This window comes from Prionailurus viverrinus, chromosome F2 (genome assembly GCF_022837055.1).
Source record: "Prionailurus viverrinus isolate Anna chromosome F2, UM_Priviv_1.0, whole genome shotgun sequence".
In the NCBI taxonomy this organism is placed as follows: Eukaryota; Metazoa; Chordata; class Mammalia; order Carnivora; family Felidae; genus Prionailurus; species Prionailurus viverrinus.
Genome location: NC_062578.1, coordinates 67,322,904 through 67,611,261, shown reverse-complemented (window position 1 = coordinate 67,611,261; position 288,358 = coordinate 67,322,904). Strand labels below are relative to the sequence as shown.

The 288,358-nt window shown below is 44.9% G+C and overlaps 1 protein-coding gene and 1 pseudogene across 1 annotated transcript; one reads left to right on the top strand and one right to left on the bottom strand.

The window, feature by feature from the left end:
- The first annotated feature begins 14,110 nt into the window (after window positions 1-14,110).
- LOC125156212 (40S ribosomal protein SA-like) lies at window positions 14,111-18,197 on the top strand (annotated as a pseudogene).
- Window positions 18,198-83,947: 65,750 nt separating this feature from the next.
- Window positions 83,948-206,365, bottom strand: FER1L6 (fer-1 like family member 6). Its single transcript, XM_047841657.1, has 40 exons — window positions 206,290-206,365; window positions 202,145-202,265; window positions 199,385-199,439; window positions 199,172-199,303; window positions 195,344-195,406; window positions 191,771-191,849; window positions 190,134-190,290; window positions 189,355-189,541; window positions 187,497-187,689; window positions 185,633-185,985; window positions 180,247-180,355; window positions 179,303-179,486; window positions 173,691-173,811; window positions 171,041-171,141; window positions 166,974-167,064; window positions 164,141-164,260; window positions 162,302-162,454; window positions 155,019-155,196; window positions 151,305-151,429; window positions 146,217-146,351; window positions 142,753-142,902; window positions 133,199-133,309; window positions 132,775-132,936; window positions 131,427-131,607; window positions 128,634-128,860; window positions 126,837-126,959; window positions 125,581-125,620; window positions 124,304-124,416; window positions 122,909-123,040; window positions 121,881-122,006; window positions 117,622-117,749; window positions 113,380-113,550; window positions 110,790-110,950; window positions 108,851-108,993; window positions 106,447-106,535; window positions 105,862-105,960; window positions 102,976-103,217; window positions 101,376-101,539; window positions 88,219-88,319; window positions 83,948-85,824 (listed from the first exon to the last, which is right to left on the bottom strand). Exons 1-40 carry the CDS (start codon window positions 206,363-206,365, stop codon window positions 85,641-85,643), a joined length of 5,580 nt encoding a protein of 1,859 aa, XP_047697613.1. The 3' UTR covers window positions 83,948-85,640.
- Window positions 206,366-288,358: the final 81,993 nt, after the last annotated feature.

Here is a 288,358-nt window from a genome sequence, read left to right as displayed (position 1 = left end):
ATTGTAAACCTGTTGCCCACCCTCAAAATCTTACCGTTTGATAACTATAAACAATCGGTAAATACTGCACCCATGACCTTCTGCTCCTTATCAAGGACAACATTCTTATTTTAGACTTCTTTCCATGGCTGGGTTTTTTTTTTTTTTTGGTTTTTTTTTTTTTTTTTTCTTTTTGATAACGCCGACTCTGTAGCACTTTTGTCTTACCGCGTCGGTAAGATTGTATACTCTGGCTTTCCTCTTCTCTCTCATTTCCTTCTGTCTGACACTCCCTTTCTGGATCCCCAAAATAGGCTTCCAAGGGCCAACCCTTATTTAACTTTTTATTTTCTTAATAAAGAAAATAGTTTTGTGGAGTCACGTGTTATGTTAACAGGCTCCCTAAAACGGGCAACCTGGGCAAAATATTTAAAATACATTTGAAAGCTTTGAGGGCAGCCCAGGGAGTGGAGGTGCTAGGATCCTGGAGAGAAGGCAGCCAATGAGCTGAGCTCCCCATTCCCCTCAGATTATTGCCTGAGGCTACTTGTCATTCTCAGCGTGGAGGATGGAGCCCGAGAAGAGAGTATCACTTCATTGTGTGGAGTGGACACAGCATTCGGGGCTGCCGGAGGGAGAGGAGGGAGCCTCAGGTAAGGGAGCCCCCAAATATGCAAACAAATTCCCTGAAGTCATCGGATGACTCCTGAGTTGCACCAGTGAGGAGTGCGATTCCAGAATACCCAAAAGAACAGCAGCAGGGAGGCTCAAGTGCTGGGCAGAGATTTTAGCAACAGAACAGTGCTGGGGAGATAGACGATGGAGTTCAAGTGTTGCCAAAGCCAAGGGCCTTGGTAAACCAGCCTAGGATCTCAGTTAACACCTCAGGAGACCGGAATCATAGGAATAAGGGCTACACCCTAAAGCATTTCCCTTAGAGTCATGGAGTGAGGGAAAGATCACAACAGCTCAGAAGAAACAAAGCCTAAAACCAAACCTGGATGGGCTCCAGGTGACGTGCTTGAAGAAGAGAAAACCTTAACCCTGCTTGGAGAAAGTCAATGTTAACCAATTCAACTGAACTCAAGGAATTCATAGATTGACAAGGATTGGAGCCCACCAATTTAGAGAAGACTCAGAATATTGGAGGTATCAAAACTCTGATGAGTCTTTTTTCTTTTCTTAAATCTTGACGAACGTCATCCGATCTTGTCTTTAACCGTGGCATTATGTGGTTCCCACGTCCTCATCATTCCCAGAAATCCAGCCCCGATTTCCTGGCTTCCCGATACACGCGGACGTCTGTGAGTCCCGCCCGCTGAACTCCCAAATTCAATACACTCTACGCTGAGTTGGTTATGGTGCCTCCCAGACTTGCTTGCCCTTCGTTTTATTAAAGGCACCACCATCCTCCCTCATTTTCAGTCCTAAAATTGTAATCACATTCGGCTTCTTCCTTTTCCTCAAATTCTCCTACAGTGAATTTGTCTTCTCCATGACACCACAGCCGCAGTCTCAGGTAGGTCTTTGTGCCTCTTACTAGGGCTAGCAATTGCATTAAAAAAACATTGAGCTATAAGCCACACACCATATTTAAAGATTAAAATTCAGTGGTTTTCAGTAGCTGTACAAAGTTTCTGCCCCCACTAGCTAATCCTAGATCTGGGCTCTGACAGGAGGGCCAGAGCTTGGAAATGGGGTAGGATGGAAATAAGGTGGGGTGGGGTGGGGGTAGTTAGGGCCCTTCCACGATCAGCTCTCCTAGCAGCATGCTGGGGGGTGGGCGGGACGCAAGGACATGGGAGCCCTGGCACCCTTTGTAATATTGAGCTTCTATGTACGGGACACTTTTCTTCTCTTTTTCTATTACAGCCTCATGGCACACTGTAAGGCAGACCAGTCAGGTGTTATTCCGTGCACTTGAAAGAAGTAGAAACGGAGGCCAGCAGAGAGATGCCAGGACCTGTCCAAGGTTACATAACTGGTTCCTGTAGCTCCGGTCTGGACTCCAGCCCAATCCCTTTTTACTGGGCCGCACTTCTTTTTCCAGAGCAAAGAGATTATGTCGGACCCTATCTTAGGAGATACAGATACATAAATTAGAAAAGGATCTAGGTAGCAGTAATAGCCTTTCTTTTAAAGTGTTCCTCAAGCACAGAATAAACCCTGAAGTTGAATGTGGCCATCTGAGGGCCAGTCCTGCTACGTATCAGTTGTATGATCTTGAGGATACCACTGGATGCTTATGAGGTTCCGTTTTCTCACCTGTAAAACTGAAACGAAAATAGTTATCTCGCAGAGTTGCTGTGAGGGTCAGGTCAGGGAATGCATCCTTAGAGCTCTGAAAACTAGAAAGTTTAAAGTTAAGGTAAGGTTAAGGAAAGGGTAAAGTTAAGGTTTTTCTCTGACTAGTAATGGATTCCGGATGGGGTTCCGGGGCTATTCCCATGCACAGCCTGGCCCAAGCTGATGAAATTTATTCACTCACTCAGAAATAAATGTCCATTCTTCCTAAGCCACCCAGCCTGTGATGTTTTGTTATCACAGCCGGAATGGATTTAGACACAGGCTGATGTAACAGTGTGAGTTACAGTGAGTGCAGGGGTGGGGCACTCCTGTCAACAGAGGGGTCAGGGCACTGAAACTCACTAAGATCTGATTTTTTTCTGCGTCTTCCTGCAGTTTCTCACCTGGACTGCATCCTGCAGCATTCTGCAGAAGGGACTCCTCACCACGCCGGTGTCTCACGGGGAAGAGTTGGAATGGTCATAAAGATTACATGATACTTTGTTTGGATGCCTCTAGCCTGTGGGAGCGTGGGGGAGTGGAGGTCAGGCAGAGCGAGGGGGCTCAGTCCGTGGGAGATTGATCTCTCTCTCACTATGCACTCATATCACCCCCTTTTGTATCCCACTGCACACCAGATCTCGCAAGCTGGGCCTGGCCCCTGAATCATCACTTTTTACCTTTTTAAATTCTGTGAGCCTCTCTTTACCAGGCTTCCGGACTGAAATCCAGGGCAGGCCTTCCGAGGCTGGCAAACCGGGAAGGTGGCGGATGGGCCTTCAGAAGGCTCTTTTAATTCTGAGGTCACTTTGATACGCTAAAAGTCCGTGACATAATGGAAGTACAGGGACATTTCCATTCTCACTGCTTTACCCAGCACGCAGGTTTCTTTCTTGCAGCTCTCAGCTCTGGCCAAGGAGCCCTCGGGCTCGCACTCAGTGCTGGCAGGATTGCCCTTGAACTCTCCATGAGAAAACTACAGCTGGGTCAGCACCGTCCCGAGCATGCCTGATAAGGGCAGGTCGCAGGGCCTCACTTAATATGTCTGTCCTCTGTGGTGCAGTGAGACGTGGCACTTGGCTGGAGCTCAGATCCAAAGGACCCATTAGTTTTTTGTTTTATTTCAATGCAATCAGTTTTTGGGTTTTTTTTTTAAATCACATACCCACCAGCTGGTAGTCCTAAGCACCAGGGAGGGAAATGGAATTTAAAGGTATTTCTGTGCTTCTCACCTGGGTAAAGGCATCACCATCTCTCTCTCCTGTGGTATCACAACAGCCTCCTAGATGTGAATTATATGGCTCCCGAATTATCCCAGAACAAACTCATGCTCTCTCATGGCCCCTTATTAGCCCTCAGTCCTCCTCCTCTCCGGCTCTCCCATGCTCACTTGGCTCCAGCCACCCTGGCTTCCGCAGGGGCCCAGGTACGCACTCACCTCAGGGCCTTTGCACTGAATTGTTCCTCCAAGCACGTGCTATGAGCTGCATTCATCTACACAGTTGTTTCCTTACCTCTGTCCTGCCCGTGTGAAAATATCCCCCCACTGATGGATTTTTGTCTGTCTTGTTCATTCAAGTGTCTTAATCACCTGGAATAGTGTCCTTGGTACGTATTTGTTTCAACAAACAAGTGAATGAATGAAGAACTCTGCCACGTAGTGTGGGAAGATAGGAGGCACGATAAGTGTGAAATCTCGTCTTTCGCCAGGGCCCTGTTCCCTGTATGTGGGTCTCTCTCAGCGCCGGCTCAAACCTACCTTGTGTTGAGGGGATATGTCCGCCTGGGTCTCCTGGCACCTTGTATACTGTGAAAGTTCTACCTCCAGCACTTAGCACCGGGTTCTGTATGCAACAAGAGCTTAATACATTATGGTCTGATTGAAGAAGGAGCTGAGTCCTGCACACACACGTCGTAACCGTTTGTGGAGCGGGTGGTGGTGACGGCCATGGGCTGTAATATGCAGGGAAACAGAACCAAACTCCGGAGCGGGGCACTGAATCCGGCAGTGGTGAACGAGATGGGGACTCGGGGCCGGGACTGGTCAGCAGAGGAATGGAGGCTGGAACGCATTTGGTGCCTTGGGACTGAGGTTGCCTCCTGGGCAGAGCACGAGTGGTGGTGCCTTTGTTACCCCTCCTCTCCCAGAGCCTGTGGCATGGCTGTTGCCCATCTTGAGTGTCTGGACCCCTCTTCCTTCAGCTCACACCCCTGCCCTGGGGCTTGCCCGTGGACCTTGTGTTACGAGCCAGGCAGGTGTTACGTTCACCGTTCACCGATGCAGCACGCTGCCAAACCGAAAGCTCATTGGATGCCTAGAGCCCCCCTCCCCAGGTAGCCAGACTTTCCCTGACCCTGTGTTCCATTTCTTCTCTGGGGAGGATCTGTGGGCCACCCCATCACGTGCTCTGCGGTGGACCCGTGTTACCCCCTCTAGCACTGGGCTCCCTGCTTGTGCGTTTGTAGGTATTCACTTCCTCTTTTAGTCCCTAAGTCCCTGGAGAGCAGGGTTAGGATTCTACTTGTATCTTTTATCATAACCGTACCTTTAACGTGCCTCATAAATAAATTCACTTAATAAAGGTGTGTTGATCTGAGGGAATTAACTCCTGAATGGAGGCTGCTCTGGGAGGCAGAGATGGCCCAGAAGAGCGCCCCGTCTGACTACGCAGAAGCCCTGCTCCTCCAAAGTGACGCACTTACCGGGGGACAGCAAGGGTGCTCAGCACTGACTGTGTACCAGGCCCTGTGCCAGGTGTTTCTCACACCTCATTATATTTATTCCTCAGAACAATCCTGGGAGGTAGCGCCGTGAGGATCTCTGTGGTTATGCTCCTGCCAGGTGCCCCACTAGAATGACTTGATTTGAGCCCTGTGAGCAGAACCTTCGCAGCCCTTCCGTCTCAGCTCACCTGACGCCTCCTTGGAGAAGCCTTCCTTGATTTCCTCCCTCTAAGCATCCCCTTCCTGCCATTGTCCTTGATCACAGTACACGGCCTGTCTTTCCTTCAAGCCCTTAAATACGAGCTGTAATTATCTTATTGGGGTTTTTTTTTCCCTAAAATTTCCACTTCCCCTCCCCACGATGGTAACTCCGCGAAGACGGCGGGCCTGGTTGTGTTGTCCACTGTCGTATCTAGAGTGCTTAGCAAAGTGCCGGGCACACAGTCAGCATGCGACACGTGTTTCCTGACTGGATGACTCAGATGTCATCATTTTGTTTCTTATCTAGTGCCTGTGAGATTGTAAGGGCTCAATGCATTGCGATGCTTCAGGGAGATGTTTTCGCATTTCGCTCCCTTTGTCTGAGTCTCCTGAATTAAAAAAGATATTTTCACAGCTGTTCTTTCCATAAAAGTCCCACAAAGATGACTATTTTTTATTTAAAAAAGAAAACATATGTAGCACCTATGTATGCCAGTATGTATTCTAAGCACTTTACAAATATTAACTATCTTAACCTTCATAACAACCCTAAGAGGTAGGTACTATTACTGTCTTCATCGTGCAGAAGAGCAAACGGAGGCACAGAGAGGTTAAGTAATTTTCCCAAGGTCACACAGCCAATAGATGGCAGGGCTCGAATTTAAACCCAGGTGGGCTGGCTCCATAGCCCATGCTCTTAACTATTGTGCTATGCTTTTCTTTACTCCACTGCGGAGGAAGTGTGTAGAGAAGGGAGAATAGGGGATTATCACTGATTGAACCTCGGCTAGATTCTAGCCACTTTGCTAGGTTATCTCACTTACGCCTCAAGACTGGATATTATCTCAATTTTGTAGATTGAAAAATTGTCACTCAAGGAGATTAAGTAACTTGCCTGCAGTTCTACAGACAGTGGCAGAGCTGGGACTCAAACTCTGATCTATTTGACTGTGAGGTCCAAGTACCTCCCCTTCTCCATGCCAAATGGCGGCTAGTAAAAGCAGGCCTAGAACTGGAGCTGTGGATCCCCTGCAGAAGTGTCACCTTCATTACGCAAGACCAAGGTACATTCTCCATGATTTTGCGGTAAAGGAAAAGCAGCTTTTCTCATGGCAGTTGTGGTTCTGCTTTGCATCTCTGCTCAGTGACATTGGTCCAGCCATGGCTCGTGATGGAACCAGCCCTTGGTTAGATATCAGAACAGGCAGCTCAAGCCTCTCTAAAACTTCTTTTGTTGATGGTAAGATGGAGACACTAATTTTCATGTTTCCTGCCTTAGTGGGCTATTGCAAAGATCTAATGACATTACGGTCATAAAAGGGACTTAAGGGCTGTAAGAGTCTGTGAGAGAAACCCAGAACAGCATGGTGCTGGAAGAACAGACCCTGGGGAAGCAAGGACAAAACCTGGCAGAGCCTGATGCTGTGGCAATCTTGAGTGATTTGTCTTGTAGGCATGTCCTTGACTTAACATCTGTTTCAAAGTCATGATGTTCAGGTCCATTTCTTTCCCAGTGGCCCTTCTATTCTGGAGATCCTTAGCAAAGCAAACATCACTGTCCATTCATCAATCCATCCATCTATCCATCCATCCATCCATCCATCCACTTATTTGTTATAGACAAGCATCCCAGTTACTGGAGATAAGGCACAATGACCAAAATAATGGAGCCCTTTGATCCTGATAGTGAGTTTGTGTGTGTGTGTGTGTGGGCGGGGGGCACCCACATGCATGCACACATGTGCACACATACACTTATTTGGTATACTACAAAGCACTTAAAAACACTATAGCAAGCATTTTATACACATGTTTTTATTTTATCGTCACAGAAAACTGATAAGGAAGGGGTTATCCTCCTATTTTACAGATGAGGAAACTGAGGCTCGGTAAAGTTAAGCAACTTGGCTAAAGCCCAGTGATTAGAAAGTGTGGAGCCAGAATGCATTCTCACTTCTCCACTCCAAAGCCCAGATATCATCCTGATGATTGTATTAAACTCTATGAATGTAAGACTCTAAAGCTCTAAAAACTCTAAGCTTTTAACATTATTCTGTTCCATGCTCTTAGCAGTGACGGTTCTACTAGGCCAGCAGAGCCACCATGGGTCATATGGAATCAGGGATGCTCCCAAGACATTAGACATTGGGCAGTTGTGGGAGGTGATGAAGAAAACTATGTAAGACTTGCTTCTACTCCTGGTGCTGGGCTTGGAGTTTCTGTAGGTCAGCAAGGCCAGCAGTTAGGGAGAAAAGATGAATGTGAAGTGGAGAAGAGTGAGGACCATCTGGGGCACCCAGTGACAGACCAGAACCCATAAAGGCAAATTGGAACCCACAAGGAGGGGTTGAAACCCCCATCTTTCTCTTGCTGCCTCTAATTTGGATGATGAGGACAACCCCTCCAGAAGCTGGTGCTCTTTGTTACAGAGTCACACATGCTCCTGTTCCGGACTCAGGGATGCCAGAGGAGGCCATCCGGCGGGGCCTGAAGAGCTGTGGGCCGGCTGCCTCCCCCACCAACAACGAGAGCCCACAGACCAGCCACATTCATTAGAGGCACCAGCATGCAGTGCTGGTCCACTAGGACCTTCAGAGAATAATGACTGCTTTCAAATATTGCAGATTCTTTCTGTGACCAATGCTAACTCAGAACCATGCAGGGAAGGGAATTCTGGAAAACACAGTTCCAGTGTAGCCAACTTGGTATAATACAAGACCTCCACACATCCCGACCTCTCGTGGAATGTATATGGCGAATCCACACAACTTAGCATTGAACGGGTTCTGATTACATGATACTGGTTTGTCTTCCGACTTGATCTTGGCTCCTTCAGTAAAGAATAATACCTTATAGTTTGTGTTTCCCAGCAATGCCCGGTTCAGTGCTGGCCACACAGAGACCTTCAATGAGCTTCAGTTGCAGCTGACCACTCCCCGTTTGCCTCCTCTATTTAGGAAGCTTAGATTTTGTCCCTTAGAAATGATGCCATCTATAATATCCTTGACAACTGATTATCTTGTTTCTTTTCTAGCCCTCAGTGACAGGTGTTACAATTCCTGGAGTCCATCCTTCAATAGGTATGGCCTCGTAGCATTGACAGAAATGAAGCTTGAGGAATTTAGATTTTATTTTATTTTATTTTAAGTTTATTTATTTTGACAGAGAGACAGAGTGCAAGCAGGGGGAGGCAGAGAGAGAGAGAGAGAGAGAGAGAGAGAGAGAATCCCAAGCAGACTCTGAGCTGTCAGCACAGAGCTTGATGTGGAATTTTAAAATCACAAACTGTGAGATCTTGACCTGAGCTGAAATCAAGAGTCGTACGCTCAATCGGTTGAGCCACCCAGGTGCCCCGAATTTAGATTTTATTTTCTCTTACTGTCCACCAGGATGTTGGACTCACACACGATCCATTCCAAGCATGACTCAGAACAAGAAATTCACAAATATTTTATGTTACATTATTGTTATCATGTCTTTAGTCTCCTCCAAATTTTCGTATATTCTCCTTCTTTGAAAACCCTTTTCACTGTGATAAAATATGACGAACATAAAATTTACCATTTAAACTATGTTGAAAGTGCACAGTTCAGTGGCACTGAAACTAGTTAACCCGAAACTAGCTCGGGAATGTATCTTAGGGGTTGGTACGTTCACAACTGTCTATTCCCATAACTCTTTTTACCCTGCACAACTGAAAGTGTGTACCTATTAAACACTAACTTCCCTTGTTCTCCCCCTGCCCGTGGCACTCACCACTCTATTGTCTGTCTCTGTAAGTTTGACAACTCTAAGTACCTCATTAAGGGGAATCATACAACATTTGTCCTTTAGTGACTGGTTTATTTCACTTAGCATAGCGTCCATAATATCTTCAAGGTTCATCCATGTTGTAACACGTGCCAGAATTTCCTTCCTTTTTAAGATTGAATAATGTTCTATTGTGTATACACCCACATTTTACTTATCCATTCATCCATTGATGTCTTTGTATCTCTTTGATAACCTATATTACACAATGAGCCCAGAGAGATTGATTTATAAACTTATCCAGGAGACTTGTTTCGCTTTGATATTCTTACGTTTACACAGCAAATACAATATATATTATACTTTGAAGATCCTTAGTTACCTAAATGTAACATAATGGAATGAGATTCATCACAGCGGAAGTCTCAATGAACTGGGACTACAAAAACGGGGAGGGGGGTGGGAACCTAAGAAAGACGTTCAGCAAACATCTGGTCATCCCTGGCTATGCTGTCTCAAGAGGATCATGGCAAGTGAGGAAGATCTAATTGAGTTCATATTAGTTCTGTTGAACTTATGTTATTTACATTTATTAATATTTCACAAAAATAATTTTCACAACCACGAACAATATTTCTTTGGAGAGAATGCAACTTTGGAGTCAGACATTCTCACTGTGTGGTTTGGGTCAAGTAACTTAACGATGACTGGTCATATTCATTAAGGGCTTACATTGCCAAATGTCATACTTTCACTCTCTCATTTATTGAAAGTACCATTATTATCCCCATCTTATAAAAGGGATGACCGAGGCACAGAGAAGATTTGCCCACAGTCACAGAGTGTGTAAGTCACAGACCTGGGAATCAAACCCAAGTAGTCTGACGGCAGAGCCTATGATGTAACCACTACTCTGTACTTGACCTTGGCTTTCCCATGTGCAAAAGGGGACAGTAATATCTAACTTTTAGTTTTGCATGAATTGGAGATAAATAATATAAAAAAGATTCCAAGTTCCTGGTGTGTAGTAGATCCTTTATAGCTGATATCTCTTCTTGGAGTGGCTTGTCGACCTTTGGAGTTGAGTTAACCTAGTTGCCTTGTAACTTTAGCTCTTTGACATGCTCCAGAAAACTTATGATTGTTCGGATCATCTAGTTATTTCTTATTGTTAGGTTGAGGGAAAGATTCCCTGCATCTTTCCACATACTAGGTGAAATGTCCCCTGCCCCACCCCCGTTGGCTGGGCAGTTCTCACTTGGATTTCTCAAAGGCAGTTGTAGTCAAATATCATCTGGGTTGTAGTCTTCTTAAGGCTTGACTTTGGATAGAGTTCAGAGTGGTGCATTCACAAGACTATCAGCTGGTGTGGGTTGTGGGCTGTAAGTTTGGCTGGGGCAGCAGCTTGGGCTTAGGCACCTGGCAACATGGAGGCTGAGCTCCAAAATGGAGCATCTACAGAGCAAGCAAACATCCCAAAGGAGCCAAGTGGAAGCTACTGGGCTCCTTTAACCCACCTCTGACGTCATGTAACATCCCTTATGCCACATTTATTGTGGAACAGGAACCATTCACTGAGTGAGGGGCCTCTACAAGGACACAAATACAATGGTTCCCTAGGGGGCCATTTTGGAGAACAGCTACCACAACTATCAATGACCCATATCTTTTCAATGTCTGTCCCTTCGACTCTTTTGAAATAATTCTCATCTGAAGGGTATCATGGTATAATGAGTTATTTTATTTTCTTGAGCTTTAGGTTCCATAATTTGTAAAGGGAATAAGGCTCCCCGGTTATTGTTCGGAGGGAAAGTCACTCCAAAATGATAGTTCTTATAACTGACTCAAATATTTGTAATGCTAAGTATGGGCTCTGTACAGGGCTGTTTACACATGTCGTTTCATTTAATGTCCAAAACAGCCCCGTGCAGGATGTGCTGGGATCATCTCCACATTACAGACTAGAAAACTGAAGTTCAGAAAGCTTATCTAATGTCACACATTTAGGAAGTGGAAGAGCCACGCTTTTCATTACTTCACGTATTGTTTTTATCATTTTTTTTTGTGCATAATTCTTATTTCCTTCAAAAAATTAGAAACCTTGAAGTAAAAGGTTTCGTGTTAATAATTTTCATATTCTCCCCAGTGCCTGCTCAGAGTTAGGCAGAGGGTAGATGTGAAAACCATGATATTTGTTAACTAGAGAAGAGACTGACAGGGAGAATGGGGACGTAGAAATTCTCAGCCAGCACAGTGACTTGTTACATAGTTTTCTTTGAGAGACCTTTTTACCTCTTTTGCAGCGATTTGACAAAATCCTCAAGGTCACAGAGAATGCCCCCTGACGGCTCCAGAGGAGGAGGGCTGAGATCAATTGTATTTACTATGCTGAAATCTCGTCAATTTCACCCTGCTACCAAACCCCAAACAGTCTCTACACTGACATTTATTTCAGAGATTCTTTGCAGACTTCTAAATATCCCCCTGTGTTCCGCAGCCACATTGCCTGTCCTCATAGGACACATTTAGATTTATTAATACCCTGAAAACCTTGTGCCTTGATGCAAATCTCATTGCTGTCCTGCTTCCCCAATTCTCTGAATCCCAGCTAATTCCTAAAAGCCACTCATCAGGAAGACAGTGATAAAGGCTTCCGTGCGGTTAGAGAGCTAGGGACAAGAGAAAATAATTATTTACCAGGTCACTCTGTCCCCAAACCACCCTTTGAAATTCTGTTTCCATGACCTGCCATAATTTTTTTTTCAATCATTCATCTTGAAATGCAAAGAGTAATGATTTCCTGCAGGATTATAAATAGTTGTAGAGTGGCTGACCTAGACCAGAAATCACTGTTTAATGTCTAATGTTAGATGTCAGGAGGAATTAATTGGGGAAAGAGATAAACAGCTTTGCAGAAGAGAAAGCTGAACACTGTGCCCAGGAAGGACTTAAAGGGTCTCAGACACTCTATGGGAACCCTGAAATACGCCACTTTCTTCATATTCTATCACCCAGGGGGGACACAGGACGCTGTCCAGTGGACTCAACTGGATGCTCGCATGTGAATTATACCCTCCTGCCCACCTCCAACCATACCTCACATCCCTTGATTCAGAATCTAAGTGGAATGAAGGGTAACAGGAATGTGGGGGCTACTCTTCTCTCTTGTGGCATCAACTGTGATGACAGGTTTAGATAAAGTCGTCTAAGAAATTTGGTGTGGGGTAAGGGTCATGGATTCCCAGAACTAGAAGGTGTCTTAGAAGGGAGCTTCTGAAAGTGTGGTGCATGGATCCATGGGGAATCTGAAACCCTTTCAGGGAATACATGATGTCAAACCTGCTTGCACAAAAACACTAAGATGTTATTTGCCTTTCCGCCAGTTTTATTTATTTTTATGGTGTTGACATTTGCCCTGGTGAGGTAAAAGCAATGTGGGTGAAAATGTGGCACCTTGGTGCAAACCAAGGTCTTGGGTACAAACTGCTCTGGGGGTCGGTGCCATTGTCCTTTACCTCATGTACTAGCTGCAAAAAATCGTCTGTTTCACTTAAGAATGGCCGTGATGAGGCAGTAAAAAAGTATTAATTGTATTAAACCTTGACTTTGAGTACATCTCTTTGGAATATTCCATGCAGTGAAATGGAAAGTATAGAGCACCTAAAATGCTTCTCCTGCACACCAAAGTGCCTGGTTATCCAGGGGGAAAGCAATCAGGCTGTTGTTTGAGATAGGACCTGAACTTCGCCACCGTTTTCAAGGAACGCCATTTTTGCTTTAAAAAAAAAAATAGTAATAACTGACTGACAAACTACGGTTATTCAGCCTTGGGTATTTAACAAATTGTTTCTCAAAAATGAATGAAACAAATCTGGCACTTCAAAAAAACCTTACTGGCAGAATTTGTGGCAATGGCAAAATTCACATTTTTAAGTGAAAATCAGAATTTTGAAACTCTTTTCTCTGGCACCGTGAGCCAGATTAACATCGAGAACACTTGCCCAGCTCAGTGAACCAACATTTTCCAAAAGATCAATGCACGATGGCACAAAATCCATACATGGGTAAAACACTCATTTAAAGTGTGAGATAGCTTAACGGCCGTTAGCAGAACCGAGTTCAAAAAGCCCATTGACATCTCAGGTTCCAAATTGTCATTCATCTTGAAGAATTTATCACTAGCCAAGTTGGGTGAGGTATCAGAGAAGAATACCCACCCATAGTTACCTGGAAAGGCTATTAAATTCTGCCTCCCCCCTGCTCCCCCTTTTCAAACTGTGTATCCCAGTGAGGCAGAATTTTCTTCCCAGACTCCAGTGAAACCAGTATATCACACAGGACTGAATGCAGAGGCGCAGATGAGAATCCAGAGGTACTCTCTAACCCAGACACTAAAGAAATTTACAAAAATACCAAACAGTCCCACCCTTCTCACTAAGTTATTTGGTTTGGGGGAACATATATTTTTTACATAAAAATATGACTTGCATTAATATGTCATGGCTTGTTTAAATGAATTAATAAACATTTTTAATGTTTTAATTTTTAATCTCTGAGATGATAAATATCAGTAAGTATCACCCATGTAGTAAAAAGTTTTCAAATGACCCCAGGCTTGGCCCATCTACAGCAACCCCACTGTTAAGTATAATGTGAGCCAAAATTTGATGTTCTTTCCCTCTTAAGAGTTCCTTTGTTCCAGTTACATATTTCTAGTCACTATAGCCTATTCTGTCTTATTCCACCATCCTATAAACTCACCACCAGGCAGTGTATATATCATAGTTCCAGGGACCTAGTGGCTGTGTTAGGATCTGGTATGGTCATGAATGGGTTCCCAGAAAGACAGCAAAGAGAGTTTTGCAGATGATAACTAAATGCCGTGAGGATTTGAGACTCTTGAGCATGAAACAAGTAGAAACCTTCCTTCCCAAGCCCATTTCCCTAGGGAATGTCTTCTGTAGTGGGTTTAATGGTGGTCGTCAATAAGGTATAGGACCTCCAATAAGGTCCCAATCCCCAGAACCTGTGAATATTACCTGTATGGCAAAAGAGTGCATATTACCTTATATGGTAACAGATAAGATGGAATTATCTGGGTGGGTTCTAAGTGCCTTCACAAGTGTCCTCAGAAGAAAGTGGCAAAGGAAAATAAGACAGAGAAAAGAAGATGGAGATTGGAGATTGGAATGATGTGGCCAGAAGCCGGGGAACACCAAGGAATGCCAACAGCCATGAGAAGCCAGAAGAGGCAAGGAAGAGATTCTTCCCTGGAGCCTTCAGAGGGAGCAGGGCCCTGCTGACACCTTGATTTCAGAGTTCTGGTCTCTAGAATACATTTTTATAGTACTAAGGCATCCAGTTTATGGTACTAAGCCATCCAGTTTATGGTGGTTTGTTCTAGCAGCCCTGGGAAACTAATATACCTTTGATGGTCTGGGAACAGGCATGCCAACTGCTTGTTAGTAATAACAATAACAACAACAATAATAAGAGTATCTACTGAATATCCACTCTGTGCCAAGCACGGCGCTAAGCGCTCAATTGCACAACTTCATGAGACAGGCATCATTGTCACAGGCATCATTTGTAAGTGAGGAAGATGAGACTTGGGGTTACAGGGCTAGTAAGAGGAGGAGCTGAGATTAGACCCAGGATGTGTTGGACTCTTTCTTGTTGGCTTTCATCAGTACCTTGGGAAGTACTGCAAAGACGGCCCATTTCATCGTGAGGGGGAGTCAGGGAAAAGAGAACAGAGCAGGCGGGGACCAGCATGGAGCAGAGAGAAGCCGAACAATCCCAGGGGGCCCTTTAGCAGCTTCCAGGGCCCCCCTCAAACCTGCCAGGGCAGGGCTTGGCAGGGTATGGAGAAGGGGAGGAGGGCTGGGGTTCAGGATGCTCTTGGTCGCTGTTCAGAGCCAAAGACTGTTTTCATGGTGGTTCCATAATTCCCATACCTTCCGCCTAGACTGGTAAGGCAGCCAGGAAGCACATATTTCATGCAGGGTGGATGTTGTCAGCCAGTGTTGGTCTGGCAAGCCCTCTGTCCTCTCGGGCAATCCGAAGAGAGTCTGCCCAGTTGCTGCCAAAGCCCCCGTGAGGCCCTGCTTGTCAAGACATTGCCATTCATGTCGCCTGAAGGCATTTGGGGCAATTTCCATTTCCTTCCCTGAGGCCCAGTTTCCCTTTGATCTTACACATCTGGCTCTGGTCTATAAACTCAACTCAAGGAGTAATTAATGCAAGCTCAAAGGAAGGGAAAAAGCCGAAGGGAGCTCTCTTCTACAGCCAGCTCAGTTCAAAGTGCTCGAGGACAACCTGAGCAGGATAGCGTTATGAGGTTCCAGAGCTATCATCACCCCAACTGCATTGGGAGCAGACAGGGTTGGCTCTGCTGCAAACAGCGTTTGCTTGTAATTGCTTAGGATGAAGGATTTGTTGCGGTGGGTGTAGCACAAACAGTCTGAGGACAGACTCCAACAATTCTTACAACTAAAGGCTATCGGATGAGACAGCACCACTCTTTTCCTCCAGCCCACGGCTAAAGGTACGACAAGGAATGAAATGAATCAGGTAAAGGGCCCAACATTTACTGAGCACCTACTATGTGCCCGGTGCTTCGCATACGTTAGTTAATCTGCGAAACAACTCTGAAATGAAAGTGTTATTTCTCACATTTTTTTTCCAGAGGACGATACTGAAGCTCATAGAATTTCTGTCTAGTAAAATCTGATCTAGTAAGACCTGAATTATCACAGCCTGGGCCACTTTCACCATCCCGTGCAAAATAAACACTAAGATTGAATAACGTGACCCTTGTATGTACAACGAAGATCGATCGGGGGCACTGGAACATGAACATGTCTGAATGAAACACAAACATTCATAAAATTGGATCTATAAATTCAAGACATTCTTTTTGTTATTTTTGGTGGGTCAGAGGGTGTGTGCTGAATTCTAAGCCAAAATGTGCCCAACGTGACATTCCTCAATCTATGGAATGTGGCCCATGGATCAGAGCTGGCTCACCATGTGCTTCTGACCAGGCTAGGAGGAAATACAGAAACTGAGCAGAAGCGTTCAGGAACATTCACTGCAATTTGACATTCACGCCATTTTTGCTGTATTTTACATAAGTATTGAGTACGATAGATTAGAAATTTAAACATCTGATCCTTCACTGCAGAGAAGCCTGTGAGAGCATGCACATCTGGTCATGCATGAAGCCATTCGAACAAACGAATGTTATAATAACAATATGTTTTGGACGTGCATATATAATCATTTGAATGTGTGCTTAAATCAGATCTATTCAAGCCTTCCTAACTCATCCTTGTGGTTCTTGCCAGAGTCCCGTTGCTTATTGTTCAGCGATAGTGTTTATTTGTTTAACTTTCCACGGGTTGGTGAAAACAGCATTCTATTTTCTATAGTCTCGGGGAAAAATCCCGATTCCTTAGCAGGCAAGGCACCTTCTCACCATTCTCTTCCATACTCTGCCTGGTCCAGGACGCTTACGCTGCCCGAAATGCCTCTTCCTTGTCTTTGTCTGTGAGCTCTATCTACAGTCTTCGAGGCTCAACTCAAGCAACATCTCCTTGGAGCCTCCCTCCAACCCTCTGCCCAGCTTGGGTCATTTCATCTTGGATGCTCCCAGCGCACACTGCACAGGCCTGGCTCACGGTGCCCCCTGGCATGGATTACATATCTCTTCCCTGTTCCACATCTTCTGCCGCCCTGTGCACCTGGCCTGAGACCCCTTCCTGCTTCGCGAATCAGACCAAAGGTCATCTCCTCCAGGAAACCTTTCCACACCGCAAATTAACAGCTTCTTTCATTCATTCATTCAACACGAATGTGTTGAGCACCTGGTATGCGCAAGATCTTGTGTTAGATTCTGGAGAAAGGTCCGTCACCCGACAGGACAAGGACCCCACATTCTAGAGGGAAGAGATATTAGAAAATGAAGCAAACAATACATACAATCATCGCAGGTAGTGGGACGTTCTGTGAAGGGAGAAAACCAGGGTGCCATGATGGAGCATTGATGGGGGTGAGGAGGACTGCTCAGGGAGAAGTCACAGGGAGTTGGACGCGTGGGCCTGAAGGGTGAGAAGAAGCCAGCTATTGTAAGGACAGGGACAAGTGTGTTGCAGACAGAGGGAAGAGCAAGGGCGAAGGCTGTTGGTGGGGAACACATTCGCTGTGTTGCAGGGACAGCCAGAGGCTGTGAGTCTGGGACAGAGAGCAAGGAGGAGAGTAGGAGGAGGTGAAGTCAGAGAGGGAGGCAGGGGCCGGACCTCTAGGGCTCTCTCGGCCACGGCAAGATTAGAGTTTAGTTTAAATGCGGTGGGAATCCCTTTCCACGCTACCCAGGGAGGAGTCCATTCAGCGTTGTTCTGCATTCAGGTTGTAACTTCCGGGAAACTTTCACCATCTCCGGAGCTCTTGATGTCCTGAAAATAAAGGAGGATGCTCTCAAATCTCTTGCAGCAGGAACCCACTTGGGTGGCACGGGCCTTGGCTTTCAGATGGAACGGTACATCTACAGAAGGAAAAGTGAAGCTTGGGAGAAGCTGCTGCTCGCAGCTCCTGCCACTGTTGCCATTGAAAACCCAGCTGATGTCAGTATCGGGTCATCTGGGAATACTGGCCAGCGAGCTGGGCTAAAGTCTCCTGCTGCTGCTGGAGCCACTCCTATTCCCGGCCGCTTTGCTCCTGGAAACTTCACTAACCAGACCCGGGCAGCCTCCTGGGAGCCGAGACTTCTGTGTGGTCGTTCAGCCCAGGGCTGACCACCAGCCTCTCACAGAGGTGTCTTATATTCACCTACCTACACACTGCTCTGTGTGACACAGACTCTCCTCTGTGCTACGTGGGCATCGCCATCCCTTGCAACCAGGGAGCTCACTCGGTGGGTCTGGTGGGGTGGGTGCTGTCCTGGGGAGCTCCGCGCATGCGTAGCACCATTTCTGGTGAACCCGTAAGGAAGGTCGTGCCCCCTCTCTGAAGAGATCCTGAAGGGGTTGAAAAGGAAGAGCAGGCCACTGCCAAAAAGGCTGTGATCATGGAGGGATTTCAGGGTGAATGGACTGCTTCCGCTGCTGAGTTCACTGCTACTCAACCTGAAGTCAGGCTGGTCTGAAGGCGTGCAGGTGCCCTTTGTGCCCACCCAGCAGTTCCCTCCTAAAGACTGGTCCACAGCTTCCACTGTTCAGGCCACCGAATGGGTAGGAACAACCACCGAGTGGTCCTAAGCTGCTCTTTCACAAGGGCAAACAAAATGGAAATTAGGTTGATGGAAAATGAAGGTCTCTAAAAAAATTAAAACATAAAAGAAATTAAATGCGGTGGGAATCCACTAGAAGGTTTAAACAAAGGAGAGATGCAATCGGGTTTATCTCTTTCAAAGAACATCCTGGCTGGTGTGTCAGGGGGCAATGCTGAAGCACCACTTAGGAGGCAGCGACCGTGGTCCGGGTGAGAGATGATGGTGGCCTGGGCTGGGATAGCAGTGCTGGCAATGAGGACAGGAGGGAGGATTCAGGTTATGTTCTGGAAGCTGGGCTGACTGCTGGAATGAGTGATGTTTTGGGAGTTCTACTGGATGTAATACTATAAAGCTTGGGACACCTGGATGGCTCAGTGGGTTGAGCGTCCGACTCTTGATTTCAGCTCAGGTCATGGTTCATGAGTTGGAGCTCCACATTGGGCTCTGCACTGACAGCATGGAGCCTGCTAGGGACTCTCTCCCTCTCTCTCTGTCTGCCCCTCTCCTGAGTGCTCTCTCTCTCTCAAAAATAAGTAAATAAACTTAAAAAAAATACTACAAAATGTAATTGTAGGAATATTGGAGTTCTCTTCAGCTCTGAGTCTGGGCTTTACTAAAAGCCTTAAACAGAAAACATCCTAATTACAAAAATGTCCACTGGGAAAACAATGCAAATGTGATTATGTGCTAGCTGGAACGTAGGTGTTGGCATGTGAGTCTACAGGCATTTTCTGATCCAACATTGCCGTTATATCAGAGAAACAAAACAAAACATTAGCAGATAAGTGTCCAAGTTTTAAGTCCAAGAAGCAGCCCTGAACCTCACCCCAGAGACTGTTCTCTTGGCTGACAATGAATCAATCAGATGCTTTGTTTGAGCCCCATAATTCTATCCTAATATTAACCAAGGAAACGTGTCCAGAAGACAGAGTGACAGGTCTTTGGGCAAGGAAGTGTGTGACAGCCAAGGATTCGCTTTGCTGTTCAGTCCTTTGTTTTTCTCAGTATTCCAGAGCTCCCTAGGAATCTGGGGGAATCAAGATTTGAGTCAGCAGGACTCCAGAGTCTATGCAATAAACCTCAGGGACCAAATCAGTCGTGATTGTGCTCATTAACATGATGGATCCAGACACTGATAAGCAGGTGGGTGGCAGGCGAATGTGGGTACTAATCACATTTCACTCTCCTGTGCTTGAGTATATGCCCAGGGAGTAATCTGATCACAGCAATAGTAATCGCTTCAAAATGTATGGGCCATCCCAACGGATCAAACTTAACTTTTAAAACTGGGGCAGAAAGAAAAAAAAAAGAGGCTTAGCTGATGATGTCTATAATGGACAGTATGACAAATGCCCATTTTTCTATCTTAAAATGATGTTTAAAAAAGACTTCTTTCATCAAAATTCATCAGCGTGGTATTCACTGCAGAGGACGTTTTTGGAATACTGATGCATGCCGGCGAGCATATATTTTATACCTGCTGGGAACTAGGTCTGGGGGTGGGGTAGGGAATGGAGAGATAAGTAGGATTCGGGAAGTGCCTGGAAAAGGTCAGTTGTTGGACTGGTGGACCACTGGGTGAGGTCAATCTGGAGAAAATGGTAGGTGTGGTCAAACCTTGGATAATTGTTGTAAACAAAGGAAATGGAGAAGGAAGCCAACACTATGTCTGATCTACGTCCGTAAACAACACTCACTTTGGGGCCAAATAGACTATGTTAGGAATCCCACCTATCCCGCCTACCAATGTTTGCACCTTGGGCAAGTCAGCCTAAAGTCTCCAAGCCTCAGTTTGCCCATCCTTGAAACGGGGGAAACCATTATCTCCACAGTCTAGTGAGAAATAAATGAGATGAAGTATACTCAGTGTCTACAGACCTAGCACATAGTTGGTGCTCAGCACATGGCAGAAAATGATAATATAGTATCTCCCCTTATCCACAGGGGATGTGTTTCAAGACCCCCAGTGGATGCCTGAAACCATGGATAGTGTTGAACCCTCTATATACCCTGTTTTTTCCTATACATAGATATATACCTATGATGCAGTTTAATTTATAAATTAGACACAGTAAGAGATTAACATCAATACTAAAATAGAACAATGATAACAATACACAGATAAAGGAGACGAGGGCATAGATTCTTAGTGATTATTTTGCTCTACTAGAATTTCTTTTCTCTTTCTGATGAAAAGTCACTATGTTTTGGGGTATCTCTGACTCTTCAGGCAAAAACAAGGCTTGGATGTATCTGTAAATATACTAGACAACTACTCATATACCCATGCAATGTGATGGGTGGTAGCTAATTAGCTGAGCTACTGGGCCTGGGAGTAAATCACTATATTCTAAATAAATGGGACCAAATCAGATTAGGTATCAGGGCATGGTACCCTGGAGAATTAGGGTAGGTCTGCCTTGTAGGGGACCTTAGAAACCATCGAATTCAGCCTAATAGTAAAGTAGAGGAGACTGAAACCAAAGAGGTTGAGTAACTGTTCTGAGACTCTTAAGAGGCAGAGCTGAGGGGGCAACCCACCGGTCCATGGATTCCATTGTTCCATCCTTTCCTGTTCCTTGTTTCCCGGAGGTTGTGAAGGCAGATGGCAGTGAATGATTCTGAAACACTGAGCTTACAAAGTCGGAGAAGAACTGAGTTTCTGAGCTCAACTCCTCTGCTTAACTGTGGGAAACCATCACTCATATTCCACTTGAAAACGATTCTGTAGGTCCCACTTTGGGACCTGAGGGGGAACGAAGGAAGCATGGTCATCAATCAACGTGCGAGCTTCAATGATGGATTCTATTTGGCTGGTTAGTTGGTTGACGGAACTCTCTCTCAAAGGTGGCTCTTATGAAATGAGGTTCAGATGCCAGAAATCTCTTGGTATAATTTGGAGAAAGAAATTAGAATCACAGACATAGAAAAATGTTGGAGTACAATTATTACATAAAAATTATTCCCTAAACGTATTTCCCGAGAGAATCAAAAAGAAATTCCTCTCGCCAAAGCTCGTGTAGTGCAGAAAGAATCAGTATCGCTGAAAAGTGGTCCAGTTGGGATTTGTGAAGACCGGGGATGATGCAGAAGGCACTGTAGCTGGTGGCCCTGTGTGCGTTGAGGATTTGGGAGGAGTGGTCACATAGCTGCCTTCAGCCCCCACAGGCAGTGGCTGGGCCATCAGCAGCTTGGCAAGGTGCTGCCCTAGTGGTCTGACCTTTGATGCACAGGGTGTCTAACCTGGCTGTGCCTCAGTTTCTTCTTTTGTAAAACAAAGCCACATCTCTCAAATTTTGCTGGGAGATGATATATGTAAAGTCCTCACCATGGTGCTTGGCTCATAACAACTTCTAGATGAATGGTAGCTATTATTAGCTGTCATTACGGGATTCTAGGGGTTCTCTCTCCTAACAGTAAGTTAGGAGATAAGGGGAGGCTTATTTTTGCTTCCCCTTCAGTCCCTCCCATCCCCTCTCTCCTCCTCTCCTCCTCTGCCTCCCTTTCCACTTTTAAGGATCCTTGTGAGTACATTGGGCCCACCCAGATTACTTGGATAATCTCCTGCTTTTAAAGCCATGCAATTTTACGTTCACCCCACCAGCAGCAATCTGAATTCCCTTTTTCCGGGGAACCTAACATTGTCATAGATCCTGGGGGTCGGGGGGGTGGTGGATGTGGTGAGGGGGCATTTCGTTTGCCATGCGCACCGATGAGGGGCACTGCTTTAGGCAAATCTCTTAACTCTTTAATTCTCAGTTCTCCCACCCGTCCTGCTGCAAGGATTAAATGAGACAAACGCGCCTCAGGCCCTTAGCACAGCGTCTAGCACATATAAGTGCTCAGCCTGTAGTGTTCTCTTTCCTTTGTCAAAAATAAACACATACACCCTGAAGTTCTGTAGAACTCCGGAGCCTGTATCGTATCCTGAACAACAGTGCCCTAAAATGCTTCTTATGGCTACGTTCTGGCCTGCTTTTTATTTTTTTTTAAGTGGGCTCTACCCCCAGTGTGGGGCTTGAACTCACAACCCCTAGATCAAGAGTTGCGTGTTCTACCGACTGAGCCAGCCAGGCACCCCCGACCCGGCATTCACAATGGAGGGGCAGCAAAGGCCGAGAGCCTGCCTGGTGCCTGGTCACATGCTCCTTCCCTGCTCTCTGGGCACCCCAGGCACACCGCCCTCGAGGTTTTTGGCGCTTGGCAGTGATTGACCAGGGAAGGAAGTACTCTCTCGGTGTCCCCAGGGGGACAGATGAATCATTGAGTGTGGGCCTGGCAAACAGTTCATTCTTCTATGAATGGTGACAGATATTCAAAAGGAAATGGCGTTCAGTGCCCAGCGACTTGCCTTGGACACAAAGAAAACTACCAGAGAGAGATATTCATTGTTCCGGGTGCCCTCACGTTCCTGATGTCCCTTGAGCTGGGACATGGGGAGGGAGGACACTCTCAGTAGGCAGCTGGGGAAATTGAGGACTGAGGGTAGGTGACTTGACCACGGTGCCACAGCTTACCCGGGTCTGGCATTCTGACTTCCACCCCTGGGGCCTCTCCCCCTGTGCCCAGCCTTGCCATATGTAGCCTTCCCCCAGCCACTGAACAGCTAAGGATGTCACTTACATGACACCCCTTCTCCACTTTGCCTCCTCCTCTGTCCTGACCTCCAAGCAGAGGAGGTCGTTGCCACAGAGCGGCCCTGACCGTGAACCTGGGTAGCATCCCTTCCTCCCTAGCCTGGCGCTTGCCCACACTCCATTTGGTACTTAGTACTTACTCTCCTACCGGTGGCTGTCCCCGGTTCGATTCTGCTCTCTCCTAATTCCTTGGAGAACTGAATTCTTGCAAAGAGGAGAGAGAAGTAGGCAACCCTCCATTTCATTGGTTCTCACCTGGGGCAGGATCCTCCCCTGTTCCCAGAAACCCTGTGAAAGTCGTGGGGGGTGGGTTTGGGGTATTACATTGGCTTGAGGGGGTCTCTGGCATTCTGTGTGTGTGTGGGGGGGGTGCTGATTGTCCTGCAAGGCGCCTGCAGTTCGATCACCACATGACAGCAAAGAACCATCTCAAACAATGCCAATAGTGTCCTCCTGAGCCACTCAGCTCTAATTGGACACTCAGCTCTTATTTGGACTGTTAGACTCCCTTATTTGATGATGATGTGATTTAGAACTCTTCCTCGGGTGACCAAAGCTGTTAAAGTTAAGAAGAGCCTCTTTTCCCATGAAAATGAAATGACCGATTCCACAGCTCGTTACTGGGTAGCATGGGGGGGACAGAGAAATGGGGTGACAATGGCCGTCAGGAGCGCTGGTTCTGAAGCTGCCTGGTCTATACTGTGGCTTTGCCGCTTACTAGCTTTATGATCTTGGCAGCTCAGTCTCTCTGTGCCTCAGCCCTTACCTTTTGTTACATGAGGGACAAGTGTAGCTACCCCGTTTTGCTATGCCTGGCCCAAAGTAAGAGTTATTAAATCACTGCCATGTGTGACCTGGGGCAGGATATTTCTCAGCTCTGTGTCTGTCTCTTCTCATGTGAATAGGGATAATAATGCCTACTTCAAAGTGTTTTTGTAAGATCCAAGGAGAAAACACACGAAGAGGGCCAACTATAACACAGATCATGCTCATAACAACCTCGTGAAGGTGTTACCCCATTTTACAGGTAAGGAAACCGAGGCTTCAATAGAGGTTGAGTAACTCAGCCACAGGTACACTGCTATCTGGGATTTGAGCCAAGGCCGCCCGGTTCTAGATTCACTGTGTCCAACCACCATAACCATTAGCTGCTTTTCTCTAGGCAGCAGCCAGAGCGATGCATAGTAGCTTGCGAGCATCCCTGGCTGGCAAAGAGACAATTCTGACCTTTAGCTGTGCCCCCCAGGCAGCCAGACGCAGGATTCCCAGCTCTCTTCCCAGAGCAACAATGCCGTGCGAGAGAATGGCTGGGAATTCAGAAACCTGGAGTCTGGTTCTCTCTCTGTTGTTTCCCTGGCCTCCGTGGGCAGGTCGGGCAACCACCCAGGGCCTTAGTTTCCTTCAGGAGAAGGAGGCAAGGGTGCAGAGATGTTCCTGTGATAATGGGAAGCTGGAGAAGGGGTGTGCCTCGGGGTCCGACTGTCTCTGTTAGCAGGAACATCCCCCTGGGATGTCGTCATAATGTGACTTGCAACAGAGCCAGTTTGGGGCTAAACCCTGGTTTCTCCTTGGACTGTGCACAGATAGGAGTAGGCTCCTGAAACCACAAAGGGAATCAGTGTGATACAGGGGTGCCCTCGCGAGGACCGGGCCTCAGAGGATGAGTATTTAAAAAGGCTAGTGGAAAGCATTACCGTGGAAGTGCAAGGAAGCTCACACTCCTGGTCTTCCTCTGGCCCCACATCAACCGTGATGAAGAGTGTTGTGGGGCTGGTGGTGGTAAGCGACACTGGCAATCGGATTAAGGCAGCGTGGCCAAGACTTAGAGTCAGACAGATGTGGGGCTAGGTCCCAACTCTGACACTTAGGAAGGGCTGAATGCCCTCCAATGAGATGTCTAACTCACTGTGCCTCAGTTTCTTCTTTTGTAAAATAAAGCCATATCCCTCAAAATTTGCTGAAAGATGATACGTGTAAAGTGCTCCCCACAGTGCATGGCTCGTGACCACATCCAGGTAAATGGTAGCTGTTATTGGCTTATTGGTGGTAATTATAGGATTATAGTGGCTGAACATTAAGGAGATTAAGGGGAGGCTTATTCTTCCTTTCACCTCAGTCTCTCCCAAGTACCGGATTTATGTTATCATTTTAAGCCCACAAGTACGCCCCGGGCCACAGTGACCTATCTTCCAGTATCAGGGATGGCCCAGTCCTGAGGCCAGACCGTTTCACACCTGCCTCAGGGGCCCAGGACCAGAGGGGAGGTTTCCCCCTTCAAGTGGAGTTGGGTGGAGGGAGGGAAGGGGGAATTCCCCGTGCTCTGGAAGGTCAGCTTGTTCAGCGGGGGAAGTGATTCTCAAACTTCAGCAGGCATCAGAGCCACCTGGAAGGCTGGGTCAAACACAGCCCACTGGGCCCTACTCCGGCATCGCTGATTCAGGAGGTCTGGGGTGGAGGCAGAGAATGCATTTCTACCAAGCTCCTGGGCTGGGGCTTCTCTCTATGCGATGTGGACCCTTGTAAGAATGGAAGCATATTAAATTAACACTATCGATGTGGTGGGATGGCAAAAAATGTCCATGCTACTGATTGGAGGGTTACACTTGGAGAATTGCTGAGTTAGAGCAGTTGAGGTGGGGGCAGATCTGGATTTCTCTTTCTTGGAGACAGCGGTTTGTTTTCTCTGAGTCACCTAAAGAGCCTCTGTGGGTTCTTCTAGTAACTACCACCGTCGAGTAGCCAAGATTGGGAATGGGGTCTGACACTGCGCTCAAATACACACTTTGAAGAATGGACCACTTCTGTTTTCATGGTGGCTGTTGGCAGGTTGGGATGACCTGAATGCTGAGGTCTGGACAACCTGGTGACTTGGCCAGGTGCACTGCTCCCTCAGATCTGCACACTGCCTGTTGTCCCCAGCACATGGCATGCGATGTCACTTGTCAGCTTAGCGTCAGATGTCAGTGTTGTTCTGATGTTCCATTCCTGTCACCTCCTGTCCCAGGCTCAACCACCTGACATAGCTGGGCACTTCTGGATATCTTCAGTAGAGATAACTCTGACTGTCCCGCATCACCTCCCCACCCCATCCCTCTGGCTGGTGTGCCAGTCCGCGTGAGAGGACGGCGGTGTTTTTCCATGTACCTCTCCGGCTGCCTTATTGTAGGTACTAAGCCATTTCAGCAATAGAGATTCATTTCATGAGAGCGCGATGTGACATCCAAGTAAACGTCAGGCACAAGGGAAGATTTCCATCATGTGGAGCAGAATTGTAACCCTTCACACTTATAGCAGACCCTCGGCTCTGGAGCTCTGCACTCAGCTCTGCCATCAGCCAGCACAGTAGGGCTCTGCCTCTGGCGGTTTCTGCAGAATCGCAGATAAGCTGTTCCCATTTTTCTTCCGGCCCTGCGGAGAAATGACAAAAATCCAGGGCCAGAGTGCACAGACTAAATAGAACTGGCAAAAAGATCTGAGAGCTCATAGAGCCAGAGGGTGGCAAATAAGTTTTATTTTGTATAAATTGCTACTGATTGCGTGACTCAATTCGAGCTCTGGGAGAAATGGAGCCTTGATCATATAGTCGTATCTGCCTTGGGCAGAGGATGGGAGGGTGGCCACTGGTGGCTCATATATTGCCATCGCTGACCCCGCTCAATTCTGTTTATGGAACAGGAAACTCAGTCCCAATAAAATGAAAGGAACTTTCCCAGTTCACATAACTTGTTAGTGCTAGATTCAAAAAGAGGAGCCAGGTTTTTTTTTTTTTCAACATTTATTTATTTTTGGGACAGAGAGAGACAGAGCATGAACGGGGGAGGGGCAGAGAGAGAGGGAGACACAGAATTGGAAACAGGCTCCAGGCTCTGAGCCATCAGCCCAGGGCCCGACGCGGGGCTCGAACCCACGGACCGCGAGATCGTGACCTGGCTGAAGTCGGACGCCTAACCGACTGCGCCACCCAGGCGCCCCTATTCAGAGAGAGAGAATAGGTTTTTTGACAGTAGTTCAAATACATGTCCATTCTCATAGGAAGAGAGACTTTGGAGCCCGAGTTCAAATCCCCAACCCGTCATTTATCAGCTGTGTGACCCTGGGCTGTCACTTAATGTCTCTGTGCTTCAGTTTCCTCCTTTGGAAATGGAATAAAAACACCCACGTCCTTGTTGGGAGAGTTAAATGTGACAACAGTACGCATTTACAACGGTAACTTGAATGTGTAGTTCAAGGCCTTATGCATAAATGTTTAATTTCTTTCCTTTTTCCAACAGAAACTGATATGCATTATTAGGATGACATCTTTGGGGGCAGTTTGCACACCACAGCAGTTATTTAATTGTGTAATTATAGGTCTGGCTTGTTCCCTTGTGAACTCAGGGTTTGGGATCAGATTATCTTCAAGATTCCTCCAGCTTAAAAATTGCTGTGACTATAAATAATAACTTTAAAGGATTTTCTTTCGTTATTTCTATGAGTGGGTACTCGGTAAATGAGCCCTGGAGGATTTTCTGGAGTCAAACCAAGGTCTTTGCAGGTGCAGAGCATTCTAATCTCTTCTATGTTGTGCAGCTCGTGGCCTGAAACCTGGGTACGTCACACTCCATCGTACTAATGATTTTCCTTCCCAGCTGCCTGCCAGGGACATGAGCCTTGCAAGGACAGGAACTGGTCTGATCACTGCAGTGTCCCAGCACCCCACATAGCCTGGGTGGTCAGCCTAAGGTGGCTGACTTTATCGCTAGCGTTTTTTTTTTTCTTTTCAATTTTTTACTTAAATTCTAGTTAGTTAACATCCAGTGCGATAATGGTTTCAGGAGTAGAATGTTGTGATTCATCACTTACATACAACACACGGTGCTTATCACAATAAATGCCCTCCTGAATCCCCATCACCCATCTAGCCCACCCCCCCCCCCACCTCCCTCCATCAATCCTCAGTTTGTTCTCTATTTTTAAGAGTCTCATATAGTTTATTTCCTAGGGGTTGAGGAGAGGTGTCCAAGGCTTAGCCATGCCTAGGGACTGGAACTTGCAAAGCCCGGAACTGAGTTAGTCTGGACCTCTGGGACTCTAGCCCCATTACTTGCTCCCGCAGCCTCTTGACTTTTCCATACATGAAACAGGGAAGCTGCTAAGTGACCCTCTGTCCTTGAGGCAGGAGCCAAACAGGCAATCTGGAAAGGCTGCTGCCTCTTTGGCAGGGAACTGGATGGAGCCACAAGACATTGGTATGAACAGCTGTACCTCCTCTGAGAACCATTCCAGGTTAACCAAAGCATTCTGCCCGTAGGAGGAAGGCAGGGAGTGAGGAGAGAATGAGACCCAGAGAGCTGGGCTCAAGTGAGATTTATAAATAGGAACATGGAAACTCACGGAAGAAGCCAAGCGAGGCAGAGGAGACTGGGCAAGCCTCAGGGAGACCACTCTAAGACGTAAATAACTAACGAGAGAGAAGCCAGAGTTCTTGGAGACTTTTTGAAGGCCATTATGCAACTGTTTGCCCAGACTAGGATCACAAGCACCAAGAGGGATGGAAGAAAGCTATGGTGCTTACGCTGTTCCTTCCTTTATTTAGGCAACACTTACTCCTTGCCCGTGTACATGTGACAGTACTAGACAGGGGAAAGAATCATTATTAAGGCATTGTCTCTGTTTCTAGATAGCAGAGACAAAGACACATAAATCGCTTAGAGAGGCAGTTGTAATTATCCCCATGCCACGCATGCCCCACTGTGTATTATATTGTGTTTCTCATGGTGAACATCATTGTTTTTTCTGCCCAGAACCCCTCTGCTCCTCCTTGGAAATGCATCCCCTTCTTTTGGGAGTACTGTCCCCAGCCCATCCTAATCTGAATGAGAGCTGTATGTCTCGACCTCCCCGACCCTAGTAGTCAGGGGAATGTCACCGGTTCAAGTCAGGGAAGTCAGAGCTCTTCCCTGGGATGGCTCTAACTGGAGCTAGGAGAACAGAAGCGTCCTTTCTCTCCGGAAGGAAGTTACAATGGGAGCCACAGCTGCAGAGACAAGTTTCCCACCCAGGAAAGGTAGGCAGTTGAGAGAGTAAAAGTGACACAGGGAGAAGCAGAGATAGGACACGTGCACACACATATACACACACATGCACACACGCATACACATATAGGCACACACTTGTACACGCACATATACACACACAGAACGAGGTTGAGAAGGAGGAGAGGTGGGCAGCCGAGGGCATTTGAGTCCCTGGTTTTACCTTCTGCCCTACTTCTCCAGTGGTTTAGAAATACCAGCAAAGAGCCTCCCTTTTTTTGTTGCAACCAGCTCCAATGCAGTGTCTGTCACTTAAAATAGGGGCACCGGACTAACATATGGGCTCTCTCGGGAGGAAAGGGAAGGCAATGACAGTAAATATGAGAGTTGGGCAAATGATCTCGCCTAATTCCCACAATGACCTATGAGGTAAACCCATTTTTATGGTTAAAAAGAGGCAGAGGTTAAATAAGTTGCTGAGGGTCACAGAGCTAATAAGTGACCTCTACGCAGCAGGGGGTATGAACACTGGGGTGTGGAGGCAATCAAGGTGAATGCTTTCCTTGCGTTCAAGTGGTTCACAGGATTAAGCAGCAAACACATATGTTTGTACCTTATGGTAGGATTTTGAAAAATGAAGGAAAAATGGTAGAGAAAATTATTGACTTACACCGAAGCCTAACAGATGGGAAGGAGCTGACCACAGGAGGGAGGGGAGGGACTTGGCTCTCTCTCTCTCTCTCTCTCTCTCTCTCTCTCTTTTTCCCTGCACGAGCTGTGCACAGGTGCGCACACACACAATTTCATTTTTAAGTTGTTCGAGAGTAAGCTGAAGGCACGATGCCCCCTTGCTCCTACATATTTCAGCATGTATTTCCTAAAAATAAGACTTATTCTCTTGCAGAATCACAGTAAAAATAATCACTATCTGAAAATTAAAATTGATACAATATTATTATCCAGTGGATAGTTCTTATTCATTTAGCTAGCTAGCTAACTAGCTTATTTTCACCAGCTGTCCCAATCATAAAGTACATCGTGGGTCATGGGTCGCATTCAGTGGTCATGTCTCCTTAGCCTCCTGTAATCTCAAACATTTAGTTTTTTCTTATGTCATTCGTGACATTGACATTTTTGAATAGTATGGGTCATTTAGTCTAAACCCCTCATTGTTGGGTGGGTTTATCCGATGTTTTCTGGAGCTTAGATTCAGGTTCTAGACTTTTGGCGGGAATATACAGAAGTACATTGTGTTCTGTTTAGTGAATGGTCTCAGGAGGCCCATGATGTCTATTTCTCCCACTACTGGTGACATTAATTTGGTGAAGGTGGTGTCGTTTTGCTACCATAGAGTTACTCTTTTTTGCCTTTGTGATGAATAATTATCTTTGGGGGAGGTTCTTCTTAAAGCCTCCCCCCACCAGTTTCAACGTCCATGTCAATAGCTGCCCAAATCCATTATGACGATAGTTGCCCAATGGTGGGTTCCTATTTCCAGCATTCCTTCCACACTCACTAGCTGGCTTTCTAATTTAAGAAGGATATTCCCAGGGCGCCTGGGTGACTCAGTTGGTTAAACGTCCGACTTCGGCTCAGGTCACGATCTCACTGTCTGTGGGTTCGAGCCCCGCGTCGGGCTCTGTGCTGACTGCTCAGAGCCTGGAGCCTGTTTCAGATTCTGTGTCTCCCTCTCTCTCTGACCCTCCCCCGTTCATGCTCTGTCTCTCTCTGTCTCAAAAATAAGTAAATGTTAAAAAAAAAAATTAAAAAAAAAAGAAGGGTATTCCCCTTCTTTCCCAATTTTTTAAATTTATATCGGGATGGACCTATGGATTCTTATTTTATTCTACGGCTTAATAATACATTACTACCACTATTTATGGTAATATTCCAACTCTCCCAGGTTTGGCCAGAAGTGGCCCCTTCAAGCTGCCTTCTGTGTCATTTTGATAGATTCCCATTGTTCCTCAAAAACTTGTTTCCTCTCTGGCCCATCGAGATGTTGTAGGTTGACAACAGCCACAGCACAATAGGAGCATCAGGACAGTGGTAGCTTTCCCCAAACTTCTTGTTCCTGAGTCTCTCCCTGTCCCCTCCCTCCCCGCCCCACAGGGGGATGTTCTGGGAAACTGAACAAAGTTCGTAAAATGGGGCTCAGGGTTTCTGACTCTTTGGCCAGAGATCTATCAACCAGCCCTCTGTGTCAGCCAAGGTCCCCTCAATCCAGGATGAGGTCACTGTTGGGACATTATGACGTGCCACACACGCCCATCCTGCCCCTGCTGCCTGGATTTTCAAAGGCTTTGAGACAAAGTCTCTGCCACTCTCTTCTCTCTCTCTCTCTCTCTCTCTCTCTCCTCTTTCTCTCTCTCTCAAAAAAAAAATATGTTTTAGGGGCACCTGGGTGGCTCTGCGGGTTAAGCATCCGACTTTGGCTCAGGTCACGATCTCACGGTCCGTGAGTTTGAGCCCTGCGTCGGGCTCTGTGCTGACAGCTCGGAGCCTGGAGCCTGTTTCTGATTCTGTGTCTCCCTCTCTCTCTGCCCCTCCCCCACCCATGCTCTGTCTTCCAAAAATAAATAAAAACATTTTTTAAAAATATGTTTTAAATAATATGCATGTATTAGTTTGACTGAAAAATAACATGCCAGTGATACGGTCACAACTGCAATTTTTAAAAATGAAAGGTTAATAGTGATTATCATTAGCCCTATGGATAATCTTTCTTCTTTCTGCTTTTCTGTTTTCACTTATTTCTACTGTGAGGATGTATCACATTTTAATGCAAAGATATCCATGTCCTAATTCCTGGAACCCATGTATGTTACCTTATATGGCAGAAAAGGGCTTTGCAGATGTGATGAAGGATCTTGAGCTGGGGAGATGACCCTGAATACCTGGATGGGCCCTAACTGCAATGACATGGGTGCCTATCACCGGGAGGCAGAGAGAGATTGGACTACAGAAGAGGAGAAGGCAATGTGACGGAGGCAGAGATCCGGAAGGTGCCACCACAAGCCACAGGATGCAGGCAGCTGCCAGGAGCTAAAATTAGAGAAGAGCAGGTTCTCGCCTGGAACCTCAAGAAAGAACCAACCCTACCAACATCTTCATTTTACCCTCAGAAGACTCCCTTTGGAATTCTGGTCTTCCGAACTTTAAGAGGATAAATTTCTGTTGTCTTAGACCATCGAGTTTGTGGTAATTTGTTACAGTGGCAACAGGAAACTAGTAGAATGTTCTAGCTGAACTGGGCAGCTTAGGCTTGGAAACGTCCCACAGGAAACTAGCAGCCTGTGGGAAGGCAGGAAGGGAATTAAGAACTGATGGGAGAACATGAAGCCCTAACAATAATAAGATTGGAAAACAATTATGGTAGCCACCTGGGTTGGAGTTTGATCCAAAAGAGTTTGGCTTTTGTCTGTTTATTTTGTAAATGAGGACATTGAGGCTCAAAATGGGACAGTGACTTGCCTGAGGTCACAGAGTAAGTGACAAAGTAGAGGGTAGAGCTTGGGCCCATTGGGCTCTGCCTTGTGTGATGGAGTAAAGAAGATGCTCTTTTGCTTTGGTTGCCAAGGCAACCCTAGCAAGGGTAGGGAGTCTGCCTTCCCTCCTTTCTTGTTGTTTAGGTCCTTTCTTATTTCAGAGACCATTCCCCACTGCTATCCAGGGTTTCTCTGGTGGCCTCTGTGTAAAACTCAGTGTTGTAGAGGTTAGAAACCCTAGTTCAAGCAAAGGGAGAATTAATTGGCTCATAATTAGATAGTCCAAGGGATTCTGTGGCTTCAGGTATGGCTGGATCCAGGTGTCCCACAATTCCATCTCTCTCTTTCCATCATCACTCCTTTTCTGATCCCAGCTTTGTTTCATTCTCAAACTCTCCCCTCATGGTGAAAACAGACTCCAGCAAGTCAGGGTTTAATTGGTTATTACCACTCTGAGTGATCTTAGAGAAACAGGTCCTCTCTCTCCCAGTACCCCTTTATCAAATCTTATGAGAGGATACTGTTTGGTCTTGCATGAGACACAGCCCTCCCTGAACCAATCCCAGTGGTCTGGAGAGTTCTGTGTTCTGATTAGATGAGCCCAGGTCACTTGTCCATCCCTTTGGGATGGCATGGGGGTGGGGTACAGGGTACACAGAATTTATTCAAACAGCAAAGGAAGATATAGCCAGAAGAAGGAAGAGGGATGAATGGTGGATAAACAACAGATATTCATGCACCTATTGCTTTTTTGTTTTACTTTGTTTTGGTTTTTTATTTTGATGATATTCTGTCCCTGACTTATTCCTGCCCTGGTTTTCCACCAGCAAAGCTTCCAAGTCCAGGGTTTCATTCCAAGGGATCTGATCTCTGACATGCTGTGGGGTCAATGCTTGGTAGCCGATATTCACTACATATGCATTGACTGAAATATAAGTGAAGGTTTTCTTTCTTATTCGAACTGAGGAAATTTTTATTTTATGCGAGACATTCTGTTACTTCTACAGTCAGTCCTTGCAGACAGGGACCAGGCCTTGCTTATTTATGGGTTCACCCAGCAGGTAGCATTGTGCTTCTCACAAAGTAGGTGCCCAGTAAGTACCTTGTTGAGAACCTTCTTTGCCTCTTCTGCTGCTATTCTCATCCCCACACCCTGCGCTCTGTCCACACTGAAGGTCCTACCATTCTCAAAACCCCCGAGACCCTTACTCTGTGCTAAGATGCATTTTCCCTACCCAAAATATCCCCCACCTTCTTCAACATACCTAAGCTCCCTGAAAGCAGGGACCAAGTCTTTCTTGTTTATCCTGTGTATTTGTCAGTGTTCTGGCAGGAACAGATGCCACACTCAAATCAAATAGCTTGAGGTGAGTTTAATGAAAGGACTATTTACGAGGCATGGGCAGGATCTACCCCATTGGGTCTGAAAGGACAGGTGAAGGCATCTGGAACTCAAAGAGAGAGCCATGTGGAGGGGGCCACCTGGCAGGAACCATGGCCTTGGTGGAGGGATCCAACCAATCATAGGCAACCCCTTAGGGACATTGTATGGGCTGATGTTTGTGTCCCACCCCCCCCCCCAAATTCATATATTGAAGTCCTGACCCCTAAGGTGTCAGGAGGTGGGCCTTTGGGAGGCGATTAGGGTTAGATGGGGTCATGAAGGTGGGGCCTCACAATGGGGTTAGTGCCCTTGTAAGAGTCAGGAGAGAACTTGCTTCCATTCTGTCATTCTGCCATGTGAGGACAATGAGAAGGTGGCAACTTGCGACCTAGAAGGGGGACTTCACCAGAAGTCCCCCATGCTGGCACCCTGATCCCAGACTTCCAGCCTCCAGAGCTGTGAGAAATAAATATAGTACATAAGCCACCCAGTGTACAGTATTTTGTTATAGAAGCCAGAACTGACTGAAACAGCCGCGCTCTAGGAAATACATGCCTGGCCTCATTCTTCTTCCACCTGCTAATCTCCTGTTGGTACTTCTTACTTGCTAAACCCAACCAGAGGCCAAAGGGCAAAGCAGCCTGTTGATGCAGTCCCTGGGTCAACCTTCTGGGGCACAGAGCAGGCAGGAGAAGTGGCCAGGAAATCTGCGGGAGGAAACGTAAATTACCCACTACACCCTCACATCTTCAGTACTAAGCACAGCGTTGCCAGTGAATCCATTAATTCATTCATTTGCCCGATTCATTTCTGAGCTGAAATGCGGCCTCCTCTTAGAAGCCTTCCCTGATGTCCCCAGACAGAGCTTTCCTTTTTGCTTATTCCGCTCTTTTGAGCACTTCCTGTGAGTTATCACAAATCAACTCTCACAAGTCTGCCCCCTCCGTGAGGCCCCACATGAGCTCTCTTAGAGCAGGGATGGCTTATTGATCTGGACATCCCCAGAGCTTAACACAGGAGGCCGACTCAGAGCTCAGAAGGTGCTCCAGAAGTGAAGGACTACGTGCGTGATTTGTTGAATTGATCAATGCGAAGGGCTTGCATGCAGTATTCCAGTCGCTGGACTCAAGGTCGATAAGGAGGCGCACGGTTTTGGCCCGGCTGTGCACAGGCATCAGGGCGCCTATAGCATGGGAGGCTGCAGAGGGATTGTGGGACCGAGAGCTTGCGGCTGGCTGCAGCAAACATCGGCGGCATGGCCCTACCTGAGAGCCATGACTGGGGTCAACAGACCTCCGTCCTCTGTCAGAGTTCTAGCACATGCAGGCAAGAGGTAGTGCACTGTGGTGGTTGAGAGAATGGCCATTGGATCCAGCCTACCTGGGCTCTCATCCTGCCCCTGACACTAACTTCTGGCTGTGTGACCTCACACCAGGTACTCAGCCCATCCACAGAGTGGGATGACACAACGGTCTGGTCCAATTGTAGGGACTAAAGGTAAATTTATATAAGGTTCCAACGACAGGATTAAGCCTTTATTTATACAGATTTTAATTTAGGTAGGACAATTCCCAACTTACAGGTGGGAGAACTGAGGCACAGAGTAGCTAAACAAATTGTCCAAGGTCACACAGCCACTAGGAGGTGGGACCAGAATATAAACCCAGGCCTGTCGGTCCTAAGTGAACAGCTGGGCCATTTGCCTCGCTCCGAGGTGCATGCTCTTAAAGGATATTGTTACAGCTGGGAGGTGGAGGGAAAGAGGAACCATGTGAGCCTGTTTAAAACTGGAAGTTTCATGGCAGGAAGAATGAAGATGACCATATTGCATTGGCCAGAAAGACCTGACTGCAAGAACGTTTTAAATTCCCATTTTTCTAAGTATCTTCTCCTTAAACAAGGTAATGTAGGTGAATCAATAATAATTAGTTCCCTTTCCTCAGACCAGCTTCCAGAAGTAAAGACACTAACTGGAAGAAAGCCTGCATTTCTGATGTTACGTCCTTGAGGAAAATAGACCAATGAGAATCAGGCACTGATTTTGATGGGCAGGAGGGATGGGAGGAGGAACATCCTAAAGCTGTGCTACCCAAATTCTGGTCCTTAGACCAGAAGTGTGGGCAGGATCTGGAAGTGTGTTAGCAATGCAGAATCTCAGCTTCACCCTAGACCTAGTGAATCCAAATTTGCATCTTAACAAGTTTCCCTGGTAATTCAGATGCACTTTAAAGTTTGAGAGGCATTGTCCTAATACTGGTGCCCGGGTCCTACTCCTGAAGGTTTAAAGCAATTGGTCTGGCATGTAGCCTAACATTAGGATTTTTCAAAGCTCCCCAGGCGATTCTAAGGAGACAAACCCAGGAGAAGAGGCACAGCATACTGTTGGCATAGCGACTGTTATCATCAGCATACTGTTACTCTCTTGGGAACTTCAGACATCCAAGGTGCTCTGGTTTTCATTGGAGATGCTCACACAGTCTTGCACTAGTCCAGCAGGAGCACCAAAGTGCCTGTGCCGCTAGCTGCCGCCATTTTGCAGAATGCAATGGACCAGAGCCACCTCGCCATGAAGCACAGGCAGAGATTTGGAGAGAAGGAGTGTTGGGACCTCCTACTTCTGCCGTTGTCCCCTACACCCAGGCAGTAGGTCCAGTTTCTAATGTTTAAAGGCTTCTTACTGAGGTGTTGATTTGGTTGACCGATGGGGGTATGTCAGGCAGGATTTAGGTAAGTTTTAGGCTCAGGGTTTATGAAACTATAAATCCTTCTGGAAGAGGTCAGAGAAAAAACTGCTTTGTGTCAACCAGACAAGGGATACATTTTCTCTTCTCTTTGTGCAATAGGTTTATTTATAAATTGAATAAGGAAACAGGAGACAGAGACAGACCTCACGGAGTGGAGTTAGAAGGAGTTAAGACTAAACAGCAGAGGATCAACTGCCAGCCAGATATCTGCTGCTGGAAACATCTAAGAACAGCCCACCCAAATGTTTATTCAGGGCAGATCATTGTTCTAAGGGATTTGCAGGAATTACTTAATCCTCATAATAGCCCTCTGATGTGGGAACTACTATTATACCTTCCTTACAGAGACCACCACTGAGGTTCTGAGGAGTTCAGGTTGCTCAGCTGGTAAGGGCTGGAGCTGGCCTTCCCACCCAGGCCTCCCACTGCCTCCCAAGACCACTGCCACTGAGAAATAGCATGCAGGATTCTAAGAAGGGATCATTTTAATTCTGGGAAAATGGAGTGATGGTTTTTCAAAGGGGCCAAATGGGAAGAAGAGTATTGACCGAGAAATAACGTGGAAGTTACTCTTCAGTCCAGGGCACATTTGGAAGAGAACAACCTGTTCCTTGACTTAGACGAGTCTTCCTACAGGGACAAGGGAATGTCCTTGTGGTCACTGATTTAGCACAGTTTCACTTCAACAGGGCCAGTGGGGTCCTAAGTTCCTGAGAACAAACACTCCATTGCTTTTCGCCATTAGTATGTAACTGCTGTTAAGGTCAAAGGGGCCGGTCAGTGATGACAAAAAGAAGAATTCTGAGGTGTTTGCATGTCCCGTGCATGTTTTGCAAGTTTTTTTTCAACCAGTGTTCACGGAGTGGGTACCTTTGTCACACCCTATATTTTGTGTGTTATAGACATTATCCTTCTCATCCCTGAGGAGTGAGCAGAGTATCCATTGCAGAGATAGAAACACTGAGTTTCAATGAAGACCTGAATCAGGTTTCTGACTTCTGATTCCAGAGATTGTCCTCTTGACTAGATCTCATCCTAACTTTACAGTCCAAGGGTTTATTTATTTTTGCTTGCTTTTGTTTTTGTTTTTGTTTTGAGAGAGAGAGAGTGGGTGCGTGTGTGCAAGCCCGGGAGAGGGGCAGAAAGAGAGAGAGAATCCCAGGCAGGGTCCATGCTCAGCACAGAGCCCAATGCATGACTCCATCCCATGACCTGAGGATCATGACCTGAGCTGAAAACAAGAGTCAGATTGAACCTACTGAGCCACCCAGGCACCAGTCCAGTCCAAGGGTTCTTAAACTTCAGTAGACGTCGGATGCATTTGAGGAGTTGGTTAAAAAGCAGATTCCTGGGCCCTTCCTCCAAGAGATTCTGATTCTGGACGCCTGGAGTTGGGCCCCAGAATTTGCACATTCAATGGTAAGTCCCAAGTGACTCTAACTCCAATGGTCTAAAGACCGGGGCTAGTGATTCCTGCCCCGCCCTCAACTTCCCCCAGGCCCAGTCCCTGCCTCAAGAGCCCCACATCCCAATCGGAGGAAACAGATACACAACCAATTATTAGCACAGACCATTGTAACTGCTAGAAAGGGGGATATGTCATAGGAAATTCAGACATCAGTGGTCCAGGGAGAAAGAAACAGCAGAGGGGGTGGTTACAAGGCACAGGTGGGGGTGCAGCACGAAAACCAGCAGAAGAAAAGGCCTTCCCAGCACTACGTTGACCCCACGTACTCCCTTTCTGAACACAGGCTTCCTGCCCTTTCCCCTAGCACTGCCCCACCCAACTCCCACCACCCACCCACATCCCACTCAATGATTAACTCCTGTTGGCTGGATCTTGCACAGGCCTCTGAAATCCATTCATTCTTCACCCCATGCTGTTCTGCGCTTACCTGAATGCCTTCCACCCTGTTCCCTGCTGTGCATGTACAAAGCCCTCTAAAGTACGCACACCCCACCCCCTTGCTCCCCTCTGATTCATTGTCTCCACAGTATCCAGAGTGATCTTTTGAACATGCAAATCAAATCACATCACCCCGCTCCCATTTTAAGTAGGGCTTCTCTACAAACTGGGCCCCCAACCTTTAAATATCCTGGTCTGCAGGGCCCTTCACAATCTGGCCCCGATTATTTGGAAGCTGTGTTGCTTACACCCTTCCCGCCAGCAAAGCCCCATGCAATTCCTGACACCTGTTCCTTCTCCCTGGCCTTTTGCATATACTGTTCCCTCTGCCGGGAACATCATTTCCTCTTTCCATCTTGGTAATTCATGGAGCTTCCTTCAGGGCTCTGCCTGGATGCCACTTCCTCCAGAAGCCTTATGATCCGCCAGTGAGGTGGGCACCCATCCTCTGTCTCCCACAGTCCCTGCGTGTTTCTTCTTGCACTGATCACTCAGCACCCTGCATTTTACCCGCTCACTGCTGTCCATTCCCCACAGCACTATAAACCCCATGAGGACAAGGGCCCCACGGATCATGACCTTCCTGTGTGCCGAGCCTTGAATGGCTCTGCTCAGTCTGTGCTTGTTTTATGCTGAATGGTCAGTGTGGGATAAGAAGTGGCAATACCAGAGCTACCCTCACTGCTTCAGAACAGTGTGACCACCACTTACATCCCGTGAGCCTCACTTTCCACAGGTGTAAAAGTGGAGCTAATGTTTCCTACCCCAACGGCTGGTGTGGGAATTGAAGACAAAAATATGCCTAAGGGGTCCAGTACAGCATCTGGTGGGGGAAAAATACAAAACGAATAGTACTGAAGACACGAGGGTTGGGTCCAACCTGGGAGAAGAGGAAGTTGGATAGTCGTGCAGCTCATCCAATCATGTCTTCATTCATTCAACATTTAGTGCCGGCTATGTGCCAAGCACTACTCTAGGCACTGGGGATACAAATAGGAGTAAGTCCTCCAGTGGTTCATGGTCAAATGGAGGAGAAAATGAGGCAGGTTTTGGAGACACCAACAATGCAGGCTGAATCAGGAACATCTCATGGTTTGGCCCACGGGTACGAGGAAGGGTCTCTGAATCCCCAGGCTGCAGCAGGTGGGTAAATTCCAGCCGCCACCGTGTGGTTTCATTCCTCCTGGCCTCATCTCTTGTCATTAGTTTGGCTCAAAAAAAAAATGGTGGACGTGAGCCCATAGCTGCCATCTTGAAGAACCTTGTCAATTAACAAGAAGAAGGAGGAGGAAGAAGGTAGGAGGGTGAGGGAGAAGAAGAGGAAGGAGAAGGAGGAGAAGGAGAAGAAGGTTGCTTTCATGGAATGAAATCTTAACTATTTACCAGATGTTACATCAAACACAATGCATGGATCATCTTATTCAATTTTTTTTTTTTAAGATTTATTCCCTTTTGGGTGTAGGCACTGTGGGGTGGTGCTGAGTACAGAGATTTGGAATGAGGGTGGTTTTTTGTTTGTTTGTTTGTTTTTCAACATTTATTTATTTTTGGGACAGAGAGAGACAGAGCATGAACGGGGGAGGGGCAGAGAGAGAAGGAGACACAGAATCGGAAACAGGCTCCAGGCTCTGAGCCATCAGCCCAGAGCTTGACGCGGGGCTCGAACTCACGGACCGCGAGATCGTGACCTGGCTGAAGTCGGACGCTTAACCGACTGCGCCACCCAGGCGCCCCTGTTTTTTTTTTTTAAAGTAAACTCTATTCCCAACCTGGGGCTCAAACTCATGACCCCAAGATCAAGAGTCGCATGCTCTCTTGACTGAGCCAGCCAGGTGCCCTTGGATCATCTCATTCAAATTTGAAGTAAACTTTTGGGGGATATACTAAGCCCTGACATCAGCACACCTAGATCGAATTTCAGGGTGACTTGGAGAAGTTACCTAACCTCTCTGAGCCTGAGTTTCTTCCTCATTTTTTAAGGAGGATAATAATGGTACAACAGGGCATGGCACATGTCAACAACAGTGTTTTCTTGAACTGAACTGAATGTTGTGAGTGTTTGTGTCAGGGAGACTCCCAACCACCTTTCTCTTTGAGAGACCCTTGGTGTTACTTCAGCTTCGAGAGAGGCTGTTAGTTCTCAGATGTCGGCTGGCTGTGCAGCGGCCTTGCATGCTTTAGTGTGGGCCTTAGTGGACTGCAGGAAAAAAGAAGGGATCAGGCTTTTTATTCTGGAGCAATGAGCTAATTGACATTTCTCAGAATTATTTCTAAGCCTTTATGAAGAATTCAATGCCCTGTGCTAACAAAGAGAAATGAACATCACACAGGAATGACTTTGGGCACAGGTTTCGAGCTCATCCTGAATCTGGGCTCTGGGAGCAATCTACTTGCCTGACACGTTTTGTTTCCTTTTCTTCCTGTCTTCCCCCTGCCTTCCAGTGCAGGGACTAAGAAAATCTCCAAGGAGAGGAAGGAGGTTTAAGCTGAGATGCAATTAGAAGACCAGTTTTCATCACTGAATGTCTCACCTTCTTTTTATATATTTTTAAAGTTTATTTATTTATTTTGAGAGAGAAAGAGAGAGTGCAAGTGGTGGGAGAGCAGAGAGAGAGGGAAAGAAAGAATCACAAGCCTCAGAGCCCCACAGCGGGCTTGATCTCACGAACCACGACATCATGACCTGAGCCGAAATCAAGTCAGTTGCTCAACCGACTGAGCCTCCCAGGCGCCCCATGGAATGTCTCACTTTCTGATAATTACAGTTTATTTTCTATTTTTCCCTCACATTATTATCTAGGCCCCATGAGAGTAACGACTTTGGTTCACGGCTGTCCCCCAGGGCACCAAGCATAGCGTCTGGCAATAAAAGCATATGGTCCATAAATATGTGTTGAATGAATGAACGAATGACATACTAGAGTAGTTGTTTTAAACACTGACCATAACTCAACAACACTGTGGACTTTAAAAAGAAAAATCTGGGGTGCCTGGGTGGCTCAGTCACTTGGGCGTCCGATTTTGGCTCAGGTCATGATCTCATGGGTCATGGGTTTGAGCCCTACGTCAGGCTCTGTGCTAACAGCTGGGAGCCTGGAGCCTGCTTCAGATTCTGTGTCTCCCCCTCTCTCTGCCCCTCCCCTGCTCATGCTCTGTCTCTGTCTCTCAAAAATAAATAAACATTTAAAAAGGTTTTTAAAAAATTAAAAAGAAAAATTTAAGTTTTCAGATTCTCCATCCGGAAATGCTGATACAGGGTCTGGCATGGGATTCCAGAAGGGGTGTTTCTTTAAATCTACTCATACCTCTGGAAGGATCCACAAGAAATTTGTGACAGCCGTTGCTTCTGGGGGAGATAACTGAGTGGTTCCGGGCCACGGAGGGAGATTTTTAAACTGAATACTCGTTTGAATTTGTTGTTGTTGTTGTTGTGAGTCGTATATTGCCTACTCAGAAAGGACAATACAAATTATATTAAAGAAAAAAACCTGCCTAGATAATTCTGATGCGCAGCCAGGGTTGAAACTAGCCGACTGAGGACATGTTGCTGCCTTTAAAAAGAGGCGGGGGTGGGGCAGCCCCGGGGGCTGTGTGTGCTGCGTGAGTAATGGGCTGTCACCAGTCCAGCTAGGAGAATTCACTCCGCCAGACGCAGTCCTGTAAGCAACTGGGGAGACTGAGCAAGGGCTGCTGGCCCTGCCAGGTGCTCAGCAGCCTCGCAAGCCTGTGTTTGAGTAAAATAGGAAAGAAATTTCCTGTGCTCTGAGATAGCCAAGCATTCTACAGGAAGCCAAAATGTCCAGCCTTATTTGGTAACCAAAAGCTTGCAAAAAATTCAGATAAATTTCTTTTTTTGGTCTATCAGATTGGCAATGCTTAAAAGAATAGTATCTAGGGGCACCTGGGTGGCTCAGTCTGTTGAGTGTCCGACTTCAGCTCAGGTCATGATCTCACAGCTCGTGGGTTCGAGCCCTGCGTCAGGCTCTGTGCTGACAGCTCAGAGCCTGGAGCCTGCTTCGAATTCTGTGTCTCCCTCTCTCTCTCTCCCCCTCCCCGGCTCATGTTCTGTCTCTCTCCGTCTCTCAAAAGGAAATAAACATTAAAAAAAAATTTTTTTTAAAAGAATAATATCCTGCATTGGGGGCAGGAACGGAGAAACAGGGTGTCTTATACACTGCTTGTGGGAGAATAGAGTGCCACGGCCTTCCTGGGGAGCAGTTTTGCAATTCAGACCCAATCCTTAAAGGCATTATCTGGTATCTTTTGACTCAGGTACCTTTTGCTGAATTTATCCTATGGAAGTATTCAGTCAAATGAGCAAATTTCTATATACAAGATGCTTATCATAATATTTATAATAGCAGTTATATTGGTTAAAAACTATAAATGCCATCAATATATGATCATTTAAATTTTGGAATATATACACACTGGAATGCTTCCACTAACAAAATTGTGAAAAGAACATCACGATATAACATTAGGCACAGACACAAAACCAATTATAAAACTAGGGGCAGAGTATGATGCCATTGTTGAAAAATAAATACATGTATATATGCCTGGAAAAAAGGTACAAACGAAGACATAACTGGATTATTAAAAATCATTATATGGAGTACACTTTTAAGATTGATTTCTATATACATTTTTATCCTTGCTTGTGGTTTTTATAACAAACATGCAACATATGCTAATTTTCAAACAATTGTAACACTTTAAGCATAAAGCCTAGAGCCCTTTTCCTAATATCAGGTAGGAGGGTTTTACTTAAAAGTAATGGAAACCCTACTAAAAGACGCTCAACAACTAGGATGTTCATTGCTTCACTTGGTAAGTCTGGAGGTGGGTGGTTCCAGAGTTGGTTCACAGGTGAGGGGTCCAGGTCACTCTTGAGGACACTTTTTCTCCCTGAGGTCACAGATGGCATCATCTGTATCTACAGACAACCATGCCCCAGGCAGGAGGCATGGGGTTTCTATTGAATACTCTATCTTAACCAGAGGAAGATTCTTTTCCAGAAGCCAGCTAACAGCTTTCCCCTTGGATCCTCTTGACCGAAGTGGAGCCACATGCTCATGTCCCAGCTGCTCAAGAGGTCTCCTGCCTTTGTAGTTCCGGTAACCTCCGTCAGGAAGGAAGAGTAGGAACGTCATTAGGGCACAAAAATAACATTGTCTGCCCTGCAGGCTAATCCAAATTGCATCTGACTCGCCCCCATCCACACCTTCTAGTAGCAAAAGTTGGTTTCACTGCTCTGTTGTACCCAGTTGGGGATGGGGGAGGGCTGGATGATGGTGGCGGTGGCCAAAAAAGCATCTCTTCCCAGCAGCCTCTGGAACTCGCACTAGTGGGCCAAAGCACAGTCTCAGATGCAGTTCCAAACCAGTGGCAAAGAGGGAATTAACCAGGTCTCACAAGGTCTCTTGTACCTGGCTCACACCTGTGTCTCATGGTGTGCCTTTGTTTTGCTTCTAAAGACCCTCTGAAAAGGTTTCGCAATTTCCCTCCGTGACCACCTTCTGTACCTAGGAAGGCGTCGTGGGCTGAGTTGTGTCCCCACCCCCCTTTCCAAATTTGTATACCGAAGTCCTAATTCCTGATACCTCAGAAGGTGACTGAGATGGAGACTGGGACTTTAAAGAAGTCATGAAGTTAAAAAGAGGCCTTTGGGCTGGGGCCCTAATCCAATCGGTCTGGTATCCTCATAACAAGAGGAAATTTGGACACACGGAGGGACACCAGCGAAGCGTGTGCACAGAGAAAAGGCCACGGTGAGGACAGGGTGAGAAGGCTGCCATCTGCAAGCCAAGGAGAGAGGCCTCAGAAGAAACCAACCACGCCAACACCTTGATCTTGGACTTGCAGCCTCCAAATCTGTGAGGAAATAAACCTCTGCCGTTCGGGCCAACCAGTCTGTGATATCTTGTCGTGGAGGCCCTCGCAAACTAAAGCGTGAGGTAACAGGAGAGCGTCTCACAAAACATGGCCCTCCAGCCGTCAGCAACACCGTCACCCGGGAGGTCTTTGTCAAAACGGACTTCTGGGCCCAATCCAGACTCACTGAATAAGGGCCTCTACGGTCAGGCCCTGCTTCATGACAATGTACCCTGTGCAGACCTGTAGACCCCGGTGACCACAAGCTATCAACTCAGTCTGACCTGCATTCACCTCAGTGTTGTCACTGATGACAAATTTTCATCTAAAAGGAGAAAATAATGTGAACAAAGGGGGGCTCTTTAATTACCCTGAGATAGGGGTGCCTGCGTGGCTCAGTCAGTTGAGTGTCCGACTCCAGCTCAGGTCATGATGTCACAGTTCGTGGGTTCGAGGCCCACGTTGAGCTCTGTGCGGACAGCTCAGAGCCTGGAGCCTTCTTCGGATTCTGTGTCTCCCTCTCTCTCTGCCCCTCCCCAACTAGCGCTCAGTCTCTGTCTCTCAAAAAATAAAAAAATTTAAAACGTTAAAAAATCAATACAATTTTAAAAAATAATTAAAAAAGAGGACTCTAATTACCCTGAGATAACAGGTATGAACCCGGGACCGTCTTTATGCCAGACCCTATGGTGTCCTCATTAAAACCAGAAGCCGAGTGACTGAGCAGATCACTTAAGCTTTTGCAGCCCCGGTGAATCATTTATAAGCTGTGAACTAATGGTATTAACCTCTTAGGGGTGTGGCGGGGATAAAAGACAACCTCTGTGATGCGATTACATAGTACAGAGTGATTGTTTCTTCCAGGCCTGGTACTAGCACCTTAGACTAAGATTATGGCACAAAGGTGACTTTCCTCCTGGGTCATCACTCTCTGGTCTGTATGGATATAAACAACCGTGAGGTCATTGGATTTACCCTTTTAAAAAGTGCATATTAGCTTAATTGCTTTGAGAAATGAGTTGTGTTACCAGCAGACCAAGGGGATATTACACCCCTATTTTATCCTTGTAGTCTAATTAATTTTTATTTTCTGAATAACTTAACCCAGCTTAACTCTTGATTATAGCTTTGGAGGTTCTGTCCTTCGGCTGTGGGAATAGTTGGTGGGACTTCAGAGGTTTTTGTGGGTTTTTTTTTTCTTTTCGTTTCGTTTCTTTTTTTTAAAGTTATGGATCTAAGTAATTGGCAAATTCCTACATCAGCTCAGGAATTCCCGGATCCATGTGACCAGCCCGGGGAAGCAAATGGGCAGACGGTGATGTGAAGGAGGTCAACACATGTCACCTCCACTTTCTTCTATGCCAGGCGGTTGGAATCTCTTCTGTCTGGGCACAAATCCCAGTCTCACCACTTAGACAGCTGTGTGACTTTGGGTAAGCCATAAAACCTCTCTGATCCTCGGGTGCTTAAGCTGAGAAATGAAATCATAATAGTGCTCATCTCACAAGCTTATAATAAGCGTCAAAGGAGGTAATGCATTTGTTCCTTCTTCAGATTGGTCCCGGGATGGTGATACTTTCAAAAGAATAACAAATGCACGTTAAACTCTCGAAGAGGAATGTGAGCCTTTATGAAGGCTCTTGAAAGAGGAGACAAGGAAAAGGGTATTACGCCAGGCAATGCCAGCAAATCTTCCTCACCCTCCCAAACATTGCCTTCCCCAGTCTCCCTCATGGTGGTACCTGTCCCTTTAATTTCTTATTTCTGTCACCCTCCCTCTTACTGCCAGCCTGTCATCCCCTCCTCCCCCTTTCTCTATCTCTTCTTTCTTCTGTGCATAATTCCGAGGCATTTCTTGTGCTGGTTCATTAGACCTGTGGGAACAGCAAGTCCCACAAAAAGAACTTAGGAGCTGAAGAACTTTAGCAAAGAACGCTCTTTTGAAAGCGGAAGACAAGAAGTGCTGTGAATGCCTGTCTTAGACACTTAGGTTTGGTTTTGCTGTGGTTTATACTGTGTCCTGGCACAAAGTCGTTGCTCAGTAAATGTGTTTTCTTGTCTGATTGCGTCATCTTGTCTGCATTGCCCCCCCCCTCCCCCAGACTCTGTTTTGCTTTCCACCTCTCCTGCTTCCCTCTCAATTTTCCTGTCACCCACCCACAGCTGTTCCTTCTGACAATCCCAGGGTCCAAGCTGCTCTTTCCAGGTGCCCTCAGTCCTTTCTTTTCTGTTGTTTATCTGGAGAAAGGGAGAGGGTTGATAAGATGTGAGTTTAAACCTAAGACCTGACGGTGGACCGAGAAAAAAAAGCTCTGACTTTGGGAATCAGAGATTTTGGGTTTCGGTCCGTGTTGGTCAGGTTTTTTGTTGCAAACAACAAAATAAGCTCTTGCTATTTTAAGCAAGGAAAGGATTTACTTAAAGGTCTTAAGTGGGTCCCAGGATCTGGGAAGACTCCAAAAGCTTTGAAGCTACACGGCCAGGATCAGCGCCACGGGAGCTCTCTCGGTGACAGCACCACCAGCCCGGCCACCCTCGCTCGGGACGAGACCCCACAATGCCCACCATTCCAGTGCTCTTGAGAGTGCACATCTCTGCCCACGCGCTGGCTTCCCAGCATGAGGACTTCTTAGGGCATGTACTGCTGAAGCCAGGCTTACGCCTCCAGCTGGTGGGGCCTGAGTCCCACGCGTGCAACAAGTTACAAAGCAAGTTGGAATGTGAGAAGTTTGGGAATGGCAGGGCTCATACAGTGAAAAATGACCAAAGGGCAGACAAAGGAGTTGGGGATTCACAGTGACCAACGCCTATTCGTAGTCCCCTCCCCGTACGTTCACCGGCCACGCCACTGTGAGACAGGCCCCGCTGCGCTATGTGTCCACATCCGTAGGACGATCAACACCTGGTGAGGACAGAGGACATAGGACAAAGAACCCGTTTCCCTCCCTCTGGGTTCTAACCATTGAAATGCAGTCCAAGGAGCCAGATTAGGGCTCCAGGGCCAGCTTTGGAAATGGCAGCCGAGCAGTGATCAATATTCCCAAGGGCGAAGCTCTCCCTGGTAACTTCTAGAATGAAGAACGCTGTGGGGCTGCATACGGAGTACGCATACCTCAGTGTACCGCACACCTCGCTTGCAGAACGGATGTGCTGGGTCCCGGGGCTCGGCAGCCTCAGGATGCACCAGTCACAGTTGGAACAGCCAGACCACGGCTGACCTTGTTGGGGCAGGAATCAGGAAACGTGAGCTCCCCTTGCACCTAGGGTGCCAGCTTTGAACAGCAGGGCATCATGCCTTCAGGAATCCTTGAGCCGGCCACAGTCCCAGCTCAGCTGCAATGACACGGAGAGGCAGCGTTAAGAGTTTGTATCATTAGAGGAACATGCCTTTCTGTGCTCGGCACTGGTGATGTGTGAGCGATAAAGGAGTGGCAAAGTTTGAAACAGAGCCAGAAGCCACCAGAAGCTACTCTGTATACAATTATTCCAGCCATCAAAGGTGTAATTGTACCTGGCATACTCTGTTTTCATGAATGCGCAGCCAAAAGGCACATACACTTATTTATACACTTATAAATGCACCGTTTTTCCCCTTTTATTGATAGGAATTGAACAAAAAGGAATTTATGAAAATTTCTGTGTTGGTGGGATCCAATTCTGTAACAGTAATTTGAGGCGCTAAGTGTATCTTTATGTGACGTCTCATGCATTCCAAAGTATCAGATTGCCCTTGAGCACATCTGACATACCCCGTTCTGATGAAATCTAATGGCTCCAGATGAAACAGCCTGAAGAGGCAAGTGTACTTTTAAGGCATTGGGTACCAGTTATCCTGGGATGCCCACCATCACCAGTATCGGGGCAGGGGCATCCCCTTCATGCCAGAGTCTAGACACGTCAACTTAATGAAATACGATTCACTGTGTTCCGATTCAGCCAACCTATATGAGGTGGCCATTAGTTCAGATTTGGGGGGTTGAGGGGGTGCGCCTGGGGAGTTCCTGCCTTTAAGGACTTGCCGTTAAAAAAAAGTCCCTTGCAAACAAATGCGAATCACTATTGTTCGTGTTCCCTTAATGAGCAGCAGGATGGTCAGCGGTGAAATCTAAGCGGTTGCTGAGGACTGCTAAGAGGAAAGCTCTCTCTCTTTCCATCAGGCTCAACCCCTATCATCTTGCACTCGTCCTACGTGACTATCATGACAGCCGGACAGTAACACACGCTAATTATAGTCTGATAGTGACTAAGTGTGGCATGGATCAGAAGACCAGGATTAAAACAGGCCAGGGCTTTGTGTGTGTGCGTGTGTGTGTGTGCGTGTTTGTATTCATTTATACATAGCCAGTAGTTATAGAACAATTAAATCGGGCTTTCAATCCACTCTCTGCGATGACAACTACCCATTTCTGATGGCTGACAGATTCTTCCTTAGAAACAGACCCAAGAATTCCAGAGAAATTAAATGACCTCTTGAATGACGAGGAAATCTGTTGTCCCATCAGATGAGAGCTGCCTTCCTAATTAATTCCCTATCCTTTGCCTGTCTCAGTCCAGCCTGGTGACCAAGTTCTGCCCACTGGCTGCTACACTACACAGTGTAACACAAGCTGCCAGGACTCTAATCTTCCTGGCAGACCCTCTCAAGTTTCAAACTCAGTTTTTCTCATCTCTCCTCCTATCGCCTGGAGATGTGATACTAACAGGCACCTGTATTGCTCTCGAGTCTCACGAGTAACTAAATAAAGATAATTTTAGAAATGTGACCTACCATTTTTAACTTACTGGATTGCCAATTAAAAAACAAATACGCAGTGATATTGGAGGTACAGAGGGCTGCATATACCAATAGGGTAGAAGCAGTTGCCTAATTTGCTACAATCCTCTGGAGAGCAACCAGCCACACTTTTTAGAAGTGGTAGCATGTACATACCCTTTAGGTTAACAGTGCCAGTACTCAGAAATTTAGCCTAAGGGAATAATCAAGAATATGACAAATGTTCAGCTACTTGGATATTCACTTCAGTGTTATTCATAATAGAAGAAACGTGTTGGAGGAGAAGAACCCGGGCACGTCCAGCCACAGATAATTGACTTAATTGGAGCAATGTATACAAGTGTAGTGGAATAATACACAGCCATTAGAATGATAATATGAAATAGATTTATTTGCACGAAAGGTGTTGCTCTGAAAGTAGATCATAAAACAGAGAGGGCGGAGTTCTGCTTCTGGGAGGATGGAATAGATACACTTTTCTTATTCCTCCCACTATATGCAGTTAAAAGCCTTGGCTATGATATATGAGACAAGCCTAGGAAGACTCTGAAAGGGGAGAGAAGACGGCAGACTGGCTAGGGACCTCAGGACCCAAGGAATGACCTGGTGGTGAGTCCCTTGGCGTTTTGCTTTGTTTGCCTCGTGTATCTCAGACTTGAGCTGATGAAATCAGCAACCTGGAAACGTCACTGGGCATAGACATCAAAAGCCCCAAGAAGACTTGTATTCTCTAGTCACCAGAACATGGAAGCTTAGCAATTCAGAAAGCTTTCAGATGGTAACTTTTCTACTCTGGCTAAACACCACAGAGAAGACTGCAGACCCATCTCCATTAGCAAGGTCAAGTGAGATGCCTACACTTCCTCACTTACCCAGTTGTATTGAGGCACCCAGTACCCCCACCAGGATGCCCATACCCAGAAGCATCAAGGAGTTTCCCAAGTGACATATATATGTATATAAGTGTGTGTGTGTGTGTGTGTATCTTTATATATCTCTCTATATATCTATATGGCAGTTTTATACTCCTGTGCTGCTCTGTGACCCATCTCAGCATGCTATAGTAAAGCCTGTACTATTTTGCTGGCCTTGGCCAGGTTTAGCCAGGGAGAATGAGGAGTGAAATCCGCAGAGCTAGCAGCAGGGTGCAGGTGAGGGAAGGCCCTGCAACTTTCTCCCTCTCCCCTCCCCTATGTGAATGTATCACCTTTCTTTATGGCCCTGCACGCTCACAGAGCTCTTCTTCTGCCTTGGAAGAGACTGCTTTTAGGAAGATGTCACTATCAATCAAATACACATCGGTGCAGACTCATCACTGAGTTCTTTCTTCCATGGGTCTCTGGAAATGAAACCATAGCTATCCTTCTACAAAGAAAGATCATGTCCCCCATTGCAGGCATTGGGATTTATTGGGAGAAGGGGAGATTGAATTTCTAGAATTTCTAGAATCTCTTGCACTTATGTTGTCCTGGGTCCAGAAAACGAGCTGCCAGCTAGGTACAGGAAGCTGTTGTCTAAGGCAAGATATGGCTGCTTCAGGGCTCAGCAAGGAGGATAATCATTACTCCTTATGGGAGACAATGATTCTGTTGGTAATTTCTATTAGGATGAAAAAGTTTGCAGGTGTAACTCCTTGCTAAAGTAAGAAGAGAATTACTCTATGGACAGCAAAAGGCCAAAGATAGACCCCTATAAAGGATGTCTTATTCTTCAAAAGTTTTTCTTTAATTAAAACAGTGAAACTCATTGTTAAAAATTATAGATTTCCAGTTTCAGCTCCAACATGTAAAGAAATCCCATCCCTATAATAAGATAAAAGCTGAACAACCTGAAAATCAGTGACTTTTCTTGGACCCACCAGAAAACTGAGGTCACAAGGCAAACGGCCACTCTGAAATGCAGAGAGACAGGTGAATTCAGAGTCAGAGCCAAGGTCTGCTTACCTGAAACAGAAACACCCTGGAGCTAAAAACTAATGAGAACACTTAAATAGTGATTTTGATGAATTTCTGAAGACCGAGTGTAGAATAATTTGAGAGTGAGAAACTCCTGGTGGCTACAGTTCTGGTGGAGTGTCACATTTTCAGGGGTTTCACCTCTAGTAACCCCACCAGCTTCTTGCAGTGAAAATCCAAGAATTATCCCCTTGTGGTTGTGGCAGAGGGAGGAGAAAAGGAACCATTTGGAAATATTCCAAGGCACTCTGCATTAGAAAGGTCTACCCAGTAAAGGAAAAGACTATATCAGACCCTTATTCCACTTGGGGCCTTTATTGGACTTCACCTTGCTGCAGCCTTCCTATGTCACTCAAGGTGGGGAGGGGGAATGGGAGGAGATGAAGAAGCCCTGGTGAAGGTCACAGTCCAGGGACACAGGCTCACTAAGTGGCTGCAATTTAATAATAAGATTAGAATGCTTTCCCTCCTTACTACTACATCTTACCACATCTTGCTGCCTTATCAACGGAACACCAGAATAATGACGGTGATAGAGAGCTGAACGAGCTGCCAGGTGCAGACTCTATTGAAGGAAGAGTTCTTAGGGAAACCTAAAGACAGAGACCCTAGAGGAGTTTGAAGTTCTGACATCTACTGCGACCACAAATATTAAACTGAAGACCTCGTTCCTGTATTACTCAATACCTCATGTCCAGCCTTTGAGAAAAAAAATTACAAGGTATGACAAAAGTCAAGACGCAAACACAGTCTGAAGAGACAAAGCAAGCATCAGAAGCAGGCTCAAATATGTTACGGATGTTGGAATTATCAGCGCAGCAATTTAAAATAACTGTGATTTAAAATAATGATGATTCGTATGTTAAAGGCTGTAGTGGAAAAGGTAGATAACATAAAAGAACAGACGGGTAATGTAAAGAGAGAGGTGGAAATCCTAAGAAATAGTCAAATAAAATAGAAGGAAAGAAACGCCAACTGTGTAATGGTAAAATGAAGAATGCCTCTGGTGACTTCATTAGCTAACTAGACATAGCTGAGAGAAGAATCTGTGAACTCAAAAATAGGTCAACGAAACCTCTCAAACTGAAATGCAAAGAGAAAAATAATGGAGGAAAAAAACCAGAACAGAGCACCAAAAAACTGTGGGATATCAAAAGATATAATCTAGTTGCATATGCCAGATAACACATCATCGGAATACCAGGAGAAGAAATAAATAATATAGCAGAAGAAATAATTGAACAATGGCCAAGAACTTCCCAAAATTAATAACACCGCCCAAACACAGATCCAGGAACCTGAGAGAACACCAGGCAGAATAATACCAAAAAAAATCTACATTATTTATGTTACCATAGTCAAACTTCAAAAAACCGAAGACAAAGAGAAATTCTTGAAACAAGCCAGGAGAGGGGCTTACCTATAAAGGGACAAGGATGAAAATTACAGCAGACTTCTCATCAGAAACCATGCAAGCAAAAAAGAGAATGGACTGAAATATCGAAAGTCTTGAAAGAAAAACTCCGCCAACCTAGACTTCTACGCTCAGCAAGATTATCCTTCAAAAGTGAAAGAAAAACAAAGACTTTCTCAGACAAACAAAAAGCTGGGGGAATTAATCACTAACAGAATGGCCCTGTAAGGAATGTTGAAAGAAATCCTTCAGGGAGAAGGCAAATCACGGAGGTCAGAAATTTGGATCTACGTAAGAAAGGAAGAGTATCAGAGAAGGAATAAATGAAGATTAAAATAAAATATTTTATTATCCTTCTTTTTAACTGAGCTAGAGATAACTGCTTGTTTAATGTAATGATAGCAATGATATATTGGATGATTATAGCATATGGATAAGTGAAATGAATGACCTCAATATTATGAGGGATCGGTGGAAGGTATTGGCAATACTTTGTAATAGAGTATCGATAGCAGTATTGTGTTATTGGAAGATGGACTTAGATTAGTTTTAAATGTATATTGCAGGGGCGCCTGGTTGGTCGAAGTCGGTTGAGCGTCCGACTTCGGCTCAGGTCATGATCTCGCGGTTTGTGAGTTCGGGCCCCGCCTCGGGTTCTGTGCTGACAGCTGGGAGCCTGCAGCCTGCTTCAAATTCTGTGTCTCCCTCTCTCTCTGCCCCTCCCCTGCTCATACTCTGCCTCTCTCTGTCTCTCAAAAATAAATACATGTTTAAAAAAATTATAAATGTATATTGCAATTCTAGGGTAACCCCTAAATTTAAAAAAATTAATGGAACTGCACAAAGTAAGAGTTAAACTCCCTTCTCTACATTTCATAGCACTACTCCTGAAGAGTAATAGTAACGATCCAGTGTGCCTTCTCTGGGATGCACTGGAGTAGGATAACTCCACACGTATTTTTCTGTACCCTCCTTATATTATTTCACCCAACATTACTAAATATCCTTCCATGCAGGTCTACTTCGGAGTGGTTCAGATGGAAGGATTTGGGGGCACCCCAAACCTAGACCGTCTAGTCTAGAAGGTCACCTTGAGATCGGTAGTGATGGATGCATGTGGCCAGAGAAAAACTGCTTGAGGGAGAAACAACCAGTGTGAAGGCGACTCTCCTGACTCCCAGATTTGGTGAGGCACAGACCGAAGAGCATTGTGCCCAAGGCAGGAAAGCTGGGTCTGAGGGCTTTGTCCTGGCAATGCGTGTGGGGGCAAATTAATTCACCTCTCCGAGTCTCACGGAGCAGGCATTCATCACCCAAGGCACAGATTCTCCGTGATGCTTTAGGTAACATCCTGTCTGGGTGACATTCCCTTTAAGTGGTTGGTTACCCAGTCTCTACTCGAATGCTGCAGTGATGGGCAGTTGGTGGGGGTGGGGAATGGGGGCTTCAGTAATTTAGTAAAGAGGGGTATAGGTGGCGCAGTGGGACAGTGCCAGAGAGAGCACTGAGGACAGGCAGAGGCCAAGAAGGCTGCCAACCGTCAGACAAGAAGCAGTGAGCACCACTGGAGGTGGGGGCATAGGAGGGGGCACGGGAGATTGAAGTTGGACTGACAAAGGAAGGTGGGTTTCAGAGCCAAATAACTGAAGGGCATTACCCAAGTCCTCGGTGACTGTACAAGAGGGTCCTGCTCAGATGAGAAGAAGGCCTTTGCATCTCAGTTCCCTCTGGCTACCATAGGCGCCTCCGGCTTTGGAAGAGGTGCTGGTTTTCCATGGGAGTCAGCCAGATTACAGTGGGTTCTGAGCAGTTGTGATTCCATGACGTTGCCAGGAGAAAAACAAAACACTCCGCTTTCTCAGCAGGGGAACCTCAGTGCCCACAGCTCACAGAGGGCAGGACACAGACCACATGCACGTGGTATATGCACAAACACGGGGTCTGTGTAATGAGAAGTCTCAGGTTTCCTGGAAGGTTCACACTTTTTGATTGATTTGCTTGCCTGGAAAACAGTCCAGCTCATTCTCTGCCAAGCTCAGAGGTGATAGAACCAGAATTAAAACTGTATTTTCCAAAGAGCTGATGAAGGCAGATTTTCAGTGAGATTTCTGAACCATTATTTAAATTTGTATTTTAGACATTCATCAGGATCTGCAGAATAGTTTTCATGCTTGAGAAAGCGACACTTTTTTTAAAAGGAACCTCAAACCCACAGTGCAATCTTTTGTTTTAATCCTGATTCTGGAAGATCACCAACAACCATTGGATATGCCAACCCCAGGATGTTTTTGAACAGAGTTTTTAATTCTAAAGCATGTGGTTTTTCTTGTGGCATATATTAAAATGTTGAATAATTAACAAGAATTGGCTTTGGGAAATCTAAATTGGTTGACTACAGAACATTTTTAGAAAAGCATTCTGGTGTATTCAAACAGGCACCTGTTGGGATTTTCCCATAAAGTCCCCTCTCATCGGCCAGATGGAAGAAACAATTAATTAGTAAGAATTATAACTTGTCAATAATTCATTGAGCACCTACTATATGCGAGATATATTATTTCTTGTATTTACATGACAGGACGTTAAAAGGAGACTCTCTTGATCCAGTTTTCAAAGGTATCAATATGTTGGTTATGAGCGAGTGTGACAGAGACCTCCCCACATGCAGGATTTACCATGGGAATGAAGGAGAACTTGTTCTATGTCTACACTTATCTGATTTGAAATTATGAAAGATTGAGAGGAGATTCATGAAGGGAGCGGAGGGTCACCTTCTAGCCTCAGGCCTAGTGAAGACCTTGGAAAGACTCTCAGACCTTCAGAACGTTTTCCCTGGTGTCTTCCCCACCTCCAGGGCCAGAGTGCAAAGTCACTTGCTAAGTGAGAAACGGCCCTCTACTTTTTCCCTCAGTCTTACCTCCCCTTCTCTAAACCTGGCAAGCAGATCCAAAAGAGCAGCTCCCGAGCGGAAGGTGAACTGGGAGAGAACAAAGAGCAGAAAGATAGCCTCTGTCTCCCCACTGTTCACAGAAGCAGACCTGAGCTTGGAAAGGGAAGATAAGAAGCTAAGTCCCACTGAGAGTTCTGGATCATTAAAAAGAACTGGACGGTGTCGTTGCTGGATTGCAGCTCTATTTGTAGCCTGTAGACTGTCAGCTAAGTGTGAATTGAGTAGGCCTGGGCCTGTGGGATTCGTCACTCACAGGCAAGGGAAGCCACCCCCTCCCCCCTCTTCCCACCCTTGCCTTTGGGAATCACGTTCAAAGGGCGTAAGAGTAACCAGGTGCGTCTTGATCAGAGTGCACCATCTCGCTTGCTAGGAACACCAGTTACACCAACAGCACCACCAACTATGTGGGATTAAGTCCCCCTGATAGGAGTCTATAATAGATAGGAAAATATCCAGAGGTTAAGTAGTGGATCTGAAAATCAGATTCCAATTTCCCCATCTTTTAGTCTGCATTAGACCATACTTTTGGTTATTATACCCAGAGAGGAAAAATAAGGAAGAAATAGACTTTTAAGAAGGAAAGTTTCCCCTAATAACTGATTTTTGATATTGTCTATACTTTTCAGTTACTTTGATCAAGTTTACTATTAAAAAGGCAGAAGTGATTTTTTAGAAAGCGGAGGATATTTATCTGTTTCATTTCAATCCGCATGAAACCGCATCACGGGTATATGTTTTCCTCTGCAGCCACAGCCTCCCAGTGGAACATAGAGCCCTGGGTCCCTTTCCATCTCGAGGGTCTATTATTCTATGTGAAAACCTACGTATAAATCAGAGACGTGAAGAACCCAGTCTTTGCTTTACGGTTTTCTTTATGTCTTTACTTACAAATGGCAGGAGTACGTGGTGCATTTTGGATTTTGTTTGATTTACACAACTTGGCAGTAAAAAAGACTCAGGAACCCATCAACTTCCAGAACTTCAGGGTGTCCCTGTAATCTGTTTCACACAATTTCCCATTGATGGCATCTCTGGATGGATGGATGGATGGATGGATAGATGGATAACAGGGATGATGGTTGGGGCTCAGCTAATTAATAACTACCTATGTAGGGAAACCCTACAGTTGTTTCCTCCTGTGAGTTTTTCTTCACTCACACCGAACACTTAATGTCTGATACTATTGGTCACCAACTGTGTGGGTCTTTTCTCCCCCACCAAGCAATACTCCATGAGGCTAACTTGGTGTCCTACAATTTAACACACTTCAGATACTATTTACCTGGAAATAGCATCGAATCCAACAGGTTAAGGGCTCAGTCCCACAAGACTGCTCCCACCTCACTTCAGATGCCAATAGCAAGTAGTAGGTCCCCAGGTTTCCTACAACTTCTGTATGAACAGCCAGATAAGAGGATACACAGGGCAAGACCTGGGAGGGTCCTGAACCCAGGCGCTTTTGTCTCTGTGCAGTTGGGGTGCATCACCTCCCAGTACGTGGATGTTTTCACCAACCTGGAAGCTCTCTGAACCCCCATGCTTTCAAGATTTTTATGGAGGTTTCATCACATTGGCGTGATAGATCATTAATTCCATTTTCAGCCCCTCTCCCTTCTCAAGAGAATGGGGGGCAGGGCTGAAAATTCCAAGCTTCTTATCATGGCTTTGTCTTCCTCCTCCCATGGGGGAGCCCACCTAGAGTTACCCCATAGAATAAAAGACACTCCTATTACCCAACAAATGGCAAGGGTTTCAGGAGCCCTGTGTCAGCAAGCCGAGTCAAAGATCAAATACCAGAACAATAGATTTTCCCAGTGCTCCTAACACTTAGGAAATGACAAGGGTTTCAGGAGCTCTGTGAAACGGGGGGCAGAGATCAATACGTATTTTCTATGATCTCATACTACCCTTCTTGTGCCAGGTGCTTTACATACATGATTACCTGGAATCCTCGTGGGAACCACAAATAGTTCCCATTTCACAGATAAGAACAGGAAGCAAAGAGGCTATGTGACTTGCCCAAGGAATCCACCCTCCCTCTGTCCACTGAATCATGCTGCCCCCGGGAGTCTACACAGCATTCGGGTGGAAGGTTGGCGGGCTCCAGAGTTGAGGGGTGAAGAGGAGGGAGGAATGTCACTTGCCTACAAGCTGTGTGAGCAAAGCATACCTGTCTGGCCCGAGTAAGCATTTGCCGGCATCGCTCTGTCTCTGTCCTGCCCCCTCTTAAGACGCGTAATTGGGTCAGCCTCTCTCCTCCCCTCCACACTCCAGATTGAAGTTGTTAATGTACTAGAAATGCAAATTGAGCTAAAATTAGTTTAGCTTCATCCTCCAAAGGCCATCTTTCCCCCTCCTTGCAGAGAATGATTTTACATAATTTTATTCTGAGAGGAAATAATCACTCAGCTTTTTAAAAAGTGAGCCTCTTTAAATACGTATTTGCCCTTTTCTGTCACCTTCGGCAAACCAAATGGCAGTTCTAGTTTACGATCTCTGTTCTCGTTTCCACCTTAGTAGACACAACAAATCTCAACAAAATGGGGAGGTGGGCAAAGCAGGAAGGTGTGAGGGATCTGGAAATGCAAGGGCACAGAAGAAAAGCAGGAACCCTTCCTGTCACTGGCTGCACCCCCACTGCTTCCTCATCCAGGTGGTACCCAGGTTAGACCAACAGAAATCAAAGAGGGCCCAAAATTCTCTTTTAAGAAGTAAAACTATGGAGGCAGGAATCATAAAGACATGAGGATCCTAGAGTGAGATGAGTCAGGCTCCTTTGCCCCTTTCTAACAGTGACCTTTCCCATCTGGAAAATGGGGATTATAATACAGAACCTGCTGCAGTGATCTCAAAGGATCATTGCATGTGTGTGTGTGTGTGTGTGTGTGTGTGTGGTTTTTGTTTTTGTTTTTGGTGGGGTGGGAGTGGGGAGGGGGGAGCGTTTGCGTCCTTTAGGGTCCTGTAAGCTTGGGGACTGGTTAAGAAAACCTGATGGGTTCTCTTATGGGTTGTACTCCATGGGCTTGTTGGTTGGTTGATCTTCTCATGTGTTACTAGATCAACTCTGTCTTTTTCACTGTGCCTGAAACCTCATGGTGCCTGGGACCAATTTTCAGATGACAAGACTGCACCCATGTATACAGTTTGGATGCTAGTTGTTCTCTCCGAGGTCAGATGCAGGCAGTGTTTCTCAGGCTAGGCTCCAGTAGATGCAGTGTGTAGGTGTTCTGGGGTGATTGCCTGGGGTGACCCCCTCTTCTCCAGGAGCATGTCAGATCGTAGAGTTGGTCCCAGTGCCCCAGTCAGTACTGTGTAAGTGCCCATGCTCCCCACCCTAATGGCCATGGATGATTCGAGCTTTCTAGACGTGTCTACCTGACCCACGCCGAGGTGATTAAATTTCTTCCCCGGAATCTGGAATTTGGAAGAAGGGGACGGAGACTGGGATTCACGCGCGTGGTAGCACCAGCGAGGAAGACCAGCGATCTACTACTGAGACTCTTAAACCGTTGACACACTCTGCTGCTGTGTCTTACGTAAGTGTCTGATGGAATTTACCAGTGGCTCCATCTGGCTCTGTGGAGACAATGTTTATTATGAATTCAATTTTTTAAATAGATGTAGCAGTATTTGAGTCCTTCATTTCTTCTTGTTAGTTTCCATCAGCTGTGTTGCCCAAAGAATTTGTCCAGTTGCCAAAGTTATTGGCAAAGTTGTTTATGATATTTCCTTATAATCCTCCTAATATCTGTAGGATATATAGTTATATCTCCTCCTTTATTCCTAATATTAACAATTTTGTTCTCCCTGTTTTTTCTTTATTATTTTTGGCTTTGTGAACTTTTCGATTTGTTTTCCTTGTTAACTATTTCATTGACTTTGGGTCTTTATTTTTTTTTCTTGTACATTGGGTTTAACTGCTTTTTTTTTTTTCTTTTACTTTTTGAGGTGGAAATGGGATGCCTTATTTTAAACTCTTCTTTTTAAAATTGAGATATAATGGATACATAACATGTTGTAAGTTTAAGGTATACAACATTTTGATTTGATACATGTATGTATTGCAATATAATTACCACCACAGCATTAGCTAACACTTCAATCACAGTACATAATTGTTATTTTTATGTGAATGATTAAGTTCTAGCCTCTCAGAAACTTTGAAGTTATTATAATACAGTTATTGTGAATAAGATCTCTAAGACTTATTTACCCACTAGTTACAAGTTCGTACTCTTAAACAATATCTCTCCAATTCTTTCATTGCTCCAGCCCCTGGCAATCACCATTGTGGTTGTTTTCACAACTTTGGATTTTTTACATTCCACCTATAAGTGATACCATACAGTATTTGTCGTTGTCTGGCTTAGTTCACTCAGAATAAAGCCCTCAACGGCCATCCATGTTGTCACAAACTGCAGGATTTCCTTTTTCTTTTTTTTTTTTTTTCATGGTTAAATAATATCCTGTGGCATGCCTCTATCTCTATCTCATTCTATCTCTCTATCTCTATCTCTATCTCTGTCTCTCTATCGCCTCCACCTATCTTTCTGTTGATGGACACTTAGGTAGTGCTGATATCTCGGCTATTGCTAATAATGCTGCAGTAAACACAAGAATGCAGATATCTTCCATACGGTTTCCCATAGTGGCAGAACCAAGGTACATTTCCACCATCAATGCACCGGGGTCCCTCTTTTCCACATCCTTACCAACCCTTGTCTCTTGTCTACTTAACGATAGCCATTCTAACAGGTGCAAGGTGATACCTCTTTGCAGTTTTGGTTTGCATTTCCCTGATGCTGTGTGATGTTGAGCATCTTTTCACATACCTGTTGGCTATTTGAATGTCGTTTTTGGAAAAGTGTCTATTTGTTCCTCTGCCCATTTTTTAATCAGATTTTTTTATTTTTTAAATTAAAATTTATTTTGGGGTGCCTGGGTGGCTCAGTAGGTTAAGCGGCCGACATCAGCTCAGGTTATGATCTCACGGTGTGTGGGTTCGAGCTCCGCATCAGGCTCTGTGCTGGCAGCTCGGAGCCTGGAGCCTGCTTCAGATTCTGTGTCCCCCTCTCTCTCTCTGCGCCTTCTCTCTCTCTCTCTCTCTCTCTCTCTCTCAAAAATACATAAACATTAAAAAAATCTTAAATTTATTTTGAGATGCTTGTAGATTTACTTACAGTTGTGTGTGTTTGTTGTTCTTGTTACGGAGTTGCATGAGGTCCTTATATGTTTAGATATTAGCCCTTTACCCATTTTATGTTTTCAAATATTTTCTTCCATTTCGTAGATTGCTTTTTCATTTTGTGCATCTTTTCTTTTGTTGTGCAGAAGGTTTTTAGATTGATGTAGTCCCCCTTGTTGATTTTTGCTTCTATTATTTGTGTTTTTGGTGTCACATCCCAAAAAATCATTGCCAAGACTGATGTCAAGGAGCTTCTTCCCTGTGTTTTTCTAGGATTTTTATGTATCAGGTCTTAGGCTTACATCTGTAATCCATTTTGAGTTAATTTCCTTCTTTTCCCTATTATAAGTGTTTAAATCTGTACATTTCCTCCTAGATACCGTTTTAGCTGCATTTCACACATTTTGATATGTTGTATTTTTTATCATTTATAAGCGTGTTCTTATACTGAATAATGTATAGAATTGTTGAATCCTTATAATATACACCTGAAACCAATATAACACTGTATGTTAATTACACCTGAATTAAAAAATAAAATAAAATAGAAAAAATTGCATGTCAAAGTTGAAATTTTATACATACATATACATGTATAATGTATATATATATATATAAATATGGTTTTTTAAATTTTTTTTAACATTTATTTATTTTTGAGACAGAGCATGAATGGAGGAGGGTCAGAGAGAGAGAGAGACACAGAATCGGAAACAGGCTCCAGGCTCTGAGCTGTCAGCACAGAGCCCGACGCGGGGCTTGAACTCACGAACCGCGAGATCATGACCTGAGCCGAAGTCGGACGCTTAACCGACTGCGCCACCCAGGCGCCCCAAAACTATTTTTTAATTAAAAAGTGTGTTCTTGTTGTGAAGTACTTGGGTGATTTTCTAAAAGATTTCTAGATTTTCTAGAAGACATTGTTATCAATTTCAATTTTGATTTCAATTTGGCCAAAAATATACTATATAAGATCTTAATCCTTTAATATGTATTAAGACATTATAGAAAAGAATATGGACAATCTTGGTGTAACTCTGGATTAGTTTTTTTTTTTCTTTTAGTTTTGATCAATTTTTGCTTCAGGAATCTTAAACGTTTATGATTAGTTACATACTCATTTAGGATTGTTATGTCTTAATGAATTAATACTTTCATTATTTAGAAGTGTCTTCTTTTATGTCTGGCAAGCTTCCTTATCTTGACATCTACTTTGATGTTAGTATAACCATACCAGCCCTCTTAGTTTTATCATGATGTATTTTTTCTATTGTTTTGCTTTAACTTGTCCGTGCCTTTGTATTTAAGATACATCTCTTATAGACAGCATAAGTTGGAGCTTGCTTTTTAATCCAATTTGACTATATCTGCCTTTTAATTGCAGAGTTCACTCCATTTTTATTGAATATAATTATTTATATGGCTGGGTTTAAGTCGGACATTTTGCTCTTTGTTTTCTTCTTGTCACATTTGTGTTTTGTTCCTCAGAACTTTCCTAAACTGAGCTAAACTAAGGGCAGCTCACCTCATCAAATCAGGGATTGAGATTATGAGAAGCCTCAGTCCTTGGGATATTCTAATTCCCATTTACCATTACTCCTAGGACACAGCCCTTCCTATTGTCCAATGAAAAACCTTGCATGTTTTTCAACGCCCCACCTTTTTGAAGCACTGTGAACGCCATTTTATTTCCCTCTAGTCCTATGAAAATCCCAAAAATTCTATTCAGGCTCTTAGGCTCAGCACTTTTTTTTTTTTTTGAATCAACAGTTGAATTGAGTAGTGAAGGAGCTCTATTTCCTGACCTCACTCCCTTTGGTTTGGCCAGACCTTGGCCCTAAATTCTCTGTGCCTTGGTGGTTTCCTGATGCCTTTGAACAGGTGTTCTTTATATTTTGTCTGGCTTCTCTTATGGCTCTCAGCAGGATGGTTGGTCCAACACAACCCAGTCCGTCATTGCTGAAAACAAAACTCGCCAATAATATTTACAGAAAAGCCAAAACAGAGACCTGGTACCTTATCTGGAAATCTAGCCTGTGTAACTTAGTGGTGTATAATTTGATTAGTTATTGCCCTGCCCTGAGATCAGGGTTCTGCCACTGGCCCAACTCTCAAAAATACCTGTATATATATATATATATATATGGGGGGGCAGGGAGCTTTGCGGGGTTAACCACAAGAGTTTTTGTTGTCATTTGTCTGATTTTTTTCTGATTCTGTGAGATGAATCTGTTTCATCAGTCATTATGTAATTAAATTTCTGAAGCAGTTAACAATTTTTATTATCTGAAAGGGTCAATTCATTTTTTTTTTTTTTAATTTATTTTTGGGACAGAGAGAGACAGAGCATGAACGGGGGAGGGGCAGAGAGAGAGGGAGACACAGAATCGGAAACAGGCTCCAGGCTCCGAGCCATCAGCCCAGAGCCTGATGCGGGGCTCGAACTCCCGGACCGCGAGATCGTGACCTGGCTGAAGTCGGACGCTCAACCGACTGCGCCACCCAGGCGCCCCTAATTCATTTGGTTTAATCACAGTGTGGTAACAGTAGAATTCAATTCTGCTCAGTGCCCATCTCTTTCCACAGATACGTTATTTTTTTTTTCATTTATTTTTATTTTTATTTATTTTACCATAACAAAGATTTACTCAAACCTCTCATGACATTTCAGGGCACGATTTTAAATGTCACCTTTTATCTTGTCCCATTAGCTCGTTATATTTACGTTGTTATTTTTCCCAGTGTTGGAAGGAATGACGGTCATGACTGATTGATTAGTTAATTGAGTTTTAAAGAGTTTGGTTGGGGAGACTCACACTGGACATAGGCAAGTAATTTTTGGTTTCAATCACCCTAATCTAACTATCTATCACTTTTATAGGCTGAAATTGTGATTCCTTTTTAATTAAAAAAAAAAAAAGAATGTAATATGAGAAAGCAGTCCATGAAAATAGGCCCAGAGGGAAGGATGAGAGAACTGGCCGGGAGGGTGGAGGGGGGAGGTTTGAAGGGACTTTGCTGTTGCTAAGATAATACTTCATAAAGGTTCTCATCTGACGTATGGTGACAAATGTTAGCTAGATTTCATGGTGATCACTCCGCAGTATGTACAAATACTGAATCATTCTATTACGCCCCTGAAACTAATATAATGTTGTCAATTATACCTCAATTAAAAGAAAAAGAAGAGGAAAAAACAAGAGACTCTGTGGGACCACATTGGTCATGGAAAGGGCAATGGGCTGGAAATTCTGCTCCGAGGGCTTCTCCTAAGGAGCTATGAAGCTGGGCTCACTTCTGCCTCCAGGTGGCGTCTCTTTCCCCAGCTGACTCCCAGGGTGGAGGGGGGGTGGGGGACGTCCACAAAGCAGACACCCCATGCCTTCTTTGAGGGCACTCTAAAGTCAATCTACTGGTAGCTCCCCATCTCTAGTCTTCAGTTCTGTATTTGAGAAGTGAGGACATTGAAATCAATCATTGGTGAGGCTCCTTCTAAGCCCTAATATTTCATGACTTTGAAAGGGATTTTTAAGGCTTAACTCAGCTTTAGGAGCTCTGGGAACCTTTTGAAATTGATGCAAAATTTCATGTGTTTGTGTGCATGTATACAGATGCGTATTTTTCCAGGGAGAGGGTTCTTCCCACTATTATTCAATTCTAGGATGTTCCATGAGTGCAAAAATATTAAGGAACAAATGAATAGTTTATTTAAACTTTCATTTCACCGTAATAATCAACAAACATCTTATTGAGTATCTTTTATGTGTTCATATGAGCACACAGATGAATAAGACACATTTTGGAGAAATGTTTAGCCAGTAAATCATCAGCATAGTTGTGTTGTTTCTTCTGGGGTGTTTTGAATTGGGCTCATGCCAGAAATTCAGGGTTCTAGTCCTAACTCTGGTGACTGGATGTGACTTTGGCCCCTGGTTTCCTCAAGTGAGATGTAGCTTTAGTCAAATACATCCTACTTACTCTTTACAGTTATTCATTCAGTTAATAAACAGATCGTACATAGCCCTACATATTAGGCACTGTGCTAGGTACAAGGGTTATGGTTGTGAATGACCCTGACACCCTGCTCCCATGGAGCAACAGACTAGTTGGTAAGCTATGGATTTGATTTTCCTGGGATAAATATGCCACAGTAACGTTGAGAAGTAGGAAATATATGCTATTATTCACCTCAGATCAGAGCCTGAACACATGGCTTTGTTTCCCCTTCTTTTCTTCTTTAAATATTAAATTGAATTAAGGGAATAAAGAAGCATCTAGACAAGCCATATATACACGATGCTTCCTGAATACAGAGACATAACAGAAATGGTAACTGTGGGATTTCTCTGAAAATTAACAATGTGAGTTTTATAAATTGATCTCTGGGCTTTTGGAGACGTCCTGAGGCTGGTTTCCTGGAATTGAAAACCATTGAGAGTGTGTGCTCAGACTTCTCACTCAAGATAATAGATTGAGCATGGGGGAAAAAAAATGCCCTCATTTCAAGACATAGAAATAATAAAAAATACTTTAAAAATAGTCACAGTCACATAGAATTAATAAAAATAAAAAAGTTAAGTTATGTAACAGCATACTACAATAAGATGGAGAAATCTTAGCCACATCAGATGCCAGCAGACAAGAGAGGGTCAGCTTCAAAGTGTTAGGGATATGTGACTTTGAACTTGGAATTCTTTATCTAGCCAAGGATACATAGGGGTGGGGGGGGGGTTATTCTGTTTTAACAGTCTTTCCAGGTGGTTCTGAGGCACACTGAAGTTTGAGAAGCCCCAGGCTTGAGCATTTTCCTAATAGACATCCTGGAGAAAGCTTGTCCACTGCTAACCTCCTTACTTCCTGCAAATACATGGAACTTGATTTGCCCGATTTTGCCCACTCTTACCAACACCTGGTGTGGTTTATGTAACAGGGATACTATCTTAACCTAAAAGAATGCAATTACAGTGGGGTTGAGTTTCAGACACCCATAAGGCAGGTTGGAGTGGGACGTGGTATTTAGGGAGCTGGGTGGCTTCCAGCAGCCAGCATATTACATGGAGTGTTGCCTACCTCTGCAGAAGATCTGGTCCTGGGGAAAGCAAGCCATCTCTGTCTTCCCTTTGCCTCCGTCCTCTGGGAGTGGGTGTTCCTCTGTCTGAGCATGTCTGCCTTTGTGTGTTTAATTACTTCTTTGCTCCAAGATAGAGCTTGAAATAGAGTTTGCAATAAACTGTTATGAAGGGGCTGAGACCCACCTGTTCTGTTTTTCGAAAGGTTTATTTTCAGCCTCTCCACTGGATGCCCCACGGAAGCTCTTTAGAGAAGATCTTTTCTCTCTACTATTTCAAGTGTTTACGGTCTGGTTTTTCTAGGTCTGAGTCCAGTTTCCTGACTGAAGGGCTTTCATCATTTTTACAGTGCTTATTTTTCTCTGTGGATAAAAGGAAAGAAAATGCGAATTTCTATCAGTCACCAGGGGAAAAGTGTTTGGAAGCTTTGCTTTTCAATAAGATTTGTCTCCTTATGGTCCCAGATCCCAGAACTAAGAGGAGTGGGTGGAAAGCGGTCTGGGAGCTGGCAATACCACTGAAAACTATACCTCACAGATTCGGTCCCGGGTTAGAGATGACCTTATTCATCTTCGGGTCTCCAGCTCTAAGCACAGAGGTGATTAGGAAAGGTTTTTGGATAAATAAATGGATGAATGAATGAATGAATGAATGGCTTTATTTTCCATTTGAATTTGTTTCTGTGTTTCCTGGCCCCTAAGGAAAAAAGGCCAGTCCCTTGATATGGAGTTGTGAATCTTTGGACAAAATTCTGCAGTGTGTAGAGAGTTCCATGCTCACTGATTCTGATGGAGTCCCCCAGGGCCACTCAAGCTTGGGAGAAAAGTGCCTCCCAGCTCCACTCTTTGGATGAAGAGCCTGAGTCTGGGTTACCTGGAAGGCCATACATTTAGAAAGTAGCTGAATTGAGACCAAAAATCCATCTCTTCAGATTTTCCTCTCAGTTAAGCAGGTAATAGAACAAATTTGTATCTTTGGCCATCCTTGCTCAAAAGATGGGAAATGCTACTTAAATGGAGGGCATACCATTAAATTACGTCAATTCAGAAGAATAGGATAATATAGTTTGTGTTTTGGGAGAATCCAGATAAGTACTTAGAGTAGATTATGATTGGGAAGGGAAGAGTAGGGGAACAGATACTTCTTAAAAATTGCAGTATGACCACTGGATAATCTAAGGTCATCCAGGGAAAATTTGGAGCACATTTCTCATTTTCCTTACTCATTGTTCTGGACCATTTGATCAATGTAACTTTGCCTCTCAGAACACACCCCATCTGGGTACAGGAGAAAATGACCAAAAGATCACATTTTAAAAATGGGTTTATTTTTTAAATTACTGGTTTTCTCTTTTTACTCCTATTGCTTAATTATAATTGAGTTCTTTTTTCTGATAACCATGCTACCCATGTTTATTGCAGAAAGTTTGGGGGAAAAAATAGAAAAGTATAAAGAACATGAAAATCACACGTCGTCTCACCACACAGAGAGCAACGCTGGATGTAATTGGTATCACATCCCAAATATTATCCCCACACCCATGCCAATCCCCTAATTACCCCAGTTCTCTTCAGCCTTGGGGTGCTGCTGGAATCACTGTAGGGAGAAACCCTTCTCTTCCTCTCTCCACGTTGCTGTCCCTCATTAGAAAGAACACATGTGCTAAGGCTCGAGGAGGATGTAAGGTGACCCACTTGTCCCGATTTGCCAGAGACTTCCTGGTTTTAGCATTAAAAATCCCATATCACAGCAACACTTCAGTGCCAGGCAAACAGGGATGGTAGGTTTCTCTCTCCCACCCCAGTAGCAAAAAGTAAGAGCACCGACTCATCCACTGGAGAGCCAGCGAGAGACTGACTCTCAGCAGCGCATCACTCTGTTGGGCAAGGTGAGTGTGTTCCAGTCACTGCTCATTCATGGCAGCGCTCTTGCTTCTTGTGGGATCTGTGCCCAGGCACAGCGAGCCTCGTGATCTCATCATTCTCCATCTTCCTTAGCAGAACCTAAAGCAAAAAAACCAAAGTGGTAGATTGTAAATTCGTCCTGCTCTGCTGGCCCATCACCTTCCATGCAGGGCACGGGCAGGGGATTGTGCGGTCGAAAGCCATGACTTAACGCAAGGGGACATTGCTGCTATTGATAAAACTGAGTCTCTGGTCCCTGTTTGGCTCCTTGTGTCTACTGTCAACTGGTTATAGTCCGGAAGGAAGACAAACGAGTAATTTATAGTTCCAGTCTCCAACACACCAGTGCCTTGGCAGGAGGACCCCTTTAAAGTACTGAAAAGTCCAGGGGCCAGTTGGATCATTAGTGAGTTGGATTAATGACTCGTGATTCTTACAACGAGTTGGTGATTCCTAAGGGCAAGTGTGACTCGAGCTGGCAGCTCTGGCTCAGCGAAGGCTGAATGAAGGTCAAGCAAAGATGAGGTCTCTAGCCCTGGCCTTGGCGGTCGTGAAGGAGGTGGGTCAGTCTTCACCATTTTTGCCTTCTACTTGCCCTTCGTCTGCATCTCTGCTCCCACCATCGTGGTACCCTACTCTTTATCTAGACACCGTCTTTTGAGGAGCTCTCCCGTGTCTGAACAACCCTTACCATCAAAATTGACTCATTTCTGGCCGTTTTCTTTTTGAGCCAAACTAAACATACCCTTACCATGTGATTCAGCGGTCGCGTTACTTGGTATTTCCTACTGTCCACACAAAAACCTACACACAGATGTTTATAGCAGCTCTATTTGTAATGGCCAAAGCTTGGAAGCAACCAAGATGTCCTTCGGTAGGTGAATAGATAAGTTATGATACATCCAGATAATGGAATATTATTCGGTGCTAAAGAGAAGCAAACCATTAAGCCATGAAGAGACGTGGAGGAACCTTAAAAACATGTTACTAAGTGAGGGGAAAGGCTGAAAAGGCTACATGCTATATAATTCCAGCCCCATGATACCCAAGCGAAGGCAAAACCATGGGGACAGTAAAAAGAGCTGCGGTTCTATGGGATGACCAAGTGGGGACACAGAGCGTTTTCAGGAGAGTGAAATTATTCCATCTGATACTGTAATGATGGGTGGAGGCATATATTTGACATTTATGACATATATGTCACTATATATTTGTCCAAATGCATAGAGTGTGCAACACCAAGAATGAACCCTAATGTTAACTATGGACTCTGAGCGATAACGATGTGTCAGCAAAGGTTCATTGGTTGTAATAATTGTGGTGGGGGATGTTGATAGTAGGGGGAGGCTGTACATGTGTGGAGTCAGAGGTACATGGGAATCCTGTATTTCCCACTTGACTGTGCCATGAAATAAAACTGCCATAAAAAAATAAAGTCTATAAAGAACAAAACTGACCCATCCTGAAGTTCCTTCCCCCAGGGCTGTGAGACAAAAGGCAAGGGTGGATTGAACCTGCTCATTTGGGTAGGTTCAGCATCTTGGCCGCAGCTCCTGGCTGTAGCCAGGGTTCCCACCCTCCTCGAAGAGGCTTGGCCCTGACATTTTCTGAGTAGTGGGAGTTTCTCTGGATTCTACCCCACACTTTGGCCCGTCTTCTTTCTGTATTCCATCCTCTTCTTTTCTGTCTGGGACCCTTCAGATTCAGGGTTCGGTTGGATGGTCTTCCTGACTTCAGTTTTGGTCTCTACTCAGATTTCTGTGAGTTCTTCCTTCCACCCCATACCTCCTGGTTTCTTCCCAAGCAGCAGGTGTCTTAGACCACCAAAGCCAACGGCCTGGGCACCAGATAATCCACCAGGAGCCCGTCTCTGGCAGCTTTCCCAGTGTGCCTGTCTTCAGGGCAGCCGGCAAGAAAATCACTCGGTTCCCAAGGCAACCATCCCCAGGTCCAGAGGAGGAGGTTGTTGAGGGACAGAGCTGTAAGTTGGCTGACACTTTCCTCCCCCCCGGAGATGTTGTGGGTTGAGAGACAGGTCCCAAAGGGAGGACAGATGTGGAGCCAGCATGTGAGATCAAATAACAACTGACATTTTCTTTGCCTTTCTACAATGCAGAAAGCAGTTTCGCCTCCCCTGTCTCTGTGTTCACACCAAGCCGTGTGGGAGGGAGAGTATGGTCATCCTCATGGGGAAGGGGGGGGCAGGTGAAAGAGCATCAGTTTTAAATATTTCTTTTTTTTATTTTGAGAGAGAGAGAGAGAGAGAATGCACGCACACATATGCTCACAAAAGTGGGGAAGGGGCAGAGAGGGAGGAAGAGAGAGAGACTCCCAGGCAGGCTCCCCACTGTCAGCACAGGGCTCGAACTCACAAATCGTGAGATCATGACCTAAGCCAAAGTCAGATGTTTAACCAACCAGGCACCCCAAAAAAGCATTAGTTTTAAAGCCTAGAAGTTCAGGATTCAAATCCTGACTGAGCTCTGCACTAGCTGAGTAACCTTGACCAGTTACTAAGCCTCTCATGTCTAAATTAGGGAAAATGCCTTCCTCACTGGGTTAAGATTAAATTACATAATGTATTAACACCCTCTAGCAGAGTGTGTGGCCCATTAAATAATAGCCGTTACTATTATTTTTCAGAAAAAAGAAATTGCCTCTTTAAGTGGTGAAGTCAATTGTCCAAGGTCACACAGCCGACTGGCAGCTAAGCTGGAATTCAAACCCTTGTCTATGAGTGTCTTACATTCTTAAAAAAGAAAGAAGGGAAGGAAGGAAGGAAGAAGTAGTGAAGACACGGGTGTTAAACTCCTGAAAATAACTTCAATATCCAGAAGATCACTATGCAAGACCCAAGCCACAAGTCTGGGTTCTAAGGTTCTTTTATGTTTATTTTTTATTTTTTTCTTGAGGTCGGGGGAGAGGGAGAGAGAAAGAAAGAGAGAGAGAGAGAGAAAGAGAGAGAGAGAATCCCAAGCAGGCTGGACGCCCAGTGAGAAGCCCAATGCGGGGCTCGATCTCATGACCCTAGGATCATGACCCAAGCCAAAATCAAGAGTTAGACACTCAACCAACCGAGCCAGCCAGGCACCCCAAGGTTCTAATATTCTTTGTCGAGACTCGCACTGTGCTAAGAATTTGACTTTCTCATCACATTTTTCTTCATAGCCGAACAACACGATTGGGACTATTATCCCCATTGACATCTCACAAGGAAGGTGAAGTGTTTGAACCTGGATTGAGATCAGATTTCTGTTAGTCAACGCCCACGTTTGTTCTTAATCACCAGGCTGCGTGGCGTCTTCTCACGGGCTCGGGCTCTAGACCTGGCGGGGCTTATGATACAAAAAGAAACCTAGTCCAGCGGTGGCGCCGGAGGCCAGGGTGAACGGGAAGCGCCGCTTTGGAAGGAGTTGACCCTGGGGAGGACGCACTCCTGACGTTTACGCGTTCTTTATTCAGTCTTTTCTGGAATCCTGGTTGACAAGATCCAGGCCCGGGGAAAGTGCCAAAATGCGGCTGCCAAGGCTCGGGTCCTGCGGCTCAGGCTCCAGATGTGAGGAGGGGGCGTCTGAGTTGAAGCCTCACCAGATGCTTCCATCTGCTCCTTGCTTCTGTCAGGCTGCTCAGGTTTCACTGTTGCCATCCTCGCGTTTTTTCAAAGCAGCGTTTCCCCGTTGAGGAATGACATCAGTGCCCCCGGGGAATTGGCGGGGGTGGGGGTGGGGGGTCATTTGCCCCTTGTTTTTCCATATCCATCTGCAGAAGCAAGAACTGTAGGACACTGACAACGCAGGGGTTTTGCTGCCAGAGAAAACCAGATGTGAATTCTGATTCTCCCATCATTTACTGGCTGGGTGACTTTGTGCAATCGGCCTAACCTCTCTGATCAGCTGTAAAATAGGAATAATCAGGAGAGGGGGTGCTGAAGCCAGGGAAGACCACACCAGTGGTACCCGCCCCCCGCCCCCACCCACCCTCATCTACTGCATCCCAGGACCTGACCGTCGCTTTTGAAGGTTGGGGCTGGAGCAGTCTGTGCAGGGGTAAGAAGGCCTCAGAAACCGTCCATGCTGATTAGAGAGCACCGCAGATGGTGACAAACAGCAGAATTCTGCCGTATTCGTTTACAACGAAAAGTACGTGTGTCACGTCTAGCACTAGCCGGATCGACTAGTCACCCAGGAGGCCAGATCTCCAACAGGAGGTTACCGGGGCCGGTGCAGGGCGGAGAAGGCAAACCTTGGCTAATGTGGGGAGAAGATCGCTGCGCTAATTTCACGAATGCGTTTGAGGGCCTACTTTATGCCTGTTATGGGCTGAATTGTTTTCCCCCCAAATTCCTATGTTGAAGTCCTAACCCCCAGGACCCAAGAGTGGGACTGTATTTGGAGGCGGACCCCTTACAGAGGTAATTAAGTTCATATGGGGCCATTAGGGTGGGCCTCATCCAACGTGGCTTGTGTCCCCATGAGGAGATTTGGACACAGATGGACGTGGACGGAAGGCCGTGTGAGGACACAGGGAAAAGACGGCCATCTGCAAGCCAAGGAGAGAGGCTCAGAAGAAGCCAGCCCTGCCAGCCTGCTGACATCTCGCTCTCAGACATCCAGCCTCTAGAACTGTGAGAAATTAATTCCCGGTGTTTAGCCCCCCAATCTGCACGATCTGTCCTGGAGCTGAAGTTGACTAATAACAATGCTGGACGCTGGTCTCACAGTCTCTACTGTGGGGGTGGGGTAACATTTACCTCCCCGAGTTGCCGTCCCCACCAGGGAGACGCGAGCCTAAAGCAAATAAGCCAGAGAGTCTCTCTCCGAGGAGAGACATGACTCATGAGGTGAGACCAGAGAAATAAGGATGAACCATGCATGGGGAGCCCTGGAGACAAATGCTCCAGGAGGACAGAGTCGCAAGGGGCTGTAAGGCCCCGGGCAAGGCCAGGGAACAGGAAGGACGCAGGCAAGCTGGGGCAAATGAGCAGGGGGGCAAGGGGCCTGGGAAAGTCACCGAGGCTGCAGGGCCAGAGTGCACAGAGCTCACGGGCCAGTGGACAGACTTAACCTTCTTCCTCGGAGCAATGAATTGTTGGAAGCCGGGCAGCAACCAGACCTGATCTACACGTTTGGAGATCACCTTGGCTGCCCCAGGGATACCTGTTGAGAGGTCTTTGCAACCGTCAGGCCAGCCATGACGGTGGCAGAAGAACCGAGGAACCGCGGAAGGATATGGATATGTTTGGCGTCTGCCCCCTATTGACAGGCTCTGATAAACGGAAGTTGGAGGGTATGGGTAAGAGTAAAACCAATGACACCTCTCGGGATTTCGGCAGATATGTACATGGAAGTGTCATTTATCTAGCTGAGGATCCTAGGAGATGGATAGATCTGGGGTGGAGAACGAGAAAACTGGAGGTGCTATATGATGTCCATTAAGCGCAGAGATGACTTTGCCAGCGGGACCAGAGTATGTGAAAGCATGAGCAAGTCTTCCCCCTGAAGAGCTCTCGGGGTACTCAGACCAGGTTTTAGACCCACCCAACTCAAACTAGCTTAACACAAAATATCTTGGCTGAAGTAGCTGGGAAGCTCAGGGGTAGGTATGTGCTTCAGGCATGGCTGGATCCAGTTTGGTTTTTTTCTCTCCCTCTTGCTCTCTCTCCTGTGAGATGCTTTCCTCTGGGCTGATTTTATCCTCCGGTAAGCACTTAGCATAAATTTCCCTCCCCACTCTCCACACAAAAGTGAGGGTCAGTGATAGTCCCAGGAATGACTCTAAATCACTTGCTTTTGGGTCACATGGACAACCCTGAATGACTCACTGAATCACTGCGTTCTTGGGCTTTAACACTCACAGGGTAAGTCCAGGATACATGTCCAAGGTCTGAGGGTAGGGAGGTAAAGTTACTTTCACCTAAAACCAGATGGACTGAAGGTGGGAAAGAGATGCTTCCCCAAAAGCAAGCAATTCGGAAACATGAAACACTACCAGGCGATTGTGACCGTGTTACCCCATGCTTTGGATAAAGAGTGGCTTTATTTTGTTTCAGCCCAGAGATCCTACCTATTTTTAAGTTTTAGCTGAGGCTGACCTGCCTCTTAGGCGGGCCAGTTTCCTCCAGTGGATGGTCTCCCAGTTCTGGAAGATCAATTTTATTTCCCTCGTTCCTCTTTATTCTAGAAGAGGGGCTCACGGTAGCCTCAGGGAACTGAGGTATATGAAAATGAAGAATCTGGCTCAGCGCAAGACACACAGTAGGCCCTCCACAGAGGACAGTGATTATTATAATCAGTTATTGAACAAGTGTCTACTGACCTCCTGTCATATGCCAGACCAGCCCTGGGAACTTGGGATGTGCATTCTCAGCTCGAGCCTCAGCTGGGGGTCAGCCATACAAGGCCTGTCTGGAAAATTGTGGTTCACACACCTGCCCAGGGTTCTTCCTACGAGAACTTAGGAGCCTCCTGAAAGAGATTAAAGCCTGGACGGGGAGGGGCAAGCACCGAAGAGCTCGGCCAACATCAAAACCCCAGCCCCCTGAGGGGAGGCCTGTGTGCGGGAATCCCCAGGCCTCCCCATGGGTTTGCCTCTGTGCCCCACTCCGGGGCTGATGCCTGAATGCTCCAGAGAGAGTGGGGAGGTAAAGGAGCCACTGGGCTGAGATCCCCGGAGGGCTCTGGGATAGCGCAGCCCCTCGCCAGGCCCTTCCCGAGCATACAGTGAGCCGGGGAGGGTTCATCCCTCTCAGCCTGGGGCCGCAGCCCCCCTCTGGCTAGTGTGGGAGGTGGGGCAGTTCTGGGAATGGGAGTAGTTCCAACCCAAAACACAGGCTTTAAGTCACTTTGCTGACAGTCAAATCTCTGAAAGCGAATTTACTAAAAGCCAATTCACCAAATGACCAAGTCACTGAATTCCTGAGTTTTTATGGTTTTAGCTTCTCCCTTGCTCCTGCCCCTGCCCTGGCCTCTGTTTATACGTGAGTGGTGCCAGTGGCGGGGATGGGGAGATTCAAGAACATGGGCCACCGCGGTCTATATTTTTGTGCTGACTCTGCTCCCGAATCTGGCCAGTCCCTGCCTCTTGCCCTGCCCCTTCCTCCCCCATCTTCACTCAAAGGGGTGTGTTTTCCCTTAAAAGCAATTAAAAAAAATTTTTTAATGTTTATTTATTTTTAAGAGAGAGAGAGACAGTGTGAGCAGGGGAGGGCCAGAGAGAGAGGGGGACACAGAATCTGAAGCAGGCTCCAGGCTCTGAGCTGTCAGCCCAGAGCCCGATGCGGGGCTCGAACACACGGACTGCGAGATCATGACCTGAGCCGAAGTCGGACGCTTAACTGACTGAGCCACCCAGGCGCCCCTCTCTTAAAGGCAATTTAATGTCATCCGTAGTTTTGGAGACACGTGCCTTGCCACTCTGTACCAGTTAGGATTGCTGTCGACTGCAAGTTACAGAAAACCTAACAGATCCGGGGTTTGTTTTCTCCCATGTGGCAAGAATCCTGAAGGGGAGCAGAGCAGAGTGAGGGCTTCTTGCGGCCGTCATCGGATTGGCCTTGGCTTCTGTCCTCATGTGGAGAGAAGGCTGCTGTAGCTCCAGTGATCACATTTACATTCCAAGAAGGAATCAGGGGATAGGATAAAGGAAAAAAGCTGTGCCACTCTTTCTGGCCGGTAAACCAGAGCATTTCAAAGTGCCAGCCAGTAGACTTCTTACTATCTGTCATTGGCCAACATTTGTCACGTGGTCACCCGTTTCTGTCTCTGCCTTCTTATCTGTTCCTACCCCTGTAGCTAGAAATGATGGTGGGTGACCTGTCCCAGGCCTTGTTTAAGGTTTTTTTTTTTTAAAGTTTCTGGGGCTGAGTGAGGGAATAAGACTTTTGAGGAGGCCGAGTTTCTATAGATCAAGTGGATCAGGAGAGTCGTGACTTCGGCCTTATTACGGTTACTGGAATCCATTTCTGCCCATCCGGTCGATAGGACCTGAGGAAATTCAGTATTCAGGGATAAATAAGGCATGGTGACAAGTACATATTGATTCTAGAGCCAGAGAAAATGCATCTGAGTCATGGGAGAGGTGTGAACAAAGCACATGTACCTCTTGTTTTTGTTTTTGTTTTTGTTCTTGTAAGTGTAGTTGACACACAACATATATGAGTTTCGGATGTACAGCATAGTGATCTGACAATTCTACACATTTCTCAGTGCTCACGACAATGAGTATAGTCACTGTCACCATACTTTATTACAATATTAACTCCAGGGGGGCCTGGGTGGCTCAGTTGGTTAAGCGTCCGATTTCAGCCAGGTCACGATCTCGCAGTCCGTGAGTTTGAGCCCCGCGTCGGGCTCTGGGCTGATGGCTCGGAGCCTGGAGCCTGTTTCCGATTCTGTGTCTCCCTCTCTCTCTGCCCCTCCCCCGTTCATGCTCTGTTTCTCTCTGTCCCAAAAATAAATAAACGTTGAAAAAAAATTTTTTAAAAAAACAATATTAACTCCGTTCTCTATGCTTTCCTTTTCACTTCTGTGACTTATTTATTTTATAACTGGAGATCTGTACCTCTTAATCCCCTTCACCTATTTCATGACAATATGGATGGGCCTAGAGGGTATTATACTAAGGGAAATCAGTTCAGACAAATACCATTTGAGTTCACATATTTGTGGAATCTGAAAACCAGAACAAAAGAAAAAAGAACAAAGACCGAAACAACCTCGTAAATACAGAGAGCAACCTCGTGATTGCAGGAGGGGAGGGGAGGGTGGAGGGGCTGAGGGTCGCGTACTCCTGATGCGTATTTTTAAAACTGACATCAGTGCATATTGAACTTTGGCATCAATGCAAATATACTTCCATTTAGTGGCCACCACTGTGCCTATATGTGCCCGAATCCTAAACTGATCCAGCTGAACTTCCAGAATATGCCAGAGGGAGAAAAGGGCCCTTGGCTATCTCCTAAGAGCCGTGGGTGGACTCTTAGGAGTTGTAAATGGTTCTGGTGAAGGAGATCAGGAAAACCACAGAAATGACTCACCACTATCTGAATTTTGTTGTTGTTGTTGTTGTTGTTTTAATTTTTTTTTCAATATTTATTTATTTTTGAGACAGAGAGAGACAGAGCATGAATGGGGGAGGGTCAGAGACAGAGGGAAACACAGAATCTGAAACAGGCTCCAGGCTCTGGGCTGTCAGCACAGAGCCCGACGCGGAGCTCGAACTCACAGACCGCGAGATCATGACCTGAGCCGAGGTCGGACGCTTAACCGACTGAGCCACCCAGGCGCCCCTGAATTTTGTTGTTTTATTGAAAACATGTTGCATACAGTTAGCAAGCAGCTTCATTAAATCATCATAGACATCACAAAGGCTGGTGCAGGTGGAAAATTCATCATTCTCTAGGGAGAAAATCTATAATCCAGTATATTCTAATGTAATAGCTATTGTGTTGGGAACAGGAAGAGAGAATATGGTTTTAAAACCAAACAGAACTGCCTCGTAATTAGCTATGACTCCCTAATTTCTGATCGGTGAATTGGGAATAGTCATACCTGCATGTAGAAAGCGTTACTATTATTCCCGAATATCTGGTTCTCTACTTCTGAACATGGGAGGGGGCTGTAGTTCTCTGCTCTCTTGAAGTCGGGTTTGCCCACGTGACTTGTTTTGGTCAATGAGCCCTGGGTGAAAGTATCCTGTGTTATTTCCGAGTGGAAGCATTGACTAGTCAATGTTGGGGTCTCATCACACTGTTTTCCATGACCCAGACATCGTGGAATCAATGTTGACATGGAGGGTCCCTATGGAATCCTGGGCCAGCGTGTGGGTTGTTGCTCAGACCCAAAGCCACATCTGTGAGTGACAACAACTATTCAGGTAAAACTCTGAGATTTGAGAGTGTGTGTTACCACAATACATTCCAGCCTATCCTGACCATAGACTCTTCACGGAGTCATCACCAGGATTCAAGAAGATTAGGAAAATATCTAGTGCACTTGCTGCAATAAAGATCAGCTACCAGGGGTGCTACATATGAACGAAGCACAGAAAATACTCCGTAGGTGAGGTTCCCAACACATGGTGCTGGGAAAACTGGATATCCACGTGCAAAAGAATGACGTTGGATGCTTACTTAACACCGCATACAAAAATTAACACCGCATGTATCACAGCCCTAAATATAAGAGCTGTAACTCTAGACCTCTTAGAAGAAAACACAGAGGGAGAGCTGCAGAACACTGGATTTGATCGTGATTTCTTGGATAGGACACCAAAGGCATAGGCAACAAAAGAAAAACAAGGCAACTTGGGCTCCATCAGAATTTTTAAAAATGTATGTCAAAGGACACCATGGACAGAGTGACAAGGCAAGTCATGGAACGAGAGAAAATATTTGCAAATCACACATCTGATAAAGGATTAATACCCGGAATGTAGAAAGAACCTCTTTTTTCTTTTAGTTTTTTAAAGGTTCATTTACTTATTTATTTTGAGACACCGAGAGAGAGAGAGCGAGCAGGAGTGGGGGAGGGGCAAAGAGAGCGAGAGCGAGAATCCCAAGCAGGCTCCACACTGTCCGCGCTGTCCTTGCTGTCCTCGCGGTCAGCGTAGAGCCCGACACGGGACTCAAACTCATGAACTGTGAGATCATGACCTGAGCTGAAGCCAAGAGTTGGCAGTTTAACTGATTCAGCCACCCAGGTGTCCCAGAATGTAGAGAGAGCTTCTAAAACTCAACAACAGAAATCAACCCAGCTTAAAAATGAGCACAGGATGTGGACAGACATTTCTCCGAAGGCGATACACAAACGACCAATAACCGCATGAAAACAAGGTAGGGAAGCTGGAGGGATTCCATTTTAGAAAGGCTCTGTCTCTGCTGTTTTTCCGCTAGGTTCCATGTACCCATGTCCTATATTTTTCATCCAGCTAAAAGCCAAAGAATCTACGTTCCCGCTCCAAGGGGGAAGGAAGAGCGTTCGTCATTCTCTGAGTTTCTCCTAGGCCCCCAAACACCCAATAACATCTAAGAAGAGCCAGATCCCAAACATGTTCTAGGACATCAGCTTCAAACAAACCTCAGCCAAGATTCCTGGAGGAACACGTTCCCTGGACCCTCTTCCAAATAAACCCCCAGTCCCAAGTGACGACAGGACTCATTCTCCTTTCCTTTCCGAGTCTCCCATTCTGTCTGGTATTTTCCATCACACTTTTCGATAAACTCTGTTTTCACTTTCTCTGGCTCGTGTTTGGTTTCTATCCTGCGTGCAACCGAGGACCCTCTTGGCTGGTCCTGCAGGATCCCACTCTGGGTCCTTGGACCTGGCCTGCCAGCATCAAAAAGATACTGAATATCACCACTCATCGAGGAATTGCAAATCAAAACTGTGAGATATCACTTTGCACCTGCTAGGATGGCTATTATGAAAAAAAAAAGAAACTCAGAAAAATAACAAGTATTGTTGGGGATGTAAAGAAATTAGAGCTTTTGTACATAGCTGGTGGGAATATAAAAGGGGGCCGTCCTTATGGAAAACAGAGATGTAATTCCTCAAAAAATTAAACAGAGTATTATTATATGATCCAGCAATTCCACTACTGGGCATATCCTGCTCCCCTTCCAAAAAAAAAAAAAAAATGAAAGTAGGGTCTCAAAGAGATATTTGTATACTCGTTTTATAGTAGCAATTGTTCATAATGGCCAAAAGGCGAACACAAGCTGAGTGTCCGTGAATGGATAAACAAAAGGTGGTCTCCACATACAGTGGAATATTATTCAGCCTTACAGAGAAAGGGAATCCTGACACATAGTACAACATGGATGGACCTCGTAGGCTTTATATTAAGTGAAATACACCCGTCACAAAAGGCCAATTCTGTATGATTTCACTTACATGAGGTACTTAGACTCCTCAAACTCATAGAGACAGAAAGTAGAATGGTGATTGCCAGGGGATGGGGGTGGGGGGGGGGGGAGCACGGGAAGTCACTGTGTAATGGGAACAGTTTTAATTTTGCAAGATGAAGAATGTTCTGAAGGTAGGTGATGGTGATGGCTGTAGTACAATGTGAATGTATTCAATGCCACAGAACTGTATACTTAAAAATGGTTACAGGGCACCTGGGTGGCTCAGTGGGTTAAGCATCCGACTTCGGCTCAGGTCATGATCTTACAGTTCGTGAGTTCGAGCCCTGCCTCGGGCTCTGTGCTGACAGCTCAGAGCCTGGAGCCTGCTTCGGATTCTGTGTCTCCCTCGCTCTCTGCCCCTGCCCTGCACGCACTCTATCTCTCTCTGTCCCTCTCAAAAATAAATGTAAAAAAAAATTTTTTTTAATGGTTAAAATGCAGGGCGCCTGGGTGGCTCAGTTGGTTAAGCATCCAACTCTTGATTTCAGTTCAGGTCATGATCTCGTGGTTGGTGAGACTCAGCCCCTCCTGGGACTCTGCACTGAGAGCACAGAGCCTGCTTGGGATTCTCTGTCTCCTTCTTTCTCTCTGCCCCTTCCCTGCTCATGCACGTGCATGTGCTCTCTCTCTCAAAATAAACAAATATATAAAAAAAATTAATGGTTAATATGGTAAATTTTATGTTACATATATTTTACTAAAATGAAAAATAAGTAAATTTTTTTTAAAGGTGAGATTTAAGAGAAGCTCAGGAAGGAAAGGAAGGAACTTTCACTTGGAGATTCTAACTGCTCAATTTGGTTCTAAAATGCAGAGTTTCATGGCATGAAACTCTCCCTGGGTCTCAGCTCCAACTTGGAAGGAAGATAATATGTCTTCACAAGGGACAGTGGGTGCCTGGTCCTTCACTGCTCAGTGGTGAAGTGATTCAGACAAGGTCCTGGAATAAACTGTAAGGTCAAGAAAAGCTTCTCTGTATCAGTTAGGATTTGGTTCAGCTGCATGTAACAATAAAAACAACTACTACCCCCAAATAACTGTGGCTTTAGGAAGATAGAGGCTTGTTTTTGCTTTCACGTATAAAAGTCCGGACATAGTCCATATAGGAGTGGTTCGGTGAGCCCACAATCAGCAGGGATTTGCACCTTTTCTATCTTTCTGCCCCACTATTCATGGTAGCTTCCATAGTCAAGGTTGCCTCGTGATCCAAGATACCTGATAGAGCCCCAGCCATCACGCCCACAGTGCAGGTGCAATGAAGGAGGAAGAAGAGGCACAAAGGGTCTGCCAGCTGAGTCAACCCCCTTTAGTGAGGTTTCCTGTGACCCCACCCACTGAGCTATGCTCACGCAGCCTTAGCTACCCCCAACAGCAAGACACAGACAGACAGACGTCCTGCTTGAGCTTAGCACATTGCCCTAGTACAGCTGGCCTTCTGTTACCAAGAAAGAAGGAGAAAATGGATATTTGGTACGCAGCTAGCAGTTTCTGGTATAAGTTCCTTCTACCACGTCTGTTTCTTCACATCCTTACCTTCCAAATCTAAGTTCTATGCCTGTAAAGAGCTCAGTTAAGTGTCTGCATTGTTTTCTGCATTGGGGTTTCTCACTACCAGAAGTGGCAAAACGAGAAAAGAATGTGGAAAAGATCTGCGGTAGCATGAATGAAAGATGCGTTTACCCTCCCTTACCATCAAACGCAGCGGTTCAAGTAAAAAAACGACACTCCAACATGCATCCGTGATGCTGCATTGAACACACTTGAAATATTTCAGGGATTGTGGCTGAACCCCCCCCCCCCCCCCCCCAGGCATGGACGAACCGTAAAAAGTCATTGAGGAGTGTTCTGACTGGAGGCAGCCTCACCCACTTACACCAATCATCACGCAGCCTCTTGGAGAGCACAGAGCAGGGGGGCAGGAGAGAGAGGTATGGACTTGGAGTTTAGATCTGCTACACATGAGCTTGGTAATCTTGGAAACCCCGGGAGCTGTCTCCCTGTCTATGCAATGGGACCTTTGGGAGAATGAGTGAGAAAATATATGCATCACTTTGTAAACTGTAATAGCACTCAGCAAACAGTTGTCTGTTACTTAAATAGCGATCATTCGATCATTCGTTTGGATACTATGATATGGAAGACAACAGGTAAAAAGTGTTTCTCCACTTGCATCCACAGTAGAGAACCACCCCACCCCCCACCCCACGTGCCCAAACTCCCACAATCCTACAAGATAGACATTGTCTGCATTTTATGTATCAGATTCGGAGTGTTGAGTAACTTGCCCAAGGTCACACAGCCTGTGCTCTGGTTTCCACACAATTATCTCAGCCTCCAAAGCCCATTTTCTTTCTCCCAGTAAGACTCAGAAGAAACGAGAGTGCTCTTTTCTCAAATGGCCCTTCGTAAATGAGGGAGAGTAGAGACACGTGTTAGCTCTTGACACGTGAGGAGCTGCTGCTGCATTAAAGAAAAGCTGAACTTTCCAGGCTGGTCTGGAAACTCCTGGGGCAGGGGTGGGGGCAGAAATTCGAGTCCTTCCCCTCCCAGCTCCGAAGGTGCCTCATCCACTGTGCTTGAGAGGATTTTAATGAGCCGGGAAGGAGTTCTTCCTTTTTCCTGAGACAATTGTCACTTGAGAGGCTGGACAACAAATGGAAACATCTTATTAAGAGAGAAAAGTGTCTCCGGAGCCTCCTTCTTTCATGCACCATAATCACTCTGACTCTCCAGGCTCTGCTGAAATAACTTCCAAATTCGAATGCATCACAATGCCTGTGTGATGCTCCATGTGGTAAACAAAATAAGAACTCCTCCCAAAACACAGTCCAAGACCTCATCCCCAGAATCTGTGAATATGTTACTTTACAAGGTGAAAGGGTCTTTGCAGATGTGACTAAGGACCTTAAGCCTTGAGATGGGGAGATTTTCCTGATTACTTGGGTGAGTCAAATGTAATCGCATGCATCCTTAAAAGCAAGAACTTGTCCAGCTATAGTCAGAGGGGGACGTGAGTACGGAAGAAAGGCACAGAGAGGTGTTACATCACTGATTTGAAGGTGCAGGAAGCAGCCACGAGCCAAGGAATGCAGGCAGCTTCTAGAAGCTGGAAAAGGCAAGGAGACAGATGGTCCCCTAGAGCCTCCAGGACGGAAGGTAGGTCTGCCGTCACCTGGATTTTAGTTCAGTGAGATCTGCGTCTTTCCCAATATTTTGCCCCGGTCAGTCCTTCAGTCTGTGATTATCCATGCGTGCGACTATTTGATTAATGTCTTCTCTCCATCAAATTCTGTGGTCCTCAAGAGCAGAGACTTACTTTATATGATTGTGTACTTTTGCATGCCCAGTTTTGATCACAGCATCAGGAGCGAGGACGGAGCTCAATAGTTGTCTTTTGCATGAATAAACACCAACCGGCCCCAGCTGTGAAGTCAGTCCTGCCTGTAATTTCCCACTTCCGTGTGTTTTAAGGGAAAGAGCAGGGAAAGTACCACACGTTTCAACTACTGGGGACACAGAATTGGAGATGTTATCCTGTGCGTTGTTTGGTGGTGGTGTTGCTGGTATCGATCTCGTTTTGCTTGGTTGGGGGAAAGGATTCACATGTTGTAAAAAAGAAAAAACAAACACATAAACAAAACTGCTCTGAAATGGACTTAAGCTGAAAAACTCTAATCTGTCAAATGAATACATTTCATCTGAGAACGTAAATAGGGACTCAGGGCAACTTCTTGGGAAATGGGTTTTTTTCCTTGTTAATTTTTATTTTTAAACGGTAGTATCTTTAGGTCCAGGGCCGCAAAATTAGGCCTAGAACATTATATTTTATTTGTTTTTTTACACACAGGACAGGACGGGCTATAAGTGATAACCTATGTATAGAGCACCAGACACAGCCGACTCCAAAATTATCCTTGCCTGCCACTTCTCACGCATTTCTTATGATGCCATCTGATCTGCAAGTGTTTCAAATACTTCTGCTAAAGGCTTTTCAGCATTCAGACATCCTTGGGCATCAAAGCAAAGTTGATGAACTCCATTTAACTTGGAAGGATTTTCAATTTTTAGTTTGTGTGTGTGTGTGTGTGTGTGTGTGTGTGTGTTTGAACGATGTGCATTACTTTGTCAAAAGCTGACTTATCATTTTACTGCCCAGAATCCAGCAGAAAGTATAATACGTTATTTCTAGTTCTGTCCTAAAATAATGGTGTTCTTTTCCTTTCAAACAACACCGCAGCTGTATGTTGTCCTTCTTCTTGAACCTCACCCGTGAAGCACATTCCTTACTCAGTGTTCTTATTGGATGCCCCATAATTTGAAGATAAAACCGTATCTTGAGGAGCTATTGGAATGTAAGATCCACGGAGAAGGGGCTAGGTCTGTCTTATTTCTACCACATCCCCACTGCCCAGCACACAAAAGACACTCAACAACTATTTTTAAATCACCACATTTAAATCTACATTTATTAAAATTTTTATATTAAAAATAATGCATACTTATTTTAGAAGTTTTAGGAAGATACCGCTGCCTAATCACTGTTAACATTTTGGCATATTCCCCCAGGCTTTATCTATGCCTGTTTTCATATTTTCTTTTTATATCATGCTGTACGTGGGTTTGTAACTTATATATTTTTTTACTTACAATGTACTCAGTGTATACATTCCATGCCATCAAGTATTTTTGACTACACTGTCGCTGGTGCCTGTGTTATTCCATAGTAAGAATAAGCATGTTCTAGGAAATGCTGCCAGTGCCATAAATGCTCTATTTTTCATCCCTTCAGGAAAATTGGGCATTTTAGTTATTAGGCAGTGAACACCTAGAGCCAGAATTTAATGAACGACACCAAGTCTAAAATCATGCAGAATATGCTTCAATCTTATTTTGACCAACCAGGAACATTCTAGAACGACTTTCCAAGTGGCAGTTAATATCTTACATTTTATAAGAGTGATACAGGTGCAAGACTATCTAAAGAAAACAGTAGCCCTGGCGCTTCTGGTGTGGAGCAGGAACCCCAATCCAGCCTCCTCAATACTGCCAAATGGCCCCTCGGGTTCACAAGAAGAAATGGCTGCCATATTTATTTGTGTATGAGGCCAAACACTCCCATCCCTTTGTTTCCTTATTTTAACTGAGAACACCAGCCCCTCACTTCCACTGCTTTACAGGGGGTAGCAGATCTACACGGTGTACTTCGAAAATCAGAGGTTTCCTTTCAAAAAACTTGGCTCCATCTGACGAGTGTGTAGGATATTAATTTCTGGGACTGCTTTTTGAAATTAATTTGTGCTTGAGTGTCATAATGGTACCTACTACATATGGTGGTTAGACTAAGTGCTAAATTGTGCCCAGGATGGTCATTCATATCATGGTCTTTGGGAATATCATATTTGGTGGCACTTAGATATCTGACTAAAGAGAATTTCTACTGGTATCATGGAGGGCCACTCCCCTCCCCCAATGCATACGCACACAAAATTATATTTCATATTCATAAAATTCCCACTTGGAAATCGCCATAGAGCATAAATCCAAATGGGTTTCTCGAGAACGCATTACTATGGAAAATATTCTTTTCAGTGTTGACTTTGATGGGAAACCAGCAACACCTCATCTCTAGATGGGAACTTCAGTAACAAAGTATTTTAGGCGATACAAAGTTTTCTCCAAGCCAGTTTCATGGCCTGAGTAAGTGAATGTGTTCTATAAACTATAAGGATTAAACGAGGTTAAGATATATGGGACAGGTTAAATGTCTAGTAATTTGCTAAAATGTTTTCAGTTTATTTGCTGTAAAAATTTTATTTTAAAAAAAAAAAAAAGTACTTTCAATAAATCTCAGACCCAGAATCAGATCTCTCAGAATAAAACCAATTGCATAAAGAAAACATTCACCTAAGTCAATTTGAGGTCACCATTGATTACTCTGAGGCAAAGGAGTCATAATTTCATGCTGCCCATGGGTGGAAACATGGCTTAAGGCTCGTGAGTTTAAAAGGTGGTGGCAGGGGTTGAGGCAGGGAGGAGGGGCTCCTTTCCCATGTTCTCCAAGAAGGGCTGATCTGTGCTTAGAGGGACTGGTTCTTGGGCCTTTGGGTTCATTCCTTTAGCACCCAGCATGGGTGCCTGCACAAAGCACATGCTCTCACACATTTAGAAATGAGGAAGAAGAGAGAGTAAGTAGAATGGGAGGGTCTGGGTCCTCCAAGATTCTCTAGGAGCCCACGACGATCCTTCGGCTGATGGCTCCGGGCAAGGTATAGATGAAGAGGACCAGGAAGATGATGAGGACAATCAGAATGAAACCGATGATGATGTACTTTTTGTAATTCTTCCAGATGAGGTGGTACAGGCACTTGAAAGGGCTCACAAACCAGGAGAAGGAGGTGTTTGGGCGGCTGCAAGGGAAGCAAGAGAAAATCAGGAAAGAGGCCATGATGTCAACACAGAGGATTCTCCAGACCTCGGGAAGTATTTCTGACTCTCACTTTCTAGAGGCCCACAAGGAGATGCTGGGAATGGGAGAAGTCCATGTTGCCTCGAAGCAGGAGCAATCCAACATTCTGGGTGATCATGATTCCTGCATCATTTCAAAGCTTGGTCTGGAGGAGGGAAGAGTCTGACTACCCTCTGCCTGTCCAACCCTGACCAGCTCGAGCCCCACCTCTCCCAAGAGGCCCTCCTTGACCACTTTGGTCCCTAAAGATCCCCCTCCTTCCAAATTCCTGTCTCATCTATCACTTGACGTAGCTCCTTTTTTTTTTTTATTTATTTAAAAAAAAAATTTTTTTTTCAACGTTTTTATTTATTTTTTGGGACAGAGAGAGACAGAGCATGAACGGGAGAGGGGCAGAGAGAGAGAGAGTCACAGAATCGGAAACAGGCTCCAGGCTCTGAGCCATCAGCCCAGAGCCCGACGCGGGGCTCGAACTCACGGACCGCGAGATCGTGACCTGGCTGAAGTCGGACGCCTAACCGACTGCGCCACCCAGGCGCCCCGTCGTAGCTCCTTTTTGAACCTAGCATACCGGTCTTCTGTTCTATACTCTGTTAGTTATGAGTCTATGTGTTCTCCCTAAACAGATTGGAAGCTCTTAGAAGACAGAGCTTAGGTCTTACATTTCTTCAGTATTCTTCAAAGTGTTTTTTTAGTAGGTATACATTGTAGGAGCTCAACAAATAATTTTGAATTAATGAATAAGTACTCATTATGTTTCTAACACTATGATAGATCAAAAGTAGGTACAGAGAAGGGACCACTTGTCTTCAGATGCTTGGGGTCTCAGGAAGGGTAGGGAAAATACAATTTGAGAGAGTATTTTGTATACATATTTCATATCTACATATGTTTACTTTTTAAAGTGGGCTCCACACCCGACGTGGGGCTTGAACTCATGACCCTGAGATCAAGGGTCAGATGCTGTACTGATTGAGCCAGCCAGGTGCCCCAACATGTATTCAGTGTTTTTAAAAATTTTTTAGACAGAGAGAGAGAGAGCATGTGTGAGTGGGGGAGAAGAGTGGGGGGGGGGGGGGGAGAGAGAGAGAGAGGGAGAGAGAATCTTAAGGAGGCTCCACACTTAGCATGGAACCCAATACGGAGCTCCATCCCACAATCCTGGGATCATGACCTGAGCCAAAATCAAGAGTTGGATGTTTAACTGACTGAGTCACCCAGGCACCCCATATATTTACTTTAAAAAAAAATTTTAGGGGCACCTGGGTGACTCAGTTGGTTAAGAGACCGACTTCGGCTCAGGTCATGATCTCACAGTTTGTGAGTTCAAGCCCCGCGTCAGGCTCTGTGCTGACAGCTGGAGCCTACTTCAGATTCTATGTCTCCCCCTGTCTCTACCCCTCCCCTGCTCATGCTCTGTGTCTCTCTGTCTCTCAACAGTAAACGTTAAAAAAAATTTTTTTAAATACAAAAATTTTTTAATGTTTTTTTGTTTAATTTTATTTTTGAGAGAGAGCACTTGAGCAGGGGAGGGGCAGTGAGAAAGGGGGACAGAGGATGCGAAGCAGGCTCTGTGCTGACAACAATGAGCCCAATGCAGGGCTTGAACTCACAAACCATGAGATAATAACCTGAGCTGAAGCTGGATGCTCAACCGACTGAGCTACCCAGCTGCCCCTATATTTACTGTGTGTGTGTGTGTGTGTGTGTGTTTACTTTTTAATTGATATGTAACCACGGATTAAACTGAATAGGGTAACCCTTTCTTCTAGTAATTCTACTTTTGGGAATTCATTTTAAAGTAGTAACTTATAAAAGGGAAATATTTTCATCATATTACAATAATGGAAAAAGAAAGAAGTAAATTTATCCAATTATGGGGTGGTAACCACGTCAGTTATGGGCATCAACTCTATAGAGTATTCCCCAGGTATTAAAAAATCCTAATCATGACCACTATGGCAACAAAGCAAAACTTTGCAGCAAGGATAAATGAAACATTAGGACAATTGTGTGTGTGTAACTTGAGAACAAGTAGAAAAAAACACATGTAGGATTCATATTCACATAAAAAAGAGTAGAAAAAATATACGAAATTATTCTAGAAACGCTTATGTGCCATTATTACAGAAAGGCACCCTCTCCACTTTCCGAACAGCCTGTATTGTTGTTAGAGTATTTCTCAATTATCGCAACAAAAAGCTACCTGGATTAGCTGCCTTCTTGCGGCTCAGTCCTGCCAGAGGGACCCTCTAGAGAAATGCCCCACCCTCGGCTCTGGGGACTGCAAAGGGCCTTTCCCATTTCTGATGCTCTTACACACGACCCCACTCACTTGGGCTTGGCCAGGGGCTCTGGCTCCTTCCGGGCTTTTCCGACAGGATTTTTCTCAGCTTCTTCTGCCGTAACTAGGTGGAACTCGGCTTCAACCTTGCCCTGCACAAAGACAAAAGTTTCAGTTTCTAGTCACAAAGAGCTGCCGGGAGCAATGCCAACCTTCTAGAAGTGTACAGTGTGGGAGAATGCCAGGGAGTATTTTGACTATCCTGCTGCCTTAGTTTGAGAAAAATCGTTACCTTTCTGGTTCTGGGAGAAGCTATTTTTACGATGAACAGTGAAAGCTCTGAAATGATGATGCTGTTGAGTTTTGTGAAGGGAGAGGTCCCACCTGTACACATAAGACACATATATACTTGGTCGAATGTGCTATTTCATTTGTAATCGTTCAATCAATATCCGATTATAGAAACCCAGTAGCAATTAGGGATGCCTGGGTGGCTCCACTGGTTAAGCATCTGACTCTTGGTTTCAGCTCAGGTCATGATCTCAGTTTCGTGAGTTCAAGCCCCGTGTCGGGCTCAGCGCTGACAGCATGGAGCTTGCTTGAGATTCTCTCTCTCTCTCTCTCCCTCTCTCTCTGCCCCTCACCCACTCACGCTGTTTCTGTCTCTCTCAAAAAATAAACTTAGGAAAAACCCAGTAGCAATTAGAAAGGGGACTAATTACTTAAGTGACAGAACCCTTTTGAATCTGCTACAATCTTTCTTCTCTGTCAGCTCTCCAGAGGAAATTGGTGGGTGTGGCCCTACATTTGCCAAATGGCTTTTCTGTCATCCTTCATTGTTTCTGTTGTCTCCACAAATTGTTCCAGAATTATCCTTCTGTTCTTGCACTTCCTCTTTCCTTCTCCTTCAGTAAGAATCAGCCCTTCTGGTTTGAAAATTGTCACGTGCTGCTTCAGAGTGCTGTGCCAGTTACTGGCACTGATCTAAGTCTTGGGTTATCAAAGGGTGAGACAGGACCACTGCAAAAGGGAAGGGTCATTCTTTCTTGTTCATTCAGTCATTCACTACTTTTGGGAACCCCCTGAATGTCAGGCACTGTTCTAGACAATGGGAACTTAATGATTAAGAAAAACAGGATCCTTGGGGCCCCTGGGTGGCTCAGTCAGCTAAGCATCCGACTCTTGATTTTGGCTTAGGTCATGATCTCATGATTCGTGAGTTTGAGCCCTGTGTTGGGCTCTGTGCTGACAGTGCAGAACCTGCTTGAAATTCTCTCTCTCCCTCTCTCTCTACCCTCCCTTGCTCTCTCTCTCTCTCTGTCAAAAAATAAATAAGCTAAAAAAATTTTTTTAAAGAAAAATAGGATCCTTGATCTCCTGGAGCTCCTGTTCTTGGTGAAGGAGAACTTATCTCTTTTCCTTCGGTTTTGTGGATTGAAATACAAGGTAATAGGAGGGACACAGAATTGGTAGGGGACTGGAACATCATGGAAGTATTTTAGACCCACGCTTGTCATTAAAGTTTGTCTTTTGGAATTACATATGGATGGGGCATAACCTGATTTCCTATCCCAGTAAAAATATTTAAGGTTCTGATGAACCAACGGGCCTGTGTTAACTTACCTATTCACCCCGAAAATATCAGGACTCCTTAAGCAGGATGGTTGCTGGCAACCACAAAAATGTAATCATGGGAGAAATTAGAGAGGAGTACTGTATCTGGGGTGGGGTTGAAGCCAGAGAAGATAACCCAGAGAAGAGGCAGTGGCATGGATGTCTGAATTAGTCAAGAAATGCAATGGGCTTATTACAAGTGAAGTCATGAGTTCAAATCTAGGTGGCCTCATCCATTCTTTAGACTACAACCCTGGCCCAACTCAGACCACATTACATGTCCTATGATCCGGAAATTTTCCTTAAAAGTATGTGTATATGTAGTTTCTCATTTCTGTTGACATACCTTGACCCCCATAGGTAATGACTTGCACACATAGCTACTCAGGAAACATTTGAAAACCAAGGAAGAAGGAATATAAAGCTTCTGTCCATTCTAGTCACCCCACACCACTCTGCCTGTATCAACAGTAGAGTGATAATACTATAACTCGAACTGTGATTGCAATGCTTTATTGGATGCCCACTTTGCCTACGTCCTTTCAGTTGATCCATCAACCCATCTCAGCAACAAGCAAAGTAGGTCTCCTTTTTATCGATGGAGAAATGAAGCAATGGAGATCAAATGGCTTTCCCAAAGTCACACAGGCAATAAGCCAACCAACTGGAACTTGAACCGAGGTCTGTATGATGCCAAACTTCATGCTCTTTCCATGAGAGCAGGCTGCCTCCCAATTTCTTCATGGATTTGCCCAATAATTGGACTCAAAGTTTTACAAGGACTTTCCTAACTCTAACATAAGATGACTGGTTCATGGCTTCATAATTGTCACTTAAAGGCATTTGTCTTCTTGGGCCTCAGATTCCATACCTGTCAAATGGCCAGATGTGCTTTAATGCAAATTCTAGTTTTCATGAAAGACAGGAGCCCCTGCAAGGCTTGATGGCTGGAAGAAACCCAAGAGGTCAGCCTACCACTCATGGCAGAGAGGTTTCCAATATGCAGAAAGGGCTTATTTCCAGAGGTCTTTCAGAGGTGACCTAATAAGCTCTACTGAGCAGTATATTTATATGCTAGGAACCTCATCCAAATCCTCTGTATTTGAGAGTCAGCTTAAGAGTTTCTAGCCAATTGCTGGGCTCCAGAATTTTGGTAGAGAGGACAAAAGTCAACCGTGGGTAAGTTAGGACCAGAGTAAGAGGGTAAGAGGGTCACAGCTGCCTCTTCGTTGTGCACTGTTTAATAATCAGGCCAGCCACTGTGCTGTATAACTTGCATGGTGCTTCACAAGTACATTATTCCATTTAAACCTTCTGACAACTGGCAAAGTAGACAACATTTTTATTCCCATTCTATACCTGAGGAAACCAAGATGATGTTTGCTAACTTGTGTTACAAAGCCAGGATGTGCACCAAGGTGCTATGACACCAAATCGTATCCTCTGCTATTTAATGTGTCCAAGAGTCCCTTTTTTGTGGAAGAAAAGAAACAAGCTATTTATATCACTGAATAAATGTGTCTTTTTTTGAAACGTTCAAGAGAAGCTCCATCGTCACTGCCGCGGCCCAGGCATTATAACATGTTTTTGGCTTCCATCTAAGGGATGACCTTGGGTAGCATAAGGATTATTACAGTGTAGCATAGCATAGCATAGTGTAAAAGCTGAGTGAAATAGGATTTGGGACAGACAGATCGGCATTTGACACTCGGCTCTGTCATTTGCTAGCTGTGCTCCCTTGGGTGAGTTACGGGCTTCCAACTCACTGTCCTGAGATGTTACCCACAGACTTGCTTTGAAAAATGAATGAAATAACACATATAGAGTGTTCAACCTAGTGTCTGGTAAATAGTAAACTCTTAAAAAATTATGGTTGCTACCTTCAACACTATTTCATGGATGGAAACACATAATTTGACAAGAAACATCTTCTTCCCCATAGAAAACACCCAGAGAAACTCCAGATTCCCACAGAGGGAAAGATGCAAAGAAAACTGAAGCAGAGAATATGAAATTAATTCTGCCCTAGGCACAGAAGTCATTGGTTATTATCACGAAGAGCCTTGCCCCCACATACCCACCCTGCTCGAGTGGTCACAGAGCATTTTTTCTGATATCACACAGGCAGCAGGAAGAAAGTGTTTACTGACATATTCTGATAAATGCCACTCCTCATTCCATATCTCTCCACACACAGGGTTCCCAGTTTTATTTTAATTATTGACATTCAACCAAGCACCAAGGAGAGGTCTTAAGCTAATAATAGCCTCCAAATGTAATTTTCAATCAGAGCTAGAAAAAAAATGGACAGCTTGAGAACTATCTGTTAACCTAATGACATCTATGGATGGAAGAAAATGATAAGGAAAGGTCCTGAAAAGACTGGATTGGTTGTACTAAGCGTGCTATTTATGGACTTCAAACTTCACCGAGCTCAGAGAGTAGATGCCCTGGGAGGAGGTGGGGGGGGGGGGGTCCTTTAGGTCAGACATGCCTTCTTCACCAATAATGATTGCTTATTAAAGCACAGCTCTTGGGGCACCTGGGTGGCTCAGTGGGTTAATGGTCAGACTCTTGATTTCAGTTCAGGTCATGATCTCATGGTCGTGAGATGGAGCCCCACGTCAGGCTCTGTGCCGAGCCTGGAGCTTGTTTGGGATTCCCTCCCTCCCTCTTTCTCTGTCCCTCCCCCACCCCACTTGCACTCTTTTTCTCAAAATAAATAAACATTTTTTTTAAACCATGACTTTCAATGGTATGAGATAAAGCATTTTCATACTTTAATGGTGGGGATGTGTGTGGCAAAGTCCTTTAGGGAGAGGAACACACACATGTATACATACATGTATATGCACACATATATGCATGCATACATGTAATGTCCATGTAAGTGTGTGTATATTACCTTAAATAATCATACTCTAGAAATGCCATTTGTGGGCAGATAAATTAAGAAAATAATTCAAAACTCAGAAAAAGCTTAACATGCAAAGCACAGTCATTATTCTGTTGGATGTTCAAACTGTCCTATTTGTCACAAGGATACGTCCCAGGCTCATCTTGTGTTCTATCTGTCCTAGACCTGGAGTCAGCCAAAGATACCTGGTTCTGTCAGTAGAGACGGGTATTTAGAAACCAGGATCCAATTGCTAGAAGTCTTCTTACTACTCGGTGATTTCATTTCTAGGTCCTTTGCAGAACTAGAAAAAATATTTTTAAATACGTAAGTCCATAGTGATACCAGGGGAAAAAGATGCAAGGGGGAAAAAAATCTCATTTTTTGGTTTCTCTTGAACCGATCCTTGACTCTAAAATGTGGTAACTGATGAAGAGAATTAAACATTTATCCTGTCTTTTTTTTTCTCGAAGAGGTGGTGACTATACTTTATCTCCATTTGTTGAGAGAAAGCTCTTCTTAACAGATGAATTCTTTTTTTATGAATATAATTTATTGTCAAATTGGCTTACATACAATGCCCAGCGCTCATCCCAACAAGTGCTCTCCTCAGAATTCTTACTAATAAATGGAAAAAGAATGATAGAATTAGACACATAGAAAGATGATAGGGATATATTGATAGATGGCTGGCTGGGTGGGTGGATACCTAGATAGCTATATGACAGACAGACAGGTAGATAGAGATGGCTGGCTGGATGGATGGATGAAAGGAAGGAAGGAAAGAAAGAAGGAATGGGTAAAGAAGGAAGAAAGGATAGAAAAATCATTTTGCAACACTAATGAAATAATCAAGATCACCATTGGGTGAAAGGTGGTGGCAGGACAGTAATTTCCCACAGTACTAAAGTGTCACCCATTGGTTACTTGCTAATTGCAAAGAGGAAAATGTACCTTTACAATGAAGAGATCTCATGGTTACCAACGTGACCAAGTGAGCAAGCGCAGCATCACCACTAGTGAGGCCATCTGAGGGCATGTGCCTCCTGGCATGATTCAATATGAAATAAACAGTATCAGGTCTTAAGTATTACCAAAAATGTTTAACCTGAACCTGATAATGCCATTATACCTAACTTCTAGTTCATAAGAAATGTAGGGTCAGAGAATAAGACAAGCTTCATCATGAGAAAACAATGGGGCAAGTCAGGCCTATTTTCATCAAATAGGTAATGTCACGGGGACAAAAATGGTGGGAGACTGTTCTAAGACAAAATAGACCAAAGCAACACATGAATTATGACTGAATCTGTTTTGAAAAAGAAAGAGCTATAAAATACATTTTGAGGGTAATAGGGTATCCTCCTTATAGCTGGAAAAATGAATATGGTATAGATTTCAGATTAAGTAATCATTATTAATTTCTTATATGTGATGATGGCACTGTGGTTATGGACAAGAATGGCCATATCCTTAGGCGATGCATGCTGAAGTATTCAGGAATTGTTAAAAAGAAAACCACAGGCCCATAGGTTAAGACCCATGTCAACAAATCAAGACTTAATATGTCCCTCACTATAGTCCCCTCCCCAACCCAGGAATTTAACCTTCAATCAGCTAATATGGAATTTCAATCTGGAAATTTATTGATAGACCCCCTTTGGTTCCTCTTAGGAGGGCACCTTGCCCAAATAATGCATTTCCTGCTAATAAATTCCTTTCTTTATGCCCTCTCTTTGCCTTTAAAAACCTTCCTTTTGGGGCGCCTGGGTGGTGCAGTCGGTTAAGCGTCCGACTTCAGCCAGGTCACGATCTCGCGGTCCGGGAGTTCGAGCCCCGCGTCGGGCTCTGGGCTGATGGCTCAGAGCCTGGAGCCTGTTTCCGATTCTGTGTCTCCCTCTCTCTCTGCCCCTCCCCCGTTCATGCTCTGTCTCTCTCTGTCCCAAAAATAATTAAACGTTGAAAAAAAAAAATTAAAAAAAAAAAAAAACCTTCCTTTTGTTTAAGTTGGGGGAGTTCCCCTACTTGCTAGATGGACGCGATCCTATTCATGAATTGTTTAATAAAGCCAATTAGATCATTATATGTATCTGTTTGAATATCTTTTTTAACAAGGGATAGTGTTGGAATGTCTACAATTTACTCTCAAATGGTTCAGCCAATAAGTACATGCGTGTGTGGAGAGGAGAGAAGGCGAGACTACATACTCACATATATAGACAAAATCGGTACAGCAAAGTATTAACAAGTGTTGCGTCTAGGTGGTGGATATGTGGTCGATCACTGTCCTATTCTTTCAACGATTCCACATGCTTCACTTTTTTAAATGAATAAATGTTGAAGAAAAACACAAAGATTAAACTATTTTGAGCACTTCTCTTTGGAGAATACAGAGTTGATAATAACACTGATAATACAACGTAGGGGAATGCTCAATAGGACATCAAGCCCCCCCACAAAGACACTATTTTTCATATGGAATGATCACTACTATGTAAAATTGACCAAAATCCGCACAAATTGGGAATAACCAAGACATTGGCAATAGCTTCCTTTGGGTTGTGTGCATGTGGGTACTATTTCTACATTCTTGTGTCTTTTAAATTTCCTATAAATGCATATTACCTACTCTGTCTTAAAATAATCTTCACATGAAAATACCCACTCTGCTCCTAGAGACTCTGAATTGGTTACATACTATTTAGATGATCTGTGTGTCTACCACCTCCTCAGCTAAGCTGTGAACTTCTGGATGCCAGGAATTTGTCTTATTCATTGTTGAACCTTTACCGTCTAGTGAATGAGCGTGTGGCTATCGTAGCTACTGACAATTGTTTTCACGCTAAACTAGAAACACAGAAACCTCCCTTTTAATTTTTTTTAAATATGAAATCTATTGTCAAATTGGTTTCCGTACAACACCCAGTGCTCATCCCAACAGGTGCCCTCCTCAACGCCCATCACCCACCCTCCCCTGCCTCCCACCCCCCATCAACCCTCAGTTTGTTCTCAGTTTTTAAGAGTCTCTTATGTTTTGGCTCCCTCCCTCTCTAACCTCTTTTTTTTTTTTTCTTCCCCTCCCCCATGGTCTTCTGTTAAGTTTCTCAGGATCCACATAAGAGTGAAAACATATGGTATCTGTCTTTATGTGGATCCTTTTAGTTTTAGTTGTTGGTGTTCTTGAGACTTAGCTGGGCTATTTAGCAGTCAATTTACAGGATTAACCTGTAAAAGAAACTTCTTGATCTTCATCTTCTAAAGAAGTGATTTCTTCAAAGGTTGCTTTTAGTAGGATAACACATACAATGCAACAGTACAATGTGTCTCATGAAGCACCTGTTCAATACACATTCCCCTCGTCCCAAGGGCACCCATTCTTTGGAAATCCCACCTGGAGATGTGCTTCTTACTATAAGGACAGCCAAATTCCACACGAGGAGCTTTGTGATCCAAATGTCTAAATTACACTGCCTGAGTGTACAGATAAGCAGCTTTAAAAATAAGCCTGGCAGGTGGCAGGGGCTGTAAGCAAATCCCTGCTGGGCAGCTGGTGACTGGAATGGAACGGTGACCTCCTGACTGCTGCCTTCAGGAAGGAGGGCGGGGTGGGGAAGTTCAGAAGCAGAGGGTGTCCATGCTAGAAAGGCACCTTGCAGGCACCCAGTTCAACCCACTCCTTTTACAGACGTGGGAACTGAGACTCGGAGACGGAAGGACCTCAGGACGTGGTGGACCTCAACAGAGGTTTTCCATTTCGCCACTTTACTCCCAGCTGGTCCAGCTCCCTGCCACACAGGGAGGGGGCTACTGGTTTAGCTTCCTCGGTGTGGTTACTGGTTCCTTTAGGAAGTTACTGGTTCCTTTAGGGAGAGAGAGGATGAGGGGCAGCTGGGTTATGCCCGGGATTGTGGGCTTCCGGGTGGGTGGGGATGAAGTCGATTCTCATTTTCCTTTTAGGATGTGTAAGGACAAAACCAAATTAAAAATTAAAAATAAAAGGCTTACCATTCCCTGTGGAAAGTAAAGGAAGAGATTTCCCTCTCCTTTTTCTATGAGCATCACTGTAGAAACTGTAATTGTAAGCCCTTCCACCTCTCTTTGAAGTGGGTATAAATCCTCTTAAATACTAGATAGGCTCTTTGTCTTTAACACCCAGGAACTGCCTTTCCCGAAGACCTGGGAGCCGTCTCTTTGAAAATTACACATCAAGGGGGACAGCACCCCTCCCACTCAGTTTCTGTGGGTGCCCGTCTCCAAGTTGCCTGTTTGAGGCTGATTCCCTAGTTTTGGGCCCCCCTCAATATTCTCCCTTATCCGGTCACACAGGATGCCCCGCTTCTAGCTACTCCAAACAGAGCAAACCTGAACCCTTCTCTTTTTTCCATCAGAAAGCTTCCCTACTCCCCTGTCTCAGAATCTCCATCAAACCTGGATGATGGTAGCTGACTCTTGTCATAGCAAAGCTCTAAATAAAGAGCCTGTTCTCATTCAGTAGGTCTTCGTTTCTTTTCACGGTTCTAAACACTTAATGTATATGGACTCATTTATCTGCTAAAACCCCATGAGATACGCATATATTATGAATCCCCACTTTAGAGATATGGAAGCTGAGGCACAGAGAGATTAAGTAAGCTGCCTCATGTCACACAGCTAGTTAGGAGAGGACAGGATTCAAACCTAAGCTGTCTGTTTTTACAATCTTTGGTCTTAACCACTGCATAATACTTAATGCAGTCTAGAAAAACAGACTCTCACAACCTAAACACCCCTTCATCCATTCTCCAGATGTCCTCAAACAACCTATCTGTATCCTCTGAACCTCCCACCATTAAAGCCTTCCTCTCTTTTCTCTTATTTCTTTGGCACATTATCCTCTGGTTTCTACAGTGACACTTAGCCTTACAAGTAATGTGTGCTGATGTATTGATTCTCAAAGAGGATTTGTTGAACACTTTCTATGTGCTCAGTACGCTGAATAAAAAGAGAAGGAAATCATATAATCTCTTTGATTGTTGGGTCAGTGTTGTAATTGTTTCTGAATTGATTGATTCGTTCAGCAAAAATTTACTGAGCATGTACTCTGCGCCAGAAACCACGTTAGACCCTAAAACTTCTGAAAAGGAACAAAAAGAGAAAGCACAGTCTCTGGGCTCAGGTTGCTCCCAGCAGAGGAACCGTGACACATACAGACAATTGCAAATCTGTGTGACCGGAGCTCTGGAAGCATGAAGGCGGGCAAGCCTGTTCCCAGCCAGGGTACCGGGGAGGCTTCCCAGAGGGGGGTGACTGCTCAAAGGAGTCTCAAAACACTTGAGGAGGAGTTTTCTCCGAGAAGAAGGGAGCCAAGGCATTCCAGGCAGAAGCACCAGCTGACACAAGAGCAAGGGTATGGGACCGAACAGGGAGCAGCTGGGGAACGAGAGTCGCTGAGGGTGGCTGGCGCAGTTTGAGGGTAGGAGTGAAGGTGGAATTATGAAGGCTTCCAGAGTCTACACATGCTGTCTCCACTAGCTTATCCCCACTCGTTCCACAGTGCGTGCTAACCTGTGTCAGTCCTCACCATTCTGCCAATACCACCTTTTGTTTATTTATTTGAGAGAGAGAGAGAGCAAGCAGGGGAAAGGTGTGTGTGTGTGTGGGGGGTGACAGAGGATCTGAAGCAGGCTCTGCAATGACAGCAGCAAGCCCGATGCGGGGCTCAAACTCATGAACCCTGAGATCATGACCTGAGCCAAAGTCAGACACTCAACCAACTAAGCCACCCAGGCGACCCGGGTCTTGCTTTTTAAATATTGAGATATGATTCCCATGCCATACAGTTCACCCTTTTGCAGTGCACAATAAAGTAGATCTTAGTATAATCACAAAGCTGTACAGCCATCAGCACTAATTCCAGAACATTTTTATCACCCCCCAAAAGAAATCTGTGCCGGTTAGCAGCCACTCTGCATTCCCCTTCCCTTCAGCCCCTGGCAACCACCAATCTACTTTCTATGGGTTACCTATTCTGGACATTTCCCATAAATAGAATCATGTTGTATGTGTTTTTTCGGGACTGCCTTCTTTCACTGAGCATGTTTTCCAGGTCCATCCATGTTGGAGGCTGTATCAGCACTTTGTTCCTTTTTATGGCTGAATTATGTTCCATTGTATGGCTGTATCACCTTTTGTTTATCCATTTATGAGTTGAGGGACCTTTGGACATTTCCACTCTTGGGTTATTGTGAATAGTGCTGCTATGAGCCTTTACAACACTCCCTTTCAAAAGGTCACCATGACCTCCAGGTTGCTAAATCCAATGGACAACTCTCTGCTTTTTATATGACCACTCAAGGGCATCTGACACAGTAGCCCACCTGTCCTTCTCCAAAGGGTCTCTTCTCCGGGTTTATGTTTCAGGTACATTTTTATCATTGTCTTCCTACATTTCTGCCTACTTCTTCTCCTTCTCCAATTGTGACCCTCTCCCACTCACTGTCCATATAAATAGCGAAGACTTGTGTTTCCTGTGCCATTCAGATCCTCTCACCTCCCTGACCATTCAGTGGCTTCCCATTGCTCTGAGAATAAAACCCAAACTTTTCAATATGGCATCATGGTCTGCATGATCCGGCTCTGGTCTCCCCTCTGCTGCACCCTCACTCCTCCCCATGCTCTGGTCATGGCGGGGTCAGGGGAGGGAGGAGGGCTGGTTTGTTTTATTTTAGTTTCTCCCTCTCACCAAACTTATTCTCACCTCAGGGCCTCTGCCTGTGGTGTCTACTCGGTAACACATTTCCTTCTGTGTTTTTCTGACGGAAAACTACTACTTTTCCTTCTTCAGACCTCAACCTAAAAGTTTCACAGTCACAGAAAGGCCTCTAACCACCATACGGAGTGCAAATACCTGCAGTGGATATGCTTTAATTCAGCATGTTGTTTCCTCCCCGGTCCTTGTTAAGTATCTGCTTTCTTGGTGTGCCTGTGAGTGACTGCATTTGTGTGTGTCAGTCTTTGATGCTGGACTGTAAGCTCCATGCTGGCAGAGACTATGTCTGTTATTACTCATATTTTATTCCCAGGGCCTATCACTTAATAGATGCTCAATAAATATGTGTTGCATGAAATGAAAGAAGTAAGTGACACAGAAACTAAAAGAGAGTCAACTAGGGTCAAATGAAATATCAGAAGGGATCTGAACGTACTTGGCAAACTCTAAAGGGCTATAAAAATGGAATAAATGACTGCCATTATGTAATCATGCAAACATAATTACTGTCAATTATTTTATAGAAGCAGCAATTATGTCAAAACACACGAATTTGGATTTGGGGACTTGGCAATCCCATTTCCCAAACTCATACCGCACTCTGGCAACTCTGACTGGTGGGCAGGTAGCCTTCCATGTGGGGAGACTTGGTGCCTCCATGTTGTACCCCTCATGGTTCCTCTACTTGAAGTAGTTATCTACCCTCTTCTTCATCAAGAAAGTACCTTGTCGTCATCCTTTGTTCTTGAAAAACTGATGCTCTGCTTGACCCTCGACATCCTCAAAGAGAATCAGGTTCCCTTCCTCCTCTCTTTTCCTTCCCTGGGTCATACACGCTTTGACTACTTCATGCACGATGGGGTTGTTAACGCATCCGTCCCTCTCGCTAGACTCTGAGCTGGTTGAACATAGAGGCCATGCTTCCTCTATTTCTGAATTCACCCTTCATCAATCAATTCATTGACTGAACATCTGTAATGTGCTAAGCCATGAGGCCTGGAACAGAGTACAGAAGCGGCCATGCAATAAACCCTCAACGTGTACTTGGCCAGAGGGGGAAGAATGAGCCTGCCTACAGCCTCATTCTCTTGACCCAACCTCACCAATCAGAGGCGGTTCAACTGAGAATGGCAGGAAGAGAAAACCTCCTCCAAAACACAGTAAGACTAGATGCCACAGAGTAAGGCCAGCACCAGCCATTTACTGAGTCAGGTGCAAAGGGAATCCTTGCCTCATCCTCACTGGGCCCCTAGAGCAGCGAGAGAAAAACAAGTGTGGCCACAAGGGATACAACCCAGGTGTGCTTTTGCCACTAGGTACAGGAGAGGAGGGGAGAACGTGTTCTCTCCAGGAGGAGAAGGCAGCACAGAAAGGGGCCACCAGTGCAGTCCCTTTTCTCAAGTGGGTCATCCACTCTCCCTTTCGGAAGACCAAGAAGGCTGCAAGAACTTCCTTCACAATATTTGTGAATGAGCTGAGTCCCTGCACCATGTACAGTCCAGACTGGGCTGGCAACGCAGGGAAAGGGGAAATGGCTCTCCCTGCTGCTACCCTCTCAAGGTAATTTTAAAAGTCTGGATCACTCTTAAAATGGAGTCTCTGCATTTAAGGGTGAAGGGATGAGGTCATTCCATTAAAATTGTACATTAGTCAAGACTTCATGCATAATTTCAAGAAACGTTGGGGAAAAAAAATAATGCCAGGGGCATACATTCAAGCCAAGAAGTTAGAAAACCACCCTGACATGGCTATTAAATCAAGTATGCTGAAATACAGAAGCTTAATGCATTTATAAAATTTTCAAAATTCTTGCTTCTCAGCGGAACCTTTGCCCTAAAGCACTCTGTGCCACTTCAAGGCACTCCAATTGAAGTTTACAAAATGACTCACTTAAAGAGCATGGTGTCCCCTGTCTGCCTCCCAACCCCCTCTCCTATAGCTGCCACTTACTGTGAGTTCTTTGCTTTTAGCAAAAGGCCACCAGCCCCGCACACGCTTTTGCTGGAATATGGAGATCTTGCTCTCCTCGCTTGCATTTTCAAACTTGGCGAGATCGCAGGCTTTGGCAGTCTTGGCGGCTCGGGGGAAGCTATTGAGGTTCATTTCCAGGGAGCCTGTGAAGAGATGCCCTTAACAGTTACAGAAGGGCTTTAGAATCCATCACCACCAATTATTTACCCACCTGTTCATTCATTCATTCATTCATCCATCCATCCATCCATTCACTCACTGGTCATTCAACCAGTACACATGGGGTCACTAGCATGTGCTAGGTTTTGGGGATACAACTATGACCAAGACATGTACCAAATGTAGCAGGTAGTAGACGGGGGCAGAGCTACAATATATAACTTTCAAGCCTCAGTGTCAGGTGTCATTGCTGCTGGGCATCTTATCTACTCCCTGAGTATGTGGGGATTACGTGCCTATCCTCTGAGCTCTCCTCTGCCTTAATGTGGATCCACCTATAAGAACCTCCTCCCCCAGCTCACTTTCCTCTGAGTCCCACTAACCCCCTCCAGGTGGGGGACCAAGTCTTATCATCTTTGTAGCTACTCTCCAAGACTTAGTGGGCTCCCCCAAAGTATTTGCGATGAGTGAATATTACAGAGGGGAAGATAAGGACATGAGAGTATTTTCTCTCTCTTAAATAACCTTTCCCTAGTACAGAAATAATATTTGATAATTATAAGCATTTAGAGCATACACATAAGCAAAAAATTAATCGAAAAATGTTCCATAAAATGCCATCCCCCCAAAGTTGACCACTGCTCTCGTTAGTTCTTATCCTATGACAGTCATTGTTTCTTTGCCTGTCCCTGATTACCTCTGTCTCTGATACATATAAACATATATTTTACAGAAAGGGAATTTTTTTCTACACTCTTTGTTCACTTAGTGCATCCTGTATAACTTCCAACTCACTAAATGAATATTTTTAATGGCTGCGGGATCATCACTTTTTGGGTGCTTATTATGTATGAGTTTTTAAATTATATTATCACAGGTACAGCTCCAAACACACTCTGAGGTATGTAATATTACTATCTCCACTTTACAACTGGAGAAAACTGAGGTACAGAGGGGACTAGTAACTAGCTCAAAATTTAACAGGCTTCTTAGTGGTAGCGCAAAGATGATTTTAAGTCTGATTGAAATGTATCTTCTGGGACACCTGGGTGGCTCAGGCAGTTAAACGTCCGACTTCGGCTCAGGTCATGATCTCACGGTTTGTGAGTTCAAGCCCCACATCGGGCTCTGTGCTGACAGCTCAGAGCCTGGAACCTGCCTCAGATGCTGTGTCTCCCTCTCTCGCTCCCCCTCCTCCACTTGCGCTAAATAGATAAATAAATAAATAATCTTCCACCATAAGGATGTCCTGTAACTTATTCAGCCAATCCCCTACGAATGGCTATTTGGAGTGTTTCTAAATTTTTTGCTATCATAAATTGCACCGAAATTATCCTTGTAGCTAAATCAGACCGAACTCTCCCCAAACTGGGACAAAACCCTTAACATTAATACACGCTTTACGAAGTCACCGGCTTACCCAGAAAGTCATCTGAGGACAGTGTTTCAAAATCCCAAACCTGAAGCACCAACACAGCTGGTGTCTTACACTCCATCTTCTCTAAGGAAAAGATGTTCTCCCTCTTCGTAATGACCATTTGCTTCTCAGCTGGGAGGTACTGAAAGGGAAACAGGAAGCGCCAGTTGAAGTTCCCCTCGCCAGTCAAGGAGTTGTAATGCACGTCTGTCTCCTGCTTGTCATCTTCCAAACCCTTTATCCACCTGAGCGAACACAGAAAAAGAATTACACACTCTGAGTCCATTATTCAGGCATCAGTATAATCAAGAGTGATTTAGCTAGTTTAATGTGGCCACAGCTCATAGTTTTCAAATTATGATATAGTTAGATTCAGATGGAAGTTTCCATCGAATCTGAAAGAGACAAATAGGAGTCAAAGGGTCTGAAACAGAAACAAGATTCTCATTCTAAGCTAGATTTGGGAAATGTCTTCAATTGCTCTGGGATAGCCCTGAAGCCCCATGCAATAAAGAAGGAAAACTCAGGGGCACCTGGGTGGCTCAGCCAGTTAAGCGGACTCTTGGTTTCAGCTCAGGTCATGATCTCATGGTTCATGAGTTCAAGCCCCACATTGGGCTCTGTGCTGACAGGGTGCAGTCTGCTTGAGATTCTCTCTCTCTCTCTCTCTCTCTCTGCCCCTCCCTCTCTCTCTCTCTCTCAAAACAAATAAATAAACATTAAAGAAAAAAGAGGGAAGGGGCGCCTGGGTGGCTCAGTCGGTTAAGCGTCCAACTTCGGCTCAGGTCATGATCTCGCGGTTGGTGAGTTCGAGCCCCGCGTCGGGCTCTGTGCTGACAGCTCAGAGCCTGGAGCCTGTTTCAGATTCTGTGTCTCCCTCTCTCTCAGACCCTCCCCCGTTCATGCTCTGTCTCTCTGTCTCAAAAATAAATAAACGTTAAAAAAATTTTTTTTAAAAAAAGAGGGAAAACTCAGGAGATGTGAAGGGAAAGTGTAATCTGAGTTTCCTCTCCGTCTGGGCACTCTTAGTGAGGGTACCACCTCTGCACCCATTGCCCTGGGGCCTCTCTAATTGGTATGGTTTAGACCCCTGGTATCAGGCCTATGATTGGCCCCCTCCTCTCTGGTTCTGGGCCTCCAAAACCCAGAGGTCTGGATCAATGTGGCACAGAGGGTAGAAGCCTGTCTGCACCCACCTGAATTCTAATCCTGGCTCTGCCATTACTACCCGGAAAGCCATGGGTAAGTTATCTAACCCTTCTGTGCCTCTATGTCATTTGGAAAGTGGAAGCAATGACAGCACCTAGTTCATAGGGTTGCTCTGAAGAATTACATGAGGTAATAGCTGTAAAGTGCTTTGTGTCCTCCAAATTATATATAATGTTATTTCCTCTTAGTGTCATCTGCTCTCCCTCCTCAGTTTAGAGTAAGCTGCGATTAATACATTTTCCCCTAGTGCTTTATCCATGGTGAATTACTGGGCAAATAGGTGCTTTTAATTCAAACTAATTGATAATTCTAAACCATTTGCTTTCTGAAAGCAGACATCCCTTCCCCACAAGTCAGGGAAAGATAAAGAACTTCCACATCCCAGAGGAGTGGTACCACTCAGAGTATGGATGCAATTATTTAGGTAAAGATTGTTCTCCGTCAGCCAATCTACATGTGGTATCCATTATGAGCCAAGGAGTGTGCTGTTAGAGGAGTGATGGGAGCACACAGAGATGGCCTTTGCCTTCATAGAGCTGTAGCCAGAGAGGGAAGGGGATGGAGGGATGGAGGGGGTGGCAGAAGTCACCACTGAGAGATGTGCATATAACAAGGGAAAGGAGCTCAGCATCACTAAAGAGCAGAAAACAAGATGGGGCTGTAGAGATAGGAGGGGCTAGTCGTACAGGATACTTTAGGACATATTAGGGATCTAAATCTTTATCCAGAGAAAATAGAACGTCATTAAAGAGCCTAAAGTACAGGGTTGACTTGATCAGATTATGCTTTGAAAAGATAACCCATGGTTCAACATAGAGAACACATTATCAGAGTCAAGAGTGAATACGGAGAGACCAAGCCACATGGTATTGGTACTTCGGTGGCCCCAGCAAGAAACGATGGAGGGAAATGGTTGTGGTGTGGTGAAGACAGGGAGAATGGACAGTGCTGGTGACTATTTGGAATGCAAAATGGACAAGATTCAATGGCATACTAGAAATGGAGTCAACAAAGAAAAACGTTTCTTGTTTGGAGAAGGCAAAGAGATACCAAAACGAGGTGAGATGAGTTCACTACTTCTGAGATGGGTTTTATCTAAGGGGACATGTCTGAATCACTTTACCATCTCATTTCCCTCCATGATTAAGGGCTCACAGGAAGCCTACCAAGGTGTTTGTGTCATAGCCAATATGAGAGAGAGTGAGAGAGAGAGAGGGAGGGAGGGAGGGAGAGGGGGAAAATGTGGTTTCCTGAGTTCTAGGTTGGCATCTTTCCTTTTGGTAGAACTAGCGAAGAGTAAGGTGTGACTTTTAGCTTCTGTATTAGTCTTACAATGTCCTTAACACTGAATCTCTCATCATTTGTGCCACATCTCTCTACTTGTTTCAGGTGTAAAGGTATTTTGAATGTCACTCAAAAGGCTTAGGTATCCAACATTTCACTGAAAAGAGATGTTTATATAATATTTCCTCACAAAAATATTTTTATAAGATAATAATTCTTAGCAAAGTGACCAAAGAATATTTGACAAAGGAAGTGACCTTATCTAAGAAGGTGAGTAAGATGAACTCCTTCTATGGGAGGTGGGAGGAGTATCTTCCAGGAGGCACAGGTTCAGTTAGGGGTTAAAGGAGGAAGGAGGGGAAGAAAAGGGGGCATGGAGTTTGTTGATGACCTTACCCTTTAACATAAATATCACTTGACTTTTGTCCTGTGAAGATATTCTCATCCTCTAAAATGACATCTTCAGTGTTCCAGATGATTACCCTCAATTCATACCTGGGGTAAGGGAAGGCAGCATTAGGCTGAAGACCTTGAAAGCTGAACCAGCTGGTGTCTATGGGATTCTGGAATTCCTGTGAGTCTATAGGCTTCCTCAACATGACCAAGTTCAAAAATATCAACACTTAAGGTCTTGGTTCCATCAAAACCAAGTGTCCCAGCTTGAATCACCAAGGACATGAAGTTCTCTGAGCAGAAATTCCTTCCATTAGCTGATGTTTTTCAGAATGTTGCAGAATATTGAAGCACTGCAGCCCCTACATAAAACAGGGGCCACCATTTCAATCATCACCACTGTTACCATTACTATCACTTGCCCCTGCTGTAAATGGCCAGATGGGAATGAGATGTGATCATCAGGTGCCAACTGATCAATGTAACCGATGTTACAATGCAAGAATCAATGTAATTGATCAAATGTCATGGTCTTTTGGTCTGCTACCATGGTCTCTTCCCCTGAATGTAGGGCTGCAGATGACTTACCCTTTCGGTTGCCTTGGCGAAATGTCAACTGGAGGTCCAGGTTGAGGCATATCTTTGGGAAACATGTCCACCCACATCTGCAGGCGGCCCTTTTTAAGAAAAGATCTCCTTTAACTCTGGTGGGGGTATTGCATGGGCAACTGACTTCATGGTTTTAACATATCCCTTTACTAGAAATGGATATTAGCTATGTATCATATCATATCTTATCATGTCATATGGATATTATTCATATTATACATGTTTAGAATATTTGTTGACAAAGACAGAACTTACATTTCTGTTAAGAATTAGAGCCTATGTTAAGAAGAAGGTAAAGGATAAGCTAACCCTTATTGAGCACCTACAATGTGGTAGACACAGTGCTGTGTATTTGATAAACATTACATCAATTCTCCCAATATCCTCAGTGGGTAGATGTTATTATTCCTACTTGACAGATGAGAAAACATCTTGCCCACACTTACACAGACAATATGAAGCAGAGTCTGGATTCAACCTTTGTCTGTTGACTCCAGAGACTCTGCTTTTTCTATAAACTCCTAAGGACTAAAAAGATAATACTATCTGTCAGAAGGATCATGCTTCATTGTTTCCAATGTGCCTTAACATCATTATCTCCATTACCGCTTACCCTGCCACCTGCCCGTGTTACACATTAAAACAAAACAACTAAGACTCAGGGAAGTCAAATGATATGAATCCTGTGGCTAACTAGTGGCAGAATAAGGCCTCCTATCCCTTGCTTTGGACTCCATGCATCAGAATTTACCCTGTTGCAAGGGATCCGAGAGCCCACGTGGGGAGAAGGTGCAGTGGATTCAATGCTCAGCTCTGTTGTATACATTCTAAGTACTCCATCAGCTCAGGCAAGAAGGTGAGTGACCAATAAGGACTGGGATGGTCAGGGGAGATTTTATAAGAAAAAAGGAAGGGAAAGAAGGGAAGGAAGGAAGGGAAGTTAGGAAGGAAGGAAGGAAGGAAGGAAGGAAGGAAGGAAGGAAGGAAAGGAAAGAAGAAGGAAGGAAGGAAGGAAGGAAGGAAGGCAGGCTTCCAACAGAGCAGGGAGGATTTGTAGGATTTAGGTGAAGGAGAGGCTTTGGCTAGAAAAGACAAGAGCTTTCCTGGGGAAGGGACAATGTCAGCAAAGAGCATTTGGGAAGAGAAGGACCAATTAACGAAGGATTACAATCCTAAAGAGATACCAACATTCACTTGTAACCAAACAGCCACATAGTAAAATGAAAGATACCAGTAACCAAAAGATTTTAAATATCTGGTAGTAAATTTCAGGAAACAATCATAGGCTTCTACATGTGATAAGAGCTTATCTTTTCAAGGCACTCTCCCACACGTGCTGTCACTAGTGCTACACCCCAACACCACTGAAATAGCAGTGTGGGTGTTCCTGCTCCATTAGAGTCAAGCTTGTATGTTTTGACCAAGTGACACAGTGAGTGAGTCCGGGGCTGGGACAGGACTATAACTCAAACTGCCTGGGTAAAACCCCAGTTCTACTACTTAGCTGCCGATTAACTTTGAGCAAGTTACTTAAACTCTCTGAACCTCAATGTCTTCATCTTAAAAGTAAGTATCATAATAAGTACATCATGAGGCTGCATTAAGGAGTAAGAGTAAGGTGGTCCACATGCCCCTACTTGTCCAGGAAAATCCTGGTGGTGTCCCTGGTGGCCTCTTTCACTCTGAAAATGGTCATCATTTGGATAAACAATTCTATGGTCATCCTAATTAGGTGAGATTTTATGTAAAGGGCTTAGTACATAAGTACATATTAATTATGTACCTATGATTAATAAGTACATATTAAGAAGGCTCTTAATAAAGTTGATCTTCTCTTCCCTTCTCACTCATAACCCAGATCTCTGGTTATTTTTTCCACACGCTTCCTCTTGCCAGTTCTTCAAAATAAGCCACCAGCTATTGCTTCTCTGGGAAAACTAGTGAACTGTGAAGTTACTGATAGATTCTGGACAAGGTCTTTTGGCTTCTCAAATATCAGCATTCTTTCCAGAGTTTGATAACTCAAATCCATTAAAAAAGCAAAAAGCACTAAATCCAACTCTGGCTTTAGGGCAGAACTTCTCACCCTCAACATTATTGACATTTTGGGCTGAATAATTCTTTGTTGCAGAAGGCCGTCCGTGCACCATGGGATGTCTAGTTGCATCTCTGACCTCTACCCACTAGATGCCAATAGTACCCCCACCCACATGAGACAACCAACAATATTTCCAGACATTGCTAAATGTTTAGGGCAGGGAGGCAACATTGTCCCTGGTTGAGAACCATTATGATAGGGCACATAAGATTAACTTTTAGGGATGAAGCCCTATTCCTTGGGGGTGAACACTCCAGTTGGGGCCAGAACTGCCTTGGCCACTACCTGCTCCATTCCTGGCTTATCCTTGTGGTACAGCGGCCGAGTTTCTATGTGCTCAGGAACCAGCCTACACCCAACCTCTGGTATATCCTCCCAAGAATGTAAAACCCTGAGGGCCAGGTGCTCGTAAGACTCCACCGTCTCATCTGCATGGAAGAAAAAGAAATAAAGACAGTTGTCAGCTATAAGTGCTTGTAATGGAACAGTGATGGGCTGTCGGGTGCACTTTTAAACTCTTCCTTAAAGGTTAAATAAATATATTGAGGCACAGGGAGAGAGCAAAAGAGCAAAAGAGAACAAGGACAAAAAGAGAATGGAAAGAGGTAGGGGTGGAGTGAAGGGAAGGGAAGGGAAAGAGACAGGAGGTTTAGAGAATGGGAAGTGAGATGGGTTGAGAAGAAGACCAGAGAGCAGTCAAGGTCTCAGAGTCCGGGGCTCCATTTGCCCCTTGAATCAGATTTCTCTAGAGTCTATGAACTACAAGCTTGGCTTCAAGACACTGGAAAGGGTATATTTCCTGGAGATTTAAGACTGTTTGCTAATGCCGTAGTGTGAGAGGGCCTGGTGAATCAGGGTGACCCTGAACAAGGTGGTGAAATCACACAATATGTGTTCATGGAGGTCTTGTCTTTCCTCATTGTTGCTCCTTTCTAGCAACACACCTGCTCATAGGAAAGGTTCTCTGCTCTGTCATCTTATCAAAGAAGGCAATACGTAATTAAAAGTACTGGTAGAAAAAGTACTTGCAAAAATAACACAAAAATTGTTGGAAAAAAATCAAATTGTTTTGATAAAGTTCAGAATGGCCTAACTTGACATCTGGAAGTTGAGCTTGGTTTTAGAAAAAGGCCACACACACAGGCAGATCTCATAACAGCAATAATTACAATCAGTAAAAGTTGATGGGAATGAACACATAATCAATGAACTAAATCTTTTGTCATAAAGTTTAATCAGCCGAGTACAGATTTGATGAACATCCTTTCAGATTTCTGGCGGGCAAAAAACATGGTTTCATCGTGAAATGTAGAATATGGACCAAGGAACGAAATTGGCTTTAATAGAGTATATTGTGAAAAAATATTTTTCTCAACAAAAATTCATTAATCTGTTATTAACACACTACTCAAATGTCAAGTACTCTGCCTGCAAAAACCTTCAAGAGGTTTCTGAAGTCAAAATAACAAGGTGAAAAGAAATGTTGGCATCAAAGTGGTGGGGATCAACATAACAGTGTGAAAAGATCCGGAAATACGTCCTTAATTGGGTTCTCTGCATCGGACGCTCTGAACCTAGGTTTTGCAGGTATGAAGCCTGGCACCTGCGGATTTGCATCAAATGGACTGGAACAGCATTACAAGAATTGTTCTGCGTCGTTAAAGTAAACGTGGCTTTTCTTTTCTCGTCCAGAGTTTAAGAAAGCCTCCCTGGGATCTTCCTGGTATGTCCCACTATGTTATACGGAAAATCTGCTTCTTGGTAGCGAAATAAGAGAGTTGCTGGTATAATATGTGTGAGGGTAATTTGGATCGTGTCCAATGACTTACCTTATATAATATTTATTTTGAGGTTACTGCCTAACCTTCCAACGCAACACTCCTATTTAGGTGATACGTGCTATAAAAATATCAGCAGTGTGCAAAAATATGTATGAGGAAGTTCATGGTAGCATTGTCCAAAAAAAAAAAAAAATGGACACAATGTAAATAAAGCACACAGCCTTAAAAGGGAATATTATAAATAACAGTTCGAGGAACAAAGGAGAATTGTCATAACACCAGCATGCAGCATGCTTATTTCTGAATTTGAGGGTTAGGAGTGATTTTCTACCACCGGCATGAATTACTTTACAATAGATGACTGCAGTCCCCAGCCAGAAATACCACCGGAGCAGGCTTTTTAAAAGAAAAGCAACATCAGCAGGCTACACTGTGGGAGTTACCAGTGTCCTCCTCCGTGAAGACTGTTTTTCCAGAAAAGACCTGGTTTCCTATCTGTATTTTCCCAGGGCGAAAGTAGGGTCCATCCAGTTTATTGTCTTTGCAGAGCTTCGTGAGGATCTCGGTGGGTTTGGAGGTGTCTCTCCAGGCATTGTATCCTTCTCTGAAAAGAGGAGGAAGGATGGATAGGGTGAGGCCTGCCTTCCCCTGGGAGGATACCCTCAAGGTATCCAATAAAAGGACCACCGAAGTGGGATCCATGGTTTCTTCCGATTTCTTGCCGCTCCATACACTTGGGGCTAATGTGTTTTGTTTTGTTTTCTCTCTTTGGTGGTCAGTACCTCAGCATCTGCATGCTCGTATGAAAGGCAGGACTTCTGAGTAGCTTGACATAAAAGTCCACTAAGGTAGTTTTTGTTTTTGTTTTTGTTTTTGTTTTTGTTTTAGCAATGTACCTTAAAAAAATTGAGGGGAAATTCACATAACATAAAATTGAGCAACTCAGTGGCATCAGTACATTAGTAATGTTGTGCAACCACTGTCCAGTTTCAAAAACTTTTCATCACCCCAAAAGAACACCTGTACCCACTAAGTGGTTGTTCCTTAATCCCTGCCTCTCCTCAGCCATTGGCAGCCAGCCATCTGCTCTCTGTCCCTATGGGTTTCTTGGCATGCAGTTCTGCTTTTGTCCTGTCCCTTGCAGAAGTGCCATTTGACTACTTCTTCTAAGAGGAAAGCCTAGCTCATCCCTTCAATTTCTTTGCTCCTTTCTCCCCCTCTTCCCCCACCAAAATCCTAGTGGAGGCTCATGTCACAGGTATAGCGAGTCTAGATGTGCTGTTTCTCTAATCAGGGATTTTCCTGGTGGTCAGTTTCTCAATCTTCCCAACCCCTTCTTCCCTTAAACACCAGCTGTTTGGTTAAAAAATATTAACTCGCAATGAAATGCTCCTTATGAGCCACGACCAAGACGAGCTTGACTTCTCTGCTCATTGGGACACAGGATCCATCAGAATGAAACTTAAGTATTTAAATCAATCAAAACATAACTATAAAGCGGTTTTCCTACATTGTGCTAGAGGCATGAGGATCCTGAAAACTTCATCCAAGCCATGCCCAGAGCCATACATACACAGGCCTCCCCAGAAACAGGTGCTCTTGTTTGGTTTTGTTTGGGGGTGCTCTTGGTGGGGGGGCTCTCATCTATTTGTGTTAAGTTTATTTCTTCTGAGAAAGAGAGCACAGGCATGAGTGGGGAAGGGGCAGAGAGAGGGAGAGAAAGAATCCTAAGCAGGCTCCATGCTGCCAGCACGGAGCCCCATGTGGAGCTCCAACCCACAAATCGTGAGCTCATGACCTGAGCCGAAATCAAGAGTCAGATGCTCAACTGACTGAGCCACCCAGGCGCCCCTATTTTTAAAAATGTACCGAACGAAGGTTGTAACTCCCTTGACTAAACTACCCTGCTCTCTGTTAGTTCTGCCATCAGGAAATTCTTCTGAACAGAAGAGACACCACACTGGCCTGTGGCTTCCTCCCCTGACTTCAGAGCGAGAAGAGCCAACCATTCTCTGAACGGCACCTTCTCAGGTACTTTGGATGTGTAAACACCCCGGGGCGGGGGCGGGGGCGGAGGGGGGTGTTATACATTCACCAGAGTCCCCAAAACTGACCTGGATTTCTAGGCTATCGAAATAATGATTTCAAAAAATACTTAATGACACTAAATTAGTGTCACTAACGCTCACAAGAGTAGGTGACAAGAAGCAGCTTACAAAATGACATGGATAGATGGTATGAGGCCAACTTTGGGGGAAAATGGCATAGGAAAAATCCTGAAAGGAAATATTGCAGCCTTTTTTTTATATAAGTTATGTCTGGGTGGAATAGTCTGAGCATAACTTTGTACTTTTCTGTATTTCCTCGATTTTCTGCGAGTACATGTTATTTTACATTCAAGAAGACTATTTCTAAAATTACACCACGGACATCTAATGAATGTTTTTATATTTTCGGCTGACATTCGTAAGATTTTTATTTTTTCTGGAGATATCAGATAAAACACACTTAAGGAAATATAGAGCTGATAGTCTATACTTTGAAATGAAGCAGAATTCAAAATCATTGTAAAGAGTGAGAGCTGGGTCCACTCCTCCCTCTTTGTAAGGCAGGGATAGCACCTCACGGGCTTGAGAGAACTGAATGAGGTGTAGTGTCTGCCATGTCCCAAGCACTCAGGAGAGTTCATTATAATTAACTGGGATTTGGGTATTTGTATTCTGCTAATAATTCTCCTAATGTCAGTCTTCGCCAGGAAAGTCTGCCCACTGGGCCCGGCCAGTTGAGTGAACGTGTATAATTCAGCTCTTGACTCTTGAAGACCCTGCCCTGGGTTCTGAATCAGCACTGCCTCCCCAGCCCCAACCCTGGAGTTCAGTGAACGATTTCCCCAACCAGCCCTGCTGACATGGAACCCCTCTGGCACATTCCAGCTGGCCTTCCCAGAGCAGGCCGGTGTGAGGCACGGCTGCTGAACACCAGCAGTGCCCCCCCCACGCCCCCACCTCCCAACTCCCCGAAGGAAGAACCTACATCTCGTACTGGCTCTGCAAGCCACAGATAGCTCGGTGTCTGCTGTAGAAGCGGTTCTCCAGGTCGATCCGGGTCTCGCCAATGAGGTCATCTGTCCCGATCATGTCATGGTCGTAGATAAGGATGGAGAGCAGGGACTCCTTCGGGAACGTGGCCTGGATCTCAAATGACCTGTGGTCCAAGTAAAGGCATTAGGAGTCAACAGCATCTGGCAACACAGGGAGCGTCTGCCAGCCCTGCTTTTAGCTAGCCTGTGGTTCTCACGAACTCGCTCAACACTCAGCAACTCAACGAATACTTAGCAGGTATTTATTTGGTTTAGCGTTTCATTGAGATTCGATCAATTTCCAATTCTGTGGTCAGTTTCCAGTAGCCCATAGTCTCCCCTTCCATGGGCTGCACCCTGCAATCATCCAGGGTGACGGCAAGATGGGTGTGAGAAATCTGGAGGGTTTGCTCTTGAACAGAACTGGCTTCCAATGTTTTTTTTTTCTTTTTTTTTTTTCTAAAGTAGGCTCCATGCCCAGCGGGGAGCCCACTGTGGGGCTTGAACTCACAAACCTCAGATCAAGACCCGAATGGAGATCAAGAGTTAGAAGTTCAAACGACTGAGCCACCCAGGTGTCCCCTAACTTCTAATTCTGGATTTGAATCTGCAACTTGTCAGGTTTAAAACTTTGGGAAAGTTATTTCATCCCTCTCAGCCTCCTTATGTGTAAGCGGGGATCAATATGTCTTCTTTGCAATATAGCATGGTCGTTACATGTGATATTGTTCACACAAACCACACATTTAGCGTCCAGGTATTCAACTGGTCCCCAATCATTGCCATTCCTTTTCCCCTTCATTGTTCCTTTGTCAGGGAACGTCAGCTGAGTTTGTTTTAAATGAAAACCCCTCGGAAGATGGAAAATCCCAAAAACAGAATTGCAGGACTACAAAGCCATCTCTGGAAAATTCTGAGCCCCTCGACAACAGAGACCTGCCTCCTTCAGCTGCACTGCTGAAGCCCTTGCTTTTCCTGCAGAGAGCACACAATTGAATGTTCCTCTGAACTGGAAGGGATCTCAGGGATCAGCATATCCAACCTCTTCACTTTACAGATAAGGAAATTGAAACCCAGAGAACATAAGTGACTTGCCTGCCCCTGACCATTAATCAGGTCAAACTAGGATCAGTGCCAGCTCCCTGACCCCCTAGCTCTAAGCTCATTCCCTGATGCCACACCAATGCAAGGTGCTGAAAGGAAAAACAGTGCTGTGGGGTTTCCTGGGACAATGTGTTATCCATGCTGCTGAGCATTAGAGGAGATAATTAAGAAATACGTTTTGAGTGGATTTAGCGAAGTGTCTTCTCGAAAGCACAGTCAAGGGCGCACCAGTGTTCTCCAGCTGTTTCTAACTCTGGCTGCCCTGGGACAGGTGGGGTGGGCTGGTCTGTGAGCGAGGGGCCAAGAGGAGAAGGGGAGGAAGGGAGAACGGAAGGCCCCGTTACTTCCTTCCACGTCCGCAGGCCTGTCTGGGCTGCTGCCTTGCGGTCAGACCCACTTAGCCCTGGCTCTCACCCTCCACTGTGGCAGCCACTCCAATCCCAGCACAGCCCTGAGCCAATTAACCCTCTCCCGAGAGAAAGAAGCAAAAACACCACAGCTCCACTGACTGTAACAGACTCGGCAGGTCTAGAGATAGGGCTGTGCGGGGAAGAAACCCACGTGTCTTCCACTGGAATGCACAGCATTGCCTGGGGCTCCAAGATGCCGATTCCCAACTATACTTGATATTCTGGACGTGTCTCACAAGGAAGTCTCCAGCCACTATCTCTGGGGCTGGCTGTCACACAGCTGCTACCAGCAAGGAAGACTTGTTAAGTGCTTAACTACCCTGGCAACCATGACAGAAGACTCAGTTGCTTTGGTCCGTCTTCCCAAGTAGAGTGTTCATAGATTAACCTCTCCTGACTTTCACTGGAGTGTCATTAAAAGAGCTACCCAAAATAGCTCACCATGGTTGGACTTCCAGTCACCGGGGGAAAAGCTAGGCTTATATCAACTTGTGTGCCAATGAGATACTACCTCTAAATATAACGGCGGTTGAGAAATGAGGAGGCCTTGGGACACCTGGCTGGCTCAGTCAGAGGAGCATGCGACTCTTGATCTCAGGGTTGTGAGTTTGAGACCCACGTTGGGTATAGAAATGACTTAAAAAAAAAGAAAGAGAGAGGGAAAGCATCATGAAATGGGTAAAAATGGGGCCTTATTGAAACACTTCAGTACCTCTAAGCTTCAGAGGAAAGATGTCCCATTCATCCATTCTTTTATGTATTCATTTGTTCATTTGACGTTTATTATGCACTCACTGTGTGCCAGGCACTGTGAGTTAAGAAAATGAGGAAATGCCAAAGTCTGTGGACATGCACCACCTCAGGATGATGCAGAGTGGCAGGGCCCATTAAATCTGACTGGAAACTGAAGGTTCGTCCATCCATCTGTTCATCCATTCATGCATTCTTTCTACAAATACTTGCTGAGCATTTATCTGCTCTGTTGTAGGTCTTAGGGATGCAGCATTGAACAGACTAGACCAAGTCCCTGCTCACATGGAGCTTACCCTCCTGTGGGGAGATGAGCGACAGCCAAAAAACACAGAAGCATATCAAGGTATGTCAGAGACTGTGAAGGAAAGGAAAGCAGGCAAGGTGCCGGGGGCATCACGGGGTGGAGCCTGTGACATCCTCATTCAGTGAGGTCGCAAAGAGGGATTCCCCAGACCCCAGGTCAGGCACAGGGGCCCTCTACTTTGCCTGCTGGAACACGCAGGACTGAGCCAGCAAATTCTGTCCCTGAGTAACAATGAGAAACGCGTCCAAAAAAACATCTATGCATGGAGGGCTTCCAGAAGAGGTACCACCGTGCCAGAGGCTGGAGGGAATATTCCATCATCCTCTTCTTTTGTTTACCACAGCCATAAACGGGGGTCATGAAACCAGTCTAATTCATGGCACTGAGGTAGCTAATAAAAAGTGACTACAAAGGACCTGGGAAAGGAAGTGCTAGTTACAGAAAAGGAAGACAATAATAAAGGTCATCTCTGCATCAGGGAAGCAAGGGCAAGTTTCCCTGGCACCACTGTTTTACTCATTCTCATTAATGGGAACAGGCAAGATCATTTATTGCTTTATTTCCTCCAGAGCAATAAAGTGTTAAGAGGTTGGTTCTGATCAAATGTCAGAGGGCCCACTGTGATCACCAAAGTGTAAATGAACCTAAATGAGGCTGATGGAGAGTTCATCTCACGCTCCTTGTTATTTATGCAAGAAAAAGAGAAACTGAATAAAGTTAGGACGAATCCATTGCTAAAATGATTAGCACGGGGGAGAGGAAGGAAGCAAATGTGTTCTGAGTATCAACTATGTGCTAGTGGGGACAACGTGCTGTATGTTTAATCATTTGAAGGTCACTGGGAGTCAAGTGTCATTATTAGTGTTTGATCGAAAAACTGGGATCAGAGAGGTTAAGTCTCCTGCATAAAGTTACACAGCCTATACGTGGCAGAACGTAACCCACATCTACCTGACTCCATAGGTAGCAGGTCCACAAACCCAAGGAGAGAACACAAACATGTGCCGCCTCCTGTTAGAAGACAAACAGGGGCAGTAGGGTTGCTGTGAACTGGAGAACACCTCATCCACCTGAACGTGCACAAATGCAACGCCTGTTGTAACACTTCGCAGGAAAGCAAAACACAAGCAGAGGACACAGTTCAATTGGTTTACTTCAGGGGTCACCTCAAACGAGCTGCAAAATTATAGGATGGAAAATCCCTTTGATAGGAGACAAAAGACCAAAGGTGTGGCCCCTTCTCCCCTACTCATGAGCTGTGTGAACTTGAATAAGTTTCTAAACCTTTCTGGGCTGCACTTGCCTTTTGTAAAAAGGAAATCTCTCTGTCCAAAGGAACGAGGCTGAATCTGATGACCATTCAAGGTGCCTCTTAAATTTGAGATCGAGGAAAACCATTCTTGGAAAACTATGGGCATAACCAAATTCCTAAAGGGACCAAGGAAAGAATCTGGCCCTTCTCCACTAAGGTTAGGTTTGATTGGCTGTTACCAAAGGCAGAGGTCAGCTCTTAACCTCTTGCCACATTCACTCAGACACACAACATACACACCAGTCCCCCCACAGAAACACAGCAGGAGCAAATGCACACAGGACGGCACATCACAACCCAGATAGCCACTGACCTTCCAAATACTGGGTTCAGTTGTTTGGGGATGTATTTGTCCCGGTCTTTGATTTCTGTTTGGCCAAGCTTGATCACAATGTAAGGATCTGCTTTGCCGTCCGGATCAGCTGGGCTGAGATTAAATGCCTGGAGAGGAGAAAGAGAACCCCTGTGGCCCAGTGGTTCTCAACATTGCCTGCACACTCAGATCACCTGGGAGTTTTAAAAAATACAGATGCCCGCGTTCCATCCGCAGATTCTAATTTAATCAGCCTTGAGCTTTGGGACTTTTAGAAGCTCTCTAGATGATTCTAGTGTGCAGCCAAGGTTAAGAACCACCGCTTTAGCCTCTCCATTCTGCCGCTGAAAGAAAACTTATCAGCTTTTCTCAAGTCGAACTTTGCCTAGAGTCATCTCCCCAGTGGAAAGTAGCACTTGACAGAGTAACGAGCACCATGTTGGACAGGAGCCAGGAGGCATGACTTTGAGTTCTGATCCCATGTCTTATGTGATCTTGGGCATCTATCCATAAAATCATGGGGAAGGGGGCACCTAAAGGCTCACCCCACAACTGATGGGCTCTGAATCCATGACTCCATCAGGCCTGCATTTAGCCCTGGCCAGGTGAGTAATGGTCTGTTTCTCAGAGTGAGGTCTGCTTCCAGACAAGCTGGGCCTAAATTCACCACAGGGAAATGCTTTGTAAGGGAAGACCCGGCGAGGGGGCTGGAGAGGAGTGATAACATGGAGAAATTCTGCAGAGATGAGAGCTGAGTGAGAAACGATCCTATTTTTAGGACTCTGGCCTACAGATGGAATGTATAAGCACACAAAGCTCTATTTTCCAGGATGTTCATTTGGGCACTGTTTAAGAGCCACATTTGTAAACAACCTGTGTGTCAATTACTTAGGGAGAAACTCAATCTAAAACACCCCTTTCCTCATTTGCTCTCGTCACATCACCGAATTTTAATTCTTTACGTGGCAGTTATCTCCGACATTCATCTCATTTATCCGTTCCTCTGTTGATTTTTTATGCTGTCTTCATCCCCACACCACCCCTGGCTGGTATGTAATCTCCATCAGAGCAAGAGCACGGTCTATCGCATTCATTATATTATCTCCAGGACCTAGAACAGGGTCTTAGGATTTGTTGAAAGGATGAATAAATGGATACTACATTAATTCAAGAAAACACTAGGTGGCTACTACAAAAAAGAGGAACACCTGTATGTACTGATCTGGAAAATATCCAGGTGATACTTAAAAAAAGAAGAGAGAGATTAGTATGTAATGCATGAAGCAAGACTCTGTTAAGTAAATACTTGGATGTAGCTATAGACTAGTATAATTACAGTTGATTCTTAAAAACATGGGTTTAAACTGTGCAGGTCCACTTACACATAGGTTTTTTTTTTTCAATAAATACAGCATAATACTGTAAATGTATTTTCTATTCCTTATGATTTTTTTAAATGTTTATTTGTTTATTTTGAGAGAGAGACAGCACGAGTGGGGTAGGGCAGAGAGAGAGGGAGTGAGAGAATCCCAAGCAGGCTCCACACTGTCAGCACAGAGCCCGACGCGGGGCTCGAACTCACGAACTGTGAGACCACGACCTGAGCTGAAATCAAGAGTGAGACACTTAACCTACTTTTACTGTAAAAATACAGTATATAATACAAATGATATACACAATACATGTTAATTGACTGTCTATGTAATCAGGAAGGCTTCCGGTCAACAGTGGGCTATTAGGAGGTAAGTTTGGGGGGGGTCAAAAGTTATACATAGATTTTCCACTAAGAGGGGTTGACACCCCTCACCACTATGTTGTTCAAAGGTCAACTATGGATCTGGATGTGTTTACATATTCATAAGAAAAGTAAGTTATTTCTGGGCATAGAATTGCAGAGGTGAGGAGATTTGATTTCTTTTTCGATGTAACTTTTAAGTCGTATTATTTTTTACATTTTTGGATGTTTTATTAAACGAAATTAACTTATTATTTAGTTCGTTGATTAAATCTTAGCGTGAGAGAGCAAATCACACAATCACTGTTACTAGCACTGCCAGTGAAACTCACTGACTGTCCCTAATTGCAGGGAATCTATCTTTTCTGCAACCAGGGCCACCACCGACTTACTCTCCATTTGTCCAAGCCCCGCCCATCCTCCAGTTCCAGCCCACACCCTCCCACCCCCAAGCTGCTTCCTAAGCAGGAGCCTCATCCGTACTCCTGGCCTTTGTCTATAGGATACCAGACACATGAAATGCGTGCTGTGGATATTTGCCGAATGAGCAAATAAATAATAATCCTCTCCAATCTCTGTGGTCCAAGATATTTCTCCCTCTCCTTCCTACTGTTCCTACCCTCTATTTCTGGATTCCCCAAAATACGCTCCAAAGAACCATAGTTCTGTGGGATTTTCTGCAGAGGGGGGAATAAAGGTGTGGGGCAAGAAGTTTAGGAAATGCTGCTAAATATTCCATAAATAGGCTTCTTTCCTTCTGGAATTCTCTCATACCTTGAATGTGCTAATGGGCTTTGTGCATCTCAGGGGTTGGGAAAGGGAAAAATTATTATGTGCACTATTTCTCAAAGTTATTTGAACACAGGGTCTGTTTCCTGAGGAATGCATATTAATGATCTCTCCCATGCCATGAGTGACCTCCTGAACAAAATGTTGAAAAGGCAGTCTAAACTATCCTATGGGTGGGTGTTTAATATAGATGACCCAGAACTGCCAATGATTCTTTATAAGTACTTCTAATATTTCCAACTAGATTGTCACTTCCTTGAGGGCAGAGACCCTGTTGTTTTGTTTTGTTTTGTTTTGTTTTGTTTTGATCACCACATCCTTGATGATTAGAACATGCCAGACACATGGTGCTGCAGAGGACACATGGAGACCGAATCATGGAAAGGCAACATTTTCATTTTCCCTGAGTATTAGCAAATAATTTATCTTTGTTTTATGCTTCATTTATGTTTCTAAAAAATGGTGTAGGCAATTTAAGCAAGGACTTGGTATAAAATAAGACTACTGCAATCAAATAAGATTATGAAAATCAACTCCAAGGGCAGGAGATGAAAACAAATACATGAGCCACAAAGGCTCAGCAGAGATTTGCTTTGATTGAACATTAGATCTGGCCCCAAGCTTCCAGGCAATCAGGTCAAAAAGTTTCATAATCAAAGTGTAGTGTTCTCCACCAAGAAACAGACTCTTAACTGCAGAGACGAAACTGCTGGTTGCCAGAGGGGAGGCGGGTGGGGGGACGGGGGAAACAGGGGATGGGGATTAAGGAGGGCACTTGTCCTGATGAGCACCGCGTGATGTATGGAAGTGTTGAATCACCAAATTGTACACCTGAAACAGTATTACACTGTATGTTAACTAACTGGAATTTAAACAAAAACTTACAAAAAGAAAAAAAAGTGTAGTGCTCTCATTATCAGAAAGCAAGAAGCCTAGAGCAGAAGCAATATTTTTCTTGGAAGTACACTTGAAATGAAATTTCTCACTGCAACAGTGGAGAGGCATCGCCACGGGGGAGGACTTCGCAGTGACGGCTGCCCTGGTCAGCCCTGGTTCTGCTCTCTTGCCTGTGAGCTTCCTGTTCCAGCCTTAATTTGGTTTTCTCTCCAGCTATCAGGCAACCACAGAGAGCAAATGAAGCCACCCAGAGCTGTCTTACCTGCCCAGGAAGTATCTTCCCTAAGTGAAAAGCCAGCAAATGTGCATGTTACCAACCAAACTTCATACCCCTGTTATGGTTTGCAGTGTGTGTTCTCAAAATGCTGTGTTGAAGCCCTAACCCTTAATGTGACTGTATTTGGAGATAGGGCCTTTAGGGAGCTAATTAAGGATCTATGAGGTCATAAGGGTGGTGCCCAAATCCAACAGGACGAGTGCCCTTATAAGAAGAGGAAGAGATACCAGGTCTCCCCTTCCCTGTCTGTCTGTCTCTCTCTCTCTCACTCTCTTGCTCACTCACTCACCCTTGCTGTGTGTGCATGTGTGTGTGTGTGTGTGTGTACATGTGCACAGAAGAAAAGCCATGTGAGGACACAGTAAGGAGGTGGCCATTTACGAGCCAGGAAGGGACACCTTATCAGAAACCAACTCTTATGGCACCTTGATCATGGACTTCCAGCCTCCAGATCCATGAGGAAATAAATGTCTGTTGTTTAAGTTACCCAGTCTGTGCTATTTTGTTACGGCAGCTGGAGCAGATTAAGACAGTCCCTCAGAGTAAACAAGGGTGGCTTACCGCGACAATGTACACCCTGATCAGGACTTTGACCGGGTGGTTGGGAGGAACCCCTTGCTGGATTCTCAGCTGCCCACAGTCCTCGATGCTGGAATCCGTGGGGCTCTTGTAGATGCAGAAGGAGCCCTGGAACCACAAAGCATGACTCAGTGAAACAAGACGGTCATGTGGCCATCAAAAGCCATCGAGGGCATAGTGCTGGGAAAATGAGCATCGCCTGGGACCCAGCATGACCTGGGCTGGCATTACCCTTGCCTCTGGGTGTCCTCAGGCAACTCACGTAACCTGCTTGTATCTGAGCTTCTTCACGGGACATCAGGGAATCGGTATTGGTGCAGTGACACCCCCCTCACATTGTCAGGTGAGGAACATAAACAGGAGCATCAGATAGGATGCCGAGTACCTTATACAAAGGGGCGCTGAGCTGGTACTTTCTCCCACCACCTCCTTCAAGCCTGACTGCAGTATTTCCTATTTTCAGATGCCGCCACTGAGGCTCAGGGAGGTCAAGTACAAGATCATGAAGCTAGCTAGGATTATGAGATTGAGAAGTGGTGAAGTGCGGTACCTACACTATTTCCAACGTGCTGCCCTGTGTCACATGGCCCAGCACACCGCAGTTCAGAGTAAGTGCCGACCCCTGCTTTGTGGTACTGCCACTAGGAGTCGGCTAGAATGAAGGGCTAGTGTTGTTTGATGGTTTAATTATCCAATTGGTAGATCTGTATAGATCATATATTGGGTAGGTCAGGGGTGGAAGAAGCAAAATAAAATTCAGTGATCCTTTTAGGTAACAGCTCTATCTCCTTATATCCCATCAGATTGAGTTCCAACTCACTTCCCTGGCCACAAACCAAATATCTCAAAAGACAGGGCTAAGCCTTATTGAGTTCTAGAAAGGGTCTTGTGTACAGACTAAGGGATCTTCTTACACACTTCCCACACCGCAGTCTCATTAACAGAACTGAGTCGTATCTGACATTTTACAGACAGGAGACCCAAATAAAAGAGTTAACTTTGGAACTTGCCTTAAACTTCCCTATGACCCGGTCCCCATCGAGGCCATGGTCATCCTCTGTAGATTTGCCTCTGAACAGTTCAAAGGTTTTCACCCAGTCTTCAAAATGGTTGAATTCACTCTCAAGGTCACTATCATATATCTTTAGGGAGAAGGGAGAAGAGTGAGATCAGAGGAAGGAAGGCCCAGGACTGATTAAATGAGAAGTGCCAAGATTCTCCAAAACCAGCCTTGATATACACCCACTGGAAAAATCTAAGAAGCCCACTGTTAATTTATTGTTAGCAAGATAAGGAATATGATTGAGTCAGCACTCCTAGAACTAGCTACCACTCTGAAATTTATAAAACCTTTTGGATAAACTTTGAAGTTCCAACAAGTGTGGCTACACCAAAATTAAAAAAAATGTATATGGCTATAAATATGAGAAACGTTTTTATAGTGAATTGATGTCATTTGGTTGTTGGACATAGACTAATATTCTGAAGACATTCAAATCAGTAAATGTTCATTAAGCACCTAATTCTTTACACATAAGGTGACGGAATATTTGTTTTTGTTACCATACATACAGTCATGGATTTTTCAAGTGTGAAGTTATGTACATACACTTTAGAAATGCAAAATCAAGTTGAGTTTTAGGTTTGGTAATATAACTGAATCACATAGTCAAATTTCCTATCAAAATTACTTATCCAAATTTGTTATATGTAATTTTCATACTCCCAATTTTTTTTCTTTTTTTTTTAAAGTTTACTTATGTATTTCGAGATAAAGAGGGAGAGAGTGTACATGCACATGAGCAGGGGGAAAGCAGAGAAAGAGGGAGAGAGAGAGAATCCCAAGCAGGCTCTATGCTGTCAGTGAAGAGTCCAATTCAGGGCTCGACCCCAAGAACCATGAGATCATGACCTGAGCCAAAATCAAGAGCTGGATGCTTAACTGACTGAGCCAACCAGGAGCCTCAATACTCCCAATTGTCATATCCATAAATATGCCTCTAGCTAATAGCCTCTGACTAATGTTAAGATTGGTCTGACAGAGCTGACTGTAGGGAGAGTTAAAAGTCCTGCTATTTTGATCATATTTTGAGCATGATAATGTCCATCTCTGAGAGCTGAGCCGAGGGGAACTCATCCACTGCAAATTATCTTGCTGGATCCAAGTTAACCAATATAAGTTATGCCCCTTCTTAATATGAGGACATAGAAAACAGAAAATCAGCAAGCTCCATTGTTTGGGCTTGCATGCTTGTTAAGGTTCATTTCTCTGCATCCGTGATTGTAATGAAGACAAAGGAAGTTAGTTCAGACAAAGGCATTACTAGGGTTGACTGACGCAATAACAGAACCCGCCTCCAGAGCCTCCCACCCCATCCATGGCCAAGAGGGCTGTGTCCACACACTTGCAAGACCGCCAGGTTGGGGATTTCTTCTTTGAGTTTCTTCTTGAGCATTTTGTCTTTCTTCTTCTTTGGCCCATCTTCTATATTTACCACCACCTCGTCTGGTTTCACCCCTGTGGGTATTTAATGGAAATTGTTAGGCTTCTCAGGGCTGTCGAGAAGGAACAAAGTCAAACTCCCTCTTTCCCTTTGTTCTGGCATGTATGTCATGACTTTTGTTTCCAAAAAGAAATAGCAACATTTCGCTGCAGGATTGGGAGGAGATGTCACTCACATAGCAATGCAATGACATCAGATCCCCCCCGGGGCCAGGCAATGTGCTGGCCTGTCCTGGTATATGTAGGAATTCATTAAACTAGGCACAGAGAGGGAAGTAAGTAAGCTGCCCAGTCATCCAACTAGCTAAGAACAGACCCAAGTTGGACAGACTCCAAAGCTTTTAGTTGTATTTGCTCTTAGATCTGCTTAGGGACTTGAGATTCAACTAGTTCAGCAACCTGAGGCTCGATATGCTAAGGGTCTTGGAGCAAGTCACAAATGTAGTTAGAGAGATTACTCAGGAATCTTCCAGGAGCAGTCTCTAAGGAAAAGACCGCCTGAAGCAGACCCCTGGCTCTGCTATTTTCCAGCCATGTAAACTTGAGCGGGCTCCTCAACCTCTTTGAACCTCTGGTTCATCATCTGCAAAGTGAAGATACTATTGCTAATGTCATGAGGCTGGTCTTGGGATTAAATCTGCCAATTAGGAGTGGCCCAAGGAACTGAGTGAGCCTGGTTCTGGTTTTCCAATTTCTCTCAAGCTCACCTGAAACAGCACCAGCCACTTGTCACTATTGATTTTAGGCCAAGGCCTACCCTTGTAGGTCATTTCAAATCCCGGCCTCTTTCATCCGAATTTCTACCAAGCCAGATCTACCCGATCCGTAAACTGGGTTGGGAACCTAAAATCCAGGTCGCCTCTATGAAAGCTGACCACACCGGTGCTGGCCCGTCACGCCAGCTTCCTCCTGCTTTTGCCCTGCTGTTTCTACATCGAGACGGGAGCCAGAGGGGCGGTTCCAGCACTGAACTGAGTTCAGGAGCCCTGGGACCTGGTCCCAGTCCAGCTCAAATTAGCTACGTGACCTTTATACAGTATTGTTCTTTATACAGAGATCGTTACTCACTGGGGAAACGAGGGAGCAGAGACCTACCATGCTTCTCACTGCTTCCTTTTAGAAATTTTCTCTCCCCAGTGGGAGATTCCACACTCACATACCTGCAGGACAGCACCTTACCTGCATTGCCTCTTTTCTCCGTGGGATTGCTCTCCTTCTCCTTCGAGAGAAGAAGGAGATAAGATTATGACACTGCCATGCCTCATGTGTGGATCCTGACTGCAAACAGCCCCTCTGCCTTCTCAGAGACGCCATCCTAAAAGACTATGCAAACTGTCCCCAAGTGAAGTCTCGCTGACAGACCTGGAACCTGACTGCAGCGAGATGGCCGGCCCTACGGAAGAGGTGCCCCCGTGTCCAAGAAAAGAGCCAGCAGGCTGCACACTTCCTTGTCTTCTGTGCCCAGCCCCTTCCCAGCTACTACCTCTCTCCCTCTATTTTTCTACCTCTCTGGAATATCACCCAGTCTGCACCATGGATCTTACCTGCTGTCATGCCAGGCCGTGGGGTTGTCCCAGGGGTCGGGGAGGTTAGCAGAGCAAGGGGAGAGGGCTGAGCCCTCCCTAGAGGTGGTCGCGTGCCCTGCAGCAGCAGGAGGGAGTTGGGAGGCAGGGACCACCATTTGGTTTGTTTATTTAACTATACATCAGTATTCATGGGAGGTCCTAGTTGAAGGCACTACGGGCTTTCCAAATGCAAGAATCAGAAGAGTTTCTATTCAATCGAATGTGATGATACATATGACTAATTTTCCTTTCCTTGTTGACTCGAGGATGAGAAGTTTTACCAAATTCAGCCACTGGGCTTTCCCTTGAATCTCTTGACCCACTTTCCAGTGGTTCTCCTGCTTTATAACTCAATCCCTTTCTTGTTCCATGTGCACGAGGCCCTGCTTTGGCAACCTGCTGATTATTCCCATTCACTAAGGCCAGGTCCTCTGCCTCTTCTTGATAGCTTCCCATATGACGTTAGAATCCTGCTGGAGACTGGGGGGCCCTCTGATCTGGGTATCTCCAGATGCACCTGAAGCCCCCATCGCTATGCCCATCTATCTAGAGACCCCCTTGCTTGTGGCTGGATCTTTATGAGTCTGACATCGGGGAAGATCTCCAGATGCTATGCCAGACTGAACATCCTTCCAGCATTGACAACAGAGCCTGCATCCGAAGGTCAGCCCCGACCAGAGGGTGAAGACTTTGCAATTCGGGATCCCTGGTCCTTCCAGGCTTTGAAGCTTTCCTCAATGAACAGAATCACACCTGAGAAGCCCCTACCTATAGCGGAATCTAAAAGGGGATAATGTGGAATTGAGGGGGGTGGAGGGTGCTGTGTTTCTTATCAAATCCCTTGACTGTCACAGCCAGGGGAGACCCTACCTTCTGTGCTTTCTTCAGGGAGGCATAATATTTGGACCACCAGTCAATGACGTTTTCAGCAGATTCATCCGCTATGGTCCTCCTTCTCCTTTTGGTTGACCTTCGGGTAGGTTTCCTGACATTCTGGCAAGGAATGAGGGATGGATTATTAGTTAGGCCTGGTGGCTGGCTGGCTGGTTTCCTGAAGAACAGAACAGATGGAGGCATGGGCGGATTTTGTGGCTGAAGCTCTCTGTACCACTTCGGTAAATGACCCTTTCATCACCCACCCATCCATTCACTCATTTATTCGGCAAACATTTATTATTACTTAAACACAGACATGTGAGATATTGTGCTTGGCTCTGGGGACCCAAGGGGAGTGAGAAACCATCCCCACATTTGGGGATCTTAATAGTGTGCTATGGCAGAAAAGGCGTTAGCTGCCGAGCAGTTAATATAAATTTTCAGATTCTCAGTGTCCTCAACTAGGGGACATTCATACCTGCTTCCTTCACTGTTGTGAGGATTAAGTGACATCATGTAGACAATTTCCCTGTAGCATGATTTCTAATTCGAATGGGTGCAAATCAGCGATACCAACAACATAAGTAAGGCAGTGTAGGAGAGACAACGATACGTAAACAGCAGAAAGGAGGCATTTGGGGAGAAGACAGTGGTCCTACGACAGACTCATCACATACTCATTATCTGTTTGCTCTCAGACATCTCTTGAGTACCTTCAATGTGCCAGGCACTTTATCGAGCACAGGAGGCACAAGGATTTTTTTAAAAATTATCTGTGACCTGGCAGGGCCCACACGTTTATGGTGGCAACACACACTTAAACTGGGGATTCCAACATAAAGTGGCAGGTGCAATGCTGGTGGGGTACAGAGAACCCCTTGAGGTGCCCTGGAGGGTCACAATGAACATAGGTAAGATAGGAACAGCCTGAGCAACTATCCATGAATCTGTCTTACTCTGCTTTTCATTTCAGCCTTTACCATTTGCTGGGCAGGCAATCCCTCAGCTTTCTTAAAGCTGCCTCCTTCTTGGGGATCCTGGGTGACTTAGTTAAGTGTCTGCCGTTAGCTCAGGTCATGATCTCAAGGTTCATGGGTTTGAGCCCCGCATCAGGCTCTGTGCTGACAGCTCAGAGCCTGGAGCCTGCTTTGGATTCTGTATCTCCCTCTCTCTCTGAGTCCCTCCCCTACTCACACTCTGTCTGTCTGTCTCTCTCTCTCAAAAATTAAATAAATGTTAAAAACTTAAAAAAAAAAAACCATTGCCTTCTTCATTTGGTTGATGCACCCGGATTTTGCACTCAAACTTAGGACTTAGAAAGATTCATCACATTCTTGTTTTATGGCTCTTTGTGTATTTCTTAATCTTGCTTTCCAGAAACTCAGCTGAGGATGAGGAGTCTCATTTCTCTTTAGATTCCAGAGACTTTAGCTTTTTTTTTTTTCTGGTCTTACTTGTCCTTGTACAAAGTAGGTTCTAAATATTTGCGGAATAGGCCTAGATAAGGAAGGAAACTATTGTCTTTCCATGCTAATGAATTGAGAGCAGTTTCTGTTCAACTAAATGCGACTGCCACAGTTGACTAGCACTTGAATTTCATATACACTGACTTCTCTGACTCTACAGCAATGCTGTGAAGTAGGTATCAGTATACTCATTTTGCGGATGAGGAAACTGAGGCTCAGAAACACGAAGTTACTTGCTCCTGGTCACACAGCTGGCAGGTGGGAGGATTCGTATCAAGCCTCTGGTGCAAAGCCTTGTAAATATGAGGAGGGGTTATATTCTGACCTTAGCTTTGCCATCTTTTGGTGGCTCCTCGTCTGCAGGTTTGGGTTCAGGCTCAAGCATAGGAGATGAGTCAGGGATGTCAACCATGCTGGTTGGTTGAATCTGGGCAGAGTCAGGTACCACGGTGGGAGGAGGCTCAACATCCACATAGATCTGATCTGTTGGCGGCTCCTGGGAGGAGCTGAGGGATCCAGAGGGCTCAGCGGCTACTAGCGAATCTGAAGCAGCTGAAATGGAAATACATCAGGTCAGGAAACTGGGCTGCTAAACAGGGTGGCCATTTCTGGGAGACCCATTCCTGGGAATCAAACAGATCTAGATTCAAATATGGCAAGTTCGTAACATCTCTGAATCTCATTTTCCTTATTTATAAGATGACAGTAAAACAAAAAACAAAAAACAAACAAACAAAAAAAAAACCTGGGGCACCTAGGTGGCTCAGTCAGTTAAGCATCTGACTTCGGCTCAGGTCATGATCTCACGGGTTTGTGAGTTCAAGTCCCACATCAGGCTCTGTGCTAACAACGCAGAGCCTGGAGCCTGCTTCCGATTCTGTGCCTCCCTCTCTCTCTGCCCCTCCCCTACTCTCACTCTGTCTCTCTCTCTCTCTCTCTCTCTCTCTCTCTCTCTCAAAAATTTAAATAAAAATGAAAAAGAAAAGATGAAAAAACCCAACCCATCTCACTGGGGGATAAGTGAGATCATGATGTAAGGCATCAGGAATCAATTATGGCTGTACTTACTATTGATCCTTCAGACTAATTTTAAATAACTGTGGTCGTAAGGAAAATACATATCAAGGTTTAGGACACAGACGCTCTGTACGGATTGTTTTTTCCCAGTGCCAGTTAACTCTAAGAAACTTTGGAGGCTCCAGAGGTCTGTGAACTCCTAACTGCAAGCTTGACTCTGGGCACATGAGAACATGTGCTTGTCAAGACATAGGGGTAGGTTTCTGGACTTTGTGAGATTTTTAACTGGACTGTCAATCCAATACAAAGGTCATAACACTGTCCTTTCTTGCCAAGGGTCCTCTTGTCTCCATTTTGTGCCGTAGAATCCAGTACTTAGAAATATTTCCCAGCTGGGATCCTCCATGGCTGCGTGGCCTTCAGAGTTTCTCTTCCCCAGTTGCTAACTTTTCAATGCAGATGCAATTCCACAAACACTTAATGGGCATCTACTCTGTGCTGGGCACAGAGTTGGAAATATCAGTGGACCAGAATAGAAAGCTCAAAAATAGACTAGGGATGTATGGCTACTTGATTCATGAAAAAGCTGACAGCACAAAACAATGGGGAAAGTCAGGATACTCTTGGGGGTGGGGGGGTGGGGGGATGATGTTCCTATGGAGGGAAATGTAGCAGGATCCCTATCTTAAACCATATACAAACACAAATAACTGAAGATCTAATGTGAAAGTTAAAAACATAACACTAATAGAAAAAAATACAAAACAACTTTTTGTAACCAAGAATTAAGAAAGCACTTTCTAACAAAATTCTGAAAGAGCAAGACATAAAGTTAAAAATTCAGATGGATAGGATTACATTAAAATTAAGAATTTCTGTTCAAAGATGGAGACCACAGGCAGGTTAGCAGTTACCAGACTAGGAGAAGATATAATCGACAGGATATTAACATCTAGAATATACAAAAAAATCAAATGTTTTTTAAAACACATAAAACATGAGCCAGGGATGTGAGCACGCAAGTCACAGGAGGGAGATCAAGACGGCAAAAGTATGTGAAGAGATGAGTAAAATTCAGTAGTAATCAGAGGCAATCAGGCTAAAATCAAAATGAGATACTACTTTATACCCAGCAGAGGGGCAAAAACCAAACCAAACCAAAACAAAAACTCAGAAATTTGGATAACGGCAGGTGGTACTGGGGAAGAAGAAAATGGTACTCCAGATGCAGAATGGTAGCAATGTAGACTGGTGTAGACCAGCACAGCTCTCTAGAGCGCCCTCTAGCAGTACTTGGTGGAATTACATCTGCACACTCCCTGTGAGTCTGTAATCTCCCTCCTGGATGTATATTCCAAAGAAAATCCCCCGCAGGATCCTCCCTTGGGCAGCACTCGCTATTCACAACAGCATCATTTGTGGAAGTTGGGAGGTGGAGGTAGCCTAGGGGTCCAATCTCAGGGGAATGGAAAAGCAGTGTGGGGTAGATCAGCAGGTGGGGGAAACAAGCTAATGTACACGCAGCAACATGAATAGGATTTAAAGCATAGCTTTGAGCAACAAGAGTACGAAACCAAATGAAGATTATAGCATCATATTATATACGTCGATTAAATGGACTGGAATTTTACAAAGAGGGGCAGGGTGGGGCCTGTGGTGGGCAGGGGGTTGGGAGAAGGGATGTGGAATAAAGCACAGGGGGGGCAGTGGTATGAAACAGAGAAACAGAAGCTTGGACCAGACCAATGATGACTGCACAGCATGAACAGAGAAGTGCAGTTAACTCAACTCTGCCCCTGAGATCCAAAATGGAACAAATCAAAGTAACAGCAAGCAAAGAAAAATGTCAGGGAGCAGAGGCGGGAGGGAGCTGGAGTAATATTCGTGGAAGCCCTCTTAGAGGAGCTGACCCTGGTGTCATTCTTTGAGTCGGAATCTGGCAGCTAAAGGAGCTGAGGGCACTGTGGGAGCAAAGTCTTCAGAAAGCTCCGCTTGACTTGACCGTGGGGCATCCTCTTCGTGCGGGGTCCCATAGCAGAACCCTGCAGGCACTACGGCTTTGGAGTGTGAAGCTCCAGAAAATCTAGAAGGCACTTCCTACCTTGCTCAGCTTGGGTTCCGTCCACCTGTGAGGTGAGGGCCAGGGGCTCCTTGGATTTACACAAAAACTGCTTCAAGCAGTTGATGGTGTAGGTGCCCACCAGGGTGCTCCTCCCGAAAGCCCTCCAGTCCACCACGCAGATGCTGAGGGGCGGGTGCAGAAGTTCATTCTCAGGCAGCTCCTGGGAGGAGAGGCCAGGGTGAAGTGGGAACACTGGGCTAAGCCCAGCGGCTGGTACCCTGCTGACCTGTTTAGGGACCGAACCAAAGCAAGCCAGGCACCCATCTTCCCTCTGTCCCTGCCTTGTCATTCTGTCCCCCTAGGTCACCCCTGCAGCTAGTCAGAAGTCTAGAGCATTGCCTTCCAAGCCAGGGAATCATTACCCATAATAAGAGGGATGTGGCACTAACAAGTCATTCCAGGTGTAAATTACAAAATTCACAGGCTGCCAAACTCTTTACGGCAATAGTTTTCAAGCCTGTTTGGTCATTATTTACCAGCAGAACTCTCAACTCAAATGAACACTGACCCAGGCCCAAGAAAACAGACAGAAGTGGATGCATGACAAATGGAGCTGAGGGTGACGGGCCAGCACCCTCCCTCTTGTGTCCCCCCCAGGGGTCCCAGAGGCCTGACAGTGAAAGGTTTGTGAACACCGTGCACATTCCCCAAATCCAGTCTCCACTAATTTAGAAGACGCATCCGTTGGAGCTGACTGGGTCGCACAAAGCAAACCTTCACAGTTAGTTCCAGATCAGAGCCCAAAAATGTGTGTTGAAATATTGACATAAACAGAAGCGCAGGGGTCAGAAAACGTCACTTTAGAAACAGAAGTTTGCATGTAAGCCACTGATACGCTACGTACAAATGATTTTTTAAAAATCCAACCGCTAAAATAAGTCTCATTAAGGAAGCTTCTAGGCCAGTGGTTCGCCAACTTTAGCACGCATCAGAATCACCCAGAGAACTCGTTAAGCCAGGGGGCTCTGGGCCGCAGCCCCCCGCAGTTTTGATTCAGCAGTATTGGGGTGGGGCCTGGGAATCTGCATTTCTAAAAAGGTCCCAGGGGATGCTGATGCTGAGGAATCGGGGGCCACACTCTGGGAACCACTGTCACCTGCCTTGATCTACCGAACCTTTAAAAACAAAACAACACAGCAGCAGTAATAAAAGTCTGTCTCATCCCATCCTGAGAGTCCCGCTTTTCACTAAATTAGACCATTGTGCCTCGTAGGTAGTGGACACCCCAAAACTGCAAAGCATCTCCCCAAGCCAAGCAAGTGAAGGAGCGGGGGTTCCCTCTGTGGAAATGAAGGAAACGAGCGGGCAGGAGAAGGGGAGGCTGTACCACTTCGAAAGCGTCTGCCTGGATGCTGAAGTTCGGGTTGTTCTTGTAGCTCTGGATCACACAGGACTTGACTCCCCGGCCCCCACATTCGATGAGGACCTGAGGGCGATCCACCGAGAGCAGCTGCACCTTCTTCATTTCTCGGACTCCCCAGAAGAGAACCTGGCGGGAGGACCCACAGAGCTGTCACTCGGGGACCCAGGGAGGAGCCAGCTCGCGGCACCGGCCTGTGGGAAGTCAGACCCGCTGCCCCGGGAACTACTGTATGTTCTGGGACGGGCTGGGCAGCTCCCTGAAGGCCCTGTCCCATCACCCACGCCTCATTTCTACCCCGCACTCCCCTCAGACAATGCAGGTGTGTAGACCAACGCACCACTGCCCTCCTTAGCCCCAAAGAACGAGTCAGTCTCCCCCTGCACCATACCTCCACTCGGTATTTACTCAGCACTGGCCGAATGCTGGCAGGAACTGGGTAGATGTGGGTGACATCTGGCGGGTCCACGGGAGGAAGTCCTTGCAGCCCGGATGACGGGACCTATCACACAGAGCAAAGGGCTGGTCAGAAGGTCGGGGAGAGGCAAGGAAGACCAGCCGCTACGCCACCGCCTCACCCACACGACACTCACTCGGCAAAAGTAGTGATTCCAGGGTCAAGTAGAGACAAGACAGGGCATTTTACCACACTTGATTATTTATTCATTAACCAATGTGTATTCATCGATACCTTCACCAGGGTGACCAACATTTAGTGAGCACTTACGACGTGCCACAAAGTTAACAGGCTTAGCATTCGATAAGCCCACAATATAGAGGAGGTCCTCACAAGAGGATGGCATGTCACCGAATGACAGGGGTTGGGGGCGGAAAAGGGCTCTGATCCGGTTCTGAGCTCTGAGACTTAAGCACACCCCCACAACGCACTACTACAAAAGAGATTCACAGTTAGTCAAGGAGAGACTACGTCTTCATCAGTGAAACAGAAACAAAGTCTTCTGAAGACAGACCTCCAGGAGGGAAAGGTGCCATTTGGTGTGCACTTGGCCATACAGAAACCACAGGAGGGGGGCCCCTGACTGGCTGAGTTGACTGAGTGTCCAACTCTTGGTTTCCGCTCAGGTCACGATCTCACAGTTCGTGAGTTCAAACCCCGCGTCAGGCTCTGCGCTGATAGTGTGGAGCCTACTTGGGATTCTCTGACTCCCTCTCTCTCTCTGCTCCTTCCCACGCACTCTGTGTCTCCCTCAAAATAAATACATAAACTTTAAAAAAAGGAAACGACAAGAAGGATCATTGCTGTGTCTCACTGAAATCTCACACAAAGGGCTTGGAAAGTCTCCTGTGAGCATGCCACACTGCCCTTAAGACCTGGCCTAACGTCTACATCTTCCCCAAATCCGTCCCTGATTTGACCCCGGTCTCTCCTACCTACCCTTCAGTCCTTGGAATACAGTGTGTCTTCGGTGGAAGCTTAGTGCCGAAAGCAGTGGACTGAGCCTGGACACCGGGCCCTGCTGTGTGACCCTGTGTGAGTCCCTTCCCTTCTCTGGGCCTCAGATATCAGGCCAGATGACCCTTCAAGCCCCCTGAGGGTCAGACGCATGGGGCATGCTTATCTGACCTGGTCAAGAGGAAGCCTCTGTTTACTTCATTTCATCTCTAAGCCCCTGGAGCAGAACTCCACATCCAGTAGGTTCCTGATAAATGTTTATTGGCTCCATATGCTTGGAAAAGCTTAACTGCTCATCAAAACCTGCAAAGCACAAACGTATCACCATTTCTTCACAGACATAGTCTAGTTGGCAACGGCAGATGTGGTTGAGGTAATTACAAGAAAGCTCTGACAAAGATGACAAGACACCGTGGAAGCCAAACAGGCTGAGGACAATGAAGCTGCGGAAGCAGACGACATATAGGTGCTGGAAGCCACAAGGACGCGCGCCCAGTACTGCCCGGCCGTGAGCGACTCAGCCTGCAAAACCTGGCCTCCCCGAGAGAGCTAACTGCTCCTCTAGCTGTGGGGGGAAAGCCCCAAAACAGCTGTGGTGGTAGCATCGATGGGGCCCCTGGCTGGGCTTTTGTCAAAGTACCACATGTTTCCTCATCCGGGGCCCCTGGAAAATGTCCTGAAGAAAGTCTGTCCCACGGTGCCTGACAGATGCCCTTGAGCTCAACACGGACCTTGAAGGGCTCCACACTGTGGTGTAGACTGAATGACTCTGCTCCCAGCCAAGATTAGACATTTTCACAGGGAAATGGGTCAGCTGCTGGCTTATAATTGGGCCCAGAGGAAGAGAAAGAATCGTTACGGGGTACTTGGGTGGCTCAGTAGGTCAAGCATCTGACTCTCGGTTTCAGCTGAGGTCGTGAGCTAGCAGTTTGTGAGTTCGAGCCCTGCACTGGGATTGGGATTGGGATTCTCTCTCTGCTCGTCCCCTGTTCACACACACACACTCTCTCTCTCAAAATGAATAAATAAACTTAAAAAAAGGAAAAGAATCCTTACGAAGGCAAGATGTGAGCATCAGAGGTGGGTTGAATAGGCTGCTCCAAAAGCTGATATCCCAGCTCTAATTTCCCAGTGGTGACAAAATCTCAGGACCTCAATGGAGGTCCAGATGCAGGGCCAGGACAAAGACCTAGGGTAGCAAAATTTAGGGAGGTGTCACTCTCAGGGCCCTAGTCCCAGCCCTGCTCATCAGTGACTAAAAAGTCACTGCTGCTCAGAAGCCCTTCTGCATCCTCCGGGTCCCTCAGCCCATCATTTATACTTGCATTAGCCCTCTCCTTTGGTGCCGTGGGCAGTACAGTCTAGACCTCCATTGCTTGCTATCTGTGTGAACTTGGCAAAGTTGCTCAGTGTCTCTGAGTTCCGTCACCTTTGTGAAGCGAAGATCATGATATCTAATTCGCGGGTTGCTGTGAAGAACGTCGGGGATAGCACGCAGGGCACTTAGCACACTCAGGCACATGCAAGTTCCCTAGAAGCAAGCATCAACCGGAAACGGCAAAGGCGGAAGCTCAAATGCACACCATCTTACTCTTCCGCTGGATTCAGGTGATCTAGGATTCCTAGTGCCCCAAACGACCTCAAAAGCGAATTTCAATCCTTGCGCAAGGAAAACAACATTGTCCTAGGCTCCAATTTTCTCTACATATTTTTGTGAGCAAGTGAAACATGTTTGAAAATACTGTATCGAGAGTCTCCTATGAGAGAAACATTAGTGTTGGCTTCCATGTGTGATGTGGAGATGACTCTCATCCATTCTACTGCCAATTCATCAGTCAATCCTGTGGACTGCACAGAATCCTCTTTTTTCATGGCTACACTTTTTAAAAACTATTTTTAATTTTTTTTTAATGTTTATTCATTTCTTGAGAGAGAGAAAGAGACAGAGCATGAGTGGGGGAGAGGTAGAGAGAGGGAGACACAGAACGTGAAGCAGGCTCCAGGCTCTGAGCTGTCAGCACAGAGCCTGACAGGGGGCTTGAACCCACGAACACAAAATCATGACCTGGGCCGAAGCTGGACGCTAACCGACTGAGCCACCCAGGTGCCCCTCGTGGCTACACTCTCGATCCAAGTTCTTCAGTCCTCCAGTATGGATTACTGGATTATGGATTACTGAAGAGCCTCCCGGTCGCCCCTTCAACACATACTCAATCCAGCATCCATAGTTTTCAACCTAAGTCAGATGCTCAAAATCCTCTCTTGGCTCCCCACCTTTTATGGAATAAAAGCCAAACTCCTTACAGCACTCCATGTGATCTTCCTCCTCTGACTTCGTCTACACTCCACTGCAGCCACACTGATGTCCTTGCTGGGCCTTGGAGATGCCAGGCGTACTCAGGCTTCAGGGGCTGGCATTTGCTGTTCCCTCTGCATCTAACGCTCTTTGCCCATACACCTGCATGGCCTACTCACCAGGACCTTCCAGGTCTTGACTTAAATACCACTTTCTCAGTGAGGCTTCCCTGGATGCCTAAAATGTTGACCCTGCCCTCTCCCCCAACACACATTCCCTTCCACATCTCACAGTGCATTACCTTTGCTTCTTAGCATTTATCACACTGTTGTTACCTTACAATTTACATAGTATCCTCTATTATCTTCCCCTCACTAGAATATATGTCCCATGAGGGCGGGAGTTTTCTGTTTTATTCACTGATGCATTTTTTTTAATGTTTATTTATTTTTGAGAGAGAGAGAGGGCGTGCGTGAGCATGAGTGGGGGGGCGGGCAGAGAGTGAGGGAGAGAGGGAATCCCAAGCAGGCTTCACGCTGTCCGCACAGAGCCCAATACAGGCTCCACCTCACGAACTGTGAGATCATGACCTGAGCCGAAAAAAAGAGCCGGACACTAAACTGACTGAGCCACTCAGGTACCCCTATTCTTAAGAACATGCCTGACACATAACGAACACTCAATAACATGTGTTTGCATGAATGAATGATTGAAATAGTCCTGCCCTCAAAACACTTACAGATTAGTGGACATAAGCCTGTAAACAATTGGCCTTACCATGGCCTGAATTTTAAAAAGAGGCAATGTGCTGTAGGATGGTAAAAAACATTTGATTTGACTGAGGTGAGGATGGGGAGAGTTTCCCGGAGGAGGCGTCTCTTGTTCTGAACTTTGGTGATGACCATTACCTTAAATGGAAGAGCGCAGTGCAGAAGCCGGTGTGGGCGAAGGGAAGACCTTTCTGGATGGGCTAACAGCAGGGCCACAAACAGAGGAACGCACCTGTGAGGTGAGGCCAGGGAACTCGGAGTGGCCTGGTGTCAAGAGGCCATAGATATGCAGAGTAATATGAGGAAGTGTGAGGCTGAAGACAAGTTTTGGGAGAGCTTGAATGCCAAGCTACAGAGATCTGACATTCTCCTATTCTCCTTCCTTTCCATGAGATATGAAGACTTATCACATACACACACACACACACACACAGAGAGAGAGAGAGAGAGTTTCATAGTCACAACATTTAGAAACGTTTGGATCTTCTGAGTGTTCACCATGGTGATAGGTATTCCAAATATTCCAAATCCCCAAGAGGGATATAATATGAAGCATTTCCCTAAGTGTGTCCTCACTGTGTGTAGAGGACTGTATTTGGTATTCCACAAAATAGACTTTAAGAAATGTTTCTGGAGGTAAGAAGCAGGGAGCCACTGACGATTTCTGAAGACAACAGTGAAATGGGTTAACTTGTCTTCTGGAAGGAATGTGGAGGATGAAATGAACAAGAAAGGGGTAAGAAGCTAGAAGACCAGGAAAGAGGCCAATGCAATGTTCCTGATGAGGAATATGGCAGCAGGGAAGATGGAAACCATTCGAGGACGGGCTTGGCCTGGCTAAGGGTGAACACACAAAGGGAAGAATGAAAGTGGAGTCTGAGTTTTCCAGGCAGAGAACAGTGGCGAACAGTGGGGTCAATGAGCCAGCACTGGACGGACGGACAGGGGGCTGCGGGCTTGGGTAGGGGAAGGAAATGGAAACACTTAATTCAGTCTGGACATGGAAGAGCCAGGTTACCAAATCCTTCTGAGACGGGAAGTGTTTCGGTAATGGAGGTGGAGAGGCTGAAGCAAACCACCCACAGATGAAAACTGAGAGCAGCTGGTGACAAATGAAGGCATTTTCCAGCTCTTCCTTCTCAGCACGTACCGGATCCACGTACTAAGACAGTCGTGCTGATCAAATTACTTTTTGAACAAGCAATGAAATGAGAAGTCCTAATGAAACCTTAATGAATTGTATCTCCCAGGCTGCTCACCTCTGACAATTAATGCAGCTGTCAGGAAGCAGCAGGATCTTCCCTGGCACCCTCAGCAGTGGAGGGAGGGAAGGGGAAGGGGGTAGACCCTCATCTTTGAGTGGGGACCCTCAACATGAAGAGAGGGAGGGAGAGAGGGGAAGGGGGCCCTCCTCTTTGAGGAGGGACCGCAAGCATGAAGGGAGGGAGGAAGGAAGGGGGAGGGGGGAGACCCCCATCTTTGAATGGGGACCCTCAGCATGAAGGGCGGTAGGAAGGGATGAAGGGAGAGGGGGGTCCTCATCTTTGAGGGGGGACCTTCATCATGAAGGGAAGGGGGGAGGAAGGTGGGGAGTGGGCCCTCAGTATAAAGGGAGGGAGGGGGGAATGGGGGTCCTCAGCACGGAGGAAGGGAGGGAGGAAGGGGGAAGGGGGGCCCTCAGCATGAAGGGAAGGGGGGAGGAAGGTGGGAAGTTGGGCCCTCAGCATGAAGGGAGGGAAGGAAGGAGGGGGAAGGGGGGCCCTCCTCTTTGAGGGGGGACCTTCAGCATGAAGGGAAGGGGGGAGGAAGGTGGGGAGTGGGCCCTCAGCATGAAGGGAGGGAGGGAGGAAGGGCGAGGGGGGCCCTCAGCATGGAGGGAGGGAGGGAGGGAGGACCATGAAGCCCAGGGTGCCAAGCCCTCAGGGGGCCTGTAGGGATCAGTCACCCAGCCCTTCACTGAGGGACTAGGGGACTCAGTCTCAGAGCTCGTCAGGCAGCTTCCTGTCGTGAAAAGAGCAGCTGACTGAATCCCAGTCCATTGACCCTGAGCCTCAGCCTCCTGACGTATAAAATGGGAGTCTTGCGCTAGACCTGGTTTTCCCAAGCCGGCCATTCCTCTACCGCTTTGATCGCCTGTACTTTTCATCCAGTGAACATTTTTGTTAGGCATATTTTGTTTTTAAAAAGGGAACTTTCTGATGCTAAGTAAAAAAGTACCACTTGCTGTAAGTGAAAAGCAACTTTAAAGATAAAACCAATGAGGGGCGCCTGGGTGGCGCAGTCGGTTAAGCGTCCGACTTCAGCCAGGTCACGATCTCGCGGTCCGGGAGTTCGAGCCCCGCATCGGGCTCTGGGCTGATGGCTCAGAGCCTGGAGCCTGTTTCCGATTCTGTGTCTCCCTCTCACTCTGCCCCTCCCCCGTTCATGCTCTGTCTCTCTCTGTCCCAAAAATAAATAATAAAACGTTGAAAAAAAAAAATAAATTAAAAAAAAAAAAAGATAAAAAACCAATGAAAACAAAACAGGTTATTGGACTATGTCCCGTGAAACATCTCTTACACTTTCCCTTCTCTATATTTGGACTGGTGTCCCAAGAAGCAGACTTTGGGAAATGTTCCTATTGGTAACGTCGATCTTTTTTAAAGGCTCTGAGCCTGAAGCCTGTGCTCTTTCTTAAAAAGGAAGGTTGCAAGTGAAGAGAGATCTTCTAGATGGACAGGCATCAAACTGGAATTTCTGCTGGAAGTAGATACAAGGATCAAAACTCCATTTGCCACGATATGGATGGACCTTGAGGGCATCAGGCTAAGTGAGATAAGTCAACAGAGAAAGACAAATGCCGTATGATTTCACTTTCATGTGGAATCTAACAAAGCTGAACTCCCAGAAACAGCATGTAGGCTGGTGGTTGTCACGGACAGGGGGTGGGAGACGGGGTGGGGGAAATTGGGAGCTGCTGGTTGGAGGGTACAGACTTCCAATTATAAGATGAATAAGTTCTGGGCATCCAGTGCACAGCATGGTGATTACAGTTAACTTGGATACTTGAAAGTTGCTAAGACACAGACGAAAAGGTAATTATGTGAGGTTCGATAGCTATGTGAGATGGATTTGGTAACTAACTTCCATCGTGGTCATCATTTCATAATATGTGCTATATGAAATAATCATGTTGTACACCTTACACGTATACAACGTTACATGTCAACTATATCTCAGTAAACCTGGGGGTGAGGGGGAGGGCAAAACTCCCTCCATACTGATTTGACAGTATTATCATGCTCTACCTGCTTTCAACCTAAAATCAGTCGTTGAAAGCCGACAATTGCCAGGACTTTCACTTGAGGAAAGATGGGACCAGCTGGTTTCGAAGGTCATTTTCAGTTCTAACAGCAAATGTTTCTGTGTAACATGCATCCATCTGGTGGGAGCTGGTTTTATTAGAATCTCTCTTGGTTTGTCATCCTGGAATCCTAGAACCTACGACTTGTAAGACAAACATGTTTCTAGTCCTCACTCCTACCTTCCGAGGCTGCAGCCATTGTAGGGCTGGAGCCAATGCCTGAATTCCTACTATTCTGTCCTCCTAGGGTTCACTTAGCTTCAGTTCCCCCGACAGAGAGCTCACTCTTTCTCTAAGGCAACCATTCTATCCTTAAAAAGTGCTTCTCTGGGGTACGTGAGGGGCTCAGTTGGTTGAGCATCTGACTCTTGATTTCTGCTCAGGTCAGGATCCCAGGGTCATGGGATTGAGCCCCACATTGGGCTCAGTGCTGAGCATGGAGCCTGCTTAGGATTCTCTCTCCTTCTCTCTCTCCCTCTCTCCCCCTCTCTTTCTCTCTCCCTAAAAAAAATGGAAAAAAAATAAAAAATTCTGCCTTGACTGAAGCAAAAACCAGATCACAAAGTGGGGTGATTCTTTGAGCTCACCCCTGTAGCCATACTCAAGCCCCAGCTGCAGGTGCGGGCACTTTGGATTTGAATGCAAGGGTGCCTAGCCTCTTGGCTGTCCCTGCTCCATCATGCTTTCCAGGCTCCCCAGCAATCAGGGGGATCAATCAGTATACCTAGATTCTAGGCCCTGACCTGCCGTGTTGAGCAAGTTGTTACCTCTCTACCCAGCTCAATTTCTTCCCCTGAAATAAGCAGGTGGGACTAGACATTTTGCTTTAATATTACATGACATATTACTACTACTAATAAAATACGTGGTTTTAGTTGAGTGTTTATTCCATGCCAGGCACTTTCAGGACACTGATCATCATCCTCATTTTGCAAGTGAAACAGAGAGATTCAGTAGCTTACCCAAGGTCACATACTACCTAAGTGGTGGAAATGAGATCCACACCCATGGGATCCGACTCTCTTACCCTTCCTTCTCCCTTATCTTTCTGTGTTAGGAGTGCTGGCCTTCCAGGTTCTCTACCAAGTGAACTTTTTAAAATGGGATTTCTGAAAAATAGGCTTACCTATAGAGGAACTGGTCTGACCCAAAGGCATAGTGCCACCTGCCTCGGTGAATGCAATGGTCTCTAAAACAGCCCCCCGGGCCCCATCACTTCTTCTCCAGGTCTTCTCCATGTCCCATTTGGTTTTCCACTGGACAGTCAGACCTGAGAGTCTCAGCTTCCCGCCCCAGTATCCTGCCTCTACTTTCTGGAAAAGGCTTCTGAGGCACATATTCATAAATTCCCCTATGCCTTAGTGGGACTGATTAAGAGCTCCCTGTCTTCAGGAAACTGTGATGCAGTGTAAGGAGCAAAAGGCTTGAAAGGTCTCAGTTCAGGCGCTGCTGGGTGGCTCAGTCAGTGAAGCATCTGACTCTTGATTTCAGCTCAGGTCATGATCTCAGGGTTGTGAGATTGAGCCCCATGTCAGACTCTGCACTGAGCGTGGAGCCTGCTTGGGATTCTCTCTCCCTCTCTCTCTGCCTGCCTCTCTCTCTCTCTCTCTCTCTCTCTCTCTCTCTCTCTTAAAAAAAAAAGGTCTCATTTCAGGTCTTAGCTCAATGATGAAGTAGGGCAAACAATTGCACTAATTCTCGGTTTACAATGTGGAAAATGGGAATCCTAACACCTATCTCAAAAGGCTTGAGGGAGGTCTATGTGATGAACGTTACATGAGGCACTGAACATCCCACGTGGTAAGTGTCCACGAGTTTGCTCCCTTCCTCCCTCATATCCTTCCTCGGTCTGTATGAACTCCAGGATTTGCATATAGGGCTGCTCAAGCATTTCTGGCCAGACCCAGAAGGAGTTTTCATCCTGGGACTCTGACCTGTACAGCACAAGGGCTCTAGAAATAGCCCGTGTCACCTGAATTCTTGAGTGGCGGCTCCCAGATCCTGAGAAGGAGACCCCTCTAGACACAGGACAGCAGAGAGTGGCCAAGCACAGCTTCATGGAAATGCTCTGGCCGGGAAGACGAGGTAGATGTCTGGGGCCAATGACCTCTGGCTCACTTACCTGCAGCAGTTCAAATACAGCAAGGAGGTCCCCTCCAGAGAGGCTCCCACAAAAGATAGGGTGATAGCACAGCCTGGGTGGCTCATAGTCCTCGTCAGCTAGCTTCACAACAGGAGCAGCCACTGTGGCCCCCAAATATTCTGGCTTCCCCTAAGGCAGAAAGAAAAGAAAGGAATTTGTCCCCGATGGTTAGCTACCTGGTTCTGACCTGCATCAGTGCACTTTAAAAAATAATCTTGACAAAGCCGTCAGCCTCAGTGTCTCCCTCTTGCTACTATCTCACTCTCTTCTTCTGCCAAATGCCTCTTACCCCTTACCAAGGCTTGGGGGTCAGGAAATTCCATGTGGGCTCCCAGGGAAAACTTCTGGGCCCAAGGCTGTTACGGATTCTCTCTTCTCAGCACATAGAGCTCAGTGGAAGAAAGTTAAAATGATCATCTAGGGTAGACTTGAAAGGGAAAAGAAGAAATAAGGTGGCAGCAAGCATTCCCAAAGCTCTCCAGGGCAGGACACCATCGTGGTCAGGAACGTGAGCTTTGAAGTCCAGGCACACCTGAGTCTGTGTTCCCAAATCTGCTACTTTCCAGCTCTATGACCTTGGGCCATTTAGTCAACTTTTTTGAGCCTCGTGCCTTAAAAGGAATTAAAAATACTACTTGTTAATGGGGCCATGAGGTTTGACTTAATGATGTAGGTGCTTTGCACAGTGACTGGTATACATCGAGCGCTCAATACATGGTAATATGATGACTATGGCCATGATGATGATGATGATGATAATGATGAAGGTCAGTATATTCAGGTGATAGAGCAGTTCTGCTCTATTTTTCTTGGTAATAAAAGAGGCCACTAAGATAGTTTTGTATGTATGTATATATACGGACCGCAAGTTTCTTTAAGAACTACGAGCACCAGGGGCGCCTGGGTGGCGCAGTCGGTTAAGCGTCCGACTTCAGCCAGGTCACGATCTCGCGGTCCGTGAGTTCGAGCCCCGTGTCAGGCTCTGGGCTGATGGCTCGGAGCCTGGAGCCTGTTTCCGATTCTGTATCTCCCTCTCTCTCTGCCCCTACCCCGTTCATGCTCTGTCTCTCTCTGTCCCAAAAATAAATAAACGTTGAAAAAAAAAATTAAAAAAAAAAAACACCTACGAGCACCAAAAAACCCACAAAAAACAAAACAAAACAAAAAAACACTATGAGATAGCACCATCTCCTGTCTCTTCCCATACCTGCTCCCAAGAACCTGGGGCTGGCTTCCCCCAGGAGCAGCATGGGGCTGGAGGTTGGGGCTGCTTCCCCATTTATCTCAGGAATGGCTGGAATGTAAACTCCCTGTGGCGGCATCGCCCCCGTTTTACATACTGCTGTGACCCCCAGCACAGGGCAGGCACTCGTTACCTATTTATTGAGTGAAAGCTGTCGGATTAATGACTTCCATAGTACAAGGCCAGCGCCCACATTCTCTTCTGGCTGAGGCTGGGTTTAGCAGCTGCCCTGCTCCACTGCCTTTGGACTCATAAACCAGCACCTGCATTCCCGGCTGTAGAGAGAGCCTTGGCTGAGGCGGAAGTGGTGTTTAGTTTAAACTAATGATTATTTGATGATTTTGTGATTATTTTTGACTTTAAAACAAACAAAGCTGCCTGCTGGTATCTACAGGTGGGGTCAGAACTGTCCCTCGTGGACAGTTCGTGGTGGAGGTATGGCATGACACAGGTCAAGACACAAGCGGTCTGCTGTCGAACTGTTTTGTCATGATCCTAGCTGGGAATAATTAAGTACAACTGCCCTGGAAACAAAGGAGCAAAGCTAAACCCAAGTAACTAATTTGCCAAATCTAAACGCATTGCTTAGAGAGGCAGCAGGCCCTAATGAGGGCACAAGCCACTGGAGAGTGAGAGAAAGCTCTAGATTGGAGCCACATTCTGGCAGGGTCAGAATGTAATCATCTGATCATCACCATAGGGCTGGGGGCTCGGCGTAGCTGCAGGTGTAAGCAGAACCTTCTGGGCACCTACATGTATCTCTCCAGGAAGAAGAGGCAAAGTTTTCATATATTTTTTCTCTCCTACTTTTCCTTTTCATTTCAATGTGAGAATGTAGGCTTGTGTTTCTACGAAGGGACTGGCTTGGGTGGGGCTCAGGAAGGTAATTGTAGAACGGGGCTCTGGAAGAGGTCTGAAAAGCAAAGGGAAATCCATGTAGCCACACGGGTTGGTTTAAGAGTTTGCAAAGATGCTTGATTATTGTTCCTGGTTTTCAAATAAAAAGTAGTTAGGAATGGAACCATGTCGTTAGCAACAAAATTTAAAAGGTATTTATCTTGTGACTATCTCCACAGAAAATTTATACTATATGCACAACAGTGGAACTCATACTCCCTAAATATATACAATTGACAGCTCCAATTTATAGCTGGAGGAACAGGGTACAGAGAGAGTGATTCTGGAAAAGCAGAATATGTGTGTCTGAAGGGATACAGCTACAGATACTCCCACATATGCAAGAAAGTTTGGACACAGGAGGCTAGGTTCAAGTTCTGACTCTACCTCCAGCTACCTGTGACCTTGAACAAGGCTTTTGACCTTCCTGGGTCTCTGTTTCCTTCTCCAGGAAGCAAGAGGGGGTTCGTGCTCTCCGAAGTCCCCGCTCACCTTCTATAATTCTCCCATCCTAATCTCTTCTGACCTTGAATCAAGGTCAGAGCTGCCAGCATGCTTGAGGACGTGAGGGGGCTTTAGGAAGGCTTCTTGGAACGACTGTTGTACTTAATATATTGTGCTTCTGCAACTTCCCAAGGAGGTAAAGACATCGAAGAAAATAAATAAGCCTTTGCCTTTAGACTTTTTAATTTAAAAAAGAAGAAAAAATGATAAAATAAAGAAGTTTTGTCATAGTAATTAAAAAAAAATCCTCCAGTAAGCTTTTGAATCTACTCAGTGGGGAACACAGACATCTTTGGAGAGGAAGAAGTCTGGTTAACATCGTAATGGAAATGGGATAGGGATGAATGTGTTGTTGCAGGGCTTGGAAGCAAAACCAAGAGAAAGATGACCCAGCTACAAAAGCTGACCTGGTGACAATACCCACCCAGGTCCCCCCAGCCAAGCAAGGTCAGTAAGCACCTCTGGTTTTCAAGATGCCTGGACGTTTTTACTCAGCGTTTCTATTGAGTAGCAATCGGACACCTGGGGGCTGGGTACACGTGCAGGTGACTCTATACGAGTATCTTATTCCTGAAGAAGCGTGTGTCCACTGAAGTTTTGTGACCCGGATCCTATTCTACTTGCAAACTAATGGGAAACCTGAGTGAAAAGCCCTTTAGCACAGCAAATGATCATCACCAACATTCCTGGTTCTATAAATCATCATTTTCCCAGAATGGCCTCCGGGCACCTCTAGAGTCCTGAGCAGTCGCAGGCTGGTTAGATAAAGTGCCCAGTCAGCACTGCCCGGGACACTCACCACCGCGTCGCTGTCATACAGCTCCACCACCACCAAAGGCGGGGACTCCGCCAGCTCCTTCTGGTCTCCGTGCAGCACCAAGTCATTGAACAGCAGCATCTGGTTCCAGGTTGGGGAGAGGGTTTGGGAAATGACCTGGAAGGTGGGGCCAAAAGAAAAGCAAAAGCTCATTCGATAGGGTTGTAGGGGGCGAGGTGCATCCCTTCAACAGTAACTTGTGGAGGGCAAAGAGAACCTCGTCATCCTCGCTCAGTCCTTTAGCATCCAAGTGATAACACAAACCAATGTACTACCACTGGGTACTAGATGCTAGGGGATGCAGATTCCCTGCCCCAGAGAGCTTACAGAAGTTCAGGAGTACAGCCCCTGCAATGATTAACACCTTATTTGCATACATAACTTCAACTCAATCCTCCCAGTAGCGCTGTGCTGGTGACACCAGCTCCCCTGTGTTGAGTACTGGGTACCAACTGTTGCACTTCACATGCACAGCCTCGTTCAAACTTCACAACTGTCCTGGGAGGTGGATACAGTTACCTACTCACATTTTACAGATCAGGAAACCAAGGCTCACTTGTCTGGAGCCAGGAAGTGGCACAACTGGGATTCGACCCGACTCATCTGGTACCAAAGCCCAGGCTGCTAGCCTCATCCACCCTCACCAAGTAGATGCTAATATTATCTCTGTTTTATGGGAGGGCAAATTGAGGATGAAGGAGATCTAGTGATGCTTCACTTACGAGCAAATAAAATTTTGTCCTCAAATACTCAAAGTGGGGGTTAACTCTAATATTCCTTGCCTGGAATTGTACTGTTTTGTGGACATTTGCATTGAACGAACCAGCGTCTTCAAAATAACCTTCACCATTTTGCATGACATCTTTTTTTCTAAGATGGCAAACTGTGACATTGGTAATTGGCTGTGTCCATCATACAGATGGAGATACCAAAGGACAGAGGACAACAGTCTGCATTATTGGTTGGGAACTGTGAGTGCCTCACCCAAAGGTGGTTCACAGCCCCCCATGCCAGGCCATTCAACTGCTACCCTCAGAGGGGTGTCATTGGTCTTGTATCCTCTACTCCAGTTACGTGGATACTTGTACACCTGCCAGTATCACAGAGCCGAAGACCAGGGCTGTCTGCAGTATGGGTGGATTCTGCATCTGGGCAGAAACTAGGCTGTTAGTGTGTGAGGCTAGTCTTGGAACATTTCCCCCTTTCCCAGGCTGTGCAGACAAACGGGTCATTTCACAGGTGAACACAGCACAATGGCTGCTGGGTCCTGGGGAATTTCCACACTCCCTCTGAACTACACCCTTACTTCTCACTGCGCATGCCAGGCGGGCCAGAGAGAGAGAGATCTAGCCCCAGCTAACTTCCTGGACTCCAAAGAATAAATCTGTCATCTCAGACTTTTACATCAGGAGTCATCTCTAGCCAAGACATTAAACCATTGGCACTGTGGTCAGGAGAGAATTGTTTATATGTCTTCTTTATGTGAGTCATAAAAATATGCATTCCACAATTTCCTTCCTCACTCGCTTTTTGCGTCTATGCCTCAGACACAGTGATGTTTTTGACATAACATCTCAGAGAAAACCTTAACTTTTTGGACAGGAGAAAAATGGCTTAGTCTAACCTATGAACAGGAGTTACATAGTTGCGATGCAAGGTTATCCTGTATGGCTCTCTGACATCACAAAGAAACCTGGGTTTTTATGTTGCTTTTAAAAATAGAAATGCAAACTTTTTCGCAGTACGCATACAACAATTGTAATACCAACACAATTTATGATCCTCACAGCATCTTTCCTGTAGAAATATTTTGACGGCTTCCTTGGCACTTGAGGCTATAAATACCACCTGATAAGATTACAGAGGCCAGAATTCATTCATTCAACATGTATCTATTAATACATTCAACATACAATGTGCTAGGCACAGTACTGGGCACCAATATGGCATCCTGCATATAACAGGTGCTCAAGAGATCTTCGCATGAATAAATGCATGGATATTGCCCTATCCTCAGAGTTGTTCCCATGAGTACAAGGACAATGTGGCCACCTTCCAAAGGTCCCCCAAAAGCTCACCCAAACAAAAGTACATTGTCCCACTTCTCTGCCAAGGTGCCCGTGACTAAGCTCCACCTCTTCAGATCTTCCTTAAGGAGCTCTGCATTGTGGCCGTATTTGATGACGTTTGGGAGACTTTGGTAGCAATTAGCTAACACTCTGAAGAAGGAGTGAGAAACTACAGATGTAGCATGGCTCTAGAATCAGATACCTTTGGAATGGAACCCTAGTTTCATCACCTGCCTCTGTCCAACTGGGCAGGCGATTTCACCCCCGTGAACCATAGTTTCCCTCATGTAAATGGTTAGCGCCTACCTTGTAGAGTTGTTATGACCACTGTCTGAGGTAAAGTGTATTAAATGCCTGGCACACAGTAGGTGCTCACTAAGTGCTTGTTCCCCACCCGACTTGACCCCACCACAGTATTTATGAATGAGTAAGCAGTTACTGTACACCTGCCACATGCCGGTCTTGGTGCACTGGGTACTCATGTCTAACAAGAGACTGTCTGTGTCCTCAGGACTCTGATCACTTGAAATCTCAGGCTCCACACTCCCCACCCTCTGTCATGTCCTCTCCTGTCCTCTGAGGCTCCTCTCAAGCCACTTAGTCCCTCTCCCCTTCTGGCTCCAAAGCCTTTCTCTTTGGGGAGCTGTCTCCCTTTCCCTTTATACTTCGGTCACCATGAGATTTCTAAATCCCACATCCTCAGTGACCTCTGGAATAACTGGGTGTCCCTTCTGAAATATTTCGGATCGTTACGTCATTTTAGAGAGGACTGGTTGTGGGACCAGTCCTGCCGAGACTGCTCCCCCTGAGCTCTGTGTGGTCAGTTCAGGCACGGGCTACCGGGTGAACGGTGGAGCTCAGCTAGGACCACAGGGTCAGCTTTCTCCATCATGAAGGGTGCGAGAGCGGGGCATGTCACACACAGGCTCCGAGGCAGCATGGCACTGAAACAGCAGAGGGAATCCAGAGCCCTTACTTACCCAAATGGAAAGCAAAGTGGCTTTGGAACTGGACCAACGTGGGTTTCTATCTTGGCTTTACCACCTTCCACCTATATAGTCCCTAAGCCTTCCCTTCTCACCTGCAGAATGGGGACACTAATAACACCCACCTTTAGGCTGCCATGAGATGTAGCAAACTATGCATATAAGATGCTTGGCATTATGCCTGGCATGTAGGGAGCTCTTGATAAATGGCAGCTATTATTACTGACAAAAATTAGGTACTTGGTTCAAAAGTATAGAGGCAAAGTCCAGGCCTCAACAGAAGCTGTTTTCCCTTTCACACGATCATTTGATAAATGCCATTTGTTCCTTTGAGATATAAGTCTGAATCAAATAAAGCTACTGTATAGAGAGGCAAAATAGGAAATTAATCACATAGCAGCCCAGTGAGCTCACTCAAACCCCCTCCCCGTCCAGGGCCCCGAGATCACCAGGGCCTGGAACCCCACAGTTTTGTGGCAGATGGAGGAAGGCCCCAGGGGTCCACCCTTTGAGAATCCTCCTTGCTTCTGGTGGGAAGCCTCAGTGACAATAACAAGGAGTCACATAAAGATTACAAGCAAGGCATTGTCCTAGGTGGTTTACTCTCTGGGAAATAGATACAATGTCATCATCGTGAGAGCTTTGCTTAAGGTCACACAACAAGCAAATGAAAGAGCTTAGACCTGAACCCAAACAATGTGGCTCGAGAGTCTATACTGTCATCACTGAGCTATGCACTACCCCTCAAAACACAGAGAAGAAAAAGCAGTCTGGAGCCCTCATGCTTCATGTGTTCTCATGCCCCTTCACTAAGTGAGGATGGGGTCACCTTCCTTCTGGGGTCTCTCTCGATTCCCACCCCCACAGAACTAATCGCTCTCCCGTGGCTCTTGGAAGTCTTTCTATAGCCCCACGTTATGGCATATTTCATGGTGCAGCCCCCGAGCCCAGCAAGGACCTGTCACAGAGCAAAAAATCCACAGCTGATGGAGAAATGGACAAGATGCTCTCAGTCTGCAGGTCACAAATCAAATGCAATCTCCCAGGTTACAGGCCTCACTTTGGAGAGAAATGTCAGCCCGTGTAACATTAGCCAATATAACGGCCTCCATTCATCAATCACTTTATACACTTAACTTTGGGCTTCTTGACAACAGTCATATTTTAAGACGACAGATGGAGGTTTAGTGAGTAAATGTGGCCAGAGAGTAGATGACCTAGAACATAACCTCAGGTCTCTTTGGGCCCTTGGTGTTTGTCTTAACTCCCAGAGATGAGCAAATCCTTTGTGAACTCTCCTCTCTCAGAACACGGAATCCTCAAAGAACAGAGTCAGTCCTTGGAGAATACGATCTAATGGGAAAAGCGTCCAATTGGATGTCCACTGATTAGGAACACTTTCACTTTTCAGCACTCAGTGAATAGGAAAGGGAGGGAGCCCAGAGCAAAGCAGTGTAGACCCACTTCCTTTAATTCTCACACCATCCATTAGGAAGGAGTGTTTTCCAGAGGGAGACACCACATTGCACAATTTGAAAGTGTCCCAAATCCCCCAGCTGGTGAGTAGAAAGAAAACAGTGCAAAGTCTAGGGATTCCTGACTACAAAACTGGAAAACGCTCCTCCCCGCCAAGAACCCTCAATAAACGTTGGTTCATAAGCCTCATGCAGCCATGTCTGTGTGCTGTTTTCTCACGTGTTTGTTCCCCCACTGAACTTGGCCTTGTGCCCAGCACTTGGGCAGGTGGGCTAGATGTGCCCTTCTCCTCCTCATCCCTCTTCCCCAGCCCCCTTCCTTCACTACGGGTGCATGCTATCTCGGCTGCAGGACAATGGGTCACACTGGAACAAGAGACCTTCTGCACGGCAATCCTTCCTTGCACGTGTGCTTTGGCGTCTGAAATCAACATACCCAGAGACACAGGTATTTGCAACATGCCCCTGCTGTTTTCTTTGCTGGGCTCTGCTGCAGATCAGCTGTGGGCCATGAGAAGGCAGGCGGGCTTCCCTGGTTACCTTTGTGGTCTGGCAGTGGGAAAGGAATGTGACCTTGGCAAAGGGGTCCGAGAGTCCACTGCTGTCCGCTGCGATGAGGCCCCGGGCTTGATACATGTGCGCTCTCAGCTGAAAGACATGCCGGGCTGTGGACAAATGGAAACGGGCAGGCATCAGTGGGCGCTCCCCAACAGCGAGTACGAACAGGTGTCTGTGCGCCGTGTGTGTCTGTGAGTGTGTCCAGAGGCCAAGACTGGGAGCACCACCCGCCTCTAGACTGAAACAGAAGCAGTGAAGAAAGGGGAAGAGGGGTATCTACGGGGAACTTTGGAGCCAGGCATTCTCCTTGGCCCCCTCACCACATCATGGGTTTTGATCTTCATAAGAGCCCTGTGATTACATAGATAATCATCATAATCATCCCCGTACATGTATAAGGGAAATGGCTCACAAAATACGCTACACACGTTTTCCAGGTTTGCAGAGCTATCAAATGCCAGAGCCTGGATTTCATTTCTGTCAGATTCCAAATTCACCTTCTCTTTCTAAAAGACCACATTTTTTTCTTATGTTTATTATTTATTTTTGAGAGAGAGACAGAGTGCAAGCAGGGAAGGGGCGGAAAGACATGCACACACACACACACACACACAGAATCCAAAGCAGGTTCCAGGCTCTGAGCTGTCAGCACAGAGCCCAACGCAGGGCTCGAACTCACGGATGGTGAGTTCATGACTTGAGCCAAAGTTGGACGCTTAACCAACTGAGCCACCCGGGCGCCCCTCTAAAAGACCACGTTTTGTGTTTTAGTAATTCTCCTGCTTCCACTGGCCCGCATGTGCACGTGTGTGTAAGAAAGGGGCTGCTCCACTAATAGCTTGTGCTTCCATAAACTCTTGAGTCAACCACTCATCCATTCTTCCATTCAGCCAGCCAATGTCATCTTGAGCGCCTACTGTGTACCAGGTACAGTCTGGTCTAAGGATTGTGAAGTGGCTAAGACAGCCCTTGCCCTCTGCCCTCGGGGAGCTCCAGGAAGAGGGCAGAATATAAGACTGGCATCTACATCCCAGTGACAGGAGGCCAGGAACTAGCGTCCTGTGAGAGATACAGGCAGAGGGCACAGAGGTTAATTAAAGGCAGGAGTGAGCGCATCTGATAACAGGATGGGTGCAGAGAGGGGGCTGCAGGTGAGGACAGATGAGGGTTCAGTGGGGGCGTCCCAAGTAAGAGTTGACTTGTCATATTCCTGGGTTCATGGGGCTTTGTAAAGCCCCTCTTGTTTTTTATATTCACTTGCTCCTTTTTACCCCCTTACCCACTCCTGTTCCCTGTCTCCCCCAAAGGCAATGCTATACTGTGTTCAGGATATCAGTGTTTTGCATTGATGTGGGGACTGGGATGCAGGAACTCTTCCATACCAGTTTGACTAGCATTACTTTGTTAAATTAAGGGTGCAGATGCCCCCTCTTCTTTCCTCCCATGCCACTCCTAGGCTTATGTCACACAGGTCTGTACATGGACTCACACGAAGTTACTAACCCTCTCTGTGCCTTTGTTTCCCACCTATAAAATGGGGGTAATATTAGTTCTTCAGAGGGTTAATGTAGGACATCAAAGGACTAGGTGCCTGACACATGGGAAGAACTTTAAAACTGCATAAAGATGCTGGTGTGGCTGTTACTATTGTTCATTGTAATGTGACCTGTGATGGTGGCAGCTGGGGCCACCTGGGTGTCCCTCAGAGCCCCCAGCTGCAGCCACGTAGGCAGTATGCTGCACAACGCTAGGGGGAACCATTTATTTGGTCAAGGTTTTTGTTTTTCGGAAACCTCTTATCAGCTCTGTCCCTTAGACTGATAAAGTCAGTTTCCTCTTCGCTCTCACAATTTGGTGATCCACCTTTTGTGTGGTAGTTCATTTTCTACTTGCGGTTGGTAGAGATGTGTCTGATTGCCCCCACTCGAGGGCCAGATGACCCCTCTCTCATCTCTACATCCCCCACTAATTTTCCCACCATGCCTGCCATATGTAGGTACAAGCTAATTATTGGCTGGATGGATATTTTCTGAAGCACCAAGTGAGTGAAGAAACAAAATTCTCCAGTGGGTTTGGAAGGCAGCCAAAGCCATCAATGTCAGTGCACAGCGGAGAAAGTTTATTAGGTCACTCCATGAAAATAACACACTGCAGAGGATCAGAAAGCTCTTGAAAAAGTCTTTCTTCTCCTTTGAATTGTTAGCAGCTGGGACAGCAATATGTCTGGGTACCTTCGATCTCCAGAGATAGAATCGATAGAAATAAGAAGGTAATTTGATATAAATGTCTTTCACCCAAAGATAAAACCTCTTTTTTTTTTATTTTTTAAAGGTTTATTTATTTTTGAGAGAGAGAGAGAGAGAGAGAGAGAGGTGGGGAGGGGCAGAGAGGAAGACACAGAATCCAAAGCAGGCTCCAGGCTCTGAGCTGTCAGCACAGAGCCCAACATGGGGCTTGAGCTCGTGAACTGCGAGATCATGATCTGAGCTGAAGTCAGATGCTTAACCAGCTAAGCCACCCAGATGCCCCAAGATGAGACCTCTTTAAAGACAGGATGGAAAACAATGGAAATAAAGCAGAGTTTGGAGAAGTTGACTTCGTCATTTACTAGCTGTGTGATCTTGGACAATTCCAAGCATTTCTGATACATCCTTTCTCCCTCTGTAAAATGAAGAAACTGCCCAGGGTTTATGTGACAAGTAAATTCAATATAATTCATAAAGTAGATGGAACAATGCTTGGTACATTGTATGGGCCATGCATTTTCCAAATAGGGCTGAGCTTTCCTTATTCTTATACATTGACACCGGGCACAGAAATCATGAGCTGAACCTCTGGATAAATATCTCCAGAGCCTTCTAACTACGGAACCACTTGGATTCCATTGGCAGTTAAGGTCAACCGACATCAAACGAGTGAGTCTTGGGTAACAAAGAAAGCCTGGATTTGTGGACAATTCTCCGGTGCTTCCAACAATGGCTCAGTTCAAAACTTAACTTCAATTGAAGTTAAGGCAAAACTGTCATCTATTCTGTCTGAATTCAGCAGCAAAGATCCTGTAAATTGAAGCAATTTGGAAAGAGAAAGCAAATTGCTACTGTAAGACATTAATACTTATAACAAAATCCAAAATGATATGAAAATGTAAACATAATGACATTCATAGAAACTATCTGCATAGAAAAAAGGATTATATAAAGCACGCTGAATTTCTCAAAGTGACCACATCAGGAACCAAGCTGAAGAAACACACCCCAGTGATACCAGTTCCCATTGGGTCATTACTGGCAAATGCAAATGCCCGCTGTTTACAGGTCAAAACCCTAGTGCCATGTAAAAGGAATTGTACAGGTCATATCAGCATAAGAACTTACTGATGTGTTTTAAAAGGCATCTTCTGCTTCAAATGCAAACTCAGTCCACATGATCTGCCTACCAAGAAGCTCAAATTGCAATGCCCTCCATTAGCAGAAAACTCTAACTTTTACTCCAGATGTATTTAACGATTTCACTTTATTCTTTTGAGATGGGACAATTGGAAGGTAAGGAAGAAAATTTAGAAACTATATTTTAAGAGGGAAATGAGTTGATCCTAAAATAATGTGCAAACAGCCCATGCATGCCGTCTTTCTCATTGTTTTCTCAGAAGCCCACTGGAGACACCTACTGACCCTCTTTGTCAGGTGGGCATCATACCTGGGTAGAGCAGGCTGGCCGGGGGTTGATGGGTGCCAGCCACTTTGGAGGACATCTCTGCTTCATAGCCTGCTGGCAAGTTGTCCAAAATGGCACTGGAATGTCTGGTAGAGCCCAGCCACAGGTACAGGTCGACCTTCGCTTGCACTGACCAACCAGCCGGCCGTTTTCCAGGAAGCTGGGGAAAGGTTATGAGGAAGACCGCTTTGTTAGGAGGAGGCTCACTCTTTGAGAAAAGAGGTCCTGTGGATCTGGGGACACACCCAGGGCAAGTATTCAGAGAGCAGTTCTCAGGACATAATCTTTTTTTTTTTTCTTTCACTGTTTATTTATTTGTGAAAAAAGAGAGGGCACAGCTGGGGAGGGCAGAGAGAAGGGGACAGAGGATCCCAAGCAGACTCTACAATGACAGCAGACAGTTGGATGCGGGGCTCGAACTCACAAATTGCGAGATCATGACCTGAGTTGAAGTCAGACGCTTAACCGACTGAGCCACCCAGGCACCCCGTAATCTCGTATCAAAATGAGACTGATGACCCCAGTTGCCACCATGCACAGTCTCAGAGGAGGATCCAGGTCTAGTGGGCCTGAAGCTAAAACAGGCAATTCTGAGCCTTGGATCATTTAAATCTACCAGGAAGGTATGATTATTGCCCCTGTTTGTATATATGAGGAAACTCGGGCTCAGAGAGGTTAAAGAAGTTCCCTTAGAACACTCAGCTTTCAAGTGACAGAACCAGGACCAAAACCCAGAGGAGATAATTCCATATCTAGATGCCAGACTCTACCCCCAAAGCTTGCCTCTTCCCACACTGAGCTGAAATATCCTTTCCCCCCCCAAAAAAAAGAAAGAAAGAAATATCCCTTCCCAGAACTTCCAAGCACCTCGAATCCCAACCACAGCATCTACGTCTTTGCTTCGTTCGGAGGGACTCATGTGCTTCTTCCATAGGCCAGGCCCCCATGTGCTTGAAGGGACCTACCCGCCCTACCATATCCTTCTTCCTGGCTAACCATCTCTAGTCCCTTCATCCCCTCCCTCATGCACCGTGGTTTCAAATTCCTTTTCCACCCTGCATGCTCCCCTTTGACTGTACTCGGATCTGGATTTATGTTTATGTTTGTTTGCATCTGTGTGTTCACGTGTGTATTCGTGTAGGCGGTTTGAGTCTGTGCACATACAGATGAATGTGTGTGGGTGAATGTGTTCTCAACATGTGGAGGATACAACTCAGTGTAGCGTGGCTTCTTTATTCCTCAGTCACCAGGATTAGGGGGTTCCTTCCCCACTGAAGGGTTCCCAACCCCAGACTTGGCTGTGTTCAGAACTGCTGCCTAGATCTTCATTCTTAGAGTAGCTACCTCTCCAGATTTTGTTGACTCTTCCAAGTGTCACTTAGCGTTTCTTAGGATTTCCTATCGATATTGTCCACTTTCTTCGGCACCACTTTTTTTCCAGAAGGAATCACAAAATCCTACATGAGAGGTCACAGTGTGTTCTGACAATTTCCAAGGCACCCGTGGAGAGCATCTGAATCCAAAATTGAGCATGGCTGTTTACTTTTCTCTTCGCTCTGCAGGTCCCTTAAATGGATTTTCAGCAACTCAATTCAGCAACTACCTGAAGGGCCATTAGGCCTCACTAAAACAGTGGGGTCAGGAAGGCATCAGAATGATCAAGACACCCTCCCCCCACCCGGGGCCTCCCTTCATTGGCTCACAAGGAAACCGACTTGCATTCCTTTATTCAAATGCAAGGTCAAGGGTAAGAGAGAAACGAAGGGAACAGAAAAGTAGGAGCAGGTGTTTCTACTTTTCTTTAGGAGTCAAACATTTTACTGGGCTTTAGTGGGTACTTCAGGAGCTGGACCAGTAGAGAAAGCATCCCAGGAAGAGGGAAGGCATGAACAAAGACACAGGGGTGGGAACTAACAGTGGTGATACAGGCTAATGTTTAGTGAGTGCTCACTCCGTGCCAGGAAGGGATTTGCTAAAAGTTTTTAGAAAAGAAAGAGCTGGGGCAAAGAATGACACAGACGAGGATGAGGAATCCTGCTCATTATGTGGATGAGTTCAGATTTTATTCTTTAGGGAGTGGGATGCCATTATTTACTCAGCTTAAAAAAAAAAAAAAGGTCATTTTGTTGTTGGTAAAGATAACCGCTCTGCAACTCATAATTTTAAAAATTATAAGAAATAGTCCTCAACTCATCACTTCTGTAATAACCATAACAATAATAATAGCTAAAATGCATTGAGCATTTGTTCAATAAAACAAATATTTATGAGAGCCTACGGTTATTCTATTGTAATAAAAAGTAATCCCTTTGCCATTTGTAGATATCACTAGGATATCGATTCACAAAGGCAGGGATTTTTATCTGTCAGTTCGCAGTGACGTCCCCAAAAGACTGCTTGGCATTCATGAAGTACTCAATAAATATTTGTCAGCTCATTTATTTATTTTCCTAATAACAATCCTGCTTCACGCATGTTGAGCGCTTACACAGTCCTAGGTCTCTCTCATGTTTCTCCCTGCACGCACCGTGTCTTAGTACTTACATACTGTTAACAAGCCACAGGTTATCATTCATCTTCATGGTGAATGAAGAGTAAATATCTTTATTATGTGTACTTTGAAGACGTAGAAATGGAGGTTCAGAGAGGTTAAGATGAGTGTCTACCATCACAGAGCGAGGCAAGAATGACCCAAGACTCAACCCTGCTCTACCCGGCTCCAGAGCCCATACTCTTAGCCAGAGCTCCTCACACACTGATCTATCTGCGTGAACTGCCTGGGCATCTGGCTAAAATGTAAATTCCGATTCAGTAGGTCTTGTGATTCTGCATTTCTCCCTGATGGTGCTGATCCTGCTGGTCAATGACCACAGTGGTAATACTTGAACAAGACCTAACTTCCTATCTGCGTGGCCCCAAGCAGGTCTGATATCCTTTGCTTTACTCTTAAAGTAAAACAACAGCAAAAGCATCGTTCATTCCTGCTGCTGTCAAAACAACACGGGTGTGTGAATTCGCGATTAGGACCAATAACTCAGCTGACATCTTGGGAAATGTTACGTAAGGACCACTAACGGACTCCTAGAGTTTGCAGTTCACCCGTCGTTTAAAAAATACACAAACTGAAATTGCTTGCAAGACGTTGCAGGATATCTCACGTGGGAATCCCAGCTGGAACCTCCGTAACATGACTGAGCATGCTCCTAAGTGCTTTCAGAAAGAGTTATCTCCTGTTCAACTGCATGTGCATGTTTAGCCTGGGGTGTCTTCCCCTGGCTCCCTCACTTCCCCAGTTGGCTTTTCTCTCTTGTGTGCTTAAAGCCTGACCAACCACTGCAGTGTCTTTCCTTTTGAGAATAGCATGGTAAGGTGGTGGGGTGGTGGGGCGGGGAGAGGAAACAAAATAATTAAAGAAAGCAAACGTGCGTTGAAAAACTATGATCACCAATGTATACAAACCTCATGAGACAGAATGCTACAGTCTTAGCCCCTCCCAAGCCCCACCCACCTCCTCCAGAGGTCCTGGTGAATGCCGGCTGGCTTTTAAAAACAGGGGAAGTCTTGGCAAGTCAGAAAATGGAGCAAGAGATGGGAATTCACACACATTGTGCTGAAGTTGGTCAACCAGTATCAGAAAGAGAGGGTTTGCTTGCTTTGTTGACGTTTGTGTGTGGCAGGACCCAGTCATCACTTGGTGCTGCATCCTAGGGAAAGGTGGATTGAAAGCGGGAGTCCCGAGAAGTGACTGGACTCAGGAGAGACAGGATAAAGGTGGAGGCAAGACCAAGGAGGGGCTCTCTGGAGTCCAGCTGGCAGGACTCACATGGAGCCATGATTCCAGGCAAAGAGAAAAGGAAAGTGGAACGTCACCCTCTTGTTGGACTCTGAGCACATCCAGCTCCTCCCACAGGGAGTTTGCTTTCGGACACGGATGTGCTTTTCCACCCGATGGCCACTACGGGTAAGGTGCGGATGAGACCGAAGTGGGAGAGCTCTGCTCTTTTGGATGGTGGATTGAGCTGAGCTTAGCAAATTTTGTTCCAGTGACTCCACCCTGTCCACTATAGCATTATGAATATATTTAAGTTAGAAAAAAAGAAAGATAGGGCGCCTGGGTGGCTCAGTTAAGCCTCTGACTTTCGCTCAGGTCATGATCTCGTGGTGGGTTCGAGCCCCGTGTCAGGCTCCGTGCTGACAGTTCAGAGACTGGAGCCTGCTTCAGATTCTGTGTTTCCCTCTCTCTCTCTCTCTCTCTGCCCCTCTGCTGTTCGTGCTCTGTCTCTGTCTCTCTCTCTCAGAAATGAATAAACATTAAAAAAAAATTTTTTTTTAAAGAGAAAGATCATGGAACCAGGAACTATGATTTACTATTACTATTTACTATTTATTTGGCCGTGTGACTTAACACATTTTAGTTTCCTCTAGATTAACATTCTCTGAACTGGACCCCTAGTAAAAGTAGTTTCCCAACATTTGTAAATAACTATTCTAGATGAATAAGGTTGGCAAGCGTGGGCTGTAAAAGATAAAGATGTTTCCTGACTGCAGAACTTCTGGAAGCCTTCTACCAGCTAATGGGCACCGTGAGACCCCACGAGAGGGTGTACCTGCAACCCCCCAAATGGGTCTGAACATGGAAGTTCACGGAGCTGAGGGCTGTTCCACAGCATAAACTCTGAGGAAACTCTGGCCTAGAGATTTTGGATGTTTGCATTCTATGCTCTGTCTTCCTGCACTTTTAATTCTCAGCTAAGAAACCAGAGTGAGTGGCAGGAGGGTAAACACTTTGCCTCCCTGATGCTGCTCTTTCTTTCTTCAGATTTACCATTTGGGTGAAGAGAAAAGGACATAAAGAGAGGTGGAGAAAGGGAATGAATAGCCACGGTGACAATCAAATCAGGAATGGAAACAGTTTTGCTGAATCGTCTTATCAAGATGTTTCATCAAGTCAGTGCAAGTGAATTCAACGACATTTAAAAAGCTATCCCCCAAAGTAATCCCAACAGCAGAAAGAAAATAACAGACAAAGACGTCAGCCAGGGCCACAGGGTGAAGGTTCTGAACTCTCAGTTATGTCCATCCTCTGGTTTTATTTGACAGTTGTTCTTTGCTCTAATTTTAAATAAATCCGGCATACATCAAAATATTTGGAGGAAATAACTTTACACTGATTTTCTAGCACTTTCTGAAACAATTTGCTTTTTTTAGGACAAATGTTTCTCGTGGCCCCAGAATCCCTTGGATGGAGAAAGTTGAAGAGAAGCCCTTACATTTGCGGTAAATAACTAGAGTGAACATTTTTTTTCGGTTACAGTTTCACAGGGATCGGTTTGAAAGTCATGTTATCCACATGACAGAAAGTAACATACATGACGAGCCACAAATACTTCACCAGATATGAAGGGGCATATAATTCCAGAAACATCCTCTAGATGTTGGATGCCCATTTGTTTGAACACCAACACTGATTGAGCGATTACTCTGGATGATACACACTCTGTGTTCTTCATGGGCAATTATCCACTTAACCCTCAGCATCACCTCCATTTGATGGATGAGGAATAGGAGACACAGAGATGTTAAGTAACTTGCCCAAGGTCATGCAGCTCGTAAATATTAGCCCCAGAATTCTGTAGTGGGTTAAAAACTGTATTCCCCTAAACTTCAGACGTTGAAGTCCTCACACCCAGTAGCTTAGAATAAGACCTTATTTGGAAATAGGGCCATGGAAGATACAGTTAACACGAACCTAAACTGGAGTGTGATTCTTACAAAAAGGACATCGCATGAAGAGAGACACCCACAGGGAGAGCACAGGGTAGAGACTGGAGTTATGCTCCTACGAGCCAAGAACTGCCAGGAGTTAGAACAGTGTTTTCAGAGGGAGCATGGCTCCGCCAATACCTTTATCTAAGCTTTCCAACCCTCAGAATTGTGAGATAATACGTTTCTGTTGTTTGAGCCACTTAGTGGTACTTCGCTACAGCCGCCCTGATAAACGAGTACAAATTCCAACCCGGATTCACCTCATTTCAGAGCCTAAGCATTAAGCCATTATCCCCTGCTGCCTCTTCTGTCTGCAACATTTGATAATCACATCTAAGGGAGACTCTAACATTTGGATGGCACTTAGAGGCTACCCAGTCTAGCTGCCCATTGCCATATTTATATCAAAGGGACTAAGACCAAATATGGACCTCCATATAGGAAACCATTTCCCTGTAACAGCCATCATGTGGCCTGGTTATGTCCTCTGGAAACACACACACACGCGCGCGCACACACACTCAATTCATCATCCATGTGGTAGCCCTACAAACACTAAAAATCTCTATCGAGACATCAAATCTTCTCTTCTCAGTTAAACACTGTTATCTCTTCACCGTTCTTCGTACAGCATGGTTAATAAGCCTCCTCACCCTCCCCCTCAGGCAGTGGAAGATAATTATGTTGTAGCAAGAAATCAGAACTACAATTTCCAGGAAAATCTACTCTAAGTTGGGAAGAGTTAGTCAGTCAAATTATACATTCTTGTCAGTCACTGGTGTGTGTCAAGCCCCTGGACCACTCTTTCTCCATATTTTCTCAAGTCTATTTCTGGGATAGAAATTTATAGGATAGGTAGAATACCCAGGGTCTCCAAGAAAGGTTCCAATTTTGACTAAGAAACAGTAGGATCCATCCAGAGATTCCACCTATGATTGTCCACTTGTGAGGCCTCAGGGGAGGCATCAGGTGACCCGGTCTTCATGAAGGGTACAGGGAACCTAGATGAAATTTCACAATTGGAAGCCACCAGGAATCCTGAACTGTCAGTTCTGTGAAATACAAACCTTTTCTCTTGTCATTTTCCTTGAAATTTTTCTTTTTTTAAACATAGATGAACTCATGTGAAGAGATGCCACGGACAAATCACACAAGAGAAAAGGTAGAGAGAAAAGTAATAGAAAAATGGTTGGTTTTCCTAGTGACCAAAGAAATAAAAAATTAAAGCAACCTTGAGGTACATCTGCTACATTAAAAAAAAAAAAAACAACTTTATGTCTGTTGACATGGTAACTGGAAAACTGGGGAATACTCAGCCTCAAGACGGTCTACTAAATCACAATTTGAATCAGGAGGAGACAAGGTATTTCAGCTGTCTGTCCTCAGACCTTTGAAAGTTTGGGGGAAAAGTCAGGGACATGGACACACATGAAGAATGCTGAGAGACTCAGGAAAAGCAGAGATTTCCTATCGTTGAGTCAAAAATAGTGCAGACTTACTTTGAGGAAATGAGTTTTGATCTTCCCACAGTGTTTGCCCATCTGCTCACCGACAGGGGAATAGAGCACGTCTTTGGAGGCGATGCGGGCATATGCCACCTTCTTGTTGTTGCTGAGCATCCAGATGAAGACATCGGGGATGGTGTGCTGTGGCTGTGGCAACAGAGGGGAATGGATTTGATGGGTTGGTGCTTAACAAGTACCCTTCCAGAACTCTCCTCCCGGAAATAGTCCCTGTCTGAAAAATACATTCTGTGACTTAAACCATCAATGTTAAACATCTATGCAGTCAAGCAAGTTAAGTGTAGCTTCTTTGAGAAAGCCTTATGTCATGACTTCTAAGTACATACAAACCCCGTATGTCCAATTTGGCTATTGTGCTTTGAGGATACGCAAGTTGGACCCATGATTTGGCATCTTTGGTGACCTACTTTTCTCCAACTATGGAACAAACATCTTCCCCTTTGTTGTTGTTTTTTTGTAATCATGTAATGATTTAGCCTCAAACATTGGTCCCCCTAAGAGCCAGGTAGCTTTCCAGAATATTAAAAAAAAAAAGCAAAAACAAAAATCCATGAATGTCTTTCTATTTGCTCTTTTTTTTTTAATGTTTATTTACTTTTGAGAGAGAGAGAGAGACAGTGAGAGTGGGGGGAGGACAGAGAGAGAGGGAGACAGAATCTGAAGCAGGCTCCAGGCTCTGAGCTGTCAGTACAGAGCCTGACGCGGGGCTCTAACTCATGGACCGTGAGACCATGATCTGAGCCAAAGTCGGATGCTTCACTGACTGAGCTACCTAGGCACCCCTCTATTTGCTCTTAAGGAAGGAAAAACAATTCTACAAGGGACTTTAGACCTAAAATATGGTTGCCAAGTATTTTAGCTCTATTTTAGGTTGTTATTCAGGAGAAATTTGACTAACTTGCACATTAAATTCTACTTTAAAATCGAGCTAATCAAGATAGGAATTACAGAATTCCCTGCCAAGAGGCCCATTATGTTGTGCTTGAAATGCATATTTCTGAGCCAACATAGCTACCCAATCAAAAGGGAGGTACATTGTCACAAAGTACGCTTTTATTTTCCTGGGCTCGAAGTGGGTGCTCTGCCTCTCTAACCCCTGGCATAATTTGTTCTCCAAGAGGCATCCCTTCTCTCCTTATACGGAAACAGAAACATCAGTGAGGAGGTTTCCCTAGCCAGAGGGTTGGTCAGTCACAGACCTGAAGTCCTGATGCTTGGTTTGAACCTTCTGGGTGCTTATTAAAATTCCTGAATCTGTTAAAATGACTTCCTGTCTCACTGTTTATTACGTCCCCAGGGAATGATGGATTTGCAACAAGATAGACAACTTTTGAGATTGGCAGAAGCAGTAATGTTCTGTACCTCTCCTTGAAACCTTCCCATAAAAAACCCAGCATCTGACAGAAGCAAATATGTGGACCTTTTTAGAACATTCTAGAAGTCACAAAAGATACTGTTTACAACTAACTTTAAAGGAGAAGCTGTTCTTTTACTGGATAGAGTTTAAGTCCACTTACAGTTGAAAACGAATCAAAGGTCCCATACTTATTTTGACTTTTCTTGATTCCATTAAGGAACAAGCTTTTTATTTCTGCTGAATACTCAGGCTTCATTAAAAAATCAATAAAGCTGTACATGTTTGGCTTAATTTAAAAATCTCCATTCTCACGCCTAAACTAATAGTGACTGCTCAGCTCTGCAGGGCTTGGAAGAAAGCATTGCTCTCCACCTTTTATCCTTATCAAACATTCAAACTTCACTAGGAATATATTTGTTCTAATCTCCCAAAGGAAGTTTGCCTTTAGAGTTGATTACCTCATCAACAAGGAAGCGGATTTTTTCCACAAAGATTTCGGCTTCATGGATCATTTCATCAAGAGATAATTTTTTCTTCTGCTGCTGAATGATTGCCTTGGCTTCCTTGGCCATTGTTTCCTGAAACAAGACAGGAGTCCATGTGGGTTTTTCTAGATATCTGGACATAAGTACTGTCCTGTCGCTGGAGAATCCTGAAGGTGCTTGTTAAGTTCCACACCAAGCCATTCATGGGGCTCTTTCAGGGTCTTGCCAGTGTGCACACTGCCCATTTAATAGAAATGTCATAGACATACGGAGGCAGTGAATATCATCTCACCTTTGTTTGATAGATGAGAAGCCAGGGCCTGGAAAAGTCAAAGGTTTGTCAAGGTCCCATGGCTCTGTTAGCCAGGACCCAAATCCAGTAACTAAAACGTATTGAGTTCTTACCCTGTGCCAGGCAAAGCCCTACCTGCCAAATTAATCCTCATTGCTCCTCACAGCCGTCTGAGAGTTTGGAACATCCATTCAGCCGTGTTTTTGTACAGAGGAAATCCCAAACATTTATAGTGATTTCTGAGACCCTGCGTGAGTGGGCCTTGCCTACTCTTTGCTTCATCTTGTATCACTTCATACACTGGGCCCCAGGCACACTGGTCCTCAAGAAGGCCCAGAACACATCAAGCTCAGTCCGACCTCAAGACCGGTATGCGTGGGCTTTCCTCTTGTTCAGGTGCTCCTCCTAGACTCTGCACGGCTCATTCCTTCCTAAGCCTCAGCCTCAATGTCACCACTGCATCCCATCCCCCACATTTTCCTGATCACCATGGCCTTATAAAATTTCCTTCATAACCATAACCTGTAATCATTTTGTTTAGTTGTTGCTTACCTTTCTATCTTCCGTCTACTCCCCTAAAATATAAACTTCACTAGGGCAGGGACCCCCTCTGGTTTGTTCTTACCTTGTTCTTACTTATTCTCAGTGTCTGGCAGAGTTCCTGACACATAGCAGGTGTTAAATACATGTTTGCAGAATGACTAAGTCAATCAATCAATCAATTCCTCAGGGGCGAGTGCCAAGTACTTACAGCGCTGTGTTCCCAGCACCTAGCACAGGGCCTGGCACATAGGAAGCCTTAGGTACATGCTGGCCAGGAGGACTAAATACTTGCTTTGTATCAGGTACTGTCCTAGGAGCCAAGGCCTAGGGCAGGGGAAGACACTGGCTTCCTTCCCTGAGACGTGACAGTTTGGTGAGCTAAAAGCAATATATGTGCAAAACATCAGGGGACCAGGGAAAGGCAGAGCTCGGTTTTATAGATGCCATGACATTTACACTGGGTCTTTAAAAAGGAATGGAATTCATCAGGTGATAAGAAGAGAAAGGAAAGTCCAGACGGAGGAACCGATTACAGATAGAAGGTATGTAGGACTGACAAATGCCAGTGATTTTTGAAGCAATGGCGATCTAATCAGGTTTGTGTTTTAGGAAGACCATTCTGGTTGTGGTCTGGTTGGAGGAAGCCACGGTCTGGGCCTAGTGGGTGCTAAGGAACTCAGTTTAGGCAGCAACACTGAGGATGAAGAAGTGGAACAAATTCCAGAGTCTTTAAGAGGAGGAAGCAACAGGGCCTGTGGTCAGATCGACTATGGAGGGTTAGGAGTAAAGATTTAAAGTTGAGTCTAAGCTTCTGGTTGGAGCAACAAGTGCAGCTGGTCGTGCTAATAGAGGACGTGGAACAAAGTCAGATTGGAAGCCGATGGGTTTAATAGGATGGGTTGAGTTGGAGGCGCTGTCAGACAAGCAGTGATGTGTCCACTGGGAGGGTGGAAATACAGGTCCAGAGATGAGGAGGGACTGCTGGGCCACTACAAGATATTGAATGCGTGGACTCGTGTGGATCAAGGACTGTTGGATGCCGAGAAAACCCTGTATTTCTCAATACAGAGCTCTGTGGGCAATATGTAGTGGATGGATGTTGCAGAGACAAGGAAAGGCAGCCAGAGGGGCTAAAGAAGAAATGGGGTAGGAGGAAGATCTATACAGTGAAAATCTGGCCTCCCTTGGAGTACAGAGGAGGAGTACATAAACCCTTGTTTATTATCCTGGAAAGAAAGGTGAACCAGTTTCGACAGTTGGGTCTTAGTGTCTAGACGATGATTAATTAACTGTGACCTTTAAAAAAATCCTTTAATCTCGCTGAGCCCCGCTTGCATCTTCAAAATGCCCCTGACCAGTCAAACACCGAGTCGTTTTTCTTTGCAGAATTATCACAGCCTCCTACAAAATGTCCCTTGGTGCCACTGTTGGAGCTGAATTTTCGAGGTGAGATAAGCCAGGGTCTAACCTGGTCTGGCATTTCTCAACCATCACTCATTCGACAGGGGCTGAGGATCTGTGAGGCATGCAGAGCTGTGCGGGTTCTCCAGGCCACAGAGAGGTATCAGCTCCTGCCCTGATGTCAAGAAAGCTTACACCTCTTCACAATTTTTAATGGAAGAAAACTCAGCAGGGGAACAATAGTTATTTTTTGGTCTCTCCATTTGTGAGGCAAAGAAGTCTATGCCTTTGACAAAATATAAATGTCGAGAAAATGGTCAAAGAGGAAATCCATCAGAATAGGATATAGGACTGGTGGGCTTCTAGATCATTTTATAAACATTCAATAAATGCTCATTCCTTTCCAACTTACCCATATATTCCCTTCTCACTCATGCTTCTACATCACGCAGATGTAGAACCTTTAGAACATTATCCTCATCTGGTCTATGACCTATGCCTCATCCATGAGGTTTATTTTTAAAGCACATGTTTTAATTCTGTTAAAAGTATAAATAGATTTTCACATACCAGCTCCTGCCAACAGAGCGTAAGTCGTTTCTTATCTAAAGTGGTTTGGTTCAACATCTTGGGCTTCTTTTCTGCTTCAGAGATAAAGGCACTATAAGAGAAGAATAACAATTTGGAAACCTACTTAGTGAAAATCCATTTATGTACTTCCAGAGATTTGCACATACACTTCCTGCAATACAATGGGAAAGTTGATGGAGCCACGGAACCAAGATTTCTCATTTAGAATTAAGCAGTGGTGGGGGCACCTGGGTGGCTCAGTCAGTTAAGTGTGGGACTTTGGCTCAGGTCATGATCTCACTGTTGGTGAGTGTGAGCCCCGCATCAGGCCTGGCTCTCTGCTGTCAGTGCTTCAGATCTCTCCCTCTCTCTCTGCCCCTCCCCTACTCGCTCTCTTTCTAGGTCCAAATCAAATAAACATTAAAAAAAAAAACAAAAAAAAAAACAAAGAATTAAGCAATGGTGCACTAACTTTTCTAAGAGACAAAGTGAGGATTGGAAATGATGCCCAGACCCCACATTAATTTTGGGGAACAGAAGTTTGTTTTCCTACTTTGTTTCCTATACATATCTATTGTGATTGCTATCCAAGGTCATAACACCAAACGTAAAATAATGCAGTTTTCCATCATCTTACACATTTAACACACACCAAGAGTTTCCTGAAAAGTTGTATGTAAAAAATATTTTAGACTCCATACTAGAGTACGTCCTCCCATGTTAAAAACTCTACCAATGACGAGTAGTAACACTTGGAGGGATGATGTTAAAAATGTGGTCAATAAGAAAATGGTAGAGGTTATGCATGTAATTGAAGAAGAAATATAAGTGGCTTTAAAACATGGGGAAATAAGATACTGCCCTCAGTAGTGGAAAGTTAAATGCAAATTAAAATCAATACCATTTTCACCTATTGGATAATAGTTAAGGTTGGTGGGGAAATAGTCACTCTCCTCCACCAATTGTTTAAGAGACGATTTGACAGCACTTGCCAAAAATTAAACGTCTATATAATTTGATCCAAAAATCAGGTTAGAATTCTGTCCTTCAAAAACAACTGAAAAATTTTGCAAGAATATGTTTACGCAGTAATGCTTATTGTAGCATCGTTTATAGTAGCAAAATAATTAGAAGCAACTAATATATCAGAGACCAGTTAAGTAAGTGACACATATCACACAATTAACTACCGAGGACCATCACATACAACTGTTGAAAGATTCCGGTGCTAGTCTGTGGAGTGAAAAGGCAACCTGCTGAACGAAATGTGTGACATTTGTGGAAAAATATAGTGTTTTCATGAATGTGTGGGTCTGCAAATGCACAGGAAAAAAAAATCCAGGAGGACAAATCAACTTTTCTCTGCAAAATGGGATTGGAGAGAGAATTGAGAACACTTTTTCTTCATACATTCCTACCTTTTTTTTTTTCTTTTGGTAAGATGAGCATGTAATACTGTGAAGAAAAAAATCAACGACAAAGGAAACAAAAGGGGAAAACACCACACTCCCCGGTCCTACGTCAGAGTCGGAAACCTCACTAGCAATTCTCTTTGGACATACTAGTCAAGTGACATTTTCTCTTAATTTTTATTTATTTATTTTTTAATTAAAACAAAAACCATTTTAATGTTTATTTTTGAGAGAGAGAGAGAGAGAGAGAGAGAGAGAGAGAGAGTGCAAGCAGGGGAGGGGCAGAGAGAGAGGCAGACACAGAATCCGAAGCAGGCTCCTGGCTCTGAGATGTTAGCACAGAACGCGACAGGGGGCCCGAGCCCACGAACCACATCATGACGTGAGCCGAAGTCGGATGCTTAACTGACTGAGCCACCCAGGCGCCCCATTTTCTCTTGATTTTTAAAAAGAATATAAAGAATTATATTTTGAAGAAGGCATCTTGTTGCCACACGTCTACCTTCTGAGACACCCAAGAAACTCCATTCCACTCCCAAACGGACCAGCTTAGTGAGACATGGTGGACACTTCTGACTTCTGATCTCTCTCTCCCTTTCTCACAGGGGGAAAAATCATTGATTCCCTCAATCAAATTGGAGTAAATGACCACGGCACCTGTTTGTGTTCATTCTTCATCTTTCATACCCAGCCTGCTGTGACCTGTGGACGGCCTCCTCACCTTCTTGTGGCAAGTGACCTGTCCCTTCCTGGGGAGAAGCCCCAGAAGTCCAGCTGCCTCACCATGAAGGGGTCGCAGCGGGGAGGAAACAGGAAGCCCACCTTGACCTCAGGTCCAAGCCGCTTTCTCAAATCCAAGTTTACCAAATACAAAACTAACATTTTGATCTCTGTCTGACCCTCATAAATATGTTTTCAGCTGCTTGTAAACTTGTAGGGAAAGGGGAATGATCATCACCCCAAGTAGCCCCCTAATATAGAAAATTATTGAGCTATAATTTGCCCACACAGTTTCTAGAAATATGAGATCATGAAGCTTTTTAAAGATGCTCAAAGAGAATTGCAGGTCACACTTAGCTCACAGCAGGAGCAACACTGATAGATATTGCTTCTATAATGAGAAATGAGAAAGAAATAAAGATAGAAAGAAACCTATATATTTATTTGTTTGCTTTCCTTTTATAAAGCAAAAATGATGGGTAACTGAGAGATTAGCAAAGACAGAACTTATAAAGCAAAACACCAGAATTTAGCTACTTAGCTACCCCCTATCTATTAGATTTTGCCTTCCATCAAATGAATCTCCACCCCTTCGCATTGTTTCCATTACGACTAAATCTTTTTTTCTTTTCTTTTCTTTCTTTCATTTTTTTATTTAGAGACAGCATGAGCAAGGGAGGAGGGGGAGAGAGAGGGAGAGAAAGAGAGAGAGAGAGAGAGAGAGAGAGAATCGTAAGCAGGCTCCATGCCCAGCGTGGGGCCCAACACAGGGCTCAATCTCCCCACACTGAGATCATGACCTGAGCCAAAATCAAGCGATGCTTAACTGACTGAGCCACCCAGGCGCCCATCATTATGATAAATTCTCATTTTTGCCCAACTCTTCACCTAATTCATTTCAAGAGTTAATCCAGGTTGTTTCCTTCTGCAGTAGACAAGCCCCTACAATGGCCCCCCCAGTGACCTTCTCCTGCTTTTCTTGCCGTTGTGTAATTCCCTCCCTTTGAACGTGCACTGGACCTAGTGACTTGCTCATAGTAGAGTATGTCAAGAGTGATGGGGGTCACTTCCAAGATTAGGTTATAAAAGACCATGACTTCCATCTTGCTGGCATGCTCTGACTCTTCTTGCTTGTTCATTCTGATGAAGTCAGCTGCCATGTCGTGAGAAGGAGCCTGGAGTAGCCCACGTGGTGAGGAACTGAGGCTGACTGCCAACAAGCAGTCAGGGAACTGAAGTCCTCGATCCACCAGCCCGTGAAGAACCGAATTCGCAAATAACCATGTGAGTGGGCTTGGCGGTGAAGCCCGCCCACCGGGCCTTCAGTAACTGCAGCCCCAGCCCATGCCTTGATTGGCGTCTCTGAGAGGCTCTAAACTGTGGCTAAGCCACAGCTGGACTCCTGACCCACAGAAACAGAGATCATACATACTGTTTAGTCACTAAATTTGGGAGTTGTTACTCCATAATAGGTAACTAATACACTCTATTTTTAAATCTTTTTATTATTATTGATTGCCACCTGGAATCAGAGTCCTTAATTGGTGTTTGCTATGTTATCTGAAAAAATTCTACTAAACAGTATTTGATTTATTATCCAATCTCATTGTCAAATAGTTGCTGAGTATCTACCAGATGTAGACACATGCTTGGCATAACATTACTAGCATTTTTCTTGCTTCATTAAAAAGTCTCTGCAGTGAGTCTTTCTTTTCTCCCTCTTCTTTTTTTTTTTCCTTTGTTTGATGCTTTAGTTAAGTGTCAGGAAGCAACCGTGAGCCCACAAGTGCCGGCTAAATTACTGAACGAAATAAGATGGATAGAACACTATAAAATGCCTATCTGAATGCATGTGAAATCAACTATTTTCTAAGGTAATTAAAAGCTGATTCCATATAAGCTCAGCAACCCACATGCCAGCTGTTCTCCCGGTACCTGCTTTGACTGATGAAGTCACTGAGCACCATCTTCATTTTATCTTCTGATGCTTTCTCTGAAATCTTGATCAATTCTCTCACTTCTTCTATACTTTCTTCCTGGAAACAAACCATAGGGGTAGAGGGCTGAGGGGCAGAAGGAGACACTGTAGTGGAGACCCTGATGGAAGTATCTCAGACATATTTTGCTGATTTTGTGTTTTAGAAATGAAGGAAGATTTCCCTCATTTTCTCGTGTCTAAACTGGGAAATGCTGCTGCATTCTAACTTTGAAACTTCCTTTTCTTCATTGGAATCAGTCCAAATACAAGTCTTCTCCTGCCTTGCTCAACCTCATCATTCCTATTCCAGATCATTTCCTAACAGGGAATCCTTTATTTGGCATCTACTGTGGGGGGAAACTCATGTCAGGAAATACCTAACAAAGGAGATCAAACTAGATACGACATAAAAAACTTGAAAAGCAACGTTCAAGTCAATTGATTATATGGGAATATAGTAATACTGAATAATCCTGATTTAAAGGGGATCAATTCTTCTGATTATAGGAGTTTGGGGCAGCGGGTGAGGTGGTATAGGAGAAGAGGACAGTTTGCATATGACAATGGCTTTATGCTTGCGTATTTAATAATCATACTTTTCTTTTTAGGCCTAAATTCTAGTATTCCATTCAGTGGCACTCAATGGAGGGATACGGCACTCAAAAGGCATGTTATCACTGCTTTGCCAGAATCTATAAAAATTGTATTACACATCAAAGTCTGATGTCTGGGGACATATGTTTCCCTCTTTCCCCCTCACTAGAAGAACAGGCAAATTGTGGAGTGGTTAAAAATATAGGTGCAGGGTCAGCAACCTCTGTTCAAATCCAGACTCTATCCTTATGATTGAACCAACCCCCGCATGCCCATTTTTCTGCAAAGTCAGGTGATAAGAGCGCCCACCTATAGCACCACCGTAGAGAGGTGTGGACTTCTTCAGACGGTGCCTAGTGCTTAGTAAACAAACATTCAGTCATGTTAGGCATGATACACCAAGCATGGCAGGGATGTGGCACTGAGAAAGGAATTGGAAATGAATGGTAAAGGCAGCTATGGCCTCCAGGGAGGCATTCTGCTTTGGTTTGTCGAGCGCCGGGACACAGGAGTCTCGTCTGCGACCGTGACACAATGAGGATGGCTCCAAAGGAGTGCTTTGGGACACTGGGTGGTGGAGAAGAGACTGGGGGGGACGCCATTTTTCTCCCCACCACCACCAAGGTGGGGCCTCGAGGATTGGTCCGCTGGGCCCACAGTGGAGGCGGGACCAGCCTACAGCAAACCACGCCCCTCCGCGCCGGGTAACTGCGTTTACCTACTGGAGTGGGATAGACCCTGTAGAACCAGAGGGACCTCTCCTCCAGGCCAGCGCTGCTGCATTGCTTGGATTAATTCTATAAATACACTGTCTAAGATATTTTGCCTGAAGGGGAAGCAAAACCAGCCTTCCAAAGCAAGTCTGTGGCCTCCACATAAGGTGACACCAAATCGCCCTCAGACTCTTATCTCCACGATGCCTGGAATCCCCAAGACCAGAGGCAATGCTTTGTTTCACACAACTAGAGACAGAATTATAAAGCAAAAGAGAGAGAGAAATTTGTTCTTTCCTTAGCATAGGCTTTCATGGAATGAGAGGGTCACCTGGTTGAGGCATGGCAGGACAGAAAGTAGAGGGCGCCCCAATGAGCTGTGTGGTGTGAGAAGAGAAATAAGAGAGCAGGCACAAAGAAACCACAAAGGGCAGGCTCAAGAGCCCAGAGAAGCAGAGTTCCCGGGGGTGCCTTCCTCCCTGGGGTTGGGTGGAACAATCTGGCAGCCGTTGTATGTTGGCCCTGTTATAAATACTTCCCTTCAATCCCTCAAATAACTATTGGCCCCTTTCAGGTGCCGGGTACTATGCCAGATGCCACAGAACAGTAGGAAATGGTTATTGACCAAATACACACACCAATCAGTTGTAAAATCCGGAGAGCCCTGAAGGTACAGCACAGGGTATTACAGGAGAGAGTAAGGGGGAGAAGTCAGAAGGCCTCTCTGAGGAAGTAGTTGAAACTGTGCTGTGGAGGTTAAGGGGTTACATAGGCAAAGCGTGGAGGGAAAAGTAGCTCAGGCAGACAGAACATCATGGAGGTGGCTATGAGGCATAAAGGAATTTGGCTTCTTTGAGAAACAAAAAGTCCAGTGCGCTTGGAACAAGGGAGAAAGTATGTGAGAGGCAGGACTGGAGAAGTGGCAGGACTTCACCGTATAGGCAATTCTCTGCCATGGGAAGGGTGTAGGATTTTCTATCAGTTGAAGCCAGGCTCCATCAGTTCTGTGAGAAAGTTGTCTATCTCCTGCCCTAATATCCTGATTAGGAAAACAGTCTATCCTTAGGTCCTATAATGTTAAGCAGCAGAACAGAGATTCTAATCTGGATAGTTTTATTTAAAGTCAAAACGTATTCTCATTCCCTTAGGTCCAGAAGGTAGAAACTATGTGCCCTCATGTAGCAGCCACAATTTATTTGCATTTAAATTAAGGTCAAGACCCTCTACTGTGTGAATGAAAAGGTCCCTTTTGCCTCCAGCTGCCCAATGTTCAAATCCATCACCTGTGAGAGTCACCTACCAGCAGGTCCGCCATTTTCTCCAGCATGTTGGACCAATGCAGCCTAAACGTCTGGTCTCCCCAAGAACTGATAAAGTAGACACAGGGCTTCTTGGCGTCAAAAGGCAAATAGTTGTAATTCCTGTGAAAACAGGTTAGGTCTTGAAGTTAGTTGGCAATTGGTATTTTTCAGGCAATTCCAGCCACATGTTCATGTTCTGTATGGTCTTTGTGGGGTGGGGAAGGGTGGTGACAAAACAATCAAATTATTCACTGTGTTCTAATTGGGGACCCATGAACAATAAACAATGAACAGATATATGGCTACAATGGAAAGGTACTAACAGCTACTGACATCAGACGCAGGACAAAGCCTAGAGCTGAGCACCAGGGGGCAGGGTTTATCAAGCAAGCCTTCTTGAAGGAGGAACTTCTCTTTCCAGTGTAGAGGAGAGGAGAGGAGGGGAGGAGAGGGGAGGAGAGGAGAGGAGGGGAGAGGAGGGGAGGGGAGGGGAGGGGAGGGGAGGAGAGGGGAGGAGAGGAGAGGAGGGGAGAGGAGGGGAGTGGAGGGGAGGGGAGGGGAGGAGAGGAGAGGAGAGGAGAGGGGAGGGGAGGGGAGGGGAGGGGAGGAGAGGGGAGGAGAGGAGAGGAGAGGAGAGGAGAGGAGAGGAGAGGAGAGGAGAGAGAAAAACCAACATTTTCATTTTAATGTCTGTAAGCTATCCACTGTGTGAAAATAAACTGAGATAACAGATGTGAATGAAATTGCTATAAGACTGTAAGAACATAATATATTATTAATTAGGATGAAGAATCTAAACTGCAGCAACCATATGGCCATCCATCCATCCATCCATGCATCCATCTGTCCACCCATGCATGCATGCATGCATGCATTCATGCATTCATCTACCCATGCATCCACCCATGCATGCATCTATGCATTCATGCATTCATCCACCCGTCATCCATCCATCCATCCATGAATCAAATGTGTACTATTTCCAGGCCATGGTGCTGATAATGCAGGTTACCTACTTGGCTAAGAAGGGATAAGAGGGATAGCAAGGTAGCCAGATGGGGAGATGTGGAGCCAAAGGAAGTGTTTAAGGGTGGCAGTTGGATATGCTTAAATGCTGATGAGAATAAGACAGCTAACAGTGGGAGATTGAAGACACAAAAGAAGGAACTAATTTGTCAGTTTTGGCTCCCAGGGAGGAAAGGGATGGGGTAAGGCAGGTAAGGTGGGAGAAGTGTGGCAAAAAGTTGATGTTCCCCAAGGGCAGCTATATTCTTTTTTTTTTTTATTTTTTTTAATGTTTATCTACTTTTGAGACAGAGAGAGCATTAGTGGGGGAGGGGAAGAGAGAGAAGAACACACAGAATCCGAAGCAGGCTCCAGGCTCCGAGCTGTCAGCACAGAGCCCGATGCAAGATCATGACCTGAGCCGAAGTCAGACCCTCAAACGACCGAGCCACCCAGGCGCCCCACGGCAGCTATATTCTTGACTAGGTTTTCCCCAAGCCCCTCTAATTTTCCCAGAAACATCTGGGACCGCAAAAAGAGAAATGTGACAGGAAGGCCAAGGCAAAGTTCTCAAAATGGGCAGGGTGAGACATGTGGCCTGATGAACATGGACAGAGTTTGGAGTCACACACCCATAGAGGCAGACAGAGGAGAGACCAAGGGACAGAAAGCTGTTTCCATTCCAAAAAGCTGAAGAGAACTTCAGCCTGAAAGAATGGATGGTTGTTCTTTTTAGCTCTCCAACCCAAATTTCCTCTGGAGACCATAAAAGTAGCAAAGGTGTCCGTTGTCTGTTCTGTAGAAGATAAACCAGCAGGTGTCCATTTAGAAGAGAAGCCAAATTAGTTCTCGGCTGAGACTGGGGTTGTTATTACAGCAGGAGAACAAAAAAAAAATAAATTAAAAAGTTAGAAATTAAAATGCTTTCATCTCCTTTAAAATTACTGCACCAAGAATCCTACGAAATACATTCTCACCCAGATTTTGTCCTTTGTTCCAAGGTTTCTGTGGTTCAGATTATTTTGTGCTAATGATGTTCAGAGCCTTCTCCTCTTTGATTCCCAGAGTCCTCCTAGCCTTACTGGGTCTGGGACTGCGATGCTGTGGTCTCTGGCAAACAGTACAGATGGAGCACAGCAGATGGGAGGGCACCATGAGGGCACCGTGCTGCCAGTGGAAAGAGAAGGCTGCCAGTTTGAATGGCTGCTCTGACACCAGACCAGGCTTGTGACTTTGGGCAAGGGTAGCCCCAGAGCCCTGAGAAGGAGATGGTGAACTGCCATGGGATGTCCTGTGCTCTCGTCTCATTCCTGAACTCCAGCCTAATACATAAATTGTAGGTGAATGCATGTGCTTTCTAAAACTGGAAAGCCCAGACCAAACACAAGGAGTTTAATTTATTTTAATGAAGGCAACACACAAATCAATTGCATAACCGTGTGCATGTGCAAGCATGCACATATGGGTGTGGTATAGACACAGGATCTTTCAATTTATTTTTTTTTAATTTAAAAAAAAATTTTTTTTAACGTTTATTTATTTTTGAGACAGAGAGAGACACAGCATGAACAGGGGAGGGGCAGAGAGAGAGGGAGACACAGAATCTGAAACAGGCTCCAGGCTCTGAGCTGTCAGCACAGAGCCCGACGCGGGGCTCGAACTCACGGACTGTGAGATCATGACCTGAGCCGAAGTCAGACCCTCAATATATGAGGAATATTTCTGAGAGACAGAAAGCCCAGGAAACATTAGCATGATTCATTTTGGTCTCCTTGATCCCGCTGGCCAGCACTAATATAAAGTCCATCCAAGGGTGCCTTGAGACTTCTCATCTCCTCCCAAACCATTCTCACAGTAGATCTCCTGACATTCTCACCCATAGTCACCAATGGTCTAGTTCAACAAGGTGGGGAGGTTTTTACTGCCTGGTTCCAGTGAAAGGATGCAGAGTGCCTCTGAGTATTTCAGAAACGTTTCCCTGAGTTGCAGATCCAGTTATAGGACCCACTCATTGATCTCCTCAGTTCTGAGAATAGACAGAGAAGCCATCAAAGGCCATCCCAAGTTTGGGATCCTTGTTGGTGTGTGGAAAGGAGGGTTTACAACTAACTATGCCTGCCAGAGAGCAAAAAAACATCCCAAAGAAGGTGGTCCATGGGAGGGACAGGATTTAGAAAATATAGGGCACACTTAAAAATGAGGGGATGAATAATTAAGATTATTTTTACTTTTGTCCCAAATAGTCTCTTTTCACTGCTTAAACCCCTTCTCACCTCTTAGGATGTCACCTTTTCTGTGCCCTTTTTCAAATCCTCACCTCCTCCCCAGGGAAAGTAAGTTACCTGCCTCCTCTCTCTGCCTCCATAGTACCTTGTAGCAAACCCAGGTATAGTAATTCCTTAACTCATTCCAAAACATTTATGAAGATTTACTGTGTTCCAGGCTTTAGAAAGGAGCAGATACACAGGTAAATAAGACACGGTCCCTGCCCTCAGAGTGTCCACAGTCTAATAGGGAGACAGACAAGTAAAAACATCTTAATGCAATGTGATTGGTGCTTGGTGGAGGGGAGTCTAGAAATCCAAATCAGACTTGGGATTCAGGGAAGGGAATGTGGGCTTTGCCTTTAAGGGTAACGGGAGCCAACAGTTCTGAGGAGAGGGCTTATTGCCTGGCAGAGGGAAGACCATCCTCACAGGCCCAGAAGCAGCAAACAGCAGGACACATTTGGAGAACCATCAGAGACATAGTGTGGCCGGAGGAAAGGCGGAGTTTGGGGCATGACTGGAGGCGGTGGTAGAGAAGTAGATGGGGATTGAGGCAACAAGCTGTGGCCTCTGAAAATAACCCTGAAAGCCACAGGCAGCCGATGAATGATGTCAGTTCAGGGAGTAACTGGCTCTGACAGAGAGTCTGGTGAATTTCTTGAAGATCCAAGCCAGGTTGGAGATTTATAGGATAATCCGGGTCAAAGATGCCAATGGCCAAAATTAAAGAGATGACTATCGATACGAGAAATACTTGGGAGCCAAACTTTACCAGACTTCATTGCTGACTAGATGCGGGAAGGAAGGGGAAGAGGACAGCTGATAACTTTCTGATTGGTGGTTCAGAGGACTCAGAGAGCGGGACGACCAGTCCATGAGATGGGAAAGACAGGAAGAGCAGCCAAGTTGTCTGTGAAGGCCATGAGCCTGGTGAACAACTTTGGGACACCCAAGTGGAGGGTGTCTGGATCTGCTGCTCAGGGAAGAGGGCCGTCTGGGGAAATGCACATGGAGTCCTTGTGATGCTGACAGTGCTCGGAAAGCCGTGTCTAGGTCGGGAAGAGCAGAGAGAGTGATGAGCACCAGCAATGTTCCAATCTCCTCACGGGCAAAGGGGGGGTACTATGTTCTCTCAGGAGAACCCGATGAGATCCTAAAGCTCTTCCTCATGGCCCAAGGCTCAGAACGCAGAAGACTCTCGCTGTGTGTGACTTCCCCTTCCTCTCACAAATCACTTGGTTGGTGCTCGACACCACTTTCTTCCAACAGAATTCTAGAATTTTACTTCTCTTTGCATGCTGAAAGTTTATGTGGGTTAAAGATCAGTGAGTGTGCATGGAGATGCCCCAGCTGCTTTCTGAAATGGTCTTTTTTTTTTTTTTTTTTGGTGGCTGACAGTTGTTTTTTGAGTTCTTCAGTCTGACTGTGGCAGAAACAAGATAAGAAATGATGTATCCAATAATCCCACTGAGTTGAGTTTACATAATAACACAGAGCTCATGGGGGCGCCTGGATGACTCAGTCGGTTGAGGCTGAGCGTCTCACTTCGGCTCAGGTCATGATCTCGCGGTCTGTGAGTTCAAGCCCCGCATCCGGCTCTGTGCTGACAGCTCAGAGCCTGAAGCTTGTTTCAGATTCTGTGTCTCCCTCTCTCTCTGACCCTCCCCTGTTCATGCTCTGTCTCTCTCTCTCTCTCTCTCTCTCTGTCAAAAATAAATATACAGGGGCGCCTGGGTGGCGCAGTGGGTTAAGCATCCGACTTCAGCCAGGTCACGATCTCGCGGTCCGTGGGTTTGAGCCCCGCGTCGGGCTCTGGGCTGATGGCTCAGAGGCTGGAGCCTGTTTCCGATTCTGTGTCTCCCTCTCTCTCTGCCCCTCCCCCGTTCATGCTCTGTCTCTCTCTGTTCCAAAAATAAATAAAACGTTGAAAAAAAATTTTTTTAATTAAAAAAAATAATAATAATAATAAATATACATAATAGCACAGAGTTCAGATGAGTTTAGTAACTGTTAACAGGATTTGGATTGAAATGTTAAATTCTGACCTTCCTACCTGGTTATGCTTCACAGTTATAGATATGACAATCATCATCATCGTCCTGCCCTTAGATGAATTACCTGGATGTGGCATTTGGAGAGTTGTCAACATGTCACGAAAGATTCAGTACAGTGACACTGACCATGTTGCCCTTGCCTGTGCCTTGCTCCCATAACTGAGATTTAAAAAAAATAATCATGATGTTTCTGATCTTAGGGAAGAACTGAATCAAACAGTCCCAGAAACAGGTCGGACACCCACTGTCAGAACCCTGGATGCTCTGCCCTGCTGTGTCCCCTACCTGTTCCCTTCTGTCACAAGTGGCTTCTCCGGGTGAGTGGTGGAGACCATAGGGATGGCACCATTATGGGCTGCGCCCCCTTCTCCTTCATGCAGCAATGGGAGGATGTCTTCTTGAGCTGATTCTGCTGACTTCTTCTTACTCCCATGATGGGACCCTCCATCAAGCAGGTTCCCAAAATTACCTATAGAGGCAGCAGCAAGGGGAGAGAGGCCAGGTATCAACAAGCAGAATCAGGCTACTTGGCCTAGGGGATCCACGGTCATATCCTTGCAGGGCAGAGAAGTAAGATCTCAGTATGAAGGTGGGAAGAATGACAGTCAGACCAAACAAATGAGATTCACAATGACGACGAGCCATCACCTTCATCCATCTTATGTTCTCTTTTGCAAAAACTACTCAAGTCACAAGTTACCTGGATTCCATCTCCACTTCCTTCTGCTCCTGTAAAGGAGATGCTCCCAATATGAATCAAGCCATTCTCTAATAGAATGCTCTTTCTTGGAAAGGTTTTCCCAGATGTGCATCAATCCAGGAAGATCTTTGGGAGTTACAATAAAAGCAACTACAATATGCACAGGACTTGGCATGTATTAACTCACTATACTCTTGCAATAGCTCTATGAGGAATTATTATTCCCATTCTATAGATGAAGAAACTGAGACTCAGAGAAATTAAGTGAGCCTAGGCGTAATGGAACCAAGATTAGTAATCCAAGTCTGTCTGAATCCAAACTATACTCTTAGTCCTTTTATTAAAGTATGAAAATAATTCTATCCCTTACATATTGACGCTAGAGTAAATGAAGAATTACTCATTTCTTTCTGAGATGCAAACTTCCACCAGAATTCTATCATCTCCATGTAAGACACTAGCTCATTTATTCAAGAAATAGGTATAAAGTCAATGCCATGTGCCAAGCACTGCATGTATTTGTACTTACCAATAGAAACTTCAAAGCTAATGGGTTTATCTCCAATCCTCCGGTCAATCATGGTAGCTTCAAAAAATGCTCCAAAGAGTAAAAATTCCTCATATTTTTCTGGTATAATCTATAGAAAGAAAAAAATATTATACAGGCCTGGATCTATTTTTTTTTTATTACCAATAAGCTGAATTAGTGATGTTAACTGGTCCAGGGTGATTTGTAGGCATTTCAGGCATTTTCTGAATGTCAGTGTTAGCCTGAAATGGCACATCATTTCCCTACTAATCAGACAGGCAGGAACCAGGACCTACAAATCACACATCCAAATCCAGCCATTTATCTAGAATGATGTAATCTCAACCTTCTGAGCTCCTACCTTGTGATTAAAATCTTTTTTTTTTTTTTATTTTAAAGGCAAAGGTTGGTATGTGCATCTTTCTGTGGTGCTATTGTTAAAACACAGGTCTTAAATCACCTTCAGGCGAACAGCCGTTTAGAAAACAAACAGAGTCACAGGATCAGACCTTCACATTGGAGCATCTTTTTATGGATTATACAGGATGACAACATACATTATGTTTTTTCCTCTTCAGAACCTCGAGAGGTCAAAATCTGGATCATTCCCATTTTTTTGTTTTAATTAATTTTTTTTTCAACGTTTTTTATTTATTTTGGGACAGAGAGAGACAGAGCATGAACGGGGGAGGGGCAGAGAGAGAGGGAGACACAGAATCGGAAACAGGCTCCAGGCTCCGAGCCATCAGCCCAGAGCCTGACGCGGGCTCGAACTCACAGACCTCGAGATCGTGACCTGGCTGAAGTCGGACGCTTAACCGACCGCGCCACCCAGGTGCCCCTGGATCATTCCCATTTTATAGGTAAGGAAACTGAGGAAACTAAACTTAAGGTTAGGTTTAGTGACTCTCCCAAGTATTCCGATCACAGACCCAGTGCGCTCGGGGCTCCGACATGTGCTAACCCAACGCCTTGGTGCTGCTCAAAGACAGACCTTACTCCCCAAACAACACAAGCCTAAACGAAAGAGACGGGAGGGCTAGGTACTTGCGCGAGCATCAGCCAATCCAGTGCATCCAGGACAAGCTATCAGCACTGCAATTCCTGGCATGAGGGTGCTCAGTCCCGGGATCACAGCTGCTTTTCCACTGAAAAGGGCTTTAGAGTTCATCTGATCCAACTGCCTTCTATCCAAATAAACTAAAGCTCAGAGGGACTAAGGGGCTTCCCCAGGTCACACAGCAAGTTAAAGCCAGCCAAGATTTGAGGTCTGGTCTCCACCAAGACTGCCCTCAAGGAGCCTACACTGTGGAAGAGAGGACCATGACAGGTCACAAGACAGGAGCCATGCCAAGGTAACCACACTGTCTGGAGAGGACCCCTGTTGATGCGGAACAAGTTGATGGTTCAGGGAGCAGATGTAGCTAAGACACAGCATCACGTTTCTGAGCAAAGAGGCTGGATATAGTGCCGTACAGTCTGGGCTTCCTGGTTTCGCAGCTGGATTTGTTACGTTCCATGGAAAAACCAATAAGGTTCATCCAAGGAAAAGAAGCAGTTGTGGCTTTAGAGCTGAAGAGCCCCATTCAGTCAAGAGCCCTGAACCCTGTCCCACAGAGAGCCAACAGGTCTCAAAGGGTGATCCTTCCTTCACACAGGAGCCTCCTTGCTGTTGGGCTTAGGAGGAAATGTTTCTACTGACCAGAAAATGTTGGACAGGGTGGGGGCCCCATGTTGGATCTTAGTCACAAAGCACACACCCCTCCCACCTGCTGCCATTGTATCCACTGGTTATAATAGAGCCACATATCTCACCTTCCTGGGGCCAAGTTTACCCTCTGGGAGGAGGTTAAAAAGGATTTGGAGACCCGGTGGGAACGTAAGCCATGTAGACTGGAAAAGGGATGGCAGCCTCCTTAGCCAGATAAACCCTTCTTCAAATCCCAACCCTGCTACTTCCTTCCTAGCTGGTTGACTTCAGGCAAGTCATGTCCACTGCCTAGGTGTCATTTTCCCTGTCTGTGAAACCAACTTTGTCCTAGGACCTACAGAGGCAGAAATGAGACCATCCACATGGAGCACCTTGTATAAAGCCTATACACGCAAACGCCACAAAAAATGGTACTCATGGTACGTCGACAGACAGAATTCATCTCTTAATCCAACCATCCTTCCAGGTCTAACTCAAACGGTCCTTTCTTTTGGAAGCATACCTTGATTCCTGAGCTGGAAAAAATGATGACGGTCATGTTTACTGGGCTCTTATTACGGGTCAAATGTGGTTAAGTCAAATTAAGACTTTTACCTACTATCTCATGTAATTCTCATAACCACCCTAAGAGGGAGATGCTTTTATTCTACTTGCGTAAATAGGAGGACAATGCAGTCTGAAAGGTTAAAATACCTGCTCAAAGTTACCAAATATGCCTAATATTTATTGAGCACTTAACTACGTGCCAGGCTGTGTTCTTAGAACTTTGCATATGTTAAATCATTAAATCCTCACTATGAGCCTATGAAGTGGAGGTTATTATCGGAAATAAGCAGAAGGAGCTCAAGCCACTTGCCCGAAGATTCAGAGGCAATGTTTCTCCAGAGGCTGCGCCACTCGGCCACATCTAAAGTCCAGCTGTCTTGCTTGGGAACCCAGCATTTTAATTATTATACTTCACTCACTCCAGGAAATAACAGCACTTTACCTGTAGCGCATTATTGCACATATCACTTTTTATTTCCTGTACATTTATTTTGTATATCTTACCTCCCCTTCTGTATCATAATTTCCATGGAGTCAGACTCTACATGTATTCCTACCAATATTGAGGATGATGTTTAAACAAGAAGCTACTCAGTACGTGTTTACACAATTAAAAAAAATGAGCACGTCATCTGTTAGATTAGCTATGCTCTGTGAAAGCTTGGCATAGGGAGATAAGCTTTGATGATAGTGATGAGGGTACGTTGGAAAAACCAGAATCATGGGATCGCATTTGTCCAGGTATGCAATGAGAGCGTGGCTGCAGCAAGGGAGAGGAGAGCTCAGGACCCTGGTGAGCTAAACAAGATGATATAAGAAGGTGACCTCACCATGTTGGTAAGGTGAGCACTGGGCTATTGAGGCTCTGAGGAAGGTAGAAACCCAGTATTGTAGTTTTAAAATATGTCCACAAATTCTTGGAAAATCCTCCCCTCAAAAGATGGAGCCCAATTCACCTCCCTAATTCCCCTGTGGGCTGGGCTTAAGTGACTCATTTCTAACAATTAGAATGTGTCATACATATCAGTGTGTGGCTTCTATGGATTTTGTCATAAAAGACATCGAAGTTTCTGCCTTGCTGCCTCTTGGATCACCTGCTCCACTCAAGGGGAAGCCAGCTGCCATGAAGACACTAAGCACTTAATGAAGGGTCCATGTGGTGAGGAACTGAGGCCTCCTGCCAACAGCCAACAAGGAACCAAGTCCTCCTGCCAACAGCCACGTGAGTGTGCCATCTTGGAAGTAGATCCTACAGCTCCAGTCAAGCTGTCAGATGACTGCAGCCCCTGCCAACATCTTGATTGAAACCTCATGAAAAATTCGGAGCCAGAACCACCAAGTTAAGGTATTCCCAAATTCCTCATCCGCAGAGAAAATAAATGTTTGTTTTAAGTTGCTAAATTTGGGGGTGATTGTTATATAGTGAAAGATAACTAATAAACCCAGCAAGAAACTGACCACAAACAAGAAGCAAAGATGAAAAGAGAAGGAAGGAAAAGTAAGGGTTTGAATGAGACCTGAATTTCTCTTCCCTACCTCCTTCTACACAACAGCCAAGATGGGCCCTTGGCCTTGTAGAAAATGTAGACTCTATGAGAATTCCCAGATGCCCTTGCTTTCAGCTAGAATTTTTTTTCAGATGGTATTAGCAAAATATCTTCAAGATATTGACTTGAGTTGAGAAAATCTTCTATTAGGCCCTTCCTACTTGGCAATTTCTATTTAGAAAAGAATGGCCAGTCTCTCAACAGTAGGAAAGATTGCCACGGAAGTCAGATACAGGGGATATTGGCATGGGTGGCTACTTAAGGTACCCACGGTTTCTGGCCAAGTCCAAAAAATGTCATTTCCAAAGTTGCCATATATTCTGAAAAAATACACATAAATACAATCACATCAAGGCAATGTCAATCTTAACCACAACAAACTGACAGTACACATTTACAAAGAATATTTCCCAATATACAAGTTCATAAGGGAGAGCAGGAGAGGTCCACGAAATACCCAAAGTAAGTCCAAACAACAGGGTAGAGAGCTCTAAATAGCTGCCCACTTGTAGTGGGAACAAACCATAGAAACACTGGTCACAGCAACAGCAAATGTATTGCCTGCCTACCGTGTATGCGCAAAGAACCCTGCTGACCATTTTACAGGCATTCCCTCATTTACCCCCAGGAGATGACTATCACAGAGAGACTATTACTACCGCATTGTGGTGATGAGAAAACTGAAACATTGAGAGGTGCTACTACCAGAGCCATGAATAGAACCAATCTCCAAGATTTCCAACTCTGGGCTCCAACCTCTCCCCCACACTGTATCTTAAGATGTATTGGATCCCAGCAGTAAAAATAAGCGGCTCTACCAGGGCTAAGCTGACCCAGACCAGCCATCACCTCTCTTCCCCTCCCAAAGTGAGTGTCTGGTTGACCTGAGAGATACACCCCCAGAGGTAGATCATCCAAGTTGAGAGCTGGAATCTACTCACTTCTGCTACTAACAAAACACAAGTTCCTTCATTTGCTTAACCAAAAATTACTCTTACTAATCTAAACAGTTGAGGGATATTCACAGTTAGTATTCATCTTGGTGACCCAGATCTCTTTCGCATCATACAGAAGCAGGCTGGAAAAATGCTAACATGCTTAATATTGAGTAATACACAGAAATAAGCATTCCTTTGAATTGTGATTCCCGCCCACCACCCCCCCCCCCCCCGCCCAGGCTTGGGCAGGGCAATAGGTTTCTCAAGTTCTTGTATCCCAACTTGTCACCCACTCTTCCTCTTCTTCATTCCCTGTCCCACAATGCCTCACAACCAGAGCATATGCTATTCTAACAAACTAAACAAAATGAGGCCATGTGTGGAGCTCAGTCCATCCCCCCACCACCTACTTCCACCAGGTCTCCTAGAACACTTTTATTTCCCTTTCCTTTGGTTCCCATTGGAATCTGTGTGTTGGGGGGACACTGGAGGAACTTATCACGAGCAGATGACTGGGACGTGTCAGGAAGAGGCAGCGGATTGCAGAAGGAGACCTGCACATGCCTTTGGGAGCCCGTGGGAACAGTTGGCCGGTGATGCTTCCACTCTGGGCTCCACCTCACAAGAGCAGTGCTCAGACCTACCTCAGGGGGTGCATCGAAAGTTTCCACCTCGACCTCTGTTGAGTTGGTCTTGTCTGAAGCCTGCTGGGATTTTCCACCATCGGTCTTATCATCCTTGTCTTTACTGGAGCCTTTGGAAGACTTGGAGTCTTTGTCCTTAGAAGACGACTTGAGCTCCTTGAATGCCTTGGAAAACTTAGGTTCCTGTGCCCCTCCTGAGAGGATCTCCACAGCAATTTCCACCAAGATTCTGCCCCTGAACGACACACCTTCTCCAAAGCCTTCATTCAGTTCCTGGTAGTCATCCATCAGACTGTGGTTCCTGGGTGAGCCATACAGGTTAATCCAGGCAGGTCCAAAGGTCGGTAGAAAGCCTACAAAAACCAAGCTTTAGTTGCCCGGTAAAGCAAGTTGATTATTTCTTGCTTTATGAACATTGTGCATGCCTGTGTAGAATGTAAAATATACAGAAAAAACAAGAGAAAATATTTATAGAATATCCCATCCCCCAAAGAGCCACAATTGCCATTTTGCTATATTTGCTGTATTTCTTTCTAGTCCTTGCATGCACATGTTTAAACCTGTTCACAGCTGTAATGATACTATGAATGCCCACATGCATCGCTGTCGGTTCATTCACTCATCTAATATTTATTGACTCCTAACATGTGCCGGGCACTGTGTGGGTGCTAAACACAGAGCCCAGCGGAGAACAGAGCAGAAAGGAGTATTAAACGGTAAATATCTGTAAGTGCTAAGAAAGAGATTTACCTTGCGTTTCAAGAACAAATAAAACAGGCTGATGAGGCATGGAGAGGAATCAGGCAGAGAGAGAGAGATTTTATCCCAAAGGAGGGTCAATTTTAAGAAGCAGAGATATTGTGTTAAAAGGGATAAAAAGATTTTATGGCCCCTGATGTCTAATTTTGAAAACACTTTTATACCTGTCTTTGAATACCATCAAGATGTTCCTGGAAAGTTGGAGTAAAACATGTTAACGTCGAGTTGAGAAATTCTGAAGGTGGGTGGGGTGTGTGTTCTGCATAAAACAATCCCGTGGCAAACCCTTCCAGGATATGGAGACTTAAACAATGGGTATTTATTGAGGCTCTTCTATGGTGTCACACTGTGACTGGCAAAAAAAAAAACATGTAAACCTTGTCTTCTGCTTAAGCTAAGCCTTCCGTATATACGTGCATATATACACATACACAGACATATATGTGCATAAGTATATTTATCAGTTAACACAGATTTGTAATGCAGAGAAAGATTGCCTTGGGATTTTAAGTATGGAGGGGTTTGGGGAGATATTTAGAAAGTTATCACCGGCTCATTTAGGTTTTGCAAATAAAGAGTAGAAGTCCTTTCTCCTGACTGATGGATTAGATGGGACTCTCTATTCCCTCCCTGGCTTTCTCAATGCACAGTCAGCAGCACCTTCCTGCAATACTCCTGACCATGCGCTCCTATTACTGAGCTGGGGGCACGGTATTTTGGGACCATTTAAACACGTTAAGACCATTCTTAGCTTGTGAGCCATACAAAGATATTTGGCAGGCTGGATGTGGCCCATGGACCATAGCCTGTCAACATCTGATCTAATCTAAACCCTTCATTTTTCATTTAAGATACCTAAGGCCCAAAGAGAGGGAGTGACTCCTCAAGGCCACACAGCAATGTTCGTGGAAGACCTGGGACCAGGACCAAGCCTCCTGGCTCCCACAGCCCGGCTCGACCTACTGCCCTAAACCCACACCACAAACCACACAGAGCTTACAAGTGCCTACCACGCCGCCTGCTCCAATCCTCTTGTTTTAAGGACGAGGGCTTCAAACCAATTATTTTGTGGCCTCATTTCCAAGTCAGACAGATGAGGCTTTACCTCTATCTCCGTCCTGTTCACTGGAGATTTTCTTCAGGTCGATGAAATGGGTGGCCAGTGCGACATCATTCACGCTGCCTTCATCCCACACCTGGAGTTTTACCCTCCGACACAAAGGAGGGAACATTTCCTTGAAGACCACCTGTTCGTGCCACACAGGATCAGCACAGTTCTTCTGCACTGTAGTTCGCCCCTAAAAACAAAGCAAGCAGGATGTGAGCTGTTGAAGGAAATGAAAGATGTCACTGACCTGACCTGACTTCAAGCCAACTGGCAAACCAAGTTGCCAGACATAATGAACCTGCTTCCACCCGATACCCATGGAAATATGTTGTACCCAGGAACATTACAGTAGCCTCCCCTTACCCACAGGGGAATGGATTCCAAGACACCGGTGGATGCCTGAACCCACAGACAGAACCTGAGATGCACTCTTTTTCCTTTATGTACGTACCTATGATAAAGTTTAATTTATAAATAAGGCACGGTAAGGGATTGCCAACAATAACTGGTAATAAAATAGAACAATTAAAACAATATACCCTAATAAAAGTTTAACATAGATCTTAGCAACTTCAGCGTACGATTTCTTTCCTTTTAGTATTAAGTCAAGAACTTTCAACTTTCGCTTAAACACTTTATAGCTTCTCTTTGGTGTATCCGAATTGCCAGGATCACTGTTCCTGCATCCAAAGGCCATTATTAAGTAATATAAGGCTATTTGACCTCAAGTACTGCCATAACACCACAGTGGACCTGATAATGTGGCCAGCTACTAAGTGACCAACAATAGACAGTGTGGATACACCGGACAAAGGGATGATTCACATCTGGGTAGGATGGGGCAGGATAGCGCGAAATTTCAACACGCTATTTGGAACAGTGTGCAACTTAAAACTCATTGATCATTTATTTCTGGAATTTTCCATTTAATAATTTCAGGCCATGGTAGACCATGGGTAACTGAAACCACAGAAAGCAAAACCACAGATAAGGGAGGAATACTGTGCTGACATCCTACCCCGCACCAGACACCATGCCAGGCATCAGGGACAAAGGGAGTAATGGTGGGTCCTGGCCTCTGGGAAGTCCTTGTAATCACAAGATTACAAGATCAAGCCAACATGCATGTTATGAACATAACTTGTTCCATGCATCTCTAGGAATGCAGCAGATATAGTTAGACCCTGAGTTTGTGTCTTATAAAAAGGCTTTTATAAGGGTTTTGTGCACTTCCCCCATCTGGACCTCAGTTTCCTCGTCATAAAAATGGAGGCGACGTTCTATAGGACTGTCAAGGGGTTCAGGTAAAAAATACTCCAGTGTTCACCCTGCCAAGAGGAGGGTTAGGGTAGCATATATTGTAAGGATAGAGACACCATATGTGCCAGCTGAAGCTTCAACGTCCAGCCAACAAGGATTAAGCTGTGACCATGTGCTTAGGCCCTGGTACTTCCAATGTCTCTTGAGTAGGGAACAACAGAGAACAGAGATGTCCAGGCTTACAGAGGACAAGGACTACTCGGGAAGCCTGGGAAGCAGGTTGGGAGGCAGATGGCAATGCTACAGAGCCTGGGTAACAGCTCGAAGAAGTAGCCAGAGGTGAGGAAGGAGGTCTGTCTGCCTAGGCCCTAAACCATAATACCCCATAGTTCCTCTCTATGATCTCAAATAGAGAGTAAGTGGGTCACCCTCCCACTTACCTGCCACGTGATTCAATGCCTTTTGTGACAAGCTTTCTCTCGCAGGGCACTTCCTAATTTTTATTTTAACTTAATTTCATTTGGCTAGAAATGTCCTGGGGAAAGAGTGGAGTTCTGGCCTGGGTTTGCCGTTGTTGGTGACGATGTTTCCTTACCATCTGCCCAGCAAAGGAGACCTCCACGAAGGGGTCCACAAGGTCCTTATTGTCACCCACAAATGCTTTGGTGACGTTCGCCATGATGCTGGAGTTCATTTTAGGCAACCCCTCTGCTTTGTAGAGTCTCACATAGAATCTGGCCCAGGGTCTCTCTGATGGAAACCCTTGAGGGATCAAGAGGTTCCTTGAGGGGGAACAAAAACAAAAAATAAAAAGCTCTCTCACTTGAAAGAACAGAAAAAGTGGAAGCAATCTGGACGTAGAAAGAAGGATCCTGATATAGGAGAAAATACTGAAAAGATCAGGATTCATCGCTAAAATGAGGTTTCTTTGTGGTGTAAGTGGCAGCAAAGGATATGAAAACAGTGAATGCAAACTTATTCCAGTCCTCGAATTATAGAGTAAACACCATCTTCCACACCGCACCTTAAAAGAAGTGCATTAAGTCTTCCCATTTCATAAACCAGTGGTTGAAAGTATAATTCCTTCAAAGAAAAATCAACCAAATCCAGATAAATAGGAAAAACTCAAGAACAGTTTATCTCTATGGGGAGACAGGCTGTCCTTGTCCTAGAAGCTGATCTCCCAAAGGCTAGTGGCACTGCTGATAAGACACATCTTGGTGCCTCTGAGAGAGTAGAATCCCAGGTGGACAAGGCACGAATTTGGCAATTCTCATGTACCCACCAGGAAAGGGAGGGAGGGAGGGGAAAGACAGATCAACTTCGGGCATATCATTCATTTGTCTTGAGTGGCCCTGGATGGACCCGCCTCACTTTTCTATTTGCTCCTCGGCATCGGAGGTTTTGGGGTTGGTCTTTAAGATGTCGCCTCTCCCAGTCACGCTGATGTCACACTTCAGGTACCCCTTCATGCCCGTCCTGATGTCGCCAGGGTCTGTGAGCAGGGCCCACTTGTCACAGAACTGATGACCTGTAAAAGCGTCCTGACAGCTCAGATACCCTGCACGGCTGGACCCAGCAGGTGCAGCCAGTTCCATCCCACACGCAAGGCCTCCCAAGCTCTGTTCCCTGGAGGGGGCAGCTCATCAGGGTATTCCCCAGCCTCGTGCTGCCTCCTTCCGCTCCTCCCCTCCTTCCCTCCTCTCCTTTTGTTCCCACCTTCTTCTCTGTCTTTCTCTCCAACCTGCCACAGGTATTTGGAAAGCCTCCAACCCAGTGCTAATTGCCTGGACAGGTTCCTAGCTTTGACAGGCTATGAACGGCTATGACAGGACATGAATGGAGTAGAGAAGTCAGTACTATTTCACAGGCTGTAAATGTGACTCATGGATCTTTTTGTTTGGCCTACACTGTCAATCCAAACTTTAAAATCTCTTACAAAATCTAGACTTCTGACTTATCTGAAAAAAACCGTTAGATCTGCCAATACAGAATGCACATTTCCACATGTCAGCAGGTGGTAAAGAAGCTGAGTAGCCACTGTGGGTTGTGAGCCCTCCTGTTCCCCACAGCCTGAAGCACCCCTTAACATATTAACCCACTGCATTCCCAAGGCCTGGCCCCCTGGGCTCATGTGAGTTGCAACTACTTTTGAAGAGAAGGGGTCTCGTAAGAAAAGATCTGTATTTGTTGATGGCCCCGTTACTTATCCACTCCCGACCTTGGACAAATTACCTGCCTTCTCTGAGTTTCACTTTCTATAAATCAGGGATAAGAATTATCATAGCAAATCTTTATATGGCATGCAACAACCCCAGAAAGGAGGCACTATTTTTATCTTCATTTTCTCAGTTGAGAAAACTGAGGTGCAGAGAAGTCAAGTCATTTGCCCAAGGTTGCACAACCAGAAACAGCAGGGTGGAATTTGAAGCCAAGCCATCTGGCTCCACAGGGGTGCCAACGTGGCTCAGTCATTTAAGCGTCCGACCTTGGCTCAGATCATGATCTCGCAGTTGGTGGATTTGAGCCCCGCATCAGGCTCTGTGCTGACAGCTCAGAGCCTGAAGCCTGCTTCAGGTTCTGTGTCTCCCTCTCTTTCTCTCTCTCTGTCCCTCCCCTGCTCACGCTCCTTCTCTGTCTCCCAAAAATGAATAAACATTAAAAAAAAAGTTGAAGCTATGCCATCTGGCTCCAGAGTCCAAATGTGGAACTCCTGTGTGTCACCTTTCCTGTGTCTGCCGCACAGCAGTAAATGAGATCGAATTTGTTGGCGGGAGAACTGTTCAGAAATATGGACATAAAAGACAATTTTGCAATTAGACTGTGAACTTTGAGGAAAAGAGCCAGGTGTTGCTCCGATTGTGTAATTGGTGTTGATACTGTTGAATGAATGGGTCAGTGTCATACTGTTCAATGAATGGGTCAGTGGACGGGCAAATGAATGAGTTGACCTCCAGGTGTGGTAAACTGGAGATGAGTAAGGGAGAGATGGGGAAGCAACGCTTTCTTACCAGGTTGGTTGTACACAGTCCCCAGGTCTACTTTGAAGGAACCGATCAGTATGCTTCCTATCAGCTTGTGGTGAAAGACCTGAGGAGAGATGGAGCAGTGAGTCCGGCCACACTAGATTTCTCTTTGAGGATAAATCTGTGAAATGGGTCCGTGATACCTCAGCGAGGATTCTAGACCTTGACGCTTGTCTGACCTTCACTCATCTGGAGCACAATGACATTTGGTCATCAAGTGAAAAGGGCATCCAGAAGTTATCTCACCTGTACCTGTTCCTCCTGGCAGGTTTTCAGCTAGGACAGCTAACAAATCTCAGTCTTGAAAAGTATTTTTTTAAGCCAAAGTAAGCTCTAGTACAACCCATCTCTGCCTATTGAAACTCTACGCATCCTGCAATGTCTAGAGCAAATATTACCTCCTCCAAGCAGCCCTCCCTGATCCCCCTCAGCTGAAAGTCCTCTTTCTCCCCTAAACTTCCACAACACTCTGCTCACAGCTTGCTCGGAGAACTCATCACATATTGCTTTGAGAAGTACAATAGTCAGAACAAGGGAGGTGGTCATCCTCAATATTTTATCTGATCAGAAGTCAGCAGGGTACCTGGCTGGTTACAGCAACACACTATAATGCAGTGCTATCAAGATGCAGAAGTTCTAAAGGAAAGCAGCAGAGCTGGTACCGGGTCCAGGAGGCACACTGAATGGGAAACTACTGAAGAAGCAGGAGCAATTGAACCTTCAACTCAGAAAAGAGAAAACTGGGGGTGTGGAGAAGGGGTAACGGTAACTTAAATGTTTTCCAATCTTGGAAATCCTGCCATCTATAATAGGGAGTAAGTTCCTCATGTGGTTTCCAAGTCACAGAAGGAGAGACTCAGCTCACTATAAGGACGGCTTCTATAACAGAACTTTCTGGCAATGAATAGGTTTTTCTGGAGATAGTGACCTCCCATCACTGGCTATAACCACGCGGTGCACCAAAACCCCATGTCATGGAGGTGGTGAGAGGGATTCCTACTAGTTAGACTAGATGGCCTCTGGGCTTCCTTCTATGACATTCTGAGTTTCATAAATCAAAGACAGTTTCCTACTTTCTCCTACCCACCACATGCATGGCCTTGTTCATCATACGTGTTCAGTAAACATTCGGTGAATTAATGAATGATTCACTGACTGAATGATGTATATGAATAGGAGACTTTTGTGGTTTCTAAGCTCCCTTTGGCAGAGGCAATAAGAATAAATCAATTCAATGGACTTCAGGAAATGAAGAAATGACAGCCCTTCCCATCTCCCTTTCCACCCTTGCTCCCTGGCCCAAACATTACAAGCGAGTTAAGATAACTGAGGGGAAGCGAAGACAGCTTGGCTCCAGGGGAGGAGTTATTTAAGGCCATGCATACAAAGCTCACTCCAAACCTCCTATGCTTACAGTTGCTAATGTGGCTTCCCAAAAGCCCAAGCAAGAACACAAGCCTGACTCAGGCTCTCTTGTCAGTTCAAAGGCATCTGGGTCCCTGTGGGCTTGATGGGATGATGGGAAGCAAGAGCCTGTTTAAAGCATCTTTAAATAACACAGGAGGCCTCTTCAAATCATCCATCCACCCAGGCTTAGGGCCAGGGAAGCCTGGTGTGGTCAAGCATTAGATTACCAGGACTTCAGGGAGTGGCACACACAGACTGCTGGGGCCTTGCATGCCAGGGGCCACTTGTCAAGGGAAGATGGTCTTTAGCACCACCAAGGTCTGTCACAGCCTGGCCATCCCAATAGCCCCTGCTTACTGCACTCCCTCCTTCGTCCCCCGTGTTCAATGTTGTTGGGGCACATTGACTTTTAGTTCATGGACTAGCCAAAAACTTGTATTAAACACTCCCCTCCAAGGGAGTTTTCCCTGTAAAATCTTTGGTGTCTGTCCCTAAGGGTCATCCAGGGAGCCCAAAGTATTCTCTTCTTCCAAGCTAGAGGAACAAAGATAGGCAATACTAGCTTTGGTCCTCGGTCTAAAAATCCACTGTCCTACAGACAGTCATGACCCTTATCTATGCTATGGTATAAAAATCTAGCTAGTCACTGTTTGTCTGAAATGTAGACAGTTCCTTAGGACCCACCTACACTGCCCATCTCACAGATGGTCGCCTGAGCTATGCAATGTAACAAAGTCTTAGGCCGTGCCCCGGGTCCTGAAATATCTTCTGCAACAATTGTCCTCATGCCTGAAATTCACATTAAGAATGTTTGGCTCTTGACAACTTTTCATTCTTCAAGAGTCACATTCTTCAAGTGCCCCTGAGAAAGAGAATATAATAATTCCACTATTACCTAAGACTTAATGCAGTATTTATATATGTTATACATATAATACTGTGCATATATATAATATCAAATATATGGTGTGATACGAATAGAATAGAATAGAATAGAATAGAATAGAATAGAATAGAATATGTGGGTGACAAGGACAGGCAAGGAAGTCTCTGAGACAATTTTTGCCATCTTAAAATTCTGATTAGAGTTGGTGTCACTGTGGAGGAAAACATTTCCCCATTCTCCACGCTTCTTGCATTGTCACATAAAGTACGGGGTCTGTCCTTTTGGAACCACTAGGAGGAGAGCACTAACCTTTGTCCCACCCACCCCGCCTCTCTCAGGGATGCATAACCATGCTACCCTCTTCTTGGGAGAAGTAGTGATTTCTCAGAGGGGCGAGATAGATGCAGTCTGCCACCCGCTGGTCTCTCTGTCTCTTCAGTGAGTGGCATGAGGTTGGCATGAGTTCCGTCTGGCCCCCATGCTCTCTCATTTGGGTGAGTTCGGCTTCGGCACGGGCACCTTCCCTTCCCATTCATGCCCTCCGTGTGGTGGACCACCTTCGTAAGGCATCGTTGGCTAGACCAAGAATCTTCTCTATCTCTGCTGTTTAGACATGATCTGTGGAGGCAGGTCATTCTGCCTCAGGGCTTCACTCCGCAGGGCTGAGGAAGGGTCTATGCAGCAGACACGACCCCACATGAGCAGGTCCTAAAGTCTACTCTCAGGCAGCTATGAAGAAGCCTAATGGCAACCACTTGCTCCAAATCACATTCTCTGATCCAGCATCACTGATATATGTGGTTCCTTCCTGATGCTTTTTCCTACTTCTCTATTTATTACCAACTACATGTGGGGAGTGCTGTGATTAATTAGCATTAGTGTGGATATCATCCCAGGAGAGAGACACTCACATTTCATTTCATAAAAAGAAAGAAATCAACTCAAAATGGCAATCGTAAAGATGGCCGTTGAAGCATGTATTTCACATTCCCACATTAGTAAACTCCACAATTCAATTCATGATGGCTTCAGCATAGCTTATAGCTTGTTTCCAGGAAGCACAGATTTCCTTGAAGAGGTTTTCCTTCCCAAATTCCTCCACACTAGTTATTTCATGTTCTATCCTGTTGGTTTGGAACTCACCAACCCACACTCACCCCTCCCAAACCTATTCACCCCTACACAGGCTGAGCTGTTCTAGAGAGTTCCCAATGCCTACAATCTTTTCCATCACCCCGCCCCTCCATCACCAATGATACACTTACTGAGATTTTGATGATCTTGTCAAAAAGATGCACTTGGGGTCCAATGAAGTCGAAGACAAAGTACTATGAAACATAAAATTCATTTTGACCATAAATTCCAGACTTGCATCTAAAAACCTTATTACTGGAGTAGTTGTAGATTTCTATCATTCTAACCAATTGCTGCATGGTCGTCAGTGGCATGAATATACCATCAGTTGATTGGTCATCTCCTATTTAAGGTCACCTAAATTCTTTTTAATTTGTTTTCAAATGCAAAAAAAAAATGCTCTCACCCCACACTTGCCCAGGATATAGGTGATTTTTCCTCTAAAATGGACATGAAAAGTGGAATTGTTGGGTCATAGCTTATGTGCATGTGAATTTCTAATAGATAGTGTGAAATTTCTTTCCAAAGGGGCCAAGCCATTTTATATTCTCACTGCCAGCATACAAAAATACCATTTCTCCAGAACCCTGCAAACCCTTTATATCATCAATTCTCTTAAATTTTTTGCCTATTAATAATGATGGATAAAAAATCATATCTCAATGTGGTTTTAATTTGGGGTGAACTTGATTAAAATCTAATTTCCTCAGGATTTTGCAGTTTCAAACATTGCTGTGATATTCCCAAGATTGACCAGGAAGAGTATGAAAAGAAATTATGGACAAGGAAGACTTCTAATTTTAAGAAAGTGTTTGAATTTTATTTTTTCTAACGTTTATTTATTTTAGAGAGAGGGAGAGAGCAGGAGAGGGGCAGAAAGAGAGGGAGACAGACATATCAGTGCAGAGCTCGACGCAGGGCTTGAACTCACGAACTGTGAGACCATGACCTGAGCCAAAATTGAGAGTCAGATGCTGAACCGACTGAGCCACCCAGGCGTCCCAAAAAAGTGGTTAAATTTCAGAGTCGAAGAAATTAGACCAGTCTCTATATTCTACAGACAAAGGAAGACTGAAGCCCAAAGGATTTAAAAGACATGCCTAGATTCAGACAGCTGGTTATTGATGGACCTGAGAGCTCGGCTTATTTTTCCAGAAGTTATCACACAAGGGGTTCAAGTACTAGATATTTCACTGTTTGAACTTCACTGAGCACCTCCCAAATGTGAACTTGTATTCTCCTAAGATTTAGAACACTGGGATGGTGTCTCATTGTGGGTTGTGTCTTTTGGGGGACTAGTTGGGGTGAGGGAGGCAGGGCCAGAAAGTTGCTTTTTATATGTTTTTGAGCTTCGTTGTGGAGAAATAACACAAGGGCCTTAGAGATGGACAGGACAGTAGTAGGAATGGGAGAGCTCTCTGCTCACAGCCTGCTTTTACAGGGCAAAACAGAAAAACCAAAATGTGGAAAGTGAAAAATGCCATCACACGCCATAATAAGAGACCTTCAAAATGGCGGTCCTTAGATATCAATGACAGGTCACATTACATTCCATGTCTTCTGTTTAAGAAAATGGGAAAATACATATGACATTTCAGGAAGTTTTTCATATATATATATATATATATATATATATATATATATACACATATGTGTGTGTGTGTATATATATATATATATATATGAAACTTTTAAAGAGTTTTATTGTTCAGAATTTCTTTTATGTGGAAAACTCAGATGAAATTTCTCATTTTGATGTATGAGATGCTGTGGGTTCCTTGGACCAATAAATTAGTTCCAATGTTTATTGCTTTCTGCTGCATTTCACATTTCAAACTCAATTGCCTCACACAGGTTCCCTAGACCTTTGAGCCACACACATTTTTATAGCCGGAAAATATTCCCTAGCCACTATTAACTGGTTCCTTCAACATCTGGTGGCCTTTGGCTTGAAAATTAGAGGCAAAAGCTGTAACAAAGGTTTTTAGTTCAACTTCTATATTTTTACTTGAGTGTCTACTGATTGCACTTGGTCCCAACTTAATGTAATTTAGATCCAGGACTTGTATGCATAAAGAAAATACTAATTACAGCATTTAACAAACCTGTAGAGCTTTGCGGTTTTAAAGCATTTTCATACACATTATTTCATGTCCCATCCATGCTAAAAGTTGTTCTGGAGTTGGGGGTAGAACAGGAAGGATACAACTCATGGTAAAAGGCTTAGAGACAGAGTGATGGATGACAAGGAAAGCAGTTAACAGCTCAAATCCGATTTGCCCATTTTCTGTTGATTTCATTACCAACGGTCTCCCTTTTCAATTACTATTCCCATTAGGGAAATAATCAAGAGTTCGCTGCATTTTTTTCGTAATTCGTGGTGTCAAAATGACTATGGGGAAATAGGCACTCTTGTGCACTGTTAGTTGGAGTATAAATTATTACCTCTTTGAGGGCAATTTTGTGATATCAAAATTCTTTTTTTTTTTTAACGTTTATTTATTTTTGAGACAGAGAGAGACAGAGCATGAATAGGGGAGGGGCAGAGAGAGAGGGAGATACAGAATCTGAAACAGGCTCCAGGCTCTGAGCTGTCAGCACAGAGCCCGACGCGGGGCTCGAACTCACGGACCGTGAGATCAGGACCTGAGTCGAAGTCGGACGCTTAACCGACTGAGCCACCCAGGCGCCCCTCAAAATTCTTAATATGCATATTCTTTGCCCCAGTTATGCTATATTAATGTGAGTGTAAGTAGTAGCCGAAAGATGAAAAAAATTAATATCCATCAATGAGAGATTGACTGGTTTAGAAAATTATGGTGTATCAATGCAATGGGAAACTACACCAATGAGGGGAAAATGAGACTGAACTATATGTCTTGATATTACCTCTAATATCATCTAAAATACATTGCTTTGTGAAAAGATCAAGGTCCAGGACAGTGTGGACAGAATGCTACCATTTGGTTATAATATTTATTTGTACTCGCATCCATGCCTGGGATATCTCTGGAAGGGTACACAAATGCCTGGTGAGGATGGCTGCCTCTAGGGCAGGAGGAAGGGGGTTAAGGGATCAAAGATCAGAGGGATGCATATTCTTCATCATATATCATTTTATACTCTGTATATTTTACCACTTTTTTTGCTGTGTAATCTTTTTATTAAAAAAAAATAATTCAGGGGCGCCTGGGTGGCGCAGTCGGTTAATCGTCCGACTTCAGCCAGGTCACGATCTCGCGGTCCGTGAGTTCGAGCCCCGCGTCAGGCTCTGGGCTGATGGCTCAGAGCCTGGAGCCTGTTTCCGATTCTGTGTCTCCCTCTCTCTCTGCCCCTCCCCCGTTCATGCTCTGTCTCTCTCTGTCCCAAAAATAAATAAACGTTGAAAAAAAAATTAAATTAAAAAATAAATAAATAAATAATTCGGTGTGTAGAATACTCAGAAGCCTCCTGTCTCTCTTTGATGCTTTCCGCTCTTTGATGTCCACAATTTCTGCACTGCTTGGAAAAATATGACTATTCTACTTTCCGATGCAACATGTCTATTTCAAAATTAATAATTAAATTTTCTAGGGTCTCTTTCATGAAAAAGAATGTTTATCTTCTTTACAACCAACACTCAATACATTTACTGAATGTAAAACCAGACCTTATAGTGAATGAAGATCATCATATAAGATATAAGAATAAATTTTAAAAAAAGAGACAAGAAAATGGGGTATTTCGAAAACACAGCAATGAATTTAAAATCAGTGGGAATTCCTCATCTCTCCTTTCCATGATCTTTTTGTGAAACTCTATGGGGCTGTCTGCAAGGAGCTCAGAGAATTTTCCAGGGCTTAGATGAGTGGTGGGAGGCAGTGAGGAGGGACACAGTTTTTCTATTTGGCTAAAGAATACCCCAGATGGCAGTGCAGGGAGTGTTGGTGGAGAGGATACTGGTGACCTCCGTGACTTACTTCATTGTAAAATGGGCTGTTGGTTCCTTCCTTCACGGTGCTCTGCTTCTTCTCATCCCCAACCTCAATGATCACAACTGGATCAATGTTCTCACCCACCAGCTGGCGGGCCTCAATGATGGTGATGGCAATCTACAACACAAAGTAGCAGATATGCACTCTGGACCTTGCTGTTCATTCACACGAGAAGACACAGGACAGACTGTCACTTACTTGATAGTTTTGGGATCTGATCTCCCCATCATGGATCTTAGCCGACAGTTTTGATCTATTAAAAGAAAGTTTAACGTATTTGTTTCATTAAATAAGAACATACTTGGGATCCATAAGCCTTGATAATATTTTCCCAGGTACTTCTAAGTGCTTTTACTTATACTGTATCACATATTCTCTCTCCATCTCTGGAAGAGATAAAATGTAAATGAACAAGTGACTCAACCTCTCTCTGACTCAGTTACTCCATCTTAAAAATGAAGCTAATAATAGCACTTGCCGCATGAGATAATGGCTACAATTAAATGATATAATGCATGTAGAGGTTTAACCCAGTGCTTGGTGAGAATAAGTGTCAACTCTTATTGTGCATATGATCATCAGTATCATTTATTTTTGGTTTTACAAAATGAGAAACTCAGATGCCTCAGCAAGTCAGTAGCACAGCTGGGTCTGCATAAAGATCTCCCTTATTTCCTGTCCAATCCTATCCGCAGGACCCCTTTGCCATTTATAGTAGGTAAAAGAATCCTGAGTTTTGTGATTGCTTTTGAAAGAACTGGTAAAAGAGAAAATCGGAAGGAGCAACCCAGATGCCAAGCCAGTGAGATTTCACATTCCAGGGGATTTCATTTATCTGGACTGTCGTAAGGAATTAGAAACAGATGCACAACACCTGGGCATTTAGAGATTGGATAACAGTAGAAAGAGGTGACGGATCCCTGTTGTCACCAAGGCAGCAACGGGTGGGAAATGAACTGAGCTTGAGTTCCTATTGGATTTTATTCTCCTGCTTTCCAACAATACCATCTTGCATTTGACTTCATTCCATTTCCGCCAATTACAACTGAGTCCAGTAGAGAACAAAGAAGGCTAGTAAAAATCCCAAAGCTTTAGACTCAGACTGATCTGAATTAAAATATTTATTTTTCCCAACTTTGTGACGTTACCCTTAATTTCCTCACCTGAAAATGGACATAATAATTCCTACCATGTAGTGTTGTTCTGAGGCTGAAAGGAGATAATGTATGTAGGGAAGAGTACATAGCAAAAGGTATATATGTTCATTAATAAAATGGCAAATTCGCATTGATCATTTACTGTGGGAAAGCTCTGTGCTGGTCTCAGAGAAAAAAAACAGATGAATGAGTCATCATCCTGGCCGTTACAGAGCTAGCAATCTATCCAAGGGAGAGAGGACCAAAGCATGGCAAGAAAAAACTCTTAAGTGTAAAATGTGTTGTAGAAAAAAAAAAAAAAACGTGATAGGAGTTCAGAGAAGAGAGAAGTTCCCGAGAGCCCAGGTAAGCAACAAAGAATTCACTGCAGAGGTTGGATGTCAATGAGCATTATCTGGTGGGTAGAATTTCAACTGATGGAGAATGCACTGACCAGGGAAAAAGGAAAAGTCTACTCCCTGTTTCTTTTTCTCCTGCCCTCCTCCATGCGGTGCTGTTATTCTGGTGAAATAAATGGCAAGAGATCCCTTCAAGGATATTTCAAAGTAATTGAAATCCTGAGTCAGGGAGCTTAGGGGGCCATGGTTGTCATGGTGCAGTAAAGGGGGAAGGAGATACCACAGTGAGTATGTGCATACAAACTTCATGTCTCCTTTAAAGAGTCATCCTCTCAGCTATCACCATCTCTGATTTCCAGCTGTTTCCCAACCCCCTCTACCCACATATCTATTGTGTGCCATCCTGTAGGGCCCAGTAATAACAACTCAGTCTGCCATACAGGGAAGCACTAATTTGCTTTATTGACAATAAGAATTCTGAGTGGACAAAGAAGGGATGGCATGAGGAATTACCATGAGTAAGAAATAGACATAAACAAATATGGTAGACTGAAGGCATTGATAGCCCCAGGTATTAGCTTCCTTGGAACAATGCTCTTTGCCTTCTGACTTGTCCCTCATTCTGACATGGGCTGGACTCGAGACTTGCACTGGCTAATAGAATGCAGCAGAAATGACTCATGCTGATTCCAAGCCTGGGCTCAAAAGACCTTATGTACTCATACTCCTCCTCCCGGAACTCTGCCATCACCACCATCAGACCAAGATCAGACTAGCCTGCTGGAGGATCTAATGCCATATCGAGGGGAGCTCGGTGGTCCCAGGTGAAGCAATCTTAGACCAGCCTATTACCCGCCAACACTCAAACTAAAATCAGCAGAGCTACCAAATGACCACACGCACACACATGAGTGTGGATGTGTATCCGTCTAGAGCCAGTAAAACTAACCAAGAAGCCCACAGACTCCTAAGGAGCAACACATTTTTTACTAAGCCTCTGAGTTTGGGAGTGTTACACATCAATTGCTAACTGATAGAGCAAATCACAGGCACGAAGGCCAGTTTGTCCTGACTTTTTGTCGGGTAGTACAAACATTTGGGACAAACACAGAGCTAAGACACCTGGCACCTTGATGAATTAAAGAGCAGGTGAGGGACAGCTCCTGAGTCTGCCTCCTGTTGTTGCTGTCATTGCTGAATTATGAGACCTTAACTCAGGGGATTTAAGAGCAGAAGTTGGTCAAGGTGGGACCCTGGCTTGCTGAAGGCTGACCAGTATCAGGACGCCAGCACTGCCGTGGAGGAAACTGAATACATACAGACCTCTTGTCTTCCTGCCTTAGACCTTTGGCGCCTTGTGACCAGTGATCAGTTATTATTCTCTGTTTCCCAGAGCCTGCAGGGGTTCCTGCACATGGAGGTGCCCAGTAAATGTGTGCTGACTGCCTGCACCAGCACTGTACCTTCTCTTTGGAGGAGCGGCAGGGACAGGGGTCACAGACGCATGACCATAAATTAAATCTCCTCCCAGTCCTTCCTGGTGTGAAGGCCCCTCCTGTGACGCTTCTGCTTCATCCTGGCCATCTAGAGAAGCAAACAAGGAAGAAAACTCTGTCAAATATGATCCACAGTGGTGATCTGAGCCTCAACCGTCCAGCCTTATGCTAATCACCATAAGGGGTACGTGAAGACATTCAGACAGTCCCTGCCAGCGTGCAACTTAACATTTTACTGGCAGAAAAGACAGGCACATACCTTAACTTTTCTAAACAGTAAATTCGTCTTCTATTTCCAAAAAAGAGTAGATTTATATGCATGGTATTATGGAAAGAAAACTGGTATGAATTCAAAAACATACTTTCAAGTCATGACCTTGCCACAGTGGAATTTCAGACAAGTAATTTATTCCCTCTGAACCTCATCAGTAAAATTTAACGTGCATAAGAATCACCTGGGAAGCTGTTAAAATGCAGATTCTGATTCAGTAGGTCTGGGGTGGAGCCCAAGATTCTGCATTTCCAATAGCAATGTCCCATGTAGATCTGTTCCTGCTGTCTGAGGGCCAATTTTGAGTAGAAAGGTGCCCTAGGTTGAATCATAGTCCCCAAAGATATCGAGTCCTAGTCTCCAGAACCTGTAAATGTTACTTGGAAAAAGGGTCTTTGCAGATGTGATTAAATGAAGGATTTTGAGATGAGGAGATTATCCTAGATTATACAGGTGGGTCCTAATGCAATAATATATATCCTTACAAGAGGGAGGGAGGGAACAGAAGAATGCAATGTAATCACAGGCAGAGGTGGGACAGATGCCCATCATAACCATCAGAAGAACACTAGAGGCAGGAATCAGATACTCCCCAGGGGATGGGGCCCTGCCAATATTTTTATTTCCACCCAGTGATACTGATTTCCAGCCTCCATTACTATGAGAAAATTAATGTGGGTTATTTTAACACACCCAGTTTGTGGTAATTTGTTACAGCAGCCACAGGAAATGAATGCACAAGTGTCTAGAAAATTTAAATGAATAGATAGTAAACATATTCTTTAGATCTCTTCCCCCACTGTGGGATTCTGATTTAATTTATCTGGGATATCACCTGGATGTCAAGATGTTTTAAATCCCCAGGTGATTCCTTTTCTTTTTAAAGTTTGTTTATTTATTTTGAGAGAGAGAGAGAGACAGAGAATCCGAAGCAGGCTCCACACTGCCACTTCGGAGCCTGCAGCAGGGCTCAAACTCACAAACGAGATCATGACCTGAGCTGAGCCACCCAGGTGCACCACCCCACACGGACCCCAGGTGATTCTAAGGTGTAGCAAAGCTGAGGAACCACCTCTCAGCCAGGTTTTTGGTAAAAAACAGACAGTGTGGAATACTCTCATGCACTAAGAGACTCTGCATGGTGTAGTTCAAAACCCTGGCCCCAAAGGTTGGGTGGAAATCCCAGCCCTGCCACACCCTAACTTGAGGATCTTCTCTCTGCTCTGCTGTCCTCATCTATAAAGCGAGGCAAGGCCAATGTTACCCACCCCACAGAGATGCTTTTTTTTCTATGTTCTTTATAGCACTTTTCTCAACTTGAAATTCAGGTACCTCCTCAGGTCCCAATAGGTAACAGAGGGTGCCCCCAGAACAGAATGATCTGAGGACTTGGTAATTTACATGGGTGTGGGTACAGGAAAATCACAAAGGGTTGTGCAGCTACCTGAGGCTCAGAGCAGCCACACTGTATCTGTTTGGAAGACCCCAAAATGAGGAGAGCAGTTACCAGAACCTGGAAGGAGAGGAAGTCAGGTCCAGCTGGCTTCCCTATAAAGAGCAGCCACCATCCCCTTCGTTGAGGGGCACATCCAACCATGAATCCTGAGCTCACACTCCTCCGTCCTTCAAACTTCCTGCTGGGGCGCCCCATCGGGAAAGGGACCTGGGCTGTGCATCAATACAGGTCAGCCTCCTGGAGCTGAGGACAGGTGGAGAATTGATTTGGAAAGACAAACGGAAGAGTCCTACACAGGGCTAGCCCCTCTCTAATCTATCCGATGTTCACCATCATATAGAATAGAATCTAGCACAGGACCCAACACTCAGTGGAACTTCCATTAGTCTTTCTTGAGTAAACGCATGAATGGAAGATCATGGGAGGTACTCAAAAACTCTGTCGGATAACTAGTTAAAGGATGGGTTAGGATCACTGGAATTTTATGAAATTAAGATATAGCCACTATGCCTCAAATACACAGATCTGAGACCCACTGACTCTGAGAATCTCCAAATGCTACATCCAGAAGAGCCTAACTTTCCAGGATAGGCCCAAAAGGAAAGACCAAAGTGTACTCAGTTCTATGGACTTTGTTTTGTCAGTCTCCCACAGGGCAAGCCCCTAGTCAGCAGGATGAATGCTATTTACTTTCTAGGAAGGGTCTGATTCCTCTCTGCCCTGTTTGCTTTCTGGGCTGACAACTCTAATTAGAATGAGCCATAGGAGCCAGCTTCTCTGAAATGCCTGAGGTTGACTGCCCTAAATCTCCACCACCTCGTTCTTTCCTTCCCTACGTGGTCATTATAGGCTCCTAACTGGAGGCTGACCCATGGAATAGGAAAACCCAGGCCCGTGTATAAGACTGACCTAGGCTCAGGAGCTGGCTTCTCCACTTATTGGCTGTGTGACTTTGGGCAAGCACTCACCCTCTCTGAACCTCTATTGTAAAATAGGGGCAAAAGAACCTACATTTCAGAGTCAAGAATGATGCATGTCAAATAAAAAGCAGCAGGGACTTGTTAAAAGTGTCATAAATATTATTTTTCGTAACATCGTGAAAGTAAGGGACTGTCTCATTCAACCTTGTGCCCCAGGACCTACTGTAGGGTCACAATTTCAAAGACACCAGGAAAGACCTAAAAGCCTTTTCTACCTACTCCCTGATACCTTCAATTTGACTGAACAGACAAGTATTTCGTTAAGCTTTAAGTCCTGTCCCCACTTAAAATGCTTCTCCCATCCCATCCCAATGGGTCCCTCCAAGGAGACGAGACGGGTGAAGACACAGCAGACCCACTGCACCATTTGGGCTCGTAAATGTTCCAGAAAGCTAGCCTCACGCTGGGTGTTGTCAGGGCCACTCAGCAGAAGTCTCCGGAAGACCACCTGTCCATCGGAAGCAGTTAATCCTATTTGACTCAACAAACGTGTGTCTACCTGATGCCAGGCCTGGCCCCACCGGTACGTACGGTTCACACTGTAACTTGGGGATTTATTTGTTCTTTCGAAGAAGCAAGCCGCCCATTCTGAGGGCGAAAAGTCCGACAGCCCGGACGTGCATCCCAACGCCACTGCTTCCTGGTTCTGGGCTCCCAGCCTGAGAGGCTTGCGGGGTCTGTGCCTCCACACAGGGTCCTGTGATCCGAAGGACCTTGTCACACTGAGCTCAGCACTCTGCTATTGCCATCCGCAAACTCTTAATAATTTCTTAGCAAGGGCTTTGCGTTCTTATTTTCCACTAGGCCCTGCAATTTCTGCCGCTGTCCTTCCCATACTTTACTTACTCTCTCTGCATCTCTGCAACCTCATTTGTAAACCTGGGATAACAACACCCACTGGTAAGATGATGGCAGGGTCAAATGAGACAATAAATGCAGAGCCTCCCCCGTAGCAGCTGCTGTCCTCACTCTTATTTTTAAAACCTCACTGGATCCTCCCCATGGTGTGTGAGGTCAGCCCAGCAACCCACATCGTGCCCGCTTGACAAAGGAAGAAACAGAATCAGAGCTGTGCAGTGGCTTATCCTGGGCTACAGAGCAAATGAGAAGAGAAGCAGGAGCTTGGACCTTGTCACCGCCTCTCCTTGGGGTCCCCTTCCATGGCCCAGCAGGTGTCCGCCCCACCCCCATTGGGCCCAATGACCAGGTGACCAGCAGCACTGGGGTGGATTGCACCTGTGACCAGCAGGGCCTGAAGACCCAGCAGGTAGCACACCCCCCACCTGGCTTCCACGCTTCCACGGAGGGACAGCTCCATTCTCAGCCAAGGAGGTGTCAACTCTATGAGACCTGTAGGCTTCCAATGCCAGGGTAGTGCATTTCCCCCCACCCCCAAAAGCCTCACCTTGAACAGCCTTATTGGCTAGTGTTAACCCCTTCTCTGCTTTCTTCTTCTTCTTCTTCAGCTTGAGCCCAAACATCCCCTTTCTGAAAAGAAGAAGAAAAACTAAACAACATTGTAACAGTAACTTCAAGTCATTCAGACATATTAGGAGAAAACACACACACACACACACACACACACACACACACACACACACACAGGGTTTTCCTGGAAGCCGACCAGCCTCCTCTTTCACCCTGGTGGATGAGGATCAAAAGACAAGTCAGGAAGAACCAACAAGCTCTTCAGACAGCTCTACATTTGCAGAAACCATGAAACCTCACCAGAAATCATGAGGTCCACCTAGAACTTAAATGACGCAGAATATGAATACTAACACCACCGGCTGGTATTTCACCATTTCTCCTCACTTCCCTGTACCAGGCACTCAAAAATGAATAACATCACTTAGCCAACACAGCAACCCCCCTCTCACCCATCTTACAGATGAAGAGCCAAGGCCCAGAGAGGGTAGGTAGTATTTCTAAGGTCACACAGCTCTGAGCATCAAAGCTACCCAAACCCAGGTCTGTCTGATTTCAGAACCCAGACTAGAGCCAGTGGGCGGCCTGAACAGGTTTCCCTGAGCAGAGTGAACATATTCTCCAGAGCCACGCTCCCATTCTATTTCCGAGGTCAAGACCCTGTGAGGTCCCACCACAAGTGCACAGCTCAGCTGACACTGATGGTGTGTGCCTGGAATATTAGCTTCTATTATTACTGTCATTATTAGCTGTGAGCGGAAGCTACTTGGGGCCTCCCTCTATCCCAGGAAAGAGCCCTGCTTCTCCATCTTAACATACAATAGAAGCATTCTGGACACTCCTCCTGAGAGAGCCCTTTCTGGAGTTGAGGGGGACCGAACACAGGACAGTACAACGATGGACCCAGTTCAGAGGGAAGTCCTGGCCCTGAGTCAGGCAGGCTGGTGAGCTGGCCCCCCAGAGGACAGAGAAGGAAGAAAAAGGGCAGAAAGGAGAAGGGAGGGGAGAGCAGCAAAGCCTCCCAGGGAACATCCTGCAGTCCTGCATGTGAAGAGAGTGGAGGGCCATCAACGACGTCCAATGTGCTGCTCGTGTGGGTAGGACTCGCGAGGAGCTCAGAGCAGGGATTCCACATCAGACTGTCTGGGTTCTAGTCCCGGTGCTATCTGTGCAGGCTGACCCTCTCTGCACTTTAGGGCCCTCACGTGTGAGACAAGATAAGAAAAGCAAAGCATTTAGCACAGTACATGGAACATACAGGTTGCTCAATAAATGTTAGTATTCTTGTTCTTCTCATAAAGGATGGGATTAAGACCAATGAATGGAAGCTACTAGGTGACAGATGTTCATTCTATTTATTTATTAATTCACTTATTTATTTATTCTTTTTATGTTCTGCCTTAATTCAACTGAGAGATTAAGGAGCCCCCCACATTGGTGTTGTCTGAACAGTGAAATGGACTGCATTGGGTAGCTGTGAGTTCCCTGTTCCTGGAGGTGGGCAAGCAAAGGCCTGGTGGCCACCAGAAAAGGATGTTGTAGAGAGAACAAACATCAGAAGAGGGGGACTGGTCTATGGGATCTTGGGGGTCCTTTAAGACCCTGAGATACAGTAGAATGGAAAGAACAGGCTCTGGAACCCTGCAAGACATCGATGGATTGGGCAAGTCACGATACTTCTCTTTGCCTCAGTTTCCCCACGGGTACAAATTTATGGAAAGGAATAATAACGTACCTGCTTCACAGACCTGTGAGACTAAAAATGAGGTGAAGTCATCAAAGCACTGAAGGCAGTGCCCGGTATATAGAAAGTGCTAGAATGTGCCCTTTTTGCAGGTAGCATTTCCCTCTCTTTGGTTTGCCATCATCTGTGATGCAAATCATTCTAAGTATCCCAAGAATCTCAGAGGAACATACACAAGGGGGATTTCCCTCTTCTGAAATTTCTTAAAGGCAACTTCCAATAACTTCCCTGTTTTCAAAAGAGAGTTACCAAACGGAGGGCCCAGGCCAGCACCTTCCAAACCCTGACTTGCCATTGTGGTCCCCAGTGGCTCAATGCCATGGTCATTTCATGGAGGCATATTTGAAAAGGCTGAATTTCTTCCATCAGCAAACAGGAAGTCACTACTCATAAATGACAGTATCTACCACAGGGAGACTTGAGGTTCCTTTAGGAAGCTGACATCCTCATCACAGATGGCCTTGGCATTCTGCATCTCCCATCAGGCAGCTTGTGACGGAGGCACTGAAGCATGCCCGAGGTTGCTAGCGAGGGCAGAAAAAGAGAGAAAGACAGATACCTCTGCCCCCTCTGAAACCAAGATCTCTTGGCCCAGCTGACCATTAGGGGCACCTCAGGAAGTTTAAAACATACCAATGTCTGGAGCCACTTTCAGAAATTTGTAATTGCTTTGTAGAAGACCCAATGCTGAGAAGCTCTTTTCTAGGCACAGCTCAGACCCAGCCACCAAGGAAGCCGCAGAGCCTTTCAGTAATGCCCAATGGATTTACAATCAGCTCAGCTCCCCTGGATGGCTTGATGTTTGTTTCACAAACGCACAAGGTTGTTTGCCTGAAACCCTGAGTCAGTCATCAAGGGCACTCCCAGCATGACTCCCAGCATGAGAGGCTTCTTGATGAAAATTGATTTTTCCTCCTCAGCCCCGTGACATCTGCAGTAGAGAGAAGGCATGGCTCAGCAGCCCAGAATAATCGGCCACGGGCAGATTGGGCAGCAGAGAGTGAACTGGCGACAGAAGACGGCCCACGGGCCTGCTTGAATCACCTGTTACCTCTTGAATTTAGGACCAGCCACTTAACCCAGATGAGCATGGTTCATTCCCATATGACCCAAGGACATTTCTTACCCAATTCATAGGGTGGCGTTAAAATAGGAAACAAGGCTTGGAAAGTGTAAAACCCACTGCAAAATGCTGCATTACAACATTGATGACACGGAAATGTGCTGCACTATTCCCCTGAGTTCAATATTTTTTAAACATGTATTAACACCATGTGCCAGGAGCACCATTTTACACACACCATCTCCTAGGGTTCTCACAACAGACCGAGAGACGGATGCTATTATTATCCATCTTTACAAACAAGAGGTTGTCAGGGGTTTCTAGCCAGTATGTTGGGATCGGCCAGTAAATGAGGAAATAAGTCCCCAGGGCAACGGCCATCAAACCGCCCTTCTCCTTCTCGGCTTGCTGAGGACTCTAGCAAGGGAACCCTCCCACTTTACAAAAGCGATGCGGCTCTCTGGTATCAGAACTATTGAATCTCCTCCCGGGGCCACCCCAAGGTAAGTCAAGACACACAGAAACCCCCGTACCAACCTGGTCTCCTCGGGGTGAAAGCTACCATGACTCCGATATCTGTATCCAAACAATAAGAGCGTTAAACAGTGCACGTGTGAGGCTTTGGCTTCAGCACATCTGTTCCAGGCGGGCATCACTCCATGTTGAACCACAGGGCCGGCACCGCGGGAGGCAGCCGGCCTGGCACACAGAAAGAGGGGCTGGACAACTAGAGTTTGGGTCTCGCATCTACCATTTTCTAACTACGCCAGTGGGGCCGGCCATGGGACTTCTCTGAGCTTCAGGCTCTTCTTCTGCAGGAAGTGGCAATAAAGTTATTAACTCTGCTTTTCTTGTAGGATGTTATGTATTATGACCCCATTCAGTGCTCATGCTGAACGGTTAGGAGCTCTACAAATAACTAATTTAATCTCATGTCCGTGGCTCACTGGACACAGATTAGGAAATGGCTCACAATGAGGGTCTCCATGTGGTTTTCCACTTGCATCACAAAATTCCCCTTCCGGAGTCACCTTTTCTACCTTCGGTGTGGAACAGAAGCAGCTCAGGCCCAGCAACCAAACACGAAGCTGAGTCAACCGATGTGTCCGTTACTAGCCCCTCCTGCTCTCCTCCCACCTAAGGTCACAGGATACAGGTCATCTGTGCACCTCACCCTCCAAACACAGAGTCATAACATCCAGTGTGGAAAAAACAACTTTGATTTATGAATTGATTTATATGGCAAACTCTTACAAACTTTAAAATTCCTTATTAAAAGAATGGCTTTGTATGGAATCAGGACTACCTTAAAAATAAAGCAAAATCAAGCCTTACCACCATTCTGAGGTCATCCAGAGAGCCTTGGATAAATTCCCAGTTGCCTACGGAGAAATACCTTCTTGGGAATATCTGACCTGTGTACTCATCTTACTTTTAAGCCTGGGATATATTCATTAAAGGCGAATCACCAAATATAGAAATAGCCACTATGTTGGCTTTTGACTGAAGATTGTTAAAATATAAATCCATGTGTCTTCCTGCCTTGCCAAGACCGAAATGTTTCTTACTCTCTCCCCATAATCTTCCTATAGCAACCTGCCTGCTCTATATCTTATTTCTTTAGGCAATGATGGTTAACTTTGGCTGTATATCGGACTCCAATGGGGCGCTTTCTAAAACTGTCTCCCACACTGCGGCCAGATCCCATCCCGGAGAATCTGATTTCCCTGGTCAGCAGCGAGGCCAATGGCTTGGTAGTTTTTACGTTCCCAAGGTCATTCTAATGTGAAGTAGGGTTGCAAATCCCTGTACTTAGGTAATTAGTGCCAGTGAACTCTCCTCACAAAGAGAAAGTGCACGTTTTTTAAAGGAAGTTCAAAGGCAAATTTTTAATCAAAGGGGGGCAGTGAAACTTAGGAAGTTCAGAGCACTTGGTGGATCTGTTTGATGGGCTGGACTTTATCGTCCTACCCCAGCTCGTCTTCCACTCAACCCCCATCCTGGCAACTGGCCCACAATTTGGTTGCCTTCTCTACTCTGCACAGGATCAACCCATCCTTGGAGGAACTGAGTCCTTCAGTTTAAGACAGAGAAGGATCAGTCCTCTATTTGGGTCCAAAGTGTCCCAGACAATGGCCTAAAGAGATTGGGCCCTGACTCCCAATCTCATGGGAACCAGTTTTCTCTACTGTGATTCGCAATCTCCTACCTCATTGCAGTAAATGAATGTTTCTCTGTTAGGCCCCCATTTTGTACATTCCAGCCTCAGAGGCCATCATAAGGAGATTCAAATGTCACCAACTCCACAATCACCGAGAACCTTGATATGTCACCTGCAAGAGTCAGCTGAGTCTAGGAAATGCACCTCCAAGGATGCTACTGAATCCCTCCTCCTGGGGTTTCTCTGAACCAAGGATGACTCAGGAATAATTCAGAGCCACCTTGTGTAGAGCCAGCCTGGTTAAGCCAGCCTCTGACAGCCCTTCAGAGAGCTTTGCCAAATGTTCAAGGGCAAGGTAGAAGGGTGCTGCTGTAGGACTGCCTCAGGGAAATGGGGACTTTTCCCTCGCATGCATCTTGCCCATCCCGCAGGATGCCAACAGGGCCCACCATTGATGCCATCTTCCAAGGGTTGGGGGAGCCTTTTTCAACCTGTGGCCACTGATGTCCTATTCCTTCTCCTCTACAGCTAAGACTGGCACATGACCGGGTTGGTCAGAACGCAAGGAAACCACAGAAATAAATATTGGCAGGCAGTATAAATAGGGCTGCTGAATTCTTTCCAGCCCCAAACTTTCTCTTGCTTGGACCCCTATGAAAATATTCATTTTTCTTATTCCATCCTCTTTATATCCAGGCTAATTAGAGCCCTGATCTCTGTTGTCTTAAAGACAAAAGAATCAGCCTCTAATTCAAAAATAGACTACAGGCAGCTTCCCAACACTTGAAACAAGCAGTTCTCTCTCCCTGTGTCTCCGCATAAAGGAGTCTTCGAACTCCCTCCCTTTCCAGGCTTTCTCCTTTCCTTTACTTCCAGAACCTTCCTCTTCTCATCATATATTCTTTGATTTCATCTTGGCAGAATGGCAAGAAGATGGCATCCATCATGTGATTTTCCTCTCTTGGGTTGTGTTAAGGTCCAAGGTTCCTATTCCCGTGTGGTTTTCCCTTCTGTGGGTCCACCTTGTCGCATCTGTATTCTACTTTCTGCCCCTAACGTCAAGTGGAAGTAAGTCGCCGAGGCAGGGCTTCTTCCCTCTGCACCTGGGCGGACCACTTCATCTGATTCTCAGTAACCTATTGGAAAACTAACCTGGACTCCAATCCATACACCTTCCTCCAATCTCCAATCTAGCTTTACCATCAATAGACATGATATTTTGATCCCTATTTGATGTGTAGGCCTATGTCTCAATAGGTTTTGAACATAACAGTGAGAGAGAAGGGCTTGGTTATAACCTCGGGGATGCCAATACACTGACGTACAAGTGAGAGTCATTAACTCCATGATGGGTAAGGAAAGGACACAGGAAATGCCTTCTGAACCTCATTTTTTGGTGCCATGGACATTGAAGACAGAAGGATGGTGCTATATTAAATTAAATAACTACCTTAAAAATTTTTTTAAAAAGGAGGCACCTGGGTGGCTCAGTCAGTTAAGTGTCCGACTTCAGCTCAGGTCATGATCTCACCATTCCCAAGTTCAAGCCCCACGTTGAGCTTTGTGCTGACAGCTCAGAGCCTGGAGCCTGTTTCAGATTAGGTGTCTCCCTCTCTCTCTGCCCCTCCCCTGCTTGTACTGTCTCACTCACTCTCTCTCTTGTACTCACTCTCTCTCTCTTTCTCTCAAAAATAAATATACATTAAAAACTTTTTTCTTAACTAAGTAACTACCTTTGCTGTAGGGTCTCAAACCCTTTAGTAATGCTGATGTTTGTGGTGACTCTCCAAGGGGATGACACAGCATTCAGATTTTTCTACATTAACGTGACCACACCTTTATCCTAAAACCTCTGATAATATCTTAAAGAACACTACGTGGAATGCCCAGAGAAAGAGAGCCCTGGCCATCTTTAGTGCTCTTTTCTCTTTTGAAACCTTTATGAGGTGAGCAGTGATTAAGTAAGAACCACAGAGGGGTGATGAGCATGAAGGGGGGCACATGTTGGGATGAGCACTGTGTGTTGTACGTAAGTGATGAGTCACTAAATTCTACTCCTGAAACCAATATTACACTGTATGTTAACTAGAATTTAAATAAAAATTAGAAAAACTGACAACCACTGAGGAAATAGCCCAGGACATCCCTTCTCTGCATCTACACTGCTCCTATTCTAGAGCAACACCTAACTGGTTTTCCTGCTTCCATTCTCTCTCCTTCCTGCAAATTAGTCTCCATTCCATAGCCACCTTCACAAAATAGAAGAGCAGAGAGCTTTCCTAAGATGACAAAGGATATCTACAAAAACCCTTAGAGTTCATATCATATCAATAGTAATATTGAGGGGGGCCTGGGTGGCTCAGTGGTTGAGTGTCCAACTCTTGATTTTGGCTCTGGTCATGATCTCACAGTTTGTGAGACTGAGCCCTGCATCAGGCTCCGTGCTGACAACGTGGAGCCTGCTTGGGATTCTCTCTCTCTCCCTCTCTCTCTCTGCCTCTCCCCTGTGCTCGCTCTCTCTCTCTGTCTCTCCAAATAAGTAAATGAACTTAAAAAAAAAAAAAAAAAGCATTGATGTGGGGATCCCAAACCCTGGCTTTGAATAGCAACTCAGTCACTTACTAATTATGTGATCTTGAGCAAATCCTTAACCTTTCTGCCCTCATTTCCTTCATCTGTAAAATGTCTCTTATAAATTGGGGCGCCTGGGTGGCGCAGTCGGTTAAGCGTCCGACTTCAGCCAGGTCACGATCTCGCGGTCCGTGGGTTCGAGCCCCGCGTCAGGCTCTGGGCTAATGGCTCAGAGCCTGGAGCCTGTTTCGGATTCTGTGTCTCCCTCTCTCTCTGCCCCTCCCCCGTTCATGCTCTGTCTCTCTCTGTCCCAAAAATAAAAAAATAAACGTTGAAAAAAAAATTTTTTTTTAAATGTCTCTTATAAATAAAGTAAGTTGTGTCTGTCTTACAGCTGCCGTGATCAAATGAGGTAAAAGATGCAACACTCTGTTGGTAAACACTAATGTGCTGTACCCTACACATGCTAATTAAATTTAATTTAATGCAACATTCTATGAATGTCCCTTAGCTCACCAATTCAGCACTTGACATCCCCCCAAAGTCTGTGATTAGCCCAAATGGCAGCTCTTCCTGAATTCATCACACTCCTGCCCATAAAACTTTTCTCCCTCCAGGCCCCCCATTGAAGGTTACTTCTCCCACGTCTACCTGCCAACACCATTTTTCCAGGCCCAGCTTAGCTACCTCCTCTTATACAATGGGCTCTCCAGTTTGGCGAGGAGGAACAAGTCACTCCGTCTTCTGAATTCCTAGCACTTTGCTCTTATCCTTATTAGAGCATTAATCACATGGCTCATAATAATTACTTGAAAAAGATCCTTCTCTTTTACCACATGCCGAGCTTTCGAAGCCAGTCACCATGTATGGGCAGATGGACAGATAGAGCACACATACAGAAAGCTCCACGAGAATTCCCTGGAAGTCCTTTGGCTGCCTTCAAAAATGTATCATACTGGAAGAAAGGCGTTCAGGCCATTCCAAGACTGTTTCCTCACAGCTAGCTGAATGCTTTTCTTCCCAGACCACACTGGGATTGAGCCAATATTTAGGTATCCATTGTACGATATACAATTTATTCAATTCATTTTATTATCGTTATTCCGAGTGTTCTGGAACAGTCATAATAGCTACCGTCCCTTAGGCACGTAGGATAAGCCAGGCATTGGGTTAAGGTTCTACATTCGTTTTTTTCACTTGGGCATCCCAACAACCATCTGATAGAAGTGTTCAATCTCCCTTATGGATGTGGAAATCGAAGCCTGGAAGCTCAAAGAACCTGCCTAAGATGCCACAGCCATAAGCTGCAACCCCACTCTGGCCTGGCAGACTCCACTCTTTGCTACCTCCCAAACGGCAGCTTTGCAAGCACCTAACTAGAGCCAAGTATTGTGCAATCCTCACTTCCCAGATGCTGCACACCACAGCTCAGAGAGGTCTGCTAACTTGCCTACAGACACACAGCCATCTGTCACCGAAGCCCAGGCTCTGCACTCTGGAGCCTCACCGTGGTGGCCCGGCTCTCTAGGAACAAGCAGAGGAGCAGCAGCGGATCCCTGTGGGCTTCCAGCGGCCCAGACTGCAGCACAGGGTGCGGGTGAGACTCAGCAACTAGAACCCGAAGCTCACCTTGACCAGCGAGGACTCCTAACAGTGCCCAGAAGCACTCGCGCTCACTAACTTCTTGGACCCGCGTCAGGTCAGCAGGGCAGGAGGTACAGCATCCAGCCAGTCTTGGGAAGAGAGAAGCTTCTCTCTGGAACGCAGTGGCCCAGGGGAATGGGTATCAGGCACAAGGCTGCCCCATTGCAAGGGGCAGGTGCCTCCCAGGAAATGCCTTTCCACCTGTGTGTGTGGCTGCCGGCAGTTGCCTATCTCTGAACTTCTCCACGTGGCTTAGTGCCAGATCCCAAGATTTCGATCAGCAAACACAGCAGCTCAGAGCAGGTCTGGAGAGGAGGGGCTACCAATGTGTTTCATTCCAAGTCAGGTGGCCCCATGTAGATCAGGGCTCAGAAGAACCCTAGCTCCAGATGATATCAAACCCCTGGAAGCTTTCCAGCCACCATCCAGCCATCCAGCCTGCCCTTCTAATCCTTCACACCATTCCCTGCTCACTTATAATACATCCCGTTGTTCATTTAATAATAATTAACATTTATTAAGCACTTAACTTAGGGCTTTCACCTATTCAAGTCCCACGACAGCTCTCAGAGGTAGAAACTGTTATTGTGCTCTATGTGTGGATGGCAAAACTCAGCCACAGAGTTGGGGGTTGAACTGAAGCCACCTGACTTCAGAGCCTGTGTCCTCAGGCCCTCTGGCCTGCGGTCTCTGCTCTGTGGCATTTCATTGGGACTTGTGTCCTGATCCTATTTCAAAGAGGGCAAGTTTATAAAAATGAAGAAAACAAAAAGAAGGAATTTTCATGTCAAATGCCTCAGAAACTCTGCCTATAGTGTGTTGAATGGTGGCACCCCAAAAGATATATCCATGTTCTAGAAAATGTGAATATGCCCTTACTTGGGAAAAAAAAAAAAGAATCTTTACAGATGCAAATTAAGTTAAAGATCTCAAGAGGAGATCATTTTGGATTATCTGAGTGGTCCCTAAATTCAATGAGTGCCCTTAGGAGAAGCAGAAAAGAAGACAGCCGGAGGAGGCCATGTGGAAACAGAGGCAGAGATTGGAACCATATGGACACAGGTCAAAGAACACTGGAGCCACCAGAAGCTGGGAGAAGCAAGGAAGGATCCTTCCCTAGAGCCTTCAGACGGAGCACAATCCTGTCAGCACCTTGATTTTATTTTTTTTTAATTTTTTTAAATGTTTATTCTTTGAGAGAGGGAGAGAGAGCATGAGTAGGGGAGGGGAAAAGGGAGGGAGAGAGAATCTGAAGCAGGCTCCAGGCTCAGAGCTGTCAGCATAGAGCCCGATGCAGGGGCTCGAACTCAGGAACCGCAAGGTCATGACCCGAGCTGAAGTCCGAGGCTTAACCGACTGGGCCACCCAGGTGCCCCCCCCCTCCCCACCCCCCTACCTCCCCGCTTGATTTTAGACCTCTGGCCTCCAGAACCATAAGAGGGTAAATTTCTGGGGTTTTCAGCCCCCACGTCTGTGGTAATTTGTTATGGCAGCCCTAGGAAACTGGTACCCTGTTGTCTTGCACTTCTTGGCACCTCGGAAAAGGAGAGAACGTCGGCTTCGCTGCACTGAGCGCCTCACGCAGAAGGCCGCGAGGTCAGCTCCTGTGGGCCAGGCAGTGACATAAGAGCCTCCAAGGTGCAGACACCAAGGGAGGAAGGCGGTCCCCAGCGTGGGCCAGGAGGCTGGGAAGCAGGTTCTGCAGGTGAGGACTGAACAGGTTGAATAGTAATCCACAAGGAGGCCTCATTCAAAATCCCCAGCCGACTGCTCATTGTCCCCAAAGAAATGGGCCTTGGCCCAGGGGTTCACACACAAGAGAGCGGGTCTCCTGTGCAACCCTCCTCCCGTTTTTGGATCATGGTACAGTTGATCCCAATCAGAAGTAAAGGTCGTCGGAAGTCAGGGAGTCCCAGCCTCACGTGTCCCAGACGGGGAAAGCAATGACCACAAAACTCAAGTGGCACAGTAGAATCACGCACGGTCAGAAGGGAACCTGTCTCCAGACCCCCAATTCTTGCAAAGGAACCAAACCTCCTCCCCCTATCTGATCTGTTCTTCTCAAAGGAAGAGTGTCGTGGCGACCCTTAGAGCTCAGCAGCCCTGAGCCCAAAACATCCTCCTGCTAAAGTTCACTTCCCTCCTGCTAAAATTTGGACTTAGCGCTTTGCGGAGTGATACCCTGCCCCGCCGACGTGGCCGACGTGGCTGCTGCGTCCGATTCAGATACCAGCCCGCATCGTAACGGCGGACACACCATCTGGCTGTACAGCAGTTCCCCTACAGCAAATGTTTGTTGACTGCTCACTGCAGGGAAATGCCGGATGAACAAACCTGCTGGCTCGCTCGAAGCCTCCTTTCTCTGCGGCATCTCCTGCTGCCTGCGGTTCCGCCCCGGCCACACCCACTTCCTTCGGGGGCGTAACCAGAATCTGCCCCGCCTCCGGGTCTCTGCGCATGCTCCTCTCTGTGCCTGGAAGCCACACAGCTTCGCACACCTTTTTGCCAGTTTCACGCGGTCCCAGCCTCCGGGGATCACGACATCCTTTGTCAGAGGCCTTTTCCCCAGGTCCAGCAGGTGCTGTTTCTTTTCATTGCTTATCCTAATTCGAAGTTTTATTTTTGTATGACTCCTTTTCGCTTGTGTTCACCACGATCAGACAAAAAGTTCCATTAGGGCAGGAACTCTGTCTAGCTGATTCACCGTTGTCTCCCCAGCACCCAGCACATAGTACGCACATGTAATTCATTCATTGGTTTATTCCACAAATATTTATTGAACAAAATGCTGAGCTGCTGAAGGAATAGACAAAGCTACCACCCCTCAGGACAGCAGAGTCAAATAGATGAGCTACGAAATGACCGGGTCAGAAGTCACCTCTGCTGCCTCACTTACCCTCTTTCCTGTGCTTGCCTCTTAACCATTTAGCTCTGACTCATCCCCAAAGGAGGACTTGAAAAAACTCAAAGCAGTCAATAATGTAACTGGTAAACAACTCTGGAAAATGAACTTCAGGGGAGCGATGCCATACAATTATCTAGAATGAAGTTTGGGAATTGTCTTTGCAATTCAATTAGCTTCAGAATTATTTTAGAAAAACAAAAGAGAGAATATGTTGCCAAGTAAGAAGGCTGAGCAACGCTCCTCCAGCCCTCCCCGCTCTGCGAAGAATAGCACCCTTCCCATGAAGCTGCTATATTGGTTACAGATACAAGTATAGATCGAATGGACGGGCATCACCCCCCACCCTCCCGCATGCTTTGCCTTCACCATGTGGTCTCCTGCCAGAGGACATACATTGCAATGTCTGCAATCATTATCCCACGTACAGCCATAGTCATGGACTGTTTCCTTGGAGAACTCACAACACTTATTATCATGATTCAACAAACATTTACTCAGTACCTACTGGATGCCCAGCACTGTAGAAGGCTTGGGAGATTCAGCACTGTGATGGCATTACATGTGATGTAATTTCCCACAATTTGGGAAATGCTGTTAAGCCCCACTCTCCAACAAAGAAACACCTATTCTTTCCTTGGCATTGCTCAAAGGGCCTCAAAATGAGGATTTGATATTTTCTTCTTTTGCTGTGCTCAAATGTATGTGCCATACTATGGTGAAAAAATGGGCAGAAAAAGCAAGTGACCCAAGCAACGCTCCAACAATGTAATCTTCCCTGGAAGAACAGGAACTTAATTATCCTTTACCTTAAAGCTTTATTCCTATTTTTAGAAAATGGTTTGATTTTGATGATTTAGAACAGGTTCATCTTCAAGAGATGGGTAAACCGAAAAGCTTTCAACCATAAGCCATGAATTCTAAATTGTCTGCAGGTTTGAATATTGAACCCTATTATTATTGTAGGCATTTCTCAGCGAATTAACATTAAAATGGTCCCACTCAGTGTCAAAAGCCAGTGATTGGACCTCGACTCCTCTTCATGATTCAACACATGAATGAAAAGGAAACAATCCGTGACACAAATTATTCTACAGCTTTTCTGTAAAATTCCTGGCCGTGCAAAAGCTCAGCATGTTCGAAGCTCGGTGGGAAAATCAAATGCCTTTCTGTGTACCAAGGAGGCGTTCCTTGTGTAAACAGGGGAGATGCACCTGAAAGAGGAATCTAGGGTCATTTCAGGGGCAAGAGGCCTAAAAATGAGTCTATGTGGGGTTCGGTCTTCTTACACTTGGCAGGTTTTCCTTTTTCTCCTTCCTTGAGAAGCCCAGTCATGAAAAGATGTTCTTGGTAAGATGGAATGGGGGAACCGATCGCTCTTTTTGTCGCCCATTAGGTAATAGGCAAATACCATAGCAGGCACCTTACAAATGGGTCAGTCAGCCCTCATAATCTAGGAGGTAAGTAGGACCATGAGCCCCATTTCTTTTTAGATGAAGAAACAGAGGATTCGAGAAGGAAAGCTACTGGCTCAAGACGGTAGAGATTGCAAGTGACCTTTCTTAACACCCCTTAGAATTATGTCTGATTCTGTCATCTGTAATCTCTTGGTTCTTTTCCTCTCTCCCGTACTTCTCTGTGTATTGCAACTTTTCAACGAGACCCCTAAATTACTTTGATAGTAGAAAAACATTTTCTAAAAAGGAAAAGGAAGCAAATTTACTAAACATTTGTTGAAAGGGCAGATAAGGGCGCCTGGGTGGCTCAGTCACTAAGCATCCAACTTCGGCTCAGGTCGTGATCTCACGGTTCATGAGTTCAAGTCCCACCTCAGGTGAGCTCAAGCCTCCCTTCAGGTGAGCCCATGCCTGACTTCAGGTTAAAAAAAAAAAAAAACAAAAACAAAACATGAGCTCTGCTTTGGGTTAGCCCCACTTCTCTCTCCCCCCACCCTCTGCCCCTTGCTCACTTGTGCCCTCTCTCTCAAAAAAAAAAAAAAATAATAATAATAATAATAATAAATAAAGGGCAAATATATTAGCCTTGTATTACTGACCAGTTGGCCGTATTAGGCCACAAGCATACACAAAAGACCAGAAATAATTCCTTTCCTAAAGTTGCTAATATTCTAGAAGGGAAAATGAAAGGCATTAACAAAGCTACGTTATATATATGTACATAATACTATATATGTAATATTATAATTATTATACTAGATTGTAACTCCTTCCTATCCTTTTCCCAACTTGGGTGTGAAGGGCACTGTGAGGTGGTCTCTGTTCACCCTTGTGTCCACAGGATTGGAAAGACTGGGCTGAGCTTGCCTGTGACCCGCATAGGCCCCATCTCAGGGGCCAGGCCATTCCGGAACCATGTGACGTCAATCACTGGTCACTCAGCAGTCTTGGAGGTGACCTGTCATAAAAGTGATGGCTGAAAAGATTTAAATTCAAGTCAGACAGAGCTGAGATGCTGGGAGCAGGGCCAGAAGGCAGAAGCCCAAACTCACACGGGGAAAGACAGCCTGCTGAGGCCACTAGGAGGGAGGAGCAACAGGGCTTCAAAAGCTATGAGTCAACAGAAGTCACAATTTAGGGAAGGGGTAGAAAGAAATTAATTGGTGGTGATAGCAGCAGTCAAAACAGAGACAGAGTCGCGAAATCTACATGTGATCACGCAAGAAAGAATCAAAGGAAGGCTGGTGCCTGGGGGCGGGGCGGGGCGGGGGTGGGGGGGACTTGGGGATAATCAGACCTCCCCAGCCAATGTGAGCCCTGAATGGCCTGCCGGTTCCTGAGTGGTGCTCCCATCCCTAAGAGGGGGCCTGTACCGAGCTTTCCGCTCCTCCACGAGGCTGCCTGCTGGAATCCATTCTGCTTGTAACAATAAATAATCATAATCATAATGGCAATTATGTTAATACTCAAGTTAATACTTGAGCGTGAATGGCATGCCAGGAGCTGTAGCACTTTTATGTTCTTGTTCCATTTCATCCTCAGAACAACTCTGTAAGGTCGCTACTATTATCCCTATTTTACAGACAAGGAAACAGATACAGAGAAGCCAAGTGATTTGCCCAGAATCCCCCACCCTACGGGTGGTGGAGCCAAGACGTGCCTCTGACGCCTTTGCCCTTAACTTCTACACTTCCTTGTTTTATTCGCCCATATTCAATGTATCCGTAGAACAAGCTTCCCTTACTGGGGGTAACCTGCATGTTATTTTGTTCTGTGCAGTCTCAGAGAGCCCAAATCATACTTAACACCAAAACGCACAGGGGAATGAATCATCACCAAAAGTGGCTAAGGGACAGGTTTCTTTCTGGAAAGTACTATCATCTTCTGAAAGATCCAGGAGAAACAGGGCATCTTCATGCCTTCTTGCTGCACACAGTAAGAAGTGGGTGATTTCGATTCCATGTGGATAGACTGAGGGAGGACCCCCAAGCAATTATCATCACGACCAAGTGACAGAAAGCTCCTGGAGATGGAGACAGGATACAGTTCACTTTTCTTGCCCTCAGCATCCCGTCCAGTGTGTGTATCCAATTAATAATATACAGCGCACATGCACTCACAAAAATTTTAAATGCAGAATGTACACGGGAGAAAACTTAACGATTCAGCCCAACACCTTCCCTCTGCAGGAAAGCTGAGGGCCAGATCAGCACCCCCGGCACACAGGTCAAACATGGGTCAACCTCGGAGTGGAACCCAAGATCTCTGCCTGTCAGTCATCTAGCACTCCTTCTGCTTTAGCATGTGGCCTTTCTTCTTGAATGAAACAGTGGTGGTGTTTTGGGGTTTTTTTTTAAATGACATTTGGACTAGATTATTTCTTGGTTCAGTCAATTAGGATAGAGTGAACATTATCGAATGTTCTTTGGTAGTTAGGAATCTTGCACCGGGGCCATTATTTCAACCAGCAACAGGCAGATATAAGAAAAGGTAAGAGAGTGAGTTGGAGCTAACTTGACCTGGGTTGCAATAAACATAAGCCCCCATCAGTTGTCAGTGGCTCCCTGCAGAAGTGGTCCAGAAGGTTTTAAAGCTGTGGCAGATTACCCACGTCTGTAACGGGCAAGGAGGTAGAGAAGAGTGTTGTGTGTTTAATGGCTCGACTCCTGAACATCCTCCGGAAGTTGACTTTTTAAAGCTTGAATTCTACATATCTGTTTTATTAATGGTCACCCTCTTCTCTTAACAAACAGAAGACCAGAAAATGCTGGGTGGTTGGGTCCAAGTGAATGAGAGGTCCCAGTACTCTTATTTTGCCTTAGAAAATTCACTGCTGTTTATTTAAAAGGTCAGCCTGCAACCATCTTTTATCTAAAAATATCAATGCACTTTCCAAACGGGGAGGGCAAACATCTTAATTAACTCAGTAAATAATACTGAAGGACCTGGAAAATCTCTGGTGAAAAAGTAGGGCAACGCACTGTGGGATAGAAATCAGCTGCTCTTCATATCTTCCCCAGGATCTGGCCTTCTCATTGAACTTGCCCTGTAAGAAGTGTGGGCTATTTTCTGGGGTTCTGTGCTTACAACAACTGGGCAGGTGCAGAGCAATTTTAAAGCATGTGGACAGTTTATTGGGGACATCCCATAATAGCACTTTTCCTATTGCGATATCAGGTTTCTGGTGACATGGCCAATGGCCACCTCTGACCAAGAGGTTACTTTCTTTCCCCTCCTAAATCACAGGTATATTTATTTCTTTTCACATACTCATCTGGCATTGCACAGTTGTTTGAGAGACATCTGCCAAGTGAAATGCAAGCTATCTAGAAGTCCCTGACCCTAAGTGTCTCTGCTTTGGAGGATCATTTTCACATTTGACTTTTTTTTTCCTTGCATCAACCAGTTTGGGAGATTTTTAACCTCATCATCTTCTCCATTTTCCTTGTATCGGCCCCTTTTCTGAGCATCCTCGTCTCTACGGATGAGAGGGCAGAAGAAATTTAAATGGATGCAAAGCAAACATAATTTCATAACTGGTTTGATGCTCTCATATTGTTCATGAAGTAAGACTGAAAACTACTTGTGGTTTTAATTACCATGTGCTTTGGGTCATCCATTACCATGGAAACACTTGAGCAGTGCTGACCAGGCATTCATGAGATTATATTCGGCTGAGCCCATGGGCCTGCCCATCACCAGCAGGGTCTGTACCCAGCAGCCTCTCACAGACAAGTGACTTTGCCACAACCCATTTCTGGGGTTTCAATGATTAGGAAGACCACTCTAGAACCTGCTGCGTTTTGTCAAAGCTCGGGGCTGTATTCGCCAGTGAGGAAGGTGGGCATTGATTTTCACCTTCCTGTTTTTTCTAACATTTTAATCATAAGAGGCTAAGTAGGCAGTTCAATTGCTCTCTTTTTTTATTATTTTATTATTTTTTAATGTTTATTTATTTTTTACAGAGAGAGAGAGAGAGAGACAGAGCATGAGTAGGGGAGGAACAAAGAGAGAGGGAGACACAGAATTCGAAGCAAGCTCCAGGCTCTGAGCTGTCAGCACAGAGCCCTATGCGGGGCTCAAACCCACGGACAGTGAGATCATGACCTGAGCTGAAGTCGGACACTCAGCCGACTGAGCCACCCAGGAGCCCCTCAGTTTCTCTCTTATGATAAAGCTGGAACAAATTACCATGCCAGAAAGGAAGAAAGTGCTCAAAAGCTCATGGGGACGTGTAAAAAGGACACAGGAGCCGACGTGAAGGGGCTCCCTCTGGCAAAATATGGGGCAATTTGAATATCAAAATAAATAACACAGGAATGGATTATGATTCATTAAATAAATAACCCATAAACTCATACTGATGCTAAAGAGGGGGAGGGTGTTAGAAGAGAAAAGCAGGTGAGAAATCTCTTTTTATACATAAAGGTAATAATAGAAAAAAAAAGATCGTAAATCACCGTTTTGCAATCCCTACAGCAATCATTAATTAGGTAAGAATCTCCATGGAGCTAAAACCGTTGGATGAAAGGCTGTTGGGAAGAATCTGGTGGACACCACTTAACCAAATAATCACGCTTACCAACAATAATGAGTCAGTGGATATCACGTGCCTTCGCTAGTAATGCACTGAGGGCACATTATCTGTTTGCTCCTCTGAAAAAAGAAAGTTCAGTCTGCATCTGATCATGAAGAAGTAATCAAACAAGTATAAGTTGAGAAAAGTATGCAAAATAATGGGTCTTTAGGAACATCAATTTCATAAGACAAAACCAAAATGTCAGGAAACCACCCTGTATTAAAGGAGCCTGGAAACATGACTTAAGTACAATGTGTGAGACTCCCTGTCTGGATTCTGGGTCCCCCAACCAATGCTTTCAAGGGTTTTAAAGGGCACTTTTGGGACAACTGGAGAAATCTGAACTGGTACCATGTTGGACAATAGTAGTATAGCCATAATATCAGTAGTACTGTATCAATTTCCTGAGTGTAGTGGTTGTATGGTAGTTAAGAGAATACCTTTGATCTTGGGACATGATGATGATCAAATATTTGATGGTTATGTATCATGATGTCTATGACTCACTCCCAGATGTTTCCAGGGGAAAAAAGGCAAAAACAACAACAATCAAAAAACAAAGATATGGAGAAAGATATGCCAAAGATGGCAAAGTGTTAATTACCCTCTCAAGGTAAAAGCGTCCGTGTTTGTTACATTGTTGTTGAAACTCATCTGTAGATTTGAAGTTTTCCCAAATAAAAATTCACAGGAAAAAAAAACTAGAAGAAAGACGAGTGAAGAAAGCAGTTACACTTGGACAAGATTGAGAAAAGGAAGGCCAGCAGAGCACACAATGTTCTAGCTCTAGATCTGAGGGGTATCTACATGACTTCACTTTGTGATCATTTATTGAGTTGTTATTTTGGTTTTGTGTACTTGTCCTTAGGCTGTTCTATAAAAAGTTGATTTAAAAAAGCTTCTTTATTCAACTATCTTCCAAATTTTATGACTGTTTTTTACCACCAACACGTTCATGCACATGCACACACACACACACGCACACATGTGCACACATTCACATAAGAGCTGGGTATTGCCTACTATGTGACAGATACGGAGTTATGTGCTAGAGAGACAGAAAGAGTACAGACCTGGTCCCTGTGTTCTGGAAGTTCATAGGCCAGTGTGAGGCTTTACACACACACACACACACACACACACACACACACGATGCAATATGTTGTAATACAGCATAACATGTCACAAGGGAGTGATCCAGTAGTCAGAATAGGACACAGAGGAGAAAGCATGCTTCTCCAAGGTCCCAGAAATTCACATTGTTTTAAAGAACTAAAGGATTTCGACAAAAGGAAAAGGTACCTTCTGCTCCAGTTTGGAATACTGCATTTACAGGATCCATCAATGGCTCTGGGGACAACCTTTGGTGATCGGCTTCAGAGGTGTCCAGAGACCTCCAAGCCAACAGGTTGGGGCAGCCAGACCTACACCTTTTGCTGAAAGATGCTCCTCCTCCCCAGGGAAAAGTAAACCTCTGACAGAACAGGGGTAGGAGGGCCATTGGTTTAAAAACGAAGAACCTGGGTCCAGTGAAGAAATGGGCTAAAGACATGAATAGACACTTCTCCAAGGAAGACATCCAGATGGCCAACCGACACATGAAAAAAAGCTCAACATCACTCATCATCAGGGAAATACAAATCAAAACCACAATGAGATACCACCTCACGCCTGTCAGAATGGCTAACATTAACAACTCAGGCAACAACAGATGTTGGCAAGGATGCAGAGAAAGAGGATCTCTTTTGTGTTGTTGGTGGGAATGCAAGCTGGTGCAGCCACTCTGGAAAACAGGATGGAGGTTCCTCAAAAAACTAAAAATAGAACTACCCTACGGCCCACCAATTGCACTATTAGGCATTTATCCACAGGATACAGGTGTGCTGTTTCGAAGGGACACATGCACCCGCATGTTTGTAGCAGCACTATCAACAATAGCCAAAGTATGGAAAGAGCCCAAATGTCCATCAATGGATGAATGGAGAAAGAAAATGTGGTGTGTGTGTGTGTGTGTGTGTGTGTGTGCGTGTGTGTGTGTGTGTGTGTGTGTGTATATATATATATATATATATATATATATAATGGAGTATTACTTGGCAATCAAAAAGAATGAAATCTTGCCATTTGCAACTACGTGCATGGAACTGGAGGGTATTATGCTAAGTGAAATTAGTCAGTCAGAGAAAGACAAAAACCATATGACTTCACTCACATGAGGACTTTAAGAGACAAAACAGATGAACATAAGGGAAGGGAAACAAACATAATATAAAAACAGGGAGGGGGACAGAACAGAAGAGACTCATAAATATGGAGAACAAACTGAGGGTTATGGGAGGGGTTGTGGGAGGGAGGATGGGCTAAATGGGTAAGGGGCATTAAGGAATCTACTCCTGAAATAATTGTTGCACTATATGCTAACTAATTCGGATGTAAATTTTAAAAAATAAAATTAAAAAAAAAGAAGACTTCAGCTAATGGAGGTAAAAAAGAACAAAAGCAAAAAAACAAAAACAAACAAACAAACAAAACGAAGAACCTGGGGCTCAGAGAAGTTGAATGACTGGTGAAAACCAGGTCATAATTGGCAGAGCCAGACCAGAACTCAGCCATACTCTGCTCTCCTTGGTAGCTGGCTATCTGCCTCCTCCTCTAACACATCAAACTTGGGCTGTGTTCTGTTTTAGTCTGTAAACTTCCCGAGAGAAGGATTCATCCCGTGGTCATCACTGTAGCATCACACTCATAAGTACAACATTTTGCAGACAATGGGTGTTTGAGGAATATGTTTCATAGGTGCAAACCCACTGAAATTTCAGATAAAGGAACAGAAGCCCAGTGAAGCTGTAAGTTGCTCAGGGTCCTATTATACTTGCTGCAGAATCTAATTCTAAAAGCCAATTCTAGGGGCACCTGGGTGGCTCAGTTGGTTGAGTGTCTGACTCTTGATTTCGGCTCAGGTCATGATCTCAATGTTTGTGAGATTGAGCCCTGCATCAGGTTCTGCACTGAGAACGCAGAGCCTGGTTGGGACTTTCTCTCTGCTCCTCTCCCACTCACACACACACTCTCTCTCATAATAAGTAAATAAACATTAAAAAAAAAAAAGCCAGTTCTCCTCTCACCTAGTCCAAACTTCCTTCCATTACACCAATGCTTTCCCACTTCAGCTATTTGAAATGCCACCTTCAGGAAATGCCAAAACCACATCTCTCCTTAATCGTTAACCCTAATTTTTAAAAGTAGCTCACCAGGGGGTGCCTGGGTGGCTCAGTCAGTTAGGCGACTGACTTCAGCTCAGGTCATGATCTCGTGCTCTGTGGGTTCCAGCCCCACGTCGGGCTCTGTGCTGGCAGCTCAGAACCTGGAGCCTGCTTCCGATTCTGTGTCTCCCTCTCTCTCTGGCCCCCTGCTTGCTCTCCGTCTCTTTCTCAAGTAATAAACATTTAAAAAATAAAAATAAAAAAATTAAATTAGCTCACCATTTATTAGCCAAATAAATTTATAATGAAATAATACTGTGTGTTTTGCTTTAAATGGTAAACTAGTAACACATGCCTTCACAGAAAGTGACTTTAAAAATAAATTGGGTGGGGGAAACACTGTTGCTACACCATAGCTGTAACTGATTCTGAGTATGAGGCTTGTTCTCATTCAAAAAAGAACTGGCAAATCTTAGAGCGCTGTTAAAGATGTTTTCTCTGACAAAAGCAGAAACGGAAGATAATTTTAAAGAGAACAGCTTTCTTTGTGATCCAATATTGTTTAGTGTCAATGTCCCCATGCCCCGTAAAACTATGGTTTGTGCAAACAACAGTGTAAGTCTTGTGTCTGTTAATTGGGAAACAGTTCATTATCCACCCTACCCTTAAGTGTGCACTGTGCATACTTAATGTGTTAAATCCCTGACCTGATGAGTTCATAAAAAGCTCCAAAGAAAGATGGAGATAGTAATATCAGATAGCAAGCAACAAATTTTGTTGATGACACCACTTGAAAAGAAATTTGTGGATGGAAGGAACTTTCCCAGGCTCTGTTCGATCCCAATCTTGAAAAAGAAAAGAATATGGTCTCTGCAGCAACCCAGACAGGCCTTTGCTGTGGTGGCCTATCGCAGTGGGCTTGATAGTTGGCAGGGGGATTTGTAAGGGTTTCTTAACTTGGATTGTGCTCTAACCTTGTAACCCACAGGGATTTATTTTCTCACAACAGCTATGTACACAGTGAGGGAATTTCAGTGGAACCAAGAGAGATCCAGACACAACGCATATCAGATCCAGAGTAAACACCCCTCCCCAATCTCACAAAGAGGAAGTTGCCAGAAGGGGAGCTGATTCTTGTAAATTATTGTGTACACCCTTCTTAGGAAGAAGTCAAGGCTGGGATAAAACTCCATCTACTGACCGTGCAAAGTTTTGGTGGGGCCTTTGGTACACAAGACTCTGGTTATTCAGGAGAGCAACCTCCCAGAACCTTCATTAATCCCCAGATTCACAACTGCCCATTGGCATGTCATTTCCCCATAGAAAGTTCTAAAAGATGTGAAAAATGCAAACAGTGTCTCCAGAGCCTCAATGGGAGTGGCCACAGGGGCAAGGATGACCAAACCACAGACGGGTGGTGGCTGGGTATCAGCCATGCCCAGCCACCAGCTGAGTGCCCCCTCCCCCATAGCAGCCTTGAGGAGAAGATTCAGTCCACACCTCCTCACAAAGGCAGATTTAGACAGGATCTCCATTCTAAGTCATTGGAGACTCCTCTCAAACAACGAGAACCAAGACTATTCAGAGCAGCATCTGTTTGTTGAGGTAAGTCTCACCATGTAGCAAGCCCTGGCTGGGGTAGTACACATGCCATTGCCTTCGTCCCAAGGCAACCTCTGACGTGGGCACTAGTGTCATCCCTATTTTAAAGATAAGAGGGGCGCCTGGGTGGCGCAGTCGGTTAAGCGTCCGACTTCAGCCAGGTCACGATCTCGCGGTCCGGGAGTTCGAGCCCCGCGTCAGGCTCTGGGCTGATGGCTCAGAGCCTGGAGCCTGTTTCCGATTCTGTGTCTCCCTCTCTCTCTGTCCCTCCCCCGTTCATGCTCTGTCTCTCTCTGTCCCAAAAATAAATAAAAAACGTTGAAAAAAAATTTTTTAAAAGATAAGAGAACTGAGGAGAACTAGGTGGGACAGTAAGTGATAGAGAGGGACTTCCAACCCAGGAAGTTCCTCTCGAGATTATTCATTGTGCTGTCCAGCCCAAGTCCTAAATGCCCACTCACTGTTATGTTCTGCCTCTCCTCTTTCTCTGTCTTCATGGCTCCCTGCCCTCCAGAAGACATTATTTACATATGTTAATCTCTTATGTCACTGTTCAGTTGATTTAGTCATATAATAGGAATTTATTAAGTAACTTTATAGATACCAAGGACACATGAGACAAAAATAAATAAAACCAGGGAGAGAAGAGGTGTAGTTAAAAATATATAAAAGGACAACACATGAGATCCTTGTGATGGTGGAACTATTCTGTGTCTTGACAATGGTGTTGGGTTCACCAACCAACACTGGTGATAAGACTGTAGAGGGGCGCCTGGGTGGCTCAGTCGGTTAAGCATCTGACTTCAGCTCAGGTCATGATCTCACAGTTTGTGGGTTCGAGCCCCGCATCGGGCTCTGTGCTGACAGCTCAGAGCCTGGAGGCTGCTTCTGATTCTGTGTCTCCCTCTCTCTCTGCCCCTCCCCTGCTCATGCTGTCTCTCTCTGTCTCTCAAAAATAAATAAATGTAAAAAAAAAAATTTTTTTTTAAAAAGACTGTAGAGAACTAAATACACACACATACATATACACATTCACACAAGTAATACACACACATACATATACACATTCACACGAGTACAAGGAGTACAAGTAATATTTGGGAAATCTGAATAAGATCAGTGGACTGTATCAATGTCCATATCCTGGTTGTGATATTGTACTATAGTTTTGTAAACTATTACCATTGGGGGAAATTGGGTAAAAGGTACAGGAGATCTTTGTATTATTTCTTACAGCTGTGTGTTATCTACATGTCTCCATAACCTACAATGATCTCAACAAAATGTTCAATTAAAAAAGAAAGAAACCCATGTCCTCTAATAGGATAAATGTAACACAAGAGGCACAGACCTAATAATAGGGATGACTCAGCTGTGTACATACTGATCTTGCCCACTAGATTCTGGTGTTAAGTAGGGGTGGGGACCTTGTCTTTTGTAACACCACAACCCTAGGGAAAAAATGCTTAAGTAGGTAGAGTTCCTTTTCTCATACCCTTGCCCCCCAGTTCTCACACTTGACTATATTCTATGGCACCTGACCCTCATCTCGAGATGTACTATTGATGTGGATATTTTCCCTTCATATCATCCAACAAGGACAGCTCTCAATACCATGTTCCCAATCAACATATAAATGACAGAGGCAGCCTGGGGTAGCAGAAATGAAGGATAGTGAAGGACTACAAGCCATAGAAAGGGGAGACCCACCTTTTTATTGACCAGTTTAACCCCTTCTTGGCTCAGGCTTCCTTTCTAGAAATGGGAAGAAATTTGAGAAATGGCAAGATTTTGATACCTGACTCTCAGAGTTGATATGAGAGTTGATATGGCAGGTAAGAAGTGGCTGGTATCCTGGAAAAATTACAGGATTCTGGAACCAGAAGAATTGAGTTCAATTCTTAGTTCTACTACTTACTGAACGGGATTGTGGATAAATCATGTAAGGTCTCTACTGTTCAGTATCTTCAGTTACAAAAAATAATTTTTAAAAAAAACCTGTTATCTTTCCTCATGTCTGTATGGAAATACTTGGAACCCCCAGAGCACCAAACAAAGATCTGCCTGGCCCTGGCTGATTCACTGTCTCCCCAATACTTTGCATGTGCATTGTGCAGAGAAGGCACTTAATAAATATGTACTGAATAAGTGAATGGAAGAATTAAATCATGGGCCTCTAGTGAAATGTATTCTTTGCTCCAACCAACATCTCAAACTAAGACCCTGGAACCTTCCAGATCTCTATCCAGGACCTCTTCATGACTCATCTTTTAACTAAGGCCACTGGTAAATTCCAGACTCATAGCCAGTCATTGCACGAGCATGAAGTCATCTTCCATTTTCCTTAGAAACAGTCTGCCTGCATATGCATCACTCTTTACAGCTTGCTGTTCTCAACAGTGAATCAGTTTAAGTAAATGATGACATGATGACGACAGTAAGAATGACCTGGCAAAGAGTCTTGTTCTACCCATATCTTTCAACAGCTGGAAGGAGATACACACAAAAGAATCCTATTTCCTTGTCATTATTCTCATATCTCAGCTGTATCAATGAAATTTAATTGCAAATTACAGAAACCCTCCCTGACTAGATTAAACAGAAAAGGAATGACAGTTTCCAGATTTGGGGAGAGGCCCAGAGAATCAAATTTGAATATGAAAAAGCAAGGAGCTATGCCCATCTCACACCACAGACGGCCCCTAGATAGACCCCATTCTGGACACAGACACTTCAGCTTATCTGCCACATCAGAAACAAGAGGGCATTGCCAGAACTTCTACAACTGCCCTCTCTGAGAAAACAGGTCTATTTGCCCTCTTCCTCATCAGGATGGCTCTATGTCACGCCTGCTTATTTGTATCACTGGCTTTCAAACCAGAACCTCAAATGCAAGCATCTGAGTGATGCAGCCTGGTCACATGCCGGCATCCTGGCTACAAGAGAAGCTGGGAAGGCAAGTTTATATCTTTTACTTGGAAAGAATTTACAAATGGGACAGGATGTTTAAAGATGCAGAGCAGTCAGAAAGAAAAGCAAAGTTCCAGGGGCCCCTGGGTGGCTCAGTCGGTTAAGCATCGAACTTCAGCTCAGATCATGATCTCATCGATCTTGAGTTGGAGCCCTGCATCAGGCTCTCTGCTATCAGTCCAGAGCCTCCCTGGATCATCCAGCAACCTCTCTCTCTGCCCCTCTCCCACTAGCAAGCTCTCTCTCCCTCTCTCTCTCTCTCTCTCAAAAAGAAAAAAAAGAAAAGAAAAATTCCATTCTACCAGCAATAAAAAACTTCAATGAATCACCACCAGGCTGCTGTGATAAGAGTTCATCTAAGTATCATTTCGCACCAAAAAATTAAATACGCTTTTATTCATGTTGGAATATTCATGCTTTTGTATGCAAAAGTAAGCATGCATTAAGAATCTATCGAGAAACTATGATGAGAAAAGTTTTTTTCCAAATTTCATTACAAGGTAATTTACAAATGAACAAAATTCTTGATTCATATTCAAGTGTTGATGGAGAAATTAATACTCCTGTCTAACCCCTATCATCATTTGTAGCAATTATAGAAATAAAACCATCCATTATTCATGATACACACATTGCATCCATTTCCAAAAAGAAAAAAAAATCAGTGGAAAGAAATTATCAGACAAAAACTGTGTGGGTAGAAACACAGTGATACACAGAGGTATAAGATAGTCACTAAAGTTCCACAAAGAACAAATCCTGTCAAACTAATCTAATTCATCTCTCTTACCAAGACAAGTGTGGAACATCTAGAAGAAGCAATAGATGTCATCTATTTTTATTTTCTCAGGGATTGGGAATCTGCCTTGAATAATGTGGGCTTCAATAAAGCAAGATACTATCAGTCAACCCGCCCAGCTATTATCCAGAAGTACAATTTTTGAGAGAAGCATTAAAGTAAGATTTCTACTAAGACAAATGGTGCTTTCACAAAAGCTAATGTAAAGATTTTTTTAATGTAGTATGTCTGTTACAATCAAAGCCAAAAATCCAATTTAACACAGAAAAATTGGGTTACCCTTTGGATATTTAAATAAAGAAGTGTGACTTTTTTTTTAAATAAGGAAGTTTTGTTTATTTTTTAAGGGGTTATTTATTTTTGAGAGAGAGCAAGCACAAGCAGGGGAGGGGTAGAGAGACAGAGGGAGACACAGAATCAGAAGCAGGCTCCAGGCTCTGAGCCGTCCGCACAGAGCCCGACGCAGGGCTCGAACTCACAAACTGCGAGTTCATGACCTGAGCTGAAGTTGGATGCTTAACCGACTGAGCCACCCAGGTGCTCCGAGAAGTATGACTTCTATCAGTGAATCCTTAGCACCCAAAGGTCACTTGATTCTCCCAAAGGATTAGTACAGTTTTAACTGTTCCTGAATAGTTTCACTACAGAAATAGTAGAAAGAACACTTTTTCATTAAGCCTCATATCTCACCCAACAAATAGATTCATTATTATGACTAATTTTCCCAGTCATTTCAGCCAAGCCTTTTTGCCCCAAAATGAGATTGGTGTTGATGCCTCTTGAGATGACTCACCTCCATGATATAAAAGTAGGCCCCCAAGACATTCACCTTTGTCGCTGTCTGTCATTTACTGATTATCCATGACTATAGGCAAATTACAAAACTTCTCAGCTCCAGATTTCTTACCAGTCACGTGGGGAAAATACTGGTATCTATCTCATAGCATACCATGAGTATTAAAGAAATTAAGACATGTAAAGTGCTCCGAATAATGTCTGTCACATAATGTATGTTCAATAAATGCTATATATTATAAGCCCCAAATCTTTGGATCCCAGTGTATTACAAATTCAAAATGTTTCTGATTTTAGAAAACGAGAGAGTGTTAAATAATTTCCCATTAGAGTCTGGCCCAGCATTTCATAATCAAATGTATTTATATTTCTATAGCAAAACATATAACCGTTCATATTAACTGGGATAAAGATAATAAGTAGCCTCATGTCAGGTTCTACGACAAAAGAGTCTGTACCAAACCTAGAGAAAACTCTCAGGTTTCAGAGCTGTATGGATTTAAGAATTGTGAGTACAGGATTGTGAGCCAGGTTGTCACTATTTACAGCTTATACTCTGTCTGTTCTGTTACCCGCAATCTCCTAGAACTCGAATTTCTGATCCATGTTTATATTGCCTTCTTAAAACCTTGACCTAATAGTTGGCAAAACTCCCCTCCTCAACCATAACCTGAACTGACATCCCACCAGTCTAGCCCTGCTTGTGATGACCTCCCAGAGCTGGCCCCAGCTCAACATTCCCACAGTGTGCACTCTGGTCACTGTGCACCGAAGCAGGCAAAGTGAATGGACGGACTATTTCCAAAGCATATGGGCATAGCCTTTGTCCCAGAACCCAGAGAAAAGTAGGTCATCCAGATTACTAAACATAGTACTAACCTACCTTCAGGGGAAGTCATGCAAAGAACATTTAATGAAGTCACAAGACAGATTGTCTCTAACTTGCAGAAATGTATGACTGGCATCCCAAGTCTGAGAATATTCCCAAAGCCTCCACCAGTGGTCACCCCAACACTCTACCACTTAGCTGTTGAGGTCCACTCTGGGTGTTGATTTACACCGCACTGTGTTATAAGCGTGGACTGCCATAACTCATGTGACAACGGTAAGAAGTCAGTGGGAGCTTTAACACCTTTTCTGCCACTCCCCAGTGACAGCTGAGCTGGACCAGCTTCATCATGAATATGTGACCTATGTCATTGCACTGGGTGCCATGCTCTTAGACAAGATGCATGCTGACTTTTTTTTTTTATGGTTTTTCCATCTTGAAATTCTTAATCATTTTTGAATGAGGGATCCTGTATTTTCATTACAAATAATGTACCTGGTCCTGGAGCTTATGTTTCTAAGCATAGCATTCTATTATTTTCAGAGACCTCCTTCCAGTGTGTTGGAAAATCAGAAAACCCTGTAGGGCAATGGTTTCCAAGGAAGAGTCGATAGGTTCTGGGGTCTGGACAAGACCATCCACTGAAGTGCAGAAAAGAAATATTAAAACTTCTATTTATATATTTTTATCTCATTGCTGTTCAGCTTTATTTTTGAATACTGTTCCCTGCTATCCTTTTCTCCTTCTATTTCATAGTAGAATTACTAATTTTTAGCTAGGCTTACAGCCACAGAAGTTACAAAATTATATTTCCCAGCATCCCTTGCAGCCTGGTGCCTTGAAGCTGAATCAGCCAGTAGGAGGGTCATGAATGTGACGTTGTAACCCAGCTCCATCCTTAAAGACAGGGGTCATGCTGTACCCTTTCTTTTCCCCCATTCTGCCACTTGGAACATGAGTAGTTCAGCAGACTGTGCAGATGAATGAAACACTGCCAGCATGTCAGAACCACAAGGGAGACAGAAACAGGATCCCTGCGCACCCTCGTGGATCAGAGCTGCCATTTCAACCCTGGACCGCCTCCCTCCTGACTATTCCATGAAAGAGAAGTCCATTTCTATCAATTTAAGCCACTGTTTTTAGTGTCTATCACATGCAGCCAAACCAATATCCTAACTAATGTATTAATACTTTAAAACAAGGATAGAATTTATGAATAACAAATAACAGTAACGGAGTATATAACGAAAACAACCTAAAGATTTCACTTGTAGAGAACTGAACTTTAGACATCCCACTGACTTTTAGATCAAAGTCAAAAGCTTACCTTCTATGAACAAAGAGGCATACAAAACAAAACAAAATGAAACAAAACAAAACCAAAAAACAACCTAAAAAGCACCACATCACACAGCCCATTCAGTTTTGACAGGGGCTGTGAGAGACTAGTTAGGAGAACGAAACACAGAACTGAGAGGAAAGAACAGGTGCCTGCACTACCTAGCAGCCTTCCTTGTCCAATGTTGTTCATCAGAGCCACGAGGCACAGAAAATGGTCTGTGCTTCTTTCTCAGTTCTCCCAGGGGTACCATTCTAGATGCAGGGCAGAGAAAATAGTCTACATGTGATGGTGGTTTCTGAGCACCAGGACTTCACCTTCTCGTGGTAGTCTGGTTGAGGGTCGTGATTAATTGGATATTCTGATTAACTGAGTGTTTTCACTTTCTTATTCTTAAATTTAAGTTTCCTCGTCTGTAACATGAGGATGACACTAGTTCGTGCCTTATAGTTGGGAGGATTAAATGAAATAATGCATGGGCAGTGCTTAGCACAGGACCCGGCATGTGTTAAGTGCTCCATACGTTATCGGCTATCATTACCATCATCATCACCACCACCACCATCATCACCACCGCCATCATTATTATGCCTAGATAACTGACTTTATTTTTCTTAAGGTTTTATTCATTTTGGAGAGACAGAGTGTGAGCAGAGGAGGGGCAGAGAGAGAGGGAGACACAGAATCCAAAGCAGGCTCCAGGCTCTGAGCTGTCAGCACAGAGCCTGATGCGGGGCTCAAGCTCACGAACCATGAGCTCCTGACCTGAGCCGAAGTCAGACACTTAACCAACTGAGCCCCCAGGCGCCCCAATAACTGACTTTAAAAAGAATATAAGAGACGCCTGGGTGACTCAGTCGGTTAAGCATCCAACTTGAGCTCAGGTCATGATTTCATAGTTCTTGGGTTCAAGCCCCATGTCAGGCTCTGTGCTGGCAGCTTGGAGCCTGGAGCCTGCTTAAGATTCTGTGTCTCCTTCTCTCTCTGCTCCTCCCCTGCTCACGCTCTGTCTCTCTCTCTCTCTCTCTCTCTCTCTCTCAAAAATAAATAAACGTTAAAAAAATTTTTTTAAAGAATCTCTCTAAAAGAGATACCCTCATGGATGAGGGTCCAGGCTATTTTCAGGGACTCAAAAGCAAGGTCACTTCACATTCAGTGACCCCTTCACTCAACAGCATTCATTCTTCAGCTCTCTGCTAAACACTTTCTGCTCTGTTCTCAGGGTGTGCTGTGAGTTTTAAGTCCCACCACCCCAGCTGAATCTCCAGCTTCCACAACATACACCCCTCATGTCCCCAAATAGCCCCTTAATTAAAGCCTAGAAACCTTTGACCTCAGCCTTCTCATTTCTAGGTGTTTATCCTGAAGGTGGGATGGCAAAAGTTTGCAACTGGGCAAAGTTGAATATAGAAGGATGCTTGTTACAAAATTATTGCATTAGCTGAAAATGGGAAATAACTCAAAAACCCGTCCCCGGGGGACTAATTAAATAAATTGTGTGCATACCACAGAATTCCATGTGCTCATTGACAAGGGTGGTGCAGCTATGTATTTACTGAATTGAGAAAGTACCTCCGTACAAGACCCAGACATAAACTTTGGTAGTTCAGGGGAAAAAAACTGCAAGAAAAGGATTCGACCCAGAGAACTCTAGAGTGCTGTGATGAAGGGAGTCACAGGGATCACAGCACTTTTTAACGCTAAACACTTCTTTTTCAATCGTCTACCTGGTAATAGAACCTCCGGTGTGTGCTGACACCATTCAGAGCCAAGTAGGCTGCGGAACGCTACGTACATGATTTATGTTTATGTAAAAAAAAAAGGGGGGGGGGCATGTGAAGATTCCTGAGGCCATTTTTCATCAAAAAGATTGGCAGGTGGGATTTGGCATTCATTTTCACTTATATCCTTTTCTGTATTGTTTCACATTTTTATAAGGGCCATGCAGTATTTTTCATTTAGCCAAAAGTGTGAAGCTCTTTTTGATTTGGAAAAAAAAATAGCAGCGGGAACAAGGAAGTTTCATCAAATACTAGTTAAATGGAAACTGACTCACAGTCCTTTTGGAATTGTATGCAGGATTTATACAAATGTCATGAATAAGTGCCAAAGGGCCTTACTAAATGTTATACTGCAGGGGTGCCTGGGTGGCTCGGTCGGTTGGGCGTCCGACTTTGGCTCAGGTCATGATCTCGCGGTCCCTGAGTTCGAGCCCCGTGTCAGGCTCTGGGCTGATGGCTCAGATCCTGGAGCCTGTTTCCAATTCTGTGCCTCCCTCTCTCTCTGCCCCTCCCCCGTTCATGCTCTGTCTCTCTCTGTCCCAAAAATAAATAAACGTTGAAAAAAAAGAAAATTTAAAATAAATAAATAAATAAATGTTGTACTGCACACAAAAAAAGGCCGTAGACTGTTCTCTAAGTAAGTACCAAGGAATTAATGCTGCTATTAATGTGACAACGCCCGTGTCAATGAAGTCCTGTACAGATTCTAAAGGCTTTCACTTTTAAAATCTCATCTGACCTAGGGGCACCTGGGTGGCACGGTCGGTTAAGCGTCCAACTAGCTCAGGTCATGATCTCACAGCTCATGAGTTCAAGCCCCACGTCAGGTTCTGTGCTAAAGCTCAAAGCCAAGATCCTGCTTCAGATTCTGTGTCTCCCTGTCTCTCTGCCTCCTGCCCCCATTTATGCGTTCTCTCTCTCTCTCTCTCTCAAAAATAAACATTAAAAACGAAATTTTAAATCTTGTCTGACCTTCAAAACTAGATGTGTGACTGGTCCCCCAAAGAGAATTCCCTAAATCTCTGTCTGGTCACTGTTAGGCAACATTTCCAGCTTAGGGTTGGCACAGTTGTTTGTTAGATGGATAAATGAGTGGATGGATGGATGAATGGATGGGTGGGTGGATAAAAGAATGCATTCTTTTCCCTCTTTTACAGACAAGAAAACAGAAGCAGAGGGGAAGTGACATGCCTAAAGTAATATAGTTAGTAATGATAGAATCAATGGTTGGAATCATTGCTGTTAATGGTTTCCTAATCAGCTCTCTTTTATCCAAAATGCACCCAAAACCTGTTTTATTCAGGAGGAAGTACTTCAAAATCGCTGACAGACATATACTTGATCATCAGGAGTTATAGTCAAAATGTCAAGGGCATGGGAATTGACCTACCAAAATGCCACCAATCGTGTCACTAGTGCACAATCCTGGAGACCTCCCACTATGCCAGGCATTAACCCATTCATTGCTGGATATAAGTGGGTACTGGGTGTCAGAAGGGCACTCAGTGGGCTTAAGAGAAGTTGGCTTCTCAACTCTCTCTCAAAGAGAGTGGGCTACTCAACTGCTGGTATGAAACCATTTCATTATTTTAACAATGAAGGCAGCCATGCAAGTACATAATGGTTGCCTATAAGCCTTGCTAAAAACCCTCCACAACACTTAGAACGGTTGCTACCCACGTGAGAAATTCTGCTCTCTGTCGTCTCACAGCAGAACCCTTATTCCAGGCACTATTTGTAATGCCACTTAAAACCTTCATCCCAATGAATTCACTCTTCATGAATAAATGAAATCAAATGCCATTATTTTCTTCTGAAAATTATCCTGAGCCTAACTATGGTAGGGTATGAGGGAAGGCGTCTGGAAAAATAATAATAATAATTTCGGTGAGAGAGAGAATGTGCTTAAATCTCAAAAAAAAAAAACAAAACAAAACACAAAAAACAAACATGAGACACAGCACAAAAGACCAGCTCTAGTCAGGAGCCCAGAATGCTCTGACTACACACATGTTATTGAAGTGCATTTTTGCTCCGGCGCCAGGTAAGATTCTGGAAGGCAAGGAGACTTTCCCTGACCCCGATCTGTTCATAGTTAAGGTAGGAGAGGCATCTGTAAGTAACTGTTTTATAAAGTGTTTTATAAGCTGTTTAATCAAGGTCAGAAAGGACAAGAGCTCTGTGGGAATTCAGAGGAGGGAGAGTTTATTTCCACCAGAGGAAATCGAGGGAGACTTCCTGAGGAAGGTGCCCTTGACCTGGGTCTTCTTCAGAATACCAGTGGTATTTACACTTGTGCAGGAAGGGAAATGTGTCATCAGATACCAGCATAGGCCAGTCTTGAAGCAAACATTATTGTTCAAGACATTTGCCAACAAAATATACAAAATGAACATCGTACACACTTTCCTGAACATGTCATTTCCAAATGCATCTTGCTTTCTCATGTCCCGGTCTTTACTGGTGCTGTCTCTTCTGTCTGGAACATTCTTCCTCACCTTCATTTCTATTTCCACATCCTTCACTTCTGAGCTTAGGTGTACTTTTTCTAATGAGCCTTCCTTGAGCTCCCCAAATGGAGTTCTCCTCACCTGGGCTTTCACAGTACCAAGAGCATACCCCCATCATAACACCTATAACACCCAAATCATAATCACCCATGTTGTTATTGATCAATACTTATCCATAAGCACTCTAGGAGAATAATCTGTTTAGATGAATTTTTGTGAGCCCAGGGCCTAGTAAAGCGCTATCTTCATAAGAGAAATATTTATCAAATGATTGAAGTTTTTAATGATTCAGCAGACATTCTATACCACAAACCCAAAGCTACTCCCAGTCTGAGCTTACGACATACCCGTGTAACTCTACCAAATTACTTTGCAGATGAAAAATACAAATGTGCCCAGACCCCTTTTATCCAGCCCCAAAGCAAATAAAAAGCCAAGGCCTGCTGTAAGTCACATGACTAACTCCCCCAAGGTCACTATGGTCATAAGGGGACAGTTTGAGCCCAGAGGAGCTCCCTCAGCAAGTCTATGAGTGAGACCAGTGGACATCATTCTTGCAAAATGACCTGAAAAACCTCACCTGTCACTTACAAATGGAGAAAAGAGACCCTTTAAGGAGAAGAAGATGGCCAGAGAGAGAAAAGAAACCAGGTTTAAGTTGGCTTATAGGTCAGTGCATTTAAATAAGGAAAGGCCCTGGTTTCAGAAAATGAAAGCTTTTAATATAAACCCTTTATAGTCCAGCTCAATGAATTAAGGAAATCGCCTTAAATGTTAACAATGGCTATTTCCAGCTGTATTATGAGGGATTTTTTAAATCCTCATAGCTTCTGTATCTGCTAAATTTTCTACAATGAATAGTATATATGTATTTTCTCGTCAGAAGGGGAAATGTGTCTCTTAAGCACATCATGCCTCCTGGCCCCTGGCCTTTGCCTACTAAGTGTTAAGTCTTAGTTAACAACCCTTGAGGATTTTTTTTTTAGAGAGAGAGAGAGAAAATAAAACAGGGGAGGGGCAGAGAGAGAGAGAGAGAGAGAGAATCCCAAGCAGGGTCTGCACAGACAGTACGAAGCCAGACTCAGGGCTCTAACACACGAACCACGAGATCATGACCTGAGCCGAAACCAAGAGTTGGACGCTTAACAGACTGAGCCACCCAGGTGCCCCAACCCTTGAGAATTTTTGAAGGGAGACCCTTGCCCCCAGCTCCCAGCCCTTTGTCTCCAGTCACACCCAGAAGCCTTCCTGTTAGGAGAAGAAAATATGTTACTTGGCTTTGGATGGCTTCTCCATTCTTCCTCTTCTTAGTGGCTCCTCTGGGCTAGGAACCAGCAAAATCCTGGTGGCTGGCTATATCCAGATCCTGGATACAAGCTTCTGAGTTTCAGAATAATCTGGTGGGTGAGACTGTTTGGGGGTGTGGCTGAATCAACACTTGGTGTGCACGGCTCTTCTGAGCATCATGTTACCTATTACACTCAAAGGTTCAAAGGCAAACTGGCCCAGGAAGAGTGGATCAATCTGTCAGGTTTCATAACCATGCCCCTCTCCCACTCCCTTCAGTGACAGGACTAAAGGCTGAACGACTTCAAGCTTCAAACTCATATTCTTCTGAGAATTGTATGTTAAGACTCTCTCACCTCAAGGAAAACACAGTAGTAAAATCATTTAGTTCATCTGGCTGTCTAATAGAACTTTCCATGATGATGAAACTGTTCCATTATCTACACTGATCAATAATGGTAGGCACTAACCCATGTGACTACTGAGCATTTGAAATGTGGCTAGTGCAACTGAATAGATTTTTTAAACCACACGTCTACTGTTTTAGACAATTTAGTTTAGAATCCCAAAATTTCAGACCTAGAAAGAACCCAAGAAATCATCTGGACCTGTGATTCTCAACCTGTGCAATTTGTAAGGCCCACTCTTACTATCAAAGATACATTCAGATCTTCCTCATATTAACAGAATATTTAGTATCTGTTGATTGAGAACATCATAATGACCAAAATTAGCAAAACTTCACTAACATTTGAAATTACATTTCAATTAAGAAAATCATGATGATCAAAATTAGTGATTCAATAACAGTGTTAATTGCATTTTAATTACAAAAAGCATAATGACAAAAATTATAGCCCTTTAAATTGCATTTTATTACTTAGAAGAGCATCTTCATATACATATAGAATGGATGTGTGTGAGGTATGATTTTATCTAGCCTTCAGACTTTTTCAACATATGGATTCTTAGATCCTGTCCAATAATCCACAGCCCCTGACTGTCTTTTGCAAGAGAGCACAACTCAGTGTGAAAACCAATGGCTTAGTTCAACCCTCTGATTTGAGACAGAGAGAAAACGGAGCCCAGGAAAGGAGAAGACCTGTCCAAATCTCACAGCTAAGAAACAGTGGCGTTGGCCTGACAGATCAATGCTCTTTTCACTCTGCCACAAAGCTCAAAGAGAAGAAACAGAGCTGGAAAATCCCAAGGGAGCCACAGCTGGCTGAATTGAAAATACCTCTCTGCTTTTCCTTCTATTGGGAACTTCAAAGAATAGAAGGAAGGGATTTTTGCAATGTAAAAAGTAAATTTACTGATGAAAGTTGCATAATTATGCCTGTGAAGGAGCTATGAGGAAAATAGAACTAGCCCTTTTCGGGTTTCAGTGAAACTCAATAACTTCGAGACTTTTCTGAATCTTTTATAGGTTCCCCAGTCTTCACTAACATCTGAGGGCATCCTTCCAGAAACAAGCAATAAAACAAAAATCGCCTCTTAAAAATAAACCAGGTTTGAGAGTTCCTATCAGTGACAGGAAGCAGGACACAGAAGAAAGAGCCAAGGCGTTTTCTTTGGTTACAATGGCCTCCAAGTTCACCCTGAGGAAGCGATGGTCTTAAACCCAGAACTCAGACTCCCATTCTCTATTGTGTATGTGTGTGTGTGTGTGTGTGCGTGTGTGCGTGTTTATTTATTTATTCATTTATTTTTGAGAGGTGGGGGGAGGGGCAGAAAGAGAGGGACAGAGAATCCTAAGCAGGACCTGTGCTGTCAGCTTGGAGCCCAACGTAGGGCTCCAACCCACAAACTGTGAGACCATGACCTCAGCTGAAGTCAAGAGTCAGATGCTCAACCAACTGAGCCACCCATGCACCCCTCTTTCTATCTTATTTTTTTAAGTTTATTTATTGATTTTGAGAGAGAGAGAGCATGAGAGCAGGGGGGTAGGACAGAGAGAGAGGAGAGGGAGAGAATCCCAAGCAGGCTCTACATGTCAGCTCAGAGCCCGATATGTGGCTCAAACCCACAAACCACAAAATCATGACCTGAGTCGAAATCCAAAGTGGGACACTCAACCGACTGAGCCACCCAGGCACCCCTCCCTCTTTCTATTTTCATTGCACCATGCTGCATCCAAGATCATGCACTGCTCTGCTGTTCTAGATCACTGGGGCTGGCAGGAAAACTTACTTAAGTCGGTTCTACGGATTTAGTGTAATTAGCCTTCAACTTTACAGGCTTCTCGCTTTGGATTCTCATAGAATTTTATGTATTTATTTCTTGTAAACTAGACCACGGTGACTATGACCCTGGACTGAATCCAGACTCTAATACTTATTAACTACAGAAAGCGTGGTATTTGCTTCACCTCTGTCAGCCTCAGTTTTCTTACCTGCAAAATGGGGATAAAAATTCATTACATAGCCATGCTGAGAAAGTAAAGATGATTCTCATCAATCCCTTAGAAGAGTGCCTTAGAGTAAATTAGTGCTCTCTCTGAGACAGGGTATTGTATTTAGTCTTGCTCATGTCCCATGTTAGACTATAAGCTTTGTGAAGGCAAAGACTGCCTTTATTTCCCAACCACCCCCATTCCGTATAGTTGCAAAGCTTTATAGGTGCAGTGCAGGTACATGTGTTGATTACAAATGTCATCTCTGGTGTCAGACATGCCCGGGGTTGAAGGCTCTAATCTGGCTCCAGGACTTACTAGGTTTTGGGTTGTTTTTTTTTTTAACATTCTTGATATTTCTGGGTCTCGATTTTCTCATCTGTTAAATGGGTTTAATCCATTAACTTGGAGCTTAACCATGAGCATCAGAGGACCTTGGGGAGGTAATGAACACTCCTAAAGGCTGCCTGTTTTAAGTATATTAATGTGTCATCCTCACTCCCACCTTAGTAAGGCACCACGTAACATTTATGCTAGAGGTGGCTAATAAACAAGAATCTAGGGATTGATTTTCTGTGAACTCCCTTATTTGCTCACTCCATGACAGATAGCTTCCCTAAAGCCAACAGAGCCAGAGGCAAGCCACCATAAATCCAGGGTGTGCTGTGATAAGACACCAGAGCATGCATGCCAGCTGTTCCCTCAGGAAGGATACATTTGCCCTGTAATTCTCTGGAATAAAGCAAACAGACTGTTTGCAAGGGTGCACGGTATTCGAAATAGCTGCACATCAGAGATGCAGCCCAGGATAGACATCAGCCTACTGCTCTGAGAGTCAGATGCCCTGAGTCTGAGAATTTGATCTCACCAGTAACTGGCTGTGTGCCCTTGGACAGGCCATTTCACTTCTCTGGGCCTCTTCCTGTTCTCTCAAAAGAAGGGCCTACACTAGGCATTCTCCAAGGATCACTGCAGCCCCTCTGTTACACCGTTCTAGAATGAGCTAATTAGGCCACTAGTACGATGGTCACAGGATGCAGAGTCAGAAAGACCCAGGTTCGAATCCTTGGCTGGTTGACCCTGATCAAGCTTCTTAATCTCTCTGAGATTTGGTTTTCTCGTGGGTAGATTGGGGATAATAACATGGCTATTGGAGGGTTGGAGACAGTGAATATCAAGAACCGGGCCATTGGAAATGTTAGTAGTGGTGCCTGCTGTGATTATTATTAGCATCATTATCACAGTCATCATTATTAATATTACCTTTTTTAGTCAGTTAATTAGTTTTGAGAGAGAGAGAGAGAGTGAGAGAGAGAGAGAGAGAGAGAGAGAGAGAGAGAGTGTGAACAGGGGCAGGGCAGAGAAAGAGAGAAAGAGAATGAGAATTCCAAGACGGCTCTTTACTGTCATGTGGGAGCCCAACTCAGGACTCGAACTCGCTAACCATGAGATCATGACCTGAGCCAAAATCAAGAGTCAGAGACTTAACCGACTGATCCCCCCAGGTGCCCCAATATTACCTTTCTTTTAAAAGGTGAAGGCCCAAAAACATATATCACAGTCATGTGGGGTCAGATAAGAATATCAACTCTTCTCTGGTAACTTGTCTGAAATTAGTCAATTTCCTTCTCCCATGTATAATTGCTTTTGCTTTTCAATGTGGTCACTGTTTCATTGCTAACACTGTAGTTCCTTAATGATAGCAAACCATATGGCTTAGTTCATGAGGAATTGCACACGTGTTATCTCATGGATTCCTTCACTGCCATCATCATCATCATTACCACCATGACCATCATGCCTCCATTCATCAACACCTGGGGTCCTACAGGAATGAGCAACTTACCTGAGATCTCAGTGTCCATCCATCCAACCAGGAAGTCACAGGTTTTGGACTTCTGGTTAAGGCTTCTGACTCCGAAGCTCATGATTATTCCACTCCATCAACTTCATGAATTAATTTGACTTTTTCCCCCCAGCCATTGCCTGGACTAGTTATAAAACATCTTTCTTTCTTTCTTTCTTTCTTTCTTTCTTTCTTTTTTTAAAGTAACTGTCTTTCTGTATATGTGGAATTTGAAGTGCAGCATTTCTTAAGTGTTTAACATTAACTCTGAAGTCTACCCAGTCACATGCCATCTAATTCAACCACTTTTTCCCACTAGAAGACATCAGATCAAATTTTAGATGACCTCTGTTTTTAAAGTCAAACACCTAAGAAAAGGTTATTCTAATTTCCAAGGAATAAGGACAGTATTTTAGGAGAGTGTTTTGGTTGCAAAAAAGAACTAAGTCAAGTGAAGGGTGAAGATTATTTTAAGGATTCCCACTGAATGGGATTTTATTGAACAAAATTATAAAAGTTGACATGGCGTCATGGAAACTGGGAATAAATGGTGGTTCTTGACTCAAAGCAGAGTCAGCAGTACAAAACGCACTGGATCTTTAGTGGTCCTTCCATCTTGCCATCTTCCATCAACCGTCTTACCATGGAGCCGTCTGCTGTATTACTCATCTTTCCCTTTGTCCTTATGCCATAGACTGGGTGCCTTACTCTTTAGTTCCCCACTGAAATTCCCTGCAGAAACGACTTTCCTGGCTCAGCTAATTACAATTACTCCCCTTTGGAAGAGGTTTTTTGATACAGGGCACATCTTGGACCACCGATCAGCAGATGAATCTACTGCTGCTGGGTCAGGCATAGCTTGAGGTGTCAAACATGGCTGCCTTGGGTTGGGCCCTCAGTTAAGGTAGTGGGTAGATCCATTTTACTTAGAAGGGGCTGTAAGCCACAGCATGTGCCATGATTATCACTGCTAATATCAAGAGAGTAAAATTTTCCTCTCCAGATGCTTTCATTTCATATAAATCTTTTTTAAAAAATTGTCACTTTTGGATAACGTTTCATGCCTCCATATGTTTACAAAGTCCTAACTGATGTGGAATCCCAGAGCTGACTATAACAACACCAATAAAAGTCACTTCCACGGATACAGTCTTTTATAGAGGTGGCTGCTCTTTCGGGTACTCCGCTTGTCTCGATTGCCACAGCATCCCGTGTTGACAAGACGGTTATTATTGTCACCATTTGATGGAGGAAAAGCTAAAGTTTAAGAACAATGAGTGGCCTTATGCCACAAAACTAGTTAGTGGTCTGTCTGGGACTTAGACTTCAGTTTCCTAAATCAACGTCTGAAGAAAGAGAAAGCAACCTTTATTTTTCTATCCAATCGGGAATAGTTTTTGGCAATTACTATATCTCACCAGTCTCCTTCAGTCCAGATTCAGACTCTCATCAATTCTCACCATGGATTGCCTCAGCATCCTCTTACCCCATCTCCCTGCTCTCATCAACCTTTTCAATTCCTTCCTCCAGAGGCAGCCAGAGAAGTCTTTAGAAAGACAGAGTTTTCAACAAATCACCTCTAGGATCACAGGCTTCTTGCTGCCCACAGAAGAAGATCTGAACTCCTTCAAAGTGAATTCAGTGTCTTGGGAGATCTGGTTCTTACACCTCTTTGTCTTATTGCCGCTGCTCATGACCACTCGTGTTCGCACACATTCAGCTGCGCCAGCTCCCAAGGATGGCTTGAAAATTTCTCCCTCTGCGTCTTTATGTAAATTACCGTCTGCACACTGGATTTAGATGGGTTTGGATCACATGATGTTATAGTGGTTTTTGTTTTATCTAATCCATTGGCAACATTAGGAAAATTTCCAGCTTCTCTTGATCTTCCAGTAAGAGATCAAGGTTAACAATCAACTGAACCTGACAAATGGCTAATCCCTTTAAATGGGGCACACCCTCTCCAATTGGCCACAATCCCCACTACTCCCTATTGTGTTACATCCAACTGGCTTTACTCATGATTGTGCTATGCTTGACCCCTTAGACATTTGAGTTTGCAACCTTTGCTTTATGTGCTCACCACCAGAAATGTACTTCCCCATATACTTCTTTCAAAATATTAGTCATCTCTCAAATAATTCTTCCATGAAGCTTATATTGATTCTATGAATGCAAATTAATCTCTTCTTCCTTAAACGTGTTAATCGGTGCTTGACCACATAAAGGACTTCACTAGATTACAACGGATTTGAGGGCAAAAACTCTTATTTATCGCATACCCTCATACTGCCTAATACCATGTCTTATTCTTTGTTCAAAGAATGTTCAAAAAATGTTCAAAGAATGTTCAAAGATGTTCAAAAAATATCTGTTGGCATGAACTTAGTTTAATTTAGTCCAATCGGCATTTAAACTTTCCAACAGAAGCCAACTCTTCTGTAATCATATTTTCCCATTCCTCAACCAGACTTGAGCTTTTATTAGTCCCAATACCACCTGCTTCTCGCCCCTGCTTATCTACTGAGGAAACAAACTATTTTTCCAAGTCCTGTTGATTGGAAAGTTTAAGCTGTTAAATAAATCATCCTCCGAGGAAAAGCAAGAGCAGGAAATTTGCTTTGGCCCTGAGCCAGTACTACTCCCCACAGACAGAGTATTTTGCAAGGTCTTCACAAGAGAAGAAAGAGAAGAAAGAGATTGGGGAATCTCCACCCTCAGGTGAGGACTGCAATCACCCCGCATCATGGTCTACTCTCGAACTACGGTTTCCTCAAATAGTACATGTTTCTTACATACAGTATTTGTCCATGAAAAACCGTTGTCCTCTTATTTCATGCAAGTTACATTTTTATGAGCTACTGCCTCATATTTCTGGACGTTAACATTTTAAATAATATTACCCTTTCATATAACATTTATTTTTCAAACATCTAACAGTTTATCAGGCACTGTGCTTGGTTCTGGGCAAAACAGATATTCTTTGTTCTGGCAAAAATAAGTATGTGCTATTGTTCTCATGTCCTGGGAGGATCACAGCCTAATGGGGAAACAAATCATTTAGGGACATTTTGTCAATGCCACCCATAAACAGAGCAGACTCTCACCACCCCATCCATCGTGAATGACATGCATGTGGGAGGCAGTCTTTGCAAATGTACTGCCACTCTGACATCCAGCTTATGTAGTGAGCACTTATAACCTACTTCTCAGCCCGCAGTCGTGTTAGAGGAGGCAATTAGTTAGGTCCTAACAGGATACCTGGAGGCCAGCAACCAGGACATTCCAGCTATCGGGAAGGTCTGAGTCCCGTCCTGGAAGCACTTCACCACCAGAAGCCGGGTCTAACCAGACAGACCCAGTGGCTGGACACCAGGCCAGGAAACCCCCTGACTTGGGAAGAAAAAGCGAGAAAACCTGCTTTCCACCTTAAGTAATAAACATCCCACCCCCTAGTTAACAGCTGTTCATAACGCATTGAGATCCAACCCCCAGGGCGCACAGCTCTGCTCTCCAGCTCTCCCACTCTCATATCTCAAGAGTGTACTTTCCCCTTTAATAAGGTTTCCCGCTCATGTCACTCATCTGCCGTGCTGCATGTCTGTCCTTGAATTTACTCTCGCGACAAGACCGAGAACCTTCACTCCTCTGGGTCTGGCTAGGTGGAGACCCCAGGACCCAGGGTCTCCCCAGTTCTCCCCGTGACCATTTAAACTTCTTTCTTAAGCTTTGAGTGTCAAGGAGGAATAGAGACTGCCCCTCCCAGAGTGCGAAGAATATGGTTGAAACACAGGAACTCCCCTGGTCGCCTCTCACACAATCATGCCCTGCGAGAAAGTCATTGGCTGACCACTCCAACCCCACCCAGGCAGAATTAACGAAAGTTCGGACACGATACAGAGACTTGGGCCACTCTGTAAGATAATGAGCCACAAGTAGTTGAGCTGCTGACTGACAAGGGGACACAGCAAGGGCCCTAAGGGGAGGAAAGGATAACAGCAGCTATGACTTTGTGGTCTCTCGGTGAAGTGAGGCCTATAGCCCTCCCCTGTGCCTCTACCTCCTTCCTTCCTGCATTTCACCCTAGGTGTGTGTTTGTGTATACAATAACAGATAACAGCCCCCTCTCCCTTTATGTTGCCTGATTATTACACCCAGAGTGTGCTGGCGATAGCAAACTTTATAATCTAGCCCAGGGACTGGTAAACGACAGACTGCAGGCCAACTCTAGCCTACAGCAGGTTTTCATGAATGAAGTCCTATTAGAACACAGCCACACCCATTCATTTACAGATCGGCTATGGCTGCTTTCCTGCTGCACAGATTCCCACAATTCTGACACCAGTTCCTGTGCATCTGTTTTTTCTACCCCACTGAGAGATTTTCAGACAGCAGCTAGGTGTCCTACGATTCAATTCAATTCTGACACTATCTGCTTGGAAATAGCATCTGATTCCGCAGGTTAAGAGCTTAGTCCTGTACGACTGACCCTTGTCCCCCACTTGAGATGTCAATAGCAGGTCCAGGTTGTCCCTTGTCTTTCCGATGAACTGGATGTAAATCAGAGGTGCCCATTATGATAGGGAAAGATAGGATTCAGTAGGCAGAGAGGGAAAGGATAGGACCTGAGGTCCTTGGGTGGGGAAAACATATTTGGGGACAATGCTGGGAGTGTCTGACCACAGCAAACCCCTTTGGGGGTTAAGGTTCCTCTTAAGAAAGTAACGGACACCACCTACTCCCCCATAGGTTTCCCTCAGGAATTTGACAAAAGACCTAACTAAAATAAGTAGTGGACCATTAAACATATGACCCACGAGGAACGGTATGGCCATAGATGACCCCTCACACAGTGGAAACAAGCCAATCACAAAGGAAAGACTAGGCATTTAGAGTTACCTAGTATTAGAAATAAGCCCATAGACCCAATCAAAGGAGGGACGCGGACACTCGGAGCACACTGAAGGGAGGCTTTAATCAAGATTCTTGCAGGAGAGGGTGTCTGATGGGCAGGCACACTCAGGCAGTTACAGCAGACAATTTATCTCCTAGCATGCAAGTCCCTCCCCTGGTTCCTCATTGGCTGAGCACTACAGAAGTTACAGCCTCACCGGAACATCATCTATGCCCATGTAAGGCAAAAAGTAGTCTGATTGGAAGAAATGTACATTTCCTGAGGAGACACAGAAACTTTCAGTCCCTCCTTTGTTCTTTGGCACATCCTCATTGCAAAGCCTACGAAAATAAGCCTGCAAAAATGGAGAGTGGGTAGAAGAACCAGGAAGTGAAGTGTCTAAGGGGTTTAGACTCCATTGTGTGTGTGGAAGGGGGGGGCGGTTCATACATATTTCCAATAGGTCGTAAACCTATTGTTGATTAGATGGCACAGCTTTTATTTGGCATTTCTGAAAATGAATCATCTCCCTTCTCACACTAGCCAATAAGCTTACCCCCTGAGAAGAAACAAGGGGGAAGGGAAGGGACCCACCAAAACCCTAAGAAACAAAGTCCCTTGACTATCGTCTGTGGGTATTCACTTTCAAATGCCCCCTCTCTGTAAAGAGAGTTTCACACTATTCTTACTTTCTGATCTTACACTGGAATAAACTTTTGCCTGCTGCTCATTTTATTCTTTGCCCACCTCTTCATTCTTTGAAGTGGTGAGACAATGAACCCTGGACATTGAGGTAAAAAGATCCTGCAACACTAATCTCCTTGAATCTCTACTTGTTTACCAGTCTGGAGGCTCTCTGAACCCCAACCTTTTGGGTTTCTATGGAGGCTTCATTACTTAGACAAAATTGATTAAATCATTGGCTATTCCAACCTTCTATTCATATAGTTGGTTCCCATGGCAACCAGGGCTTCCTCAAAGTCACCTTGTTAACATAACAAAAGATTCTTTTTTCCCCTCTCATCACTTAGGAGACTCCAAGAATTTTAGAGCCTCTGTGTCCGGGTCAGGGACAAAGACCAAATATATATTTATTGTAAATCACAATATCACAATTGCAAAGTCTAAAGAATATATCTTAAGGTCCTTTACAGAAAAGTTTGCCAACCCCTGATCTACTTGGTTGGGAGCCCCAAAAACTAAAGGAAGAATTTGCCTGAATCAGACCTCTAGGACTTGGAACAGGACATTAACTCAGGAGACTCGTTGGTCTCTCTTTAGAGAAGGGGTTAAAGTGTTTTCAGATGTGCAAGGAATACACACTTGGTCAATTACACTAAATGGAAGAATGTTTTTATATTTGTGTTCAGTCTGGTGTTATTTTTTAACACTATGGGAGGAAGACTGTAGGGTACCTAAATGGATACAACCATATTGGACATGTGTCACTTGCCCAGATTTTTCCTATGTTTGGAAATGAGCCACGATGTGAGTTTTGGTGGGAGATAGAGTCCACCTTCTAGAACAGATCCTGAAAACATCAGATGCTTACTTTTATTCAATACCTCTGGAAATTAAGGTGCTGATGATATGGGACCATAAGGCAAGCTGAGGACAAAGCACAAGCTAGCACCATCACACTCTGCCCCTCCCCACGGTGGGATATGTGTAATATTCCTCAGGCACTCTTGGCTGCCCAAGGACAAAGGAGAAGAAAGGAAACAAATGGTTAACTAATAGAGATCACAGTGACACAGGAGTCTCCATCAGCTTACAAATATCTCAATAAATTACAAGAAAAAGCAGTCTTATCAATAGCCTAATCTCCGGAAACCTATAGACTCCGTTTCCTAAAGCCCCAACATCACCCCTCCATAGTGATATGGGGAACAAAGGCAAGAAGGAAATGGCAGGCAAAATTAAAATTATAATCTTATAACCTGCAGCCCATTGGCAAATACTTGACACAAATACAGAGTACAACATTTCTCCAGGAACCCCCTCCTTTCATAATGTTAATACTTACTGGAGGGAAAACAACCTTAGCTGACACTAGCAAGGCCTCAGGTATCTTAGGAGTCCTCTTTAGCACATCAAAGTCCCTCTGGAGGCCTCCCTTTTGTCTTCACCTCCTTCAATCCCATAGTATATAACCAGTCATTCTTCAGGACCCCAGCTCAGCTCTTCCTGCCCACAGCGTCCTGTCCCCCTAACTTGAGTAAAATCACCTTTTTGCACCAAAGATGTCTCAAGACCCCACGAACCCCACCATCACCCCAAAACTTGTAATCACTGGTACCAGATTAGGACTGATCAATTGGACAAATCTGCCCATGACCTTGAATCTGATACTTAATGATGAGGTTTTTGGGGCTTGGTCCAGCTTGGTCTGGAGCCAATGACCAAGAAAGAATTCTTGAAGACGACTTTGTTGCAAAAAGGTGATTTTATTAAAGCACAGGGACAGGACCTGTGGGCAGGAAGAGCTGCCCCAGGACCAAGAGGAGAGACTGGTTATATACTACGGGGGTAGGTAAACTCCAGGGGAAGTTGCCAGTGAGATTTTCCTATGCGAAAGAAGACTCCCAGGATACTGGAGGCCCAGCTATTGTCAAGGTAGGGTTGTTCTTCTCTCTAGCAAAGTATTAACGTTAAGACGGTAGGGAGTTCCTAGAGAAACACTTCAATCTGTCAGCCTCAAGTGTTTGTCAATGGCTGCAGGTTATAAGGAAATCTAGTTCTGTTTCCTTCTGCCTTTGTTTCCCACATCACTGTGGACGAGTGATGGGGACTTAGGTCCTGCAGGACTATGAGCTCTATCAGTTATCCATTTGTTTTTCCCCTTTCCTTTGTTCCTGGGCAGCCAGGGGTGCTGGAGGAATATCACACACATCCCACCTGGGGGGGGGGGGGAATGTGTTTGCGGCCCGTCATCTTATCCTATGCTCCCTTATCACTGAACACTGCAAAGAAACAGGGACAGATGCTGCATTTCTACAGTTGGTCCTGGGAGAGGCAGAAACAGTGGTAGCCACGGGGCCAAGAGCAAGGCCGATCACCCAGGCCCGTCCCTGCGGCACCATTCTGCCTGAATTTCCAGCCCCCTTGCTTCTCTTGGTTCCTGCTTATTATCTGACCCTCCCTCTTCTGCGTTTCCATCAGGCCTATCAGCCGCCATATCCTCTCAATCAACTGTTGCTTCATGTAAACAGGAATAGTTTGTGCCATTTAAACCCAAGACTCTGAAGCTTTTACCAATGTATAGCTTAGAAGAATAATCGTAACAGCTATTTATTAATCTGTTAAGAGATTATCATGTGTCAGGAACCATGTTAATCATTATTCATGAATTATCACAGGTCGTTCTCACAACAATCCTATTAAATGCCATTATTATCCCCCTTTTATAGATGAAAAAATTAAGGCTTAGAGAGGCCGAGTAATCCAAGGCCACACGGCTGGTTAGTACTAGGTCTGTCTGTGCCCCAAACCAGGGGGCTTGACGCTTTACTCTTCTTCCAAGTTCCTGTATTCTTACGCTAGAGGAAGTGTTACTAAGTTTTGTAGATCCTAGCTAAAATAAAATTGAATAGCTGGACCAACTATGTATTTTTTTTAAGCTTATTTATTTAGTTATTTTGAGAGGGGTTAGGGAGAGAAGGACAGAGAGATAGGAAGAGAGAGAGAATCCCAAGCAGGCTGCACCCTGTCAACGCAGAGCCTGATGCAGGGCTCGAACTTATGAACCGTGAGATCATGACCTGAGCCTAAATCAAGAGTAGGACGCTTGGGGCGCCTGGGTGGCGCAGTCGGTTAAGCGTCCGACTTCAGCCAGGTCACGATCTCGCGGTCCGTGAGTTCGAGCCCCGCGTCAGGCTCTGGGCTGATGGCTCAGAGCCTGGAGCCTGTTTCCGATTCTGTGTCTCCCTCTCTCTCTGCCCCTCCCCCGTTCATGCTCTGTCTCTCTCTGTCCCAAAAATAAATAAACGTTGAAAAAAAAATTAAAAAAAAAAAGAGTAGGACGCTTAACTGACCGAGCCACCCAGGCACCCCTGGACATTAAGAGGTAAGCCAGCTCTCCAGAGAAAAAGGAAGTCCCGAACTATAGTGTCTGCCAGATTCCATGGTGCACATATTCCCACCATGGCTGATTTCAAGCTACCGGTGGTTTATCCATCCCCTCAAATTTCCTGAATAAATAGTTGACTCTTGCAAGGCAGGATGAGCTGCCTCCAGCACCCCAGGACGCCCATGTCCTGTTTGTTTCTTGCTTCTCTGTGTTGTTTGCTGCGGCAAACACTTTATCTTATATTCTTGGAATCCCAGACTGGGGTGAGATCTCAGAGGACGTTTAGACTTCACCACCTACTCACAAGAAGACCCCTCCAGGCCATCTCTATGGTCTTCTGCTCAACGCTCTGGTCTCCGGGAGCTCACCACCTTCCAAGGTTCCTCGTTCGGTGTTGAAATAGTCACTATTGTTCCAAATAACAACCCTAGTTTTACAAAGCGTGCTGCCCTCCAGGTGGCCTTTCCCTCTCAACCTACGAGTGCTCCGTCCACACCTCCTGTGGAATACGGCTCTTGGAAGCAGTTGCTTGCCCCGGTTCCACTCTCCCGCACCATACTGGAAGGGGCTTCGGGCATGGGAGCTCACGGGTATGCAGTGTAGGCTGGATCTACTCCATTATATTTTCACACAGGTGCTAAGTGTTTTCCAACCTTGCCTGTAGACTCAAGCAAGAAAGGACATGACTTAGCCCACATGTCCCCCTCCCGCCCCCAAAACACACACGCGCACACACATGTGCACACACACACGTGCACGCACACACACACATGCACACACACGTGCACACACACACAGAGTTTATTAAAGATTACACGGATGCCTCTGTCGTTCAAGAGCAGCACCGAGTGCTGGCACAGCACGAATCATATTCTCAATACCGTATCCTTTCTCATGCCCTCACATCACTTCAGGCCTCAGGGCAACACTTCCACACATCTACTGCCCCACGTTCTTCAAACCAAAAGTGACCGCAACTGCTGCTTTGGAGCGTGGGGAGCATTTGAGTGGCAGCAGTGCTTAGGTAGGAGAAAAGGTAAGTTAATTAAGTTGTCAAATCTCTGCTCCTGGGGAACGTGAGATTCTTGCGTCACTGAGTATCCTTTTCCAGTGGTGCCCAGCATCCCTTGTCTGGCTTCTGTCTGCGCTCTAATTTGCCCGTCCAGGAGTACTTGCTGATTCGGTGCAATATTACCAACAGCAGCACACGGATCCTAGAGAACATTCTGCAATGTGAAACAATCCAAATGCCTTAAGCTTGCACATATCTAAGTGTAGACTCCATGCACCTGACACATTATGCTAACTCTCCACATTGGCAGCTAACTGGACTTTGAATGCTAAACTTGCCAACAGTGTCCTTTTCATACATTTAATAATAAGAAATCATTACGTTCTCAAAACACTAAATTAAAAATTTCCGCTCTATTTAAATAGTTTTGACTTACAATTTGGATAGTCATTAATTGTACTTGTATTCTGCTTTGTAATTTTAATAGTTTTGAATATTTTAGAAGAAAATTACTGTTAAGTGGTGTCAGAGTGACTCTTGATTTTGGCTCAGGTCATGATCTGATGATTGGTGAGTTTCAAGCCCCGTGGGGCTCTGTGCTGACAGTGCAGAGCCTGCTTGGGATTCTCTCTCTCTCTCTTTCTCTCTCTCTCTCTCTCTCTCCATCTCTCTCTGCCCCTCCCCCTGCTGTGCTCTTTCTCTGTCAAAATAAAAGTAAGTAGACTTTTAAAAAAAGAAAATTAGGGGCGCCTGGGTGGCTCAGTCGGTTAAGCGGCCGACTTCAGCTCAGGTCACGATCTCGCGGTCCGTGAGTTCGAGCCCCGCGTCAGGCTCTGGGCTGATGGCTCGGAGCCTGGAGCCTGCTTCCGATTCTGTGTCTCCCTCTCTCTCTGCCCCTCCCCCGTTCATGCTCTGTCTCTCTCTGTCCCAAAAATAAATAAATGTTAAAAAAAAATTTAAAAAAAAAAATAAAAAAAGAAAATTACTATTAAAACATGTAGAAAACACAGGGTTTTTTTTTTATTTTTACACTTACTTTAAGCTACATTTTGATTAAAATATATTCAAATTTTTATATTTTGAGTAAATTGCATTTTATTCTTTTAGTCTTTTAGAACAGGCAAAAATCCAGCCCACTGCCTGTTTTTGTAAATAAGGTGTCACTAGATCAGAGTCAACCCATTCATTTACGTTTTGTCCATGGTCTTTTCCTGTCCAACAGCAGAGTTGAGTAAGTGGGACGGGGACAAATAACCCGTATCACCTAAAATATTTCTCGTTTGATCTTTTACAGAAAGTTTGCCAATTCTTGCTTTACTGTCAACAACACAAATTATGTGAAACTCTTGATCATAACAATAAAGCGAGTGAGTTTGCTGACACCAGGTTAAGAAAACCCACTGTTGCTGAATAAATAAGTAGCTTGCTGTGAGTTATCTACTCTTCCATGGATCGCTCACCCTCTGTCAACAGACCATTTGGACATGCAAAATCGTCCATTAAATTCAGCCGTCCTTGATATTGTGCCAATTTCAGTCCTATAAAAACAGTCATCTTACCTACATATTTTGCTGTGATCAGGATGAAGGCAAATGTGTCAAGATATCAACATTGAACATATTTCACTAAAGCCAGGTTTTGGCTTGACTTACAACTCTTAAATCTTGAGACATGTGAGATGGGGATGTCCACTCGTCAACTGATCCCAAACCCTGCATGTATTACTGGCAGGTCTAGCACTTTCCAAAGTGCCTCCCTTCATTAACAGACCCATGAGGCGGACAAGGTTGGCCCCATTTTACAGATGGGAAAACTCCAACAGTCTGAACCGAGAAGAAATACTGGGAGCTTTAGAATATCAGGAGACGGCGTGATTGAACTCACATTTTGAAAGGAACATTCTGATTGGTATTTGAAGAGGATAAGGGTAGAATATAAGCCCGGGAGGGAGGCTACTGGGTTGTTCCAGGGAAGAGAAAACAGGCGGCAGCCAAGGTGGCGGGAAGGTGGGGGATACACCAGGATGGAGGAGACTTTGCAATTTGTTAATGGATCATCTCGAGACGTATGACACAGAGTTCGGTCGAGGATGCTCAGGTGTATTTTCGGTCTGAGTAATGGACTGACCGGAGATGCCAATCTCCAAGATGGTGGACACCTTGGTAGAGCAGCCAGTTGGATATATGAGCATGGAGTTCAGGGAGAGGCTGCGACTGGGTCATCAGCATAAGCAGGTGTTTAAAACCACTATTTTCTACCTAGTTCAGACACTACTTTTATACGGTGAGAACTACGGACATGGTTTCTGAGTCTTTAAGAAGGAAAAACAAATCAGGGCCATACTCAAAAAACAAAATAGGGGCAGTGGCAGGGGGACGTCAAGATGAAAGAGAAAATGAGAGACTCGTGACCTTTCAGGCAAAAAGAAAAGCAACACATCACTGCCAAGACACATCCTTTCCCCCAAATCTTTCTAGATTCAAAGCAGAAGGGCAGAGCCCTTGCAAAGGAGTCGAGTCAGGACGGTTTCGGGTTTCTCCTGACAGCACATAATGAAACACCATAATGAGAATAAATTCCACGTGTCCCACCTGATTTTGCCGAGCTGCCCAGCAGAAGCGAGGAAGAAGCCAGGCTTCCTCTGATGTACAAACCAGTCACAAATATGACGCCCAGGTGCCCTTTCTCTGGGAAGGACTCACAGTTCGACTTGGAATGAATAACACATAAAGGCGAGTGTGTTGTTAGCACTGAAATAGGGAAGGCTTTGAGATGAGTTCGCTCTCCTCCATCGTCCACAGCCCCCATGGCCCTTTGCCATTCCTCTGCTGGGTTTCATTGTCTGTCACCTCCTGCGGGACCACCCTGCCCCTCCTCCTCCTCCCAGGACAGCACTCACTCATCCATTTTAGAGCTGCTGCCTCCAGATTGAGCCCTCTATTGGGCCCCAGGAAGCCCTGTCCCCACAGGCAGCCTGGGCTGCGTGCACCATAACCTCCCCCGCCTTCACTTGGAACCAGGCAACGAGAAGGCTGAGAAACCATCCTTATTCTCCACCCTGTTTGTCCTGATCTTCTCATTTCCATTTCCCAGCACTGAGCATCAATATATTCTTTGTAACTTGATTCTCAGTATCTTATTACACTGAACGCAGCAGTGGCTCATACATCAGAGCTAATACATCCTGTAATTTTGCTAAGCTTGACTTGATGAGCAGATGAATGGTTTTCCAAGGCTCCTCCCTCAGCCCCTTCGGGTCTCTGCTCTAGCACTCTCTTGCTTAGTGAGGTCTACCCCTGAACACCTTGCTTCAGTCAAAAGCCAGCCCTCACGCTCCCTGCTTTAATCTTCTCCGTTAGCATCAGTCACCCTCTGCATCTTGGTATGTTTAGCTTATTTGTGTGTTTATTGTTTGTTCCTGTACTGAGAGGCAGTTTAGTGCCGTGATAAGATCTCAGACTCCGTCTGGGCAATCCCAACTCCACTACCCCCTAGCTTGTGTGACCTTGGGCAAGTTACTTAACCTCTCTGGGCCTCATCTGTCTCATCTTCATGGGGTGAAATCAATACTTCATGGGGTGAATGTGAAGATTAAAGGAGTAAATGTGCGTAAGACATACCGAAAGGGAATCACCGTGACCTCGCCCTTAGACCCCATTCAAGTCTCACTGACAATACCACTGTGGCCCTTGGTAGCGGAAGGACCCAGGCCACCATCACGTTCTGCATTTTGTTGTTAAGTCTCTCAGCTCTCCTTCAGTCAGAACAGTTCCTCGATGTTTCCTTGGCTGTCAGTATTTCCATAGATTCTCGGAGACGGCAGGTCACCTGTGTTGTAGAATGTCCCTCAGTTTTGGTTTGTCTGACGTCTCCTCTGATTCAATTTGCACGCATTTTTGGCAGAAATATCACAGAAGTGATAACGCAATCTTCTCGTTTACCTTATCAGGTGGCATACAATTTCAGTTTGTCCCATTGCTGCCTCCTGCTTGCTGTGTGGCCTTGGACAAGCTCCTTACCCACTCTGTGCCTTAGTTCCCTCGTCTGTAAAAGGGTGTAATAGTAGGACTTACTTCATTGAGTTGTTGTGAGAATCACAATGAGCTAACCCACATATGGAGGAATTATAACAGGGTCTATCACTAGATCCAAACTATATACATGTTGCCTATTACTGGGGAAGAAACAGAGGATCAAGAGGACAGCGAAAGGAGAAAACCTCACTACCTGTGTTTGTTTCCTGGGGCTGCCCTATCAACTTATAGCAAAATGTATGGCTTAAAACCACCGACATGTATTCTCTCACAGTTCTGGAGGCTGGAAGCCTAAAATCAGAGTGTCAGCAGGGCCCTGCTCTCTCCAAAGGGCTCAAGGGCAGAATCCTTCCTTGCCTCTTCTTAGCTTCCGGTGGTTCTGGCAATCCTTGGTGATCCTTGGCTTTGAGATGCATCACTCCGATCTCTTTCTCCGTTTGCACCTAGCCTTCTCCTCTGGGTCTCTCTGTTCTTTTCTGTCTCTTATACGCAGATTCTCAGAGGATTTGGGGACCACCCTAGCCTTACCCAATTACATCTGCAAAGACTATTTTCAAATAAGGTCACAGCTTGAGCTTCCAGGTGGACATCAGGTTTTAGAGGGTGCTATTCAATCCACTGCATTTTTGAAACTTGGGACTCAGGGGAAGTGGGCACAGCATTTGGGGCAGTGGAACAGAAGATGTGGGGAGAAGGAGAGAAAGGCCAGGCCAGCTGCCTCCCCGTGAGGTCAGCAGAGGCTGCCTTATCTTTGTCCAAGGGCCACAGCTCCTGTCAGGAGACCCTCTCTGTCTCCCCGGATCCTTCTAGAGCCCTCACTAGCACCAGAGGGTATGTCTAACCCTTGGGTCTTCCCTAGATCCTGCCTGTATCTTTACAAATAGTCCCCTTACTAAACTTCTCTTCATTCTGAGCATGCCATCTGTTCAGAATGGGACCCTGACTGATAGTTGCAACATCAAGGATCCCCTGGTCAAGAAAAACTGAAGCAAACTGCTGTGGAGGAATTCCAGAACACTCTGCAGAGACCATGCTGTGGATGACAGCTGATCGATCGCCTCTGCCCTTCCCTTCTCTCTGTCCATCCCCGGCCACCCCCCAGCCACGCTGTGTGGCCCAGGATAGAGCTCTGGCCTTGGGGCAGAGGGCCTGGGTGTGGATCCTGGATCTGTCCCCGACTATCTCTGTGGTCAGGAGCAGGCCACTTGCTGCCTCAGTTTCCTAATCTGCAGTGGATAATCATACCTCCATCCCAAGATTGGAGGACCATTTACAGGGATATTATGTCCTGCCTTCCCTGAGACACCCACCCAGGGGCACAGCACTGCTCACCTCCAGGACAGCGCACACACGTGTTCTCTGTGAATAACGCGGGAGCACCGAGGCGGGGACATCGGAGCATCAAACAGTGCTGTTGTGATTGGCAGCTCGAGTAACTCACCATGTGCTCCAAGGGCGCGCACCAGTCTTGCCCAGGGCACGCTTCTCATAGGGAATGGATAAGGGTGCGTTCAAAACGCTCCTTAATGTGTAAGAGGACCTGGAAAGACATTCGCCTGAATCTGAACCACCATTATTTTGTGTCACCAGGTGTTAACAAATACCATGGAGTGTTTATATGTCTCCTCCTAAATGCCTCAGAGGCCACTTAAAAGTCACGATTTGCTCCAGCGGACTCTCCGGGAGGCCCTGTCGCACCCGCATGACCGTGCCTGTTCGCCCCGATTCCTTCCTCAGAGGCATCCTCCAAAGCTGGACATAGTCCAGCATTCACAGAGCAGCTCCTGAGAGCGAGGGCCCTGAGTAGACCCCAGGAATACAAGTGTCATTGGCGGCTCCCACCTCCTTCCTCCTGGGCGTGCCCATCCTCTGCCAGGAAAGCACTTGCCCTGGGTTCCCCCCTCACCCCTCTCTGTTCCTGTCCCAGCTTCAAAGCCTTTTCAGAGAGGCCTTCTTTGATCACCTTATCTACGATAGCCCTCTTCTCCCCTCGTCACTCTTGACTATTTTATTTCCTCTGTAACACTTAGCATCATCAGAAATTGGGTTATTTATGTAGCTATTGTTTGACACCCTCACCACCCCCACCTTACTAGCTCTGTGAAGACACTTTGTCTACCCTGTTTAATGACTGTGCTCACCTAGCACATCGTCAGTGCTCCATAAATATTTGAGTGAATGAATGAACGAGTCCAATAGACATGGGCTCTGTTCTCAAGGAAAGATCAGAATCTCTGTTCCCAGCCATGTAAGCATAGCTTCACCTGGTCCCCACCCTAACTATTCTTCACCAACTGCACTAACTTGTCCTTTTAAGGGCTTGGAAGGGAGACATCAGGGAGACAGGCAGCCGAGGGGTTTTCACGCAGGTGGGGGTCTCGCCTCATTCCTTTGCTCTAAACGGGACGACACAAATCTACACTAGAATCTATTTCAAAACGCCCTTGGCAAAGCACACAGGATTTTTAGGGAGGTGAAACTACCCTGTATGATACTGTGATGTGAGATTCATGTCTTTATACGTTTGCCCAAACCCTCTGAACACACAACCCTTGCAGTTCGGATGATAATGACGTGTCTCTGTAGGTTCATCAGTTGTAACAACTGTACCGGGGGCGTGGGGATGTTGATAATGGGGAAGGCTGTGCGAGTGTGGGGGCCAGAGGCCTATGGGAAGTCTCTGTACCTTCTGCTCAATTTTGCTGTGAACCTAAAAGCCTAGAACTGCTCTAAAAAAGCAAAACAAAAAAAAGTCTTAAAAAAAAACCACTCTTGGTCATTAGAGGCTTTGAAAACAAAATGCAGTATGTGGCTATATTGCGTGGGGTTTTAAGATAATCCCCTTAGGAATCCAATGCCCTTTAATTTTTTTTTAAGGTGTATTCATTTTTCAGAGACAGACAGAGCATGAGTGGGGGAGGGGCAGAGAGAGAGGGAGACAGATTCTGAAACAGGCTCCAGGCTCCGAGCTGTCAGCACAGAGCCTGACGCTGGGCCCGAACCCACGGACGGCGAGATCATGACCTGAGCTGAATTCAGACACTCAACTTACTAAGCCACCCAGCGCCCCAGGAATCCAATGCCCTTGAAGTAAACATCACATTCACATGAGATTTTCTTACTTTCATCCCCAAAGGACTGCCTCAATTAGTTGTAATCTGTAGGCCATTAAAAATACAAAAAGGACGATGCAATTTGGTTATAATGGAGCCTTTGAATTTTAATACAAAAGCAGTGTATTAATACTGCTTTTAATACGAAAGCAGTGATCGAAAAGGTGTGGAACATGATTGGCTTTTAGCGATGATGTGAGGCAGATGGCAAGCTAGTGACACTTAAAGCCCCTAAGTGCCAGGCAGCGCAGATGACATCCAGCAATGTGCCCAACAGGCCAACAAAGAAGGAGACCTATGGTGACTCTCTTTCTGATGCAATAGTGACATCCAGTCCATGTCATTGCTGGCAAGTCAGCCGGGCCCTTGGGGGGAATTGTACCTTTTCCCAGAAGGAGGCTGAGCCAGCTCCTCGGGGACCTTCACACTCTGGGGCGAAGGCCCAGCATCAAGGAGGACCATGCTGGGTCTGTCTGGGAGGCTGACAGCTGTAACCCTTTACTCGGGCCTCATGGCCCCGGCGGTGGCTGGGAGGTGGCCCTAAAGCTCACTTTCCTTTTAGGCACCTCTGGCAAGTGTGTGTTCTCTGGATGAAAGACCACTCTTTAGAGGGAAAGATTCTTTTCTTGGTTTCATCTTCGGAAATAGGAACTTACTCTTTACCCGGACATCATGTAAATCTATACTCAGAATCTTAAAGGAAAATCACACTAATTGATTTGTAATATCAAAATACAGAGAACACATTCCCGTTTGGGGCCCTAAGTGAATCAGGCTGATTCTGCATTCCTGCCTTTTATCCCCAACTCCCGGGTCTTACCTCTACCTTCCCCTCAACACCCCCTACCTCCCCCCACTGCTCCCCCTTCCCACCACCTCCCTCCCGCCTCCCCCCTACCTCTCACAGAGATTCAGCTGGAAGACAGTGGAAGAGTGGAAATCTCTACAGGTGGTGGTCTTTTATTTTCTTCTTTCTCTTATTCCCAGTTTTCTTTTTAATTTTAATGCGTTTTGTGAGAAAACATTAATATCCTAATGGTAAAGAAAGATTTTATTTGTATTTCTTTTTTTTAATCTTTATTTATTTTTGAGAGAGAAAGAGAGCATGAGCAGAGGAAGGAACAGAGAGAGAGGGAGACGCAGAATCCGAAGCAGGCTCCAGGCTCTGAGCTATTAGCACAGAGCCTAGTTGGACACTTACCTGACTGAGCCACCCAGACACCCCTGATATTTGTATTTCTTAAAAGTAGACACTAATACAATAATCTAGAAAGTAAATAAGCAAAGGATAACTGTCTGAAATGACTCCGGAGATGAACATTCCCCATTTCCCGTGACTTGTCACTGCTACTTAGATGTGATTACTTCACAAGAGATCTTCCATCAGCGTGGGAAGTTGAACTATGGGAAGGGTTTTAGAGTCAAACTGCAGATGACAGGCAATGGAGCCCAGCTTCCATGCACGGAGTAGGAGCTCAGAGCATTCTAATCCCTTAACTTGGTCCTCTTATGCATTAGGCAAAACTCCCGGAACTGTATCATACTTAATCCTCGGACTTGTCAGGCAGGGAATCTAGGTTTTTCTATTTCAATGGCAGGAGCAGAACCATCTCCTGCTTTTAAACAAACCAGCGCAAGGAAAGAGACAGTGCTGTGTGTTGCCTTTCCATTTCCTCTTTCTGGGCACCAACGTGTGTGTGTGTGTGTGTGTGTGTGTGTGTGTATTTGAATGTTTCCCGTAGTAGTGGACACATGCCACAGACACTGATGTTCCTGAGATTATTTGAGGTGAGATGTAGGGCGCCCGGGTGGCTCAGTTGATTAAGCGTCTGACTTCGGCTTAGGTCATGATCTCACGGTTCGTGAGTTGGAGCCCCACATCAGGCTCTGTGCTAATAGCTCAGAGCGTAGAGCCTGCTTTGGATTCTGTGTCTCCCTCTCTCTCTCCCCCTCGGTCCCTCTCTCTCTCTTTCAAAAATAAATAAATGTCTAAAATATATATATTTTAGGTGATATGAAATATTATTAAACCTTACAATCAAATTATCATAACTGTCTCCCTCCATCCTTGTGATTACACCAAAGGGAAAGTTTCATTTTGGTGCTCCTGTATCTTTAATGCCCAAGCATAGCTAATCTCACAAAGAGAAGGAGGCCTCAGGCTCAGAGCCTGAAGCAGGGCACAGAATATGGCTGTAATTTAATAACATTGTTTTTATTTTTAAGTACTTTCTTTTTATAGCAGGGCTGTCCATTTTTAAGAATGACAAAGTTTCCTTTTAAGATAAATAAAGTGAAATGGAAAAGTTTATGGAAAAGCAATAGAAAAAATAGTATTTGGACAAGGCAAAAAAAAACCAAAACAAGCATTTTATTTAATGTACACATAGCTCTTGCCATGTGCCAAGCACTATACCAAATGCTTCACAGACATTAACTTGTCTATCTTGGGGATAAGCTGATGGATGACAAAACTCAGACAAGGTCCTGGAGCTGGTGCCAGGCAGTAGGAGGCCAGTGGCCCTCTGGCAGTGGAGGGGAGGTGGGTCGAGGTTGTCATGAAGAGATCCAGGTCTCCGTCATGACCCCCCTTTTAACTTAGGACTTTGACTCTATGATTTCCAGCTTCTCCTGGGCCATTCAAGGGTCAAGAAGCACATTTGGGTGCAAAATGCATCCAGTGAGCCCCCCAGGTTCCCTGCAGTAATTCTCAGGGCCCTTCCCGCCTCTCCTCTTTCCTGGGCTGGTGTGTGGCTGTGACCCCAGCCCGCAAGCTGTTTTTGATTGTCGCAAAGACTTTTGCTCCCTCTGGGACAGTGACACAAGATGGCTCAACAGTATTAAGCCTGACTTCTTAAAGGACTCCCTCCATTTTCCCAAAAATAACAATAATAAAATAGATTCTAATAAGCATTAGATTCTTCACAATACAAAGATTTCTGTAGAGCTCCCTCTCTCTTACTTGCTCCCTTCCTGTCCCCCAACTAGAATGAACATAAGATACAACCACAAAAGAAAAAAAAAAAGACAAAAACTGTCTTTGCCTAGATAAATCTGCTGATGCAAAGAACCAAAATAACTTGTCAACCTCCATGATGCCTGGTAATCCTTCCTAATGGTAAAAGCTTTGTTAGGAAAGATCTATGGGAGGTGTGTCCAATGGTCTACAAGGTCCTGCTCAGTCTGGCCCCCGTCAGCTCTCTGACTCCATGTCCAATCTAATGGGAGATGATGATTTCATTTTATTTGCAGTGTCAGGTAAACAAAATTAAAGGGGGCTTATTTCACATGTGTATTCTAGAGGATTATTTGCATAACATGTGATCGAGTTTCCTATTATTGGAGAAATCTTATGAAAACGCTAATTCAAAATCCCGAGAGAGGGAAATTCAAACGAGATGAGGCTGCCAGCAAGGTACTCACAGAACAGGTCCGGAAATTGCTGTTCAGAGCAGCAGAGGGACAGTGGTCCTTACCATGTCTGACCTTCCAAAGTGTTCTACCACTCCCCACACTTCCTCTGATGCCAAGCACATTCATCTGCGGGCAGCTGAGTTCCCAAGTGTCCTTCCGAACCCCACCTGAGCCCAGAGAACTCAGGTGTGTGAACCCAGAACTTCGCTGTTTTGTACAGTGAAACGGCATCAATCGGAGAAAATTATACTGCTATTTTGGGAGCAGAGAGGAAATTGGACGTGAAAAAGTCTGCTAAATAGACAAGGGTTGGATAAAACCATGGCCATGAACCAAAAAGAGGCTAGTAGTACCAGACAGGCCCGATGAAACATTACCAAATAAATTATGAAAAATAAATAAAAGAATGACGCCACTGGATGTTTGTCAAATGTTCTCACATAGAGTATATCATTTTTCTTTAAAGATTTTTCTATTTTTAAGTAACCTCTACAGCCAATGTGGGGCTCGAACTCACAACCCTGAGATCAAGAGTCACATGCTCCACTGACTGAGCCAGCCAGCTGACCCTATCAGTAACCATTTCTAGGTGCCAAGTGCTTTGGGTGCCAGGGTATGAGGAGGAGAAGGAAGACCTGGTCTAAGAAAGTCTTACAGACCAGCAGGGGCTGAGGATGGGACAGAGGGACCCACATGCCATTACAAAGCTTTAAGTGCACGGTGCGGGGAACAGAGAGGGAATGGCCAACTTATTTGGGGGGGGTAGCCTAAGGGACCTAGGATCAGGTAAGGCTTTCCTTAAGAAGTGACATGTAATCTGAGCCTTGAAGGGTAAAGAACTTTTATCCATACAAATACTGACAAGGACTCTTCTAGATTCTAAGGCTTTTTTAAAGTGAAACATAACAAAACAAAACAAAGTCTCTGCCCTCATGCAGCCTGTATTCTAGTTGGGGGAAGATATCAAAAATATATACCTATATCCTATGTCAGATGCTGATAAGGATATGAAAAAAAAAAAACCCAGGGTAAAGGGAATAGAAAGTGATGGAGTGACAATGTAGAAGAGGTCACTATTTTCTGTAAGGTGGTTGAGGAAAGACTATCTAAAAGAGTGATATTTGGGGGCACCTGGGTGGCTCATTCGGTTAAGCAGCCGACTTCGGCTCAGGTCATGATTTCACGGTCCATGAGTTCGAGCCCCGCGTCAGGCTCTGTGCTGACAGCTCAGAGCCTGGAGCCTGTTTTGGATTCTGTGTCTCCCTCTCTCTGACCCTCCCCTGTTCATGCTCTGTCTCTCTCTGTCTCAAAAATAAATAAACGTTAAAAAAAATTAAAAATAAAATAAAAATAAAAGAGTGATATTTGAATAAACCTGAAGAAGGGAAGAAGCAAACCATACAGCTATCCAGGAAATATCCCAAGAAGAGGAACCAGCAAGTGCAAAGGCCCTGAGGTAGGAGCTTATTCGGTGTGTTCAATAAAGAGCAAGGGAGGAATATGACTAGGCTCTTGAGGGACACAGAGAGTCACCGGAGGGTTTTGAGCAGAGTGACATGATTTGACTTACATTTTTCAAAGATCACTCTAGATTCTGAGTGGAGAATAGACTGCAGAGGAGAAAGTATGGGGACAGCCATGAAATCTATTAACACAGACAAAAGACAAGAGTGGCTTAGACAAGAAGGGTAGCGACAGAGGTGGTGAACATGGTTAGCTCCTGGATATATTTGGGACTGCAAGCTTTGCTCATAGACTGGATATGGTATGCAAGAAAGATGGAAAGTTGTAATTAACCGTGGCTGGAACTTGGCCACGTGAACTCAATAAAAAGGAAATCAGAGCAAAAGCACCAAGGCCGTGTGCAAGGTAGCAAGTATAAGATGGTCACTACAGAACTGAAACTGACAGGAGAGAAAGTGATGACATGAGGGGCAAAGGGAGCAGGGAAAATATGATCAGGTCAAGGCATTGTGGATGCCAGCGGCTTGAATAATTGTTGGATTCGGGGTATTTGAGGACAGAAATATAAAGATCAGAGACTGTGGTCTGAATGGAACGAGACACAGAGGGGATGCAAGTACAGATATGGATGAGTTCAGGGCATGGCCTTGGGAATGGGAAGCTGAGGGCGAGCAGAGAACAAGGTCACTGGACGAGAGCAGGGCAAGAGGCTGAGAGCTCAGGATGCTGCAGAAACCATCCATGCAGACGTTGAAATCACCAGGCATTATGAGAAGCAGGGTCGGAGAGAATGGTGCTGAGCCCAGATCTAAATCTTCAAGGAATGAAGAGGAGTGTCCTGGGGTTAGGGATATGATCTGTAAATGATTTCAGTGACAAGTGTAGCAGGTACTTTAAATCTGATGACATAAGTTTCAAGCTGGAAGATTTCAGGAAGGAGAAGGGAACAGTGATGTGGAACATCGGTGAGAAGAAAGGAGAATATCCTGTTTCAAAGCCCAGTGATATGGAAGAAACTAAGGGTAATAAAATGCTGTCACTGATGGGGCTATAAGAGAAGAAATAAGTTTCCGGCAGGGAATGACCCTACCAGATATGTTTTGTGAAATGGAATTTTCTTTTAAATTTTAGAATAGTTTTAGACTTACAGAAAAATTGCAAAGGAAGTACAGAGAGTTCCTATATTTCCCATACCCCAAATCTCTTATTATTAACATCTTATTATACTATGTTATTCTTGTCACAATTACCGAGCCAATACTGATCGTTATTATCAACTAAAGTCTATACACTTCATTCTGACTTCCTTAGGTTTTTCCTAGCGTCTTTCTTCCGTTCCAGGTTCTCATTCAGGATACATTACATTTAGTTGTCATGTCTCCTTAGGTTCCTCTTGGCTGTGATAGTTGCTCATGTGATGATGGACTAAAGCTGGACACATCAGAATGGGCTCATGTTTAGCTTAAAGCAGATACAGAGGGATCCATACAGAAATATTTAAAATATGTGCATATACATGGAGTAGTGTACATAAATATATTCTGTCAGCAGAAAAGACATAGAAACAATAACACCCTGGTAGTAACAAGCACATCTCTGCCAATAAGAGGAGGCAGAGGAACACTTTGGGGGAAATGGCAGATTTTAGGACTGATGCAGAAACTGTACAAGATGATCCTGGAACACTTTGTAGTGCAAAAAAGTTAGGAAGTGCACCCCCTGCCCCAAATACCCACAAGGATATGTCAATAGGAAAAAAAGATCTAAGTGAAAGAGGTCCCAATGGCCGAGGTTTACTCCCTAAGTGAGAAAATGGCTCCCACCATCAACCGTTCATTTACTTAATTGCTAAACTCTCATATACATGTATAGGGGTTTTAGAAGCACTAACGCATACCTGATGGGAACCAACATTCTCACCTAAAGTACACTGTGTATGTAGCTTCTTTTGACTTGAGTCTTATAGACTCCACTCATGTCCAAAGTTACTTAGGCCAACATCTTTACCCCCACCCCTTCAGTGAGGTTGTTCTGCACATGTTAATACAGTTAGATTATTTTGTCAAGTTCTGCATTCCAACCTGGGATCCTCTAACCTCTTAAGTAACTTTTTAATATTTGCATATATGAAGGTCCACTCTTTCTGCTGTGAAGTTTCATGGGTTTTGACAAACATGTGGTATCATGTATTCACCACTGAAGTAGGATACAGAATAGTCTCAGCACCCTAAAACAATCCCTGTGTTTCATCTAGTTAATGCTACCTCGCCCAAACCCTGATTGGCTTATCACTCCTATGGTTTTGCTTTTCCCATTCACACCAATGGAATAATACAGTATGTAGTTTTTTTCAGACTGTCATCTTCTCCTTAGAAAAATGCATTTGAGGGGCGCCTGAGTGACTCAGCTGGTTGAGCGTCTGACTCTGGATTTTGGCTCAGGTCATGATCTCACAGTTTGTGAGTTTGAGCCCCACATTTGGCTCTGCACTGACAGCAGGGAGCTTGCTTGGGATTCCCTCTCTCTCTGCCCTTCCCCCACTTGCTCTCTATCTCTCTGTCAAAATAAATATACTTTAAAAAATAAAATGGCTGTCATTCCTCAGAGATCATAAAAATATTTATTAAAAAAGAAGGAAAGAAAGAAAGAAAGAAAGAAAGAAAGAGAAAAATGCATTTGAGATTGATCCATGTTTGCATGGCTTAATAGCCCATTCTTTTTTATTGCTGAATAAAATTCCATTATATGGATGTAGCACACCTTTGTTTAGCCATTCACCCATTTAAGGACACATTAAATGCTCGCAGTTTTTGATAATTTAATAAAACTGCTGTAAATATTCAGGTGCTGGTTTTTGTGTGCACCTCAGTTTTCACACCTGTTGAGTAAATACCTAGAAGCACGATCGTTGGATTATCTATGAAGACTATGTTTAGCTTTGTGAGAAATGGCCCAAGTGTCTTCCAAAACGACTATACCATTTTGCATTCCCACCAGAAATGAATGAGAGTTCCTGTTGCCCCACATCTTTGTTAGCAACTGGTTTTGCTAGTTTTTCAGATTTTAGCCATTCTAATAGATAACTACTAGAATATCATTTTTCTTTTATTTTGCATTTCATTAATGAAAAATGACTCTGAGCATCTTTTCACATGCTCACTTGCAATCCGTGTATCTCCTTCTATGAGATGCTGTGTAGATCTTTTGCTCAGTTTTAAAACTGGGTGGTTTGTTTTCTTATTGTTGAGTTTTAAAAGTTCTTTGTATAATTTGGATGCAAGGCTTTTATCGGGCATGTGCTTTGCAAATATTTTTTCCCAGTCTGTCACTTGTATTTTTATTCTCTTGACTGTATCTTTCCCAAGGCAGAGGTTTTTTATTTTAATCAAATTCAACCTACTAATTTTTCTTTCATAGATCACACTTCTGTTGTATTGAAAAGCTCATCACCAAAGCCAAAGTCACATAGATTTTCTTCTATATTTTCTTCTAGAAGTTTTGCAATATTATATGAAGTGAATTTTTCCAAACTGTATACTATTATTTCTTTTTCTTGTATTCCACTGACTATGAGTTCCATTGGGATGTTGAATAAGAGTGGGGAGAGAGGACATTCCTTGCATCGCTGCTGATCTTAGAGGGAAGCATCTAGTCTCTCATCATTAAGTATGATGTTAGCTGTAGAGTTTTTTTTTGATGTCCTGTATCAAGTTAAAGGTGTCACTCTCTATTCTTAGTTTTTGTCATGACTGGGTTTTGAATTCTGTCAAATTCCTTTTCTGCATCAATTTGGTATAATCGTGATTTTTCTTTAAAAAAATTTTTTTAATTTTTTTTTTTTTGAGAGAGAGACAGAGCATGAGCAGGGGAAGGGCAGAAAGAGAGGGAGACACAGAATCCAAAGCAGGCTACAGGCTCTGAGCGGTCAGCACAGAGCCTGATGTGATACTGGAACCCACAAACCATGAGATAATGACCTGAGCCAAAGCCAGACGCTTAACCAACTGAGCCACCCAGATGCCCCTGATTTTTCTTCTTTTAGCTTGTTGATATGGTAGATTATATTGACTGATGTTTGATTCCCGAACCAGTTTTGCATATCTGGAATAAATGCCACTTGGTTGTTGTGTATAGTCTTTTGTATACATTGTTAGACTCAGATACGCTTTCTTTTTTTTTTTTTTAATTTTTTTTCAACGTTTTTTATTTATTTTTGGGACAGAGAGAGACAGAGCATGAACGGGGGAGGGGCAGAGAGAGAGGGAGACACAGAATCGGAAACAGGCTCCAGGCTCCGAGCCATCAGCCCAGAGCCTGACGCGGGGCTCGAACTCATGGACCGCGAGATTGTGACCTGGCTGAAGTCGGACGCTTAACCGACTGCGCCACCCAGGCACCCCTCAGATACGCTTTCAATATTGATCATTATGGCATCAGTGTTCAAGGTAGACTGATGAGACTCATCTGGTCAGAGTGGAGACCAGATGATCCATTGGAGGACTATTAGAACAATTTGATTAAGAAGTAGAAAGGAATCAAATTCCCTAGAGGTGATGAGAATCTGAAAGAATGAACAGTTGGACTCAAGCAGTATTTAGAAGGTAGAATTGGCAAGATTCAGAAATAACGGAATATGTGAAAAGAAATAGAGAGGAGAGTAAGTTGACTTCCAGTTCTATTCCTTGAGCTTGAACAAGTGGGTAGTGCCATTTACCAAGTCAGATAACACCATATGAAATGGATTTGACAGCAAAGGAGTAGAAATGCTGGACTTACTTCTTTCGGCATATGGAGATGATGACAGGACATCCAGATGGAGATGCCCAGCCAGCATTTGGTTCTATAGATTCAGAGCACAGGAGATGGGATGTGCTCAAGGTTCAGATTTGGAGGGGGGTGCCTGGGTGGTTCAGTCGGTTGAGCATCTGACTTCAGCTCGGTCATGATCTCACAGTTTGTGGGTTTGAGCCCTGCATGGGGCTCTGTGCTGACAGCTCAGAGCCTGGAGCCCGCTTCGGATTCTGTGTCTCCCTTTCTCTCTGCCCCTCCCCTGCCCGTGCTCTGTCTCTCTCCCTCTCAAAAATAAATAAACATTAAAACAAATTAAAAATTAGAAAAAAAAGATTTGAATTTGGGAGTCACCTGTGCAAGGTAATGGTTGAAGCCATGGGCGTGTACAAGGAAACAGGGAGATCATATATGGGCAATTATTAAGAACTCACAAAATGGCCAACTCTACAATGGCATGTGAAGTTAACTCTTGTGAAGATGAAAAGAAACTAGTCCAGTCCGTTGTCTTTTCTACCCTCAGACTTTACCTACTTCACTTCCCTATCCAACAGCAACTTCCTTCACTGTTTCCTTAGGAAAAATGTTCCTGCCTATTACTCTAAATCACCTCGAACAACCATTCTATCTCACCTGGCAGCAATCCCGAATTCAGCCACAAATTGGATGCAGTTGTAGCTATAAGTCACAACCCTCAACTCTCCCTCCCTGGTTGAATTGTTGATTGAGTTACTCATGAATTCCTCTATGGAGTTAGACTCTTTATTTTCTTTATATTATACCCCTCTTGAAATGTCTGCCGACTCTTTGGTGACTTCCTGCCTTATTGATGCATTAGCTCAGAATTGGTTTTGCAGCTATGGCAAAAGAGAGACAAATTATTACATCTGTGTCCTGAAATCGAGCAGACAATGACTCCTACTGGAGTATAAAAGTAAAGATGAATATCCATTCAAGTCAAGAGACTTTTATTTATTGTTCACACAACCGTACCCACTGGCCTGCAGGGACCTGGGCTTGGGAAAAGAGCAGTGGGGTCACTTAGGGCCAACTCACAAAGTGTGCACAGGCAGCAGGGATCATTTTTCCGGGAATGGAAAACATGCTGTACTTAGAATGTGTTTTCATTACATAAAGGAATGAACCTCGGTTAGGATGCATAAAATTATCAGGAAAAAATTGTAGAGGAGATGAAACAACTCTGTTAAACTGGCATCTCATCCAGCAACAGCCTAGAGAAGATGCTACATATTTTTTTTCCTTACTCTCATTCTTTGTGTCCTTCCTCAAAACCCAAATCACTAATTCAAAACTTACCACACTTGGGATTCTTAAGTGTCAGATTTTAAATAAGACAGCAAAGCTCACCACATCCTCCTCTTTTTTTTGTTTATTTATTTATTTTGTGTGTGTGTGTGTGTGTGTGTGTGTGTGAGAGAGAGAGAGAGAGAGAGAGAGCATGCACACGCACATGCAGGGGAGGGGCAGAGAGAGGGAGAGAGAGAATCCCAAGCAAGTTCTGCACTGTCAGTACAGAGCCTGACTCAAGCTTCAAACTCACAAAACCATGAGATAATGACCTGAGCTGAAATCAAGAGTCAGATGCTTAACTGCCTGCACTACCCAGGCGCCCCAGCCAAATCTTAATCTAAGTAGCATATTTTCCTTTTAAAAATTCCTGTTAAGTTACCACCCATGTATTTTCCCTGTGTACCAGCACCTTATTCCCTCCCCACATACGAGGAGAGGGGGAGAAGGGAGGAGAGGAGAGGTATAGAACTCATAAATATAATGTCAAATGAAATAAGCCAGACACACAAAAAGTGCATGCTATATGATTCCATGTATACACAGTACAAAAGCAAGCATTAAAGAGTCTATGCTGTTAGAATTTAGAATAATGGTTTACCCTTCGTGAGGGAATGTGATTGGTAGAGGGCAAAGGGGGACTCTAGGGGTCCTGGGGATGTTCCGGCTATTGATCTGGATGTTGATGATGAAGGTCAGTTCCAGTTGGCAGAATTTGTTCATCTGCACACTTATGGCATGCAAACTTTTCTATAAATACATTGTACCTTGTTAAAATTCTTTTTTAAAAGGGAAATAGCATGCGTCTTTATGAAAACAACTACATGCAAATATCGTGGGAGGTATTAGCTTTAAGGAGCAGTCCCCACATACCAGGCACTGTTCTGAGCTCTTTGCTCAGTGAAAAACTAACTCATTTTTATTCTCAAAAAACTACTCTATGAGGCAAGTACTAAAATTGTCCCCATTGTACAGATGAAGAAAACGAAGCTTAGATAAGTCATTTGCCCAGTGTCACACAGATAGAATATACTGGAGTCAGGATCTGAACCCAGGTTGTCTGACTCCTGAGTCTACACTTTTTTCTTAAGTTTATTTATTTATTTTGAGAGAGAGAGAGAGAGAGACAGCATCAGTGGAGGAGGGGCAGAAAGAGAGGGAAAGAGAGAGAATCCCAAGCAGGCTCCACATTGTCAGTACATAGCCCGTTGAGGTGCTTGAACTCACAAACCATGAGATCGTGACCTGAGCCGAAACCAAGAATTGGACGCTCAATCGACTGAGCCACCTGGGTGCCCCCAGAGCCTACACTTTTAACCATTGCATCTCGTGTTAGAGAAGTGCAGACGCTGACTCTTAGTGGGGCACCTGAATCGTCCCAAGTCACACTGTGACCACAGACAGGCATCTTTCCACCTTTGGCTTTAACTCCCCTGTAAAATGAACAGGTTTGAGCTAGCTGTTCCCTGCACGGGACCACAGGGCACATTGCAGGAAGTTTACCATCCCCGGCTCCTAGCCACGTCCAACAGTGATTGTCACTGATTGTCACAATTTAGATAGCACCACGCATTTCCGATCGTGTGGTCCCTAAGAGGGTGGCACAGCCCTGGTTGAAAACCAGCGGGCTTCATGACCTCTTCAATCCCTTCCGGAGCTAGCATTCTGCTGTCCGAACTCTGAAGGTCTATTGTGGAAATCTCCTGTGACAGAGACATATCTTCTGTTTCTCAGCCTACCTCCCCCACTCCCTGGATATGCACCGGGTTGTATTTCTTGGGCTGTATTGTAACAGAGTTGTGGCCAAAGCACATGAAGAGAAGTGATCTACATCAGCTCCTGTGCTCACACAATTCACTCTGGTTCCTGTGCTTTCTCTCTCTCTTCCCTCATCTGCCAACAGGTGTTGAAGATGGCACAGTGGCCCATCATTCTGGGGCCCAACTGTAAGTCTGCAAGAAAGACGCATCTGGCATGTTGGCACTGAGATTCCAGGGTGGGTCTGTTCTGTTACAGGAGTTGGCAGTGCCCTAACTAACACAACAAATGAAGTGCAGGCTGTGGACCCATGATTATGGAATTCACGGGTCTCACCATCACCCTGAAGCAGCCGGCTATACAGAACGGTGGAGGACTAGATCACAGTGTCAGCTAGCTGGCGATTCCTTGCAGGGCTGGGGCAAGTTTCTTCAGGGGGCTGTATGTGCTCTGAGTCAGCATCCAACATATGGTACTCTTTCTCCCCTAGTGAAGATCCATGGGAACAGGAATCAAGGAACAGAAATGGGAGTAGCACCCGTCATTATTAGCCACTAGCAAAACTTTTGCTTCCTGTTCCAAGCAGCAAGCAGTCTAATAGACATATCGATGAGCAAAAGAAGCCCAGATTCAAAAGAATGTAAACTGTATGATTCCATGTACATGAAGTTCAAAAGTAAGGTGACAGAGGTCAGACAGCAGTTATCTCTGGAGGGGGCATGAGTTACGAAGGAAGAGTTTCCTGGGGTGTTGGAAATGTTCATTTCAGATATTTGTGAGTGCGCGCGCGCGCACACACACACACACACACACACACACACACACACAGTGTTTGAATCTTAAAATATCATGCCAAGGTCAGAGAAAGGGAAGGGTTGAGAGGCATATATGAGTGTCCATAAACATAGTCCCGTGGGAACAGTGACTTAAAGGTGGACAATATAGACAGAGTGACCAACCTGCCTCCTTCTAGTCTATCTCCTCTAACTTCTCATGAGAAACACATTTTATTTTGATCCCAAGAAAAGATTAATTTCATCTTTTTTCTTAACCTTTGGGATGGATCGAGTGATGTCACTTGGCATGAGTTAACTTACAGGGCAGCATCAGAGGGAATGGAACTATCTGCCCAAATTTCAAGTTACACAGACCCCAGCACAGGCCTTCCAAGAGCCCCACAGGCTGTCCTGCTTATATCCAAACTGAAGATGCTGGCTGGGTGCCAGTAACCCGCTGGGGATTCTGATGGAGCTGTGAACAATTCATGCCCCTGCAGGACCACAAGGTCTGGAAATCTGATTACTGCTCAATTGCTAAAGAGAAATGATGTGTGACTGAAAGCCTGAAACCCTTCTTTGTGTATTTTTTTTCCATAAAAGGTAACATCTTGGCAGGTGACTCTGCCACTGTGGGGGTGATATTAACAGGATGTTGAGCTGAGCATATTTGTCTGGATTTATGGAAGGTGAGGATGTTCTGTTCACCCTCCATGCATCAGGAGGCCTTACTTCACCTTATTTAATGCTTGTGTCAGTCTGTGAAGTAAGTCTTATTGTTCCCATTTTCCTGCTAAGGAAAGTGAAGTTCAGAATGATAATGCAGCCTCTCCAAGGTCACTTAGCCAGTATCCTCAAAACGGAGGTCTCTGCCTTGTTTTTGTTTTTTTTAATGTTTATTTATTGCTGAGACAGAGAGAGACAGAGCATGAGTGGGGGAGGGGCAGAGAGAGAGGGAGACACAGAATCCGAGGCAGAGTCCAGGCTCCAAGCTGTCAGCACAGAGCCCGACGCTGGGCTCGAACGCACAAACCGTGAGATCATGACCTGAGCCGAAGTCAGTCGCTCGATCCACTGAGCCACCCAGGCGCCCCGGTCTCTGCCTTGTTTTTAGAGAGCATGGATCTGAGAACCATCATACCTAGGTTGCTGGTGCAGGCAGTTCCCCTCCATGATGGTCATGCACAGTGTGAAAACCAGAGATAGGGGATGGCCAACCTGGAGAACGGTCACAAGACCGAAGAAAATGCTCCAGCACAAAGACATAGCTGTGAGTGACCTCCACAGTCTACAGAACTGATGAACTTCATTAAGTCAGACAAACAGTGGGACACCCATAAGTCTGAGTAATTCCATAGAACAGGAAACTTTGTTATCTTTTTTAAGTCTTTATATTATGTCAACTCTTTGTAAAAGGAGAGGACTATTCATCTCCTCTCACAGTAAGGAGTGAATGAATATTCCTAAGAATAAAAGCACAAAGCGGGCAAGAAAGGAAGAGCTTATGAGGCATCTTCATGCTGACGTTTCTATTCATGCTGTTTCTTTAAATGTTCAATACATCATGGTGAAGAAAGAGTATATCCCCACCTTACAAGATAAGGAAGTCAAAGTTCAGAGAAGGGCAGAATTTGTCCAAGGCTACACTGTAAGGAAATGGTTGAATTGATATAACAGAGAGAGCATTGAAGCCAGACAGCATTGAGTGCAAATTCAACCCCATAATTCCTCATTTGGTGACCTTCAATAACTTATCTGACCTATTTGAACTTCGGTTTGGGGACCTAATAAATAATTTATCATAGGGGCACCTGGGTGGCGCAGTCGGTTAAGCGTCCAACTTCAGCCAGGTCACGATCTCACGGTCCGTGAGTTCGAGCCCCGCGTCGGGCTCTGGGCTGATGGCTCGGAGCCTGGAGCCTGTTTCCAATTCTGTGTCTCCCCCTCTCTCTGCCCCTCCCCCGTTCATGCTCTGTCTCTCTCTGTCCCAAAAATAAATAAACGTTGAAAAAAAAAAATTTTTTTTTTTAAATAATTTATCATTTAGGATGCTTTGGGTTACATGTAATAGAAAACTCAAATCAAAATGCTTCAGATGACAAAATAATTTTACTATCTCACCAGGTAAGAAGTTCCATGGTCAGGTGTCTTCAGGTCTAATTACTTCAGTGAGTTAATGACATTGTTAGAGATCCAAGTTCTTCCCAATTCTCTGCTCCATCATCCTCAAAATGTCAGCTTTGTCCCACAGTCTAGTGGCCCTCATGATCCCAAGATGGCTACCACTGTTCCAGATACCACATTTCAGACAGGACGATATCCAGAGAAATGAGAGAAGTAGGCTAGAAAGAAGGGGCAGGATATATTCAAGATGTTGAATTGGAAAAATATGCAGCCAAGAATTCTTTACCCAGCAAGGCTGTCATTCAAAATAGAAGGAGAGATTAAAAGTTTCCCAGACAAACAAAAACTACAGGAGTTCATGGCCACTAAACCAGCCCTGTAAGAAATTTTGAGGGAGACTCTCTGAAGGGAGGGAAGACAAAAAAAGGCAAAAAGACCAAAAGCAACAAAGACTAGAAAGGACCAGTGAACACCACCAGAAACTCCAACTCTATAGGCAACATAATGGCAATAAACTCACATCTGTCAGTACTCACTCTAAACATCAATGAACTAAATGCTCCAATCAAAAGACATAGGGTAACAGAATGGATAAGAAAACAAGGTCCATCCATATGCTGTTTACAAGAGACCAATTTTAGACCTAAAGTCACCTTCAGATTGAAAGTAAGGGGATGGAGAACCATCTATCATGCTAACAGTCAACAAAAGAAAGCCGGAGTACCTATACTTATATCAGACAATCTAGATTTTAAAATAAAGACTGTTGGGGCGCCTGGGTGGCGCAGTCGGTTAAGCGTCCGACTTCAGCCAGGTCATGATCTCGCGGTCCGTGAGTTCGAGCCCTGCGTCAGGCTCTGGGCTGATGGCTCAGAGCCTGGAGCCTGTTTCCGATTCTGTGTCTCCCTCTCTCTCTGCCCCTCCCCCGTTCATGCTCTGTCTCTCTCTGTCCCAAAAATAAATAAACGTTGAAAAAAAAATTTTTTTTAAATAAAATAAAGACTGTTAACAAGAGATGAAGAAGGACATTACATCATAATTAAGGGGTCTATCCACCAAGAAGATCCGACAATTGTAAACATTTATGCTCCAAATATATGCACCCAAATATGTAAATCAGTTCATCATAAACATAAAAAAACTCATTGATAATAATATCATAATAGTAGGGGACTTCAATACCACACTACCACACTTACAACAATGGACAGATCATCTAAACAGAAAACCAAGAAGGAAACAATGGCTTTGAATGATACGCTGGACCAGATGGACTTAACAGATATATACAGAACATTTCATCCTCAAGCAGCAGAATACACATTCTTCTCCAGTGTACATGGAACATTTTCCAGAATAGATCACATACTGGGACACAAATCAGCCCTCAAGAAGTACAAAAAGATTGAGATCATACCATGCATATTTTCAGACCACAACGTTATGAAACTCGAAATCAACCACAAGAAAAAATTTGGAAAGATAACCAAAGAACATCCTACTAAAGAATGAATAGGCTAACCAAGAAGTTAAAGAGGAAATTAAAAAGTACATGGAAGCTGGGCACTCTGGGTGGCTTAGTCGGTTAAGCGTCTGACTTTGGCTCAGGTCATGATCTCACACTCCGTGAGTTTGAGCCCCACATCAGGCTCTGTGCTGACAGTTCAGAGCCTGGAGCCTGCTTCAGATTCTGTGTCTCCCTCTCTCTCTGCCCCTCCCCTGCTCATGCTCTGTCTCTCTCTGTCTCAAAAATAAATAGAAACATTAAAAAAAAAGTACATGGAAGCCAATGAAAATGATAACACCACTGCCCAAAACCTCTGCGACACAGCAAAGGCAGTCATAAGCAGGAAGTATATAGCAATTCAGGCCTTCCTAAAGAAGGAAGAAAGTTCTCAAATACACAACCTAACCTTATACCTTAAAGAACTGGAAAAAGAACCACAAATAAAACCCCAAACCAGCAGGAGATAGGAAATAATAAAAATTACAGCAGAAATCAATGCTATTAAAACCAAAAAAACAAACAAACAAACCAGTAGAACAGATCAATGAAACCAGAAGCTGTTTCTTTGAAAGAATTAACAAAATTGATAAACCCCTAGCCAGTTTGATCAAAAAGAAAAAGGAAAGGACCAAATAAAAAAATATCAAGAATGAAAGAGAGATCACAACCAACACAGAATACAAACAACAGTAAGAGAATATTATGAACAATTACATGCCAATAAAATGGGCAATCTGGAAGAAATGGACAAATTCCTAGAAACATATCAACTACCAAAAATGAAACAGAAAGAAACAGAAAATTTGAACAGACCCATAACCAGTAAAGAAATATAATTAGTAATCAAAAATCCCCCCAAAAACAAGAGCCCAGGGTCAGATGGCTTTCCATGGGAATTCTACCAAACATTTAAGGAAGAGTTAACACCTATTCTCTTGAAACTGTTCCAAAAAATAAGGAAAACTTCCAAACTCTTTCTATGAAGCCAGAATTACTTTGATTCCAAAACCAGACAAAGACCCCACTAAAAAGGAGAACCACAGACCAATTCCCCTAATGAACATGGATGCAAAAATCCTCAACAAGATACTAGCCAACCAGATCCAACAATGCATTAAAAGAATTATTCACCACGACCAAGTGGGATTTATACCTGAGATGCTGGGCTGGTTCAATATCCACAAAACAATCAATGTGATACATCATGTCAATAAAAGAAAGGACAGGGGCGCCTGGGTGGCGCAGTCGGTTAAACGTCCGACTTCAGCCAGGTCACGATCTCGCGGTCCGGGAGTTCGAGCCCCGCGTCGGGCTCTGGGCTGATGGCTCAGAGCCTGGAGCCTGTTTCCAATTCTGTGTCTCCCTCTCTCTCTGCCCCTCCCCCGTTCATGCTCTGTCTCTCTCTGTCCCAAAAATAAATAAACGTTGAAAAAAAAAAAAAAAAAAAAAAAAAAAAAAAAAAAGAAAGGACAAAAACCACACGATCTTCTCAATAGATCCAGAGAAAGCATTTAACAAAATACAGCATCCTTTCTTGATTAAAAAAAAAAAAAAACAAAACTCGAGAGTAGGGATAGAAGGATCATACCTCAAGATCATAAAAGCCATATATGAAAGACCCACCAATGATATCATCCTAAGTGAGGAAAAAGTGAGAGCTTTCCCCCTAAGGCCAGGAACACGACAGGGATGTCCATTCTCACCACTGTTAATCAACATAGTATTGGAAGTCTTAGCCTCAGCAATCATACAGCACAAAGGAATAAAAGGCATCCAAATCGGCCATCAGGAAGTCAAACTTTCACTCTTCGCAGATGACATGTTACTCTATGTGGAAAACCCAAAAGATTCCACCAAAAACTGCTACAACTGATCCATGAATTCAGCAAAGTCGCAGGATATAAAATCAATGCACAAAATCAGTTGTATTCCTATACACCAATAATGAAGCAACAGAAAGAGAAATCAAGGAATCTATCCCTTTTACAATTGCACCAAAAACCACAAAATACCTAGAAATAAATCTAACCAAAGAGGTGAAAATTCTATACACTGAAAAATATAGAAAGCTTATGAAACAGATTGAAGAAGACACACACACAAAAAAGGAAAAAAAGTCCATGCTCCTGGATAGGAAGAACAAATATTCTTAAAATGTCAATACCACCTCAAACAATCTACATATTCAATGCAATACCTATCAAAATCATACCAGGATTCTTCACAGAGCTAGAACCAACAATCCTAAAATTTGTATGGAACCAGAAAAGACCCCAAACAGCCAAAGCAATCTTGAAAAAAGAAAACCAAAACAGGAGGTATCACAATCCCGGACTTCAAGCTATACTACAAAGCTGTAATCATCAAGACAGTATGGTACTGGCACAAAAACAGACACTCAGATCAATGGAACAGAATAGAGAACCCAGAAAGGGACCCACAAACATATGGCCAACTAATCTTTGACAAAGTAGGAAAGAATATCCAAAGGAATAAAGACAGTCTCTTCAGCAAGTGGTGCTGGGAAAACTGGACAGCGGCATGCAGAAAAATGAACCTGGACCACTTTCTTACACCATACATAAAAACAAACTCAAAATGGTTGAAAGACCTAAACGTAAGACAGGAAGCCATCAAAATCCTCGAGGAGAAAGCAGGCAAAAACCTCTTTGATCTTGGCCACAGCAACTTCTTACTCAATACGTCTCCGGAGGCATGGGAAACCAAAGCAAAATTGAACTACTGGGACCTCATCAAAATAAAAAGCTTCTGCACAGTGAAGGAAACTATCAGCAAAATTAAAAGGCAACCGATGGAATGGGAGAAGATACTTGCAGACGACATATCAAATGAAGGGTTAGTATCCAAAATCTATAAAGAACTTGTCAAACTCGGGGCGCCTGGGTGGCTCAGTCGGTTGAGCGTCCGACTTCAGCTCAGGTCACAATCTCGCGGTCCGTGAGTTCGAGCCCCGTGTCGGGCTCTGGGCTGATGGCTCAGAGCCTGGAGCCTGCTTCCATTCTGTGTCTCCCCCTCTCTCTGCCCCTCCCCCGTTCATGCTCTGTCTCTCTCTGTCTCAAAAATAAATAAAACGTTTACAAAATTTTAAAAAAAAGAACTTGTCAAACTCAACACCCCAAAAACAAATAATCCAGTGAAGAAATGGGCAAAAGACATGAATAGACACTTCTCCAAAGAAGACATCCAGATGGCCAAAATGACACATGAAAAAATGCTCAACATCACTCATCATCAGGGAAATACAAATCAAAACCACAATGAGATGCCACCTAACACCTGTCAGAATGGCTAACATTAACTCAGGCAACAACAGTTGTTGGCGAGGATGTGGAGAAAGAGGATCTCTTCTGCATTGTTGGTGGCAATGCAAGCTGGTGCAGCCACTCTGGAAAACAGGATGGAGCTTCCTCAAAAAACTAAAAATAGAACTACCCTGCACCCCATGTTTATAGCAGCACTATCAACAATAGCCAAATTATGGAAAGAGCCCAAATGTCCATCGACGGATGAACGGATAAAGACGATGTGGTATATATATACATTGGAGTATTACTCGGCAATCAGAAAGAATGAAATCTTGCCATTCGCAACTACGTGGATGGAACTGGAGGGTATTATGCTAAGTGAAATTAGTTGGAGAAAGACAAAAATCATAGGGCTTCTCTCATATGAGGACTTTAAGAGGCAAAACAGATGAACGTAAGGGAAGGGAAAAATAATATAAAAAAAGGGAGGGGGACAAAAAGTAAGAGACTCTTAAATACAGAGAACAAGCAGAGGGTTGCTGGAGGGATTGTGGGAGGGGGGATGGGCTAAATGGGGAAGGGGCACTAAGGAATCTACTCCTGAAATCATTGTTGCACCATGTGCTAACTTGGATTAAATAAATAAATAAATAAATAAATAAGGAACAAAAGCCTATGCCAAAAATGGGTCTCCCTAGAAGGCTGCTAGGATATCTCAGAGAATCAAAAAAGGGCTGCAAGGAACCTTGCAACTTGACTAGCAAGTCAAGTCCAGTGAACATCCTCGACAGGAGCCTGTAGCCAGTATCACTGTTGATATGTCAGCACACACCATCTCCCTCTCTCCTCTCCTTTCCTCCCTGGACTTCTGTCACTTTTGCTGAAAGTTGCCAGTTCCCCAGGGCTAGGCTACGGGGATGGGGGTCAGCTGACCCCTCCAAGGGCAGGCCAAGGAGAGAGCCAGCTTGCAGCCATAGCCCAGTATACCCCCATCTCGTGAAGCTCTTGGCCAAAGGGGCTCCAGACCACAGCACACATTTCCCCAGCTACCTACCCAGGGTTGTGAGCCCCGCTGTGACTCAAAGGTCACCTGCATCTTCAGCTCCTATGTGTTGCTGCCTTCCTGCCCCACGTACAGGTGTCTCTCTGCCTTAAAGCATCACACTGACCCGGGACGTATACTCAGCCCCCTGGCAGGGCAGGTCAAAGGCGCCAGGAAGTTAACCCCCACAGGAGCGGCCCCAGACCGGTCAGAGAAGCCATCCCCAGGCTCCTCGCCCCACGGGGGACATTGCTCAGATGTGTCTTACCTGATCTCCCAGAGGGTCCCCTTTGGAATGGACCCCTGATTGTCCACAGCCGTAACCCTCTCATTGACTGACCCCTTAATGACTTTTCTCCCTTCCCACCCACCCCCGATGTGACTCCAGGGATCAGCTCTCAGATAAGCTATTTGCACCAAAATCTGTCTCATTTTGACGTAACTCCTGCCCAAAACACACCTTTAATTTATACCAAAAAAAACCCAAGACATCAAATAGAGATGTCACTACCGCTTCACTTCACACAAATACACAAGTTCAAATACAAGAGGAAGGGAGCCTTCAGTGCCTGACACTGAGCCCAGGGTCACTGTGTGCCACAGGGGGAGCCCGGGGGTGGGGTGAGCCCAGGGTGCAGGGGTGCGGAATGCAGGTTCAAGTCTCTTTTCCCCAGTGTTTTCATACATTGCCCCTGACTTGCTCAGATCCTTTTAAACTCCTCTAAGGCTGTCTTTGGGGTGGGGGTGGGGGAGGTACTATGAACTGTCCAACCAGCGAGCATCACGCGCAACACTTACTGATTTCTGGGCGAGCACACTCTCATGGCTCTCGGCCTCTCTGGTCCCGTGGAACTGGAGGGTCTTACTTGCCTTAAGGGCCTTCGGGAAACCCTCTGCTTCTTCCTCCACGAGACCAACTGGCCTCACCTGTAGGACCAGCCCTCCGTTATGTATAGACCAGAGCTGAGCCGGTAGAAACGGGGACTCACCTGGGTCTGCCTGAGGCGGCTTCCCTGCCCACCTGCACAGACCTACCAAGAAAATGAGTCACCCACCTGCCACCTTGATCTCCCTTTCTATTCCTCAGAATCCCGCCTTTGCATTTACTGTTCCATCCGCCTGGAAGACTTTTCCTCCAGCTTTGTGTCGCTGGTTCAACTCATCGCTTCGTAACTCAGCTCAGCACCACCTCTCCCGGAGAGGCCTTGGCTAAAGAGCGCTTGTAAAGTGGTTCCCAGCACCTCCTGGTTAACTTTCTTGATGAGCACTTACCGCCACCGGAAGGGATCTTGTCACTGCCTTTCTTCCTTTGTTGTGTGTCCCCAGCCCAGCATCCTCCTTGGAGCTCCGAGCAGGGAGCTTGCATAGCTTCTAACACCTGAACCGTTACCTGCTGTGATGGGCAGAATTCAAACACGGCCCCCAAGATTCCCATCCCTGGTGTCACATATATTCTCTCAGTTCTGCAATCAAACACTTACATGTAGGTGCCACCATGAAGGGATTTTGCAGATTTAATTAAGGTAAAATAAAAGGAGTATATGAGGGTGGCCTGACCTAAGCACATGAGCCCTTAACTCTGACTCTAGAGACCAGATACAGAGAAGTCAGGGAGAGTCACACTGCGGATTCAACACAAGGAAGATTCTCCACGACTTTGGAGATACAGGGGACACATGTCAGGGAATGCAGGCAGCCTTTAGGAACGAAAAGAGCTCCCGGCAAGACGGTCAGCAAGGAAACCAGGACCGTAAGGGTCTGGATTCTACCACAAATATACGAGCCCAGAAGATGCTCAGCTCTGGATGACAAGCAGCTGTCAGAACACCTTGATGTTAGCCTTAGACGACTCTGCGAAGAGAACCCAGTTATGCCACGCACGGACTTCAGATCCACGGAACTGGATGTTGTTTTAAGCCACAAAGTCTGTGGTAATTATTACATAGCAATAGACATCCAACATGCATGGAACATTTTATTAGATGCATAAAAACCGATCAAGTGTCAGTTTTTCAGACTCAGTAACATTCCTCCACCACAGACACCAGGCTGACTATTGAACTATTGTCCCTGGGGGCACCTGGGTGGCTCAGTCTGTTAAGCATCCAACTCTTGATTTCGGCTCAGGTCATGATCTCACGGTTTGTGAGTTCGAGCCCTGCATTGGACTCTGCGCTCACAACGCAGAGCCTGCTTGGGATTCTCTCTCTGCCCCTCCCTGGCTCTCTCTTTCTCTCAGAATAAATAAACTATTGTCTCTGAGTTCCAAACCCACCCTTCTCTGCCCCATCTGTGATGGTGAGCTGGATTAGATGCCCCTGCATGGCTGTGTTGGGGAGGAGTGATTCCTAGAACAAAGGAAGGAAGAAGGGGCCATGACCACCCACCTCAATCATTATCACTCAAACACATTCAAGTGGCTTTTTGAAATGTTTCTGTGTCATCCTACACACAGGTACTCCGGCAGAAGATGCTTTCCCTCGGAAATATACCCATAATCAACCTAGGACAGTAAGTCCTGATGTTCTCAGAACATTTCCCCAGGTGAACAACTGTTAACAGGACTGGGGGGCGGGGAGGGGGCCAACAATAGGCTCCTGTTTACTCTTGTGAAAAGAAAATACGTGCCTTCCTCTTTCAAGTTGAGAATTCCCTAAGAGCAAGGAGGAATAAAAAGTGAAACACTGCCACCCACTGGATGGAAAAAGCCTGCAGAGGAAATTCAAAGTACTCCAGCCGTTCAAGGCCCCAGCATCCTACCGGGACTTTAAACCGAAACATCAGCACTCTGCCGGGGTCCTAATGCCAGCACGCCAGGGGCATGGACAGTGACTTTTCAAACACCAGCAAGAAAATCACTGAGAGATCAAGTTAAAAGAAAAGTTTAATCGGGCAACTGTGCCCCTTTTGGCATTCTGGATTTACAACAGTGTCCAAAAAACGGCAACAATGGTCTGAAGAAAAACTTCTACTGCACAATCCTGCGTTAGAAGTAAGTAGGTGCCTGCTTGGAGAGTGGAAAGCATTTGTTGTTTTCTCTCTTGGGCGAAACATACGAAACAACAAAACATCTTAAAGCAGACTTGGCATTTTACAAAGTTCTGTCCTTTTTCTCCTGCACCAAGCGAAAAATCACAGTCCTGATGATTTGGGCCTAAGAACGGGCCTCTTAAGATTTACTAAAGACAGAAGTTCACCATACTTTCATTGGGAGATTTTTGAATCGAGAAAACAAGCTGATTGTTCATGGGCTTTATTTTACTTTTATTCAGTTGGTCTTAAGGGACCACTTAAGTTTTTGATCTTCGTGGGTTTTTTTTTTTTTTGACAAATAACTGAAGATGCCATGTATCGATGAGGGAAGTTGAACGTGAATAAGGTTTTAGGGGGTGACAGCGGGGTTCATGAGGTCCAGAGACAAGGACCAAGAAAGAATTCCTGAAGATGTCTTTGGTGCAAAAAGGTGATTTTATTGAAGCAGGGGACAGGACCCGTGGGCAGGAAGAGCTGCCCCAGCAGAGAGACTGATTTTTACTGTGGAGATGGGGGAGGTAAAGTCCAGGGGAAGTTTCCAGTAAGACTTTCATATGCTAAAGAAGACTCCCAGAATAAGAGGCCTCGCTATTGTCAGGCTAAGGGTTGTTTTTCCCTCTAGCAAAGCATTAGCATTAATACAGTAGGGAGTTCCTAGAGACACATTTTACTCGGCCAGCCTCAAGTATTTGCCAATGGGCTGCAGGTTATAAGGAAATCGAGTTCTGTTTCCTTCTGCCTTTGTTTCCCACATCACTGTGGACGGGTGATGGAGACTTAGGTCCTGCAGGACTATGAGCTCTATCAGTTATCCATTTGTTTTTCCCCTTTCCTTTGTTCTTGGGCAGCCAGGAGTGCCTGAGGAATATCACATATGCCACCTGGGGGTGGAGTGGGGGGTGGGGGTGGTGTTTGTGACCTGTCAGCTGGTCTTAGGCTCCCTCATCAGGCATGAAAAGTATACATT

Coding starts and splice junctions, on each gene's coding strand:
- FER1L6 (XM_047841657.1), bottom strand. CDS start 206,365: ATGTTTGGGCTCAAGCTGAAGAAGAAGAAGAAGAAAGCAGAGAAGGGG. Junction 187,690..189,354: donor TCTCCTTTGCTGGGCAGATG/GTAAGGAAACAT, acceptor CTTTGTTTTTAG/GGGCGAACTACAGTGCAGAA. Junction 171,142..173,690: donor AGAAAATGGCGGACCTGCTG/GTAGGTGACTCT, acceptor GTTTGTTTCCAG/GAAGAAAGTATAGAAGAAGT.